This window comes from Callorhinus ursinus, unplaced genomic scaffold (assembly GCF_003265705.2).
Source record: "Callorhinus ursinus isolate GAN/ISIS: 27379988/994484 unplaced genomic scaffold, GSC_fseal_2.0 scaffold9, whole genome shotgun sequence".
In the NCBI taxonomy this organism is placed as follows: Eukaryota; Metazoa; Chordata; class Mammalia; order Carnivora; family Otariidae; genus Callorhinus; species Callorhinus ursinus.
Window position 1 is genome coordinate 27922060 of NW_027397071.1, and position 288358 is coordinate 28210417.

The window sequence follows — 288358 nt, forward strand, 5'->3', positions numbered from 1 at the left end:
AAGGGCTATCTGCACCGTTTATGTTTACACAGGTATTCCATGATGCCCTGAAGGAACAGGCTAGAGAGCTATGCTGGGGACAGGACACACTACTTTTAAGACTACAAAGAACACATGTATGACATTGAAAAAAAAAAAAAGTGGAGGAGAGAGAAGATGGAGAATGGAGGGTCCCTTAGTCAATGAGGTAACTGATTAGCCGGAAGACTAAAGATCCTTTGGAGAATGTGATGCAGTCCTTGAGCTCCAAGGAGGAGTTAAGCCCGGTGGTGGCTGCCTGCTCTGTAGCACCATCTGCTGGTCAGTCTGTGGTCTCTGTCAGTCTGGGTGGAGAAGTGGCCCGTCTGCTCAAGACAAAGGTCACCACTGATTTCAGTTTTAACATACGGCATGTGAGTTGCGTTTTTCACCAAATAGGGGGAGGGGTAAACTGTAGTGATTTCAGAGAAGGCTAAATAGAACTGGACCGGGCTGTAGAATGTTATTCACAGCATTTTTTTTTTTTTAAAGAAAAAAGCAAAGGGGATGGAGAAGTGTAAGAATCCTGTGGATTTTTAGAACAAGGCTAAACCATCTGCACAAGGAAGTTTATTCTCACCTTGATCTTTCAACATCTTGTGTATCTTCCATTCTATTAAATTAAGGCATTACTGAAATATGTTTAAAATTGAGCACCATCCATCATAGAGATTGAGTTAGAATAGCTCCATAATATTTACACATCTCAACAGGAAAAGTAATTTTTCTTTTCGGTAGTTATCATTTTTGAAAACCCAGGTTGACTTGTAAACCACTGTCTGTCTCATCCCTTACTAAACATTTCCTTAGCTGATGCATTTCACTGATTTGATCTCACTGATATGGTAATAAAATCATTGGTCACTCAGACACACGCCGGCTGGTAGCCATGTGTTGAATCACCTGCTGTTAATTCAGATAGAGGTATACAGATGGGACTCGGGGACCCAAATGTGTTAATCTGAGAAATCCCTCGGTAATATCCCATGGATTATAATATTGCTGAAATATCTGGTATATTACTGCAAGTTAAATACTTCTAGAATTAATTATTAAAAGTGTATTTACCAAGGTTTAGTAACTATTTAATATGTGTTGCTTCCCAATGGGAGATTAGCCTATCTAAGGGCTGTGGAATCCTGGGGCCTTTGGAATTAACAAATGATAAGCACCTGATTAAAAATAAATTAAATGCTAGTTATAGTATTTAGGGAGCTCATTTAAAGTGTTTCATTAATAAGGAGTTTCCCCATCCCATCTTTATTGTTTTAGAATTTACTAACTTTATATACTGGAGTAAAAAACAAGATGGCTGCCAGAGAAGAATTGGGTGAATAACCATATTTCTTAATTACTTTTTTGTTCGTTGTGAGAGCTTTATTTTTTTTTTAAGGAGATTCCTATGTGTTTTTTTTTTTCCCCATGAAAACAGGTATCTTAAATGCTACAGAAATTTGGAAGAAAGTATTTGATAATAGGTTCACCATTTGTAGGCTGTTCTTACAGAAATCGCCTGCATTTTTTTTTTTCTGTTTTCCTCTTAGAATACATATGTAAGTGTCCCTGACGTTCTTTTCCAAGTTTTTTTCTGGAGCTATAATTTCCATAGTTAATGCAAGAAAAAAAATTCATTCTCTCTTTGTATAGTCCTTCATAGAAAAACATGTAAATCATAATTTATGACAAAATGGTCTGAATTTGTCTCTCACGTGTATTGAGTGCTTGTTATTATTATTTGCCAGCCATTGTACTAGACCCATTCACATACTTCCCTTTTGAGGTCAATTTTCAAGGAATTGTCACACTTATAAATTTATATGCATGATATGCACAATGCTGGTCTGCTTAAGTTTGAATCAGAAAAGTTCAAGAGCTCAGACCAACACTGATCTTCTTTATTCAGAGCTTTTGGAAGAAAACAGGATTATTTTGAAGCCAACCCAGAAAAACAATGGGAGTTTTACATCGAAACAGACCTAAAGACACGTTTATAAATGAAACTGTGTATTTTGTTTTAATACTTCAACTATGTTTCATGTGTTTGAAATCCATTTCTTTGCACCTTAGCTGTTTTTTGTCTTTTTCAAAGTAGAAGTTCCTTGAGACTTGGGTCTTTATGCAGTTAAAAGACATCTTGACTTTCAGTACATTATGCTTGATACAAACAAGTTAAAAATAATGGTGACTTCTGAGCTTGGAGCTCAGTCATATCCATGTCTATGAGCTGTGGATCTGTAGGAAAGGTGGGTTAAGAGGAACCTGAATGTGGGTGTGGGAGTTGGGGGAGTAGCATACAGGTGAGGATCTGGTGCAGAGAAATGTTGCCTTTGATAATGAGGCACTGGTCCCTCCTTGTTATTCATTGCAACTTTCCAGCAGAGGAGGTCTCTGAGCTGAAAGACAGGTATATGTCTTTAGATGTCTTAGGACTAGATCACAAATTCAAGATAACCATGAAGGTTCACACCTTTAAAAAATGTGGCAGATATACCAGATTTATTTATTCAGAGAGGGCATTCCTGCTGTTGACCCAGGTGTAGGTCAAAGAGGAAACAGTGATCCTAAATAGGACTTGGACTTGGACTTTTGGTAACAGAAATCTCTTTGGAACCACAGCCTAGATAGATAATGTGTCAGCAAACAGGAGAACCTGATCACAATACAGAGTTGGAGATTGACTTGTGTGGTTGTGGCTAAGAGCTGAAAGTCAATGATAATAATTGAGTCACTTTATCTTGAGGGTCAGGGATAATCAACCTAAAAGACAAAAGGAGTTGCCTTCATCATTTATCAACCACATCTTGAAACCAGAGGACAGAACCGCTTAGGGTTCCTGCGTTAGGCACCTCCAAGGAAAAATGTAACATTTTCACAAATCCTGAAGATACATGTATGTAAAATGGGCCTTCCATACTCAGTATGGGTAGACTGACCACCATGGGGAGAAAGAATAAAATCAAGGGAAAATAGAATGCATCTTGGCTGTGCTCATTGGCCACAACCAGTGGTCAGGCAGCAGATGTGGTCTTTATGTTACTAGCAACGGCTTTGAAACCTCTCCTGGATCACCTCCCACTGTCGTGGCTCCCTGAGCAATGCTGATAACAACTAGCCAAGTGGCTTCTGCTGCTGCTGAAATTACCTCTTTGGTCTCACACAGAGCCATCCTCAGTGCATGGAGGACAGCCAGCATGTCGGTAGAGATGGCAGCTTAGAGGCTGAATGCATCCTGTTGTATGTAGGGCTTGCATTATTCCACGGGAGGCCTTTCAGTGGGAGGGATATCTGATGATAGTTGATGCTGCTGGGAAAGTATCGCTAAATACTGGGCAGTTTCATCTTGAGGGGGACTGTGTGAGTTTACTTTGTGAGCCGTGGAAGTGTCTTGGTTTATGACAGCTAAAGACCCTGATACTGAGTACCTGGTTGTGGTCACTATATATGTGCATATATAATTATCATAATGTTCAGGTCTAGAATTGTGGGAAAACCAACATGCTGGGTATATGTCTATAGTATCTAAGTCACAGACTCTTCCCACATTGGTGTCAAATTAAAGCTCTTTCTGGTGCATTAACCCCAGAGCCAATCCATCCCTGATTTCTGAAGCTAAAAAACAAAACAAAACAAAACAAAACAAAACAAAAAAAACCCCAAAACTGATAGTTTTCTAAAGCAGAGATGTTTGTTTTAAAACATGGGGGAATGCGAAATTGGGCTCAGACGGTAGGGCTCCTCACATCTCTTGGTACTGTATACTTGGCTTTTTGCTTCAGAAAGGGAAACTGAAAGTGGATGCTGAGTGAATACAGTCCAAAGTTGAGTGGATCATTATTAGCAGGTGGGTCATTGAATACTTCCTATGTGCTAGGAACAGTACTAAGTTCTTGCATGCATGACCTAATTTATTTCTCCCCACCATCTTTGAAGGAGATACCACTATTTCTGCATATTTTTCAGATGAATGAAGCCAATACTTAGAGTGGTTAAAGAAATTGCCTAATCTAGTAAGTGGCAAAGCTGGTTTCAACTCTCTGGCCACCTGACTCTAGGGCTCAGTTTCTTTACCTTGAGTGTTTAGGTAATGAGAAGGTTGGTGCCATAGGGAATTGAAGGTATTAGAGTTAAAAATGCATTATAAACTATACTTAAGACTCTCAGAAGGCATGAAGACTTGGGACAGTAAAGTACCACCCCTTTCCCTCAACTTAAGGTAACAAAGCTTGTCCTCCATGATGGCACTGATAATTCCTCTCTACATGGTAACTGTGATAATGAGTTTGGTTGGTGCATTCCTATACATGCTCTCTACATACATATTTATCCTTAACATACCTTGTTTGCACTGCTTTTAATGAGGCTCTGATATGAATATTTCTTTGGAAGTTGAAAAGAAAGAGCCTAGAGAGAAAATGAAAATCATGGAGCTCATGTGTCCTGAAAGAGTAACCCGTTTTACAGGTTTTTGGTGCTTTCTCGGGACTACCTTCAAGGACTGAGCAATTTAGCCAGCTTGTTTTCGGGGAGAACATTTCTGAACCACAAGTACATAAGACGTATCTTGAAGGAGTTGCCCTTTCTTGTAACTGAGGGCAGAATCAAGTGTGCCCTCCCATTTGCATTGTGTGATTGTCAGAATGGCTAATTTTCTTTGAATCTGCATTTTCTGGTATTTGGAAAATGTACCCCAAGAAGTTAAAATCCTCCTCTTTGCTCGGTACTCTGTGGCAGCTGCCTGCCTGGTGGCTTCTGGTAGTTCCGTGAAACGTGTGGGCAGAGGAACAGAAGGGCTGAGGAAGGAAATAGAGTGACTGGAATAGCATTTGCCGGCAGAATGTTTGTAGCTGAAGGGGGAGCGTATCCAGAGGACACTGTTAGGAATATTTTAAAATCACAGGTGCATTTCTGCTCCCTGCAATTTAAAGACACATTGCAAATGCAATTTGAACAACTGTTCCGCAGAGTGGCTACATGGCTTCCTTGTTTCTAAGTTGGGGTTCTTGTGGGCCCTCCATAGGCAAAGGTGAGATGAGTTGTGTCTGCTTCTCCCAGGAGTGAATGAGTTTTAAAGCAGCTCTCTTTCTCCGGCACCCGGGATAGACCTACAGGAATTTGAAAAGGTTTTTTGGGAAAGAAATGAATAAATAGAAATGGCATGTTTTCCAACTTGAGGCTAATCCATTTGTGGTTAGCATTTTTACTTATGTCTGCTAACCCCACTATACTTATCTAGTTCAGCTCTGAGGTGGGACATGTACTAAAGATTACTTTACCCATAGGTGGGTTCTGAGCATACTTTCAGGTGAAAGAAAAGACTTTCCTGGGCCACCTTCCATTTATTTGCTAAAATCTGAAATTCCACCCGAGAAATTTTATTCTCGGAAATTAAAGGGAACCTTCTTTTGGTGGTTCAAAGTTCTAAAATTATATATCCCATCAATAAGCTTTTTTGAGTACTTACCCCAAAATATGCATATTTATCAATTTATAAATTATATATGTACTATGGCATGAATTGTTAATACATAATAGAACCTATGCAAACATTTTAACTGGAAGAGACAAAAGTGAAATAAAATATCATATAGTAATGGTGCAAAGTGCTTTGCTTTCACAAACATTATCCTCATGACTATGATTGGTTATAACCAATGATTTTTTATCATCTTGGTTTAGTACTGTATGATGTAGCTTGGTCCAGTTCTAAATTCAGCTTATTTTAAAATTTTGTTTTGGTGTTTGTTATAGCTAAAAAGAATACTTCATCACAATATATAGGCCTTGTGGCTACATTTATTAATTTGTGATATTCAGTTTTTAGTTTTCATCCACCATTATACAGGCATTTGTGTTGCTCCTTGGCAAGCAAACATCCATCTTTCCTAATGCTAATCAGTTGTCTTTGCAAACTAATTAGAAGGTATACACTCTTATATTTTAAACAAATTGATTTAAATTCCTCTGCGAATTTTGTTCTGGAGAATTTTTAAACAGGTTATTCTGTTTTCAAGTTGTTTTAAACACGTTATTCTATTTTCAAGTTGTTAAGAAGTATGAAGTATGAAGATATGGGAGCTTTCTTAGGTGACAGACATAATTTTCAATAGTAAAATCATATTAAAATGGAAATAATTCTAAATACCAATTTTTTTTCTTGAGAGAGAGAGCATGAGAGGGCAAGGGGTAAGGCCGACTGAGCCACCCAGGTGCCCCCCTAAATACCAATTTTTAAATATTCTTTCCATGTTCCAAGTTTTAGTTTTTGTTTTTCTTTGTTTTAATACAGTATTTCTCACCCATGAAATCAAGTTAAACCTTACAGGCCAGATAAAGGATGTTTTCTTTCCCCAAAAACGTCAGCAGGTTCATACCCCTTGACTTTTTTTTGTAAACAAAAAATTCAAAAGTATATATGAGTATCACAAGACTTTCTAGTTGTTGCTCTTGAGATAGTCAGCCAAACTCCATGTGGTACAAAAGATTTTTATGGGCTTTTTTTCTATCTTATTGCAGAAAATTATAAATATTTTAGTGTATTTTAAAGGTTTTGTGGTTGTCACCATTGTTTTTAAGCCTGTAGGACTTTTACACTTTTATTTTCAACTTTTTTGCTGTAATAGCTTATTAAGGATGCCAGTGAAAAGGTTTCTGTACGTAAATTTTTTCATCTTCTCACCTATTTTGTAAGGGCTTAGTTTAGTTACAACTTCGTAACATGACACACAAATCTACTTACGTCAGCCTAAACGAACTGCACAGTAGCCAGTAAACTGAGTAATCTGACCCGCCCCTGTGGGCTTCTGCCTAGTAGATTTCCTGTCCTTTCCTCAGGCTGCTTTGTGTACCTTATGTGACATATGAGCACTTCAAAGGCAGACTTATGGGGGAATTAGAAAAAACTTATATTAAATATTAGTAAATCTTTTAATTTTTTTACATAAAAAATACATATGAATAGAACTAATATTGTTCTTCCTTCTGCCAGTATATCACTATATGTATCCCAGATAAGCAACTGCCTTTTGAACATTGATCCTGTTCTAATGTAGATCTTCTCGGATGATGGAAGTACTTGAAGAAATTATGTCCCTCGGTATGAATTAATTCAACTTTTTCGAAAATAGACTTCAGTAGGGTGGGAACATGAGTGAAGTGAATAGCCTTGGCCCTTGATGGTGGTGGGTGGTTATTTAGAACTCAAGGCGAGATGGAGAAGATAATGTGCAAAACCGGGAAGCTAGGAGAATGAAACATAAATTCTGGGATTTTGCAACAGTAAGCTCCTTCTTCTTACTTCTGTTACAATTCAGAATTGTGGCACAGAGCAAAGCAGATGCCCCGGTTGCCCTCTCATCCCAGTTCAGAGAACGGCTCTGTACCGGGCCCACCAGGAGGAAAGGTGTTGGGCCAGGACATGGCCCTCAGCCACAGCCAAGGCATTTGGTGATCTAAGCCCTAAGAATTGTATTGGTCCATGGGTGGTTGGTTACCATCCTTGGATTATGAATATAGTCTGGCATTCCTTGTGAGGTCTAAAACCTAAGTGTTCAAATAGTGTTTTCGGGCTATGTCATTTTCCAGTGGGGGAGGTTGAGGTGGCTGTTGAGTTTAACTGTATTACAGTAAGGTCCCATACCAGGTTAGTGGCAGAGCCACTGTTTTCAAAGACTTTCCCAATCCTCTTATGAAAGCTACTAGAGAGGAGGGGGGTGGGGGGGGTGGGTTAGCCCGGTGATGGGTATTAAAGAGGGCACGTTCTGCATGGAGCACTGGGTGTTATACGCAAACAGTGAATCATGGAACACTGCATCAAAAACTAATGATGTAATGTATGGTGATTAACAGAACATAATAATAAAAAAATATAAATTAAAAAAAAAGAAAGCTACTGGGGTTGGTGACTTTCTTCCTCTTATTCTGTCTTGAGCCTGGCAGCTCAAGTAAGGGATTTGTTCTCTTGACCATATTGATTTCTAGGCTGGTAGGGTCATCATCTCATCTCTTTCCTCCATTTTCCTCTTGCTTCACTCTCCCATCGCTGCCTGTTGAAATGCTACCACCAGACCTAGTAGTTGACATCGTTATGGTATTCACCATCACAAATGATCACCATCAAATAACCTAATTAGATCACGGCTCCTTTATACTTGATGCTGAGAGAAATAGGATGGGCATTTTATAATATGACATCTTAGAGCATTTATGTCTTTCAACATCTATCCATTCTCTGGAGAAAACATGTTCTTCCTTGCTGAGTAAAAATACATCTATTTTCTGTAAATCCTGAATGTCACATCAGCTTATGTTACACTCCATGAGATGAAAAAACCCCTCAATGTAGCACATGGAAGATAAAGTCTCTACTCTGTTTGTGCTGAGTCTGATGCTGATGGATGAAAACTTATTAGAGGAATGTGCTCACCATGCTTGGAGACTTTGCTGTTAACAGTTTTCCATATCTCATTTTTCTGATATGAGTCTTATTTCAGAGAATGCAGATTAGATGATGAAAGACTGAGGAAAAATTCTACTAAAAAGAAAAAAAAAGAAATCTCCCCCAAACGTGTATACTTTTTAGACTGATGTAACTCATAGGTGAAGAAGAACCAAAGACAGTATATTTTCAAGTCATCTTCCTCTACAGAATCCAAATAAGCACCTCCAATTCCAGTGGCTCTGCACCATTAAAAGCAGTCCATGAGACACAGAAATAAATTCTAGAAACTATTATTAACCGGGGCATGGTCAGTCTCAGTGAAAATTCTGGATTATGGAACTTTAAATATATACCCAGTGTTTTTAAATATAATAGCACTGTACTTATGGAGAAGCCAGGTGTTAGCACACTGAGTCATCAAGACTAGACTCTAGAACTCAGGAGAACATGGAAAAGGCCTTCCTGGCAGTGTGGAGACAAGCTTCCAGAAAGCACACCTAAGGTGCTTCGTAGGAGGGCTTGGCGTTTCTCACAGAACCTCATCTGGACCATTGTGTATAAAGTAAGACACTTTACTAGAAACACCAGGGACATACTGATGGATAAGGAACAGCAATAAGAAGGGGGAGATGAAAAAGTATTTAAGGGGCCAACGTAAGTATGAGAATTTAACATGACTTAATATAGAAAAAAATGGTCTTGTAAGGCATAATACAGTTATTTTCATGATGGTGATTTTGAATAAATAAGAATGGGTTAAATTATGACCAGTGCATTCTGTTTGATAAGGCAGATAATTGTGTAATAATGTACTTTTCCTAAATCCTATCAGAAGGGAGTAATAGTGATTTGCATGTGTTGAGCGTTTATTGGGACAAACATTGATCTGAAGCCTTCTTTATGCATCATTTCATTAAATCCTCAGAGCATCATTCTGAAGAGTTAGTATCGTTATCCCCATCTTGCAGATAAGGAAATTGAGGCAAAAGACATTAACTTGCCCAAGCTGGCGGCAGAAGTAGACTCAGCCTCGGCCACCATTATTTAACCACTGTGCCTTAACCTCTCTAATTAAAATAAGTAACTATTGAGGCTTAAAGTAAAAATCTTAGTTGTCTGGAACTTTTTCTTGTATGGATTCCTGATGATGCAATATAAATGAGATATGTATGCATATATTTAAATAGCTTTAATTACAACTAGGTTCCAGTTATGTTACCTGGTAAAGTCTTTTCTGAGACTTTTTTTTTTTTTTTAAAGGTTTTATTTATTTATTTGAGTGAGAGAGAATGAGAGATAGAGAGAGCACGAGAGGGAAGAGGGTCAGAGGGAGAAGCAGACTCCCCGCCGAGCAGGGAGCCCGATGCGGGACTCGATCCCGGGACTCCAGGATCACGACCCGAGCCGAAGGCAGTCGCTCAACCAACTGAGCCACCCAGGCACCCTTTCTGAGACTTTCTTAAGTGATAGGTAAGAATGTTTTCACAATTAAAGCTTTGAGTATTTTCTGTAGGTGGAGGAGGTTTGCATACAGTGTGAAGGTAGCTTCAGGGTTGACGCCTTGCTGTCAAGATACTTAAGAGAATGTTGAATTTGTCCTAGAACTTTAGATTTACAAAATCATTAAGCCTTGTTTATGTTATTCCTTTGCTTTGCAAAAATATTTTTTTAACAGACGGTACAAAGGTAAACTTTAGCTTTGCTCCTGTCAGAATTATCTAATTTCTAATTAAGGGAGCCTGATTTAATGAGATTTTCCTAAGTAGTTTGGATAAGCCTTGGATGACTGACTTTAAGTAAGTGATGTTTTTTTTTTTTCTTAACTAGTTAATCATTTGTTGGTTTCATAATTGATCAGTCCAGCATTTCTCATAGAGCTGGGTAATTAGGCATTTGTTATAGACACTGTGGGACCATGAGATGAGGGATGAGAAAAGGGAGCCCAGAGTGGTTCCCCACTCCTCTGCAGGCTGTGAGCGGGGAGGGCAGGTGCAGGAGCACAAGGGGAGGCCTGCCCATGACAGTGTTTATCACAAGGCGAGGGTCCTGCTTGCTACCGCTGCTAAATAGTGAAGCTTGTCGACACATTTGCGTTAGCAATTTGGTGAAGTCAGTGCTAATACTAGCTGCCAGTGCATTGCATTTCTCCACAAACTTTTTTTTTTTTTGTACACGGGACCATTGGAAATCACTGAAAACTGGGGAGGAGGAGACAGCCATCTGAACATGTATCGGCCATCATATTGTTTTGAGGTGATGAGGGGAAGCACAGCGGAGAATATCCTGGATGTCTCTAACAGTTTATCAGAATTGGTTAAGTTCAATGAAATGCTTGGAAAGTTATCTGAGAACTGGGAAACAAAATGCCAATCTTAGCTACCAAGTTGTTTTAACCAAAGTATCCATTAGTCATTTTCATGAGTTTTAATAAAAAAATATTGTCAGAAAGGGGCTGTGCTCTGGGTCTTCCAAGTCTCTACGCATCCACGGAGTACACCAAATCCCAAAGGCGATGCCTTTCAGGGGGGGCCTGGTTTGGCAGGTTGAGAACATACTTTGAACAGACAAAAGCCAGCCTAGCACAAACTGCAGTTCAGCCCTCACACATCTAAACACGTGCTCCCAGAACGCATTTCTTTTAATGAGTAATGAATTACCTCCCCTGTTTTCCTGAACTTCAGCCTTTTTCCAAAGGGCTATGAAGAAAAGTGCACTGATGTGGAACAACCAGGTAAGATGAGACAGGCTGTTCAACCCATGTTATTAAAGAAATTGGTTCACCTTTTTGATTCTGTGTCATTGTAGTTTCAGCCATTCATTTGTTCAATAAGCAGTTTGGTATGTTCTGGGAAATAATGAATATTGATCATAAAATCGATCACTTATTAAGAAACAGACTAAGGGAAATTGTTTATCCAATCAATTGTAATTTTTGATTTGTTATTTATATTTTCCAATTTCGTCCACCCCTCCCTGAGGCTCTCCTGCTCTCAGGAGCACCAAGGGAAGGGGCATATAGACATTGGCTGGAACTTCTGAAAGAGTACAAAACCCAATACATTCATTATAGATTACGTTGGCTGAAATGGCCCATAATAAAAGAGAATGTGATTGAGAACTGCAGACACATTGCCTCTTGCACCTGTGGCTATTGGGCTGAAACTTTATATAGTAATATGATTTTTGCTAAAAAGGGTGTGTGCTTGCTGTTCATGATGTGTAAGCTAGCTGGGTCGTGCTTTGGAAGACAAAATAGTTGCACACAATTAAAATGTTTATACAAGCCAACAAAAATTTTGAGCAAGCCTGGAAAAAGAGGTCGATTACTTGGGATATATATGATATTTGTTTTACTTGAAGGGTTCCTATTTTTTTAATGTTTTTGATACAGTAGAAATAAAATGCATCACTCTAGAATTTTCTGAAGCTTTAACAGGGAAAACGTGCCCAGTTGAGGCAGGTTTGAAAGAACGAAGTGATGTAATGTGTAGATGGATCTTCTAGGAGTACGGGGGTGGAGGGAATGCACACATATCCTTCAAGATCCTGGAAAAAGGCACCACTGTCCTGTTGTGCAAAATATTGATGCGTTCTTTGATGAACCCTCTGGGGAAAGATTGAATGAGTCCCGCTATGAAACAGCAGACCAGATCACCATTCTAGACGTCCTTGTTAAAACGAGGAGTGAATCAGGGGCAACCTCAGAGCATATGTTTCTAGTTTCATTTTTCACTTATGTGGAAAACCAGGGCTTGAAACCAATGTATAAACTAATCTCATTCCTGGTAGAAGTGATTCCAACTTTTTGCCCTTTTCCCTCAGTGCATCTAAGGTAGAGAAAATGTAACTGCATTCCCAAGTGGCTAATTAACTTTCTCTGGGATTTGTGAGCACCAGGTGAATATATTGCTCATGCTCATACTTCATCTGAAATGTGATTTTGAATATCCCTCTAGCTGGTGGCAGACACTGATGAAAATCGCCTCTTTCTCGCTCTGCTTTTTTTCCCCACCCTGTTTTCCAAGCCTTCAAGATCGGACACCTTCATAGCGTGTGGTAGTGGGTCTACTTTCTGACTGAAGTTTCAGATTTAGATGTTTAGTGCTTATCGTAATGGCTACAGTAGCTGCGAGTCCTTTGTTAAAGAACTAAGAGAATTGTCGATTTTATCTTACTAGTCGGACATCCCACTTTTTAGACTTGACTCATCTTTTGTCTTTCACCTGCTTTTACCTATTACCTTCAGAGTTTTCCTCCGTGGACTAGTTTTCAGTTTAGTTAGTTCAAATGCCTTCTTGTTGTAAACCTGCGTTCGCTACAGGAGCAAGGACTACTACTAATGTGCAACGTGATAATAATCTTATGAGCATTGGATCACAATGAGTCCGTAGGACCATCTCTTCAGCATGATTTATTAAACTATTTCGTCTTTTTATTTCCTCCTTCTTGTTTGTTTTCCTCTCTTTTCTTTTACCGTCCCTCTCACGGAACAGATCATCACCTGTCTCTTGCATGTCCAACAACTCAGTACTTTCTGGATCTCTCCCTTTTGCCTACAGACCATGGGTTTTCCTCTCCTCATGACCCCTGAGTGCCGGCCCAGCTGCACTGTCCACCCTACTTCGGCCCTGTGAGCCTCACGGTCCTAAGTCTTATCTCTGCTGTTTTCTCATCCTTCTCTTCGCTCTCTGTCCTCCCGCCCTCATCCCCTCTCACCACTCCAGCCTTACCTTGCACGCATCCAGATTCGTGTTTCCAGCCCTCAGCCCTCCCTTGGGCTCTGGTGCTATGCTTCTGACTCTTTATTTTCAGATTCTTATTAAAGCAACAGTCCTCCTCCCGGTCATCCTGGTTGCAGTAGTATTCTGTAACTGTATAAAGAAAATTTCCTTCACCAGGATTCTTCTTGGGGACAACCCAGTTGATGCATGTTTGCAAGAAGTGCTTGGAAAAGTTCATCGAGCTGGGTGGTGAGCACCTCACAGGGCTGTGTGGGTAGCAGTGTGGCAGCTGAGCTCTGCCCTGAGGTGGATAGTTCCGGATGGGAGCTGAGCTCTGAGCTTTTCTAGGCATGGCCTTGGGGCGTTGGCCTCTACAAAATCTGGAGTAGCAGCCCGACCAGAACTACATTGCTTTGTGTCCTAAAGGGCTGATTCACTTTAAATTCTCGGGAGAAAAATCTGCAAGTGGGAAATAGGTGGTAACAAGGCTAGATGCAATGTGGGAGCTTGAAGACAGGTGAAGAGAAATTTGATAAAAATCTTGTGTCAGGTGTGGGTGAAAAAGCTTGGGAGATGATATGTATCTGTTTGGGGATCTTGAAGCGATTGACTACCTTGCTGTGGAATGTGAGGAAAATCTCCGCCTCTGTTTTCTTCATAAAATATTCAGTGAAGACTCCTTTATGCACTACTGGGTTTTGTTTTGTTTGTTTGTTTGTTTTGCTTTGAGACTGAACTCTTTGGAGACTTTCAATGGGTGCTGTAGTTGGGTTGCAGAGGGTTTAAAAAATGAGGCACCACTGGGGGTGAAATGATTGGAAATAGAGAACAGCTACCCCATACCTCGCCCCACCCTTCTCACCCCTGTGACTGAAGACCATCACTCTGCCTCGGCAGTGTCATACCAGATTTATTTTCGCTCTTTGGGAAATATGTGTTGAGGTTCTATTGACTGTCTTCCTGCCACTTGGCTTCTTCTTGACCAGTATAAACTTCATAAACCTTTGAATTAGTTGTCTTAAAACGCAATTCTGATCACATTAGAGCGAAAAAGGGCCGAGTTTCTTCCGCAGAGGTGACAAACTGCTGGCTCCAGTTTGAGTGCAATTTTGTTTGGCCTTAGCCAGACAGCACGTTTCCTCCCCTTTATTTTGAAGCTTTTGTGTATGTCATATTTGCTATAGTTTCCTCCACTTCCTGTTGTCTGACACCAATCTGCCTCACTCATTTGCTTTGGTTATATGCCTCTGAAGTGAATTGAGTCTACACTCTTAGACGTTAAGACCACAGGGATTGATGTTAGACAGATGTGGATTTGAATCCAGCTCAACTATTAGCTCTCTGATTTTGGGCAAGCTCTGGGGGCAGCCTGGGCCTGTGTTCTCTTATAGGTAAAATGGGAATAAAAATATTGCATTGTGAGGCTGTGATGATCATATAAAATCCTATTAGCACGGAGTAAGCCCTTAAAATGATAGTAATTAATTTTTATGTCATTTCCTCTACACCGAAACTTTCACAATTTCCTATTATTTTCTAAGTAATTAAACCAAACCTATCCTAGCCTCTGAACCCTAATGCTTTGACTCTGATGTGTCTTTTCTAGTCCTCCCTCTCTCTGTACCCCTATGCATGTTGTGTCCATCAACTTATTCGCTGTCCTTCAAATGGGCCCCATTTATGCCTGTTTCTGTGGCCTTGGTCTTGCCTTCCCCAACCTTTTATATGCTCTCTTTCCAGATCTTCACCTGTCATAAACCTACTCACCTTTCAAGACCCAGTTGAAATATTCCCTCATAAAGACTTCCTTCTTCCCTACAGGTGGAAGTCTCCCTACCCATTGTCAAAACCCACTGGTTATCTCAAGGCGTGGATTGCACCTGTCTTAGACCTTGAGAATTTAATTTCTTATTTCCTGGATTGTCAGCTCTTTGACACATGGACCATGTAGTCATTATGCTACCCGGAAGTCTGTAGTTCTTTCTCTCATTCCCTAAAAGGGTTCCTGAGTGTCTAATCTGTGTGGGGCTCCAGCCGTATACCTGGCACTCAGCACAAATATATTGAACGTAGGAATACGTAGGTGAAAAAATGTGTTAGTAAGTGGATGGTAAACCAGTGAAATTTGTGATGTCCTAATTGTCTTGATGCATTTTAGCAGTGGGAATCAGACCAACCCACGTTGTCCTCTAATCTTAATTTTATTATGATTTTTGCTCTTAGCTGCTATTCTTAACTTACTTCTCTTACAAGTTCCCAAAGAATAGAACTCTTATGAGTCAGATTCTTGTTGTTTACTACCTTCATTCCAAATCTTTCTCTTTCTCCTCTTTTCTAACTGGCTCTCATCCTGGCTTAGTGTTGGGACGTTTCCTCTCCATTCTCTAGTCCTAAACTAATTTATTAGTTCCTTAAAAAAGAGGAAAATTATAACTCTCTAAGGACATGCATTTATATATAATATATAAAGTATGTAGAATCATATACATAACTCTTCAAAGGTTATTCTGTGTATTTGCTTTAAGCAAATATACTACTTTTCTCTTGCTTTTATCCCTTTACGTTTCAGTATCCCAACAGATACTCCAGCATTGTTGAGTTGTGTCAGACTTTCTGGGCAATAAAGAAAGAGGAAAACCCCAGGGTCCTTGGATGCTGTATGTACAGATGCATAGACATAGGGACAGGTACTCACTCCAGCAGTTGAGCAGTAGGCTCATGGAGACCTGAAACATCATTTGGGAAACTGTCCCAGCGGGCCAGGAGCAACGCTGGTGGTATGTCATCCTTGGGTGGCAGTTTCGAGTAGTCTTGGCTGCTCTGTCTGCTTTCACTTTCCTTTTTGCCCACCACATTTCTGAATGGCTTTTCTCCCTACTCTCATTCTCTGTGTCTCACAGCTTCTAAGTCTGTATGGCTTCTAGTTCTTCCTAGCTTCAGTTTTTGTAGCTGCCCTTGTGTCTTTCAGTGTGCGTGACACAGTAATTACTCTTTATAGATCTTTCCGCATGACACCTTCAAATCTCCCAAGGTGAAGATCTGATTGACTAGTGTTCAGCGTATAATGACCCCACTGGTTAGAATTTTGCCCTAGAGTCACTGCCCGGGCTTCCCTTATTCCTCAAGTGACTGACTCTGGAGCAGGTGCTGATTCCTGGTATAGGCAGTTAGAATAAGGATTTCGGGAACAGTGGCCTCAAAATGCGAAGTAAGCCATGAATGAGGAGCTAACTGTGGCTTTATTCAGAAGACTGCAGGTCGAATAGGTTCTCTGGGTTAGCGACTGATTCTTTACCAACTTTTGTTTAATTTAGAAAATATTTTAAATTATTTGTTTATAGATTATGTTTATATGAGACAAGGTATATTGGAGATTTTAATTCTCCCATGAAGTTGCTCACCATGGTAATACTGTCTGATGATGCCTAGGATATCAAAGAACCATAATGCTAAAAGGGGTCTCAAATTATCTAATCCAGCAGTTCTCAAATGTATTGATCTGAGCGCTACTTTACAATCTCCAAAATTATTGAGGACCCCAAAGAGCTTTGGTTTATGTGAGTCGTATCTATCGTTATTTATTGCATTAGATATTAAAGTCAAATGTTTATTAATTCATTTAAAAGTAGTATTAATAAATACGCAAATAAAACATTTTTGTGAGGAACAATTCATTTTTATTAGTGAAAAGGGTGGCATTGTTTTACTTATTTTGGTAAATCTCTTTCAGATCTGGTTTAATGGAAGAGAGCTAGATTCTCAGACCTGCTTCTGCATTTAATCTGTTGCGGTATTACATATGTTAAAAGATACACTGAGGCACATTAAAAGTTTCAAGAGTTTGAGCAAAAATCAAGTCACACTGGCCAACTCCAACCCAATTAGGAGCACTCCATTGACAGGAGGAGCTAGGGGCAAGGTGTTTAATAGGGAAGATGCAGAAGCAAAGAAGACTCGATCGACTATAGCTTTAGTAATGGCCTTGTTTGAGAAAGCCCACTGGGCTCTTGGTGATTAGTTGTTCCTGTTTCCTTTTCTCAGGTTCATGTGCATGGACTATGGCTTAGGTTTTGATCCGCTTATGCAGGCTATCGAGGCATTAGCACCACCTCAATCTCATGGCTGCCTCATGTGGCTTCTGAACAACCACACTGGACATTTGTGAGCAAATGAGAATAAAATCAGCAGATGACATCTGAGTAGTATAATGACAAGTTTTTTGATCTCACAAACACCCTGAAAGGATTTCAGAGACCTCTAGTCTCCCTGGACCACATTTTGAAAATGATGAAAGAATGTCATAGAGGAGAAAACAAAGGCTCAGGGACTGGAACTGACTTGCCCAGGGGTGCACAGTAAGTCGACGGCAGAGCTGGGGTTAGGACTCAGCTACTCTGTCTCTTCATTTTATCAGGATTCAAGTCCCAAAGAACCAACTTTGCCCACATTGGGACCCAGGGAGCTGATCTAATGCCAGGTCTCCACCTATTTCCTACTGTGGAAACTTGGCTTCAGATAGTCAGCCAGGCTCTGGGAGATGAAGAGGGGTAGTTGCACACCACCAGAAGGGGCACAAGCATTAGAACACAGGATCCAGGAGATCTCACCCTCTTGTTAGCCTGTGCGTGCTGCAGTTTCATTTGGAAGCCTTACATACCCAAGGTGTATGACAGAAAAATAAACAGATCAGGACGTAAGAAGACATACTGGTTCACACCAGTCCCTTCTCAGCATTTCTCAGGTTAGATCAGAGGGGGCAATTCCAGAAACCCCATTCTCCATTATTGCCTTTAATTTCCCCATGGCCCAAGACTAACATTGTCCGCTCCTTTGTTGTGCTCTTGGCGGAAAGCCATTCCCTCATGGTTAGACTTAATTGGAATCCAAGCCAAAGGGGGATGGGACAGGCTGCCAAGTTGTGCCACTTTCCTGAGCCAGTTCTTTGGGGAGTATCTGTGTTCAGTTGATATAATGATGTAATACAAGGCTTATTGCATGGTACATAGTATTAAAAGAAGAATGCAGTTAAAAATTCCTTAAAGTTAATTTTGAAGAAACAAAGTACATTTTTTACTCAAATTTATATACAAATATATATGTATGTGTGTGCTTGTCTGTGTGTATATATAGATGCATATGTATATGTACATCTATATATACACACCCATACATGTATATTTCAACCTCAAGTTAAATGGTCTCTAGATAATTATAGTAGTAAACACCCTCCTCTTTGAGCAGGTGCATGTGCTTTTAGAGAAACCTCTGAAAAATATTGAAATCATTCAGTTTTAAACTTAGAATTTAAACCATGAGCTTGCTATTGACAGCCTCTAAGTATATGCATTTCAACACATAAGAACCTTCTGACTATCTGAATAAATGATTAATTTTTAGAAATTTTCAGCTTTAAAAAATAAAATGCTATCTGTGTATCAAGTGGATTTTTTCCCTTTTGAATGAAGAATTTGCATGTTATGCAATCTTTATGCCTCCCATGTGGGAATATAAGTGTCCAGGTACATTTTCATCTCTTAAGTATTTATACTGTTGAGATTGTAGCTCATTCATCCCTGTGCTATGAGGTGGGATTACGCCCTCTTCCAAGGCAAGTTGGAGGTAATGACTGGCCAGTATTCTGTTAATCCATTATCTGGGTTGTCTGATTTTGCAGAATATTCTAATGTTCTCCAGATGAGTGCAGTTGCAGTCCTTTTTGCTTGACAGCCAAAGACAAAACACCAAGCTGTCCAGAAGATCGAGTGCCATTTTATTCCTCCGTTGACATTCCTGATGAGACGGGCAAAACATCAGGAAATTCTCCCGAGAAGACTTTCTGAGCTTTCATAATATTAGGACTGACATTTTCTAACTGAACTAGTATACCATAAACCTTCCTTTCCATGAAAATCCTAATAAGCTTTCCTTACCAAAATAATTATACAGGAACAACATTTTGCCCACTATCCACTGACCAAACTCAGAAAGTTTTTCTCATCTTTGGGATTTATTTTTCTAAGTTTTCACAGGAATTTTGGAAGTCCCTTATGTGTCTCTGTAGATCTCATTCTCTCAACCTTGTGTCCCCCACGTAATGATAACCCGAATTTTTAGTTAACCATTCCTTTGTTTTTTCTATTTGACATTTTTCAAGTTTATGAAGATGGGCTTATGTTCTACACATTCTTCCATGGTTTAATTCTTTCTTGACATGTTATGAAATTGAGATTTAGTCATTACTTGAGATTCAATCATTACTGTAAATTCTTTATATTTTTTAAACAGAAGAGAATCAGCGTTATCTAAGTGGTCATTTCTCTGTCATGTTTTTTCGAAGATCTCACCAAGTTTTAGTCACCTGGTCACTTATTCCTGTCAGGGTGTACATGCTGCAGTTTATTTTTATTTTATAAAAGCCAACATGACCTACTCAGGATTAGTTGAGAGGCTTTCAGAGGCCATCGCTATCAACCACTAGCAAAAAATTCTCTAACATGCCATCTGTACTTACGATTCAAGTATGAGTTTCCTGTGACAGGTTAGTTTAAAAATTGGGTAAATGTCTTCTAAAGTACGTACAAAAAAAGGGGAGAATGTGAAAGAATCAAACAATAGCATTTATAGTCTTATATGGGCTAACAAGAAAAAAAAAAGACATTCTTACACGTTGGAGGCCTAAAATGTCCCAGTTCCGATGAATCGGTCCTTGACAGTTATGAATGGTGGGCTAGTTGCATTAAAGCAATGAGGGAGTTAATAGTGGGTTTGAAGCTGGGTTTGAATAAATCATCACCCAAACGTACAACAGCACTGGGAGACTAGGCCAGATCCCGTGCAGCCATGTGCTCCCTAGTTGCCTGGAGACCGTGAATCTTGGACATTGTAGAAATATTGGAAATATGTTTTTGGTTACCTAAAATTTCCTAAATTCTTTAAAATAGATTATAATGTATTTAAATATTAAATACACTTAGTGTAAAGTCCAATATATATTTTTCTTAAACTAACACTGCCGCTATTATACACAAAGCGTTCATGATTATATGTAAGGTGTTTGGCAGCTTTAAAATTAGGGTGTATATTTGAAGTCTTAAATGGAATTGACCTTTCATATCACTTTTGAATAGGTATAACATGACTACTGTGCTACCTTTTAGAATCTTTTCAGTGATTATATAATTCCTCCAACATGGTATTATTAAGCTTGTAGGAGGTGGAAACCATTACAAAAAGTCCATTCAAATTTGGTTAAAACTCTTATGAAAATGATTTATTTAATTTATACATATAAATAATATAACCAAAATGCAGAAAAAGAGTTACTAAAACATAATTCTGTACTAAATTAAAACTGAGTGTTTTCATTTTGCCTCTCTTATTATGACAGTTGAGTAGTATATATGCTACATGAAATAGATGTCTGGTGTAAAGAGCAAAGATCAAGAAATGAGTGTTTGGAACAGTAAATTATATGTCAAAAGTCTATAAAAAGCCTAATAAATATATTCTTGTGTGTCAAAAGCAGAAAATTGCAGGCTACAAAGTGGATTATCCAAGTGGCACTGTTTTGAAATCACCTTTGGAACAGTACACATTGTCTCATCAAGTTTTATAGCTTCTGCATATAGAACTTGTTTTTAAAAAATGGGTCCTTTTGAAATGTATTTTTTTTCTTTTTTTGTTTCATTTCATTCCTGAAATTATTTGAAGTGTCTTACATCTGACTCGGCTTAGGAGTGTAGAAATTATAGTTGAGGTAATCAGTAGAGAGAGAAAATATGAGTAAGCGGATGAAAGCCAGTGACCAAGAATTCACAGATCATGTGTGCTAGTGTGTTTGCTATCAAACCACAACTATGTCTCTGAATTTCCTAGCAACTATGGCAAGGAGGGAAAAGCTCTGGGTTTTGTGATGTAAATAAAAACAAGGTGGGTTTCTGTTTTGTTTTGTTTTGTTATTTTGGTGATATATATAAAAACCAGTCTAGATTTTTCTGTTACTGAGAGCTGGAAAAAGTTTCTTTTAAACTTGTATAGCTAACCTAACTTCTAATCTCTAACCCTTAGGTTACCCTTAATGTTATCCCTAAAGTCCCTATCTTTCAGTGGATATTTTATGCTTTCTTGATGAGTAAATAGTTTAGAGACAGTGGGGCTCTCCTCAGCCTTAGGATAAGGCTGACTCCTGTTAAAGCCATAGGAGCCCCAAACAAACAGAACAGAGTATTGCGTGAATTCAGGTAATGCCACAACAAAAAGAGATCTAATCGTAATTCAGTGGCCTCAAATGAATTTCATTTTCAGTCCTCTGATAGAATGATCCAAAGTAAGCGTTCAGGTCAGCAGGAGGCTGGGCTGTTCATTCAGGTTTTTTCCTCACGTTGCTCCACCATCCCTCAGGGTCTTATCATCCTCTTCCTGGTGGATATCAGGTTGCTGTGAGATTTAAGCAGTAGCAAGGGGGAGAGCATTGAGAAGGCACACCTTTGCTTCCAGGGCTAGGCCTGGAGGTGGCACATTTTACTTCTCTTCCTAGTCCGTTGGTGAGAACTGTCCCGTAGCCACCCCAAGATGCAGAAGGGGCTGCAAAATATAGACCAGCCATGTTCTCAGCGAACAGAGAACAACAGATTTTGGCGGAAAACTATCTGTCTTTTGGAAGGAATATTTTCAGAGCAACACTGTGAGGTCTTGTCCATCAGTTGAATACTTAATAGAAGGTTATGTTCAATTTTGGTGCTCTTACCAGCAGAAATGTAGAGAAACTAAAAGTAAACTAATTTCTTCTGGTTCCCATTACTTTATATGCTCCTCATTTCTTTCTCATGTTCATTTGTTTAATCCTATTTCCTAACTTTGTGTGTTTTGTATTCCATAATCAGGTTGGTTTCTCCTCCTTTCTTAAATCTCCTCTATACAGTTCATCAGAATCTCTGATAACACTATCCCTGCAATATCTCCCAAATCTATTACACTTGGCCATTTCTAGCACTTAGTGTAAAGCACTTATACCCTCTTGTCTGGATCACTGCCTCCTAAGTAGCCTTTCTGGCTCCAATCTCCTCCCCACTCATCCCATTCTAAACATAGCAACTCTATATTCCCTTCATTGTTGACAGTGAATCTGTCACGTTCAGGAAACTGCGCTTAGGGAACAGAGATGAAACATATAGGAAAACTGCCCTCCAGAAGCTTGTTTTGGAGGAAGACAAGGTATGCACTCAAATAAACTACACTATAACATAAAAACTTGGTAATGCAATTGGAGATGTTGCAATTGGAGATCACAAGGTTCATAGTGGATCACCCACCAGAGGAACTTTATGATATCAGAGTCTTACTTTTTGAATTTCCCTAGAAACATCAGAAAATAAGTTTGGGGTCTGAGTCCTACAAACTTTAGGGAAAAAATAGTAGGTGGAGAAAATGGCCACATTAGATTTTTAAGAGTGATATTCCAAGAAGCCCCCTGAGGCAGGGAGCAGAGGGACTGGTATGACTCTGGGATGCAGGGTTGTGGTGGGTCTAACGCTTTCTCCTGGCCTAGCCCCTGAGGACTTGACCTATGTTCCATGACAGTGAAAGTGGTAAGTATAAAAAAGTTACATTGGGGACAAAGGGATTGTTTATTCATTCTAAATTTCGAATATACAGAATTTTCTCAAATGATTTTCATCGGAGGAGAGGAAAATCTCTTGAAAGGTTGGCAGCAGTAAAGCCAGGCATTGGAACAATAGCAGGTACGGCAGGTACTGGGTACAGGGAAGGAAGCCCACAGACACTTTCTGTCTTGCCTTCATACCTTGGAAGACTAATTACCAGGCCAGTGGGCAGGGTTACTGATGAATTAGGAATAATTAAGCAACTGCATAATTATTTCTGAAGTCTTTATTTTCCTGTGGCCAATGGAACAGAAGGATTGAAGGATTGAACAATTCTAGTTCAATAGGGGCACAGAGTATGGAGGCATGACTCCTTCTGGGGGATACCTCTCATTTTCATGGAAAAATATAAAGAGTTGTTTAGAAGTCATCTTCTCCTACATTATCATGCTAAATTTGAGCTCCTTAAGGGAGTAACCACATTATCATATAGGATACTTTGAACTGTTAATAATAAAATAACCCAACACAAGTGGTTTAAACCACAAAGGAATTTATTAGGTCACATAACGAGTAGTCCTGAGGTTGGGGGCCCTGGGATTAGTGAATTCAGAGGTTCAGTGATGCCACCAAAGACCCGACTTCTTTCTAACTCTTCTTAATGCCTTTGTCAGCAAGTAGGCTTCTTTTATAGTTGAATGAAGTGTGATAAGAGGAAGGGATTCCAGGCAGTGGAATGGTATGAGTGAAGGCACAGAGTCAGAGGGCCTGGAGCAATACAGGAAACAAAAATTGTTTTATTTGACTGAAACATTGTAATTAATGGGAGGTTTTCCTGAAAAAAGGTTTTGGGGACCAGGCATTGTAAGGCCCTGAATGTGAAACTAAGGAATTTGGACTTAATTCTACATAGATGTATTTCAGCTAGGGCAATGATAGGACCAACAAAGTGCTATAGGAAGATGAATCCAACCAGTCAGTGGTGTGGGCTGGAGGGCAGAGGGTCTGGAGGTGGCTCTAAACCAGTAGGAAGCATAAAACAATAATGCAAGCAACTGGAGATGGAGGTCTGAAACGGGAGAGAGGAAGGGAGACGGTCAAGAAAATTATGAATACAAGAGCCAGTGCAGAGAGAGAATTGAAAGAATTTGTCCACTGGTTGGACGGGAAAGAAGTGAAGTGTTGAAATAAATCTGAGATGTCATTAATGAAAATAGGAAACACAAAAAGGGGTGTGGGAAACAACATTTGCTGAGTGTGTCCTCTCTGCCGGGTGCAGTTAACTTCCATGATATGTCGTATGGCAGGTTTTGGTATCCTAGTCTACAAAGGAGGAAACTGAGGCGAGGGGAGAAGTTTAAGAAATGTTCTCATCATTAAGCAAATGGAATAGCCAGAATTTAAACTGGTTCTATGTAATTTCAAAGCTCATGCTTTAGGCACTCTACTTTCTAGGAGGCAGGGAGACTTATTTGTTTTTATTGATTTTGCTCTTCTTCTCAAAAGTCCTCAGCGACTCTACATTGCCCTGGATAATAAATTCCAAACACTGTTGCATGACATGCAAGGACACCCAAACTTTGACTTCAACTTGCTTTTCCAGCCTTATCTTCCATTATTATTTGGAATTCCTTGAGTACACCAAATGCTTTTTTTTTTTTAAATCTTTCTGTGTTCCTTTTTACATGGTTTCTTTTCCCAGAATGCATTTTCTCCATTCTTCTTCCTGTGGAAATTACGTCTATCCACTTCCTCCATCAATCTTTTTCTGATAATTCATTTTTATTCACTCTGAACTCCCAAGTACTTTATTTGTGGTTTCCTTAGTAACACATTTTTATACTGTCTTCCTTACAGAGCTATAAGATCCTTAAGGGCAGGGATTGGTTTTATCAGCTTTCATGTTCCGTGCATAATGTCTATCAAGATCATAAGCTTATAGAAAGTGAGGGATGGAGAGAGGAAGGAAAGAAAAAGAAAAGAGAAATGATATAGAAAAATACAAAAAGTAACTTGGAAATTACTTTCGATTATATTTGCAAAAGTATACTTTATACCTATTAAAGGATTACTTATCGAGGAATGGGAAATAGCCTTTATGAAGGTAGACGACTATAAGTGGAATGTTTTACTCCAGAGAAGGCAAAACATTGGCTTTATAATTGTCTTGAAATTCATAAAATTTTTTTTCTATAGGAAATTAAGACCAGCTTTTTTCCATGGTCCAGGAGATCTTAACAATAGGAAATGGATTTATATTATATTCCAGTTTGACTTAAGGGAAATCTAGTTGGCCTTTTAGAACTGAAAGATCCTTAGTAGTCTTCTAGAACAACATACAGTAAGGAATAAAGCCACAACATGGAACGAAATACAAATACCCCAGATATCCCTAGAGATCTTTGAAACAGTTGATAATCTATTCTGAGAGAGTCTTTCCCCTCTATGATTCATACCACATCATATTCAACTTATTTATTTGTCTCTCTCCTGCACTAGGGGTGGGAGTGGAAACAGGGGCATACTAATCTGTTTTCTCAGAGCACAATGCGTGGCACCTAGAAAACATGCAATCAGTGTTTGATACATGAAATTGTATGTACAGTGTACAGCCATGACACAGGCTAGGGGGATGACCATTGCTGAGATGCATTCATAAGGAATTAAGCTGGTTAGAAAGTTGGGTAAAAATTAGCTTTTGTTAGCCAATGATTCAAGCAATACATTAAGTATGCTACCAAGTTTTGAGTTTTATTTACTGTTTTGTTTTATTTACTGAGCATAGTACTTGTTCCTAGCATGGTGATATGTATATACAACATGGATCCTGCCTTTGAGGAGCTTGTTCTCTTTAGTAACACCTAGTTTGAGGAAATATGACCAAATTAAAAAGAAAAAAAAAAAGCTGTACCATACAAAACCATAGTTATCAGGCATACCTTGGAAATATTGCAGGTTCATTTTCAGACCATTGCAATAAAGTGAATATCACAATAAAGTGAGTCAAATGAAGTTTTTTGTTTCCCAGTGCATATAAATTTAGCTTTATGCTCTACCATAGTCTCTTATGTGTACAGTAATGTTATGCCTAAAAGACTAACGTACATACCTTAATTTAAAAACTTTATTGCTAAAAAATGCTTACCCTCATCTGAACTTTTGACGAGTCATAGTCTTTTTGCTGGTGGAGGATCTTCCCTCGGTGATGGCTGTGACTGATCAGGGTTCATAAGATTCAGGTGGCTGTGGCAATCTCTTGAAATAAGACAACAATGAAATTTGCTGGATTGATTGACCCTTCAATTCACAATCTCTATAGCATGTGATGCTGTTTGATTGCATTTTATCTACACAAGAACTTCTTTCAAAATTGGAGTTGGTCCTCTCAAGCCCTGCCGCTGCTTTATCAACTAAGTGTATGTCATGTTATAAATCCTCTGTTGTCATTTCAACCATCTTCACAGCATCTTCACCAGCAGTAGATTCCAGCTCAGCACACCACTGTCTTTGCTCATCCATGAGAAGCAGCTCCTCAGCCGTGAAAGTTCGATCATGAGATCACAGCCATCCAGTCACATGTTTAGGCTCCCCTGCTGTTTCTAGTCCTCTTGCTGTTTCCACCGCATCTGCAGTTCCTGCCTCCACTGGAGTCCTGAACCCTCCAGGTCATCCATGAGGGCTGCAACCAACATATTCCAGACTCCTGTTCATTTTGATATTGTGACCTCTTTCCATGATTCAGGAATGTATCTAAAGGCATCTTGAATTTTTTCCAAAAGATTTTCAATGGACTTTGCCCAGATCCGTCAGAGGAATCACAATCTGTGGTAGACAGAGCTTCATGAAATGTATTTCTTGAATAAGGAGAATTGCAAGTTGAAATTACTCCTTGATCCATTGGCTGCAGAATGGATGTTGTGTTAGCAGGCATGAGAACAACAGTAATCCCATTGTCCATCTCCATCAGAGCTCTCAGGTAATCTGGTACATTATCAGTGAGCAGTAATATTTTGAAAATCTTTTTTTTTTTTTTCTCGGAGCGGTAGGTCTCAATGTGGGTTTAAAATATTCAGTAAACTATGTTGTGAACACATGCGCTGTCTGTTAGAACAACAATTTCTAGAGAACAGGCAAAATAGATTTAGCATAATTCTTAAGGGTCCTAGGATACTCAGAATGGTACATGAGCATTAGCTTCAACTTAAGTCACCAGCTGCTTTAGCCCCCAGTAGGAGAAGCAACCTGTCCTTTGAACTTTGAAGCCAGGCATTGACTTCTCCTCTCTAGCTAAGAAAGTATTAGATGGCATCTTCTTCCAATAGAAGGCTGTTGCATCTACATTGAAAATCTGTTGTTGAGTGTAGCTACCTTCATGAATTCTCGTAGCTAGATCTTCTGGAGAACTTGCTGCAGCTTCTCTGTCAGCACTTGCTGTTTCACCTTGCACATTTATGTTATAAAGATGGCTTCTTACTTAAACATTATCAACCAACCTCTGATGGCTTCCAGCTTTTCTCCTGCAACTTCCTCACGTCTCTCAGCCTTCACAGGTTTGAGGAGAGTTGGGGCCTTGCTCTGGTTTAGGCTTTGGCTTAAGGGAATGTTGTGGCTGGTTGGATCTTCCATCCAAACCTCTAACACTTTCTCCATATTAGCAAGAAGTTTCATTTTCTTATCATTTGTGTATTCACTGGAGTAGCACTTTTAATTTCCTTTGAGAACTTTTCCTTTGCGTTCACAACTTGGCTGTTTGGTGCAAGAGGTCTAGCTTTCAGCCTGTCTCAGCTTTTGACATGCCTGCCTGCTTGCCTGCCTGCCTTCTTCCCTCCCTCCCTCCCTCCCTCCCTCCTTCCCTCCTTCCTTCCTTAGCTTAATCACTTCTAGCTTCTCATTTAAAGAGAGAGATGTGTAACTCTTCCCTTCACTTGGACATTTAGAGGACCTTGTAGGGTTATTCATGGGCCTAATTGCAATATTGTGGGTCTCAGGGAACAGGGAGGCCCGAGGAGAAGGAGAGAGATAGGGGAATGCATGATGGGTGGAGCAGTCAGAGCACATGCATTTATCAGTTAAGCTCACCGTCTCATACATGTACAGTTTGTGGCTCCCAAAACGTTTAAATAGTAACATCAAAGATCGCTGACCACAGATCACCATAACAAATCTCTTAATAATGAAAACGTCTGTAACGTGAGAATTACCAAAATGTGACATGCAGGCATGAGGTGAGGAAATGCTGTTGGAAAATGGTGCTGATAGACTTGACGCAGGCACATTGCTACAAACCTGCATTCTGTAAAAATCATAGTATCTGCAAAGTGCAATAAAGTGAAATACAGTAAAACGAGGTATGCCTGTACCTTGATTAAGAAATCTGCTATAAATGGAGTGTCTTTATAACAAAGTATGCGTGAAGCAGAAATAGAGGTGTTTGTCTTGCTGACAGCGTCAAAATGCCTCTGCACGTGGCTTCTCTTTGTAGCCATCCCGCTGAATCACATAGGATTGTTATGTACCCATGTTGACTGTTGCTCTCTGAGGTGAGTGTCTCACCTTCACAGACGATTGCCTTCTAGCAATTTAAATTGTAAGCTTTAATTAATGAAAAACTTTGCCTTCTATTAAAAGAGCTTCGTGAACTAGCAAAAAGGTATAGACATTTACATAAATGCATATCTATTTCTGGGTGGCTGTCTATCTATCATCCAGCTATATTTGGCTTGGCAGATAATGGGCTCACTGGGATTTCATCCATGGTCCTTCCTTCAGAGGGCACTCCCCTCTCACATAGAAGGCTTGGTTCCTCCTGCTGAAGGCCTGATGGGTGTTGCTTCTTGAGGAAGAGGAGGCTGTAAGTAGTCAGCATCAGTTCTATCTGGGGCTTGTACTCAGTGTTGTTTGATCCCAGATATTCCAGCCTTCTGGAACTTTCCTGCATCTTCTGCTTTTCTTTTTCTTCCCTTCCTAGTCTAAATGCCTTCAGACACAACCAGTAACCTCGCCTAATCCTAATCACATGATTCCCTCCCTTTCTCTGCCCTAAAAGGCACATTTTATGTCCTCCAATATTCTTGACATTATTTCACTTCAGCACATTTTTGCACAACGCCCACCTGTTTGACATTTTGGAATGCACATTTATGTTGCTAGTGTTAATTTCCACCTCAGAAATTTATTAAATCAGAGGCAGATATTAACTGAGAAGACATTGCTGCAGCTCTAAGGTGTTGAGTCTGGGAAATGTGTTTAGGAAAGAAGTGCGCCATCAATTACAAATGCCCTGCATTAACGGAGGCTTTAATATGTAGTGATAGGAACTCATTGTACGGTACACATCATTGTGTTTCTGGGAGGCAGGAAAAGGAGCGCTGTACCTCCAGCTATAGCAGTATACCTGGAGGCCCGGTAATCTGTAGGCAAAGGCCGTGAAGGTGGGTATGATTGAGTTCTATTAAATTGTAGTCAGTGTAGCATCATGGGTGTAATTGTTGTGGCTGGTATTTTCTAAAAAGTTGCTTCCAGTGTGAAAACAAACTTCAGAACAGGAATTGGTACCATTGGATTCAGCAGGGTTTTGTCACTAGGAATGTGGGTAGATCGTCTTCCCATCTAAAGATTCAATCAGGCATGAATTCAGAGTGCACTTGAATTACATCTTAAGTAGATATAATGAATACACCAATTATATTCTTTTTGTAAACTAAATTAATACAGATTTAGTATTCCTTTATTAAAGTGCTTTTTTTTCTTTTTTCTTTTTTCGGTAAGGGGAGTTCAGTCAACTGAGAGTCTCTTTTTTAGAAAGCTCTGCTTTGCATAAAACAGCTACCTCATAAGGAAAAAAAAAAAAAGATGGGAAGGAAAGCACTAGCCGTGGTTTGGGAGAGAAATCGAGGGAGTGAAACTAAGGGCATGTGAAGAACAGTCAATATCCAGCAACAGCGGCAAAACAGTTTCAATTTTCTGGATTATTAATTCAAATTCACACGCACATGCCAGTTAAAATTAAAGGCCTCTTTTTACTGCACTAGTTTAAATTAAAGATTATATTCTGCTCCACAAGTCTGAATTAAATAGCTTATTTTGCACACCAAGCTCTCATTTTTAAAGCTAATAAAAAAAAGACATAGCATGTACGTGCAAGCTCGAGACAGGAAGGGTCTAAATTACTACACCTGTTTCACTTGGGAGCTACTTTATTAGTGTTACAAAACTTGGCTTTCAATTTGGCACTCAGAAGCACATTTAGAACAAGCATTTCTTTGTTTTGACAGAGAAGCCGTGGTAAATGAATGACGTTTGAGCTAGGTGTGAAATGTGAAGGTACAAAATTAACTGGTAAGGTAATTACTGTTCTAATTCTGCATAAACAAGCGTTTTGAAAATCATTAATAGTTCAGGGAAATAATGTTAGTGATTAAATAAGGTGGCTTGCATCACTGAGCACAACTAAGCTTCTTTAATTACATTTGAAAGCAAGGGAAAGCAGCTAATTAAAATTAGCACAAGGTTCCTGAATGACCAGCGCTGCATTGTTGCTCTAACCTGTATAATTGTGTATTTATTAATACGTCTTCATTTTCCCTCTTGAGCATTTAACAAAATTATTTAAAATAACTGATAACCTTTAAGGAGTAAATGTGACTGAATCCAGTTATCAAAATGAATCCTGCAGGCCTTGCTGAGGCCTGCCGTCCATTCCTTTTCCCAGTGCCCATTAACATTGGTGGGAGCCCCATGGTTGAAAGCCCCCAGAGCGGTGCTCTGCACTTTGAGCCGTTGGACAGTTAGCATCCAGGGTAGTGCTTTCTGGGATCCTGGCTTGGCCCTTTGTCATCCCTTTAAGGGAAAAAGAAATGGAATTTGGGCTGAAATGTCTCACTTGTTGACTGTTTTCAAAGTCACTCATTCATGCATGCATTTAATTCATTCATTTACTCATAAATGTCATTCTTTAAATAAAATGCATCAAGCTTTTAACACTGTTCCTGGGGTGCAAGAGGTGAAAAAGATACGGTCCCAGGCAGAACCAGCTCTATAATTTGCGGGGCCCACTGCAAAGTGAAAATACCAGGTCTCTTGTGCAAAAATTATTAAGGGTTTGATGACAGAGCATTAAGCCAAGTGTGGGGCCCGCTGAGTGTGTGCTCCTATATAGCTACACATTTGCACTGGTGGAGCTCAACTCAACGAGCTCATCAAGTTGTAAGGATACTACACATGCAAACAGGGACAAGAAACTTGATTTCTCTACACACTAGTAGGGTGCAGGCAGAGGAACGATTGCCCCACCCCTGGAAAAGGTTCTCACCTGTGCTGGATTGCACTGCAAGGACACCCTTTAGATAATGAGTCTCTGCCTGCTTCCACTGATTTTCCCAGCCTCTACCTGTTGGAATCAAAATCTAGTCCTCAAACCATAAACTTCTAAAGGCAGTCACCCTGGTTTATTTATCTGGAGATAGGAATTCAATAAAAGAATTTTAAAATGTGTTCAAAATGTGTTGACTATTGAATAAATAGAATGAAATTTATTACCTATTATGATATCAGCTAACATTTTTTTTGAGTGCTTGTTATGTGCCAGGCACTGGTTCTCAGCGTAGTACAATAATATTAATGTTCCAGCAAGTCTGAGGTAAGTACAGTCATTATCCACATTTTACAAATGCCGAATTTGGGGAGGAGAATGTAGGTGATTTGCCCAAGAAATTAAGTGACAAAACTGTATTTGAACTCAAACGGGTATGACTCTAGAGCCTGTGTTCTTCATCACTGTGTTAAAAGGTGATGGGGGGAAAGAATGACTTCTGGGGCTAGGTCTCCTTTTTCTGCATTTTGGTTTGTGAGTGTAGATAAACTTGGACCATTTGAGAATCTGAAATGTTTGTTGCATGTCAATCAAATAATGTTGGACACATGAGATACAGGGGGTGGTGGTGTGTGTCAGTTATTTTCAATTTAGGAAAAGTAATTGTTGCTCTAGTGTTTGAATGGGAAATTATACATCAGTAGAAATTTTGTGTTAGTGTTGTTATCATAAGCCTCCCTATGAAGTGGCCCAGTGGACATGGTAGCTACTCTCTGGTCCAACAACTCTGGGAGAGACCCAGTACTCCTCAAGTTTTTTCTTGTGTTAGCAAAGGTCTAACCTCAGGCTTATACCACATCTGAGATGAAGGCTTCAGAAACTTTGGAAGGCTCTTTTGTAAGTTTTGAGAACTTTTGAGTTTGTATAAAATTTACATTAAAGTAGTGATGTGGTGTGTAAAGATGAGTCCTCATTGTCACTGTAGCCTGGGTAAATTTTTTTTTTTTTTCCTAAGACTACAAAGGAAGCCTGGATGGGCATAGTAAACACTTCTGTATTACTGCTCTAAACAAGATTCTTACAAGACAGCTTTTCTTTGCCCTCACCTTTGTAGTCTTATTTTCATTTTTGTTTTCTTTTTAAATTCTGTCAGATGTGGGGGGTAAGTCAAATAATATAGCACTTAACAAATTTTATTTCGGAAACATTCCTTTGGCAACCACCCATTCTTGGCTTCTTCTCCATGGATCCACGTGACGATGGGTCAGATGTCTTGATTTGATCGACCACACCAATTTTGATCTAATATGAAATGTTACTGGAGTATCAGAGAATGGCTAGGTCTTAATTGGCAGTGCTAAATGAAATTCATTTATAATAGAATGAAACACCACTGAGGCAGAATGAAGGATTTCTCTTTGCACTTTGCATTGGCTGTGTTAGCTATGCTGATAGTGTCCATTGTGATTTTTAGGAGGATGGCTTTTCCTTTACATTTACTTGTCATAGTTTGTAGTTGTTTGTGTGATTTGTGTGATTAGGGAGTTCTCAATAGATTGTTTGCTGTGTGGGTACAGCATTTATGTTTACATCTCTCATCGGTTCCTCCTCTCCCCACCCCCACCCCGCCAGTATCTAGCACAGTGGTTGGAATGGAGGGAAGCTAAATAAACAAGCATCTTCTAGGTCTCCAACTTGTTATTTCTCCTGTGTACTGGTCCTAGGTCTGCAGCTGCCCAATGGATGCCTATAGTTTAACACACCCTTTTCCCTAAAACTCAACATGTTCAAAATCCAACTGCCATTATCCCCCAAACTATATCTGTATCCAGCTTCCCATATTGTCAGTGACCCCGTTATTTTCCCAGTTTTGGAGATTCTAAATTTTGGAGTCACTCTTGACCACTTTCTGTTTGCCTAATATACATTTATCTTCTGTGCGTTTCTGTTTACCATGTATGCATTATCTCATTTGGTTCTCTTAACATACTTATGGGATATATTTTAAATGATTCTGTGTATATTATATATTTATTATATACTATGTCATATAAGATATATAATGTTATAATATATACATATATTTATATATTAGTGTTCCCTTTCCCTTTTAGAATTAAAACCCTGAAGCATAGATAAATTTAAGTTTCATTAAATTCACATGACAAATGAGCGGTAGAGCTGGATTTTAAGCCCACATGTGTATATCAAACTTTAGATTGGACTCAAAACCACTTTTCATTTTTATTTATGACGTGGGAGTTCTCCCTTTCCATTGCCATCACCCAATCCATTTCTTCATCCCTTCGAGTCTGTGCTGTTGTAGATTTCTCGGAAAGTTTCTTTCTTTCTCTCTCCTTGCTTTTTACAATGGCCTCGAAATACTATTCTCTACTCTCTAACTTTCCATGACTTGCCAATGTCTTTGAAATAAGATCCATCTCCTGGACTTTATTTTATGGTCCTCTCCAGTCCAGCCTCCAGCTAAGTAGCTCATCCAGGTCCAGTATAACCATAAATAAATGCTGCTTTCTGGCCAAATGGACTTGCCTGCTTCTCTCATCACCCAATTTGCTTTACCATTGCCATCTTACATACATGATCCCCTTGTTCCTTTTTAAGTATTAATCTTATTCTGTGTCCAAGTTACATGTAACTTCTCCATGAAGCCTTTCCGAATTGCTCCAGTTGACAGTAATCTCACCTTCTTCTGAATTTTTAAAAATCACACATTGTGCCTAACAAATCCTTGTCAATTGAATGTGTGTGTGTTTTTTTATTTGTATGTTTTCCCAGTGACTGTAATGTTATTAAAGTTAGGGAACACATCTTATGCAAACCTATAAACTTATCTTTGATTATGACTCAGGCAAGAGCCTCTTGAATACCTAGGTATTTTATTCTACTTGTGTTAAAATTACTCTGTTTTATATGGAATATGAGTACAGCCTCCTTTCCTCTAATTAAACTTAACAAATAATTATTGAGCACTTATTGTATGTTAATCCCTGGGAACACAAAGATAAATAAGATAAGATTTCGCAAAGCCTGAATGTCTCTTGGGGGGAAATGAAGAGATTCAATTGACTATAACACAATTAGAGGAGTGCTCATGGCATGATGCATGATAGTGTTCTGGGAGGACAAAGAAGAAGGATAGTATTTCTCTCTGGGACAGTGGTGGTCAGAGGTATTCACAGAAAAGAAAACCTTTGACTTGAGCATTGAAGAGGAGTAAGATTTCATGACGTGAAGAATAGAAGGAAGAGCATTCCCAACAGAGGAAACATCATGAGCAAAGGCTCGGGGGTTTGACGGGGAGTACGTATTTAGGGATTAGCAAGTAGAAGGATAGCCAGAGCTTGAGGGAGAGTGGAAGGAGCTAAGACCGGAGCTGTACTATATAACACATCCTGAATGCCATGTACGGGCTCTGAGTTTTATCTGAGAGACAAAGGGAAGCCATTATGAAGTTTTGGGAACTGGAAATGACATAACTTGAACTATGCTTTTGAAAGAAAATTCTGTTAGAATGTGGCAAATGATTTCATGAGCAGGAGACTGGGAACAGGGAGCCCAGTTTGGGGTCAGTTTTAAACTCTGGCAATAAGTGTTGAGAACTTCAATTAGGGATTCAATGCTAGGGTGGATTCTAAACGCATTTCAGAGGTAGACTACTTAGATTCCAAAGATGACGCATCAGTTGTGGAATATTGTCAGTTATCTCCCCACCCCAATTGTAGTTTTTGGATTTGTAGTTGTAGGATTTGTAAGGTGGTGCTCATCCCTCATCCTCTGCTTATATCCAGTTATTTCTAAGGCTAAGGTTAAGGGAAGGACACATTACAAGGTTTCAGGACAGAGAAAAAACAGATGCAATTCAGTGGACCAAAATAGGGATAAAGCTGAGACTGTTTCCTCGTTAGCTCTATATTTTAATCAATTCTACACTTGAACAGAAGAACAACTAGAACGAATTATGGTATACCTCCTACTAGGATCTCTCATTGCATTCTCAGAGACCTCTGTGTCTAAAATTTTGTAGGTAAGTCATATTTCACCAAATGAATTTCTTTGATAATTCATGGTCAGTCATGCGGACATAATTTTCATTTGCATGACAACTGTGGAAGGTTCACATTCCCATAACCAGGGGTGGGGGTTGGTGGGGCAGGGGTGGGAGCGGGAGCTGGGAACAGAGTTTGATTTGGTGTTGTAGCCATCCTGACACTTTCCACCTCTGGGTGCTTATTGTATTTTAAATCTCAATGTCTCATTCCATTAGTGTTTTGATTTTTTAAAAAGGTGCAGACTCCTTAACCTGTCCTCCATTTCACTGATGCTCTCTTTGAGAACAGAGAGCCAGCAAATTACTTAAAACAGCAAAGTGTCATGATTCAATAGTCATAACTTTTCTTCCTATTAATAATGGTTTCCCCCCTGAATCATATCTACATGTCAATCACATCAATAGATGAGAAATATGATGTTTGGCAACATTACAAAACACAGACATCTTGGAACCTGGTTATTTTCTATTTTTTAACCTTTAATACTGAGCTAAAATCAATAATAAATCTAAAAAATAATCAATAAGGATATATTACATTCTGATGAAAATTTAGTGTAAATCTTTCAGTCTTTATACATTTTGGCCTTGTGGTGTAGACGGGTGAATTGTAAATTAGGTGTTTTTAAAACACATATGTTTTTAACTAATGCATGATATAATACAACAATAAATACAACCAAGAATAAAATGCTAATTTATATTTTATATTTAGATATAATCAAGTCAGGTTAAAACAGACACTTGATGTTTCCCACATTGATTCAGCATTTATATCTCAGATGCAAAAGGATCCAATGAATAATAATTTACATATATATACATTTTAAACAGAAAAATAGATGGAATCATATATAGGTTTGCATGGCAAGATAGTGGAGTACTAGAAAGCAGTTCAATTGTGAGATGTTAAAAACTTAGGAAATTGATATGCAATTTAAGAAAGATGTAAATTATAGCTCAATTAAATTATGCAGTATTTGAGAGTCCCTATTAGTATATTCCATGTGTTCTGTGTTCTTTAGCAGTAACCTTCATATTTTTAAAAATTCATAGGGACCTAAAATACCCATTCTGCCTCGAAAGCTTTCTATCTCCATTACTGTTCGGTAGGTCTGGAGTGGGGTGGTTAATCCTGTAGAGGTAGCCAGTGAGTCAGGCTCAAATAGAAGAAGAGTCCATTGAGGATGTTTGAGGATGTTTAACGACCACAAGCTTTCCTCTTTCTGCTGGTGACCTGCTTTCCAGGTGTGAACTCTTCTAATGGATCTACTCACACAGCAGCACAGATGGGTGGTTATGAATATAAGGTCTGACATCACACTGGCTGTGTGATCTTGGACAGGTAATTTAACCTTTCTTTGCCTTGGTTTTCTCATCTGTGAGATAGAAATCAAACCATTAGTGTTAAAAGACATAGTCTAAGTAAAGACAAAATAGCATTGATGCCTGGCGCATAGTGACTCAGCAAATGTTAGCTAATGCTGTCATTATGAGCCTGAATTCCACCTCCTTCTTCACTCTGACTTTACCTTGGGTTTCTTCCTGGTTTTGAGAACCTAGAACTGGGTCTGCTTTCTGTCGACTGAATCAGTTTCATTTCTTTGTTTTGTTCTTTTAATTCCGATTTGGTGAGTTTACACTGCTGTCCGGTTATCCCACCTAAATCCAATATTTATCTTGGACTCCTTACTTTTTGTCTCTTCCTACATCAATTCATCTTGAAGTTCAGAAAATTTTTTAAAAAAGATTTTATTGATTGGTTGATTGATTGAGTGCATAAGCAGAAGGAGGGGGAGAGGGAGAAGGAGAGAGAGAGAATCTCAAGCAGACTCCATGCTGAGTGCAGAGCCTGACTTGGGGCTCAGTCCCATGACCCTGGGATCATGACCTGAGCTGAAACCAAGAGTCAGGTGCTTCACGGACTGAGCCACCCAGGCACGCCCACCAATTCTTTATTACATCTGTTACATCTGTCACTTCTTTTTCTGATGCCATTGCTACCATTTAGCTTCAGATTGACACCATTCAGCAGGTGCACGCCCTCCTCTTCCTACTCCGCCTACTCACAGATATTATATGAATCTTCCCAAAATGCTTCTCTTCACTTACCATGTTCACACCCAGTACCCCTTCAAAAACCATTCCCCGTTGAACTATGGAGACACTTTCCCTGACATTTAAGGCTTCTACCTACGTTCATTCATTCAAATATGTATTTTATGCCAGAATTCGTAACAGACAGTATAGATAAAATAACTTCAAAATTAACCAAAGTCTTTGCCCTCAGGAAGCTTACAATATAGTAAGAAGATTTTTGAAAACTTCCTCTAGATCTCACGTATGTTCCTATTTCTGTGCTTAAAGGACTCTCCCCTCTTTCCCACTGATCCTAAATCTTGCTTTCTTCCAAGTCCTCCTGAAAGTTCTTTCTAGAAGCCTCCCCAGCAGGACTGATGCTCTGAGAACCTAATTCACCGCCGACCACCGGCTTTGGGAAACATTACTGCGGGTTGCCTTCGCCTTTGCTCTGTAACCAACTGCTCTGCCCTGTACCAAATGCTGGACAAGGGCACTGATGAGCATCTGTCTTCTCTGCCTCTCAGATCTCCAAATCTGTCACTTTTACAGAATCTCATGGGGGAGAAAAGAAGCAGACTATAAACAGCTTGATTTCTGAATGTCTTTTCTGCTTGATTTTCTTGGACTCACTTTTGTTTATTTTAAGTCCTGAGAACATGGGTAAGAACTCATATGATTCTCTGAGATTCAGCTCAAGTTTCCTGTATGAGTCAAAACAAACTCAGTGTTTAAACAGTTACTGGAGCCTGGAACGTTTACTGAACATATATTATACATAAAAAATCTCCTGGTTGCTATGGGAGAACACTGATGTGAGCAAGAGGGGTTTCTAGCTCCTGTCCTTCTAAAGTTAAGGTAGGGGGTAGATATTAATGTTACAGAGGAGGGAGATATAAAAACAATCAGCACCACTGTGAATTCTCCCAAATGCTTCTTAATAGCATCCACTTTACATCTACTCACAATTTACATTCATCATTACTGCTTATACCATGGTTCACTTTTTGTTCCTAGCTGGTCTCCCAGCTTCAGACTCCCACATGCTCTCCTACCCCAGCCAGAAGGATTTGTTAAAAATAAAGTTGTATCATGTCTATTGTGCTGTGATCCTCTTTCAGAATCTTTTTATGCCTACCTATCATTCTTAGAATAATACTCAAACTCGTTTCCCTGGCTTGCTAGGTCTTTCAGAATTTGCTTCCCTAACATCATGTTTTTATTTGTTCTTTTCTGTAAGTATTTATTGACACCTAAGCGGCATCAGGAAGTATTCTAAGTGCTACATATACAATGGGCCACTAAATTTGAGGTCCCTTGCTTTCAGGAGGAATTGAAACAATAAATAAAAAAGGATTAAGGTAATTTCAGAGTTGTGTCTGTAAAAAAGAATTTGAAAACCTTGAAAAGTCAATAAAAATTGCTCAAGATTAGTTGTCAAGTCAGGTGTAGATAAGACAGACAAAAAATTTGGGGGAAAACACTGTAAAAATCCTGTCTGCATTTAGATTACTTCAAAATTGTTTTTAAGTTTTGTCTCTATCCCAAGCAAATCTAAACTGGAAATTGCTCATGATGTATTACAGGTACGATTTATACAACAGAGAGAAATGAGAGGATTCATTCCCTATATTGCATGACTGATAAATGAACATATATTTATGGTATGAAGTTAAAGTATTTAGGGTTTTTGATATCATGTATTATGTTTCTTGACTTAAATACTATTTTTAATCAACTGATCAAATACAGATTACAAATATTATTGGGTAATGTGCTTCTACTTTACTGACAAGAGCTATAAAAAGAAAGACAAGCTAATGTCGTGGAGGACAACATCGTGGTGGGTTATGGGGCAACATTAGCTTGAATGTCAGTAAAGACCTTTCTTTGGCACTGCCCTTGGAGACTTCCGTTGCTCTTGCAGGTGCTTTGACATGCAGTGTTCTCTTTCCTGTTCCTTGATCTTCACCTGCACTATTGTTTTGCCTAGATTATTTGTTTCAATTTCCAGGCTTCTCTCTTTTTCTTGGCCGGTTCCAGTAGGTCAAACTGAGATATCTCCCTCTCCTAGATGCTGCGTTCCCCAAGTCTGGATTAGGTGTCCCTCCTATGTGCTTTGTTTGCTGTTTCCCCACACTGTGTCATAATTGCCTGTTTACTCATCTGCATTCCCTGGCACACTAAGTTTTGTGAGGTCTTGGTTTATTTTATTCCCTCCTGTATCCCCAGTACTTAGCATAGTGCTTGGCATATAATGCTTGTCAAAGACATATTCATTGGAAAAATGCATGCAACATAACAAATGAGTAAGTTCAAGATGAAAGAAGGAGAGGACATACCTAATTAAGTAAATTGCATAAGCAAACACTTAAGATTTCTGGAGAACTTGGAGGAACATGGTCGAAGAACCACAGAATGCTTTTGAAGGAACTACTAAGCACCATGTTACAACCTTATAGGGAAGAAGCTATGTATATAGATATACACATATACACACACACACACACAATTAGGTTTCTTTTCCTGGAGTGAGGTCAATAGGAGTCAAAGGGATGGTAGTGAAGACGTGGCAGAACAATAGATACTAATTATTATGAAGAGAAAATCTCTTATACCGGTTATTTATACCCATTATTACCAAGAAAAAAGCTTGGCACTGTAGTAGTGCCAAGTAGTAACTTTGTTTTTAGAAGGGGAGAATTTATATGCATTGACAAACATTTTTGGGCAAAGTAGACCATTTAGTCATTCTCAAATGCAGGTTATTGAGTGCCAGAATTTTGGGTTTTAATTTTTTAACTGGGATATTATGAGCTCTGATCAGCTAACCTACCTCTATAAACTGTAGGCGTAGTGAAAGAATGCCTAGCACTCAATAATGATCGTGATTAGCTGAGAAGGGAGGTTAAAAAAAAAAAAGAGTAGGTGTATAAATGTGCTTATATGGGATTAAAACAAACAATAACAAAATCAGAAGAAAATATTTTTGAACTACCCTGTCAAACTATTCATTATACATTAGAATTCAGAATAAAATGGAGCCACTAGAAACTCCTATCTGAGGGGATTCATTTACTGAAGTACTTATTGCCAACTCAGAAGAAGCCATCTCATCTCTAAGAGTGCCTCTCGGCGCGGGTCCTCAGGGGAAGCATTAGATCAAGACTCCAATGCGTTATTTCCAATCATTTACATGCCCATCCCAGTGTACCCTCGGATCATCTGTACTGCATATGTAAAAGGCGGTCTTATCTTTCATCTGCTAACACCACATAAAACCAGCCATTGCTAACCCAACAAGATGCCCTGTGATGTTATACATGTATGCTAAAAGTGGATGTTTTCTTGCTGTGATGTTCTTAATTTGGTTTACAGACAATTTATAAAGCTATTTGTTAGTGGACATGGCCAAAAAAGTGGACTTTTTTCGGGTCTCTGGAGTACTTTGATTAAAAAACCCTGCAGGCACATATTTTGTACTATTTGGAGCTATAATTTGGTAGGAGAGAAGATACATAAGTTTTTACCCTCTCCCCCTGCCAAACTTGAGAAGAAAGGACTTGAAGAAAGAACTCTCAGCTGGTATTAGGAGAGATACAGGATAGATCAGGTACCTTTTTAATGTGTCTCTTTTCCCACTAAAGCCCTGATGTTAGAAGACATTGACTAGTGACAAACAGTGCAATTTTCTTTGTGTGTGAACTAGAGCATTTCGGCTAAAAGCTTAAAGGAGCTTACAGGTAAGATGTCGCGGCGAGAGTTTCTCCCCTGAAAGAATACAACTTAATAAATGTGCAGTGGCTCTGTTTGGACCCCCTACCTGTCTAGAAATACAAAATCACAGTCTGTCTGCTGCCTTAAACTCAAGCCTTGTGCACGCATGAGCTGTCCCCCTCTGAGGTTTACTGGAGTGTATTTCATTAGAACCTCTTCGTGGCATCATGAACCTGATTGTAATGAATGGGTTGAACTCTGAAAGCACTGGGCACTGACCTCCCATCTGCTGATATCCTAAATCAGGCCATTAGAGGATTCCACAAGAAAGAGCATGCTGTTTATAGGTTAATTTATCTCTCATTTGGTTCAACTAGATGTGTGCTTATAAAGGTCCTCTAATTGAATCTTATAGATGCCACAGAGATCTTTCCATTTTAAAGAAATCTTTGGGAATAAATATAGTCAGTTCTCAATTATCTATGGTAATGGAGACCTGGCCAATACAGATGAGCATAATACAGAGGTGGTTCTCTATCCTCATTTATGTGATTAATTTTAAACCTCTATCCCCATCAAATACTGAACCAGAGCTACTGCAATGGTTAATCTTGGTCACTTTCCCGTTTATTTTATCTGATAACCCTCTAGTCAAAATGCTATAAACAACAGAGGAGGCCCGATGCCTGATGACCATGCGTTTCTCCATAAAACACGAAGGATTGCAGATACTGATGGAGACGGTTGTGGGAACTCACCTGATTAATGACACTGTGCCTTTAGAAAATTACGGCATTCCTAGTCATCTATAGCGTGTGGACGTTACAGTGGCCTGAGACTCAATAATGATCATGACAGTGTCTATTCATGGGGCGCTCACTCAATGCTAAGTACTGGACTAAGCATTCACATTTATTTGTTTAATCTTCACAGCAAATCAAGGGGGTTGCTACCGTTGTTATCCTTGTGTTGTAGATGAAGAAACTGAGGCTTGCTAGAGATTAATTAACTCCGCTTTATAACCTGGTGAGGACTGCCAGCTAGGTATGGCCAGCCCCCCCCCCCCCCCCCTCTCCTCGTCTGCCCCCTCCCGCCCCCCCCCCCCCCCCCCCCCCCCCCCCCCCCAGCTCTTCTCGTCTGCCTCTGGAGCGGCTCTCCCACTTCTCCTCTCTGCAGCATGTGAGGCGTTGGAAATCACCATGGTGCCCGTGGCGCCTGCTTGCTTGCCGTCCTCTTGGCACTCATTCCCTTCACTCTCCACATCGTCTTGATTCAGCATCTTTTACAGGTTGATTAACCCTCGTCTACAAGTTGCTGATAGTAAAATATCATGAAGTGACCCTTCTTCGCTAACTTGTGATCATCTGTACCATAGGGCCTGACAAATCACCTCTGCTTTATTTTGAGGCTTCTTCAATTCTCTACATGTTTTGCCTCTTTTGCTGGAGCCAGCCTATAAACATACGCTTCATTTTATGTGTGTGTGTGTGTGTGTGTGTGTGTGTGTGTTAAAAAATTTTTTTTTGATATTTCAACCATGTGGAGCACCTGTATCAATGTCTTACGAAAGTATCCTTATGAGTGAAGAGCTTACAAATCACTTAGAATGCCTACTCGTTGATATGATGCCGTCCCCTTACACTTTGCAGCAGTTACTACATATTTGAAGGTTTGTGCTTCTAGTACTTCGTTAATTCATTTATCACCTACTTTTGAGGGATAATTGTGGGTGCATAATTTTAGCAACATCATTATCCCTGTTGATATAATCCAGAGCTGCCTCCGTGGTGCAGCCCCTGATTATATGTTCAAGTAACTGCCGAGTGTTGTCAGAAACTCACACCCACCAGGTTTTCTTGGGTTGGATACTTGTAATAGTTTATAGCAAAACTCGTCCTGACAGGGATTATCACCACAGTCCCATGGCCTCAGAAACTCACGAGTACAAGCGACCTATAGCTTTGTTTTCCAGTCTGCAAGTTTGGTGAAGAAAACTTGGGGACACACTGCCTGATTTTTGGTCTGAGTTCCACGTGACTTTGGGCAAGTCACTAACTTCTCGCAGAAACTGTTTCACGTGGGTGTGAAATGAATGTGGAAATGTTTAGCTCTGCCTAACCTCACAAGATTATCATGAAGTTCAATTGGAATGATATATTTAAATGCCTTCTTAAACCTGTAGAACAGGGGCAAAATGTGACATGTGATCACCCTTAGTATGGACACCTATTTTCCTGATGTTACATTCACACACACTAAGAAGCATTTTTACTTTCCAGTTTACATTTGTGCAGTTGAACATTTTTAAATCTATATTTTCATGCCAGAGAAAAGCTACATTCACATACTTGTTATCTATGTGAATTCTCCACAGGCAGGGGAGGAATCTCCTGCTTCTTTGTTTCCTCGATGAAACCTGCATATGGAGAGTGTCTTAGCTTGAAGTGCCTGAACTTGGTTGCTCGGAGGTTGTTTGGCTTGAGGAATATACATCCTTGGCGCGAGCTATGCCCTTTCTGTGGTCTTTATGGATTAGGCTTATGAAATTAGAGTTTTTCCAGTGCGTCTGGTGCCTTGTCACGGAGGCGATGGTGTTACAATAATGACTCCTAGTTTACACAGAGGCATTTTGGAACAAATTATACCCTTGCACCCAGGACCACAGAGGCCTCCATTTTGATCTCACTATCCCCAGCCCCAGAATAGCTCTGCCCCACTTTTCCATTTTGCTGTGGAGTCATTTGGTTTAGGGGTGTGTGTGTGTGTGTGTGTAAATATTAGTGCCTAATATGAAACTCATACCCATGGATCCTACCGTCCAAGGGGAAAAGGAATACAAAGAACAGGAATGCAAGTGGTTTATAAGTTGACTTGTGGGAATTAAAAAAAAAAAAGAAAAGCATCCTCTGTGGGTAAACAAATTAGGAAAAGATGCCGCTTCTGTGAGGTAACAGTCCCTGCCAGGGCATTGAACTTGGAGAATAGATTCTGGGCTTGTTTCAGCTGCCACTTACTGCCGTGGTGGTGCCTTTGTGCAGGCTACAAACTGCATGGGGGCACACAGCGACCCTGAATATTAGGGTCTGGGGGGTCATTTGCAGTTGAGCAAAGGGTGGAGCATAAACAGATCTCACCCTGCCATGTGGGCAGGGAGAGTGATCAGCCTAGAGTGATCACACTTTTGGAGAAAGGGAGAAGAAAAGTGATGTCTTTGCCAAAGAATCAGGCATTACTGAGAGAGAGGAAGGGGGCACCTTCTTCTCCTGGGAAAACAAAACTCCCACCTCCCATAAACATACACTCGGCACCCAAACGCAGGCATCAGGTGGGCCTGTGGAGTGGCTGCCATGTGCTTTCCTCTCCATCTGTCCCCTACCCCACCATGGATTCTCTGTTGCCCTTTTAATGACATTTTTCTTTTTCTTTTTTTTCCTTTTTACCCCCAATCTGGCATTTTCATCTTAGTCAGGTTTTATCTGTACAGGACTATGGGTAAGGAAAAGAGGAGGCTGTCCTCAGGCCCATCAATCTCTGGGCCTCTAGGCATGGCTCTGAGTATAAGAAGCCAAGTACTTCTGGAAATGGAACGATAGGCATTAATCTATTCCATAAATATTTATCATGTATCTACAGTGTGCCAGGTCCTGGCAACACATCAGTGATCAACTATACAAGCTATTTTCTCTGCCTGAATATTTCCCCACGACATGCCCAACTCCTCCTTATCATTCAGGTCTTAGTTGAAATGCCCCTTCACCCTCCCGACCCAAATTCCTGTAAGTTTCTAGGGTCTTCTATACTCTGTCTTTCATACCTTTTTCCACTTTTGTGATTACTAGTGCAAAGGCCTTCTTCCCTGCTAGATTGTTCAGGGAGGTCAGGACCATGGCTGTGTTGCGGAAGGGGGCCGGGGGGGGGGGGGAGGGGGAGGGCTGGCTCTGGCCTACTTGAGTGCCTGGTGCATACTAGGCCCTCAATAAGTACTGGTTAATGGGTGAATGAATGATTGACTACCAAGCATAAGACCCACTAATTTACCTTTTGATAAACCTTTGTGAAAACCCTATTATGCATTTGAACGGGAGGTATTTATCCACCCTTGAAATCAAATGAGCTTTTAAAAAACCACTAAAGTTTCCTGCCTTGAGTTTTTCCTATAATCTCTACTTAAGAGATCTTTTTAACAGGAGTATTTTATATCAGGATATCAGAAAAAAATGTCATTTCATAAGTTTTAACAATAACCCGGCCATTTTATATGACAAAAAGGGAATCTCAGAATTTAGTTCACCAGGTGATTTATATGATTAATTGTGGCCTGCTGCACCTCGGCAATGGTGATAAAAAACAATGCATTGGGATATTTTCATTGTAAAATGACCATTTCTCTGGTCTTTGATTGATCATGGTCACTGTGATCATGCCTGAAACCTTTCATTAACCTTTTTATATTTAATTTCTTTTTTCTTTATTATGTTACATCATTATACTTATAATGTATACTTAAAAAAAATGCCACGTACACAATGATATACATTACATCATTAGTTTTTGATGTAGTGTTCCATGATTCACTGTTTGCGTATAACACCCAGTGCTCCGTTCAATACATGCCCTCTTTAATACCCATCACCAGGCTAATTCATCCCCCCACCCCCCTCCCCTCTAGAACCCTCAGTTTGTTTCTCAGAGTCCATAGTCTCTCATGGTTCGTCTCCCCTTCCGATTTACCCCCTTCATTTTTCCCTTCCTACTATCTTCTTTTTTTTTTTTTTTTAATATTTATTTATTTGACAGAGAGAGAGGGCACGAGCAGGGGGAGTAGCAGGCAGAGGGAGAAGCAGGCTCCCCGCTGAGCAGAGGCTCCATCCCTGGACCCTGGGATCATGACCTGAGCCAAAGGCAGATGCTTAACCGACTTAGCCACCCAGGTGCCTCTTCTTTTTTTTTTTTTTTTTTAACATATAATGTATTATTTGTTTCAGAGGTACAGGTCTGTGATTCAACAGTCTTACACAATTCACAGCGCTCACCATAGCACATACCCTCCCCAATGTCTATCACCCAGCCACCCCATCCCTCCCACCCCCCACCACTCCAGCAACCCTCAGTTTGTTTCCTGAGATTAAGAATGCTTCATATCAGTGAGATCATATGATACATGTCTTTCTCTTGTTTTGAGCTAGCACCATTGTTAATCCTATTTCCATGAGCCACACAACATGCACCCTTTGGAGAAGCGTCTAAACTCCCTGGCACTGCGTGGCTGCTGAACGAAAAGCAGAAACTAACCTTTTCCCCAAGCAGATCTGAGCAAGAAAGGGCTTCAAAAAGCCTTTGCTGTCTGTCTTCCCTCCTAGGGAGGGCTCATCATGATGTGGGGACACCCAGTGAGTATAATGTTCTAAAGACCCATAAAACATTATTTGACAAGAAAATTTAGCCTCGCCTATGAGCTGCTGCTAATGAATTACATATGATGCAAGAAGCAGCATGGCTGAAATATTTTTATTAATACTAATAATATTTTTTGCTTATACAGCAACTTTCATTGGAGGAAACTGAGTTGGAAAGGAAGCTTTAAAGACATACTTGGGGTAAAATTACTGGCTCATAACTTTTTAGACTTGCTGCGGCCCCTCCACCATGCTGCAGGTCGGGGGCCGGCCACCAAGCTAATGTCATTCACCTCAGAGAATTTCAGTAGCTAGACATTTCTGGACTTACAGATTCCACAGGAAAACAAAGTGACATTTTTGTTTGTTTGTTTGTTTGTTTGAAGGAGCAACATATAAGTACTTCCTTACTGTGTGAATTTAAACTAGTCCACTTGAGGAAAAAATGGTGATGAGAGCTGCTTTTGTTAGTGCTGTTGTTGACTGCCCTTGGCCGATGGCTTTATTGTGTACGTGGCATTGTTTTAAGTGCTTATAAGGCACACGTTTAATTTCCACAACATCCCTGTGAAATAGGTGTTATTATGCTTTTTTTATAGGTGGGGTGACTGAGGCACAGAGAGGCTAAGCAACTGTGGCCACTTGCCTGGACCTTGCTAAGAAACGTTCCTATCTGTGACTCTTGGGTTCCAGCCTGCAGAAAACAGGAAAACTTTGTCAACTGTTGGTGCGTGCTCAGGAGAGTGTGCCCCTATCTTTTGACCCTTGATGTAAATTCCTGTGCCTTCTATTCCTTTGATACATGCACTTTCCTCAGTTACCCAACTAGACTACAGGCTCCATGAGGATGAGGATTTGAGGTTAGGTTTATAAAATTTAGCTCAGGTTTTTGTAACTAAAAACCAGGACGTATGTTTTAATCAGGGCTTAAGCTGTTTTCTTATGGGGACAATGATAGAGGATTTTGAAATCAGGGCCCTTCTGGCAAACCCAGGACACATATCACCATAACTCTTGTGCTTTCTTTGATAGAAAAGACCAAGGGGAGAGTAGTCTGCTGTCATTTTTAGGCTAAGTTTATAGGGTGTGTGCATTTTGGTAGAGAATTGGGACCTCGTACTCTGTATTACATATGCAAAATATCAGCAGTAATATTACCTTTATGGGACAGTCATGCTCCAGGGAATTTGTTTAAACTAATACAAAATCCAAAATATAGAATTTATTTATTTTCACTCAAAAATATACTTTTAGAATTGTAGCTCTATGAAATGCTTTTTATGTCTGAGTCAGGGCATCTAGGAAACCAAAGAAGCAATCTGAGAAGCTTGAAGACCATGGGACGAGGTGTCCACCAAGACTGTTGTTGAAGCCACAGAATTATTCCTAGTCTTTTAATCTATAGAAAATATCTTCCTGGGGTGCCTGGGTGGTTCAGTTGGTTAAGTGTCTGGCTCTTAATCTTAGCTCAGTTCTCAATCTCACAGTCATGAGTTTAAGCCCCGCGTTGGGCTCCACATGTGGAGCCCACTTAAAAAAAAAAAAAAAAATATATATATATATATATATATATATATATCTTCCTGGTGGCTTGCATTCTTGGGCCCAGTGTATAGAGTCTAACTCTCCATTGGACAACCCCGGAGAGGTATAAACTCTTTATTACCTAACCTTCCCCCTATTCATAGTGTTAGCAGAGACTTCTAAAAAATTCTTGGTTATTTCACCAACAATTCATCTCTTTCTATTCCTTGAATTATAGGATAGTGTCACTGATAGTACCGTAAGTAGTCCCCAAGCACTTTATATGGCCTGATAATATTTGGAATGCATATTAATCTTAGCAGCACGTCACAAATCATCTTTTAAGTGAATTCCTGGAAATGGACCCACAAATGACAAGTCACCTCCATTTACATTGATTCTGTTACCTTCAAATTCAAAAAGTAACATGCTAGGTGGGTCAGCAAAGTGTGGTGCCAAAGCAGGAGGAAATGGGGTCTGGAATCCAAACACCTAAGTTTAGCAACTCTGCTCTGTTCATTTCTTGGCTTGACCTTGGTCAGCTCACTTATTCTCTTTGAATCCCAGTTTCCTTATAATTATGATGACTACCTTATAAAACAAACAAAGAAAAAGATAATGAATGTGAAGGTGCCTGAGAATTGTATGACAATATAGTCAAGGTAGTTCAATATTTTGGTTTATATCAGTTTGGGAACCATAAGATGTAGGACCCTTTTAATTGCAAGTGACAGCACAACACAAACTGGCTAACATGATATGTACTGGATTGAGTACAGTCAGTTCTGCTCTAACCTGACATAGGCATTTCTAAAAGCAAGTCTATATGATGAAGATTATGGCTATACTAACTGTCTAAACCAGCACTGTCTAATAGAAATACAATGCTAACCAAAATTGGCTCCATATGTAATTTAAAATTTTCTATAGAGATGTTAAAAAAAGAAAGGTGGAATTAATTTGAAGATATATTTTATTCCACCATATATCTTAAATATTATTTTTAGTATATAGTCAATATAAAACTTATTAATAGCTTTTTCTATAAAAAAAGTAAAAGACTGTGTTTTACATTTATAGCACATTTCAACTTAAACCAGCCACACTCTAAGTGGCCACATGTAGCTTGTGGCAGTTGTACTGGACAATGTCACTCTGACACCTGGGTCACATCCTTAGAGCAGCAGTTGGGGCTCCATCCCCAGACTGCATGGATTTAGAGTGGGGAACAAGTGAATAGAAATTGAGATTGATTTCTTAGAAAAGAGAGAATGGAATTTGTGGAGACAAAATCATCATCTCCACAAAATCTCTTAATTTTCCAGGAACTAAAATTCCTAACCTCCAGGCCATTTTTGGCTAAATTCTATTTAAATGAATTCGGTAGTTCAGTGAAAATGTATCAGGTGCAGAGAGAGTGCTAGATTGGGATTTAGGACATAGGATTTTTGGCCTGCCTGTGTTAGCTCTTCTAGCTGTCTGAGCTTGACAAAGTTCCTTGGTCTTCATTCTTCATCTATAATGTAAATGGATTCACATAGATGTTTTCTAAAGTGTTTTCCCAACTCTAACATTATTAAAATAAACTTTATTGAGGTATAATTTACATATAATAAAGTATACCCATTTTAATATGTATTTCAAGGAGTTTTGACAAATTTAACACACTTGTAACTACCAGCACACTCAAAATATGGAAAACATTTTCATCCCCACAAAATGTTACCTTGTACTCCTTCCCAGGTAGTATTCTGTTGATTAATACTCTGGTGTTTTCTAGTTTCTGGATCAAGTAACTTGCAGGCATGGCTGAAGTCAGAGTTGAAATGGATTCGGATCCATTTTCTGGGTCCTCTGGCCAAGGGTATTTTTAACCTAAGCTGCCAAACTGTTTTCCAAGAGTTTGTACCACTTTATAAAACAACAAAATATGAAAATTCCAGTTGCTTCATATCCTTGCCAAGACTTGTTATTGTCAGTCTTTTTAATTTTAACCATTCTAATGTGTGTGCAGTGGTATCTCAGTGGGGTTTTAATTTGCATTTCCCTGATGACTTAATGACAACAAACCTCTTTCCGTGTGCATATTAGCCATTTGCACAGTACCTTTTCTGAAGTTTGGTTCAAATCTTTTGCCCATTTTTTAATAAAAAGTTGTTTTTCTTATTATTTGTCAGCTAGGCATAGCAACTTTTCTTTTAGTCTGTACCTTGTATTTTATTTTCTTAATGTCATGTTTAGAAGAGCAAATACTTTTAATTTTAAGTGCAGTTTATCCGTCTTTTCTCCTATGATTCATGTGCTTTGTGTCCTAACCTAAGAAATCTTCACCTACCCCAAGGAAGATTTTATCCTAGACTTGTCTAGAAATTTTATAGTTTCATTTTTTACATTTAGATCTATCCATTTTGAGTTGGTTTTCTATATGAGGCAAAGATGGAGATTCACTTTATTCCAAATGTATATCCAGTTGTTTCATTGTTTTAATTTTTTTTCCATTGAATTATCCATGTAGATCATATATATATGATATATATAAGCAATAATGTATATAATGTAATCATATAATAAGCATCTATGTATAATGTATATATTACTTCTATGAAATGTTTACACCATGGATTATTATTCTTATTTTTGTGTCTCTTGTTTAAAGCAACTTGGGAATGATACAGCTGAGTGTGAGTCTCTTTTGTGAGTGCAGTAGTGAGGAATTAGGAAGCTATTCCTATGGCTGGAACCTTGACTACTGACTCCATCTCAGATCTTTGCTCAGGAGTCAACCACGTGAAGATGGAATATTGTGAGGGTCTTACCTAGAAGCAAATACCTGTCAGACTGCAAGGGTTTGGATTTCTGGTGGTTCTTTCTCTCCTCCCTTCTGTATCCTCCCATCTAAAGCTTCCTATTCATATGGCCACCATACTAATATCAAAACACTTTACCCCTGTTTCCCTGGATCTATCCCCAAATGTATAGTGCTTTATACACCAGTAAACTAGATCTGTAAGAGTAGCATACTCTAAGAGTATTCATACTAGACTGTAAAGGGGACCAATTTTCTATCTTTAGTAGCGTTGACAATAATTTATATGTAATTCTGGATAATGATAATACGTACTCCTTGAGTCAGGATGTCTCTGGTTCTGCAGTTACTCTGGCAGACAAAATGTTCACCTGATTCTGGCATACGTTTCACAATTGTTTGTATTTGTCTTGCAATGCGTTGAGCTGCTACGTTGCCTTAAGCTGTGGCAGATTTGATTTCTTGTAATGCTGGTTCCGTTTTTGTTATCCTTCTCATTACTTCTTCTTAGCACCCTGTCCTTGACTTCACAACCCTGGGAGGATCCCACTTGCAAACCTGCTTTCAGCAGAGTAAGATATCTTCATCTCTGAGGTCACGTTTCAGGCTTTTGTTCAGTCACAAGTTCTGTTTGGATTTATCCTCGGTGTGTCTACTTGAATATTCAAAAAGTCATCAGCTAGTCTAATTTGTTTTTTTTTTAGCCATGTAAAAGACTGATTTGCTTTGACAGGTGGATCAGAAACAGAATTGGAGCTATTTTATCTGGACCTAATTAAACAACCTTCATTACCGGCAGATATATGTTTGTGACTTAAAATTAGCATGATTGGAATTAAAACTCAAAATATAAGGCATTGAATTCAGATATGGCTGGTTTAAAAATAAATTCCATACATTTTAAATGCAGCAAGTCTGGCTTTTAAATATCCTATAGTGACAAATTCTATTTGGGGTGTGTGTGTGTGTGTGTGTGTGTGTGTGTGTGTGTGCATGCATGCACCCATGGCTGTGGCCGTAGATAATAGTAAAGATAGGGCCCCTATTTTCTGAACAGTTCCAGAGCAGCATTCTGAATTGAAACTTCTGTAAAATATTTTTAAAATCTCATTTCTCCTCCTCCCCTCCCACCCTCAAGTATTGAGTTCAGCTTTGAGGATTTTATGTAGCTTTCTTTGGCCTCAAAGGTTACATTCTCTAATCAAATTATTTCTATTCATCATTGTCGAGTTTCTGAGATTTTGTGATTGCCTTTTATTATACGTATCCTGATTGTGTGCAGATGTGTATATATCCAGACACGGTGGAACCTGCTTAAAATGTTCTTTCACATGTAACATTTAAAATCATATTAGATTTTTCTTAAAGTATTTTATTTCCCTAACCTTTTGAGAAATGCGTTAAAAGATTTTGTGTGCGTATATACATATATATACGTATATACACACACACACCCATAGACGCACCTATATACATAAAATATTTCTGTAATTGTAGATGTGCACTCTGGATAATGATAGAAACTTAGTGATTATCAAATAATTATAAAATATAGGCACATATTTTTGCCTTTCTTTAGAATTTTTGAGGGTTATTATGCACTTAGATATATGAGCCAGATTTTACCTTATGAAGAAAAATAAAAGGTTGAATAAAACATATTGACATTTCTGTTCAACATTAAGGCTGCAGGAATTATGGTGGATTCCTTTTCCTAACAAACATTAATATGAGATTCCTGGTGTGATGAGAACTGGATATCAAGAATCTAATCCCTCCCCTTGCCTTTGTGCATCAGTGGCCCTCTCCAAATTATTAAAATTCCAGGTCTTTTGTGATACCTCTTGATGCATTGTTGCAATTTTAACCACTTAAAAATACAAGCAAGAGCACGTCCTTAGTATTTATAGCCTCCTTATGTACCTACCATTTTTTTAATAAAATATAAAATAAAGCATTTGTGTTTATCCATGTCCTTTTAAAAATTAGAATTTCCAGATGGTCCCTTCTTTTTTATGTTTTTTTGGAATCAAAACAACAGTTCCTGCATGTGCTTGCCACCTTTGTTTAGATTTGCTCAGCCCTTCCTTCTTACCGATGAGGGGTCTAATTCAGCCTTTGTTGCTGTTCCTGATCTTTGTTCAATCATTTCCCTTCACGTACAAGAGGTCCTGGCTCAACATGGGTTCAGTGGTAGGCACTGCTATCATTTGTGTTCCAAGTGGAGTAATTAATTTTTCAGTACACATTGTCACCATCTTTGAGTTCTTCTTGAATCCCAACTTTTATATATCTGAACTTCAGGTGCTAAGAATTTAATTTGGGAGCATCAGACCAAGCTAACTGGTCAAATTTGAAACGTAAAGTCCTTGGATTTATTCTCTCCATTATAGGCAGGTCTGTCACCTTATACAAGGGTGTTTGTCATGATTTTCTTCTTTCTCCTTAATGCAGTGGGGATGATGGCAATGTCTTTACCCAGGCTTATTGATGTTGTATGGCAACTTCCTTAGTTCTGGAAGGACCTACAGATAACTGACCACATTTGGTGAGATGTTGGACAAGGGATTTCTGGATGGTTGCCTTAAGCGCATCAACGCGCGAAGTGTTGTATGTTTGTAAAATTTTATTGGTCTTGCTTTGTCAAAGCCCATCAAATCTCATAACATTAAAAACTGTGATGAATTTTTGTGATTTTTTTTTTGAGATAGGCAAATGGAAATTGAAATCATAGCTGCTCAGGTTATCTTTGTGACCTTGGGCAAGTTTCTTAATGTCACTAAATTTCACTTTCCTCATGTGTAAAACCAGGAAAATCACAGTCCCTCACTCAAGGAGAAGTGAGGATTAAATAAAGGGAGTGGAGTGTGATGGTTGGGATCACAGAGGCTGGGTCTGGGTGGCCTATGTTCAAGGGCATGTCTCTACTACTTGCCATGTGATGTGGGCAATTCATTTAACCTTTCAAGGCTTTGGTTTCTTCATTTGAGAGTGTAGATTATAGTAGCATCTGCTCACAAGCTTGTGGGAATTAAAGCAGATAATACCTTTAAAGCACTTACAACTATACTTAGTGCATGGGAAAGGGTCTAATAGAGTCATTCACCCAACAAGTATTTGTGAGGCACCTACTATGTGGCAAGCATTTTGGTGCTGGAGACACAGATGTGAACAAAAGTCCCTACCCTTTTTAGCTCTTGCTTTAGTGGGTAGAAGCAGACAAAAAACAAAAAACATCCCCCCCCAAACAAAACAAACTGTAAGTATATAATAAGGGCTATGGAGAAAAATGAAGTAGAGAAGGATAAGAAGGAGGGTGACAGGCAGGGGTGCAATTTGAAATGGGATGGTCAGAGTAGGCTTACTTGGAAGATGGTATTTGAGCAAAGACCTAAAGGTGGGGATGATCAAGCCATGTGGTCAAGGAAAGAGTGAGTCAACACAAGCCCCTGTGGCAGGAAACTCAGAGTAAGTAGAGGGTGACAGTAGTAAGAAAGGAGCCCAGAAAGAAGATAAGGACCAACTCAGAGCGTCTGACCAGCTGCTATTAGGAGTTGGGCTTATACTCTGAGTGAGATGGAGAGCCGCTGAAGGGTTTCATGCAGAAGAGTGACATGACCTGACACATTTTGTGAGGAACATCTTGGCTGCTAAGTTGAGGATGGACTGAGTTGAGGATGGACTATAACTATAAACCAGATGAGGGTGAAAGGTGCCTGGGATCACGATGGTACTGGTGGCAGTGGGAGAAGTGAGCAGAATGTGGGTACATTCTGAAAGTGGTGCTGTTGGAATTTGACATCATCATAATATATTAAGTGAGATGGCCCGTAATTCCTTTGGAACATTGACTGCTGCAGAGTTAATATTTATTAAATGGTAGACTATTGTTATTAAAAGTAAACTGGTATTAGTCTGACGTTTTCTTTGCAAGTTTGGATGGAAACTGAGGCTTCTTCAGTGCCTCAGGTGGATTTAAGTGTGATGTCAGGAAGGACTTCACCCACATGTACAGAATGCCTTGTGAAGCCTTGGACTAAATATCTAAGGAGGTTTGAATCCTACTTTTCTTCATCCTTTCATTTAAGAAACTACTTATGCAAAGATTCCTGAGTTAAGAATCCGTTAGATCGGGAGTAGGTAAACTATACCTTGCGGGCCGAATTTAGTCACCTTTTGTTGTTGTAAATAAAGTTTTATTGAAACACAGCCATGCTCATTAACTCATTAATATTGTCTGTAGCTGCTCTCAAGCTACGACAACAGAGTTGAGCATTTGCAAAGCCTAAGATATTTACTCCCTGGCTCTTTACAGAAACTGCCTTAGATGAACATTTATGTGTGGTTTCGTGTCATAAACACAGTTATTTTCATTCAGGGCATATTTGTGAAAGTATATGGCACCTATAATGAATGAAGATACCCAAAGGTACTCATGGATATGTTTATTTTGGAGAAAGAGTCTAGGCTTTGGAACACTTTCTTCAGAAAGTGTCATCATCGTAATAGTACCATTTACCTCTGCTTTACTATGCTTCAGGTGACTATCCTAACCACCTCACAATTACCTGCTCATTTAAGCCTCACAACAATCATTCGAGACATAATATTATTACTCCTATTTTACAGATAAGAAAAGTGAGGTACAGAGGAGTAAATGACTTGCTCAGTTGGAAAGTAGCAGAGCGAGGGGGGCAAATATAGGCAGACTGGCGTGGGAGCCCATGCTGTTCACTTCTGTGCTTTTCTTCTACCCAGGCAATTTCTGAATAGTTTCTTTGCTAGATGCTGTGTGTGACTTCTCCCATCAACAGATTCCTAAGCTTGGCTGTCAGACCTGCTCTTGTGAGATTGTTCAATACATTGATCATCAACATCTCTGCTGTCTCAGTTGCTTCTGCACAGTGATGTCATTCAGCTGCCAAGGGGCAGAAAAAGGAGTGGAAAATTGCCACATCCCTAATTGAGTTCTTTCCTTTTACGTCAACAGAATAACAGAAAGACACTGCCAGTTTTGCCACTTGTCTTGTAAGTGCGAGGTCTCAAAGAATAATGCAAAATTAATTTTCATATGTTTATGAGTTTATCCAAGCAGAGGGGTTCTTAAGTCTTTAAATTTCAGTGTTGGGCTACTAAAAATGTATATCATTTTCCTTTAAATAACAGGCCATTTTAGAATAAGACTGTCAGAAATGAAAATACTGTATTTATGCTTCATTGTAATCTATTCATTGCTTTGAGGGCTCTAGGTTCCCAGGGGAGCATTAAAAATCCAAATGGTGTCCCTGAGTGCTGGGTTTTGCATTTGGATCTCTTATATAGCTTACGTGTAAAAGCATGAGTCATCTGACAATCACCTATTGATAACACATTTGAAAAGAAGCAGCCAACTTCTTCTGGCTACAGTCTACAGTGATTTCAAATCAAAATGTTCCTCCCTTTCCCCATCTCATGGCCTATTTTAGATGATAACATGCAAATAAGTGTTTTTCCTGCTAATTTCACTCATTTTTGGGTAACTGCCACTCTGAAGATGCAGCTGCCACAGATCAAAAGTTTCAAGAAAAGAGGGTGTTGTGGCTGCTGAAAAAGCTTTCTCGTTCTTGGACTAGATACCCAGAACCCCTAGTGCTTGTCCAATGACAAGAATCTGATCTAGGGCCCATGGATGTGGCTTCTTCTTGTTTCTCTTTGTTGAAACTTGTCACTCTCTTATACGCAATATCCATTCCCAAGGCAGTGGTCCACTGTTCAGGTCTTCAAAGACTGTGAGACTTCAGTTGGCCTAAGAAAAGAAATTAAAGTGTCCTGATTTACATGTATACATTAAGCAAGTTGAAGTGAAGGAATACACCAGTTTCTAGTGTTCTCATACTTTAAGGGAATAAGCAGGGAAATAACCTCAAATGATTTGTTTATAAGAGAGTAGCTATTGTACAGAATGGTGAGAGGGACCAGAGGTGCTGATCTTCCTCTCTCCCTCTTCTTCCTTCCTTCCTCTCTCTGTCTTCCTTTCTTCTTCCCTCCCTCTCCCTCTTCCTTCCTTCCCTCCTCCTTCCTTCTCTCTTCCTTCCTTCCTTCCTTCCTTCCTTCCTTCCTTCCTTCCTTCCTTCCTTCCTTCCTTCCTTCTTTCCTTCCTTCTTCTAAAAAATAGATATTGAGTGCCTGCTATGACAGACTCTGTGCTAGACCCTGAAGGTACAATTATAAACAAGGCAAATGGAGGTCATAGTCTTTGTAAAATTTACTGGAAGAGACAGAAATACAACAAATAATTAACAATAAATTATGCACATAATTATGTGATTACACTAGATAAATTCTGTGTAGGAAAAGCATAGATGGGGTGGGGAGAATAATGGAGACCTTAGACTGATGAGCAGAGAAAGCCCCCAAGGAAAATGCCATGTACATTTGACCCTTGAGAGATGACTGTGAAGAGGCTGAAGAAGTAGGGGCAAGCACATTCCTGGCAGGTGAAGAAGAGCTCGTGTAGGGCAGAACTTAAAGAGGGGTGTGAGATGAATCTAGAGAGGTAGTGAAGGGCCATATCTACCAGTGTCTGGTAGACCTTATTGCCAAGTCTGGACTTTCTCCTAAGAGCAAGGGGAAACAGCTAAAACATAGAAGGACCTTGTGTGTGTGTGTGTGTGTGTGTGTGTATGTGTGCTTTTGTAAATGGTCAGAATTACAAAACTTAATGGATCTTTTCTATGTGTTTGAGAATCTCATAGAAAATTTCATGAGAATCCACAAAAATTCTCATATGAGATTTTTATCCTTAAGTGCCTAATCCCATTTCAGTATGTCAAAACTAAATATTTTCTGTGTCTTTCAAATCTTCAAAAGTCTTGTTAATCATCCTGAGTAATTTTTAAGACGGAGTTAGTTGGAACTGAATTCAGAAGACCCAGCGAGTGGGCAGGGCTTGACTCACTGATTTTTGGTACATCTGAATTGGGAAAAACTTTGGGGAATTAGGAAAGAACAGAGTCCATGAATTCTTGGGAACCAGTCCTCTAGTTTTTGTTTGTTGCTTTGTTTTTCCAATGTACTTGAAAACTGTAAATTTTACTGTTGATACCGTTTAAGTGATATTTGCCCTAGATCTTGACTTTCCTTCCACAAAATGCTGGACTGCCTATTGGCAACTCAATACCATTTCGTATCTTCTCCGCACTATCAGTGGTATGGGGATTTTGAAGCATAAGAAGAAATTTCTTAGAATCTCTGTCAGTAGAATTCTGTATTATATTCCACCAGGGAAAAACACTTGTACAAGAGACAGAAGGTAAAGGAGAATCAGAACCATTATTGCCTCTGGGCAGCATTGGGAAGGTGTTTGGGCTATAGCAGATGACAGATAGGTTTTGCTAGAGGTTTCTGGGTTTTTCTGCAGTTCCTCTGTACTACTCAGGTGCTGGAGATGCTGAGATCATCAGTGCGTTTATGTACTGAATTTAGGCATTTCCTGATCTCCTGGATGCTAGTGGTGGCTTCCCCAGCCTTTTCTCCCTCAGCCTTTCCAAAAGATCTTAAGTCTGTAGTTCCTTCTGTTAGATCCATTTGTGCATGACATACCTAGAGTGGTTTCTGCTTTTCTGACTGAATTCTAATTGATATACATTATTATCAATCAATTCACATTTGTAAAACTGAATTAAATTTGTTTAGTGAATTGACAACTGTCTTCCAAGAATACTGTTTAACTAGCCTGGATAATTGTGTTAGTCTTCTTTTTTTTATTTGTCTTTTCTTGAATATTCTGTTCTTAGTCATGACCTCTCGCACCCCTCCATCACCAACCTCCTGTCCTCCATAAAACTCACTGATAGATCTACATAACCTGTAAATTAAAAAATCCTCATTTCTTTAATTTGGAATATAAGGGCCTTCAAGAGCTGCTCCCCACCATATTTTGTCTCGTCATCTCTGGTCTTGTCAGTGCATCACTAACATGGTGAGTCTCCTATATTTGGTGTTTCTGGGTCTCAGGTCATGTGATTCTTTTTTGCTTCGATATATAATTCTTCTTGTTCTGTTAAACCCATACATATTTTTGGAGATCCAGTTCAGATATTTCTTCTGCTCTACTCTTTTCCTCATGACTGCTCAACAACTGCAACTGAACTTCAACAGAAGCCTAATACAAAGTCGTTATATTATTTTCTGTTTTGTTTTCCACATTCACTAGTTAGTAAATTCTTTGAGGAATTCTAGTTCTTCTTTTTTTAATCTCAAGAACTTAGAACCCAATAAATGGTCATGGACTTGAAATACTGAGTTGAAATAGATTGTCACCTCTATGCCACGTATGCAAAAAAAACCCAAAAAACAAACAAAAAAACAACTCTAGAATCTTTTCAATAAAAGTAAAAAAAAAAAAAAAAAGCTTTTCAAAGTGAAATGCTTCATAAAGTAGCTGAGGGAGAACTTCAACTTTTCTCTTGCAAAAAGAGGAAAACTACTAAAGAAATTTTCTTGCTTTTCAAAAACTGATGTTTTGAATATGTATTTTTTCAAGATATAAAAATGTAATTCTTGCTAAAGCCTTTGGGCATATGTACAGTTATAAATATAACATTAAAATACAAGTATACATCATAATTTAATTGTATCATACAATACAAGGGAAGGGAGAGAGGGAGAGAGTGAGGACTGGCATATTGCTCGCAGTAGAAATCTCTCCCGGATAACCAGTCGTATGGGGTTAGAGATGATAAATGGTGCGTAAGCAGGCAGGGAGGGACTTTATGGCATTAACTAGGATTGCACTGAAACAGCAGTGTGAGGGCCTTGGCCTCCCATCTGGCAAAACAGTTGTACATGGATCCTCCCAATCATAACCATTGATAAATCCAAGGAGCAGTTTTAGTCCTGCTAACGTGGGCATAAGCACAAAGGGTATGCTAAGTGGCAAACCTTTGTGGTACAGTCTCAATGCCAAGGGGATTAAATTCTTAATTTTCTTTTTCTTTTTTTAAAGTTAGTAAGACTTTTTTTAATATAAATTCTTAATTTTCATGTGTTACTGACTCAGTGTGGAATTTCAAGTGAGTTATTCAATATCTTTGGGCCTCAGGTGCCACATCCATTTATGGGGATAATAATGTGTGACTTGTACTTACTTCACAAGATTGTTTTGTACTTTTCTTCCATACATTTACATATCCACTTTCAAAGCTGACTCTAGGCAAGATTATGAAGTAGAGAAGGTTTTTTCTTGGTACCTTCCCATGTCCAAAATCAGAACTCCATCCTCCTTTCTGTTTCCTCATTCTGCTATGGTTCCTGTTCCCACTGGGCCCTGCTAGGTAGCACAGTAACTGTTCTTTGAGTTATAGGTAACATTTGTATAGCATTTTATAATGTATGTGAGGATTTATTTTACCCTTACAAAGCTTTGTGGAGAAGTAATTATTATGGTCCACATTTTCCAGGCCAGAAGACTGAGACACAGGTAGTTGTTCGGGATCTTGCTCAGAACCACATATTCAATAAGTGGTACGTCTGGATCTGGAACCTAAGAATTTTACTCAAAACGAACAAAACCTCAACTGAACTAATACTTCTGAAGGATACCTGAAATTCTTGAAGATTACCCCCAGGGAGCTCTTATATAAGCTCATTCTTTTATGTTCCAAAACTTGTAAATCTTCATCTTGTCCATGGTTGGATTCCCAGCTCATAGCAAACTGTCTCATGTGTAGCAGTTCCTATTTCAAAATAGTAGCTGAGTGAATGAATAAAATAATAAATGAATGAATAAGTAGTAGAAGAGCAGTTATAATATTGATCTATGGACATTTCTATATATTTATGATCTACATATAGGTGTGTATATCTTATATATACATTTATGTATGTGTATGTAGATGAGTATATATGTGTAGTTTGTTTTGAACAAATAGATTATCCTTTCTCATTTGACAAAAATGCTATCCTTTACATTTTTATTCCTTTTTCTTTATTTTTCTTTATTTATCTTATATATTTCTTTATTTTTTATTCCTATTCCTTCTTCAGTGAAAAAATTCTAGTCTGGTCACTAAAGGGATGTTTTTGGATTTTTAAGATAAACTTTTTTTTTTTTTAAGGTTTTGTTTATTTGTCAGAGAGAGAGAGAGAGAGCACAAGCAGGGGGAGAGGCAAGCAGAGGGAGAAGCAGGCTCCTTGCTGAGCAAGGAGCCTGATGGCAGGACTCAATCCCAGGACCCTGGGATCATGACCTGATCCGAAGACACTTAAACAACTGAGCCACCCAGGTGTCCCTAAGATAAACTTTTTACTTTAGAATAATTTTAGATTTGCAGAGAAGTTGCAAAGAGAATACAGAGTTTCTGCATATCCCTCACACAGCTTCCCCTAATGTTTACATTCTACATACATTGTCAAAGTTAAGAAACCAACATTGGTATATTAGTATTAAACTACGGGCTTTATTCAGATTTCACTAGGTTTTCCACTAACGTCCTTTTTCCATTCCAGGATCAAAGTCAGGATAGCACATCGCATTTAAGTACCACATCACATTTAAATGTCACATCTTAGTCTTCTCTGGTCTGTGACGGTTTCACAGTCTTTCCTTGTTTTCGTAACCTTGGCAGTTTTTAAGATGACTGGCCATTTATTTTGTAGAATGTCTTTTAATTTGGGTTTGTCTGATGTTTTCCTTCTGATTGGATTGGAGCTATATATTTTTGGGAAGAATACCACAATGGTGGTGTCCCCCTTGTCACATCCTATCAGGGGCTGCATGTTATCCACATGACTTAACTCTGGTGATATTACTCTTGATCACCTGGCTCAGGTAATATTCAGCAAATTTCTCCACTATTAACTTACCCCTCACTCCCCCATGACATACTCAGTTCTTTAGGAGCAAGTCACTAAATCCAGTTCAATTCAAGGGCAGGGAAGATGGATGGGGCAGTTGGGGGAGAGCACCCAGAACCACCTTCTGGACGGGAGAAGATTGACATAAATTATTCAAAATTCTTCTGTGAGGGAGATTTTTATCTTTTTCTCATTTATTTACTCCTTAATTTATAGTAGTATGGACTCATATATTTATTTTATACTTTGGGCTATAATCCAATACTGTTATTTACTCAAATTGTTCTAGCTTTGCTGGTCTTTTTTAAGTTTTGCATTTTTAGAGTGTCTCACCTATCAAAGGAGCTCTGCCATATGAGCCCAGCACCATCACAAATGTTTGGTGTGGGACTTAGTCTCATGCGACTGGTGGTCCCCGGAATACACTCATGTGGCCATCAGTCCCAGATTTCCTTCTCCGTGTGCTCAGCTCACCAGTGTCAATCCCAGCTCTCTTCCTCAAGACCATGGGTGATGATTTCAGAACCAGGATGCAGGTTTCCTACAGCTGCTTCTGAAAAGCAGCAATGTAATGAAAGTTGTAAAGGGCCAAGGCCCTGACCTTTCAGCACTTCAACACGGATCTTGGGGAATGCAGGTAGGAATGGGGGAAATACATTCCCATGAGGGTCCCTTCACTATTCCCTTGACTTCTTTAATTTCAGGAGCAATTGGAGGCTTAAGACAGGTGATGAATTTGGTCCAGAATGAGGTTAGTTGAGAAAGAAATGAAAACAGGTTTAACAGGAAGATTAGTGGACTTTCTACCTCTGGGCAATAAATGTCTGCTTTGGTCCCCACTAATCAGTTTTCCACATGCCTCATGCCATTTGCTTTACTTAGGATGAGTTCTTAGAGCTCCATTAGGAAGTGTTCAAACTGCTGTTTTGAGCAGGCTGATTTATTTTTTTTTTCAATGCCCTCCTTTTAACCCACTTCCTTTTTTCTACGTGTATGCACATAGAGGGCTGGTCAAGGGGGAAATGATGCTGATTAGGAAGCATGGTCCAATTAAAGCCCACATGATGGGGAAATTGCCTGAGAGTCCAAATATATGACTCCAGGATAAGAGAGGCCTCTTTAGCACCTGCAATAAGAGTGTACAGATTTCATAGCTCAGGGCAAAGGGAATGGGCGTCTGATCAGTTTGCATTTAAAAAATGAGGGGAGCCAGCTAAATAATATGTCTCTTGTCAGGGAGGGGAAACTGTGTGGTTTCCTGTAGCCCTGTGATATTTAGAAAACATTTACTATTTTTAAAAGGCAAAAATAGGGGGATTAGAGTAAGGGTATAAACAGTCCTTCATTATTTCCCTTCACACCTGAAACCTCTTGCTTGCTCTCTGTCCGCTCCACTCCCACCCAGACCTTAACAATTTTCAAAATCCCCCTTCCCCTCAATTTTTCATGACCATTTACATCATAAGGGCAGAACTCAAACAGTGTTATGAGGCCAAAATTATTTTAGCTTTAAGAGTGGGGATGGCAGAGGGTCCCAGGATATAAAGGAGAGCTCGCTCACTGTGAAACACCCTTTGAAATGCTCCTCATACCGTCTGTTTCGTTTTGAGAAAGTTTCATAGTGGTTGACAGATTATGTAATCTGCTTGCCTGCTCACCAATAATTTTTTGGCATGGGGTTTCGATTTTAGCTAGTCTCTAGTTAATAATCAATAGTTCTGTTGTCTAATGAAGTGATGGCCTTGACACCTTGGCCTTTGTGCAGTGTTAAAAATAACATTGATCGCTATCATTATCATATGCCCTTGATATACTGAATAAGGACATGGATATCAATCTTGGAGCAAAGTAACATTTCATAAATCTTGTAGAAATAACCAGGATTTTCCAAACAGGCATATGCTTCTTGACAGCAGTGTGACAGAGGAGTCTAAGACACAGATAATTGATAATTTATCTCTTAACTCAGATTGAAGGAAGACGCAAAACTAAGATTTAGGACAAAAAGTATTTTTTTATATGCCAAAGAGGACAAGAGAGCCTTTTGATTTTTTTTTTTTTTTTTAATAGTAGATGTGTTTAGGGGAAAGGTTTCTGTGGCACTTTTGGGGTAGAGGGATGGAGGAAGAGTGGAATAATTTCTCTTGGCCATCCTTTTTGAACTTTATTTTAAATTTGGTGTTAGCTTTAAATGACTTGATAATCAGAGTCCTGGCATATTGTGGAGAGGGCTTTAAATGGGACTGGCCCTTAGCCAGCGAGGCTGAGAAACTATAAGGAAAAGGATCCTTTTTTCCAGCAGGATCTCTTCATCAGCATCTCAGATTTCCAACTTTTTTGCTCTAAGTTAGTATTTTAACCTCTTCAAAACTAGTTTTTTATTTGGAATTGCCAGTTATTCATGTGACTATTCTGATTAGCCACGTATTAAGGGATTGAATTGTTCCATATTGCTAGATAACAGATGATAGAAAAGCAGGATCGTTGGCTCAAAATTTCAAGATGAAATTCTTTCTCACTTGGTAGAATTGCTCTTCTAATACAGTACATTCATGGTGCATAGTCTCTGGTAGACACCCTCACCACAAATATAGAGACATTTGTTTAGAGAAGTAGGCTACACCCAATAATTTTCCAGCTCAGAGCAGTTAACTGAAAGTTGTGTGAAGATTTCAGGATGTGGGAGAGGAAGGAAAGATGGCGGAGGAGTAGGGGACCCTATTTCAACTGGTCCGCAGAATTGAGCTGGATATCTACCAGACCACTCTGAGCACCCACGAAACCAGCCTGAGATGTAAGAAGATCTGGATCTCTACAAACAGGATATCGCAGGGGGTTGGTTTCAAGGTACCAAGAGGGGAGCGTGATTCCGTGGGCAGATATCGGAGGATAAATGGCAGCAGGAGGGAACCTCGCGGTGGGGATCCTACACCGCCAGTGAGTGACAGCCTCGCGCGCTCGGGTCGGGGCTCAGACTCGCAGACCAGTAGCAGCGGGGAAAGGACTTTAGGGCAGCCCCTGGGGTGGAAACCCGGAGTGGCAAGGTCGCGCATGCGATCTGGGGGTGGTTGGCGGTTTTAGAAGCACAAAGGCAGAGACGTGCTCCGTCCTGGAGGCAGGACTGGAGGCACTGCGGAGGGGCACACAACCCAGGACGCTGCAGTTTATAGCAGCACGGACAGAAACGGAGATGGTGTGGCCTGGAGAGCTCACTAAAGTACAGACTGCGGTCTCTGCTCTGAGGCAGAGGGTTGGAAACGGTCTCTTCTGTTCTGACTCACGGAGGAGACGCGGAAAGCCGCCGGGGAAAGCCACCAGAGAACAAAAGCCCCAAAAACTGATTCCCGCTGAGCCCACCCCCCACCACAGGGGGGCAGGGCAACTCCGCCCACACAGGGTTGCCTGAGTAACAGTGTGGCAGGCCCCTCCCCCAGAAGACAGGCTGGGAAAACAAGAGGCCAGCAAGCCTAAGGTCCCTAGAAAACAGGTGCATCTTGCTTGGGTTCTGGTCAATAATTTGGACTCTATACATTTCCTCAACCACCCATCAACAGAATGACTCGGAGGAGGAACCCCCAAAATAGAAAAGACTCAGAGATTATGACATATGCCGCAGATTTACAAATGGATACAGATATAACCAAGATGTCGGAGATGGAATTCAGGCTAGCAATTGTGAAGACAATGGCTAGAATGGAGAAATCAATTAATGGCAACATAGACGTTGCCAACGTCTCTAAGGGCAGAAATGAAAACTGAATTGGCAGAACCTAAAAATGCTATCAATGAGATCCAATCCAATCTAGATAATCTAACAGCTAGGGTAAGTGAGGCAGAAGAACGAATAAGTGACCTGGAAGACAATATAATAGATAAAAAGGGAAAAGAGGAGGTCAGGGAAAAACAACTCAGAATCCACGAAAATAGAATCAGAGAAATAAGTGACTCCATGAAGCATTCCAATGTCAGAATAATTGGAATCCTGGAGGGAGGGGAGAGAGAGAGAGGACTAGAAGATGTATTTGAGCAAATCGTAGCTGAGAACTTCCCTAATCTGGGGAAATGAAACAAACATTTGCGTCCTAGAGGCAGAGAGGACCCCTCCCAAGATCAAGGAAAACAGGCCAACACCCCGGCATGTGATAGTAAAACTTGCAAATCTTAGAACCAAGGAAACCATCTTAAGGGCAGTTAGGGGGAAGAGATTCCTTACGTATAGAGGGAGGAGCATCAGAATAACGTCAGACCTATCCACAGAGACCTGGCAAGCCAGAAAGGCCTGGCAAGACATATTCAGGGACTAAATGAGAAGAACATGCAGCCAAGAATACTTTATCCGGCAAGGCTGTCATTTAGAATGGATCGAGATGCAGAGCTTCCAAGACCAGCAGAAACTGAAAAGAATATGTGACCACTAAGCCGACCCTGCTAGAAATATTAAGCGGGGTTCTATAAAAGGAGAAAGACCCCAAGAGTGATATACAACAGAAATTTACAGGGACAATCTATAGAAACAAGGTCTTCACAGGCAACATGATGACAATTAATTCATATCTTTCAATAATCACTCTCAACGTGAACGGCCTAAATGCTCCCATAAAATGGCACAGGGTTGCAGACAGGATAAAAAGACAGGACCCATCCATATGCTGCCTACAAGAGACTCATTTTGAACCTAAAGATACATCCAGACTGAAAGTGAAGGGATGGAGATCCATCTTTCATGCTAGCGGACCTCAAAAGAAAGCTGGGGTAGCAATTCTTATATCAGACAAATTAGATTTTAAACTAAAGTCTGTAATTAGAGACACAGAAGGACACTATATCATTCTTAAAGGGTCTATCCAACAAGAAGCTCTAACAATTGTAAATATCTATGCCCCCAACATGGGAGCAGCCATCTACATAAGCCAACTATTAACCAAAATAAAGAGTCATATTGATAACAATACGTTAATTGTGGGAGACCTCAATACTCCACTCTCAGCAATGGATAGATCATCTAAGCAGAAAATCAACAAGGAAACAAAAGCTTTGAATGATACACTGGACCAGATGGACCTCATAGATATTTACAGAACATTCCACCCTGAAACAACAGAATACTCATTGTTCTCGAGCGCACATAGAACTTTCTCCAGAATAGATCACATACTGGGTCACAAATCAGGTCTCAGCCAGTACCGAAAGACTGAGATTATTCCCTGCATATCCTCAGACCACAATGCTTTAAAACTGGAACTCAATCACAAGAAAAAATTTGGCAGAAATTCAAACACTTAGAAGCTAAAGACCACTCTGTTCAAGAATGTTTGGGTCAACCAGGAAATCAAAGAAGAACTTAAACAATTCATGGAAATCAATGAGAAGGAAAACACATCGGTCCAAAACCTATGGGATACTGTAAAGGCGGTCCTAAGGGGGAAATACATAGCCATCCAAGCCTCACTCAAAAAAATAGAAAAATCCCGAATTCACCAACTAACTCTACACCTTAAAGAACTAGAGAAAAAACAACAAACAATGCCTAAGCCACACATTAGAAGAGAAATAATTAAAATTAGAGCAGAAATCAATGAATTAGAAACCAGAAACACAGTAGATCAGATCAACGGAACTAGAAGTTGGTTCTTTGAAAGAATTAGTAAGATCGATAAACCACTGGCCAGACTTACCCAAAGAAAAGAGAAAGGACCCAAATTAATAAAATTATGAATGAAAGGGGAGACATCACGACTAACACCAAAGAAATAGAAACAATTATTAGAAATTATTATCAACAACTATATGCCAATAAATTGAGCAATCTGGATGAAATAGAGGCCTTCCTGGAAACCTATAAGCTGCCAAGACTGAAACAGGAAGAAACTGACAACCTAAATAGGCCAGTAACCAGTAACGAGATTGAGGCAGTGATCAAAAACCTCCCAAAAAACAAGAGTCCAGGGCCTGATGGATTCCCTGGGGAATTCTACCAAACATTCAAAGAAGAAATAATACCGATTCTACTGGAGCTGTTTCAAAAAATAGAAACAGAAGGAAAACTTCCAAACTCATTCTACGAGGCCAGCATTACCTTAATCCCCAAACCAGGCAAAGACCCCTTCAAAAAGGAGGATTTCAGACCGATAACCCTGATGAATATGGATTCCAAAATCCTCAACAAAATCCTAGCTAATAGGATCCAACAATACGTTAAAAGGATCATTCACCACGACCAAGTGGGATTTATCCTCGGGATGCAAGGGTGGTTCAACATTCGCAAATCAATCAGTGTGATAGAACACAATAAGAGGAGGGAGAAGAACCATATGGTCCTCTCAACTGATGCAGAAAAAGCATTTGACAAAATACAGCATCCTTTCCTGATTAAAACTCTTCAGAGTATAGGGATAGAGGGAACATTCCTCAAGTTCATAAAATCCATCTATGAAAAACCCACAGCGAACATCATCCTCAATGGGGAAAAGCTGAGAACCTTTCCCTTAAGATCAGGAACAGGTCAAGGATGCCCACTCTCGCCACTATTGTTCAACATAGTCCTAGAAGTCCTAGCAACAGCAGTCAGACAACAAAAAGAAATAAGAGGTATTCAAACTGGTAAAGAAGTCAAACTCTCTCTTTTCGCAGATGACATGATACTTTATGTGGAGAGCCCAAAAGACTCCACCCCCAAATTACTAGAACTCGTACAGCAATTCAGTAATGTGGCAGGATACAAAATCAATGCACAGAAATCAGTTGCTTTCTTATACACTAACAATGCAACTGTAGAAAGAGAAATTAGAGAAATGATTCCATTTACAATAGCACCAAAAACCGTAAGATACCTTGGAATAAACGTAACCAAAGAGGTAAAGGATCTATACTCTAGGAACTACAGAACACTCATGAAAGAAATTGAAGAAGACACAAAAAGATGGAAAAACGTTCCATGCTCATGGATCGGAAGAATAAACATTGTTAAAATGTCTATGCTACCCAGAGCAATCTATACCTTCAATGCCATCCCGGTCAAAATTCCCATGACATTTTTCAAGGTGCTGGAACAAACAATCCTAAAATTTGTATGGAATCAGAAAAGACCCCGAATCACCAAGGAAATGTTGAAAAAGAAAAACAAAGCTGGGGGCATCACGTTGCCCGATTTCAAGCTATATTACAAAGCTGTGATCACCAAGACAGCATGGTACTGGCACAAAAACAGACATATAGACCAAAGGAACAGAATAGAGAACCCAGATATGGACCCTTAACTCTGTGGTCAAATAATCTTTGACAAAGCAAGAAAAAACATGCAGTGGACAAAAGACAGTCTCTTCAATAAATGGTGCTGGGAAAATTGGACAGCCACATGCAGAAGAATGAAACTCGACCATTCTCTAACACCATTCACAAAGATAAACTCAAAGTGGATGAAAGACCTCAATGTGAGATAGGAATCCATCAAAATCCTAGAGGAGAACATAGGCAGTAACCTCTTTGACATCGCCCACAGCAACTTCCTTCACATCCCCAAAAGGTAGTGAAACAAAAGCAAAAATGAACTTTTGGGACTTCATCGAGATAAAAAGCTTCTGCACAGCAAAGGAAACAGTCAACAAAACAAAGAAGCAACCCACAGAATGGGAGAAGATATTTGCAAATGACACTACAGATAAAGGGCTGGTATCCAAGATCTATTAAAAAAACTTCTCAAACTCAATACCCAAAAAACAAATAATCAAGTCAAAAAATGGGCAGAAGTTATGAAAAGACACTTCTCTGAAGAAAACATACAAATGGCTAACAGACACATGAAAAAATATTCATCATCGTTATCCATCAGGGAAATTCAAATCAAAACCACATTGAGATACCACCTTACACCAGTTAGAATGGCAAAAATGGACAGGGAAAGAAACAACAAATGTTGGAGAGGTTGTGGACAAAGGGGAACCCTCTTACACTGTGGGTGGGAATGTAAGTTGGTACAGCCACTTTGGAAAGCAGTGTGGAGGTTCCTCAAAAATTTAAAAATAGAGCTACCCTATGACCCAGCAATTGCCCTCCTGGGTATTTACCCCAAAGACACAGATGTAGTGAAAAGAAGGGCCATATGCACCCCAACGTTCACAGCAGCAATGTCCGCAATAGCCAAGCTGTGGAAAGAGCCGAGACGCCCTTCGACAGACGAATGGATAAAGAAGATGTGGTCCATGTATACAATGGACTATTACTCAGCCATCAGAAAGGATGGATACCCAACTTTTACATCAACATGGATGGGCCTGGAGGAGATTATGCTAAGTGAACTAAGTCAAGCAGAGAAAGTCAATTATCATATGGTTTCACTTATTTGTGAACATACGGAATAGCATGGAGGACATTAGGAGAAGGAAGGGAAAAATGGGGGGGGGGGATTGGAGGGAGAGATGAACCATGAGAGACTATGGACTCTGAGAAACAAACAGGGTTCTAGAGGGGAGGGGGGAGGGGGGTTGGTTAGCCCGGTGATGGGTATTAAGGAGGGCACGTACTGCATGGAGCACTGGGTGTTATACGCAAACAATGGATCGTGGATCACTATATCAAAAACTAATGATGTATTGTATGGTGACTAACATAACATAATAAAATTTAAAAAAAAAGATTTCAGGATGTGAATAATTCACAGCAATTACTTTTGGCTACAGAATTATCCCTGCACTGTCCATAGAATTCCAGGATGGGTAAACAAGAAGACAGAGTCCAACAGTTCCTTGAAACTTCCAGAATTCTCAAACAGCAAAATGCATTTATTTATTTATTTATTTATTTATTTAAAAGATTTTATTTATTTATTTGACAAAGAGATAGAGAGCACAAGTAGGCAGAGTGGCAGGCAGAGGGAGAGGGAGAAGCAGGCTCTCTGCTGAGCAGGGAGCTGGACATGGGCCTTGATCCCAGGACCCTGGGATCATGACCTGAGCCGAAGGCAGCCGCTTAACTGACTGAGCCACCCAGGCGCCCCAAACAGCAAAATGCTTTTAAAGGTGGCAAAAGCGAGCAGGAGCTTAACCAGGATGCAGGCAGATGGAATACCAGGATGTTTTTATTGTCATTAATTTAAAACCGCAGAGATGGTCTCCTATTTTTATTTTATAATTTTCATTTAATTTTAGTTCATTTCATTTTAGTCCAATGCATTTTTTTATTTCAATGTATTTGGATTTTTTATTTCTACTTTGTTTACCTAAATATACTTATTGTCATTAATTTATGAATACAAAGATGGTCTTCTACTTAATAACAACAGTTTTGGAGATTCTCCCCCCCTTTGCCCCTCCCCCCCACACTTACGTGTTTTCTCTCTCTCTCCAAAATAAATAAATAAATCTTTAAAAGAGTTTTTTTTAAAAGTAAGCACCAGTTTTGATTTCTTAAGATACAAAGAGGTCTTGCACATGAAAAACCAGACGACTGTGTATATATCACGTCTGTGTTGTATGTCGTATGTGTGTTGTGTGCGCGGTTGTGTGCCTGTGTGTGTTTCCACTCCATGCATGTGCATAGCTCTTATTAGTGCTACTGAGGATATGCCCACCAGACAAAAAATATACCTCTCTGTAAGTCGAATGTGGAATAGAGGTTCTATAAAAATAAGTTTTAATTGCTGCATTCTAAAATCTACTTAGATATATGCAGAATCTGCAGATACTTAATCTGGTTGGTAGTCATTTAAATTGAACTAAAAATATTCAAGTGTATAACAAAAAATATTCAAGTCTGTAACAATTCTTTCCCTTCCTTTGGCTTCCTCTCAAAAGATTATTATTTTACAATTTTATTTGCAAGCTATTTTTGTTGTTATGTTTAAAAATTGGGTAGCGAGAGTTAAAGGAGGGCCGGCTGTTTCTGATGGCTTGTTCTCAGGAACACTGAGGTGGAGAGAGAGAAGGATGTGTGTATCTATATGCCAATATACAGGTATTCACTTGTTTGTAGCCTCGTTGGGCCCTCGTGCTTAGTCAAAGATGCTCCTGAAGAAAACCAGCTGGTATTTGGGCCTAAATGGCAGGGATGGTATGGAGGGGAGGGGTGGGGGTTGTCACTCAATGACTAAAGCCCGAAGCTTTTCTAAATAAATTATTTCCTCCCTTTAAACAAAAGAGGATAGCTTCTGGCCATGTAATACCTTTACTTACTAATCTGCCAAAAAATGTAAATATTTTTATAAATATATTATTTACTAGGCAGGAAGCTTTCGGGGAGGTGGTGGGGTGGTAGAAGAGCACAGATAAATGTGCTAGCAGTAAGAGCTTTATGGCCACTCCAGACCCAACTGTCATTCCTTCGGTACTTCCTGTCAGTCTGACTAAATTCTGTCATCCCTCAACCCGGTTTAAATTAACAGGTAATTTGTAAATGTCACTTCAGGTTAGGCCGCTCATTTTGTTTCTACTCTACCAATGCAAAGTCTAGGACTAATTTTTCTTGTCTTCTTTTAATAGGATTTTCATTTATAAATAGAATTATGTTCTGAAAATAAATTACAGTAAGTGATGCACAGAACGGGTATCAGCAGCACTTTCATAGAATTTCAAGCACCTACATCAGAAGAGATTAATAAAAACACTTCAAAGGCTAAATTCTATTTAAGCAGAAGACAGCTTTTGGTTAATATTTAATCTGAGTAACTGAGATCTTGGTGGAAAATATAATTTTTTAATATCTAAATTAATTTTCAAAACAAAACCATTAATTTTGTTTGGAGAGTTTGTGCAGTGAGAAAGTTTTAGTAATATATTTGTAGAGGGAAAAGTTAATTAATTTTGTGGTGAAAAAATTAGCTTTTAATATTGTATTTGTTCTAAATGAATTCTTATTATTTGATCAGGTGTAGTGCTTGCGGATTCTTCTTCCTGAGCCTTTTCCATAGGCAAAGGAGAAGGCTCTAGGGGAAGAGTATTTATTCCAATGACTCTTCCACGGCTGCCATGCATTTCACCTGATTCTTTATGCGAAAGGTCTCAAGCTGGAACCCTGTACCTCTTCTCCCCGAAAGACTGCAAGGCTGGTTAGTGGGGGTTTATCACATGGAGGGCTTTTGGCATTGCCGCTGTAGGAGGTTCATTGCAATCGTGGAATTTTTTGTGGCGAGGAGATAGAGGTTGGGAGATGTAGTGAAGAATCACGTTAGGTGGAAGGAGAAAATGAGAGAACTTGCCAAGGCACAAGACAAATACTCACCAGATGTTGACTGAGTGCTTGAGGCGAACAACAGGTGAATGTACGGGTGTGGCTTGAATAAAGAAATTTGTGGAGCAATCAAGTCCATCGTTTGTGCCATCTTACCAGTTGTGTCATTTACTAGTTTTGTGGCTGCAGAGTTTAATTTCTATGTCTGGTCTGATTCAGCGGGGGCTTCTGCAGCTGAAATAGGTCCCCTTTGCTGTGATCCTATTTTGTCATTGCTCCAGGCTTTACTACTCTCCTAATCAGGATTGGGGATAGCTGGACTGAGAAAGCTTTTGTCTTTCTTTCGTCTTGCAGCTGGCATAGCCCCATTTTAACAGGAAGACAAAGCAAACCTGTAGTACTTAGGATCTGAAATTAGTTTAACAGAGGCTCCGGCTTCAGACCAATGAACCATTCTGGTACTGTGTTCTCCTACCTTCTCCCGTCATCCTCTTCTGCCAACACTCTTTTTGGCCTATCCTCTTTTTGTTGAGTGGTGGATGTAGAGAAAAAGAAGTTCAAATTGTGTTTGGTCCAAGCCTTTGCGAAATTTCTTCTCCACCTCTTAGCTGCTGTGGTTCAATGAATGGGTGCACTGTTGACTTTTTAATTTCCCAAGATGATCATCTTCTTACTTGACATAGACATTTAATTGTTGAACCCACATGATCACATTACAGAAATTTGGGAGAAGGGAAGAATATTACTCTCACCCCCATCATTCTGACACACTGTTGTCATATTTCCTTCAAGTATTTTTTCTTATATAGCAGCTTTTTCATTCTATTGTAATTTTAACTAGTATACATAGGACTTATAGCATTTTTCTCTTAATGTGTCATCTCTTTTCCCTGTATTTCACATAGTTTTTATAGTTATCATATTTCGAAAAGACAAAGGAAGCACCGTCAGAATTTCTTTAACAAATATCCATGTTACACTCATTTGAGAATAGTAATTTGGAAGAGTTTATCTCTATTGCCTTTTGGTATTATAAACAAATTTTCACCAGTGGGTAGGAACTGACACTTTATCTCAGAAACAGTGCCACAGTGGGTGTGTCTCTGTTTTTTGATGCCAGGCCTTTCTGCAGGGCATCCACCTGGGAGAGGTGTGGCTCTGCATTCCCTAGCAAATGCCGCTTTCACCTCGTGTTTGAGCTTGTTCATGTACGTACGTCCTTCTCTTTGGTAGACAACATGTGTCATAAAATATATGGTTATGAAGTAAATTTAGAAAGAGCAAGGGAGAGACAGACAAGCAGAGCATCCTTTTTCCTAGTTGCCTCATGTAATCAGAGAAAAGAATACTCTTACAGTGGACAAAAAGGTGGCACTTTTGCCCAGATTTTGTTTTTTTCATGAGTTTAATAGCATTTTCACATAAAGTCTTTCCCCTTAAGCCTTGTTTTGGGGGAAAAATGATGTAGAATGTTAGGGTGGAGGGCCAGGGAAGATGTATTTTAAATTTCTGATTCGTTATGCTAGTTGTAAAAATTGTTACCAGAGAACAGTGAATGTTTATTGATATAGAAAAAATTGAGTATTGCTTTCTCTCTCTCTCTCTCTCTTTCAACGGACACACACACACACACACACACACACACACACACACACACACACAGAGTTCTTAATTGAATAATTTCATTCCTAAATTCTCGTTAGGATTAGAAGCATTATTGGAGGTGCTAGGTGACCGCCTACACCTTTGAATAACATACCTTTTTTAAAAGAGTAAATTTTCTTCAGGTTTTCACTGAGACTAGAAGTTAAAACTAAAGCCCCAAAAGAGAAATTTAACACTGATGAGAGCAAATCCCAATGTTACCTTTACTGTATCATGTTCTCTTGTAGCAAATCATATGCTCCCCGCCCCCTTGCAGTATTCTTACTTGTAGCTAAAGGAAATAATTGGTCAGGTAGAAACGTATCATTACCAGTCAAACTTCATGAAATTGACTTTAAAAATCTTTGCAAAATATGAAGCATATGTTTAAGAAAAATATTAATTAGGTCTCAGGCAGTTTGCATGTGCTTTTAAAAAAAAATACAATAATAAAAAAAAAGAGAGAGAGAGACAAAGAGAGACCTGCTTCTTATTTACACAGCCCGGTACTTTGAAATTTCTCATGGCAAAAAGCAGTCCTTCATGTACATAACCTATGAATTATCCTTGAAATAAAATGTTTAATTACAGTTGACATTTCTGAACCCATTGCAGGTGGTGCCCATCTGAAGAGTGACATTGTTTACTACACTACAAGGCTCCAGGCCTAGTGTCAGAGATTATAAACCAATTTCCATCCCTGCTTTAATGCTGGTTTAATATCAGAAGAAGAACTTTACTGTGTAAATATTAAACATTTTGTTTAAATATTAAGTACCAAAGGTCTTTTCCTTTTGATTATTAAAACAGGAAGAGCCCCAACTTTGAAAGAGGTGCCTTGTTGAATTAAGAAAATGACTGGTTCTTTACCTTCAGGTTAATTATCACTGGCCAGAAATGTGTGCTCAGGCAAAATGTCAGTTGTCTACTTGTGCCATTGTGACTTTCGGTCATTAAACGGCGATAGGTGACCAGGAGTCTACCTTACTAATAATGAGTTTATTGGAATTGTGCATTTTTCTCTTGTCCTTTAAGAAGTGGTCTGATAATAATCGACCAAAAAATACTATCTCCTTCCTGGATGCAGATAGAGCAGGTTGGGGAATCACATCCTCATGGAAGTGACCCATGACTGTTCCAACTGTAGTAGTATTCATTGAGTTTGACCACGATCAAAGTGCAAAGGAGCTAATCATCTGAAGGGTTGACAGGAAGGGCCCCATTGTGAAATACATGTCTGTTTGCCTACCTGAGATTGAAATTAAACCAGGGAAGTAGAAGTATATGAATACCTGGCCTGCAGACAAATACTCAAGATGGATGCATCTTCCAAGTTATTGTGATAGGAGCGATTATGTGAATATTCACAATTCCTTTCAATTATGGAAGAATGAGCTGTGTCTTTTATTTTGTGGCATATAGGATTTGCTAGCTTTGCATCCTTTTTTCTTATGCAGTGTCTTCAAGTACTTGAATAGAAAATTCTGCATCTATTAGGCAGGTATGAGGGATCCAAATGTTACTCTTACATTGATAACTATTGGGTCTAACTTACTTAAGTGCTTATAAAAGGGTAGATAAGCTCTGCTTTTAAGCTTTTGGTATTCAGCGTCTCTAAATATGGAAACATCTTTAGGATTCTGAGAATGATGAAACCAGGCAAATCTTGTTAGGGGAATGTTTTAGAGCACAGTAGTTTTGATGGGAAGGGGAAGTTGACTTTTTTCCTCAGAACTGTTGAACCTATTTATATTTCCATGTAGAGGATTAGATGATAACATTACAAAGCAGTTTATAGGACATGCATCTGTCTACTAGTACTTCACAAGCATTTTTTAAAAATCTCTTCAATTATTAAGCACTTAACCTATACATATATGGAGCATCCATTTGGTGCCTGGCATTGTGGTGAGCCTTCAGACCATTAAAATACATCTGAAAAGTCAAGGTTAATTTACCAGATCCAACTAGAAAACTGTTTTACATATTAAACTGTTGAATGGAAGGAAAACAAGGTTGGCTAGTTAGGGTATGATCAGGTTTTATAAGACTTTAGTAACCAGGGAAATGAAGTTGGGAGCAGTACTATCCTTGAGCTGCATGATTTGGGGAGACATATATTACAGTACTAAGAGGGACCTTTAGTAAGGGGAGAGACTGGGATTGGAGATACCTACTGGATGTTATGGCAGTAATCTACTGATGAATTGAAAAGGTTTTAGGTTAGTGCAGGACAGTGGCAATAGACTGGAAAAGTGGTTTCTAGAAAATTTTAAATTTGGTGGTCACTAGTAGCTCTTTAAAAATTATGTTTCTCATTATTTTTCCTTATATGAGGAGTATGGAAAAATGTAACCCCATGGCGAAAGAATTAGTCAGGGATTTGGAGGCCATGCACTGTGTTCTTGGTCAGATTACTGACACTCTGGGTGACTTTGGCTTTCCCATACCTTCTGGCTTCTCTGCCCCAAGGTTCAACATGACCAAAGCAGATGATCTAACTACCAGATAAGACTTTAAACGTGTTTTAAGCTTCCTATGTGAAAGACTCTGGAATTAAAGGAATTCTTTTTAATATCCATGACTAAATTTTTTTTTCATGCCAACCCCCCAAAGGGAGGAGGGCAGCTTGCATTTTGAATCAAAACTCATACATTATTGACCTTTGAAACATCAGTTTGCCTTTTCTTTATTTGTGTGTCATTTGTTAGTATCCTTCAAAGATTTCCTTTTCTGAAAGATATAGATTGCTGCTTATTGAATTTAGTGGTTTAATTTAATATGATTCAATTTTAAATGTCTAGTTGAGATCCTTCCTTAGTTGAGATTTCTTTAGTCTTACAGTGCTGTTTTCCAAGTGTAAATATACTTTAAAATGTGAGGAGATTTTTATGGTTAAGAGTCTTCATGGTGACTGTGGTTAATAATACTGTATTTTAGATTTGAAACTTGCCAAGAGAATAGATCTTAAAAGTTCTCATCATAAGAAGAAAAGTTTGTAACTATGTAAGGTGATAGATGTAGGTTTATCATGGTGATCATTTTGAGATATATATATATACACACACACACACACACATAAATTATTACATTGTACACTTAAGCTAATATAATATTTGTCAGTTATATCTCAATGAAAACTTTTCATATTTTCTACTAATATTATCTCTTGCCTACTTTTCACTGAAAAAACAGTTATTGACTTATTATATAAAAAGATCTCTGTCATACACACTGAAGATGTCCCAAAGTGAAAGATGTCTTCTATTCTTGTAGGAACTTACAATCTAGTTGGAAAGATCCAACATTTAAACACAATGGCATGTGAGTGGCAAAAAAAACCAGTGATATGCATTTATTCAGAAATCTATCCATTTTGTGGCAAGCACATGCCAAGTGTATAATGTGTCAGGAGATAAAAGATGAACTCCACCTGCAGAGGTCTTTGAATTGGGCCCAGGAGGAAGGGGGGATTGTGCTCTGGAGGGAGAGCATTCTCAGCCTAGGCACTCTCTTTGCAAAGGTATGGGGGCACCAAAGTCCGAGCTGTGGCCCGGGGAGACTGCTTTGAAGTCTGTGCTTAATCTGTGCTCCATACACAGAGCACATGAACAGAAATGTTTAAGAGTGCTGTAAAGTGGCAAGTAATGTGGGAATACCAGGGAATATCAATAAGGAGACGAGAGGAGTCTGATCAAACTAAATTACCATTACCTTTTGAAAAACTGCAACTGTTGGAATGTAAGTTCCCATTCATGTCATAAGAGAAGATGGTTTTAGTGCCGTGTGTCCTGGTGTCCCTACTTCCTTGGTCAGACGTCACCACCTCCAACTCATTAGAAGCACATGGAGCAATCAACTTCCCCCACTGCTGATTTCTACGTCAAGGAACCTGGGAAACATATTTCATTTTCAAAAGTATCATTGATACAAGTGCTTTCACTTCACTCCTGGGCTCTTTATGGAACATGTTATTCTTGGAAATGTCAGCATATTAAAACCCACGCAATGGGCAGGTTCAGGGATAAGTTCTCTGGAGATTCTTGAAACGAGTCACTTTACCAGAGGTAGAGAACATTCTGGTCTTTTAGGTAATATTACTCTGTAAATACAAATCACCACAATTATAAACAGGTACTCCTTGTAGAGAATGAAAAGGATTGTTTATCTAAGTTCTTGAAAGAAAAAAGCCTTCATAAATCCACTCACAGCCCAGGAAGAAACACTCAAAAATCCGATGTTGCATGAAAATAGAGCAATTTTTCCAGACGAGGACACATTAAAGAAAAATTTATTCTCTACCCAAAGTTGGCTTTGTATATATTATGTTCCTTCCTGTAGGCCCCTTGATGATAGGCACCACTTTTGAGTTTCTCAGGAAACATGTGAAATGTGCCATATTCAAGATATTTTGACCTAGCTTCTGATTATACGGATGCATTAGTATAATCACTTTCAGGTTTTGAATAGAGGAAATACCTATCTTCACCTAGATTTGATTAAAGATTTGGGGATTGAGATTGGGATGGCTGTATGTTTCACAGTGGAAATATGGCTGAGACCTCTCATGCAGAAAATTTTAAAAAGTGACAATTATAAAATAATTAACATCTTCCCCCATTAAGCACATGCTATAGTTTATTAATATATTTTATTGTAATTCATCCCTCTTTCGGTTTTACTGAAAGCAAACTTGCAGAAAATATTCCATCTTTTGAACTAAACATATTGACAATATTTTAGGATACCAAGTTTTAAAAGTCTAGGACTGACCTTCTGTCAAAAGGACTGTACAATACAAAAATTTTTTTCTTGGCTACTTCATTGTTTTTTTATGCACTACTGACAAAAATCAAATTTTGTTTCAGAAACGATTTCAAATAGATCCATTTCTGTTCTCTTGACATTTTAAACTTGCTTATGTAAAGTTATTTCATCTTTTTTCTATTGAAAGGCACTGAGCATTTCACAAGTAATGATATATCCTCTGGCGTGGAATGGTTGTTGAATCAAGTTTAAAAATATGGGAGATTCTAACATAGAGAGGTGGAATGATTGGGATGGGTCCCTTCGTGGCATTTTTGCGGGAAGAGAATATACACAGAGAAGCCTTAGCCTGTTTCTTGCTTAGACAGGCAGAATCAGGAAAGCCTAGATTACCTTTTCTTGGAATTTACCCATGTTTTAAAATATATACCAGTAGTTGTTTATTAGCGGAGTTAATTTTTTTTTCTTCCAAGGAAAGTAACAAATTATATCAGGTGAAAAGGAAAGAAGGCCAAATTCTTTTATTTTTCATCAGAGTAAACCCTCACATGAGACATATTGATACAATTTCTGTGGGCTGGTAATTTTTACAACCCACTTACAAGGCAATAATACATTTTCCAGGTATTCAAATAATATGTATTACAGAGATTTGAAGGCAAAGAAAATGGCCCTCACAAAAAGAAATGCAGCCAGAGGTACCCTTCATTTGAAGAAATGCATAGAAAGGATTCACTATCAAGAGTCCCTTGTAGGAATGATTGCTTGTCCTGTGTATCAGCCCAATACTATGCATTATAGCAAGTGGATTCCTGCATTTTGAAGAAACATGATTATTTATTATACATCTCTAATTCCAAGCAGCACAAACTAAAGAAATTTCCTTTCTGTTATCTCCCATATCTGTTTTGCCTTTTTGAGAGGTCTGTGAACTGAAAATTACATCTCAACACGTTGAAAGTATTACTGAGGCTTGATCCTAAGGGGTAAATTTTCAGGGCATGGCAGCGGGATTTAGTTGTGTAATTCTTATTAATACTAATAACAGTCAATTACTAGCCTCTGGAATGTACCTGAAGAATTCCACCTAAAGCCTAAATACATGAAAACAATCTCTTGTAATCACACTCAATATCAGGCATAGTATGAGCCTTCATGGAACCAAAGAGAGAAAAGATCTGAATATTATTTAAAAAAAAAAAAAGAATCACAATTGTAAAAAAAAAATTATTTGAGCTTATGGAACAAATTCATATTGCTTTCACATCTTATCAAACATATACAGAGTTGGTGGGAAAACATTGCAAAAGCCAAAATAGATGACACATCAACCTTCATGCAATGCCTATAAAAAAGCCACCCCATTTTCATATGCAAGCATTGGAATCCTGATTAGCAGGCTCTTCCCAGATCTAATAATTTGGAGCGGGGGGGGGTGGTCTAGACTAAATTTAGTATATGGGCCTTCACTGAGTTTAATTTGTTTCTCCTTCTGTTCCATTTGACTTTCCTGTTCCCTGAGTTTAATAAAATTATTAGCCAATACAAATTCAATTTCTCAAAAATACCTCACCCTACAAATCCAGCCTTTGAGAAAGCATTGCCTAGAGAGGAGTTGACCTTAGACAGTATTATACCTTGTCATGAGTTTATGATAAGCCCTCTTGGGATTGGCTGTGACCCCTTCAGCAGGCATTACCCTCTCTACCTATGAAATTCCATTCCCTGCCCCAACCCAGCCCACTTCAGTACTTTGAACATTGATTCATTTTCCTAACCAGACATCCATCTCTTACAGTGGCTGAGTGCAGGCTCCTTCGTCAGACTTAAAGCTTTGTGACTTTGGGCAGATTAGTTATCCTCTCTGGGTTTCATTGCCCTCCTCTATAAAGTGGTAATAATAACAGTTGCCATCTCATAGAGTGGTTGAGGGAATTAAGGCAGTTAAGAAATATAATGCTCCTTTCTGAAAGGAAACCTAGCATATGGTAGGCATATTGCAATCCCATAGATCTTTGTATAGCACCCTCCTGTATTTATAAAATGCTATTTTGTCTCCTAAGGGCTTAGGCCCTGATTTTGCTATTTAGGCTTAATTAATGGGCAAGCAAAGAATGGGAAGGACCCAAGAAAGCAGCCCGCCATGCATGAGAAAGGACAGGCAGCAATGCAGAGGACAGAATTTGTTTGGAAAATGGGAAGAAAGAGTAAGAAAAGAGAGGTCAGAGGCCAGATTTAGGTAGAGAATTTATAGGGGGTTGGGGAGCTGAGGGCAGCAGAGTGGAAGAGGAGGGCCGGAAGGGGCAGGGAGGAGAAGAAGATATGCCAAGCTGGAGAGGAGCCTCCACATGTGTGAACAGAGAGATGGCTAAGCTCCGAGCTCTGGGCAGTGCTGTTCACTCTTTGGCATCATGCAGAGATTTCAGTAAAAGGTTTACATTCTTTTTTTCCCCCCTCTCTTTCTCCCACGTCTCTTCCTCCGGATCCCACCCACTTTTGTCCTTTCTTCTCCTTTTACTTTAACATGGAGTTTATTTTATTTACATATGGGGACAGATTAAGCACAGTACCATTTTTCCTTCTGCTCAGGGGCACTCTGTAGGTATGAATATCGGCAGCGTTGTCCCCTCAGTGTCTTGTGGTGCTCTCCACAGAGGCTTGTGTCTGGCACATCTCATCCCCCTCCCCCAACAATATGAGTTCCGTGGTGAATGCTTTTCAAAGCTGTCTTTTTTAATGAATATATTTTGGAAAGCTTTAACTTCACTTCAATCCAGCAGCCCAATATTATGTAACACATTACATAGACTTCAGGTCTTTCTAGTGTTGAAAATGCTTCTGTCCTCATGGTCTCATTTGTTTTCCCCACAATAATTTTGCACATTTACAGGTCAGGAGCTATCACTCTTATTTTATGCAGGAGGAAGAACATGGCTCAGAGATGGGCTGGTCCTAGCACTGATAAGGTCCTGTGACTCCTGCTTTGTGTTCATTCTACTTGCATTATCTCCCTGAATGTTTCCAAAGGCCTAGTAGGCCCATAGGATCTCTCCATTCTCTGGGCTTCTAGAATTCCTTCTGCATTTTTGTCAGCATTTTGTATTTTTCCTTTATTTGTGTACTAATTGTTTCAGGTTTCTCTAGCCTCTCTAGCTTGATTATAAAAGCTCCTTTTGGCAAGGGGCTGACTTTTCCCCAAGATGCACAGAGCCTTGTGTGTGAGGCTACAGGTCTTCAACCAGTTTGGTTGTCCTGGTGCAGAAGCTAGATGGTTGCACTGCTCGTTCCTATTTTTCTGTTCTAGGAAGTCTTGCCTTAGGTCATAATACTGACATGGGGATTAGAACCCACAACCTCTGTTGCCCCTTTCTGTGGTTTAGCCCTTTGAGCCATGCTGCATTTAAGTTTAGTAATTAGCACTTAGAAAGCCATTGAGGTCAATCTCCATTGCGCCTGTGTGAAATTTGAACTCATTTAATTGTCAAAGCCTCTCAGAGAACATTTCTATATAATTTTGGGTATTTAAAAATAAGCTAATGCCATTATCTATATTCGCTTAGAATGGGCTGCAGTAATAGTATATGGACAGAACAAAAATCTATTAATACTCACGTGTGTGGTAAGGTGACATTCAGATGCATCTGTTTCCTCTCATAAAGTCACCTGCTGGAAGCCTATTGAGTAAATGTTAATGAATTTGGGTGTACCTTAGCTGCAAATGGATCAGATCTTCCTAATGTAACATTAGGCAACCTAGATTCACTTGGATCATTCTGCTGATTTAAATTAAATTGAACAGCAAAGCCAGCAAAATGTATTAGGGAGGAATTAGATGAACTATAGAAGCATTTAAAGGGTGATCTTAGAGCTCCAAGAAGAGGAGAAAGATAAGAATATCACTTTGTATTCTTCTAGCTTGAAGCCTGAGACACATTTGGAGAGATGGACATGATGATTCTATTGTATGAGTGGAGTTTGCCACGTGACCTCCACTAATGTTCAAAGATTGCTCCATAGTTTCGTCTTTAAAACATCACGCTGAAAGCACGCCATCAAATGCCTGCCAAATTTAATTTTAAAAATTTAGCTGGTTTTTAGCTAGAGGTGAGGGGGAAAGCAACATTAAAGATTTTGTTGTTCTTTTAACTGTTTCAAAAAAAAGTTGAAACTTGGATTTTTCTGTTTGGTCAGTTATTTTGAAAATAATATGCAGTTGTCTCTCAAATCAATTTGAAACTCAGTAAGTGGGAGTTTAGCACCTCGCCTCCTCTCTCTACCTGTCTTCTTTAGTGGTTGACATATGCTGCACTAAAGCGCAATATATTTGACTAATTCCTACCCATGTTCATTAGCATGTACAAGCCTTTACCTTGTGGCTTTTCAAATATGTTATCTCTTCATCATGAGGGCATAAATACTTAAGTGTATAATTCATGGGTTTTCTTTTGATGTAGCTTCTCATAGTGGTTTTTAATAGTTTTCTATCTAGTGCATGTACCTCATGACCCTTGCTGACTTACTAATCTAATTTAGAAGATAAATTTGGTCAGTCAGCAACAAATACTTACAGAAAACTTAATTTTGACTATTTTTTTTTTCTCATAGGGAAAGTTCTGTGTGAAAAGCAGCCTCAGTGTTTTGGTTGATAATATTGGTTCTCAGATATCTGTACAATTGTGAATGAAATGAGCTGTTTTCTCAAACTTCAGGAGGGATTTCTTTTTTTCCCTCCATGATAGATATAATTTTACTGGTGCTGTCCGGCTAGAGTCTCTATCACTATATTGTCCAAAGACCCTTTTACTGGGCTCTTACACAAAATAAAGACCTCAACATAGAGAAATAATTGCACATGGTAGATGCTGATATTTGGCTAACAAATAGCCAGGAATTCCTAGCATTAGAAAGATTCTGGTATGGTTTGTTATAAATCAGAAGTATTCCATGACAAACAGTAAAGCAGCTAACTTTGGTTTATGGTTACTGTTGATGACCAACTAACTATTCTAAATCCCACATTAGGTTAGGAACACAAAGCATACCATGAGATGGCCAATACTGGGAACATTGTGTTTTTTGGTCTGAGTAAGGTTTCCCACCTTTCCCCCCCCCCCAAAGGGATTCTTAGTACAAATGAAATATTCTTATGATGGAAAATAAATAAAATTGGAGCCACTTGCTCAAGAATCTGTCAATCAATAGAAATATTATACATATAATACCTATAGAAATTTTTCTAGTAGGCAAGGTAAAAAGAAATAGCAATTAATTTTGATATTTTAACTCTATTCAAAACATCATTTCAACATGTAATCAATATAACAAAACTACCAATAAGGTAGTTTGTATTTTTTCATGTTAAGTCTTCGGATCTGCTATATTTCACACTTGTAGCACGTCTTGATTCAGATTAGACATGTTTCTCAATAATAGTTTCTCTAGTAGTTTCTTCTCAATACTTTCTCTAAAACTGCTCAATAGGTACATGTGGTTAGTGGCTGCCGTATTGGACTTTGCAGATTTAGATGTACCATTTGTAAGGGTTAGGAACTCTAAAACTCTCTGGGTTTGAATCTTGCCTCCGCCTCGGATCTCTGTGACCACGGGCAAATTAATTAGACTTTCTGAGACTTAGTTTCCTAGTATATAAAACAGGCAAAAATTATTTCTATCTCTTTGGTTGGTTATAAGAGTTAAATGAATTCAAAATACCTCCTGAATAGTAAATATACGGATCTAGATGATGCAAAAGGAATGATAGTGCTGAGAAAATTACCTCAGCCTATGAGGGATTTTGAAGAAATGCATGATGTCAAAGTTGTATTTCTGTGCTCGCCATATTGTCATTATCCCAACTATCCAATCGTGCCATTCTCAGGGCTTAATTATTGTTGCTGTTTTGAGTTCATTCTGCATGTCAGGTGTGAACTTGTCTTCTTTTGGGAGTAACCTTCTCCTCCTTCAGGTATTAAGATAAAATGCTTTCTCACACATGGTTTTCTAAGAAGCCAAAAAGGCTTGAAAGTAAGAAATAAAGACTTAGCGTGGTTTGAGATAGTTTTTCGTTAGGATAAGTAACGTGGATGGTGGATGGACTACAGTGAGTTTTCATTATGTTCATTGGCTGAAAATATGCGAACAAATAGAAATTGTTTACTCTCCTGATTATACAAATTTTCTGCTACATTCAGAAGAAAATGAGACCAATTTTGTCAGCACACACCACGACTGGCAACACCTACGTCCTTCAGATAGCTGTCAGAATTCATGGACACCATGGCAATGTTGTAGAAAGCCTATCGCAAGTTATATTATTTACATAGCTGCCAACCACCTATAACAAGTGCCAGACATCAATAACTGTCCACATTGTCAAAGGGAAGCAGTAAGGACAAGCACCAATGATGCTGCAACCAACATTGTAATAGCTAACCAAGAGGACAATATTAGTGCATGACAGAGGAATCCTTTGAAGCTAGCCAGAGACAAAGAAAAAACAAAAAACAAAATCCAAAAAACCCAAACCCAAACACAAAAACAAAAAACACAAAGCAGGAATTCAGTCAGGCCATCCAGGCTGGCTAAGGCCCATAGAGAAATCAGAGGCAAGCCAATGCCCCCAAATTACCCATTTAGGCCCCTAGGAAAAAGGGAATTGTAGAGTACACTGTTCAGAGGTGCTGCTTTCTGTCTGTCACAGAATTTTGTAGTTCTTTTTTATTCTTGGGAGGGAGTGCCAAAAGGATAATTGGCATGCTTTCTTCCATTAAGAAACATTTAGAAGGTCCTGCTAGAGATCTGAGGAACTTGAGAGTTCACTTTCTCCAATCCCCTCAATTACCTCAGAAAAGATTGAGGTCCAGACAAATTAACTAATTGCTCAAAGTCAAATTGCTAGTTCCTGAGAATGTCCAGGACTAGAAGACAGATCTACGAGGCTGGATTCTGTGGTTTAGTCTTTCCAGGCTTTCTCACTACTCCGCTTTGACTTTGTTAGCGCAAGAATCATTTTCTGCTTTTCATTTTAGTTGGCATCTCAGGAATGGGAGAGGAGCTGAAGACAGGAAAGGCAAAATCATAGAAGTCCCCAGACTGGTAAATTCATTCAACCACTCTCCCAGGGCTTACTTTCACAGTGGGTGGTCTTGTGATTCAGTAAACTGAGACTTGTCGGTGCCCTCCCAAAGGTATAGTTCATGCTTTCCACACTGTCTCCAAGGTCCAGAGTCTGGATTGCTCTGTGTTAGCATACTTATTTCCATGCAAGCACTATGAAAGTTTCTATGAAGGCCTAAAATACAGCCAGAAAGTATCCTGGGATCTAGGAAAATGTAAGTCATTTAAAATACTTGTGTATATTTAGATTGTGTTAAAATATAGACATTGCCTCTTTTGTGTTTCTACCAAATCTAAGTAGTATCCTGTTCCCACAGAGCTAAAGTTCCTAGAATGCTCATGTACTGCTAAAAATTAACTTGTTTTATAAATAATACTTTATTCTTACAAATACTAGTTTTGTAGGCAGCTGTACAATTGTGCTGAAAGCTCTGGATTTTGAGTTACAAGAACAGAAATTTTAAGACTCTGATCGGCTACTTATTAGCAAACACTGTCTACCTAAAATGGCCCTGATTAGGATTAAATGAAATAACATATGTGCAAACATTGTATAAACTATAAAACATTGTACAAATATAAGAGCTTATTATTTTGCTCAACATCTAATAGATATTTGCACTTATATATTGAAATAATTTGTGTTTATGTAAAGTATTTTCTATATGATAGATAGGGATTATGTCCAGATTGGAGATGTTTATTGATAAGCTTCCTATCTAATTTTTGTGACCTATTTATTTTAACAAGACAGTTTACTTTATAGCTGACTTGGAAATTTGTCTCAAATATTCAACTGACAGTGACTACAGCTATCAGACCCACTGTTTATGGTACAAAAATCAAACTAACCATTTATAAAAATTTCTGCAGAAGATTCCAGCTAATGAAAGCACCATTTGTGGTGTGCTAAAACATGCGCACACATAGGTATTGCCCCATTTATCAGACATGAGAGCTAATTACCTCATACACCACTATATCTCTTCCATTCTCTGCATTTCAATTCCCAATATTAACACATAGGTGGTCAAGCTGACCATCGAATAGCCTGCATGAGCATGAATGCATTAAATAATTTAATGTTGGAAGAGTTTATTAAACTGCCACATTCTAATCAGCATGCGTACCTGCCTTCATTAATTTTGCACTGGTCCATGGTGTGTCTCTACAGCCAACACGGAGAGCACTAATGTTAATAGGAGCTCTTAACAAACAGGACCAGTTAATCAAGGAAAATTTACTATTAACCACATGACCATGCATACTGCAATCTAATTACAATCAGATTTAACCCTCACCCTACCACACCCATTTAGACATCTTTCTTATTATTTGTCAATGAAACTGCAGAAAATAGGGTATCATTATTTCATTTAGAGTGAGAGAGATGTTTGCATCTGCACATGATTGTGAACGTGAGGGGATTTTCTGCTTGCTCCTGTTCCATGTTGGAGAGATTAAATTTTGTTTAAAAGATCACTGGAAGAAAGCTCTGGTTCTGTCCCCTAAATGATTTTTGATTCTTTGAAAATAATTAATTACAAAGAGAGAATTTATCTGAATGAACATCCATACTCTGAACTGAGTCAGGTGAAATTCACCATTTGGCAAGTTACAGTTATTGCTATATAAATGACGTGGATAAAATCTAGATCATTTAACTGTTTAACAAAATAATCCAAGATATTAATGTTAGGTCTCATATGATTGGAGGCCCATCATTTAACCAGATTTGGTTACTTCAGTACCAGTGAACTGGACAAACACCTATCATGACTGGCTGTTTTGCATATGTAGAAGTATATAAAAGGGAAAAACATGGGGTAATCAGGTTTTTTGTGTGTCGTCTTCAAGTTGTCATGGTGCCTGTTTTATTACATGGGATCCTGTAAGTTTGTATGTTTTTACAATGGATTTCTGGTTTAGTGATTATGCCATTTGTAGTAAAGAGGTATAACTCTGAATCAGAGTAAGAAGGAGAGCTTTAAGAAGTCAGAAGTGTCAGGTGCCTGGGTGGCTCAGTTGTTGGGCGTCTGCCTTTGGCTCAGGTCATGATCCCAGGTCCTGGGATGGAGCCCCACATCGGGCTCCCCGCTCAGCGGGAGGCCTGCCTCTCCCTCTCACACTCCCTCTGCTGTGTTCCCTCTCTCGCTGTGTCTCTCTCTGTCAAATAAATAAGTAAAATCTTTAAAAAAAAAAAAAAGAATTTGGGTTCTATAAAAAAAAAGTCAGAAGTGCCAATGCCAGTATTTATGAAATATCAAGGAGAGAAGTTATAGCACTTTTTGTTAGTATTTTGTCTTATGATCACCTTGCTCCTTGGAATATTAGCCCACAGTGAAGGAGCTAAAGAAGTATTCCAGCGATTTGCCAAGAATTTCGGCTTGATAACTGAAGGGACTTTTTAAAAATGCTTTCTTGACTCTATCCTATTTAAGACAGTTCTTTTAATTGGGCTAATAATGACTGTCTCCCGGAGTATCATATATTTTAATTTATTTTAGGTCGAATTATCTTACTTCAGTGTTACAAACAATTCCATGTAGGTCTGCTATGGGAATCAGATGAACTATACATTTATTTGGAGTGAGTTTGGGTAAAGGATACTCTCATATTCTGCATCATAGGATAACAGCTCCACATCTGTGTTACATTTTATTCTTGTGATTCACAGGTTTATAAGTGACTTTTTTTTTTACAGTTTTTCTTATTAAAAAGCAACAACTGTACCTAAGTGTTATTGCTATCTTATGTAGTGGCCCTACCTGTTGAGTATAAGCATTATCAAATGTAGAGTTGGTTGGATAGCATTCTTTTTACAGAAGAATGGTTCACAAGGAATATCCAATTAGAATGTAGCCTTGGAAAAAAATGTGATGTAATATACACAATTCAGTGCACATAACTGACTAGGAGTCTGTCCATTCCCCAAGGAGATGGTGAATTCCCTAATGCCACTCTCAGTAGCAAGTTGAACAGGGCTAGAGTTGGCAGACATGGCTGAATACAATTTGACCACTGGAAGAAAATATGAGGGAGATCTTTTTTTTTAAATATGAGGGAGATCTTGAACAACTCATGCCAACTTTTTTCTGAGGGCTCTAATTTAATAAATACAATATCTGACAGTATGTATCTTTCTTCTATTATTCCTAAGAAATTATTGAGTAACATCATATTCAAAGGGAAAAAATTATTTCGAATTTAACCAAGAAAAAAATATCATCTGACTTGAATGGGAATGTTTCCCAAAATGGCTGGCAAAGTGTTTAAATAACTCTTTTTGGAACTAGTATTTCATATTTAGCATATCTTTGCTTTGAAGGTGAAGTGTTGTCACCTTGAAGGTTTGACCAAGCCTTGTCTACATATATCATTATCTATAAACAAGTTGTGAGGTTAGGTGGAAAAGTGTTTAAGGGATTGGGGCCTCTGAATTGTGTTTCTAGCTCTGCTCAGTTCTCTCATCTGTAAAGAGGATGTGTTAGATTAGCTCATTTCTAAGGATTTCTGAACACATTAAGTATATGCAGTAATAGAATCTAAGGAATAAGATTCCCTTCAAAAGTTCAGGAACCCCAGATGAGCAATCAGGGAATGTTCAATGGATGGCTTTTTAATTTTTTTTTTCATGTTCAAGAATAAAGACATCTAATTCCAGGTCTCTTGCTCTCTTCTACTTCTTGCAAAATGCACAAACTCCACACTGAGGGATGATAATGCAATAGTACCCTATATGACCCATAAGTATAATTTAGTTTGGAAATGTCATATGATAATCCCACATAAAGCCCTATTCATCGAAGGCCTGAGCTGTCAGGTCGTGATGGGGCTTTGGTTATTTTGCACATTATTTACACAGGGAAGAACCGAAAGGCACATTCCACACACAATTTAAGAGAGAAAAAGAGCTTAATAGAGGGTTTATCCTTTTCACAATGTGGTTAATACTGAAAATGTGGAAGAATAGATGTGTTAAATTGGCCAGGCAATTTCTGTCTCTCTGTCTCTGTCTCTTTCTCACACCCATACACATACACACATTACCATTGAACATCAGAGAAAGAATTTTGATGTCATGTAAATGCAAGAAATATGAACATAATAAACAGCATTCACCCTGAGGATTGGTGTTCATCTGGAGTCACAGGAAGTGTTCAGCAACTAAGATGACACAACTACTGAAGGTATTACATTTGCTTGAATAACCCCAGAGGGCTGGAGCCAGGAGCCAGGAGCCAGGAAAGGAAAGGGTGTGACGTGGGGAGGTCCTGTGGTGGGCTTGATGCAAGTTTCCAGCCTCGCCTGCCATCCAGGGAGGGGTGAATCCCACAGGAAAACCCTTAAACCACCCACTCATGAATGTACATGCATACACGCTCAGCACACATGCAGACGTGCACACCACTCAGCGGAGTCAGTTATGGTGTTTTCCTGGGGGAAGGCAAACTGAGAGAGTGAAGGAACACAACAGAACAGATCTTTGATCTGCTGCGTCTGTGTGAGTTTCTGTGTGAGCCCAATATGCCTTTGGCAATTCTCTTGAGACACAGGTTAAGAAAAAGGAGAGTGCATAAGAAAGAAATTCAAATAGGGAAATCTTGAAACCCAGAATTGAAAACCGGAAAAATCCACTTTCCATTTTATTTTCCCTGCATCGTTTTTTTCTTTCTCAGTAACTTCAGCTTATGATGCTCTGTCTCTGGCGAACAGATAAGTTGTTTCAGGTGAGGCCCAGAATTGTACTTGTCCTTGGGTCATACTCTCCTAGGATAACGTTCAGTACCGTGTAACTAGTGTGACAGTTGGCCAGTTGTTTGGGATATTTCTGACCTCCAGTAGGGGATGAATTTCAATATGAGATTGATTTTGCAAGGGGAAGCTTTAAAAAAAATTCTACTGCAAATCTATATAGATCCAACGAACAGTATTTTTCACCGTATTCATGTTACTACCCTCGGAAGGACCCAACATTGGAATACATATTCGTTCAAAATGTGAGATAAGGTTGAGTATTTTGCTCAAAATATTTGATCCAAAATACCAAAAAGAAAATCTCAGAATGTGTTTTAATAAAGGTTCTATTAAATACCTACATGATGTGATATTGTGCCAAATTAATTGTAAAATTTAGCATTCATTAAAACTTCACTGCATTTGAAAACAATTTGTAGGTTTAAATTTTCTCGCTTTGTAAAATTTTCAACTAGGTGTGATGATTGCTGAGAGCTCATTACACATTGTGAGTCAAGTCAGTTACTTGTAGCCAAATAATTTCAAAAGTAAATTTACAAATATTTTTTGAAAAATAATTATAGCAATATTGGGTTTAATGTGGGTCATGGATATACTTTTAATAAGCATTGACATGTTGGGGGGGCAAGGCCTCCAAAAGTAAGAGGACCTGAGGCTAATGGGGATCTGGGAAAAAAAAAAAAACCTGGACAAAGAGTCAACTGTTTTAAAGCAGCTTCATTGAAGGTACTGGTGTTTTAAGGGATTATTTCTAGAATTCTCTGAAGGTGACAAAGCTGCATTCTTTATTCTTAAATTGAAGGGCATCAAGGTAGTCTTGAATATCTGCAGGGATGGTGGATGATTATATGAAGCCCTTGTAGCCGGATAGCTCTCCATGCCGCCTTGATACAGCTCTTGGACACCCAGCACTACCTGGTTGTTAACTATAATGATACCCTACATGTGGGCTCACTTTGACTTTCTAGACTCTTCACATGAGCTTTTGTGACCTTGCTCTATTTCACATAAAGTCATGCAGCTGAATTTGTCTCATACACTGCTCAGCATGTCTTGAAGAAAATATCTTTCTCTCAGGATGTCCCTGGGCTTGGCATGGCTGCACATTAGGACGTTCCCCAAATCAACATTAGACAATTTTCTGGAGGAACTCCTTTCCTGGCAGGAGCTTTTCCTTTTATTTTGGGTTTCATCTTCACCCTAATAATCTAGGATAATTTGAAGAGTTAGCTAATGTTTATTTACATCAGACTAGCAAAGAAAAAGAAAATGATGGTTCTGAGTCACAAGAATAGTATCCACTTGCTCCTGAGACAGAAAATTAAATAAGGCTGGCAATTTTTTTTTTTTTTTAAACGCTTACTCTGAGTAACCACACAGTTAGCTACTGTCAAAACTGGCTTGTGCTGAATTGTGTTATGTGCTGGGCTGGATCTTTTTTTTCTGAATTGCACCAAGTGGATAATTTTAATTCACATTCACTGCATTTTAGAAGGACACAGCACTATCTCTACTTCCTCCCATTCCCCTTCTTCCTACCTCGAGCTCCCTTTCTCTCTCTTTTACATTCTTGACTTCTACTCTGACTTGCTTTTGGGCAAACTTCTAATCGAAATCTTTGTATCTCTCTCTGGGTCTACTTTCTTCTAGAAAAGACTCATTCTTATAAAAATCATGATAGTTTGACAAGCTGAGGGCAATTACCTGATCAATATCAGTCAGAATGAGAAGCCCATGATGGATGCCCCTTTGGATTAAAAGAAAAGCAGCAGAGACATATTAAATTAAGCTAGTCCCATTTGGCCCATCACCAGAAGATACTGAAACAAGGTAATTTGACCTTTAAAAAAATCGAGAGACTGTCTGCATCACCCTGGTATGAAGAAAGGTCTCAGACAGGGTAATTAGAGAATTTCAATAATTGCTAGCTTTGCAATAAAGGATTTTTTTTAAGTCTTTTTTGGAGCTCAAACTAGAAATTAAGGAAAATTAGTGAGCCCATTTCCTCAGTTCCTATAGAGTAGGTGGGGATATTCCATGGGGCAAGATGGGCAGAAGACAAAATGGAAAACAAGTCATTGCCACCCCTCAGACACCATAAGTCTTAAGCTATCCTTTTCAACTTGGCAGGTTAATAAACGTTTTAATTATACTTTTAGCTTGGTACTTCTTCTAAAGCCAAACAGTAAATCTCTTTAGATTATGTTGTCATTGGCTGTTAACATAGCTAACAAGGCAATAGATCTCAGGTATTTAGCCATCATTACTTCTCATTGGCTCAAATCATCAGAATCAACAACTGCGTACTCAGAGGAATTAATCCACCCTCGAATCTAAATATCACTATGAAAAGGTGACCTTCAACCACTAACTGTACACAATGTTTTTTAATGACTATACAGCTATAGGAATGAACAATGATTTAAAAATTATTTAAATCATCTCCCCTTCTTTGTGGCAATATCTTAAGGCATTTTTCTACTCTTCTTCATCTGATCCAAAGATGAGTGGCCCTGAAAACCATAAGCAAAACACTCCAGGACTGAACATTTTTGGGACCTGGCATGGGACACCGTCAATAGAAATCCAGAGTCAGACCCTTAAAAGTTGTCTTTTCTGTTCAGTGTTCTTAAACTTTTGATGCATAAAAAGTGCCTGGACAGCATGATCCAGTATGCCTAGGGAAGGTGCAGGGAATCTGCATTTTCACAGGGGTCCCAGGTGATACTATGCTGCCGGTCCACGGACTACATATTAAGAAGCACTACGTCTAGTCTTCCTTTCTATTAGCCTCCGGCAGTGTGGAAAGGACACCAGCTTAAGGTGATGAGAATCAATCACCTTTTGCAAAGGCTACCATGGAAATGGACTAAGACTCATTCAGTCAAATAACACCATCCAAGGCTTTGATGTTCTGTCACTTGCCTGTTAAGAACTGTCACTTCTCTTCCTCCAGCTGGAATCCCTTTGTTTCATTTGTTTGTTTTTCTTAAATGTATTCTTGCAGTAGCGTTCCCAGGGAAAACAATGAGTTTTTATTTTATCTTTTATCATCAAATATGTGTTTTCCCCTTTTTTAGCCTAGGATGGCAAGGTTTCTAATTCCCTTCTAAGTGTTGGGCATCTGTCTTGCCAGGAAGAAGAGAAATTTGTAAATTCATTCCATTCAGAGTTAAAGCCAAAGGTCTTGTGACATCAACACCTCTATTCTGCCTCTTGCTCATTCAAGCCAGCCACGCTGGGCTCCTTGTTATTCCTCAAACATGACAGGCGCACTCCCACTTTATGGCCTTTATTCCATCTGTTTTCTCTATTTGGGATAGTCTTCCCAGATTTCCACTTCAAGTCTTTGCTTAAATCCCACCTTCTCCTGGAGGCCTCTCCTCACCACTTTATTTAATTCTGAAATGATCATGTGTGTATATACACACACACACACACACACACACACACACACATACACACACATATATATATTTTTTTCCCATAGCACTTACTTTCTTCTAACATACTTATTTGTTTACTTAACTATTTAATATTCTTGTTTATTTTCTGTTAATCCCTAACAGAGTATAAGTTCCATGAAGGTTGGAGTTTTATTTTTTGAGGCTGATATGTAACAGATAACCAGAATAGTACCTGGCATATAGTAAGTGCTCAATAAATCTTTGTTGGATGAAAGAGTAAATGTCTAATTTCAGATGATGTTTCCTTTTTCACAAACATTTGCATTTAAATCTAAGAAAGACTAGAGGAAGCAATAGTTAAGAAAGCAGAAATTCACATATTATTTAGATTCTCATAAATTCACATATGATTCAGAAAATATATTTGAATAGTAGGTATTCTAGGTGAGTCTTAAATTATTCTACAAAGATTATTAACTTCTCAGCCTACTCCTCCAGCCAGCTGTTTCACACTCTTTAACATGAATACTGATTACTGCTAGAACTCAGGGCAGAGTACTCAGAGAAAGTAGCAAACTATAGGGAAAAAGTTGAATAAGGGAAAACCGTAATTAGCATTATCCTAATTGCATTGAAGATATTGTCAGGGACCTGACACTACCTTGGTGTTTCATACATATTTCTATTGAAACTGATTTTGCCAAATTTATAGATATAGCTACCATTATGGAAAATATATGATGTTTACACATGATGCTATGCTTCGCAAACATCATCTCCCTACTTCTTCAGAAGAGTCCTATTAAGTGTGGTGTCAAGATTCATTGGTTTGCAAGTGGCAGAGAATCCAACTCAAACTGTTTTAAACAAAGGCAAACAGAAGGAAAAATGGGTTCATTTGGTTCATGTATCTAAAAAGTCAAGAGGAAAAAAATGTGTTGATATTGATTACTCAAACATTTAAAATGAGCAAAATAAAAATATGTTCTTTTTGAACATTTAAAAATTGTATCAGCAGAGTACTTATTCTGAATTTATATTCATATATTTTAGTCAGTTTCTTAGCTGTATCTATCTTAACACCAAGTTATATCTGTGTTATGGATAATTTTTTTGTGTCAACTTGACTGGGCCACAAGTTAACTAACCCAGATATTTGGTTAAATCTCATTCTGGGTATGTCTATAAGGGTATTCTGGTTGAGCTTAATATTTGAATTGGTAGGTGGAGTAAAACAATTCCCTTCTTCCATGTGGATGGACTTCATCCAATCTGTTGGAAGCCTAAGATTCCATCTCTCTGCCTGACTTTTTAAATTGGGACATCAGTATTCTCTTGCCCTTGGACTGGAACTGTACCACCGGCTCTTGTGGTTCTCTGTCTTGCAGATGACAAATGGTGGGACTTCTCAGCCTCCATAATTACATGAGTCAATTCCTTATAATAAGGTTTTTCTCTTTTCTTGTAGATACATGGAAATCGATCGACCTATCTAATGTATATGGATGGATAGATATAGGTCGCATATCCATTGTATTGGTTCTGTTTCTGTGGAGAATTCTAATACAATATTTTTTTTAGAAGAATGTTATTTTTTTCAATATGGCCTTTTAATTTTTATTGGTTTCATAAATTCCCCACAGTCTTCTTCCAATTTGCATTTTAAAGTTAATACATTTAAAATCTTTGACATCTTCAATTAATTTTTCTGTCTACACCACAATATTTTGAAATGAGAAAAACATTTTTTTCTATAAATATTGAGATACCAGGTAACCTCAGAACATATTCTGCGAAATGGAGAATACTCTCAAATCTGTTTTTTTTTATTGAAATACTTAAATATTTCAGACCAAATATTTTCACAGAGACTGTCTTTTCACCTCTGTTCTTTGACAAATATTTTTTATAAGACAAAACTCTTCGAATAAGTGGTCTCTATGGGTTTTGAATGTTTTACAGGTATAGATGCTGTAAAATCATAAACCTCAATTTATCCAATTCCAGTATATAATACAGCTCTATTCAATTAAAAATAGGAAATTTATTATAAATTATAAATAGGAAATTTAGCTATTCCTAAGCACAACTATAAAATTTCAGAATCTTAATTTTCACAGTATTTGAGCTCCTATTGTTTTATTTGTTCAGTTCCTCCCTTGCTGTTGGAGGAATAAATTTTATCATCTTATTTCCACACTCTGTGTTCATACCTGCAGTTTGCTAAAAGACGAAAAAGCCAAAGTCTGTTGGCACTCCAATTGTTTAATAATTTGATTAAATATTTTCAACTGATTTTGCACAAAATACATTCAAAATTTGAGATCCTTAAAAAAAAAGTACACTAACTTTAAGGGACAAGAAGGTTGATTAAAAAAAATTTTTTTCAAAAGTGCAGATATTTCTAAAAGCCATTTCATAATAGCAAAGAGACAAAGCTTACATTGCCATGTTGAAGTTTCGTGGTTTATTTTTGTATCAGTATCAGTATCATCACATTTTATTGTTCACCTACTCTGTGTGTGTACATGTATGTGTGTACAATTATAGCTTCTGTTTTTCTTGGTGAAATATCCCAATTTATTTGGATACAGTTATGAATTACATATACATCAAAATCCATTCCTAGTATATATCTGATCTATAGGTTTCTTAATCTAGTGAGAACTATGTTTTTAGCATGATAACCTGTTATGCTAAATTTATATTTTTATTATCAAAAGAAATAATTGTGGCTTCTATGTTTTACTTTTAAATTTATCTTACAGTAGCATTCAATAATTTCAAAGGTTTCATCTTTAACTGAAGCACCTGATCACACTGATAGGAAACTGGCTTCAACTCTGTGAATAAACCCAACATGTTAATAGCTACTGCTTCACTTTCCATTCATTAAAAAAAAAAAAAAAAGGAAAATAAGCACAATTAACTTAAAACTACAATCCTTTGATCTAAATGAAAAGTCATGGTTCTTGGAGTGATTTGTAAACATACATTCTGCAGCTGTATCAGTTAAATTCTGTTTGGGGTGCTCAGGCCTTAAAATAACAACTTTGGAAATAGATACTGATGCTTTCTCAGCAGATTTATATCATCTAGTTTTCACGTGTCAGTGATATAATTTATGGCCTCCAAATTAAGCTGCAAACATTGATAAGCCTTATGGACAAGTTAAGTACTGAAGCCAACATGAGAAATGAAAAATCAGCACTTTTATTTTTATTAAACATACATTTTTGACCTCATTGTTATGGAAATACAGTATTTCAAAAGTAGAAAAATTTTTATCAAAAATTAATTAAATATGTCAATACCAAAACAATAACCAAACCTCTGTACTAAGGGCATTCAGCTTACATATTCTATGCTCTGTAGAAGAACTGCTCCTTTTCTACATATATTTTGTGTATACTTACACCATAATTTCACTCATTTTTCATTGACCCTTTGCTGGCAACCTGGTGACTTTCCTCATCTCACAGACTGGGATTGGGGCTGCAGCTACTGTCTACCAAGTGGTTGGCAGAGTAAGGGGCCTTGTATGCTTTCCCCACCACCACCTGAGACTAGAAGGGAGTTGTCCTGGCTATGTGCTTGCAGGCGCCTTTAAAATGGAGGCCTTTGTCACATTGCAGTTGGAAAGGAGAGTGACAGAATGTTCTTGGTCATTTTTCATATTTTGCCCTGTGTTAAAGTGAAAACTTGGTTCACTGCACACAGTGCTCACACACTGCTGGACAAGACCATGCCAAGAACTGTCATTATTATAAAGTAGAGGCCTACCAAACCTAATCTGGCTTATTTTAAGGAAACTGCAGTCAAGGACTCATAATCCTCTAAAAAACTCAGATCAGCTGACATTAATCAGGTCTTAGGGAAAGCCAAAATGTCTAGTCACCCTAGGCATAGGAAACAGCAAGTACAAAATTAGGAATAAAACCAGCCTACTAAAACAAAACAAAACAAAACAAAAGTAAACCAGCCTACATAGGGCACAGTAGACATAGTTCATTGAGAGCCTTGTAGGCTATGGCAAAGATTTCAGGATCTACTTTATGTAATTCAAGAAGCCTTTGGAAGACATTGAGTTGATTAATGCTGAAAAGGTCACCTGCTGATGTGTGGATGACAGACTGTATAGGATAAGATTGGAGGTAGGCAAACCTATCAGGAGGCCATTGCTATTGTCAGATGGAAGGTGATGGTGTTCAGGGTGAGGATAAAATGTATAGATGTGGTGAGAAATGGTCCAATTTGGGAAACGTGTTAAGTACATATCTGACAGGTATGTTAATGAATTGAATGTGAGGAGAAGAGAGAATAGTCAAGGATAAATTCAAGGTTTTCCTTTGAGTCTCTGGATGAATGTTGGTACCATGTAGAGATGAGGAACATAGTAAGAATAGCAGTTGGAGGGGAAAACCAGGAGTTTAGTCTGTTTATAAAGGTTAAGTTTGACATGACTATTAAATGCCCGTGTGTAAAGTTGAGTAGATATTTGGACATATCCATTGTGGACTGGTTGGGGCAAGACATATAAATATAAAAAAATCAGGAGTATAGAAGTAGTATTTGTAACCATAGGAGGAGATAGGATCACTCAGAGAATGGGCATAGATAAACAACAGAATTGCTGACTGAGTCCCAAACACTCTTGTAATTATTTGTTTATTAAATATATAGCATCCAAAAGTAATATTTTATGCAATCAATACATTGTCGTAAGTGTATCAAAATTTCCAAATTCTTCCTTGAAAAGCACACACACACACACGTGTGCACACACACACCCTGCAAAACTAACTTCCTTTGTTTCACATATTATTTTCACAAGTTACATTGCATAAAATGAATCAGTAATGGGGGGATCAGGGTACTTGGGTTTTTCTTTAATTACCTTCTAAAATACTTCATATTCTTTAATGCTGTCTACAGTGCTTGGTGCAGTGTTACAACCTAGTAAAAGTAATAGACCACTAATTCTCATTTTACTTCATTTATTTACTAGAAAAATACATAGAAAATTATTATAAAATTCCTAGTTCTGAATGGCTAATGAGATGAGCAAATGCCTTGAGATGCATTCATTCTCCATCTGGCTTGGAGATCTGCCTATCACAAAAGGTATATTTCCTATCTGTAACCATAAACCCATTTTAATCAAAGGTTAATTTCCCTGGACATACCAATCAGTAATTGCTTTCATGAAAAGGATTCTGGTAATTTATTAAGGATCTAAAGATGGTTTACTGATGATGCAGGAGGACAGGTAAGAGACAAAGAGCCAGAGGGACCAGTAAATCAAAGAGAAATAGACATTTTCAAGCCATTGGCTGAGGAAACATGTTTAGAAATAATATAAGCTGAAGGACTTGGGAATGAAGGGTGGAAAAAAGAACCACCAAATGTGTCTAATTATGGAAGTAGCCAACCTCAAAGATTCCGAATTGGAACTCTGATGGTATGGGTTAGCAAGGCAACTTAAATTCTATCTCATTGGTGTGGTCAATTTGAAGAGCCTCTTAGATCTGGGAGTAGGAAAGCCAATGAGCTAGCCTAACCTTTTGAAATCCTATACTATCAAAATACTCAGTGCTGGACAAGAGCAAGAGAGAGAACAGGCCAAATAGAGTTTTGTTAAAGTCTATCCCACAGTGGAGTGAATGGTAATAATAGTAGTAATAATAAATAGAGCACATTAAAATTTACAAAGAACTTTTAAATAAATGATCTCATTTAATTACCATAACAAATCAGTGAGGTGGGCAGTTTATGTCTAATTATCTTCAATATGTCCAATTTGCAGATGAGGAAAATGAGACTTGGAGAGGTTTTATAATTGCCAAAGCTTACACAGCCTGTGAGGGAAGCATGACCAGTCCTCTGGTCTGTCTGGTTCACATTGCTGCATATTGATGCCATACATGGTAACAAGAGAGATCACAGCCCTAGGCATTTGCAGGTACTGGTGATATGTGCCTAATATACTATGCCCTGAGCACAGTCTCTTCTTAAGCCTTTCTTTGCCAAATATTCTTAAGAGAGAGGTCCCCAATAACAGATTTCTTTTTCTTTCTTTCTTTCTTTCTTTCTTTCTTTCTTTCTTTCTTTCTTTCTTTCTTTCTTTCTTTCTTTCTTTCTTTCTTTCTTTCTCTCTCTCTCTCTCTCTCTCTCTCTCTCTCTCTCTCTTTCTTTCTTTCTTTCTTTCTCTTTCTTTCTTTTTCTTTCTTTTTTTTTTTTTTTGTAGTGGCATTTGAATTGTCCAGAGTGGACTAACATTGCATTTGATTGATGAATATCATTAATTATCTCAAATGAAATCTTTTTTTCAAAGTTAGTTAAATGTGCTTGGATAAAAAAAAATGGCCTAACTAGCAAAAGTCAAGTCCCAAAACATGAGAAGGATGCCTGAACTTGGAAAGATCCTTTCAGGAGAAGACTCTTCCTTCTTTGCCATCCAGAACACATTACCAAGAATCAAGACCTTTGATTCATGGTCTTCATAGTGCTTTGTGTACTCCTCAAGGTAGTTAATTTTCCTTTTAAAAATTCCTACAGTCACCACCTATTTCTTCTTCTTAAGATGGTTCTCTTTGGTCTTCATTGCATCTGAGCTGGGCATTTTGTCAGTTTCCTCTTATGGGAATTAAAATCAGGCTAACACACAAAACCATGGGCAATCTTCTCCTCGGGAAATTAGACAAAAAATTGAATCATAGTTACGTGTCTTTTAATCACTTATTAATGAGAGTTATTTTCCTGAGTCATGAGAATGAACAATATAACGAGGCTGTAATGATAGTCAAGGTTCATCCACCATGAATTGCTATGTGTAAATAATACACTTAAATATAATTTCTTGATTTATCAACTCTAGATTGTATCTGTTTATGCCAAACTATTACACATTAGTATTTTGATGCACTTATCTCAGTTTTCTTGGTTATACTATTATTAGTATGTCTAACAGTTTCATTTATAACTAAATGATATATTCTGGCCTCTCTTTATTCTTTACCCAACAATTTAGAGAGTATCTGTTGATTCCTCACTTGATAAGGGAAACAACTACTGAACCTACTCTTTTCCATCTATTTTCCTCCCCTTCCTCCTCCATATTCCAAATCCTACTAGCTGTACTATTGCTTTTACATAAGTCTATAACTGTCTGCCCTGCTTTGTCTACAAGTTAATTCTATGAATTGAAAATAAATAAATGCATATATAATATAATTGTAATGTAAATATAATTCTCCACAGATCTGAGTGAAATGATTGGATCCACAGAGAAGGGTATGTTAACCCATGTCTCTTAATTTCTGCCTCTTGAAGGAGATGGCTGTTCTTTTTTTTTTTAATTTTTTTATTGTTATGTTAATCACCATATATTACATCATTAGTTTTTGATGCAGTGTTCCATGATTCATTGTTTGTTCATAACACCCAGTGCTCCACGCAGAACGTGCCCTCTTTAATACCCATCACCAGGCTAACCCATCCCACCACCCCCCCTCCACTCTAGAACCCTCAGTTTGTTTTTCAGAGTCCATTGTCTCTCATGGTATGTCTCCCCCTCCGATTTACTCCCCTTCATTCTTTCCCTCCTGCTATCTTCTTCTTCTTTTTTTTTTTCTTAACATATGTTGCATTATTTGTTTCAGAAGTACAGATCTGTGATTCAACAGTCTTGCACAATTCACAGCGCTCACCATAGCACATACCCTCCCCAGTGTCTATCACCCAGCCACCCCATCCCTCCCACACCCCCACCACTCCAGCAGCCCTCAGTTTGTTTCCTGAGATTAAGAATTCCTCATATCAGTGAGGTCATATGATACATGTCTTTCTCTGATTAACTTATTTCACTCAGCATAACACCCTCCAGTTCCATCCACGTCATTGCAAATGGAGAGCTCTCATTCCTTTTGATGGCTGTATAATATTCCATTGTATATATATACCACCTCTTCTTTATCCATTCATCTGTCGATGGACATCTTGGCTCTTTCCACAGTTTGGCTATTGTGGACATTGCTGCTATAAACATCGGGGTGCACGTAACCCTTCGGATCCCTACATTTGAATCTTTGTGGTAAATACCCAGTAGTGCAATTGCTGGATCATATGGTAGCTCTATTTTCAACTGTTTGAGGAACCTCCATAATGTTTTCCAGAGTGGTTGCACCAGCTTGCATTCCCACCAACAGTGTAGGAGGGTGGCCCTTTCTCCGCATCCCCGCCAACATCTGTCGTTTCCTGACTTGTTAATTTTAGCCATTCTGACTGGTGTGAGGTGGTATCTCATTGAGGTTTTGATTTGGATTTCCCTGATGCTGAGCGATGTTGAGCACTTTTTCATGTATCTGTTGGCCATTTGGATGTCTTCTTTGGAAAAATGTCTGTTCATGTCTTCTGCCCATTTCTTCATTGGATTATTTGTTCTTTTGGTGTTGAGTTTGATAAGTTCTTTATAGATTTTAGATACTAGCCCTTTATCTGATATGTCATTTGCAAATATCTTCTCCCATTCTGTTGGTTGTCTTTTGGTTTTGTGGACTGTTTCTTTTGCTGTGTAAAAGCTTTTTATCTTGATGAAATCCCAATAGTTCATTTTTGCCCTTGCTTCCCTTGCCTATGGCGATGTTTCTAGGAAGAAGTTGCTGCGGCTGAGGTTGAAGAGGTTGCTGCCTGTGTTCTCCTTTAGGATTTTGATGGACTCCTGTCTCAGGTTTAGGTCTTTCAACCATTTGGAGTCTATTTTTGTGTGTGGTGTAAGGAAATGGTCCAGTTTCATTCTTCTGCATGTGGCTGTCCAGTTTTCCCAATACCATTTGTTGAAGAGACTGACTTTTTTCCATCGGACATTCTTTCCTGCTTTGTCGAAGATTAGTTGACCATAGAGTTGTGGGGCCATTTCTGGGCTCTCTATTCTGTTCCATTGATCGATGTGTCTGTTTTTGTGCCAGTACCATACAGTCTTGATGATGACAGCTTTGTAATAGAGCTGGAAATCCGGAACTGTGATGCCACCAGGTTTGCTTTTCTTTTTCAACATTCCTCTGGTTATTTGGGGTCTCTTCTGTTCCATACAAATTTTAGGATTATTTGTTCCATTTCTTTGAAAAAAGTGGTTGGTATTTTGATGGGGATTGCATTGAATGTGTAGATTGCTCTAGGTAGCATTGACATCTTCACAATGTTTGTTCTTCCAATCCATGAGCATGGAACGTTTTTCCATTTCTTTGTGTCTTCCTCAATTTCTCTCATGAGTATTTTATAGTTATCTGAGTGCAGATCCTTTGCCTCTTTGGTTAGATTTATTGCTAGGTATCTTATGGTTTTGGGTGCAATTGTAAATGGGATCGACTCAATAATTTGTCTCTCTTCTGTCTTGTTGTTGGTGTATAGGAATGCCACTGATTTCTGTGCATTGATTTTATATCCTGCCACTTTACTGAATTCCTGTATGAGTTCTAGGAGTTTTGGGGTGGAGTCTTTTGGATTTTCCACATAAAGTATCATATCATCTGCAAAGAGTGAGAGTTTGACTGCCTCATTGCCGATTTGGATGCCTTTGATTTCTTTTTGTTGTGTGATTGCTGTGGCTAGGACTTCTAATACTATGTTGAATAGCAGTGGTGATAGTGGACATCCCTGCCGCGTTCCTGACCTTAGGGGGAAAGCTCTCAGCTTTTCCCCATTGAGAATGATATTTGCTACATAGGTTTTTCACAGATGGCTTTTATGATATTGAGGTATGTACCCTCTAACCCTATACCCTGAAGAGTTTTGATCAAGAAAGGATGCTGTACTTTGCCAAATGCTTTTTCTGCATCTATTGAGAGGATCATATGATTCTTGTTCTCTCTTTTGTTAATGTATTGTATCACGTTGATTGATTTGCGGATATTGAACCAACCTTGCAGCCCAGGTATAAATCCCACTTGGTCATGGTGTATAATCCTTTTAATGTACTGTTGGATCATATTGACTAGTATTTTGGTGAGAATTTTTGCATCCAAGTTCATCAAGGATATTGGTCTGTAGTTCTCCTTTTTGAGGGGGTCTTTGTCTGGTTTTGGGAACAAGGTAATGCTGGCCTCATAAAATGAGTTTGGAAGTTTTCCTTCCATTTCTATTTTTTGGAAAAGTTTCAGGAGAATAGGTATTGATTCTTCTTGAAATGTCTGATAGAATTCCCCTGGGAAGCCATCTGGCCCTGGGCTTTTGTTTGTTGGGAGATTTTTGATGACTGCTTCAATTTCCTTAGTGGTTATAGGTCTGTTCAGGTTTTGTATTTCTTCCTGGTTCAATTTTGGTAGTTGATACTTCTCTAGGAATGCACCCATTTCTTCCAGGTTATCTAATTTGCTGGCATAGAGTTGCTCATAATATGTTCTCATAATTGTTTGTATTTCTTTGGTGTTGGTTGTGATCTCTCCTCTTTCATTCATGATTTTGTTGATTTGGGTCATTTCTCTTTTCTTTTTGATCAGTCTGGCCAGGGGTTTATCAATCTTGTTAATTCTTTCAAAGAACCAGCTCCTAGTTTCGTTGATCTGTTCTACTGTTCTTTTGGTTTCTATTTCGTTGATTTCTGCTCTGATCTTTATTATTTCTCTTCTCCTGCTGGGTTTAGGCTTTATTTGCTGTTTTTTCTCTAGCTCCTTTAGGTGTAGGGTTAGGTTGTGTATTTGAGACCTTTCTTCTTTCTTGAGAAAGGCTTGTATTGCTATGTACTTTCCTCTCAGGACTGCCTTTGCTGTATCCCAAAGATTCTGAACAGTTGTGTTTTCATTTTCATTGGTTTCCATGAATTTTTTTAATTCTTCTTTAATTTCCTGGTTGACCCATTCATTCTTTAGTAGGATGCTCTTTAGCCTCCATGTATTTGAGTTCTTTCCGACTTTCCTCTTGTGATTGAGTTCTAGTTTCAAAGCGTTGTGGTCTGAAAATATGCAGGGAATAATCCCGATCTTTTGGTATCGGTTGAGACCTGATTTGTGACCTAGGATGTGATCTATTCTGGAGAATGTTCCATGGGCACTAGAGAAGAATGTGTATTCCATTGCTTTGGGATGGAATGTTCTGAATATGTCTGTGAAGTCCATTTGGTCCAGTGTGTCATTTAAAGTCTTTATTTCCTTGTTGATCTTTTGCTTAGATGATCTGTCCATTTCAGTCAGGGTGGTGTTTAAGTCCCCCACTCTTATTGTATTGTTGTCAATGTGTTTCTTTGCTTTTGTTATTAATTGCCTTATATAATTGGCTGCTCCCATGTTCGGGGCATAGATATTTACAATTGTTAGATCTTCTTGTTGGATAGACCCTTTAAGTAGGATATAGTGTCCTTCTTCATCTCTTATTATAGTCTTTGTTTTAAAATCTAATTTGTCTGATATAAGGATTGCCACCCCAGCTTTCTTTTGGTGTCCATTAGCATGGTAAATGGTTTTCCACCCCTTCACTTTCAATCTGGGGGTGTCTTTGGGTCTAAAATGAGTCTCTTGCAGACAGCATATCAATGGGTCTTATTTTTTAATCCAATCTGATAGCCTGTGTCTTTTGATTGGGACATTTAGCCCATTTACATTCAGGGTAACTATTGAAAGATAACGAATTTAGTGCCATTGTATTGCCTGTAAGGTGACTGTTACTGTATATTGTCTGTGTTCCTCTCTGGTCTATGCTGCTTTTAGGCTCTCTCTTTGCTTAGAGGACCCCTTTCAATATTTCTTGGAGGGCTGGTTTCGTGTTTGCACATCCCTTTAGTTTTTGTTTGTCCTGGAAGATTTTTATCTCTCCTTCTATTTTCAATGAGAGCCTAGCTGGATATAGTATTCTTGGCTGCATATTTTTCTCGTTTAGTGCTCTGAAGATATCATGACAGTCCTTTCTGGCCTGCCAGGTCTCTGTGGATAGGTCTGTTGCCAATCTAATATTTCTACCATTGTAGGTTACATATCTCTTCTCCCGAGCTGCTTTCAAGATTTTCTCTTTGTCTCTGAGATTCGTAAATTTTACTATTAGATGTCGGGGTGTTGACCTATTTTTACTGATTTTGACAGGGGTTCTCTGTGCCTCCTGGATTTTGATGCCTGTTTCCTTCCCCACATTAGGGAAGTTCTCTGCTGTTATTTGCTCCAATATACCTTTTACCCCTCTCTCTCTTCTTCTTCTGGGATCCCAATTATTCTAATGTTGTTTCATCTCATGGTATCGCTTATCTCTCGAATTTTGCCCTTGTGATCCAGTAATTGTTTCTCTCTCTTTTTCTCAGCCTCTTTATTTTCCATCATTTGGTCTTCTATATTGCTGATTCTCTCTTCTGCCTCATTTATCCTAGCAGTTAGTGCCCCCATTTTTGATTGCACCTCATTAATAGCCTTTTTGGTTTCGATTTGGTTAGATTTTAGTTCTTTTATTTCTCCAGGAAGGGTGTCTCTAATGACTTCCATGCTTTTTTCAAGCCCCGCTAGTATCTTTAAAATCATGATTCTGAACTCTAGGTCCAACATCGTACTAATGTCCGTATTGAGTAGGTCCCTGGCAGACAGTACTACCTCTTGTTCTTTTTGCTGAGGTGATTTCTTTCGTCTTGTCATCTTTCAGTAAGTGGTCGTTTCTCTGTTCAGAAAGTTGTTGCTACTCTCTTCTTTGATCTCCTGTTCAGTTCGTAGGTGTTCAGAATGGTTTGATCCCCATTCAGCTGAATTCCTGAGACCAGACGAAATCCAGGTCTCCTACTCCTCCGCCATCTTGCTCTGCCTCTACCTGGTCTGTTTCTTTAATCCCAATCCCCTAATAAGGAGCCTCTGAGATTAATGTAACACTTTGCTTGGAAATCAGTTACCAAGAACTTAATTAAGATAAGGCAAGTGCTACTCTGTACCCTTTTGGGAGGTGGTGGGATCCTAGTATAGTCCCAGCTGTTTTATAGACATTCCTTCATTTAATTTACCTGAACCATGCACCAAAGCCCATTTCTGACCCTTCATGCCTGCCAACTCCAGAAATGAATCTTTCTAAGATTGGGAAGAATGTCATCCACCTCATTAGATTATAATCAGTATATGAAATCAGAGATCAATTCTTATTTCCCACTATGTACTACAAGTCTACAAAAGTATTTGGCATATAACTGGAACCAATAAGTATTTGTTGAATGAATGAATGAATGAACAAATACATTGATGGATTTTGATATATTCCTTTTGATATATTTTCATTGTTATTTCAATGAATTTTTTGAATTGTGGGCACTCAGATTATCATTTTCAAACCGATGGAATTTTTAATGAATCATTAAACTCATATTGTGAATATGTACAAGGTTTATGATCTATTACATAAAATAATTAAAAATGCCTAATTGTATTATATACCATGATTATTACTTCTCAGCTGTTACTTAGTTTGTGTATTTGTATGTGTGTGTATAGACAGGGACTAGGCAAAATATATAAATGAGAGTTTAATTTCATTTGTTCAACTTTAAGACCCTTAGGTTCATGTTTTCTTTTTATTTCAGTTTGTTGTAGTAATAATTGTGTGATAATAAAAATATCCAATTAGATTAAATGCAAAAGGAAAGAAAAGCCAAGATCTTTGTAGGTGATGTAATATGAAAAAAATATTGTACTCTGACAATTAAAAAATCCTTCTAATATCTAATCTAAAACCTCCCTCCCATCCACAGCCTTTACAACTGTCCTTGCTTTCTGACCCCACCACCCTTTCTAATGATTCAGTTTTATCTGCTTAGATAATCATTATATCCTTCACTGAAAAAAATTTTAAATCAATTTTTCTAGGTATTATGCTAAGATCTGGGGATACAAAGATAAATAAGCATCTGTTTTTTTTTAAGATCATAGCCTAGTGATTCTTAGTGGAGATTCAGAGAGGTTCTTACAGCCTTCCTTTGTGTATTTGCTAACTTTTAAGAAACTTTCCCCACGTTCACTATGCCTTTTCTTGTGGATCTAATTATAATTAGTCTACTTTTGTAATTTCCAAAAAAAAATAAGTGCAAAGTGAAGATAAGAAAAACAGGGAGAGAGGAACAACAACAACAACAAAAAGGACAAAAAGAAAAGAGAGAAATAAAGGCAGTAATAGAGATTATTTTTATGAGTCAAGGCATATAAGGACAATTGAGAGAAAGAATATCTTTCCTGGGCAAATATTATCAAAATAGTTAAAACTACCTATTTTCCATACATGCTTTTTCACATTGCAAATTATGTACTACTCTCGTTTCGTTTCCATATTCTTATGGATGTCGCTACTTTGTGGAGCCATTCACTTGTTTCTATATATTGCTTTGTGTCATTATTTCTGTGGCCACCTAAGTGCTATATAAATAAGTCTAATATATTTTGTTTAAAGGAAAAGTAAAAGGTGGTTTTGATTGAGAATTTGAGGGGCTTTTCTATATTAAAGTTCCCAATCTTATCTCATGGATTTTATGATATCTATTTTGGCTTCCATGGAAGTGTTCTCGCTTACTTAACTGAGTTCTCCATCAATGAGGCATCCAGAAAATTAAGCTATTGCAGTAGACAAGGGATTGATGTACTTTTTTTTTTTAAGGATTTTATTTATTTATTTGACAGAGAGAGACACAGCAAGAGAGGGAACACAAGCAGGGGGAGTGGGAGAGGGAGAAGCAGGCTTCCTGCTGAGCAGGGAGCCTGATGCGGGGCTTGATCTCAGGACCCTGGGATCAAGACCTGAGCGGAAGGTAGTCGCTTAATGACTGAGCCACCCAGGTGCCCTGGGATTGATGTACTTTTAATGGAATTTCCATGTGGATTTATGTCTCTACCATAAGCTCAGGTGGTTAAATAGCATCTCTATCCATCCAGTTCTCCATGCCAGAAATCTGGGTGTTATTATGGACACCTGACTCTCTCTCCATCGCTATCTCCTATACATCACAGGTCTTATTGATCCTACTTTCAAAATGGATCTTGATTCCTTCCAGTGCTCTTTATTTCCACTGTCAGCATTCTGATCCTGACTTAGACCTTGATCATCTCACACATGGATCACTGAAATTGCTTCCTAATTATACTCCTAGCTGTCTTTGTTGATCCCTTCAATCCATTCCAGATAGCAATATTAGAAGTGTTTTTAAAAACCCAAATTTATCCACATGGCTCCCCTGCTTAAATATCTTCAATAGCTCCCTTTGCGCTTAGAACAAAACTCTCAATTTTTATCATACTCTCCATTAAGTGGTCTCTTTTAATCATACCCCTTTCCTTTTGGTGAGTTGAAGAGCTCTTTTCTGCTTTAGGACCTTTGTATACATTTTTTCTCTTATTTATTTATTTATTTTTGCCTGAATAGATCCTGTCTATGATTCAGATTTCTGATTAACTGTCATTCCTTAGAGAAGTATTATTAGACTCTCTCCCTCTTCCATGGTCAGTAGATTTATAATTAACTCCTTTTTTTTTTTTTTGCTGTTGTTATTTGTTTAATGGGTATCTCTTCCACAAACCTTTAAGCCCCATGATGGGACAGATCATATACATTTTGTTTGTTATCATATTCTTAGTAACTAGAGCAGTACACAACTTAAAGCAGTTGCTCAAAAAAAATTTGGCGAGTAAATGAACAGTGATGGACTTTGGCCTGGCAGAGATGGCAGTGACAAATTAGGTCTGGTTTCTAAGGTATTGGCCAGCTCAATCTCCCAGAGGCTGTCCTGGTGCTTTTTCTCCGGTTGTCCTGGGTATTTATCCAGTCAGAGCTGTGGTCACTCTGGTCACAACAGGATCTTTCTGAAATTAGTAGGAAATTAATGGCTCCTCAAGCAACCTGGAGAGGTAAACTCAGCATTTCAGCATCAGTATAAAGAAAGATGAACCAGTTCAACTAGGTAGCAGGTGCCCGTTCTTGTCTTTTAATTCAAAGAATAGCATGCATGGATAATATGTAATAAGCATTTATCAGTGTGCTAATAGTGTTTGAAATTCTATTAGGTGACATGATGAGGAAGCTCAAGATGGATGGAGTTGTTATATATTTGGTGTCTTGACTGTGCCTGCCAGAGCCTTTAAAGTCAGTTTAGTAGTCTATTAATGTGTCCATTATGAACCCAATTTCTTACCTTAGTCATTTTAAATCTCATCTGTCTAATAACTTAGTATATGTTATTAGCCCAAATTCAAACATTTTATACCAACTATAATTCTTAGTTGTTAAACCGGTTTTGACTTATTGGTGCCACATTAAAACCTTAATAGGTGGAATAATTGGCTCTCATAACAATTTGGAGTACGAGAAGTCATGAGTGAGCGCTGTTTGCAGATACCCAAAAAGCTATGAACAAGTCCCCTTTGCCCTCTGAAAAGCTATGAACGAGTCCCCTCTACCCTCTATTGCATCTCCCCACCCCTGCTGATTCCGTTCTCTCCCAGTTTCCCAAGCCAGTCCTAATTGGATCCAAACAGGAGCCATTAAAGCTGGCATGGCTCAGGGGAAAACACCTTCCAGGGTTTCATAGGGAAATCTTTCCCCAGGAGCAGCCAGGGAACAAAATGATGGGCTTTCGATGTTTTTCCTTCAGAGGGATAAGCCTGAGGCCATCCTTAGGGAGAAAATTGATTCACCAAGCCTCCTGACTACTTGGCAGCCCTGTCGCATGCTAAGCTCTTCTTCACGTCTTAATGGCAAGCCTGAAAATCTGTCCTCCCACCAATCTGTGTGCCTTTCCCATTTCTTAGTAACACCAAAGCTCCACCCCCTGTATAGCAAAGTCAGCTTCCTCCCCACCCGAGTGGACTTGTAGGCACAGGTCTTCTTGAACTGTAATCCTGCAGACAAGAATTAGCCAGTCCAGTGTGTGTCTAAGGGCCACAGGGTCAGATACCTACATTTCTGGGCTCTAGCGCCTGTTTATCCTTGTTGCCTACCTGCCAGTGCATCCTGTATGTCTCTGAGTGCCTCTCCTGGTCTCTGGTGCATCCTGTACGTCTTTGAGTGCCTCTCCCCTCTCTAATTGAGAGAAAGCCTTCTGGGGTGCGATAAAACTGCTTTAGGAAGGCAAGAAACAGATGGAAAATAAATGGGTTCAGGTGCTTCGGGGATGCAAGTGCTGTCACAGAAGGCAGAAACAGAGCATCTAAACACAAAAGAGTATTTGATTTTTGTCTTTTAAATTTTGCAGTGGGACAGAGGAAGTATCAAGGTGAAAGATCAGAGGTTCTCTCCTTGGTGCATATGACGCATAGACTGGATTCTGGTTAAAGCCAGTTGCTCTTTAGAATTTAGAGAAAATTTACTAGTGGCTCTAACCTGTGTGCAGGGTGAAAGGTAAGCCCTAAATCTGATTCCCGGCAAAGCAGTTTTTCTTCTACTCTGAGAACTGTTTCACGGGGAGAAGGGTGCCTTTGAAAGACTAATGAGTTTGAAATCAGAATTGGGTTCCCATCCTGAATTCAACACGTGCTGCCTGTCTGTCCCTGGATAAGTCACTTAACATCCCAGAGCCTTGGTTTTCTTAACTCTAAAACTGGGATAATAAAACCTGCAGTGAAGAGGTTTTGGAAGTATATAGATGTGTGTGTGTACAATACAGGGCAAACTGGTACTGTTACAAGGTAAACACACATGGAAGGTCTGCAGTTCCTTGCCCCACCCTCTCAGTTCCATGATTGACATCCTCTGCGATATCACCCCCTTCACCGTCCTCCTTTAAGAATTCTCATCACATTTCTGAGTAAGAATTGCTTTAGATACCACTCCTCACCCTTGCTCCCTTGTTCTCCTTTATGTCCTTGCACCTGTAATCCACGAGGCCAGTGTAATTTAGAGTACAGGGAAAATCCAACCAGCGGTACGGCGTAAGGTGAGCTCATAAATTTGGGGATGAATTTTGCCAAGGAGTCGAGAGAGCCTTAGTGAATGGCGTTCTTGCCAAAACGTGCTGCGTTCCAGGAAACCGATTAATGATAAATGGTGCTTATTGAGTGCTCACTTTGGGCCAGGTACTCTTCCAAGTGCTTGTCTTGAATTCACTAATTTCCTCCGCCTCCCCAGATGCTGTGAGAAAGATCCTATTTATACTCTCATTTTACAGATGAGGAAATTGAGATGCAAAGAGATTGAGTGACTTGTCCGGGGTCCCACAGGCGACAAGAGAGTGATTGGTCCGCGGCTCAAGGCACCGTCTCCAGAGCTCATGTACTTAGCCACTAGGAAGCGCTGTCACTTGAAACAAAAGGAGGACATTTGTCCGGGTTGCCTGGACTTTCTAGCTAAATATAAATCTAGCCTCATGCAGAGCAACAGGTCCAATATAGTTTTACTGATATGCTCTCTGCTCTATAACTTATATACAATGGCTTGGGGCAACCAGGAACATATCCGCTGAGGTTTATTGCCTGGCAGTCTAAGATTTATAACGTACATATGGTGGTGGTGTGTTTTTAACATCCCCCTCATGGATATTTTCTTAGTGAGATAGTAAGTTTCTCAAAGGTTTGTGTATAGCTTTTTTATTTCTCTTGCATACCCCTCATTCACAATACTTTGGGGCTCAGTAAGTGGTTTTGATTGACTGCCTGCATTTCAGCAACTCTGCAAGGTGATTACATTTGCAAAATGTAAAAGGGCTAGTGCTGTGGTTCAGCTACTTAAGGATTTTATTCCAGGTTCTGGGACTTACCCCCTAGCCTGGCTTTATAAGACAGCAAACCATTAGACATTCAATGTACATTGCTTAAGATTTCACCATCAGAGAAGGCCAGTACTGTGGGGTACAAAAGCAAGCAGGACAGGGTTGCTGCCCTCCAGGAACTCACAGTGTAGTGCAAATTAAGTTAAACAATATGCCAGTAGAGGAGTGGGAATCTGCCTGGAAGAATCTGGAATAGCTCTTTGGAGAAGGATTTAACTGAACTTTGAAAAAACAAAAAACAAAACAAAACAAAAACAAAAACAAAAAACAAAAGGATTGAGAGCAATACACGGAACAAAGAAATTCCAGGAATGCTCCCTTTAGATGAACAGTAAAAATTCCAGCCTGAGTTGAAGCACTCATCTTAAGAGAAAGTTTGTCCTCTGGAACTTAAAGGAAGATAATGAGATCTTCCAAAAAAGTTCTGTAGGATTTAAGAAAGGGAGAACTGATCATCTCATGATTTGCTTGGAATGAGGATTGGGAGGACTACATTCTTAAATGCTCTGTGTAAAACAGTATGTTGAATGCTTTTAAAAATGGATTGGTTGATTCTCACATCAGCTACAGATGGGGAAACTGAGTCTTAGAAAAAAGGAACTTGTTGATCCTCATGTAGGTAGTCAGTGGCAGAGTAGGCATTCAAACCCAGCTCTGACTCCCAAGTCTATACACACTATGAAATACACCTCATTCTGTCACAGTATCTGAGCCTTTTGCTGGGGCTCTTATTTTTTATTCTCTGTAGACACTACATTTATAGGAAAATATTAAAACATGCCTAAAAAGCCTAAGTTTACTTTTATTCAATGTGCATCAAAGTTTCACATTTACTGCCTATTTTTCTTTTCTTTTTCACCCCAAAGTTTTCTTTTTTTTTTAACTAGAACTTTTCAACCTTCTGTGATCTCTTTATAATTCCCTTTAGAATGCATAATTGTGCTCGATCAATTTGTTAGAGGCTTTTGAAGTGTTAAAAAAAACTACATTAAAATTATTTTCTTTCAGGTTTTATGTTAATGAACATAGGTGCTATTCAGAGCAAAGTCAGGGTGTCAGGGGAACTTTAGTTAAAGTTATTCATACATAAACTAAAAAAGGAAACATCTTTAGTGGAGGAAAAATACATTTAATGAGTAAGTACGGCACACAATTCCTCCTTTCAAAAATGTCAGCTCGTATTGAACCTCCATTCTAGATATCTTACAATTACTTTGTCAACAGAAGGTAGAGTAGTGATGGATGACGCATTGGTTCTTGAAACCAAACTTTCTGCGAGTTACTTAGGCTGAAACTAAGTGCTTTTACATTCCAGTCTTATTGATGATAGTGGTTTTATATTTATCACCCTGTCATTTCAGTTGACTGTATCAGCCTCTTCCCTGTAAGAATATGGACACTAATGGAGGTGTGTCCTTAGTGCTCTGAAGGGTCACAGATTCATCCTGCTAACACAGTCAGGGCACAAGCTGCTTCCTGTGGAAACTCAGAGGCAGCTTTACCCGTTCCAAAAAGGGATCAGCAAAGAGTGCCTTAAAAGGCCTTTAGAAATTGTGTTCTCACTGGCTCTCTTTGGACTGTGACCCATCCTCGTGGTGCTACACACAGAGGCTTTCGGCTCTCGCTAATGGAGCGTTACTGTTTTGCAGCTTCCCCTATAATAGGAAGAATTCTACCAGGACCTTGGCAAGTCCAGGACCTGATTGCAACACTTTATTTATAAGAAATTCTGTCAAGAATCAATAATAGTCTTGGGTCTCAACTTCTTTCTTTAATAATACTTTGATATGATTTGTCACAAGCGAGCCCAGAGTATCCACCAGATTTTATTACTTCGCTTGCAGCACAGTGTCTTATCTTTGAGTCATGAGATCAGCCATGGGGAGACCTTTAAAAAGCTATATTCTTTACTGTTTGGTTATTACAGAAAGTCTATATTACTCAATAATACCTTTTATAGGGTGTGCTGTCACATCTTCACACAGATGTTTAACCCCAATGTAGATATACTGGATGCCTGGAGGCCATTTTAGTGACATGGACATTGTTTTTCATGATTGGATGCCCGATGTATCAGTAGCAGCAAAAGCAGAAAACAAGCAGAACTATACACACATACCCCAAAAAAGTCCCCCCACAAGATAAGAATGCCACCACCATAACAACAAAAACAAAAAATGTTGACTTCTTTTCCCAGCCTGACATTTCTGACTGAATCTCCAACTAACTGTCTGTTTTGACAGAGATTTTGTTTAGAGTCCAAAATGTTAGGTTTTTATGACCTGAAAGCAGCAGAAATTTGGAGAAGTCAATTTAGATTCCTTTCTTGCGTGAGATCAGCTTCTTAGGTTTCTCTGTACATCTCAATAAACACGATCCTACGACACCAGTAGCATGCTGTACGGCAGGGGCTCCAAATATGTTTTCTACTGCTCAGCCGTGGGATTCATATTGTTCCAGCTAATGCCTGTTGGTAAATGCTCGTATCGTTACATGCTGTATTTACAAAACTATATATTGTCAGCCGAGGATTTCGTTTTCTCCAATCTGTTTTTCTTCTTTGGAGGAAAATAGCAGAAAATGTTCTAATACCCACTGTAGACAAAACACACACATATGCACACACTCAAACACACTCACATACAGACACACACACGAACCAAGATTTCAAAATTGTAATCATTTTGAATTTTGAAATTAGAGGAAATGAGGGAGAAACACTCCTTGGAAAGTTATTATTGTAGATCTTTCATGTGTCTGCAAATTGGTACTAATTTTCAATGTAGATTTAAGAAAATTGGTGGTATGTGAGCAAACATTTTATTTAAAAAAGTTTTCTGTTTTGTTCCTGCGGCTGCCACAGTTGTTGCTGTGGGAGGTTGGCCCCAGGAGACCACTGGCTTCCCCGGCGGCTCGGATTCTGGCTGACGCTCTGCCTGGGCTCAGCATGACCACTGCCCAGAAGGCACCCTCACTCTGTCTCCCTTGCCTTGTCCAAGTGTAAGCAGAGGCAACAAAGCCGGGAGGGCACGGTGGTTCGGGCCGTGGGCTGTGACAGGCTGCTCTGAAGACTTTGTCTCTCCTCTCTCTAGACAAGGCATGCCTTTCAGTGGAGACTCAGGACACTTCCCACCTCCTGCTCCCATTTTCTCCTCAAACTATTCTTATGCTGTACCTAAGGGCTGAGAGGGGACGGGTCTCTACGCCTGGCACTGCCTTCTTCCTCAGCTTCCCCAACATTGAGCCTTGGTAAGAACGTGCAGTAACCTGCCTTGAACTTGCCTGGAGTCCAAGGGCTACGGAAAGGAATCTACATTTGCTGAATATCTATGGTGTGCCCAAATCTGAGCTAGGCCCTCCATATATGTGAGCTCATTTAATGCTGATTGTCTCTACAAAGAAGGTATCATGCCTTCCGTCACACAAATGAGGAGCCCTGAATTCAGAGATTAGGGGGCTTGCTGCCCTTATACAAATGAGTGTGTGGAAACTAGCCTACAGAGTGAGGGAGGGCCGACTCCAGAATTCATGCTTGCTCTACTAAAAACCATGTGACCAAATTGCCAAACCATGTTGCTAGCTTCTTCTGTTTTACCATGACCCCCATTCCTTTGGAGATTCTCAGAAGCCTACTTTCCAACCCATTCACCTCATCATCCATGTACTCTCCTCTCTTCCTATCTAAAGCCTACCTTGGCCCTCCTTCTCTTTGAACCCTTCTCCAATGAGCCTATTCAGGTTTTTTGGATATTTTTTCTAAACATTTTATTTTGTGATAATGATAGATTCACATGCAACTATAAGAAATAAAATGCAGAGAGACCCAGTTTTGCTCAGTTGTAACATTTTACATTGCCATAGCACAATATCACAAACAGGATATTGACCTTGATGCACTCCACCAACCTCATTGAGATTTCACCAGTTTTCTGTGCACTCCTTTGTGTATGTGTATATTGAATTCTATGCAGTTGTATCCCATGTGCAGATTCGTGGGATTATCAGCACGATTAAGATAATGGGACAGCTCTGTCAGGATCCCTTATACTATCCTCACAGAGTCACAGCCGCCCCCCTCCCTATTCTTACCAACCCCTGGCCATCGCTAATGTGTCCTCCACTCCTCTGATGCTGTCATTTCAAGAATGTTCTACAAATGAACTGCTCCATACAGTGTGTAACATTTTGAGAGTAAACCTATTGGGTTTTGAAACTTCCGGTCTTGACTGGAGTCCATTTTGTGCGAAATAATTCACTCATTCATTTATTCAGAAATCTTTGTAGGCTGCCTACAGCATGCCAGCGACTGTTTGAGAGCCTGGACATACAGTGATGAGCCAAGCAGACACACATCTCTGTGCCATATATTTGCGTCCTTAGTCATAGTGACATATATTGTTCTTGAGGTATTTCCTGTCTAAACTCTTATCCTATCAGATCATAAGCTCCCTGAGAGCAGAGAACCCATCACACAGTTTTGCTGTTTTCACACATAAGGACTTAGAGCAGCAAACCGTTACTGAGCATACAGAATATACACTTCATGGGGCGGACAGGCTGCAGAGATCATGTGGGGCATTCTCCTATTAAAAGACCTTTGAGGGAAGTGGCATCATCACTCTCTGAACACATGAGAAGGGCCTTGCGTTGAACAGTGACATGTCAAACAGCATAAACATATCAGTCCCTTTCCTAATCCCTTCAGTCTTCAACACCTTTCACTCGGAGACCTCACACTGCCCACCTCCATGCTCCCACTCAGGTGGAGCTCGGTCTCTCCTCTTTGATTTGTTGTTGGCCTGTTCTACAGATGCTCACCATGTTGGGTCACATCTATATGTCAGAGAAGAACAAGGCTCATCATCATGCAAATGGCAGGATTGTTTCACTTATACGTCACCCTTGGCTATGGCCTGGTCACTGTGCCTTCCTTGTGGACCACTTCTAAGTTTCTCTCTGCTTGTGCAGAGGGCAAAGAACAAGTTTCCCCTTCTTCTGAACCATGAACAGTCTGTGATGACCTTCAGAAAGTTGTGATGATCTTCTCGATCCAGTGTAGAGGAGAGAATAATAAACTCAAAAAGTTTGGTAAAGATTGATTGGCCTCCACAAATAGCTCACCAGCGAATTTAGGCCTATGGAAAAACAAACTCCCAATATGGAATGTGATTGTTATTGTAGTCCCATAGATTTCTATTGAGTAATAAACCAAGAGGAGTGGATTCTGTTGTGGGGCTTCCCAGCCAAAATTCTGGTGAATACAGAATTGAATTTCCCAGATGTAATTGCTTAAATTGAGTTATTTTCCTTCTGCCCAATTACAAGTCTATTGTCAATTTTATTAGCAATTGTTGACAAAGAATGGAAAGTTAAAACCTCATTGGAGAATGTTGTATTCAGTTTCTATGTAAGAGAACTTCTAGAAACCCCAGGATACACAGTGAATTGGTTCCAAAAAATTACCACTGTCCTCATGGGATATTTAGGAGGAGAATGCAGTTTTTACTTCAGCACCTCCAAGAATATTGACTTGGCACCATAATCCATGTGCTGATGCTAAAATGATAGAATGAATCCTCGTAGCAAATGATACATTGGAAAGATGAGACCTGAAGTACTCCATGAATTTGAAAAGATTCCTTTATTCAATATATCATCTGTTCAGAGGATTGAGTTGTTGGCACTAGATGAAGCAGACAAGCTTACTGGCAAAGTGAAACATTTGGACTTTTATGCCTGGCTCTTGATGAATTAGCTGACCTTGCTGGTGCTGCCCAGTGTGCATCTTTCTTAGATTTTGTATTTTAAGAATCACAGTTTCATTGGGGTTGAAGTGATCTAGATTTGGCAATAAAACATTTTCATGACCACTAGTACACAAAGGAAATTTTAGGATAACAAAATGGACTTAGCCCATGATTCATTTCAGCATAATTTCAGGGGAAGCCTGATCCTGAAGTGGCTACCATCTTCTCTGTGTAACATTTTTCACTACCTGTCCATCATTCAGGGAAGAGAGTACAGAACCATCAGGAAATAAGACTGCTCCATGGTGGAAATCCACTTGGACTTCTCAGGTTGTTTGGATCTATGTCTTTGGTTGAGTCTGGTAAGGAATAAGCCATCTCTCTCATGATGGGAGGTGGGGAGATATGCCCTTTTGTTTATCAACACAATTAATGATTCAGGTGGAAAATCTTGCTTTTTGCAATTTACATAGAGTACAAAGAAGAATTGGTGCACATTAATAAATTATTTGGCTCCCACAGGTTCTGGAAAGATTTGGAGAAATAAAAATTTCCAGAACAATAAGCAAAAATAAAAAGTAGTCTGAGGTATTTTTTTGGAAAATTCTTTCTCTTACTATTTAGAAGACAATAATTATAGCATTCCAGATAATTATTAGAGGAGATTTAGTGGGGAAGGTAAAACATTTTTATTCATCAAGCTATCATAATTTTGTCTTAGAAGGAATTTAATATTTCTGCCAGGCCCTAGAGGGAAGATACTGAAAGAACAATGGAATGCTTATAAAAGTTAGATCTAGAATTTACTGAGGTTATTACCAACTTAACAGAAACTGTCTTTTAAGAATGGGGCAAAGCTAATGTAACTGATGTTAATGTGTCAAGATGAATGGAATTTTCTGAACAGATGACCTCGTGTAGATTATGTGGAAAGATGATGATGATGGTGATGATGGCTACAATCACAGTCACTGTCCAGCTGATAGACAGAGAATATGTGCCACTAGGGGGAAAACAAAATTTGAAAGCTCCCTGTATTCAATATCACATGATAACTCAAGTTGGTTAGGAAAGGAAGAGAGAGCAAACAGATAAATCTGTAGCTGCCTAGAGAAAGTGATGTGGCATTCACTATGTGTTAAATGAAGAATAAAGGAATGAGAATTTCCTTTATACTCGTTCTGCTGCCGGCAGCTATTTCTGACCTGAAACAACAGATACAATGATAACAGAATTTTCTTTCTCTCTCTCTTTCTCTCTTTTTTTAATCAAAACCACCCAAACAAAAAATACCCATTGAGAAGATTTAGGGGTGCTAGGCATAAAATAAATTGGGATGTAGTAGGAACTGCAAATTTAGGGATTAAGGGAAATCTCATAATGAATATTGAGATCACCCCCATACCAGCTCTACTCCTATGCCCAACTCCAGAATGTTAGCAGCAGAGGGGGGCAGGGCAGTTGGAGGATCCTTCTTGAGCAAAATCAAACCAGCGCAGACCTACAGATAACAATAGTTGGATGGCTCAGTGAAAAAGCTAGCTGATCATTCTTCTATGCCATAGAGGTGTCAATTAGTTCACGAATGCACTAATATATGGTTTTCTATCAACTCTTTAATGCCTAACCATGAACAGCGTGCTAAGAATTATCAGACGCTTTAATAAAGAGGAAACAAACAAAAGAACAGACCTGATAGGAAATCTGAACAATGGAAAGAATGAATACCTTTAGAGAGACAGAGAAGATATTTTGCCAATAAATCAACAACAGAATGGTCTGAAAAAATGAAACAATCTGAAAAAATAAAGTGTTTTTAAAATTAATATATGACAGCCAAAATTTTAATCGAAGTGTTAGAAGATGCAGGCAAAAAATATCCCAGAAAGGACAAAAATAGTAAGAGATGAACAGATGAGATGTTTTGGAACATTTCATGAACCAAAAATGGGGTCTAACATATAATTAATAGGCATTCTAGAAGGAGAGAACAGAGAAAATAATGGCAAGGAAGTTATTTTTTAAAGAATGCAAAAAAAAAATGTCAAAAAATTGAAGGACATCATTTCAAAATGAAAAGAGCCTCTGTGTACCTAGCAAACTGATTAAACAAAAGACCACACCAAAGTGAATTATAATGCAATTTTGGAATTCTAGCCACAGAAATGGCATTGAACTTCTGTACTGCAGTATTTCAAGACAGAAGAGTAGAGCAATAGCTTTAAAGTTCTGAGGGGAGAAAGATTCTAAATTCGCCTTTTCTGTGGCGGCGACTGGAGGATGTGCTTCACTAGAATGTTGCAAAAACCCAGATCTAACATTGGAGAAGGGATAAAGTAATTCTTAGGATGACTCAAAAGGAAGTACAGGAGGAGATCATTACATAGCAGGCCTGCAAGTTGCCAGTCCAGTTTGAAACCAGAAGATACAGAACTTTAGGAGGTTTGATGAGAAAACAGATATATTACTTGTTAGATTTGACTAGGTGAGAAATTGTATTAAGAGGAGCACTTTGGGGGGCATGAGTCAATAATTAGATTAAAAAGAAGGCAAGCAAAAGAAGAAATGTAATTATTGATTTTAGAAAATGAGAAGTCGTACAACAAAATAAATTAAGCAGAATCAACCACTTGGTCCACAAAAGAAATACACGTACATATTAACAACTGTAAAAATTGTAGATATGGCTTTAACTCCAAATTGATAAAACTCTATTACAAGGATCAGGGGAAGGGAGAAAGAGAGTGTTTGTGTGTGTGTGGGGGGGGGGTGTGCACGCACGTGCGCACCTGCGTGCATATGCATGTGTAAAAGAGCTAAAATCTTCACCTACCATTATAAGAGATCAATAGATAATGTTTTAAATTGATAAATCACAATATAGCTTCATAGCAGTAGACATAGTGCAAAGCATTGACAAAGTAGTTGTCCTTGGATGGTATATGAGTGGGAAAGTAAACAGAGAGAGACTAATATATATTTTTAAATATGTAGTGTTTTTAGTAGTGGTTAAATTCCCCATGAACTGTAGACTCATATTGCTTTGGTTTTTAAAAGTTTGTAGAAATTTCCCGTCATTGCTCCTTGACCACTACTCAATCCATTAGTCTCCTCTTCAGCTTGGTGGTGCTTCCCTGCTCTGTCCCAAAGTGGTCCCTTCAATAATGTGGAATTGGGCTAAAATCAGTATTGTGCACCCTCAGAGTTCTTAGCAAGTTAAGAATTTATCCCCCCTGTGATGCTGCTTTTTTAGTTTGAGCACAGCAAAGACATGTTACATAACTTGGAGTTTCAACAAACACCTGGAAATCAGGCTGTATGTATTGCTCAGATGAGACCAGACGTGAAGAGATTGGTAGTGACAAGTGTTGTCACTTCTCTCTCTGACAGCAAGCAAGTGGCGCGCTGTATATACAAGGTCTGATACCATGCTTTCAAGATGAAAAAAAAAATGAAAAGGCAAGTGAAAAATAACATTTCAGGAAGAGCTATCTGGGAAAATAATGGCAAATTACACATGATTTAGCTTTGCTCTTAGCTTTTATAAAGACCCAAGAACTATGAACTGAGCAGTTGAGCCCTAATTAAGTCTCCTCTTGATCTCTGTACTGCACACCCAATTCCCAGGCTGCGTTTTAAAAAGGCATCCTAACATTGTCTAATTCATCTGCTCTTTTTCCTGCCTTGCTTTCTTTTTTTTTCTCCCTTTTCTCCCCTTGAGTAAAAGGAGGTTAATATGAGTCATTAAGAATTAAAAAATAATTTTACAATGAAAAAATAGTTCAGGTGAATTTTAATTAGAGCCTAATTTGATGGGATTTGAACCCAGCACACTGGAAATATACAGCAGTAACTTTAGCCATTATAATTGTGTGGCCTTTGTTTAAACTCGGTGGCAATTTGGAGAGATTATTTTGGCTGCCTGAAGACACCATGTTTTTTCCATTAATGCCAGGGAAATATATTGAGCGACTAAAATATTACTAATAAAAATAAATGTGAACGTTGTAAATTTCAAACAGTGTAAGACTCATAGTTCATACCTGAATTTCCAAATGTGTATGTGACATTTCATTAAGCTTAAAGCTGAAGACACACTGTATTATGTCTGACCTCTTTAAAAAAAGAACCTAAATATTTCCACAATTTGTCATCCTTTGGAATCTAACAATAATAAGGCAGAGAATGTGAAAGGGTCTCTTCTAAGCCAAGACAAAGCCCCTCTCTGGTCCTGTGCTCAGACGTGAGGCATCACCCGGCCCTCCCAGTATTACCAGTCCCTCCACTGCCTTCCAGTGGGTTTTTTTTTTTTCATCCATAAAATGGTAACAGTAGAATAGACTAATTTGGATGGGAGATTATGAAGTAGATTGATTAAAATCAACATCTGCCTTAAACCTTTCCGGGCAGGGTAATACATGTCAAGAGTGAGGCAGAATTCCCAAAGGGATTTGAGCTCATTTTGTCAGAAGGAAGTGATTCCACATTGAACCACAGGGCTGTAGGGCCTTGAGATATACCCCTGTGGTTTTGTCGGAGCCAAGTCAGCCACTGGAGGGAGCCAGTATGACTCTCACCGTTTAGTGGAATATGCTGAACTGGGAGGGAAAGAGAATTTGAAAATGGCATGTAAGGATGACAGAATTTGAACAAAATCCCTTTTATTTATTTATGCCAAAATCTGTGTGAATGTAAAATGCCATCTCGATCATGCTTTATTTATGGTGTGGCTTTTTCTTTGGAGAAAAAATTAAAAGGAAAGAAGAAGCACGTTGGCTTGACGTTCTCCTCCAACTGTACCTCGTGGCTGGAGGCGTGGCAAGCCCGCACCGCGGAGCAAGCTGTGGCACAGGCCAGGCCTGGTGTGGGCACGCTCCCCCACTCTGCTGGCCTGCTCTGATCTGGGCAGGTTTGGAAAGGCAGTGTTTGTCCTTGAGTGCAGTTAGAAATCATTGCCTGTGCCTCTCCATGAATAGAGGGATGTGCAATATGTAAAATTCCTAAAGACAATCTTATTTATAGCTGTTGCAAACAATGTTTATACAAAGTTTATTAAATATGTCACCCACATTGATTTATCCCAACCAGTCTCTTCAATCACTAATATTTATGTGATGGGTTCAGTTGCAACAATTATTTTATGTGCTGTAGAGTATGTTATAACTAGGGATTCACCCTGGCAATTATATGAAAGATAAAATACTTCCTGAAGACCTCAGGGCAGACCAGGAAGTATATTATTGGACACAAGGTGGTTTTTAACTGAATGCCACAGCACTAAATTTAGAGTAAGAAATGTGGAGCATCTTATGCTTAAAAATTAAAGCTAGTTTTGTGTCCTTTCTGAAGTTTCCTTATTACTCGAAAGGTAGCAAAGCTCCCTTGCACATTTCCTTTCCCGCATCCAGACATTGGGCCTAGAGACACTTTCCTTCTCATCATTTTGAATTTCTGTCAGCAGCAGAAATTAGTGCCCAAAGTGGGCAGAAGAGTCTACTTGGCATTTGTAAACACCTACAAAGGAAACTAGACACATGTTACTTGCCTGGAAGGAATTGGCGTCTGATGTGAGGGGCTGAGGCAGTGTTAACAAAAAAAAAAAAAAAAAAAAAACAGAATTTTCTAAAGAGCCCAAGGTAACTATTGAAACTATAAGATGACAAACTCAACAAAACAAACCAAAGCAAAACCAAAGTTGTTTCAAACCACAACTGAACACAACTTCTGTTTCCTTTGTTTGGCAAAATGACAGACCCACTTTGGTTCAGAGAGTAGGGTCTCGGGGCATGGTATGAAAGTCGACAGTAAAACAAAGAGGTAGCTAAACTGTTCTGCAAAAGAACTGAGCAGTAATTTCAGGCTGCAGCTCACTGTTGAAGGGAGAGGGGGAAAGTTTGGGGTGCAGGAAGAGAAAGGGAGGTGAACAACAATTGGAGAAATTCTGTGTGCTGGTGAGGCTGGGAAATGATCTTTGAGTGCAGGCATGTGTCATATTCAGGTTAGAAAATGTTGCTGTGTTGTAATGTAAGCCTATTGCCTGTCCCCAAGTCTGTTTGGAGAAGCGGGGAGTCCAAACTGTAGTAAGCTGTTTCATAAAAGCTCATAGTGATAGTAAACTGAAATAATTTGGTCAAAGCAGGAATGCAGAGCCAGAGGGAACTAAAAGTGTTTTACCGGCACTCACCTGAACTTCAGGAATCTCTGGGGAGACTGGGAGGAATCCTCACTGAGAGATGAGGGGTCATCCTGGGATAATTTTATCCCTGGGACAGGGGGAACCCCAGCCTAAAGGTCATGTAGCACTTTCCCGGGGAATGAGTAAGTTCTTCTAGTACTTCAATGGTAGTCTGGTTTTACTCCCCCGACCCTCGACCTGCTATTATTATTACTTTTTTTTTTTTCTGAAAAACATTTATTTCTCTTCCAGGAGAGATTTTTTTTTTTTTTTCCAGTGACTGAACCTTCCTCTTTAGTTGTCATTGGAATTTGATTTTCAGTCTGCTTCATCTCATAGCCTTTTCTAGTGATGAGCACTATAGGCAATGAAAATGTTTGGGACCATTTGTTTGAGAATACTGGTCTTTTGTAAAACCAGTTGCCCTCAGATAGAACCTATTGAACTTATAGGAGCTTTGTGGTCACCTCTTTTTAGGAAAGCAATTATCCATGAGCTACATGAATCAATCAATTACTTAACTATTGACTGAGCAATCCTGGCACCAGGCTACAAGCTGGACAAGTGGCCAGACAGAGACCTCCATCAGTAGGGCGTTTGCATCTTCATGAGGAGGTGCAAGTGAATGACTATTTATCTAAGGAGACCTGTCAAAACAGTATGGAGTGATTCTGGTCTTTTCTGTCCAACGTATCATTTGATGCAAAGAGGGAAGATTTGACTTCAATTTGATTAGAGGAATTTGGGCTTTGCCTTCTATGTCCATAAGACAGGATTACCTGTAAGGAAAAGTTCACAGAACTTAGGAAATTAGGACTCTCACTGTGGCTGCTAAAGGAAAGGTTGTAACCTTAATATTAAGCTGTATCCAGAAAAAAATATATACATATAACCAATTTAAAGACTTCACAGTTTTACATGTTATAATGTTATAGTATCCTTTTATACTCTTCTTAGGGGATCTTGGTTTACAACTCTTGACAAAGAATGCTCATTCAGTAGAGCCCCTCAGGGCTAAATATAAGATAATGTTGCTGACAGAACAAGATTCCCCAAATTTCTGTGTCTTGTGAGACCATGATGACAGAGTGTTTAAAGCCTACTTTATATATTCCCTCCAAATCCCGAACTCCTTTGACTTGCCAACCCACATTGCTATCTGATTGCTATGATTCCCTGATATATGAAATCATGGTGGAATTTCCTTGGAATTATATATCTTAAGCCATGATAGCATTCAATGACTTCCAGATGCGTTAACAATGATGGTCCACTGCGTAAGGAATTACCACAGATTATCTCCCCTTTGATTTGTCACAGTTTTGTATGGAGTTTATTACCAGTAGAAATATTAACCTCGCCTTCTACAGCAGCCTGTTTCTGAGATCTTTAGACAGTATTACCCAAAAAGAGTTTATGTGTTTTTTTTTTTTTTTTACTAACATAGGAATGGTCAGTGACATCTGCCAAGCTCCCAGAAAAAGGAAGGGCCATGGTCCTGCTGATGTGCCTTCTGTCCTAGGCATAGAACGAATACCCAGTGTTCCAGAGACTGCTCATTCTTCACCCGAGCACAATGGAAAAGGTAAGAGAAGTGGTCATGTACTGTCAACAATGCAGCGAGCAGGCCAGAGAGGAATCCTGCCTGCCATCTCTACGTTGGCCTTCTTGCTGCTGCCATGCATATGATCTCGGATTCTGTACCACAGACCTATACAAAACTAATTGTTCATGTGATTTCCTTTCTGTGCCACTGCAGATGTCCCTTTCTGTAACAATTTAATTAACACTTTAAAATAATGATGCATTAATTAATGCCAAATTACAATGAAAATCCTGGAGAATTACACTTTATATCAACATTAATGCAAAATGAGTTCCTCCTGGATAATTTTTCTTACAATGAATACAAAAAGAGATAATACTAATTAGGCCATCAATTTAAATTTACCATAATTTCAGTCCGTGTCATTTATCTGTTCCCCAGCACAAAACAATACCCGTCTACCATACGTTTGTATGGTAATAGGGATGTCTGCATAGCAACCAGACCTGGGTCATTTTTAGGGGATTGTGAAATAGGCTTGAATTTTGAATTTGTCTGTCAGTTGTTTAAAACAGGGTGTGTTTGTGTGTGTGTGCACATAGTGCATGTGTGTGTGAATGTGAGAGAGAGAGGGAGGAGTCCAACACTTAAGTAAAATAAAATGCTCTGACTTAAATAAAGTTACATGCTCAGTCTTATAATATGCATGGCATAAGTCATCAGGCTTCGTCTGTCCAGTTGCATATAATTCAGTTTATTTTCCACTCTCAGGGTCATGACCCAGGAGTTAGAAGAATTGTAGTATCTCCAGGGTCATTTGTTCATGGCAAACCTAAATCACATCTTCCCATATTTGAAAGTGACATGATATGCACCTGTTACATTTCATTTTCATTGCTTCTAATAAGGAGATGCTCCTTTCAGTATCAGGAGGAGAGAGGGCTCAGAAGGTTAATTTTACAATGCTTACTGAAGAAAGAAACGTGACAGTATTTCCTCAATTGCAACTACTTTCTTAAGTGATGCTTCGCATGTGCCTTTCATGTTGAGACACCCTTGGTATCTAGATCATACAAGATCTGTCAAACATTTTGTTTCTCAGCCTGACTAAATATTTTCATAAAATCCTAAGTATTTTATTCTTCCGGAAGTCTTTTGATGGTAAGAGAGTATGTTGGGGCAGATTCCTTCAGGGCTTCATCTTAAATTTATTTTTGGAAAGGAATTTCTACCCATCCCATTTTGACATGGGATTCTCACCTCTCATATTTAGGAATACTGACATGTACTTTGCCAAAGTTTAATTTAATAAAATTATAAAAATTTAATAAAATGGCCAATTATGGTGTAGCAGTGGATATGGAAATTTACTAACAAAACAAATCATCTTCCAACTTAAGAATCTCTAATTTCAGAAGGGATAACATCAGAATGTGATCAAAGTTCTTATACCTCTGGGGTATTTTCCTGGATATGTTCCTTACTCCTCTTAGCAATTTGTGTTCTTACTTTGCCCCTCTTAAAGATCCTTTCCCCCCCTGTATTGAATGACAAGAAAAAATTGGCTCTTTATAGTTTAGTTTTCCCATGTTCTAAATCAGCAATGGAAATTTCTGCTTGCCCAGGTGTTCTCAAAGAAAATAGGCAATGGGCCTAAATGAAGTCTGGCAGAAAGAAATTAATTTTTAAAAATCAATAAGCTCTGCCTTTGTTTTTATTCTGCTTTAGGGGAATACATATCAGTGACATTTACCTTGGACTATGTCTCTGTGCCCAAATAACCAGAGCATGTCAGAGCAGACTGGGGCATGGGTGATCCATTCCACTTCATAAACCTGGTTGACTGCCAGGTAGTAGATGATGAAGACAGTTGAAAACTTGACCTCTCAGGGCTACTTGGCATCATATAGTCATTCTTCAACCATGTGTATCTACCAGAGGCATAAAATCATATAATTCAACATGGGTTCCCAGGCTGCTCCTGTCGAGTTTTTCATAAAGATGGAAGAATCAGTACGCTTTTCATCATATATGTCATTAATTATATGCTTGAAATTTCTTAAGTCTAGAAATTAAACATCACGTATTCATACCTCAGCCTAGTACCTCAAGTCATGTTTGTGCGTTTGCTTGCCTCTTTCGGTACTGCCCTCCTGCTCTCTCCCTACACCATTCCATTATCAGGAAGTACTAGTAAAAGCCTATGCAAGCTTAGGAGCTCCTGAGATGGAACTGCTTTACAAAGGTATGGGTTGTGCCATGTTGAAGGCCGATGAATGTTTTCATGGCTGTTCTTTGATTTTTTATTTCTTTTAAAGATTTTATTTATTTTGAGAGGGAAAGAAAGAGAACATGAGCGGAGGCAGAGGGAGAGAGAGAATCTCAAGCAGACTCCCCACTGAGTTTGGAGCCCAAAGCTGGGCTCAATCCCAGGACCCTGAGGTCATGACCCCAGCTGAAGTCAGAGCTTAACTGACTGAGCCATCCAGATACCCCTGTGGCTGTTCTTATAACTACTTGGCTGTTCTTTTAGCTATTTGGGTTATTTCTCACGGTTGACATAATTTAATCTTTCTAGTTTCAGGTTTGTTTTGAAATAACTGAATGGTGAAGGTGATGCCTCTCAAATACTGGATTACATTAGGTTAGAAATAATGACTTCGGAAAGAAAAAAATGAGCCTCTTTATTGAATAATCTTCCTGATTTTTCTCCATGCACCAAAACAGAATCAGCAGGAACCATGAGATCCTAGTGATTAAGTCTCAACCTAACCTGATGGGTAGGAACCTGTTTACCCTTATGCTATGGTACCTTGTTCCTCGACTCTGGAATTAGGTAGGGATTCAAATCCCAGCTCCCCATTGGACTGGCTACTTACCCTCCCTGAGCTGCAGTTTTCTCATCTATGAAGTGGAGATGGTAATACAAATAGCTTTGAAGACTGAAAGAATGTGCTTAAAGTGTTTTGCACAACTCGTTCAGGTCCTGCTGGTCATTTGAAGACTCGTTCATTGGTCCTGCAAATATTGACTGATTACCTAACATGGTGCCAGTCACAAGCCTCTGGCAATAAAAAGATAATTAAAGTAGAATGTCTATCCAAAAGAACTTTACAGTTTAGAGGTACATACAGGCACAAAAATAAATAATTAAAATATACTGTGCTGTAATAGAGGTATGAACAAAATACTCAACGAGGGACTGACCCTGGGGACTTGGGGGAGGGGTCAACAGAAGAGGTGATATTTGAGTTGGAGCCCAGCAAAGAAGAGAGAAACAGAGGCAGATATAGGGAAGAGGTGGGTTCCTCATGTGACAAGCTATCTCATGTGGTTGGATAGGATATACACAGGTTCATAACAGCCTGTTTGTGAGGGAAAAAAAGGTTGTTCAATAAGATTGGATGTGAATTACCAAAACTGTATGTTTTTCTATTTATAACTCTGGGCAGTTTGGGAAACATATCAAAGCCTTCAATTTTTAAGTATGCTATACCACAGCGTTTGTCCCTATTTCTAGGGATTTATCTGAAGGGAATTGGTATGAATATGAATAAATATTTTGATATGAGCCTTTGGTTCGTACCCAAATGGCAAACCAGAAGGTCTTTAGATCTCCCTGCCTCAACTCAATCCTAGAGACATTATCAATAAATGTGAAACAGACTTTAGGAATACACAATGCCACAAAACTGTGAGGAAATCAATGAAACCACGGTAGACAGTTGTGTGTGTGGTAGTGGTTGTGTGTGGTAGTGGCTGGACACAGTGAAGGGTTTTTCAGTGTGTGGTACTGGCTGGACACAGTGAAGGGTGAGTGGTACTGGCTGGACACAGTGAAGGGTGAGTGGTACTGGCTGGACACAGTGAAGGGTGAGTGGTACTGGCTGGACACAGTGAAGGGTGAGTGACTCTAACTGGAGACACAGCATATAACTGAGTGTGGCAGTAAACAGATATATGCACAAACAGAAGGTTTAATTTTTGTTCTTAATCTTTTCTCCCACTGTCTTGCTCAGATTTCTCCACAGCAACATTGCATGGAAGAAAACAGTAATGTTTTGAAGTATTAAAAGGAAAGATTTAATTACAAAGATTAAATCATATAAATGACCAAGAAACAGGCTACTGTATTGTCCAACTTCTTAGCAGGACGCAGACCAAACTGGACAACATATATCTTCTGAAAGTAAATTTTTAGAATATATGGTTGACTAATTTGAAATAAGTGTGATTAAAAATGCTTATGTAATTTAGAAGTAGAACCAGGAATGAGTTAAAAGACCAGATTGAGAAACTCTTCTGGAAGGCCACAGAAAAGAATGAAGAGGTAGCACATAGAAAAGCTAAAAGTTATACAGTGTAGAAATAGAAGTCCCATTGTCTGGGTACAAGAAATCTTAGAAGAGAAAAAGAAAACTAGGATGAAATATTTAAAGAAATAATGGGGAAAAACGTGTCAGGATTTTTGAAAAAAATGAAAGACCTTAGAATGGGAAGGGCTTATAGAGAAACAACCAAGAGGAGTAAGGAGAACCCCATACAGGGAATATCAAAAACAAAAAGGAAATTCTGCTACCTTCCAGATAGGAACAGCAGTTCACCTAAAAGGAAAGAAGAATGAAATCAATATCAGCTTTCTCCACAGCAACATTGCATGGAAGAAAACACTAAAGTGATGTTTTAAAGTATTAAAAGAAAAGATTTAATTACAGTGATGTTTACTGTGGCATTGCTTGTAATAATGAAGTATTAAAATATTAGAAGTGACCTGAATGTCCATACAATGGCACACCACGCAGCCACTTAAAAATTATGTTGCAGAAAAATGTTTAAGAACATAAAAAGGTATTTGCAATTAAAAAATGGCTCCGTGAATAAAATAGATCATACACACGTATACAGTGATTCCATTTTTGTTTAAGTTGAAAGACTGAAAGAATGTATGCAGAAATTTTAGTTTTGTTTTGGTTTGTTTTTAATTCCGGCATAGTTAACATACAGTGTTATATTAGTTTCAGGTGTATATTACAATGATTCAACAATTCCATACATCACTTGGTGCTCATCATGACAAATGCACTCCTTAATGACAAATGCATTTCCCCACCTCGCTCTCCTCCGGTAACCGTCAGTTTGTTCTCTGTAGTTAAGAGTCTGGGTTTTTGGGGTTTGTCTTTTTTTCCCATGTTCCCTGGGATCGTAACCTGAGCTGAGGGCAGATGCCCAACTGACTGAGCCACCCAGGTGTTCCTGTTATTTTATTTTTAGTGTCTAGAAATGCAATGGATTTCTGGATATTGATTTTGTATCATGCAACCTTACTTAATTCATTTATCAATTCTAGTAGTCTTTTGGTGGAGTTGTTAGGGTTTTCTATATTTAATGTCATGTCATCTGCAAATAGAGTTTTGCTTCTTCCTCACCAGTTTGGATGCCTTTTATTTCTTTTTCTTGTCTGATTGTTGTGGCTAGGACATCCAGTGCTATATTGAATAAAAATGGTGAGAGTGGACCTCCTTGTGTTGTTCCTGACCTTAGGGGGAAAGCTCTCGGGTTTTTTCCTCATTGAGTATGATATTAGCTATGGGTTTTTCATATATGGCCTTTATTATGTTGAGGTATGTTCCCTCTAAACTTACTTTGTTGAGGGTTTTTATTATGAATGTATATTGTACTTTGTCAAATGTTTTTTCTTCATCTACTGAAATGATCATATGGTTTTTATCCTTTCTCTTGTTGATGTGATGTATCATGATGATTGATTTGTGAATATCGAACCACCACTGCATCCCAGGAATAAATCCCACTTGATTGTAGTGAATGATTTTTTTAATGTGTTGTATGTGGTTTGCCAATATTTTGTCGAAGATTTTTGCATCTATGTTCATCAGAGATATTGGCCTGTAGTTTTCTTTTTTGGTAGTGTCTTTAACTGTTGTTAGGATAATGCTGGCCTCAGAAATGAATTTGGAAGCTTTCTTTCCTCTTTTATTTTTTGGAGTGATTTGAGAAGAATAGGTATTAATTCTTCTTTAAATATTTGGTAGAATTTACCTGTGAAGCCATCTGGTCCTGTACTTTTATTTCTTGGGAGTTTTTTGATTACTCTTTCAATTTCATTGCTAGTAATCAGTCTGTTCAAATTTTCTATTTCTTTCTGTTTCAGTTTTGGTAGGTTATGTTTCTAGGAATTTATCCATTTCTTCTAGGTCATTCAATTTGTTGGCATGTAATTTTTCATAATCTCTTATAATCCTTTGAATTTCTATGTTGTTAGTTGTTATTTTTCCTTTCTCTTTTTGTTTGTTTGAGTCCTCTCTCTCTCTCTCTCTTTAGCCAGAGTCTGGCTAAGGGTTTATCAATTTTGTTGATCTTTTCAAAGAACCACCTCCTGGTTTCATTGACCTCTTCTTTTGTTTTCTTAGTTTCTATTTTATTTATTTCTGTTGTAATATTTATTAGTTCCTTCTACTGGTTTTGGGGTTTTTTCTTCTTCTTTTTCTAACTCCTTTAGTTGTGGGGCTAGGTTGTTTATTAGAGATTTTTCTTGCTTCTTGAGGGAGGCCTGTATTACTATAAACTTCCCTGTAGGACAGCTTTTGCTGCATCCCAAAGGTTTTGGACCATTGCATTTTCATTTTCATTTGTCCCCATGTATTTTTTTATTTCCTCTTTGATTTCCTGGTTGACCCATTCATTGTTTAGTAGCATGTTATTTAACTTCTGTGTATTTGTGTTCTTTCCAGATTTTTTCTTGTGGTTGATTTCTTGTTTCAGAACATTGTGGTCAATAAAGGTGCATGGTATGACTTCAGTTTTTGAATTTGTTGAGACTTGTTTTGTGGCCTAACATGTGATCTCTTTTCTGGAGAATGTTCCATGTGCACTTGAAAAGAATGTGTATTCTGCTGTTTTAGGATGGAATGTTCTGAATATGTCTGTTAGATTCAGCTGGTCCAATGTGTCATTCAAAGCCACTGTTTCCTTGTTGGTTTTCTGTTTGGATGTAAGTGGGGTTTTAAAGTCCCCTACTATTATTGTATTACTATTGATTATTTCCTTTGTGTTTATTATTAGCTGCTTTATGTATTTGGGTTCTCCTATGTTGGGTGCATGAATATTTACAAACATATCTTCTTGAATTGTATAGCAGGATTATATAACATCCTTCTTTGTCTCTTATTACAGCCTGTGCTTTAAAGTCTATTTTGTCTGATCTAAGTATTTTTACCTTGGCTTTCCCTTCACTTCCATTTGCATGATACTGCCTTCACTTTCAATCTGTATGTGTCTTTAGATCTGAAATAAATCTCTTCTAAGCACCATATAGACATGGGTCTTGCATTTTTATCCATTCTGTAACCCTGTGTCTTTTGATTGGAGCATTTAGTCCATTTACATTTAAAGTATTTATTGATAGGGTATGTATTTATGGTCATTTTGTTACTTGTTTTATGGTGGTTTTTGTAGTTCTTCTTGGTTCCTTTCTTCTTTTGCTTTCTTCTCTCCTAGTTTGCTAGCTTTTGTTAGTGATATACTTGGATCCCTTTCTTTTTATTTTTTTGCATATCTATTACTGGTTTTGATTTGTGGTTAACATTAGGTTTATATATAATGTCTTATGCATATAGCAGTCTATATTAAGTTGATGGTTACTTAAGTTTGAACCCATTCCTTGTGTGTCCCCCCCCCCCATTTTAGGAATATGGTGTCATACTTTCCATCCTTTTCTTTTGGGAGTCCCTTGACTGATTTTTATAGATACACTAATTTTTACTGCTTTTGTGTTTCCTACTTTCTTACTCTTGCTTATGGTCTTCCTTTTCCACTCAAGGAGTCCCCTTTAACATTTCTTATAGGGCTGGTTTAATGGTGATGAATTCCTTTAACTTTTGTTTGTCTGAGAAACTCTTTATCTCTCTTTCTATTCTGAATGATAGCCTTGCCAGATAGAGTATTCTTTGTTGCAAGTCTTTTCTTTCAGCACTTTGGCTATATCATGCCACACTCCCTCTGGCCTGTAAATTTTCTGCTAAAAAAATCAGCTGATAGCCTTATGGGGTCTTTTGTATGTAACTGTTTTCTCTTGATGTTTTAAAAATTCTCTCTTTATCACTATCTTTTGCCATTTTAATTACTGTATGTCTTGGTATTAACCTCCTTGGGTTGATTTTGTTGGGGGATCTCTATACCTCCTAGATCTGGATATCTGTTTCCTCCCCCAGATTCATGAAGTTTTCAGCTGTTATTTCTTCAAATAAGTTTTTCTGCCCACTTTTCTGTCTCTTCTCCTTTTGGAATCTGTATAATGCAAATGTTATTATGCTTGATGTGTCATTGAGTTCCTTATTTTCATTTTTTATTATTATTATTTTTCTGGTGTTCAGCTTGATTGCTTTCCATTACTCTGTCCCTGGGGTGCTTGATGTGAGGGTCTGTTTTTTCATCTCTTCAGGCCTACAACATCCCTCGCTCCCATGGTGAGTCACAAGGGTCCATTTAGTTCCTGACTGTGTCTCTGCCCTTCCTACCCTCTTCAATGTGACCACTTCTCTACATTTAGCTGTGAAGAATCTGTTCTGCCAGTCTTCAGTCCTTATCTGGGTTATTTACACTGGCGTAGGTATTATCTAGTTGTGTCTGTGGGAGAAGGTGAGCTTAGGATCTTCTTACTCTGCCATCTCCCCTGGAAGTCAGAAATTTTATTTTTTATCTCAGACAGTTAGATAGGACAAGAGATAATATTATTTCCTTTTTGCTTTTTTAATCATATACTTTTTTTTTTCTGATGTGCTTTTACTACTTTAAGAGGGAAAAATGGTGCTTAACTATTGATTTAACTTTGATAGAACTCTAAGACTAAATACTAATTGAAAGCAAATTTAGACAGACTTTAGACACTTAGAAGGTGCTGCAACAGTCCTGGTGAGACATGACAAGGCTTGAGTTAAGTAAGACAGTGGAAGGGGATGGATTCAGCAGACTATTGGATTGACACTCAGGAAAAATGAACAGGAATTGGTTAGTAATTAGATAGGGGACATGTCAAGGATGACTCTGAAGTTTCTAGCTTCTCTGATATTTTACTTACCAGCTCCTAAATTTAGGTCTGAAAGAACTATTATATATGCCCTTCCAAAGAAATGTTGTGATACAAAAGGCAGATATTTATACTATGTTTCCAGCAGCTCCTCTATGAAAGCACTTTTGAAGCTGATTTGTATGTACACGTATATTGTGAGCCACAGATATCTTATTTTCAAGAAAAACATGTTCCACAAACTCTTTCCCCACCTGTGTCATTAAGCAAAAGCAATTGCTTTATTCACCACTAACCTCTGTCTGAGTTCTTTTGAATGCAGGTTCAAAGGCACATTCCATGAATATATCTTTTTCCCCATGTGTGTTGAAACCTGCTGGCAAATATTTCATACGCCTATGGAAAAATGGACCAAGTAAATGAATAGACAACTTATAATAGAAGCAAAACAAATGACAAGTATCCATAAGAAAAAATGTCCAATTACCCAAGCAATGAAAATTAAACCTAGCTTCAAAATGGCAAAAATAATCTCCTAAAACATCTCTTAAAAAGATAATGCACAGTGGTTGCAAGATGTTGGTGAGATAAACATTACCTTACATGGTTAGTACACTATCTGGAAGAATTCATCACTACATGAGAGAATTAGGGATATAGTTAAAGATTAATTAATTAATGTTTAAAATGAACAACAGCAAGATAATAGCTAAATAAATTGTGTATCTCCTAAAAGCACATTTTCCAAAAAAATGTTTAATGACATAGGATAATACTCATACTACATAAGTAACAAACTGTATATGCCATAGAATTTTTATTTTTAAAGAATTCATTTATGCATTAAAAAAGGGAGATGGAAAAAATAATCTGAAATATCAGCATTGATCATCTCCTAATGGTGGTATTATTGGTAATTTTTAGTATCACTCTTCTTCCTTTTTAAGTTTCTAAAATTAAGCATGAGGATTTTAAAGTCAGAGGCAATTATTAAAAACAATCTATTTCTAATATAATTTCAATGATGTTGAACATTCTTTTAAATTCACCTGCTATTTTTTCTTTGTATTAGTAGTATATACATAAATAGATAACAGGCACAGATATCAAAAGCTGTTCAGTAATTTAGGAAAATTACCACATGGCTATAGACATGTTTATTTAAGTACAGTGTTGTCTGGGAATTGCTCATCATTTAGTCAGCATTTACTGAACAGCATAAATTCGTAGCATATCAGAGATGGAAGGGACTGAGAAATAATATAGTCTAAACCCTCATTTTGCAAGCGGGCTTTGTGAAAATTTACTTTCATTGTGAGACACTGGGAAGCCATTGAAGGCTTTCAAATGTAATAGTGGGATAATTAGATAATTTGGGTAATAATGTGGACAGTTGACTGGCAAGGTAATCGTTGAGGGACAGGATATCCAGATAGAAGGCCACTGTAATAATGCACTGAGGAAGTAATAAACCCTGAATCGGGAAAGTAGATGTGGGGCTGGAGAGCCAGATGAGTTTGGGAATCTATTTAGGAAGTAGAATTAACGTGTTAGAGTCAGATTAATTATGTTGAAAAGGAGAGAAAAGAGTTAAATGTAACTGAGTTTTTCTAGGTTAGGTAACTAAGAAGGTGATGCCATAGCCAGAGATAAGCAATCAAATGCTTATCCACAACGTCACCACACACTGGGCTTTTAATAAATATCAACTCATTGACTAATTAGGCTACACTTATGTCTTCTTTAAAGGAACCTGAGTATGGATTAATAGGTATTTACTTTTAGCTTCAAGTAGTTTTGAGAAATGTTAAGAGGAGACCTATAAATCAGGCACAGGACATGTGCACTGAAATTTAAAGGTGTGTTAATAAAACTTATGCCAGTCTGTTCTGTGCCACTTTCATCTAGCCCATCATTTTCATGGCAACAACACCCAAAGCATCTACTAGAGAAATAAGACTATTTTCAAGTTTTCTACTTTATATCAATTAGAAACTAATTTGAAATGTTTTAGTGTAAAGGTGGAAGATATTTCTGGTCTAGTCACCAGTTTTAATTAGTTGTTTTTAAACCAATATATTTTCTTCCTTTCTTTGGGCTCCATATGTTCTTCTCCACTGAGGTGTGGATTTATACCCTCACAGAGACACAGTAAACAGGCATATTCATAGAGTGTGCTTTCTTGCAGGCACATCCTATTGACAGCACCATGCATGTTAGAATGATCTTAGGAAAAGAAAATTAAAAAGTCAGGTGTTTAAGAGTGCATTATTCCGTTTTACTGAAGTTGGTATGGATTCAACTAATTCAGCATTAGAGCAATCTCAAAAGTGTTAGACTCCAGCCATCCACCAAGTGCTTCTACCACATCCTTACCAGGTGGTCAAGTCCTTGTTTGAATATCCTACAAAAGGGCTATTTGCTCTGTAAATATATTGTAAAAGCTTGTCTTTTAGCAAGTTGAAATTTGTCTCCTTGTAGCTTAATATTGATTGATCCTAATGCAATGAAGCCAAGTCCCCATTTTGTATACCAGTTCTTTAACTGCTCAGGCCCATCTCAGTATTTTCTTCATTCCATTCACTTGCTCATAATGTGCTTTCATCTCTTCATTATCCTGATTGCTCTATTCTGAACATGCACTCGTTTTGTCCATGTTCCCTATTTTTTTTAAAGAAATTTACTTTTGGAATTCTGAAAATAAAAGCCTAACAATTTCTAAATTTGATAAATGACTATTTAGAACACATTTTTAAGAAAAGCCTTCTTGTTGATCTCCCTGGCTCTAGTGTGTTTCTGTTTAATTCAGTTTCCAATCAGCCACAGGATTGACTAAATCGCATTTCCTACTGCGTGGGTTAAGGTCCTTAGATAAGCAACGGCAAATAGAATTACAAGTGCAAGAGAATTATTAGGGCTGTTTCCTGTGTGTCTGTAAAGCTGAAGTGGAGGGCGCTGGAGAAGGTGGTGAGAGCCTTCAAACTGAGAGGAAGGCCTGACATCAGTGAAAGGAGAGGGGGAACACAAGGGGAGTGACTAGGAGAAGTCTTAGGCTGCCTGCTGTAAAAAGGAGACAAAACAAGCAGAATACCTGCAGTGTAGTAAAAGTCATGCTAATCTCAGGTTTCTGCTTTCATAAAACAAAATGACAAAATATTCTGGAATAATATCTACAGTGTTCTAGGGCAAAAAACCCCCAACAACCTATTTGAACTAAGAATTAGCCAAAGACATATGTATTATTCAGGATCCACTTAGGAAAACAAAAGTTCACTGTAGATACATCCAACAGAGAGAATTTTGTATAAAGAACTGTTGATGAGTATTGGAAAGGCTGGAATAGCAAACAGGAGAAGGAGAGAGGGTTAGAGGAGCAAAGATACCAAAAGGGTGAGACTGAGAGATTGGAAGCCGGAGTCAACAGCCTGTCCCTCCTGCTGCCTGTTGGAGATGCTGTTGCACTTGGCTGAAGGAGGGCTGCCAAAGGAGGGCTACCTGGACCAAGGCTGAAACCAAGAAAAAGAGGTTACCTGTGCCCAGCCTGCTTGAGTCTAGAATGAACCCATTCCTGCTGTTACTGTAGCTACTGAGGGCAGTTGCCAATGGCGGCCAGTGTTGGAGCCAGAGGAAGAAGCTTGCCTTTCCTGCTGTCTTATCTCCTACTAGTATCTTCTATTAGTAGAACTCATCCGGAAGACATCTGGCTTTAGACTGAGAAATGTAGCTTGAGGACTTCTAGCCTTCTTTAATACACAGAGAAACACAGAAGGGTGGGGAGGGGGCTGTGGGCAAATAGGCAAATGATTGGCATAGTAGTATGCCAGCACACATTGAGTCAATAATGAACGCAAGAATATGGAAGTTAAAGTGTAAGGCGGAAGTGAAACCTTAAACTACATGAAAATTTCTACTTTTGTTGTATTAGAAAGTTTCTTCCTATAATTTCTTTTTTTTTTAAATAATGGGATTGTTTTGAGCTTTAGCATACGAATTTCTATATATTTAAAAAAAAAAGAGCAGATATCTTTTAAAGAATTTTGCCTATGGTGTACAAAGGATGCAAATTACACACACACACACACACACACACAAATTTTATCCTTAATACCCTTATTGCCCTCATCAATAATTGCTTTGCTTTGTCTAAACTGTCCTTCCATATAAGCAGAAACATAAATCAGTATTTCCATAGGAGGTCCTAGTCACTGGGGCTAGGTAAGAGGATGGAAGGGAGTTAATCATGGGTGGCAAAGCTGGTAGATCTTAGAAGATCTATCAAAGGAATAGCAGGTTCCTCGGTGGCCTGAGTAACATCCCCTTGGTCTTACCTCTGATCGCAGCCATAGTTGTGACAGACAGTTCCTTGAGCCTTCCACCCACCTCATGCTGACAGTGACTTGCTCAAATGACGACCTGGCATTTCCATGTCTTTCACTTTCTGCCTGGGCTTCTCTAATTTTACAGAAGCTCGTAGGAGCAACCAGCCTGTGAAACTGAGAGATGTCAAGGAGTTAATGCCCCCAAGGGCATCTCCTGGTCAGTGGGAAACAGGGCTGATATATAGATAATTCTGGTCTATCCTCTGTAATGCTACCGTGAGCTATTTTCTATGTTCCTCTGAAAATTCTGTTCAGAACTGAGCTCCATCTGTCCTTCATGGGGTGGGGAGGTAGGTGGGAGCAAACATGCACTCTTGTACTGTTGGGGTTTTTTTTTTTTTTTTTTTTCCTCCCTCATCTCTCATTCCTACTCTCTGAGATTCCCTCATAAATAAACTACCTACCTACACATAGCTCATTATTTCAGATTTGGCTTTCCAAGGAAACCCAAGATAAGTTACAGGGCAATTCATAATCGATATCCAGGTAAGCACCATTTTGAGGAATCTTGGCAAAAAAGAAATGCCTAATTAGACATTAAATATAAAACAAAAGGCATTGGTAGATTTGGAATAGGATAGAGAAAATGGTACCTGACAGAACCTTTCCAGGTTGCCTGACATCTTTCATATCAGAAGCAAGACAGCTGCTACTGGGCTTCAGAAAACTGCTATTTTCTTCCTTGTGCTTTCTTACTACTCCTTCTCCACCTATAAAAGTCCTGAGTATTCTGTAACTAAAAGCAATAACACACACACTCCATCTATCTATAAACATATGTAATATATATGTGCACACTATATATAGCCTATATATATATATATATATATATATATATATAGTGTATACATACACATATGTGTGTATATTCTTTATCCTAGGCTACTTTCACATTTAATATTTCTCCTAGTGGATTTCAATACACTATTTCAACTTCTTAGCCTCACTTCTTTTTCTCCATGGTGGCTGTCCTCTGATTCATGTAATTCTATGACTTTGGTTGATTTTTCAATTACCAGTAAGTTTTTTTTGTAACTGTCTTTTCTTTCCTGAACTCTAAATTTGAGAAATTGTCTAAGTTATCAAAAGCACTCTTTTAAACAATTTTTATGAGCTATAATTTCTTAGACTTTGCAAACACTTGAGATTTGTTTCTGTTACTTTTGTGTATAAAAGGTGTCTTATTAGTGCAATCTTAGGATCATAAAACATTTTTTAAACTATATTGCTTTTTTTAAAAAAGGTAGCATTTGTTGCAGAGAAGAAACTGAGACCAACTTGGTTTTATTTGCTTTGTTGAATATATACTTGGCTCCTTCCTGATCCATACACTACTACCATTATCTCTCAATCCTAGGCTGGATGTTTTTCAAAAAATTAATTAAAAATTAGATAATTCATTCCATTAATAAATATTGTATATATACTATCTATTGAATAGGATTTTGGGTGGTGAGAGATATAGCAGTGAATAAAACATTTAAAAATTCCAGCTTTCCTGGAGCATACCTTCTAATAAAGTGGAAAAAAAAGCAATATAAGATATATAAACATATATTACATAATATAATGTAAATGCTGAGGATACACTTATTAAATATCTTACCAGGATATTTCTAAGTGTAAGTCTCCTCTCCTTGATCTTCCTTTACTGTCACTTTTCATTTTAACTCTAATGTCTTTTATAAACTCTAGAAACTCTAATCCATTATATTCTCTCTCTAATTCTAAATTTCTGTTCACCTTTTCTTCATGTTACAAGTAGTTTTGAAGAATGTCCTTTGAGTTGCTTATTTTATTTTCTTCAGTATCAATTAGTGAATTCCAGATTCAAATGGTGATTTAATTTGTTAATATTCATTTTCATATCACCTTAAAGTCATCTTTTTAAATAAGAGAATTTCATTCATTAATTCATCCATCCATCCATCCATCCCTCCCTCCCTCCATTCATCTATCCATCCCTCCAGCCATCCATTCCTCCCTTCCTTCATCCATCCTTCCATCCATCCATTCCGCCCTCATCCATCCATCCATCCATTCAAAAGATACTTAAATTTATTTTGCGTCAGCTGCAAGAGAATGTGAAGATGAAAATACTCAGAGCCATGTGCTCTTACAGTGACAATAGAAAGCAAAAAAATAATTAAAGCAATTTTCCTTTTCTTTGATGGTCTAAGTGTAGTCATGGGAAGAATTGACACTTCTGTACTGCATATTTCTTTTTCATGGGTTACCTGTTGACATTTTATGTTTACTTAACTTTGAACAAAAAGATTTCTATTTAGTCTATGGGTTTGAGGACAGCCAGGATGTCAGGATTAGACTCAGTTCATAACAGACCGAGATCCAGGCCGGCTACCTGACTGCTCACTGACACTGGAGGGTGGCTGAGTTTGTAAAGGGATGAGTTGTGTTTTGGGCTAAGTTATATTTATTTATTCATTTGTCCACTTTTTTTAGTTGTATATTTGTTTAAGCAATTTTTGTAGTGGGGTCCAATTTGAAGAACAGGAGAAAGAGTTGCTAAACATTTATCAAGTTTCTTGGGACACTTTGAAGCCCCTGGAACATCGGGAACTGGTAGAAACCGAGGCAGAACATTTTGCTTGTGTTTTTATCTTTAAAAATGGACATTTATGGGGTGCCTGGGTGGCTCAGTTGGCTAAGCATCTCTTGATTTCAGCTCAGGTCATGATCTCAGGGTCATGAGAGAGAGGCCCACACTGGGCTCCCTGCTGAGCATGGAGTCTGCTTGAGATTCTTTCTCTTTCCCTCTCCCTGTGCCCCTCCCCTGCTTGCACTCTCTCTAAAACAAAACAAAACAAAATGGAAATTTGCTTAAGGAAGTTTGTGATGCTGGCACAGAAGGCACACCCTGGATTTGTGGCTCAGTCTAAGTGAGGAAATGGTTTAAGGGAGAAATAAGTTAAGTGAGAAAAATGGAGAAGGCTCTGAATAGAAACCAGTTTTTAGTCCTAACCCATTAGAAAAGAAGTTTGAAAACATTTCTTCCAGAACCAGAATACTGGTTTCTCATTTCATAGTGGAATTACACTGAATATAATTTCTTTTTCCAGTAGTTTCATAATTATATTAAGATTCTATTGCTTATTGATTCTTCAAATCTTTACATGAGAAATTTCCTGTAGTCTAATAGTTTGGAACTCCAAAATATTTCCTATCACTTTATTATGAAAAACAACAAATATAAAGTAAGATTGAAAGACTTTTGTAGTAAACAGTAAGCTTTGTTGTGTTTGAAATTAACACTTTACTATTGTTTTATCACATATATAGTCATTTGGCATCCCTTTAACTATTCATCAACTCATCTTACTTTTTAAAAACTACAGATTTCCCTTTCTCCCTAAATGCTTTAGCATTCATAACATTAGGATTTATTTTTGCAGTTTTTAATGTAAAGCTTATATACAACGAAATGCACAAATTTAGGTATACATTTGGTGAGTTTTGACAAATGCTGTATAACTCAAGCTTCTGTCAAGATATGAAGCATTATCAGGACGCCTGGGTGACTCAGTCGGTTAAGCAGCTGCCTTCAGCTCAGGTCATGATCCCAGCGTCCTGGGATCGAGTCCCACGTCCAGCTCCCTATTAAGTGGAGAGCCTGCTTCTCCCTCTCCCTCTGCCTGCCGCTCTGCCTACTTGTGCTCTCTATCTCTCTGTCAAATAAATAAATAAAATCTTTAAAAAAAAAAGATATGAAGCATTATCATCACCAAGTTCTTTCACGGACTTCTCAGTCAGTTTCTCCCCTGGTCCTGGAGTTTTGTTTTATTTTGTGGTTTTTCTGTTTGTTTTGTTTTGTTTTGTTTTGTTTGAAGAGCTTTTGATGGTTGACTTAATTATTAAACATAAGCTATTACATATTTTCAATTTCATTTAATGCCAGTTTTGTTAAACTGTCCCTCTCTACCCATAAGGATTTATCTATTTCATTTATGTTGTCAATAATTTTTTGACATAGAGTCGATCATAATATTGTTTTATAATCCTTTTTAATGTGATTTGTAGTGATAATAATGCTTTCATTCCTCTTATTAGTAATTTGTGTTCTTTATGTTTTTTCTTAATCAGTCTAGCTAGAAGCTTATTATTTTGTTGAGCTTCTCAAAAAACAACTTTTGGCTTTATTAACTCTGTTTGTTTTTTTAAATTTCATTAATGTCTGTTATCTTGATTATTTCCTTCATTTTACTTACTTTGCCTTTATTTTTCCCCTTCTTTTTCTAGCCTCTTAAGCAGAACTTTTATGCCAGACTTTAGACCTCTTTCCTTTACTTTTTCTTTTTTAAGATTTTATTTATTTGACAGAGAGAGAGAGAAAAAACACAAGCAAGGGGAGTGGCAGAGGGAGCGGGAGAAGCAGACTCCCTGCTGAGCAGGGAGCTCTACAGGAGGCTAAATCCAGGACCCTGGAATCATGACCTGAGCGGAAGGTAGATGCTTAAACCCCTGAGCCACTCAGTTCAGGTGCCCCCAGTAGACCTATTTCTTTTCTAATATAAGCATTCATTTAAAGCTATATGTTTTCCCTCAAGTGTTGCTTTAGCTCATGTTGATATGTTGAATTTTCATCATTATTCAGTTTGACATAATTGCCTGATTTCCCCTATTATTTCTTCTTTGATTTATGGATTGTTATAGAAGTTTGTTGTTTAAATTTCATATATTTGTTTTTTTCTTAAATATCTTATTTTTTTGTGTGGCTTTCTAATTGAATTTTATTGTGATCAAAGAACATTCTTTGTACAATTTCAATTCTGTTAAGTATATTTTGTGGCCTGTTTCATGAAGCATTATATGATCTATCATATTGAATGTTTAATTTGTGCTTGAAAAAAAATGTTTATTCTTTTGTTGTTAAATTTGATGTTCTGTGCCTATTCATTAGACCAAGATGTTGAACATATTGTTTAGATCATCTCTATCTTTACTGAATTTTTGTCTGATTATTCTATCAATTACTAAGAGATAATTTTAAAAAAATCTCCCACATTGTTTTTGGAGTTGTTTATTTCTCCCCTTAAATGTGTTTATTTCTGGGTCATGTATTTTAAAGTCCTGTTAGTAGGATTGCAGTATTAATGATTGTTATTTCTTCCAGATAACTCGATCCTTTTATCATTATGAAGTTTCTCTCTTTATTTTTGGTAGTACTTTTTGTCTTCAAATTATTTTATCTAATGTTAGTTTAACTACTCCAATCTTATTATGCTTACAGTTTATATGATGTATCTTCCATTTATTTACTTTCAACCTATCTGTATCTTTATATTTAAAGTGAATTTCTTCAAGATAACAAATAGCTGGGTCTTGATTTTTTTATTCATTTTTATAATCTCTGACTTTTAATAGAGTTTAGTCATTTGTATTTAAAATAATTATTGATAGGGTTGGATTTCGTTTTCCTCTTTTATAATGTATTTTCTATTTATCTCCTCCATGTTTTGTTCTTCTGCTTCTACATTTCTGTCCTCTTTTGGGTTTTTTAATATTTTCCAAATTCTGCTTTATTTTTTTTTTAAATATACCTCTGCATTTTTTTAGTAGTTGCTCTAGGGATTAAAACATATGTCTTTAACTTTTCGTAATGAACTTAGAGTTAATATTGTGCCATTTCACATAAAATGCAGAATATTGCAACTGTGTAAATCCATATAATGTCCCTCACTTTATGATGTCATGGACATGTTTTATTTATATATTCCTTATAAACCCCATGAGATAGTATTATAATTTTTACTTCATTCTTTTTTCAAGATTTATTTATTTATTTTAGAGACAGAGAGAGGGAGTGAGTGCATGCAAGTGGAAGGAGGGTAGAGGGAGAGAATCTTCAAGCCGACTTCCCTCTAAGCACAAAGCCCAACATGGGGCTCGATCTCATGACCCATGAAATCATGACCTGAGCCAAAACCAAGAGTTAGATGTTTAACCAACTGAGCCACCCAGGTGCCTCTATAATTTTTGCTTTCAATAGTCATATGAAATTTAAAGACATTTAAAGGAAAAGAGAATAGTCATTTATCTTTACTTTATATTTCCCATTTCAGTACTCTTCATTCTTCCTGAGGATATGAATTTCCAATTGGAATAATTTTTCTTCAGCCTCAGAACTTCCTTTGGCATTTCTTCTAACTTATGTCTGCTAGCAACAAATTCTCAAATATTCTTTCTGTCTGAAAATGTATGTTCCCCAAATTCTAGAATGATATTATTGCTGGATATAAAATTCTTGCTTGACAGTTTTTATTTGACATTTTGCTTTCCTCACCTTAATATATTTTTCTGCTGTCTTCTGGGCTCCATAGTTTCTGAAAAATAAATGATACAATGATTTTTCTCTCTTTAATGTCTCCTTTTTCTTTGACTTCTTTTGAAATTTTTCTTTTTTCCTTTGGTTTTGTGCAGTTTTATTTTGACCTATCTAGATATGGTTCTCATTTTTTTCCGCCTTGGAGATTGCTAAGGTTCTTAAATCTTTAAATTTATGTCTTTCACCAAATTTTGAAAAAAAAAGCCATTATTTCTTCAAAATATATTTTATTCTCTTCTTCTGAGACTCCCAATTACACAAATAAATAGATCTTTTGATATTATTTCATAAACCAATAAGGCTCTGTTGATTTATTTTTAAATAGTTTTTTCCATACGTTGGATAATTACTCTTAATCTCTCTTCAAGTTTACTGAGTATTTTCTCTGTCTTCTCCATTCTCCTATTAAACTTATACATTTTATATACCAAATATTTATAAATCAGATATTTTCAACTCTAGAATTGCCCTTTTTTTAGTGATCATTTTCCTGGATATAGAATTCTTGCTTTACAGTCTTTTTTTTTTTCAGCACGTTGAGTATATTATCCCACAGCCTTCTGCCCTTCTTGTTTTCTGATAAGCCAGTTGTACTTCTTATTAAAGACTTTTTGTACATGATGGTTCATTTATTTGTTTCTCTTTCTCTTACTGTTTTCAAGAGTCTCTCTTTGTCTTTTGACAGTTTGATTATGATGTGTCTATGTGTGGATCTCTTTTAGTTTATCCTATTAGGAGTGTTTTGAGATTCTTGGATGTATAGATTAATGTTGTTCATCAAATTTGGGAATTTTCAGCCATTCTTCAAATATTCATTCTGCCTTTTTCTCTCTTTCTCCTCTTCTGGGACTCCATTATACATATGTTTGTATACTCGTTGGTATCCCCACTGTCTCTGAATCTCTGGTCATTTTTCTTTATTTTTTTCTCTGTTCCTCAGACTGGATAATTTCAACTGACCTTTCTTCAGGTTGCTTATTTTTCTTCTATCAGCTCTTATGTTATTGCCCTTTAAGGTTTTATTTATTTGAGAGAGAGAGAGCACAAGCCATTGGGGGAGAGGGAGAGGGAGAAGCAGACTACCTGCTGAGCAGGGAACTGAATGCAGGGCTTGATCCCAGGACCCTGAGATCATGCCCTGAGCTGAAGGCAGATGCTTAACCAACTGACCCACTCAGGTGCCCTGTTATTCCCCTTTAATGATTGTTTCATTTTAATTATCATATTTTTATCTGGTTTCATTTTATAAGTTTAATATGAGGGTATTCATATTTTCTATTTGGTATGGTATCATCATACTTCCCTTTAGTTTTTTAAATGTAATTTTATTTCATTATTTGAACATATGTCTGATATCTAATTTAAAATTTGTGACTTAAAAGTACAGTATCTGGGCTCCTCAGGAACAGTTTCTATTGGCTGTTTACTTTCTTATGTATTGAATACTTTACTGTTTCTTCTTGTTTCTTACAATTTTTTTGTTGAAACTTGGACATTTTAAATAATATAGCATGTCAATTCTGGTAATTTATCTCTGCTTCCTTCCCCAGACATTGTTATTGTTGTTGTTGCTGTTTATGTGTTCAGTTATTTTCCTGGAAAAATTCTATATCTGTATTCTACATTTTGTGCTGTGACTAAAGTGTCATCTCTGCTTTATTATCTTAGTGGTCAGATAATGATGGGACAGAGATTTCCTTAAAGACCTTGAACCAGTAAGTGCCTCACTTTTTGCTGAAGGATGTAATATGTGGGTTGGAGTAGGCTTTCAGTGCTTCACTAGTTTACAGTTATGCCTTAGTCTTTACTTTTGCTTGCACAGAGCCTCATGGTCAGCTACGGATAGAGATTAGCACCTTTTCAAGTCTTTTTGTGGTATGTGCACAGTATTGCACATGCAGTTGGCCTTCTAGATTCCCAGAAATATGTTAGATCTTTTCAAAACCCCCTATGGAGATCTCATTCACCTTATTTGCCTTTAATTTTTTTTTGCCACTTAATTACCCCAACTGGCACTGATGCCCTCAATAGCTATGATGTTAAGCCCCTGCCTCTGACTTTTTTTGGCAAATGTCCTGTAGATTCTGCTTTCCTTGTCCAATGAGTTCCGAGTCAGTTGAAACCATGACAGCCATGAGAATGGGATTTTTGCAGGGAGTTCCAAGATGGGTTAGATAATGACAGTTCTCTGGGGATATATTTTTAGGGGCACTACAGACCCATTCTATCCATTCCTATGGCTGCTAGACTTCTGTCTCACAGTTACTGTCATTCCAAAGTGGCTGCTTTTCAAGGCTACTAGGAATGGGATGGGAGAAGGGCAACTTAAAATGCCACAAAGCTTAATATACTCACTCAATTAATTCAACTATTTGAATAAACTCTCTTGAATAACCAATCTTTTTGTTAATATCAGGAGCCCTTAAAATAATGACTTGACAATTATTTACCAGTGTTCTCATTGCTTTTACGGAAAAGTGGATTTTTGGAGGTCTTTACTTTGCCAATGCTGCTTTCTAAAAACTGAATAATTTATTTAAATCATAAGTATTTACATGTACTACAGTACTGATTTTTAAAGTACATCATAAATTACTTGAAAGTAGAAATTTAAAACAAATGTAATGAAAAGTAAATATAAATAAAGATTCTGATATTCCCTATTTTGCCTCAATAATTTATCTTCCTGGGATATGAGCTGTTTTTTGGAGACTTTTGTAAAAATTTTACTTCTGGTGTGATTGAGGGTGCAAAACAATTTATCAAGGCTTATAAGTTCTATTGATCTTGACTACTGATAATAAATATAATTATCAGTATATTTTAAAAGCTTGAATTTAAGTTTTAGAAGAAGTATATGTTTAAGCCTTCAAACATTGGAGGGTATTCAGGAATTCTCTTTTTTAAAGCAAGGGCTTTAAAGAACATAATACCCCATGGGTTATTTGGCTCTCACAGAGTAGATCAGGAATCAGCAAACTACAGTGTGTTGGCCAAATCCAGCCTGATGAGGGCCAAGTCTAGCCAAACCCATTTGCTTAAGCTGCTTTAATAGTACAAAGACAAAGTTGAGTAGTTATACAGATTGTATGTCCCAGAAAGCCTAAAATACTTATTATCCCTTCACATAAAAAATTTTCTGATTTTTGAAGTAGTTTTCACTGGATGTTAGTAGTTCTTGAGATGTATTCAAACCATTAACCATATTTGTGAATAAGTACAAATTTCTGGGTTCTACATTAGGCATCATAACATCACACAGTTACTTGTTCTCTGATTTTCAGTTGAGTTTGGTAGTTGGGGAACACTGCTAGGAGACCATTGGGAGGGAGAAAAGTGGGGTCAAGGTGTTTGTTTCCCTTGCTTCTTCCATCCAAGCTCCTCTCATTTAGATGGCTCTCTTTTATCCATCCTTCTGTGTATCAGTGGTTTCATAATCAGCCCCTTTCTTCACACCTTTAGGTTGTAGAGAGACTATTTGAGCCCTTACTATTTTGGGGGGTATTAAAAATCTTTTATAGTTTCCTTAATCCCTATCCACACATTTGTAAATAATCACCTTCTTTTTACCCCCATAAGTTATATTCATTTTAATTTGCCTTCCCCTTCAAGCTGGAAATCTCATACTGTAAATTTTTCTACTCTTGTTTTTTTAGATCAAAACTTCAGTCCATCATTTCTCCATATTGAACTCCTGTCTTCAAAGATATTGTCTTTCCATGTTGGCTTTGTGCTATTTTAAATTTTAAAAATTATACCTTCTATTTCTTTAATCAAGTTGTTAATAAAATTATAAACCATTTAGGGCTAAGAGGTAGTATCTGTGGACAGTTATTAGAATGCTCCTTCCTGACTGGTTCAATCCATTTATAACATTCTTTGGTGTTATTCAGCCAGTTACTAATCTATTTTAAAAGCCACTGGTCCTCATGCCTTCATTTTGGCCATTCTTTGATGTCCATGCCCTCTGATTCCTCCAAAATCTCATATTCATAGGAAGTGCACAATTTCAGTGATTATACATATCTGTCTCTCTCCAGTCTCTGATCTTCAGTTTCTGACAGGTGGCAGACAGAAATTCAGATACACTTGACAAATGGCAGTCTAATGAAGTATTTCAGTTTTTCTTCAAACTTGGCTTTCCTTTGAGGAATCCTATAGGAAGCTTTTGCTCTATGACACTGTTGATGTTCTTCTGACACTTGCCTCTTTACCCTTGATCACACCTGTTGACATAGACATTCATCAGCGTCAACAGACATTTCTTGAATTTCCCCATTTGGCCAGACTATATCACACTGAGTATCCTAAGCTAGAGAATTAAGATCAATGTGAGGTACCTGATGAAACAGGTCGATTTGACATGACAGCATGCTATATAGTATTTAAATTATATAATACATATGTATCTCCTGTTTGGGAAGTTCTCTAATCTTTATTGGTGATGAGCATAAGCAAAGACAGGTTTTTCAAAATTTCTCCATATATAATTTGCTATAATTTCTCTTATGGAATTGCTCATCAGAAATCTGTCATTAGATCTTCTCCAGAAAGTACAACACGAGTGATCAGAAATAAAGTGCTGTTATTATTGTGTGTGTACAAAGTTATTGTTCTTATTTGTATAATTATTTTTGGTTTCTGAATACAATATTTTCATGAATCAAAATCAGCTTTAAGACTGATATCTCTTTATGAGAAGGACTCTGACAGCAGAAAGTAGAGAAAAAATATGTAGATTCTATGGAAGAAGGACTAGGAAACACATGCAGACTCATTTCACTGCTTATGTTTTCTTAAAGAATTGAGGCATGTTGGTAAGCTAATAACAAAAGAGAGCAATTCATCTTTCATCAACCTGTAAAAAATATGAAATTAAGGTATTTACGTTTCCAGATTTTATGGATACCCTGCATATGTTGAGGAATCTTCTTTTTTTCATGTAATCCTCATAACAAACCTATGAATTGGCTTCTATTATTACTTACATTTTATAGAGGAAGAAGTGGAGGTAGAGGGAGATTAAGTAACTTGTCCAAAATCACAGAACTGGTAAATGGAAAATTATGCGTCTTGGGTTTAGGGAAGGAGGACAAATTAAAGGGAGAAAAATTGATGAACAAATACTATGTTAGCTAGTAAAACACAAATATTTTCCTGTATGTTTATATAATCTGATTAACTGTTAATATGACCTGTTCTCTGGCTTGCATATTAGATATCAAACTTTTAAGGAATACCAAAATGGTTTCCAGAGAGCTTTTTTGATAACCCTACTTCACCATGGAAGTGCTAGATGGCTTCTGATAAAATTTTTAGCATCTCTGTACCTTCAAAAATGGAGACAATTTTAGCTATCTACCTACCAGGTGAGTTGCTATTTGGGAATTCAAATACAAATTGTTTTTTGACTTCCTTGGAAGAAAGTCATTCTATAAGAACAAATTTGGGCTATTATAATGACAAGTGTGTGAGTGTACATTAATTTCCCCCTTATGTTGTTATTGCCAGCAGATGGAGGTCGAAATTGAATTGCTGCTGACTGTTGTCCCTTGTTATGGCCTGTGGAGATATGACAATTGAGGAAGAACTTAGAGGAATGCCAAGTAGCAGAGCATGAAGCAGTGGGTGTGACCCACTGCCTTGGACATTTTATGGCTGATAGCATTTGGCAAGAACAAAACTGCAGCCTCTATAGTAGTCTTGCAAATAGATCTCAGCATTAACCATGCCCTCACCCTCACCCGTATTTGATTTGCCCTGTAATATATGCATTTGCCAAAATCCACTTTTCTAATTGTCAGCTAACTTACTAGTCCCCTCACAAAATACCTAAATAACTAAATAAATCACACTGGAAGACATTTCTCTGTTTCATTGCAAATCTGGGCACAGAAAGTCAAGGCAATGCATATGAAATTTCTTGTCCATTCTACTTTGATTCCTTTTGGGCTTGTCCTGGTTTTTTTGTCTGTTTGTTTGTCCAGAGATTATTACCTAGAGAGTCCTGGGATGATCTGCCAGTGGTGCCTGACCCAGGGGAATTAGAAGTACAATATCTGCATACTATCACATCCATTTTCGTTTTTGTTTTTGTTTTTTTTCCAAAAGAGAGAGTCTGTAGCTTTCACAGGATTCTCAAAGGGGCGTAGGACTTCAAAAGCTTATGAATTCCTGCTTTGGATCTTTGGTTTATGGGGCAGTGAAACTTTGTATGTGTTTGCTTTAACGATTGAGACATAGCATTTTATGTGAATGAGAACGAGGGATTGGTGGAGAAAAACAGCTTGGAGGGCATTATTACCTTTCCCAATCTTCATTTCTTGTCATGAATTATTAATCATGAGGTAACACTTCATCTGATGCTTTGAAAACTCTCCCCCTGGTAAGAACAGCCTAATTGAATCGAAGGAAGTGGAGCAGGAAGAACTAAACGTGGACGTTGATGGTTTCACCAAAAGCAATTATACACCCTACAGCCTTCCCCACCTGTTTGAAAACCCAAGGCCCACTAATTCTCATGCCACAAGGGAACGGATGGGAAAGTAGAGGAAAAATTAAAATTGTGGAGCTTCAAACATATCTTCCTTGAGACTACTTCATTTTGGCTAAGGGGTGGATGGGGGGTTAAGGGAGGATAAGTGGTGTGGGCAGGGGTCTGATATATGGAAGAGGAGAGCAGAAACCAGTTCAGTCTTTCTGGAGGGCATTTTGGCAAGGTAACAAAAACTTTAACGCAGGCATACTTCTATCCAGTAATTCCAATTGCAGCAATGCATATATCTACAACTTCAAAATAATTCATATGCATAATAGAATATGAAGGAGTCATTAGAGATCATGATGAAATACATTTTGATATGAAACTATGGTTTTGATATGTTGTGTAAAAAAGGCAATAAACCAATATGTATGTATACAGAGTATAGTATAATAAACATTGATGAGAAATGTAATACTATGGGAGTGAGGCATATGTGCTTTAAGGCACATTTTTATATAATATAAACATGGAAAAAGTCTGGTAAGATATGCACTAAATGATAAAAATGGTCCCCAGTGGGTGCTGTGATTGCAGTTAATTTATTTTTGCTTATCTTTATTTTCATTTCATTTTCTGCAATAAGCATGTACTTTTTTGTCATTAAATATATGGATACAAATTTAGACAATATCTTCTTTTGAAAATGTAGACGCCAGGTTGAAAATAGATAGTTGTATTAGCAAAGGACCAACTCTCGCCAACTCCCAAAGGTTGGGTCCCCTGCATCAGAAACTAAAACAGACAGAGGTGATGGAGAATGCCCTTCCTCCTTACAAATAACCAGGAGAGACCAGCCTGGGCTTTTGCCATGCATCTGAACCACTCCTTTCTGTCCACAGCCAGGTCATACCAAGGGAGTTTCAGCTATGTTAAATAGCACATAGAAAGGCTTTTAAAGACACTTGAAAATAAAAGGCAAAAAAAAAAAAAAAAATCTCAGACCCTACCAGAATTTCCTACTTCATGCCGCTTACATGCTCACTTCCCTCAGCTGCCTGTGCTTACTCTGATCATAGCATCTTCCAAACTAGGCTGGAATTACCCTGTCTTTCTTACAAAATGCACACTCTGTGTCCTGGTTTCTGCTGTACCCCCAGTGCCTAGCACAACACTCCATCAGTAAGTGCTGAGTGAATACGTGATAAAAGGAATGGATGAATGAAGGGCAGCAAGGAACTACCAACTTTGCTACAATGGATTCCCAAAAAGCAAATGCAATGAAATCCAAGTCTGGGAAACAGATATTTTTCCAAAGAGAACAAGAGTAGAACAGGCGGCGTCTCCAAGGGATTAAGAAAGGAGGACTCAAGAAGGTGCATGTGGGGATTGGGAAGCGCTAACGAGGAGAGAAGGGGCGTCACAGAAACCAAACAGAAATGAAAAGGCAAAGATGGGTTGTTGCAGTTATATTCTATGATTGTAAATGACATTACTTTAGGCATGGGGGAACAAACGTTGTTTAGTTTGCAGAGAAGTGGATTCTTGAATGGGTGAAAATTAAATCTGCGGTATGATTTGACGTGGAGACAGCACACAGGATGATTTTAGCTACATAAACAAGAATGGCCGTGTGCAATGATTTCTATTCAACCCCCTTGGCTTCCTGGCCTAAGCTGATTATTATTAAGCATTTATGTGGCATTTCATATGTACAAGTGCTTTACAATCATTTATTATTTATTCCTCACAACGTGAGAAAGCCACAAATCAAGGGCAGGGATAAAGTTAATACAATTTTATTAAACAAGAGAGGTGTGCCTAGCAGCAGGCTCAGCTACAACCGGGGAGTGTGACCTCACAGGAGAGAAGAAACGTGACAATTACTTTTTCTCTTTTTGTGTTGCAATTTACACTTTTAATCAGTATCAAGTCAGGTGACCCTGCACACCTGGGAGAGCTCCTGGGAGCTGGAAACCTGGTGTGCCAACTCAAGGGAAAGCCTGCCTTGGAATCTGTCATTTCGATCACTGATTTCCTCCCTCCCTGCCCCTCCCTTCTGTCTCCATTTTTATTTCTTCTATTTCATGTTTCCTTTTTCTCTTTTTTCCATCATGCCCCATCTCTCCTTTTGTTTGTTCCTCTTTCTTTCTCTCTCATCCCTGTCTTCTTCCCCTCGCCCTCTCATCTCTCTCTCTGACTCTCCTTTCTCTTCTCTGCTTCTTTCCCTGCTTGCTGTCTCTCCTCTCTCCTCCCACAGACACGTAGAGACACACACGGACACTACACATGAAGAAAGAAGCAGAATCTAATTGTAGGAGGTGCAGGAGGTCATTTCCTAAGACAGCACTCCTTCACTGCCTTCTTCTGAGACCTGACACATGGAAAATTTTAACTCGATTTGTACAGGGAGAATAATGCCAGTGTTAATCCAAGTTGCTTGGAAGGTCATTTAAAAACCATTCCAGGTTGTTTTACTCCCACTGCTAGTGTTCTTCAGGCACTTCTCATAAATGCTAATGAATAATTCACCTTGGTAGTATAGACAAACACAGGCTGGTGGTGTTATTTGGAAATCATTCAAATTGACTAATTAGTCATTTCCTTTAGATTGTATTTAACAAAGGAAAAAGGATTTTGAGATATTTGGTAAATCATACATTACATTATTAAGATCTTAATAACTCATATTAATAACTTAAGAACTTATTAACTCATATTAATTTGGGGAAGGGCTGAACACAGTGAAAAAGCCTGAATAGTTGCAATTTTTAAAAATTATATATAAACTTATTACATTCGAGGCAGAATCTTATTAGACACTGAACAAAAATATCTTAGCTAGAGGTCTCACTGGTCTAATTTTGAGGAATAGATAAGAATCATTTGTTATTAATGCATGTATTGAAAGAAGAATAGATGTTGATGAACACTCTCCGTAAAATCCCTTTAAATACTATTATTCATTCATGACCACCTACTATGTGTAGGATACACTGTTCTACGTGCAAGCAATAGAGCAGGCAACTGACACAAAAAGTCCTTACTTTCATGTGATTTAGATGCTAGTGGGGATATTTTATAAAGATAAAGATAATTGTTAGATGATTAGATCGATGATAGATAAAAATGAATGGATATCAAATAATGACAAGCACTAGGCAGAAAATAGAAAGTGATTGGTATGTTTTGGGGTATGTTGAATACTATTTTTGGAGGGGTGAAGAAAAGCCTTTAGGGAAGGTGACAATAGAGCAGAGACCAAATATTGAGAAGGAATCACTGTGTTAAGATCTGAGCATTTCAAGGAGGTATATAAGCAATGTGTAAGAGCCCTGAGGTGGGAACAAGCTCAGTGTGTTAAAATCTCATGTGTTTGTAACCTAGTGAAAAAGGAAAGAGTGGTAACAAAAGGGCTAACTCTGGCCAGGGACCAAATCGCATTGTTTCTTTCTTTTGCTTATTGAACTTTTCCTAGTTAATAAAAGGAAGTTTCATCCTAGCAACTAAATCATTACAATTTTCCATTACTTGTAGAAGCAGGATGAATTTGTTCAGTTGTGACCAATATATCTCCCCTCTGCACACATTTACTTTTAAACCTATAGCCATTCCCTATTCAGGCCAGTAGATACAAGTCTTCAATGTACCAATAAAGAGAAACCTCAGAGAACAAAGAAGGGACTTTCTTGGTTTTCAATTCAGTGAAAGGCAGAACATAAATAAAATGATATGTAATAAAGCACATTCATGGATTTTATCCTCAGGATTATATTAAGATCCTCTTGGATAGATGAAAGATTTCTGCATTCTACTTGCCCCCTTTCCAACCCAGACCAAATCCAGGAAAGTAGAGGTAGATGCCTGACCTGACCAGCTGCCATCTTTGGAGCTGCAGGCACTCTACCAAAACTCTTCTTCATGCTTTACTCCTTCACCAGGAAGTGAGGGTCTTCCCAGTTCAAATTGGATCCCATCTCTGCTAGTCCAGTGGTCACCAGCCAGTGGCCTGAGTTATAACACATAGACTTAGTGGGAGATGTGACTCAAAAGTCATTTTGGAGTCAGGTAGGGATGGATCTTGAAAATAATGTTAGATGATATTGTCAACCTAAATAAAGAGGTAAACTAAGGCAAGTTCAAAATCGTCAAAAATATGAGTTTATTCAGAAATAGCAGAGAAGTTGCAATTCAGGGCATGCAAACTGGAGCAAGCTACAGACAAGTCTGTTAAGGTTTGGGGCAGGCTATATTTATGGGCAGGGGATGTAAAGAGGGGAGAGTTTAGTTAGAGTCTGTTAAAAAAAAAAATTGTGACCAGTCTTGAAAATTCCCCAAGCAGACAAGACCAGTCCAGTCATACAAAGCTCAATTCAGCTTATTTTGTGAGACCAGCCCAATCTGGGTTATTTCTTATTCATGTCTGTAACAACCATAAGCAAACATTTCCCAGAGTTGATATGAGGCAACCCCTTGACCATCTTCCTGTTATTTAAGAAAATTCCGATACTATCAGTTTTCCATAAATCAGGCACTTATGGGAAGTCATTCCCTCAGTCCTTAAGTTTTGTTCTCCTGAGAGCACGTATGTGAGAGTTTACATTTTATATCCTCTGTTTCCATTTTAGATTGAAATTCTTTCACATTTCCTCCTTTTGATCAAGATCCTTCACAGAAAGCATTGCTGATCAACTATGGTATTTGGTTGTTGTTCATTAATTTTTGTCAAAGGTATAGTTCTTTATAGGTGGATTGTGTTGTATGTTCTATGAAGCTGAGGATGACAGTGTTTTTCCATGAAGCCGAGGAAGGCCATCCTCAGGAGTCTTGTCCCTGGCAGGGGGGCGGGGGAGGGAAATGTATGGAATTTCATTGACCTCATTTGAGCCACAAGAGGATTGAAAATGAAAAATTTGTCCTTATAGGGCGGACCATTTATTTTCCATGGTCAGTTGAGTTTCAGGAAAAGACTTTGAAAGGAAAATAATTTCATTTGTACGTACATTTGGGAAGAAGACATTTGTTTACTAATACAAAACAGTAGAAATTTAATTAAAATGATTAAAATAAAGACCGAAAGCCCAATGATAGCTATTGATTGAAATACACCTCTCAACCAGTTTCCCCAATTGCCTATGTTAAATAGATAGAAAATGTCCCAAGTTCTGGGAGCTTGGCCAATTTCTGCTAGCAGCTTGATATTGTCCTTCATTATTTTTAGTTCTTATGTTATTTTCCCTGACTTATTGACATAAAGACAACATTCTTCTCCAAGTAAGGTGCAGGCTTCCCCCTGCAGAGCAGTGAGGAGGTTTAGGGCTCTGTGGTTTTCTAGGATTACTTCTGCAAGGCTATCTATTTGGGTTTGTTGATATCCAAAAGCTCTGACAGAAGTATTGAAAGTGGTAGACATGACTATAGAAAGATTGTGAATTGCTTTTTCAAGGTCTGCTACTCCAAGGGGTAAAAGCTCTTGACAAAAGCATGCCCCAAACCCTTTCTATCTACTATAGGGTTATATGCAGGCAGCCACCCCAAATTATAACATTCCCAGTTCCAACACATCCTTTTAAGTTGATAGGAGAAAGACCCCAGATTAGGTATATAAGCAGTTGAAGGAAGAGTTTTTCTAATTTTGGTGTCAGGGGTAAGGACAATGATCTCAACATTCCTTCCGATTAAGGGGAAGTATAGAATATATATTTTTTTCTACTTAAAAAGAAATACTCATGTCTTCTAAGGGTAAACACAATTTGCTCAGGTTCTTTTCCCTGGAATTAAAGAGGGGATCTCATAATCGGAAATATAATCTTTTATAAAGAGCACATGATAATCTGGTTCACTAGCATTGTGGAGATGGTTATGTGACACCTTAAATATCTGAGTAGAAATACTAATAGATCTCACTTATACAAGTGAGCTGATCTCTAGTATAAGGAAGATTTTGGTGGAGGTTTGGAAAATCTCTGGAGAAAAAGCAAGTTAAGTTTTTCTATCATTCACCACATTTTTGGTCAATTCCTAAGGAAGTACCATGGAGTAGGAGCACATAAGCTTTCCATTTCCTGGTATTATGGTTTTCATTGCTCCACTGTAGAGATACATGAATGGATGCGATGATATAGTCTTCTGGATTTCAGTGGGAAGTGAATTCATTTTCATCTGGGTCATATAAAATAGTATAGTTACAAATATTGAGTGGGAGATAGCCTCGAGTTTTGACATTCCCATCATTGATTTTGAAACATTAAGAAAAATTTGGGGTAAGATTCCAGATCTGAGTGAGGGATATCCATTTATGAGTGGGGGGCATCAAATGGAAAGCCATAATATTTGGTACCAGTTTTCCAGAAGGAAGGACATGTTCAGTTACCAGAGGAAAATCCTACATCTTCACCAGATTGGTTTTGTCATCCTTCTAAGGATGGTGACTAGGCCATGGATTAAGGTTTATTGTGAGTAATATTTGCTCTGGCACAAATCTGGCAATCAGTATGTTTAGCAGAATCAGAGGTTTTGGAAGGTGGGAATAAAAGGATGTATTAAAACTAAAATAAAGAACAGTATGAAAACTAGAAAAAGAAAAATGGAAGGCCTAAATGACCTAATTTAACTAAACATAGAATAATTTAAAAAAAACCCAGCAAAATTATATAGGCCTGGTCCAGATGTCTTGGGGAAGCTGTCTACTTCAGCTGCCATCTGCTTCAGTTCCTAGAAATTTTCAATTTCAGGTCACCAGTTGGTGTATAGGTTCATTCAGGTTTGGGGGCCTTCTTTAGATGTGACACATGAATCCAGGAGTTTATTCCTTGAAGTTTGGCTGCACAGGGGTTAGTTAACAATACCTAGTAAAGCCCCTTCCAGCTATCTTGAAAAGAGTCATTTTGGAGATTTCTTCCAATAGAAGAACTCTCTGGGCTATAAGGTATGATGCTTGATGCCACAGTCTCCAGGGAATTCTCTGTATAAAGATTGTTCTACCAGATGGTAATTATTTTCCGTGGACTTGAATAGGCCTTTGCAAAAGAAGCATATCCCTCTTTAAATTAGTTGTGGGTCAAAAGAAGTGGGGGCTAAGTGTTATCAGCCATTGTATAATTATTTCCAAAGGTGAAAGTTTATAGATTCCAAAGGTAGTAGATCTAAGATTTAGAAGAACCAATGGTAATTCTTTTGGCCAGGGTATTTGAAGGATTTTTACTAATTTAGCTAACTGAGTCTTAATAATTCCATTTGTATGTTAGGCCAGTCTTTAGGATAATAAGCACAAGGTAGGTGCTGCAAAACTGGTCAGACAGCACAGACTTATCTAAGTATTTGGCTAGTAAAGTGAGTTTAAGGCGGAATAATCTTTCCTAATAGGATTTTGGCTACAGAAGAGGCAGTTCCCTGTTTACACAGGAAAGCTTCAGTCCAATGTGAAAACATGCAGACCATTACTTAGAACATATTTATATCCATGGGATGTAGATAATTGTCTGAAATCCATTTGCCAAACCTCAAACGGTCCCCTGGGTAAACTAAAATGCCCAGGGGCAGTATGGATAATCTTCCTTGTGTTAAATTTAGGATGGTGAAACTAGTAAGATAAGTTCCTTTCATGGCCTTGCAGATGTTTCCCACCAATGTTGATTCATGAACATTATCATTTTATCAGTTGACCAATGATTTAATTTATGAATTTAGTTAATAGTGGAAATTTTAGATTTTCTGGCAGTACCAGTTTGTTATTGGGCCAGAACCAAAGTTTCATTTCTTCATGATACCAACAGTGTTTAGACCTCCAGTTTTCTTTTTCTTTTACAGGGACCAATTGTTCTATTTGACTGGATAATTCTCTTAGATCATCACCAGGGAAGCAGTTTTCTGGACCATGACAGAGATTTCCCTATGGATCCCATAGGAGCAGCACTTTTTGTGTAGACATCCGTGAGTGGTTTCCTTTGGCTTCCAGAGAGTCAGACTTAGAATGTCCAGGGACTTTAATAAGCTTGTTGCTTTTTCCAACAAGTAATAAGCTTGTTCCATCTGTTGATGGGAGTATAGCATCTAATAAACTTTGGACATAAGAACAATTTTAAGTTTTGTTTCCACTGCAAGTAGGGAAACCTTGTTGCTTCCATAACATCCCCAAATCATGAGTTATTTCAAAGGCCTGTTAACTATTAGTATATATGTTTGTGGCTTTACCTTTAGCAAGAATACGTGCTTGAGTAAGAGCATATAATTTGGCTTGTTGGGCTGAAATGAACAAAAGTCATCATGAGGGGTTAATAGGTGATTCATCAAAGTCAAAAAATTATGGGGATTTCATCCATGAAAGAAGAGGAGAAGTTTTGAGATTGTTACAATAAACAAGAGTGATCTGAGGGCAGTACACAACAGAATTTCCTAAGTAAGATGGCTTCCTGAAAGGTATTGGGTGGTGTGAGTTCAAGAGAGCTGTGATAGCATGAGGTACAAAGATGGTCAAGGATGATCTCACAACTATTTCTTCAGTGGCCTTTACCAGAAGGGCAGTAGCAGGCATAACCTTAAAGCATGGAGGATATTCTCAGTCCATGGGATCTAATTGTTGGCTGTCATAACCTACAGGTTGGTGGTAACTCCCATGTTTTTGGATAAGTCCTTTGAGGGAATTTCCCTTTTTCATATACAAAAAGGAAACGAGGTAGCTGATAGGTTGGGTGTCCAAGGGTATGTGAATTTATTAAGCTTCCCTTCAAGGTTTTAAATGTCAAGTTACCTTGGTTTTCCCAGATCATAGGATTAGGTTTAGTGATTTTTATAAGGCACATAAGGGGTTGTGCCAGTAAGGAGAAGTCTGGAATCCAATTGTGACAATAACTCAGCGAGCCCAAGAAAAACCTGTAATTAACGTTTGGTTTTAGATTTAGGGGAGCTCAAGATGCCTTGAAGCTGGTAGGGATCTAGGTATAACTCTTGTTCTGAGATTAAATGTACTAAATATCCAGCTTCAGTTTGAACAAACTACAACTTTTCTTTTGAGCTCTTCTATCCCTTAGGGGCTAAGAGTTTTAACAGGTACATACTGTCTTCTTGTGAGGCGGCTTGACATGGTGAGCAGAAAAGAAAATCATCTACATATCGTAGTAAGACAGAGTCTCCAACATCATCTAGGTCAGGTTTTGAAACTTGTGAGAACTTTTAGTAAAACCCTGAGACATTACTGGCCATGTGTATTGTTGCCCTTCCCAGGTAAAAGCAAAAAGATTTACCAACATTAATAAGTTCAGTCTTATCAACTGAGGGCACTGCATAAATTGATCATGGTGAAAAATTTGCATTTGGTAGGGATAGATGCTCATATTGTATGTGGATTAGAAACAGGAGAGTGAGGAATAACAATGTTTTTCATTGCTTGAAGATCTTGGACAATCTCCATCTGCAACCATTACGTTTTTCTTACAGGTTAAATAGGGGTATTACAAGGATTGGTGCAAGGGATAATAACTCCATACTGTATAGTCTTCTATGATAGGTTGTATGCCCTGTAAAGCTTCTTTGTTTATAGGGTATTTAATTCTGGGGAGACATTTTGAAGGCTCTATTTGGATCTTAATGGGGGCATGGGGTGCATAATGAATTTGCCTGTTAGTGGAGGATTTTGCCCATAGAGTAGGGAACATTATATCTAATAATGAGAAAGAATCTGAAGTTTGATCTTCCCTGGTTTGTAAAGTACATGTGAAGGAAAAAGAGTTTGGATTTTCCTGGTGATTAGATTCAAGGGATTTAAGTTCAGGGAATTCAAATTCAGAAGTTATTCTCTTTTGAGAAAAAAAAAATGGCAGTTTACTTTTTAGGAAATCTCATCCTAGTAAGTGAATAGGAGCTGAATCACAGAGGATAAATGGATGTTTATTTTGCAAAGGTGCCAAGCAAAAGTGTAGGTTTAGAAATAGGACCACACTGTGGTTTGTTTGAGACCCCTAATAGTTGAATAAATGCATTAGTTTGAGGAAGGGACTGTTTAATTGTAGTGGGGTTGACCAGTGATAGAGTAGTTCCTGTGTCAATATTTTAAGGGATTGATCCCCAATCTGGAGAGTAGTTTCCCTCAGCCTATTTAATGGTAGAATGGGAAACAGACCTTGTGTTTCCTCAGAGCCCTGTCATTGGGATGAATCTGATCCTTGGCTCTTGGAAAGCTGTAATTGTCTAGACCTTTTTATTTGTAGCAGTTCTTTCTCCAAAGGGTAGGTTTTTTACCACTATGACAGAGTCCAGTGGGGAGAGTTTGCTTAAGAGATTCCATCTGTTGAAATTAAGATTTAAAATTTTAGTTGACTTTCTTTTGGATTCATCTTCTAGGGTGCAGACTAACTGATTACATGGACAAGATCAGGAGTGGACACTGTTCTCCATTCTATGCAATTCTTTTGACTAACAGAGATAAATCTCTGTTTAAACCATTAATAAACATTGAATTGAATTGAATCCACCCTGGTGGATTCAACATTTATAGGGAGCCCAGAATTTTCTCTAAAAACAGCACGGAGTCTGCTTAGTAATCATGAACAGATTTGGCAAACTTTTGGGTGCATGCCTGAATTTTGTTCCAGTCTACTGATTTAGGGAAAGCCCTTGGGATGGCAAGATGCAGCCTTTTGGCTATGGCACAAGCTTGGTCATAAAAAAGAGCTGGTGGTTGAGTTACTTGGAATTCCGAAGATTTTTTTCAAGGCTTTCCCAATTAGAAGTTTTCATCCAATGCTGGGCTTGACCTTCTCTAGTAAGCATGTAAACTATTGATAAAGATCAGAGAAGCCAGGTTGATAAGTTTGAATTAAAATATTGAATTCTTTAGCAAATCTATGAGGATCCTCATATTTACTTTGGGAAAATCTTTTACTATAGCACTAAGTTCAGCTTTGGCCCATGGGATATAGGAAATTAATGATTTATCAGGATCTTCAGAAGGTCTAATTTTATTTTACTTTTCATTTTTAAATTTTTTTAAAAAAGATTTATTTATTAGAGAGCGTGCATGTGCAGGGAGGGGGCAGAGGGAGAGGGAGAGAGAGTCTCAAGCAGACCCTGAGCTGAGCGTGGAGCCCAACTTGGGGCTTAATCTCATGACCCTGATATGATATTAGGACCCTGAGCTGAGGACCTGAGCTGAAATCAAGAGTCAGATGGTCAATCAGCTGTGCTACCCAGGTGCCCCCAGATGGCCTAATTTTAAAAGGGAGAGTTTTAACAGGCTCAGTTGGTAAGGTTTCAGCATTAGAAAAGAAGGGGAGTTCAGATAAATGAAAGGGTTAGAAGAGGACAGAGTTGGATCTAGAGGAAGTGAAGCAGTGGGGTTAGGGGAGACCTTGGCTAGTGCTAAGTTTTGTATAAATCATGCGTTTATGGGAAATCAGTCTCAATCCTTAAGTTCCGTTTTCCTGAGCACACATGTGTGAAATTTGCCATTTTATATCCTCCAGTTCCATTTTAAATTGAAATTCTTTCACAATATATTGAGCCTTTAATTTTAGAGAAGTTACCAAAATATCAGAGACTAAGTCAACATACCTCTTCTACATTATTTTCCTTTTTCATTTCTTTAAACTCCACCTCCTCCTCTTTCTCTTTCTTCTTTTCTGTTACATTCTAAGTGTAGGCTTTATGAACCCTGTGGTATAATGAGAAATAAAATGCATGAGTGAAACTTTTAAATGTCTGCAAGTCCCCAATTTGCAAGGATCACCTTATCCTTGTCCCACTGGTAATGGGGCACTTAGTTTCTCCCTCTTCCAACACCCCTGAAGAATCTTGGACTTATCTTTTCCCTAGACATTACTGCTGCTTCTGAATTCTCAACATAATCACCTAGAAACACTGTTTAGTTTTCATGTCATATCACACTGCTGGACACTGATGTAATCTCTTTACTTTCCAAAATATTACTTACTGAAGGCTCAGTATTTAGTAGATTTTATAGAGGATTTGGAATTAATGGATGAGAGATGGGATAATGGAGTGATTGAAAGGTGGATAAACCACTATGTCATGCAGCTAAGCTATGAAAGAAAATTAGATGACTTTCTTTTTTTTTTTCAGAATAACTAATATTTTAATACAAATATTTGTTTGTATTTTTTAAAATTTTTTTATATTGTTATGTTAATCACCATACATTACATCATTAGTTTTTGATGTAGTGTTCCATGATTCATCGTTTGTGCATAACACCCAGTGCTCCACGCAGAATGTGCCCTCTTTAATACCTATCACCAGGCTAACCCATCCCACCACCCCCTTCCCCTCTAGAACCCTCAGTTTGTTTTTCAGAGTCCATCATCTCTCATGGTTCATCTCCCCCTCCAACTTACTCCCCTTCATCCTTCCACTCCTGCTATCTTCTTCTTTTATCTTTTTTTTTTTAACATATGTTGCATTATTTGTTTCAGAGGTACAGATCTGTGATTCAACAGTCTTGCACAATTCACAGCGCTCACCATAGCACATACCCTCCCCAATGTCTATCACCCAGCCACCCCATCCCTCCCACCCTCAACCACTCCAGCAACATTCAGTTTGTTTCCTGAGATTAAGAATTCTTCATATCAGTGAGGTCATATGATACATGTCTTTCTCTGATTGACTTATTTCACTCAGCATAACACCCTCCAGTTCCATCCACATCATTGCAAATGGCAAGATCTCATTCCTTTTGATGGCTGCATAATATTCCACTGTTTATATATACCACATCTTCTTTATCCATTCATCTGTCGATGGACGTCTTGGCTCTTTCCACAGTTTGGCTATTGTGGACATTGCTGCTATAAACATTGGGGTGCACGTAACCCTTCGGATCCCTACATTTGCATCTTTGTGGTAAATTCGCAGTATTGCAATTGCTGGATCATATGGTAGCTCTATTTTCAACGGTTTGAGGAACCTCCATACTGTTTTCCAGAGTGGTTGCACTAGCTTGCGTTCCCACCAACAGTGTAGGAGGGTTCCCCTTTCTCCGCATCCCCACCAACATCTGTCATTTCCTGACTTGTTAATTTAAGCCATTCTGACTGGTGTGAGGTGGTATCTCATTGAGGTTTTGATTTGGATTTCCCTGATGCTGAGCGATGTTGAGCACTTTTTCATGTGTCTGTTGGCCATTTGGATGTCTTCTTTGGAAAAAAATGTCTGTTCTTGTCTTCTGCCCATTTCTTGATTGGATTATCTGTTCTTTTGGTGTTGAGTTTGATAAGTTCTTTATAGATTGTGGATACTAGCCCTTTATCTGATATGTCATTTGCAAATATTTTCTCCCATTCTGTCGGTTGTCTTTTGGTTTTGTGGACTGTTTCTTTTGCTGTGCAAAAGCTTTTTATCTTGATGAAATCCCAATAGTTCACTTTTGCCCTTGCTTCCCTTGCCTTTGGCGATGTTTCTAGGAAGAAGCTGCTGCGGCTGAGGTCGAAGAGGTTGCTGCCTGTGTTCTCCTTTAGGATTTTGATGGACTCCTGTCTCACGTTTAGGTCTTTCAACCATTTGGAGTCTATTTTTGTGTGTGGTGTAAGGAAATGGTCCAGTTTCATTCTTCTGCATGTGGCTGTCCAATTTTCCCAACACCATTTGTTGAAGAGACTGTCTTTTTTCCATTGGACATTCTTTCCTGCTTTGTCGAAGATGAGTTGACAGAGGTCCATTTCTTAGAGTTGAGGGTCCATTTCTGGGCTCTCGATTCTGTTCCATTGATCGATGTGTCTGTTTTTGTGCCAGTACCATACAGTCTTGATGATGACAGCTTTGTAATAGAGCTGGAAGTCCGGAATTGTGATGCCACCAGGTTTGCTTTTCTTTTTCAATATTCCTCTGGCTATTCGGGGTCTCTTCTGGTTCCATACAAATTCTAGGATTATTTGTTCCATTTCCTTGAAAAAAGTGGATGGTATTTTGATGGGGATTGCATTGAATGTGTAGATTGCTCTAGGTAGCATTGACATCTTCACAATGTTTGTTCTTCCAATCCATGAGCATGGAACGTTTTTCCATTTCTTTGTGTCTTCCTCAATTTCTTTCATGAGTATTTTATAGTTTTCTGCGTACAGATCCTTTGCCTCTTTGGTTAAATTTATTCTTAGGTATCTTATGGTTTGGGGGGCAATTGTAAATGGGATCGACTCCTTGATTTGTCTGTCTTCTGTCTTGTTGTTGGTGTAGAGGAATGCCACTGATTTCTGTGCATTGATTTTATATCCTGCTACTTTACTGAATTCCTGTATGAGTTCTAGCAGTTTTGGGGTGGAGTCTTTTGGGTTTTCCACATACAGTATCATATCATCTGCAAAGAGTGAGAGTTTGACTTCCTCTTTGCCGATTTGGATGCCTTTGATTTCTTTTTGTTGTCTGATTGCTGTGGCTAGGACTTCTAATACTATGTTGAATAGCAGTGGTGAGAGTGGACATCCCTGCCGCGTTCCTGACCTTAGGGGAAAAGCTCTCAGCTTTTCCCCATTGAGAATGATATTCGCTGTAGGTTTTTCATAGATGGCTTTTATGATATTGAGATATGTACCCTCTCTCCCTATACTCTGAAGAGTTTTGATCAAGAAAGGATGCTGTACTTTGTCAAATGCTTTTTCTGCATCTATTGAGAGGATCATAGGATTCTTGTTCTCTCTTTTGTTAATGTATTGTATCACGTTGATTGATTTGAGGATGTTGAACCAACCTTGAAGCCCAGGGATAAATCCCACTTTCATGGTGAATAACCCTTTTAATGTACTGTTGGATCCTATTGGCTAGTATTTTGGTGAGAATTTTTGCATCCATGTTCATCAAGGATATTGGTCTGTAATTCTCCTTTTTGATGGGGTCTTTGTCTGGTTTTGGGATCAAGATAATGCTGGCCTCATAAAATGAGTTTGGAAGTTTTCCTTCCATTTCTATTTTTTTGGAACAGTTTCAGGAGAATAGGTATTAATTCTTCTTGAAATGTCTGATAGAATTCCCCTGGGAAGCCATCTGGCCCTGGGCTTTTGTTTGTTGGGAGATTTTTGAAGACTGCTTCAATTTCCTTAGTGGTTATGGTCTGTTCAGGTTTTGTATTTCTTCCTGGTTCAATTTTGGTAGTTGATACATCTCTAGGAATGCACCCATTTCTTCCAGGTTATCTAATTTGCTGGCATAGAGTTGCTCATAATATGTTCTCATAATTGTTTGTATTTCTTTGGTGTTGGTTGTGATCTCTCCTCTTTCATTCATGATTTTGTTGATTTGGGTCATTTCTCTTTTCTTTTTGATAAGTCTGGCCAGGGGTTTATCAATCTTGTTAATTCTTTCAAAGAACCAGCTCCTAGTTTCGTTGATCTGTTCTACTGTTCTTTTGGTTTCTATTTCATTGATTTCTGCTCTGATCTTTATTATTTCTCTTCTCCTGCTGGGTTTAGGCTTTATTTGCTGTTCTTTCTCCAGCTCCTTTAGGTGTAGGGCTAGGTTGTGTATTTGAGACCTTTCTTGTTTCTTGAGAAAGGCTTGTATTGCTATGTACTTTCCTCTCAGGACTGCCTTTGCTGTATCCCAAAGATTTTGAACAGTTGTGTTTTCATTTTCATTGGTTTCCATGAATTTTTTTTAATTCTTCTTTAATTTCCTGTTTGACCGATTCATTCTTTAGTAGGATGCTCTTTAGGCTCCATGTATTTGAGTTCTTTCCGACTTTCCTCTTGTGATTGAGTTCTAGTTTCAAAGCGTTGTGGTCTGAAAATATGCAGGGAATAATCCCAATCTTTTGGTATCGGTTGAGACCTGATTTGTGACCTAGGATGTGATCTATTCTGGAGAATGTTCCATGGGCACTAGAGAAGAATGTGTATTCCGTTGCTTTGGGATGGAATGTTCTGAATATGTCTGTGAAGTCCATTTGGTCCAGTGTGTCATTTAAAGTCTTTATTTCCTTGTTGATCTTTTGCTTAGATGATCTGTCCATTTCACTGAGGGTGGTGTTAAAGTCCCCCACTCTTATTGTATTGTTGTCAATGTGTTTCTTTGCTTTTGTTATTAATTGTCTTATATAATTGGCTGCTCCCATGTTAGGGGCATAGATATTTACAATTGTTAGATCTTCTTGTTGGATAGACCCTTTAAGTAGGATATAGTGTCCTTCTTCATCTCTTATTACAGTCTTTGTTTTAAAATCCAATTTGTCTGATATAAGGATTGCCACCCCAGCTTTCTTTTGGTGTCCATTAGCATGGTAAATGGTTTTCCACCCCCTCACTTTCAATCTGGGGGTGTCTTTGGGTCTAAAATGAGTCTCTTGCAGACAGCATATTCATGGGTCTTATTTTTTAATCCAATCTGATAGCCTGTGTCTTTTGATTGGGACATTTAGCCCATTTACATTCAGGGTAAGTATTGAAAGGTATGAATTTAGTGCCATTGTATTGCCTGTAAGGTGACTGTTACTATATATTGTCTGTGTTCCTTTCTGGTCTATGCTGCTTTTAGACTCTCTTTTTGCTTAGAGGACCCCTTTCAATATTTCTTGGAGGGCTGGTTTCGTGTTTGCACATCCCTTTAGTTTTTGTTTATCCTGGAAGTTTTTTGTCTTTCCTTCTATTTTCAATGACAGCCTAGCTGGATATAGTATTCTTGGCTGCATATTTTTCTCATTCAGTGCTCTGAAGATATCACGCCAGTCCTTTCTGGCCTGCCAGGTCTCTGTGGATAGGTCTGTTGCCAATCTAATATTTCTACCATTGTAGGTTACATATCTCTTCTCCCGAGCTGCTTTCAAGATTTTCTCTTTGTCTCTGAGACTCGTAAATTTTACTATTAGATGTTGGGGTATTGACCTATTTTTATTGATTTTGACAGGGGTTCTCTGTGCCTCCTGGATTTTGATGCCTGTTTCCTTCCTCACATTAGGGAAGTTCTCTGCTGTTATTTGCTCCAATATACCTTCTGCCCCTCTCTGTCTTTCTTCTTCTTCTGGGATCCCAATTATTCTAATGTTGTTTTATCTTATCGTATCGCTTATCTCTCGAATTCTGCCCTCGTGATCCTGTAGTTGTTTCTCTCTCTTTTTCTCAGCCTCTTTATTTTCCATCATTTGGTCTTCTATATCGCTTATTCTCTCTTCTGCCTCATTTATCCTAGCAGTTAGTGCCCCCATTTTTGATTGCACCTCATTAATAGCCTTTTTGATTTCGACTTGGTTAGATTTTAGTTCTTTTATTTCTCCAGAAAGGGTTTCTCTAATAACTTCCACGCTTTTTTCAAGCCCAGCTAGTATCTTTAAAGTCATGATTCTGAACTCTAGGTCAGACATCGTACTAATATCCGTACTGAATAGGTCCCTGGCTGATGGTACTACCTCTTGTTCTTTTTGCTGAGGTGATTTTTTTCATCTTGTCATTTTGTCCAGAGGAGAATAGATGAATGGGAGAACAAAATGCTAACAGGTGAACAACGTCCCCAGCAAATATACTCTATACAAATCAGAAAAGACCTGAAACCAGGGGAAAAGAAAGGGAAAGAAAGAAAAAGGAAAGAGAAAAAGAAAAAGAAAAAGATAAAAACAAAAACAGAACAATACAAAAAAAACAGAATATGATCAAATATGATCAGGCCAGTGCATAGATCAGTGCCACACACTAGATTTTGGGCGTATTTTGGTCTGTTAGAAAAAAGTGCCTCCTAAAATTTTAAAGGAAGAAAGACTTATATATATACAAAATAAGGGTTGATACAATGAAGGGATGGAAGATGACTGTAAAGATGAAAATTATAAAAGATTTTGTAAAAGGAATTGATAAAAAGTTCTTTGAAAAAGGAAAGAAGATTTAAAAAAGAAAAAAAAGGAAAAAAAGGGAGAGAATGTGCTCAGGCAGGAGACTAGAACAAAGCCATACACTAGTGATTTAGGGTATATTTTGATCTGTTAGAAGAAACTGTATCTCAAAATTTTAAAGAGAGAACAACTTATATATATATGCCAAAAATAAGAGTAACTACTATGAAGGGATAAAATATGACTCTAAAAATGAAAAATAAAAAATGTTTTTTTAAAAAAGGGATTGATAAGATGTTGGTTGAAAAAGGGAAAAAGAAAAATTAAAAAAAAAAAACAGTTAAAAAATTAACTTTGAAAAACTAATGAATCATGGTAAAAAAAAGCCATGAATTCTATGTGTAGTATTCCCCTAGCGCTGGAGTTCTCCCGTTCTCCTTGATCGGTAAACTTGGTCTTGGCTTGCTGGCAGTTCGTGCTGATCTTCTGGGGGAGGAGCCTGTTGCCGTGGTTCCCAAATGTCTTTGCCGGAGGCGGAATTGACCCGCCCTTGTCGGTTTGGGCTAAGCAAGCTGCTTGGGTTTGCTCTCAGGAGCTTTTGTTCCCTGCAAGCTCTCGGTACAGCTTTGGAGGACCGGGGTGAAAATGGTGGCCTCCCAATCTCCACCCGGAGGAGCTGAGAACTCGGGGCCCCGCTCCTCAGTGTGCCCCCAGAGAAAAGCAGTCAGTCACTCCCGTGTCCCCGGTCTCCGGCCGCACTCTGTGCTCACCTGGGCTGTGACCGAGTGTTTCTATCTCTGGCACCCGACCCCGTGTGGAGTCTCCAAACCCAGCAGATCCCTGTGGTGCGCTCCCGCGCCGCCCCTCCTGGGGGAGGAAGGGGAGTCTCCCCGGCTCTGCCGCTTGTTGGGTCCCTGCTGGAGGAGCAGTGGCCCGACTGTGCCGCAGGTCACAGTTTATGGCAACCCCGAGCTGAAAGCCCGCGCCTCGGCTCCGTCTCTGCAGCCGATACCTGGGAGCTCTGCCGCACTCAGGCACCCCCGGTTTTTCTGTGACCCCGAGGGTCCTGAGACCACACTGTCCCGTGGGCGTTCCATCCCCCGCTTAGCCACTGGAGCGACGTCCCTCCGCGGAGCCGACTTCTAAAAGTTCCGATTTTGTGCTCCGCGGCTCTAGCACTTGCCAGTAGCGGCCGACGGAGGCCCCCTCCCCCACCGTCTCTCCTCCCAAATATCGCCTCCGATTCACTTCTCCGCACATCCTACCTTCCAGAAAGTGGTCACTTCTCTGTTCAGAGAGTTGTTGCTACTCTCTTCTTTGATCTCCTGTTGAGTTCGTACGTGTTCAGAATGGTTTGATCCCTATTCAGCTGAATTCCTGAGACCAGACGAAATCCAGGTCTCCTACTCCTCCACCATCTTGCTCCAACCCCCCAGATGACTTTCTTTTTAAAACCTTAGTCGTTACCAACTCTGGAAAATTTCCTTTTTTTTTTTAAAGATTTTATTTATTTGTCAGAGAGAGACACAGTGAGAGAGGGAACACAAGCAGGGGGAGTGAGAGAGGGAGAAGCAGAGCCCGATGCAGGGCTTGGATCCTAGGACCCTGGGATCATGACCTGAGCCGAAGGCAGATGCCCAACGACTGAGCCACCCAGGCATCCCTCCATTTGTTTTCTAAGTCCAGTTTCATCCCTTCACTACATTGAAGGTACCCTTCCTTTTTGTTTTCACACCCTTCCCTCAAAGTTGCTTATCCCTTCTTCCAAAGGCAGAGTGGTTTTGTCTATCTACTTGACTTATTCCCAATCCAAACAGGACAAACTGTAATAACTGTCCTAAGTCAGGGTTCTCCAGAGAAACAGAATCAATGGGATATGTATACCAATAGAAAGAGATTGTTTTTAAGGAACTGGGTCATGTGATTGTGGCGATTTGGTGAGTCCAAAATCTGATGGGGAGGCCAGCAGGCTGGAGACTCAGGAAGGAATTACGGTTCAAGTCCAGAGGCAGCTTGCTGGAGAATAAGGAAAAGCCAATGTTTGAAATGAAGTCTGAGGCCATCTGCTGGAGAATTCCCTCCTTTTTGGGGGAGGTCAGACTCTTTTTTTACATAGGCTTTCAACTTACTGGATGAGGTCCACCTACATTATCTGCTTTGCTCAAAGTCTACTGATTTAAATCAAGTAAATCTTATACAAAAACACCTTTATAGAACATTCAGAATAATGTCTGACCAAATATCTGGGCACTGTGGCTCAATCAAATTGACATGTAAAATGAATTATCTCACTGTACAAAATCAAAGACATGGGAGTGTTTTACCAAATAGAGTTCTCTCCTCTGTGAGTTTCTGCAGCCAGTTCTTAAACTTATTTCCCCTCTCCTCAGTACAGAAAATTCCTTGTTACCACTTCTTTGTTGTCTCTCTCATTTGTCAAGACAAATCGGGAGCTTGGATAGTAAAGGGGTGTGTGTGTGTGTGTGTGTGTGTGTGTGTGTGTGTGTGTGTGTTTCTGTGCATATAGTGAAAATGTAATTCAATTTGGAAGGGTCAGTCTGATGTAAACTAGGGAAGCACTGATGTGTCTATCTATACAAACAACTTCCTCAAATTTTGATTATACCATTGACCACTCTATATTTTGATGTGAAGATCTTGCAATCAGAGAATAAAGGAACCTTGCCTCTTTCTTTATCCTTGCACCTCACTCCCCCAAAGAGAATTTGTATGTGGTAGATCCAAAGGAACTGTTTTACTCTTCTGTCTTATGCTAAGAGCAGGATTTTCATGGCAAATGAAAATAACTGAGCACTGGTAGATTTCAAAGTTTAAAAATGTATTCTAAAGGCTAGCATAGGTCTAGGAATTTGTTTTTAAAATAATATGCTATGCTGAAGAATTCCTGAAAAAAAGTAAAAAGTAGCTAAATCTAAGACTGAAATTTTACAGAGTAACTCCCACTGTGAAATGCCACCATCTTATCAAGTCACTGTCTTAGTAAGGGTGAAGGATAACGTGCACTCCACTTACCCTTGACCTCGTTGTTTTCACTATATGCAAATTCTCTGATTGGAGTTGGGTTAATAATACAAAAATGCTTGTCAGAGATTCTTCTGTTCTTATTTTCAAGGCCTAAACTTTTTTTTTTGTATGTATATCTGAACATCTATTACACAGGTGGGCTTCATATTTAGAATATATGTATATACACAAAAGTCTAAATGTATAAAACATAAATTGAGAAAGCAATTTCTTTTGTAGCACAATCATGTAAACATAATATATCTAAAAGGAGAGCTTTTCTTGCTGAAAAGGGAACAGGTGTTGATGGGAAGATTGAGGAGAAAAGTAGAAACTTTCTTGGCTTGAATTTCCCCATTGTGGCAACCTCCTGTAAATTCAGCTTGCAAATTACTTAAGTAGAAGGGAATAGTAGATAGACCTATCCAGGAAAAACAATCCTCAAAGTGGTTTTTAATGCCTGGATATTGAGTTCATTTAAAATATATTTCAATATCTGCTCATTCTGATTTCTCCTCATTTTAATAAACCATCACCCCTGTGAAGCCCTTCCTAGTGTTTTCTTCGAAGGGGAAGAATCAGTGCTACCTATAACTTTCCACCAGCATGTAATTCCTACATCTGTTAGTGCTATCCATGCTGTATTTTATTAAATTGTGAGCTTCCTAAGCCAGAGTCCTCTTTATCTTTGTATGCAAGAACTTAATACTGTGCCTCAATCAGAGCTATGTGTGAGCGGTGAACATATCTTTTTCATAGTTTGTAGAATAAAGGTGTTTTTTTTAAAATATTTTATTTATTTATTTGACAGAGAGAGAGAGCGAGAGCAGGAACACAAGCAGGGGGAGTGGGCGAGGGAGAAGCAGGCTTCCCGCTGAGCAGGGAGCCCGATGCGGGGCTCGATCCCAGGACCCTGGGATCATGACCTGAGCCGAAGGCAGACGCTTAATGACTGAGCCACCCAGGCGCCCCTGAATGAAGGTGTTTTGAATGAAAACATCAGGTTGATCCATACAGCATAAGGTAGGCAACCTTGAGTTTAGGTTTTCAACAGTATACTATTTCTCCCCTTCAAATTCATTTTAAATAGATATGTTATCAAATTAAATATAATGCTCTTCATTTGTGGAATAAATTAAAATTAAGTTTTTTTCTTAATGCTTAAAATTGTATGTACTTCCATGAAACAAGTAAGATGTTTTGAGAGTAAGATCTTAGACCTGTCAAATAATTAGTGTTAGAATCTTTGAATTTTTTTCATTATTTTAATATGTTTCAAATTAGAAATTAAAGAGAAAAAGTGGATATGTAGAAGTAATGAGATTAAAACAATCCTGTAATCAAAATTGCAGCTTCTTTATTCTGGTATCTATGTAAAGTAATGGAGAAAATATGAAGATAATTAGAAGAAGAAGAGGTTTAATAGATTCTAAAATCATAGGGTTGGAAATTGCTTCCCAAGATCCCTCTGCCATGAATACTTTGAATGAAATATGGCTTTGATTTGCTTTTGGATCACAAAGGTACAAAACAATTATATTTCTGAGTGGGGAGAGGGGAATGGAAAATAGGATTGACCCATAGTCTTGACTGCCATCAGATAACCAATTTTCAAAATCCTCATATAATTTATTTTAATTTTTTTCTAATAGCATGTAAGTGTTGGCAAGAAAAGATCCATGTGTAATGGTCGGCATCATTGCTAGGGTATTGCTGAAAGAAATGATATTCTGAGATGTATTGTATTACTTTGCTAGGTGCTTCCATTTGGGGATGAGGATGTGCTTTACATACTGCAACATACCATGCTATTCCCATTTCCTGTTATTCTAGAAGAAAAACTATGGAAGAGATATGCTTCATTCTTGTTTAATAATTAAACAGAAAAGAACATCTTTCGGGTTCTTTTGAAGTAATCACAAGTTTTTGAAATCTCAGCAAAGGGAATACCCCATGTGTTTCTTTCTCTTCTTTTTTGATTCTATGTCACGGAAAGGATTAAAGAAACACCTTAAGAGGAAGACTACTGAAACTTTTGACATTTTTTAAGCAAAATGAAAGCTGAGTAGTCACAAGATTAGTTCCTTAAGAATGTATAGTTACAATAAAAAAGCTAGAGGAGTTTTTGTGGGGAGCTGACCTGAAGCACTAGGAGCATATAAAATTCTAGAAAAGGTCAAAACTAAAAATGTAAATCATTAAAACTTTGTATGTAACATTAGGACTGGAATGAGTAAAAAATAGTATTTACTGAGAAAGATACCAACCCATTTTTGGGTATCACATCCTTTAAAAACCTTCCTTTAAAGTTATGTTTTTTATTTAGATACTTAATGGATATATAACATCTTTTAAAAGTAATAATTAGTATTTATTTTCTTTTTAGCTATAATGAACCATGACAAGGACATGTACCCACACATACACATGTAGACACACACACAACCACATACACACAGTCTTTGGCTTACACATTTTGGCCATGGGTGAGCACCACCACTAGCGTGGGTAGCCACATATGATCACAAGAAAATAGGTAAGGGGGTAAAAATGGTTCTTGAATGACAACACTGAAAACCCAAATTCCAGTGTAGGCATTTGAGCAGAAGGGAACAAGTAGAGCCTACTGAATGCTTCTTGTTGGCATCTGCCCTAGCACCTTTGTGCATTCTTTCTAATTGGTCAATGCCTGTGTCATTCTGATTTTTGGCACTTTTTTTTGTAATTCATAATAATAGGTATAATTACAAAGTGACAGACAAACTTCAGAAGTTTTCGTAAGCTTACTTACATTTTTGAGAGCTAGCAGAAGACCTACTAGCATATTCACAAGAATATTCATTGCAGTATTTTTGTAGTAGGGAAAAAAATGGGAACAACCTCAATGCCCACCAGTAGGGGAATTAATAAATTCTGCTATATCCTCACTTTGGTATAATGTACAACAATAAAAATAAATGAGGTAGAGCTACTGGTATTCTCATGTAAAATCTATAAGATATAGTCTATTAAAAAACAAGTTACCAAAATATCTACAGAATAGTATCATTTGTGTAAAAAAATAAACCAACAACAAAACCAGAAAAATTGGTACCCTCATGTATATATGTAAATTTGGAGGAAAAAAAAAAAGACCTGGAGAAAGCACATCAAATTGATGACAGTGATTATCTCTATTGATGGTACATGCTACAGGGATGTAGGGCTGGTTGTCCCAAGTGATTTTACTTTTATATCCAGTGTCTTCATTTTTACAAGAGAAATGCATGCTATTGTTTGATTAACTTTAAAAATGTTTTATAAACTTGCTAGGGGTATCGAAAAGAGTCAGGTGGGGGGAGATATATGTCATTGTGCTTTGTGGCTTTTCTCCTTCATGCCCAGGTAATACCTTCAGAAATGGCCCAATCTCTGGGAACGTGACAAGGCAACTGACCTAATGCCAAACTCATTGCTGGAGCAGAGTGTGCTAGGCAAGGAACAATATGCTTCTTTCCCAAATATAAACCTGTCCAAAAGTATTTCCCTCTGGGTATATAACAGCCCAATTTCGGAGTATCTCTGCTTTTTTCCTGCCCCAGCAGTTACATTTGGTTCTTTCTGACTAATGAATACAAAACATGTATTTTTCAGAAGACATATAGGGTTTAATAAAACAAGGTATAAATTTATACATTATAGAGCTAATTTGGGAGATTGGAACAAAGGATCATTGAATATAAATGTCCTTATTCTAGTGAATCAGCATTCTGGATGTTAGAAAGATGGATCCTTTGATTCATGAATCATGGACATGGCAGAGAATACATGTTAGTACAAACCCTTCGCTGTAACGGTTCTTCTGTGAAAACCCTGGCCTACCTGCCCTTGTCAAGAGGGGATAGACTTCTTGGTTATATGCGTACATGCTCTTATGGAACTGCTTTTTGTTTTTTCACCCCAGGTTGGATAATAAATTAATTGTTGTTTCCTAATAGACAATAAGTTTTACAAGGTCAGTGACTGTGGATTTTAGTTCACCTTTATATGTGTAAAATGCCTGCTAAGTAACTGACAAATGAGTGAAATAAGTGAATACAATAGCTGAATTTACACCATAGGGGAGAGCAAAGACTTTTAAATGAAAGTTTGCTAATTCTTCTATTATCTCAGAAAATAGAGAGGAAGCCGCTTTGTAAACTACAGGCCAATTAAATATCATTATTACTGTTTTTGTGAAAATAATGAAAGTATCACTATATGCCCCTCAGTCTACAAATAAGGGGTATGATGATGATGAATCAGCTGTACCACAAAGAACTGAAACCCACAAGACAGTTCACATTGGGACTTTCCATAATTGTGACCAACTACACCTTAAAGCTAAGGAGTCTGTGTGATTGTGATTCTATTGCTGTGTCTTGATTTTGATATATTGCTTAGATAGCATTGGCATAGCCCTAATAACCATTCATACTCTGAACAAACCCTTAGGTAGAGCTTACTCTGTGTCAGGCACTCTTCTGAGGTCTTAACATATATTAACTGAATCCTTTTTTTCCCTAATTAAAGAGGTAATATCTACTTATTATAGAAAACTTGAAATTATAAAGAACTGAATTTCTGCTTATCCTCAATGAATCTTTCATTTTTTATACTTATAAAGTTATTTTGTCCTTGGAGGATTACATCAAGTTTTTGTAAATGATATCAATCTGAGAGGCCTTGTTTTGTTAAGAAGATGCATAATGTATTTATTTTGTATATTTTCATCACTAATAGATTTGGTCTTGCTTTTGCCATGTCCTGTGAATTTTGGTTTTTTTACTTGGTTTTGTTTTTCTTACTCTGCTGTTTCCTTAGTTTTCTGTGTTTTACTATGTATACTATACTCTGATTTTTTTTAAGCTTCTACACTTATGTATTTTTTATACTTATTTAAAAGATAGAAATTTCATTTTTAATTCTAATGGTTGCCTTTTAGTTTATGACATATATAATTCAATTTATATTTCTTTAATTTTCAGAGATAAGCACAAAGGGATAACACTCACTGTCCTTGATACCTACTAGAGAATTTAACAGGTTGACCAATGTCACGCCACATCCTAGTCTTTGTTAATTATCTGTGGTTGAAAATTCAACACATTATTTTATAATCACTATTTTTACCCTGTAAACTTTTTCCATTCATTGTTTTTGGATTTGCCACTGAAACTCATAACCAGTGCTACAAATACAATTCATAGCCAGATCTGTAAGCACATTTTATCATTCAGTAATAATATTGTTTAGTAACAAGAAATATACATATATATTTTGAATACTCTTATATACTAGATATAGTGCTATATGACGTATTTCATTGTGTATTTGCTATAACTCTCTGAGGGAGTATCTATTTTTGTCTCCATTTTCAATAGAGAAGGACCTGAGATTCAAATAGACTAGGCAGTTTATCCAAGGTCAGCAAATTAAGCTGGTTCCCAAGCTGAGATTTGACTGCAGCACTGTTGGTCCAAGGAAGCCTAAACTCCTAAAAACTACACAATACCATCATGAGAATATTTTATCTATCTACCTTCTCTGATGTTGTACTTCATTTTTTTCAACTCATAGTTATGAAGTACATAATATGTGCTAGACAGGTTTTTAATAAAATGCTGTCTTTGCCCTCATTGCCCAAGATCTAATGTTGAAGAGTCAAAGAAGCCATGATGCTAAAGTATAATACATATTATGGTAGGAGAATTACAGTATGCTAGGAAATCTCCTGACAAGGGCTGCACATTCTCTGGGCATCTGGGCAGGCACTACAGACTGGAGATTTGGTGGGGGGTGGATCTGAAAGGCGAGGAGAAGTAAGAAACTGAAAGGAGGTGAATATGGCTGGAGAATCAGAGTATCTATCATTTCTGATGGGAAAAATGAAAATGACAGATTTTAAAAGAAGGAGGGTTGAGAAATAAGGCCAAAGAGGTATCCCTAGGTTACATAATAGAACTTGCCTCTGGACTTATGCTTTTAGCTCATTGAATTTCCATGTTTAGTTTACAGAGCTTTTGCTTGTTTGTCTTTGTGTATCTGTCCCTGTGTATTAGCATGTGATGTTTAAAGCAGGCATATATAGAGCACTGGAAATTTGCTGTCATGTTATTGTGAAATTTAAAATAAAAATTTAGCTTCTTAAAGTATATGCTATTGTTGAAAAGGAAATGTTAAGAAGGCAACTCTGAATTTATGTTTGTTGAGCTGTTGGAAATGATGAGAAGCTCAGTGGAGCTCAACCCCCTATCGAGTTATTAACACGTTCCTGTTAGTTTTTGAGGGATGGCCTCTGAAGAAACCATTGGAATATTAATGAAAGTTTTATGATGAGATAAAAAATCAACAACTAAAACAAAAACCATACATTAGCCAAAAATAATGGTACGATACAATTTCTATGGCTACTAAAATATTATTTTGGTTTTCATTAAGTTGAGAAGTAAAATGGAGATCTTGAAAGGAGGTAAATTGAGTTTAGCCCAGATACATTCATTGAGAAGAAACACAAATCTCACTTTTTCACTTTCTACCACCAAAAATGGTTAACTATTTGAATTTCAAATCTATGAGATGAAAACTCTAGTAAGAGTATTTGCCTTATAAATGTGAGATAGGAAAAGGAAAAATGGTAAAATCCAAATAGAACACAATATGCATAAATATTCTATAAATAAAATAATTTAACAAGGATAGAAGTGATGGACCCTAACATCTTAGGGATTCAACATGAGAAAATGATCAACTTCTCTCCTTCATATATTTTCAAAATAAGTATACTTTAGCATAAAAGCATGTCCATACACATAAGCAATTGAAAACCTGACTACAGAAAAGTGACATAAACAAGGTAATGTATGTTACTTACGTAACAAAAAGCATAGAGACACCCTCTCACATAGCCACCCTCCATCAAAAACAAAACAAAACAAGAAACAACAAAAACCTCATACCTTAAAGAAATTCTGGGAGTGGGGGTGGCACCATGTAAAGTATGCTGACATCTAAAGAGAGCATTTAAAAATTTTGGAATAGACAAAATATTGTTCTGAGAGATGGATGGGATAAGGGTTTGTGGAAGATTTGCAGATACTTTTCCTCAGAATTTTGGTAAGGTCCTGGTATTTATTTTTCTGTATATGAAATTTTTTTTTTTTCCTGAGAGCAAACTGGGCACATGGTAGTCACTAAATCAGGAGCTGAGGGGGTAGGTAAGAGCATGGACTCTGAACTTAGACACCCTGAGGTCCTAGCTCTGTCTTTTACAAACAAGCATTTTCCCCATCTGTCTCAGTTTTCTCAGGTGTTAAAGAAAGAAACAAAAATATTTAACTCTCAGATTTGTTGTCAGGGTTAATACGGAGTGTATGTAAAGATCTTCACTCGGTGGTATATGTGGACCCTACAAAAATGATTAGATAATGGAGACACCAGCTATGCCTATATAATAGCAATGATGATGTAGGGAGGAAGCCTCAATGAAGTAGAGTTGTATAATCACCCTTCTTTTTAAATAGTTGCTTGGTTTTCTTCTTGAGTTGGAAAGAGTTAGAAGCTAGAAGGTGTCAACCTTGAGATGGCAGCCAGATAATTGCCACATTTAGTAAGAGCAAGGGTAAGGCCAGCATGAGCCCCCAACGTCAAGTAACTTTTGGTCGCATCCGTTAGGCAGTCAGACCCCAGAGCAAGTAACTGAATTGTAGACAGTCAAATCTGGGAAGTTTCCACTTCATATCTGCTCTTGGAGTCACCTACTGTTCACCTGCTTCTGAATCTTCCTTCCTCCCAGATGGAATATATCCACTTGGTCTCCAGGACATTTTTCTTTCTTGGTTCTCCTCCTGTCTCACTGACTGCCGTTTCTCAGTCTCTTTTGCCATGATTATTTTTTATCTTCTTAACCTCTAAGTGATGGCATGCCTTACTTGGAATTCCCCCTTTCTTTATTCTGCAGACCCTCCCTAGGTGAGCTTATATAGGCAGGGAATTCCTATATTTCATCTCTTCTTCATTTCCACTTGGGTATCTAATCAGCATCTCAAACCTGACACAAGAAAACAGAGTTCCACCCTCCTGCCTTCTTCAGCTCACCAAATTTCAACTCCACTTTTTAATTACTCAGGTCCTAAAATTTGGATTCACCATTGATTTGTATTTTTTCCTTAATACCCTAAATCCAATCCACCAACGCATTCTCTACCAGTTCTGTGTTCAAATACATCTACAACATGAACTTTTCCACCACTTCTATCCACTCTAATGCCCGTCCCTCGGGTCTGGGCCATCATCTTTTTTCTCCCTTTTTCTCCCTTACTGCATTGCCTCCTAAGTGGTTTCCCTAAGCGCTACAACCCTGTGCCTCCACCATCCATTCACAAAATAGCAACTAGAACTACCTTTATAAAAATAAGTCATACAATATCACTTCTCTGTTCAAAACACTCTAAGACGTTCAACATCATCTAGAGTAAAATTGACCTACCCAGTCCTCCATTTGCTATCTGACTCACTTTTGGTCTTACTCTTTGGATACTGTTTGCCAGCCACATTGCCTTCCTTCTTGTTCTTCAAACACTCCAAGCATCTTCCTTCCTCAGGCCCTTTGAACTTATTTGTAGCTCTGTCTAAAATGGCATTCCCCCAGATAGCCAGAGGACTTGCCTGTTTACTTCATTCAGGTCACTTCTGCTCAAATTTCACGTCATCTTGGAGGATTCCCCTGTCCAGTCCATTCTAAGTAGCACTCCCGCCATGCCTTTACCCCTTGTCTTGAGTTATTTTGTCTCTCAGAATGTAACATATTTTAGAGTGTTTATTACTTTGTCTTTTTTGGTTTACTATTATATTACTGACACCTAGAAAAGTGCCTAGCTCATGGTTAGAGAGAAATAAATATTTATTAGATGAGTGAATGCCTGGAGTTAGAATAGAAGAGGGCAGTTCTATCCTACCAGGGGAAAGGGGTCTCTTCCGATTCTTGGCTGGGATCATTAGAACCAAAGCTGAGTTGGACAGTAAATACTTAAGATAGTATCCATGCCTAGTAAGGCTCTAATAAACATCTGATTTAAACTAGGCTGCATTATGATTTAAAAATGTCAATACCTTATGAGACATTTCCTCCTAGAGCCATACTATTTTCAGTCAAGAGTAGTTTTTAGGATACTTTTTGTAAAGAAAAAGTATTCCCATATACTACCCCCAAAAGGCTGACAAAGTTTTCTTCAAAATGTATTCATGCCATTTCTGGGACAGGAGGCAATTTGACCACACATTAAAATAAGATTTTTGGAGCCAGGGAACTCTCTTCTTCCCTTCTCCCTGAGGTCTCTACTCTCCCTTCCAGTTAGATATCTTGGTATAAGCCTGGCTAAACAAAGTAAACTGTACATATATTAATAGGAAAACAGCTGTTGAGCTGTTGCAAGAGCAATATCACCAACTAATATTAGGGCAATATATTTTAGTCTCTGAAGACAAAGAGCTTTCAGTTCACCTTTGCATTATAACATTTGCACATTCATAAAAAGGGGGGAGGGGAAGGTATTTCAAACCAAGAATTGGAGCCCTTCAGAGGAGGCTTCGAGTTAGGATTAAGGTCATTCACCCTAGAAGGGAAAATAACAGAGCCAAGACCTTGTTACCCTGTATTTGTAAAGTGTTTTTGCTTATTTGCTTGTTTTAACCAACATTACTGGCCAGATAGTGACTCAGGGAACTTGAAAGCAATTCTGACTGTTACCAGTCTCCCTGGCTAGGCTCATCTGTTCTCCTATGTTGGAAGTCTCTGTCTTCTTCCTGGGCCTCCCTGTCTCTTTCAACCCACCCATTCCATCTCCTCCTCAATCCAAGAAGCTTTCACTCATATCTCCTATATACTTTCACAGTTGTCCTTCTGTGAAATACAAACTCTTGGTACCATTTCCATCACTTCAGCTCATACACTGCTTTTTACGGGTGTTTAGTTAGTGTGTGCACTTGAGTGTATATGTTTTGTCTCCCCCAGCTAATTTGTAAGGTTGTTGGGAGCAGAGAGTCGGTTTTGTACATTGGGCCATCTCTCGAAGAGTCTCACAGTGCTGTGTACACAGTTGGCCTCCGTGAAGTCTCACTGGGGAAATGGGTGCATGTGAAAGTGGATGCTGTGTGGTGAGGGGTCTACATTTTCTGCAGTCTGGATCTGCTGCCCACTCACTGTGTGACTTTTGCTAAGTTGACACATAGTGGGGAATAAAAGTGTCTTCCTCATGGGTGGTTGAATTGCTTGAGAGATAATACATATTAATTTGACTAGTTCGGAGCCCAGCAAATAGTAAGTTCTTACCTCATGTTGACTTGAAAGTGAGTGACTGGGTATAAAATTAGTGATGGATTCTATGTGATTAATGTAGAGAAAGTTGGAACAGCTAACTCGGTCTTTGTGGTATAGACTAAGAACAAAGAAGCTGGCTATGCAATCAGGGTTCAACTCCACCATTCACTAGCTGTCTGACTTAAAGATATTTTTAAAGACTTTCAGACCTGTATTTTCCTTACAGAAACATTAATACTTATCTCACAGAGGCATTATGAGGACCAAATGGGAGTGTTGTGGGAGATTTCCTGATGAGTTAATAAATGTGACTTTGTTAATTTATTTCTGGAGCTGATCACTCCTTGAGCTACAGGAATGGATTCCATTTCAGCTCATTACCTTGACTCTTCAGTTCTTCTGGCAAAGACTACCAGCCAACTGCCCAATTCTGCTCTCCTTAGAACGCACAGTTAGACTGTGTTTCCTTAAGCTCCCTTGTACTCAGTGATGTCAAATGACTGCAATTTCTCCACTGGAATGTGAACAGAAATGCTGCATACTACTTTCAGGAATTCCTATAAAGACCTTTCACTCATCCTCCACCACGTAGTTTCCTTTCCACTGGATGAAGATGATAACAGTGCACAGGGGATGGTGGAGCAAAAATGACGACAGGGAAAGTAGTTTCTTAGATGACCAGATAAAAGCTGCTTTACCAACCCAAACATCTGCCCAAGAGTCTTATATGAAAAACAAAAAAACAAAAAACAAAAAACAACTTCCTTTTCATCAGCCACCAGAAGTCTAGGATCTCTGTTATTGCAGACTAATTTACTCTATTTTAATATACACCTCCTATCCTACCCTCCAAATTCTCATGCCTAAAAGTTGCTCTGTGATATTAAGCACTGAGTGCATGTTAGCTCTTAATACTGTTTCTATTAGCAGCAAATAAAAGTCTTTTATTTCTAGACCTGTTGATTCTCAAGGTCAAAAATGTCATATTTTTTTTTCAGTAATAAGGATAAAAAATTTCATTTACCATTTTTTTTTGTCTTTTGAGTATTCTTTGTCATAGAATTTTTTCATTTTCTATTGGGTTATTTATCTTATTCTTTTGGGATTTGAAACACTTTAGACGTAATCATTATTATCTCTTTGATATGTTTTGTTGTTTTTAATAATAAATGCTTAATGATATATAGTCATTAAGTTGACCAATCTCTTCTTTATGGATTCTTCTTTTGATTCCATGTTTTAAAACTCATTTCTAACCCTAAGATTAGATATATATTTCCCTATTAATAAAATCATGAGGCTGAATGCACACTACACTACCCACTATTGCGTCACCTTGCATTCCAAAGTAGCACTGATCTCTAGCATCTTTTTAAAATCAGACAACTTTATCTTACTTAGTCACTTTCCTTTTTATTTCTAATTAAGCATTTGGGATCTAAGGGATCTGAGGAATATTTTCCTCTCTAATGTTCTAACTTTTATTCTGTCAGTATATCTCTCATATCTCTTTAAGTTCTTTGTTTAATTTATTAATGTTCTCACCAATGCTTTGAAGATTTCATTAACATGCTGTTTACCCCTTCAGATGCTATTAGTGATGATGGTCCAATAAAACAGTTAAACTGATTCCCCCATTATCTGATCAGCCGGTCTGCACATTCTAACCTGACACCTTCCTGTGTTATATTCATCCCATGTTTGCTGTATTTAGATATTTAAGATCTACATATTCAGCCAATTTAAATTAATTTAGCTATCAAGATTTCATGAGATGCTGTACCCAGCACTTTACTATGTGTACTATCAAGCTACAAGATCAAATAATCATCTACCACATTCCCTTTAGCTAATATAATCCTTGTGATTTCAGTCAAAAAGTTTCTAGTTAGTCTAATCTATTTTATTCTTTGCAAATCTAGGCTATTTATTGCCAGTGGCCCTGTTCTCTCAGAGTTGGATAATCTCTTAGGAGTAGTCTGGATAAATTTTCTTCATTATAGGGCTCAGAATGAAATATTGAGAAGACCAGGAGCTTAGCAGTTACCAACTAATCAAAGAGTGATGTAATTCTAATATCAATTGATCAATCAACAACTTTTATTGAAACAACCATACACAGTCCTGAGTGCTAAAAGGGATATAGACTATAAAACATAGATTGTGTTAGTCAGGATTCTTCTGGTTGTAAGTCACAGAAACATAACTCAAGCTAGTTAAAGCACCAAAGGAAACTTACTGGAAGATTCTGGGTTAGGAAACAATGAAAGGAATGAAAGGAAACAATGCTATAGCCATGAACCGGGAACACCAGAAATGAAATAAAAACCTGGGTCTTAATGATTTGAAATCATGTGTCTCTTTTTCTGTGCTTCTTGTTTTTAGATGTCAGTTTTAGTTCTCCTTTTCCACATACCAGGGAATGTGTATTAGTCAGAGTTCTCTAGAGAAACAGAACCAATAGGATGGATATGCAAATATATGTGTATATATGTATAAATATGTATGGATATAGATATATATGTGCAGAGATTTATTGTAAGGAATTGGCTCACAGGATTATGGATGCTGGCAAGACCCAAGATCTGCCGGGTGAATTGGCAAGGTGAAGATTCAGGAGAGCTGATGTTAGTTCTGGTCAGAGTCCAAAATCCTGAGAACCAAGAGAGCTGATGATGTAGTTCCAGTCCAAAGGACTATAGATTCAAGACCCAGGAAGAGCCAAGGTTTCATTTGGAGTTTTAAGGCAGGGGAAAAAAGCCAGAGTACCAGCTTGAAGGCAGTCAGATCGGAGGAATTCTCTATTTGGTGAAGGGTCATCCCTTTTGCTTTATGTAGGTCTTTAACTGATTGGACAAGACCCACATCAGGGAGGGCAATCTGCTTTACTCAGTCTATCAATTTAAATATTAATCTCATCCAAAACCCCCCTCCCAGAAACACCTAGAATAATGTTAGACTAAATATCTGGGTGCTTTGTGGCCTAGTCAAATTGGCATATAAACTTAACCATCACAGAACATACCTGCCATCGGCTAGGAAGGCTGACTCTAATGGTTTACATATCAAATAGATAGATCTTTTTCCTTTCCTTTCCTTGGGAAAGTCCTTGAGAAAAATTCCTGTTAGTTACCCAGTATACAAATCACTATGACTACCAGGATGTAGTATTATACGTGATCCAACCTGGGTCACCTGGCTATTTCTGTGATTGGAAAGATAGGATGGAATATTTTGCATATAGAGTAGCAATTTTGATCCCCAATAGAAATATACTATATTATTAAAATTGGCAAGAAGCAGTTCCTCAAAAGAAATAGGAATGGAATGCTCAAGTGCAGACAACACAATAAATAGCCACCATATAGACCATGCACTCAAAGATCCTGCAAGCTATTTAGAGGAATGAAGCCAACACAGTGATTCATAAGCAGCATATAACGATGTACCCCACACTGATATACCCAAAAAGTGCATAGTGGTTCACAGAATTGAGAAGTCCAGAAAATCTGTTATAATCAGAGAAGGTTTCATGAGAGCAGCAGGATTCAAACTGGGCTCTGAAAGAATGACAGTTAGTTAGAGAGATTAGTGAAGGCCTTTTGAGGTGAGGGCAGTGAGGATGGAATGACCATTATGAGCTACTGAGATTTCTAGAGAGAAAGGAAGTGTTCAGTTATGGAAGGAATCAAGGAACCACTTGTACAAACATATCTCCAAAACACCCCCCCGCCAATTAACCTTTCCTAAATCCTCTACCTAGACACAAAAATTTTCCTCCATCTCTTTTCTTAGCTGAAACATGTGTTCCTTAAAGATCCATTTCCCCTTTACTAGTGTGACCATGCTTTATCATCCAGGTTGGGATGCTTCTGGTTTAAACTGGGAGTGGACTCAGCATTCTTCTCATTTCTCATGTGACTTCTAAATCATCATTCCTTTACTCTCCATTAAAACATACTAGTCTTTTGAGATTCATGATGTTAGACCACTGCTGTCCTACCAACATACTTCTCCCTAGCTTTGGGTCATTGGAGACTTTGAGACAGTCCCTACAGTCTTCTTTTCCATTCCAAGTTCAGTTACATCCTGAGCCCATGTGTGATATCGATGCAAAAATTCTAGACTTGTGCTTTCTTGTCTTGTTCACCTCTAAAGACTTTGTCTACCTTTTAATTCACTCTCCCATTATAATGGCCATTCGCAACCACCCAGGATGGACTATGCCATTTTTAGTCTTAAAAGCAATGAGGTTGTATCTTAAGCCTTCTCAGCAGATTTTTCTCTAGCCACAATTGATTTTTTTTCCCTTTCTCCCCTTGTATGGGATGGGTGTCTCTTCTGTTCTAAGCCAATCTTTCCCCTTTATCCTTGACTCTTGATTCCTCATTTGCCCTCTGAGGCTTTAGTCCATCTCTCTTCACCTTTGCTTTAAGTACATTCTACTTTTTGGGGGGAGGGAGGATGTCTTTGTAGCTCATAAACTTGTTTACATTTTTCTTTCATTGCACACCTCTCTTGTTGTACTTTTTTTTAAAGATTTTATTTATTTATTTGACAGAGAGAAACAGCGAGAGAGGGAACACAAGCAGGGGGAGTGGGAGAGGGAGATCCCCCCGCCCCGATGTGGGGCTTGATCCCAGGACCCTGGCATCAGGTCCTGAGCCGAAGGCAGACTTAAGCATCTGCTTAAGCAGACTGAGCCACCCAGGCGCCCCTGAAATAGTCTTTTAAATGACTTCTTAGTCTTCATTTTTTCCACTAACTCATCTCCCAAATGTAGCTTTCATGTAGCAGATAGAAGGATTTATCTAAAATTCATGTTTTTGTTTTTTTTTTAATTCATGGGTGGCTCACTTGGTTGGGCGACTGCCTTTGGCTTGGGTCATGGTCCTGGGGTCCCAGGATCGAGTCCCACGTCGGACTCCCTGCTCAGCGGGGGGTCTGCTTCTCCCTCTGACCCTCTTCCCTCTCGTGCTCTCTATCTCTCATTCTCTCTCTCTCAAATAAATAAATAAAATCTTTAAAAAAATAAAATAAAATAAAATTCATGTTTGATCATCTCCTCTTTCCCCCTTAGTATCCTTTAATGGCTTTTCCCATTGTTTTCACGTAATGTAACTTCATGAACCTTAATATTAGACACAAGATCTTCCCTCTCTGATCAGTTTAGCCGAGTACACAATTTCTCATTTATCTTCCAACTTCGTTTTCTGTAACATCAGCTGATGGAATGGAATATAGATCCCTATCATGCTATTCCTTGCATCTGGCCTTTGCTCATGCTATAGACTCTGTCTTAGATGTCCTTTCTCCTTTTCCTCAATTATTCTACTCATTCTTTCAGACATAGTTCATGTATCACTTTGTGCAATAAGTCCTTCACATCGTCTCGTGGTTGGGTTAGGTACCTATGTCAGTCAGATTAGTGCAGGAAACAGAAGCCACTCTAGGTATTTCAAGAAGGAAGAAATTTAATACCAGAAATTTGATGATTTTAATATCACTATCAATTTCTGTGCTAGTTAGGAAGATCTGGGTAATGTTGAAAACACAAATTAACCTCAAAACCCAATAGCCATTTTTCTATCAGTTCAATGGCTAACTTGGGTTAATAGCTGGGAATCTATTCTGCGTTACATAGTCACTTAGACACTCAAGCTGACGGGGACTCAAATACCTTATACCTGTGCCAATCAGAACTTCCGGTCTTCTCAGTTGCCCCTGCAGGTGAAGAGCCTGGAGAATTTCACATGGCTTATCACTATCTTATCCTGGAAATAACACCTACCACTTCTGCTCATTTTATTGGCTGGTCCCTTTCAACTAAAAGGGCGCTGCGATATGTAGTTTTCCATGTGCCGGGAATAAAGGGACTTGATATCAGTATGGGGAGACTGAAGCTCGGAGAGGTAAAGTAATTTCCCCACATTTGCCCAGTTAATACTTGGCAGAACTGGAATTCAAATTTCATTATTGTTCAAAAATGTCTGTTGTCCTTCTTTTGGTCTCTCCCTGTTTGGTCACTCCCTGGAGGAGAATTAGGCTTCTAGCCTTTCCGATGGTTAAGTCTGCCTGGACCAAGTGAGGGTGAGTGAAAATAGCACATGTCACTCCCAAGCAGAAGGTTTAGCAGGCACCCAGCGATTTCCTCATTGTGCTCCTCTGTCTGCCTCAGGAGTGGCAGTTTCCCAAACAGGAGCTGTACCTTCAATCTGGAGTGAAGAGTATGTAGAGCAGAGCTTCAGGCAACCTGCAGGCAACACTTAACATGAGTAAAATATAAATTTGTGTTATTGTAAGCCCAGGGGTTTTCGAGGTTGTTCATTACCTTTGCATAAACTAGTAAAATCTAACTAACGCAAATACTCAAGAACTCGCAAAATCCTACCCCAAACTGAGTATCCAGAATTCAGGAATGACTGGAATCTAAGTGACTTAGATTTTCAGTGAAAGCCCATGGATAAACTCTACATGGCCTTGAATTAGAATGATTTATATCAAGCTCCTTCTGCTTATGTGTGTCTCTGATCAAGATCCACATTCCAAAGGGAGAGAGAGTGACAGTCTTACTGGTACAAAATGGTCACATACCCAATCTGCCCCTCTGCCAAGGAGAGCAGGGGCTGTTGAAAGACAAACCAAAACAGCTGGCCATCCCACAGGGACCACATGGAATGGGGTGGGGGTGATTCCCCAAAGCAAAAGAGGGGAAGAAATGGCATTTCTAGTAGCAATCCACTGAAATAACAGTAATTATTCATTAGTGGCATGTCCCTGTACCCTTCGTTTTCTCTCTCCTTCATAACCACGTTGAAATCATCTTCCCACACCCTGCTTCTGAAACCAAGCATCCTTAATAACCCTGTAGAAGTCTTTTATTTGGCGGTGCCCAACTTCCCGTCCCCTCTGCTCAAATCAATAGGAAAAAATAAAGATAGTCTACATTAATTTGGTTGCAGTTGTTTTAACATCCCCTGAAACCTTGAAGTTCAGCAGTACTGGGCCAGCTTGAAGAAAACCTTTCTGACAGGAAAGCAAGTTTCAAAAAAAGAATGTTCCCCAGTTTGCTAGGCTTATAAGCCTAGGGCAAGTTTAATTAAACTCAATGGAGCATTTTAAAGTGAAGAAAAAATTAGGACAGCAAGAAAAACGTGTTGATTGTTTCCTAATTATGCTGTGGACTTTCCCTCTAATGCATCCCCCCTCCTTTCCCTCCCTAAATAAAACAACTGGCACGTTAAGTTTGCACATAGAAGATTACATCTCAACCATGCGTTCTGCACCAGCCAGGCACAGTGCTGTGCTTCCCAATCTACTCTCGGGCTTGCTTTTTGGAGACTTTGGTGCTTTTGTTACTTCACGGAGATACTTAATCAAATACAGAGAGAGAGTGAGAGACAGAGAGAAAGTGAGAGAGAGAGAGACAGAGAAATTCAGGGAACACATTAGACTCTAGCAGTTTCCAACCTTTATGTTGACGAGGACCCCTCTGATTAGCCCCTCCCTACCGACATGGACTCCTTACTTTATAATAGTTAGCCCACTGACCTGTCTGTATTTTTAAAGACATGATGAATTTACATTCTCGTTTTTATTCATGAGACGTGCATTAACACAAAGTGATCTTTTCAGAACAGGATAACCGTACTGCCGATCTAATTATATCCAAAAGCAAAACAAAACAAAAAAACTCAAATTTGTAATCCATTCATGTCACTAATGGTGTCCTGCTCTGGGCCGAGCACTGTACGTGCAGCCTTGTCATGAGTAAGTAGACCACTCTATTAGGATTTGAGATGTAACAAAGAAACTCATGGATCTTGGGGACTCTGGAGCCCCTGGCTGGGAACATGAATGCTGGAACTGTAGTGACTGTAGGTGTGGACAGGAAGGGAAAAGATGACTTCAGGTAAAACCCTCGAGCCAGGGACTAGTAGCACATAAAGAAAATTCCATTTTTGTCTCAAATGGTGCCTCAAAATTCTTTGAAAAGAAATATAGCTAACACTTTAATAGCATTTACTGTGAGCCAGCTACTGCTATGAGCAGTTTACATATATTAACATATGGCATTCTAATAAGGCACAGAGAAGTTACACGGTGAGCCCAAGGTCACACAGCTAATTAGTGCCAGAACCAGTATTTGAAGTCATGTAATCAGGCTCTTAATTTAGTGGTTAAGTTTGCACATAGAAGACAGTTACTGCATGTGGCCTAATAGAGAAATCACATAGGAAGCACACTAAACTTAGCAGTTCCACACTTTTTCAGCACTGAGGGCCTCTTTCTTTCTTTATTTTCATTCTTTTCTTTCTTTCCTTTCTTTTCTTTCCCTGCATGGACTCCTGTGCTTTGAAGGATATTGACTACTACCTCATAAAAGGAGGGAGAGCTCAAAATGAAATTCATTCCATTTCATTTAAAAATAAATACATCATGTAGAATTTTTGAAGACTCTGGAAGAATGTATATCAGAAAACTACATTAATAATAATAATACAGAGCTGGGGTGCCAGGCTGGCTCAGTCGGTAGGGCATGCAACCCTTGATCTCGCGGTTGTGAGTTCAAGCCCCACGTTGGGTGTAGAGCCTACTTAAAATATAAAACAGAGCTCAAATTGTCCCCAGATTTAGGAATCCAGGTAAGTTGAACTACAAATTCACTTTGGAGTCTGGTAGATTAGATTAGGTTCCCTGTTAAAACCTATAGTACTATTTCTCAATGTTTTTTCCCCACTCAACAATGATTCTCTAAAGCAACAATTTTCAAAAGTTTTGGGGTAGACAACTTGGAATACCCTTAGGTAGTATATTAGAATCTCTAAGGGAATATGCCAACTTCGAAGAAGACTTTCAAGTGATTCTGAAATGCCTACAACTGGGCGTGGGGGTGAGGTTGCTCCCTACCTCCTGCCTCACTGCGCTCAGAGCCCATTGGAGAATCCCTGCACTCTGCTCACCAGAGTGAGCAGGTCATCAGCTATCATTCCCCTTCAGATAGCCCATGTGGAGTCCCACATGTGCTGACTAGAGCCAGGCAACCTAACCCAAATGACAGCCTTGAAAATGTGTGCGGCAGTACCTTCTGGAGTCGGCTTAAGAGTCGTGGTGAAGACTCAGGTGGAGAGCAAATGACGGCTTGGCTCTGGCAGAACTGGCTGCGAGTGTGCTCAGCTTATGGGGCCTCCCTGGGCTACAGCTTCCTCACCTGTCAGACGTGGGCATCACACCAAAACCTGTCCACAGGGTGGTGTCAACTCTCAATGTATTTGACGCTGAAATCACAGAACAACATGCCTACCTCCTATCAACACTCACGTTTGCCAGGTTTGGGGCTTCAGATGGATCGTCTCTGATGACGAGGAAGTAAATTCTCCAACCGGATATTCGAGGCCTTGAGAATGTTGTCCTCTTCTTCTGGCCCTTTCCGTCTTGCTCTTCAAATGGTTCTGGCTGTTTTTTTACTATTAGAACTCCCCTTAGACCTTAACGCATTTTTAGAAATATACTTTTTCTTTCCTTTGCTAGAAATCTGTTTTTCATCTTCTAGCACTCCATAATCTCCGTCTTTCAAAATCTCATCCAAATTTCATGGCACAGTCCAATGTTACTTTCTTCTTTAGATCTTTAGACTGATTAGGTTAGGAGTTCTGGACAGGAGGGACTCACTCCCTCACAGTGTTTTCCTTCCATCTCTCATATGAACGTAGGTTGTAATGCCTTCTCGTAAAGTTCAGGTTTCTAAACCTCAGCACTGTGGTATTTGAGGCCAGATGTCCCGTCACTATGGGTGCCTGTCCTCTGCCTTGTAGGATGTCTAGATGCCTCTCTGGCCTCTACTTTCCAGAAGCCAGCAGCATACCCCACCGGTTATAATAACCAAAATTTTCTCTGGAAATTGCCAAATCTCCCCTTGGGGTAAAATCGCACCCAGGTAAGAACCACCAGTCTAGATATTGTGTATATATCTTAGCTTCTCTTCCCCCACAGGATTTAGCTCAGTACCTGCTAACATAAATATTTATAGACAAATAAATTAATAAACCATTGTTGAATAATTATTTGTATAATGACTAGATTTCTGTCACATCATTACAATCCAGCTATCTGTCCTATTAAGTCTTGAGTTAAAAAAAGAGGCAAACATTTGTGGTGGTCACCTGGAAAGGCCCGCTTGGCAGGACTGATATTTACCAAAAGTTTCTCTTAAACTTGTACTGTCCTTGACTCCATTCTGAGGAATAAGCAGCTTGAGCTTGTCCTGTGGTTTTCCATCAGGTCTGTACTAACACTTTCCTCTTTGCTAATTTTCCATCCAGGTAGCAGAAGGAAGTTGGCTTTTTTTCGAGAGACAGTGCCTTTGTGTTCATGGTGCTGAGAACAGTATCAGGGAATAACAGCAGTGGTTCGGGGGAAGAGCAGAGGGGAAAAGGCTATAGCTTGGGAATCAGAGATTCAGAAGAAAGGCCAGGCCTGGAGTGACTGTATTGGCTAGAGCAAATTCATCTGTCTCCACGTAGGTTGTCTTTAGGATATGGTAAGGCATTTCAAAGTAGGGCTTGTTCCTCGATGAGTAGACATTCTGGCCTCAAAAAACTAAGTTAGGGAGCTGTAATGGGAAGGAGTGGGGGAGAGGTGGTGATTGAGCAATGCATGTGGGCTTGAGGCCCCGCAAAGTTCTTCCATGGTCAGAACTCAGGGGGTGCTGTGAGGGTGGCAGGTACCAGGTCATCAGGAAGGTCAAGTTCTCTCTCAAAGATGCAACAGCATTTCAGGTGCTTGTCAGCAACTGGAACCAAGAGCAGAGCCAGGGCAGAGAACAAGAGCTGACAGGTTGTATGTCTATATCTCTGGTGGGATTTCAGTTTTCTTAAAAAAATGCCAGCTTGTTGCATCAGTTGTTGTTTTGAATTATTTCCTCCTTTCTATTAGCAAAGCTCATTGAGAGCCAACTTGGGAATCTGTGCAGCAAGACTGATGCCTGTTCTTAGCCCATTGCCACTTAAGTTCAGTCACTATCAGTTTCTTCCACTGCTTCTCAACGAAGAATTTTACGAATTGGTCCTGGGAATCATTCAGTATTCTTCTCTATTAATAATATAACAACAATACAATGACTATAACAGTAATCACCCCACCACAGCACCAGGTAAAGATTTCAGAGTACTTGCTATGGCACAGATATCATGCAGGGTCTTTACATATATTGTTAATAATCCTCCTCAGGATAACCCTAAGAGCCTTTACTCTCATTTTGAGGTAAGGGAGCGAAGGCTTAAGTAGTTTAATAAATGCTTGATGTAACACAGCTGATAATTGGGTAGATCTAGGATTTGAATCCAAATCTGTCTGGTTCTAAAAACTGTGTTCATGGCCAGGAAATTATACTTGCCTCCATGGCTCCTAACATAGAACTTTTGGTAGGCGGTTGTTCCCGTAAAGAACCTAACAGTCACAGAACAGTACCCAGCCATGTGCCAGAGTCACACTGTCCTGGTCTTTCTGTCAGTCCGGAGCATGCACGGCCTGCAGGACCAGATGTTCCATATGTGCCTGTGGACTTGACCATGGGTCCCAGAGTTCCTTGAGGTGCATTAATTCTTTGAGATTCGACACACAGATGAGCTTGTAGAGCTCCACAAACCTTATCTGTTGTTTTTGTTCTTTGATTCGCTTTCAGATTTTGGCATTAATTGGGCAAAAGTGAAAATTAAATGTCATTGGTGTTTTGAGGTTGACTGACTTCTGAGAAAGAGAGGAGAGACCTTTAAAGAATTTAAATCCTACCTGAATAGATGGTTAGGGTAGCAGCCCTCATAAACTACAGCCTGTCTCCAGCCTGACCTTTGACCCAATCTCGGAATCAAAGTCCGTGGAGCCTTTCTTTGGTTCCTACTTTGAATCTGGCCCAGGTCAATAGCCAGTAAAAGGAAATTGTGCTGAATTATCACAATTTTTATTTGTGCTGACTTATTGGAAATCAGGCAAGACAGATGAGGTACAGTATCTGCACACTTGATTACCCCCTTCCCCAATTTTTCTGTGGTTTCATTTTGGATCTCTTTGCTACAGCATTTTAGCTCTAACTTTGGGCACTGAATCATGCTCCGATGTCCCATCAAGCATCTCGGTAATGTGATAAATTCATCCAAAGTCTCACAGTGCCATCCTGCACGTGACAAATGCAATAACACGTCAGGCTCAGAATGATACCCATATTAGGCAGATACTCCCTCTGCTGACAGCAGGTGTTTCTGCTTTATCTGAAAATAATTCACTGAATAGATAATTGGTGAATCCCCAGTGGGAACAAAACTTGATTCTGTCTGAGCATAGGTTACCAAGTGTACCACCATAAAATAATTGATTTTGTGATATATTAAGTGGGGACGTACTCAAGACTACTGAACTTTTCACTTAGGGCCTGAGGCTGAAGTTGAACTAGGCTCCCAAAGGTGAAGAACCCATGCATGACACAGGCAGGGCTTCACACTCCGACAGCCAATTTAACTTTCATTTTCTTTATTAATCTAATATGTTCTACCTTTCAGCAGGACGTGATGTGCAGGGAGTTTCATTAAAACGGTTGAGTTGTTATTGGAGATAATCACCGAAGGAATGTATCACAAAAGTCAAGAAAGTCTGAATCAGTTTTTATACTGTTGTTTTAGAGAAGAGGTTTTGGATGCTGATAGGGAAGTTACTCTAGCTATCGGGAGAATTTAATTGCGTTTTTAAAAACTTCTTTTAATCCTATAATAACAAAAAAAAATTAAATCAGTGCTGACATTTTTTTGTTGCCAGAAGAAGGTAGTAAAAGGGTGAAGAAATAATTGTTAGTTCTGAGAATATAATTAGCGACTTTAATGCTTTAATCTAAAAAATGCATATTTGGAGCCTAGGTGAATGATTAAAGAAAAGATATTGAAAGTCTTTGAAATTTCTAACTGTGTTTGTTTTTAATTGTGAGTTATGATCACTATAATTAGCTCATTTAGTGTATTTATAATGTAAACAAATATAAATTTCTACAAGTTCAGGGATATATTTCAGGGCAAATAAGATTGACATCATGGCCTGTGGCTCTCTGCATTAAGCGTTCCTTATAATGTCTGGCAGAAGTTTACTCTCTGCTTGGGGAAGGGGGAGGAGAGGAGGTTACAGAAACCAGGATCAAACAGTGGGAGACTAGAGTCAAGGTAGAGGTGTGTTTGGAGGTTTATTCGAAAGGGGTGATAAGGCTGTTCCCATGAGTAGCCTGGGCTCCCTCGGGCCCATCAAGGTTGGGCTGTGTTTCCACTCTTCTGTCCCCTTGGATGGAGCTTGAGGCTGGGTCTGAGTTAGAGGCACTGGAGGAAGGGCCAGGTTACAGATAAAAGAGAGTTCGCTGATCCTGAGCCTCTGTGAATGCAGAACCTACTATCCTGCTCTATCTCTATCCTGCCCCACCTTGACAGAACCACGAAACCTTATTACTATGCACTAGAAAAGGGAAAAGAAAAAAAAAAAAAACCCAGAGGGATCTGGGGAATGAACTTTTTGGGGGTCTTATTTCTCTCAGAGGTGCACATTAAAATTCTCTCTCTCATTCATTAATGTGAATACAAGCTGCCTGAGAAAATAGCTGGTGGGACCTCCCTTAATGAATAGTGGGGCTTTTCTATGCTCTAGAGGCTTAAAATTGGGTTTCATCCCACTGAGGATTTTTTTTTTTTCTTCTCCTTCTGTCTTCTTAACACTACATGTTTGGTTATATTTCTAGGACTCACCTAGGCTGTGACCTGGCACATCTAGTTCTAATCGCTCATATGATTAGATTGGGCCACCCACAGATAGGCAAGGAGGGGCTGGTGTCAGAGGCTCCCAGAAGTTCAGGTATTTTTCCAACATTATTTGAAAGTTTCTACTCTGTCAATCATATGCGATCAAACTTGTTCTTGTGAAGTTCCTCATACTGCTTGGTTTAGAATAGGCCAAGTATGGATATAAAAATCTTTTCGCTTGCTTTCAGGGTTTTTACTGTGGTTTGAAATGGAATGAACCCTTTTGGGAATTTCATGGCTTAGTTTCTTTAGAATTTTGACCTCAGCTTACTTGATTTTCTCCTGTCTTCCAGATGTGCTCAGCTGCTCCGTCCCACTGAATTCTTGCCCCTCTCCAACAGTTACCCTCCAGATCACCCATCTGGGGTGTTTTCTCAAATTATGTTGTTAGTTCTCTTCCTAGGTACATCTCTAGGTTTCCTAAGGAAAAGTCGTGTGTTTTCTACTTGTCTCTGTCTCCAGGGTCAACAAATAGGGGATGCTCAATTAACATTTTCATGAGAATGATGATTGTCGACAGGAAAACCGTGTCTTCATCCATCCGCTTCTCACTCCCACCATAGGGAAACGTAGGAGGACCAGGAGCCCTTGGTCATAATTCCAGATCTTTAGGCCAATTTGTCTGGAACTGGTAGTGAGAGTGGCTATGGAGAGAGCTTAACTAATCTGGATAAGATGGTGGTAGTAAGAGACATGCTGAGATGTATCTTTCTCCCTGTGCAATTTGAGAACGAGGTGACAATGTGACGGCAAGTTACAGAGGAACTCGTGGGTCAGCCCCAAGGAGGTGCTGTAAGACCTCACACTAGGAACCATAGAAGCACTCAGCAGTGGACGGTCACTCTGTTCCATGCCAGCTGAGAAACACAGAGCTGTTTTTCCTATGGGAAAGGTATTTGGAAGTCTAGTTTAAAAGATGTTGTTTTCTGTAGTTTGTCTTTGATAATTCTTTTAACTCATGGTATTTAATTTACTTTTATTGCACCCCATATATTTTAAACACAAATTGAAAACCCCAGTGTGTCATACTATTTAGAGCAAGATTAATTAGGAAGTGTGTATAGCAAAAGGTAGAAAAAGAGGGGCATAAGTAATAAGAGCAATGATGCAGTTACCTAAAGCTCCAGAAACGGTTCTGGATCACTCACTATTTGTTTGTTTCCTGTTTCCTGAGTGTCTACTATGTCAGGTATTATGCTAACATGGTTTTATTTGTTTCTTGTGTAATATTGTAAAGCTACTCTATATCCATTCTAAATCAATGAAATGTTTGGTCTCATAGACTGTCCAGTGTATTGAGCACTTAAAAATGTGTGGCATCTTTAGAACCGTAATATTCTGGATTTCACGCTGTTGATAGAGAGCTACTTTGTCCATAATTGTCTACCAATTTGCCCGTGGGCCTCTAAAAAAGCCAGATAATTTTTTTCAGTAGAACCCAAGGAGAATTTGGTGATGGGAATGCCAGGATAAAATTCTTAAAAAAAAAAAAAAATCTAAAAGCCTACCTTCAGCATCAGGGGCTCTATTTCCTATCTTCAGAAATATTTGGCTGCTTAAGATTTAGCACACATGGTGTAAGGAGTTAATATTGTACAGCCAAAGTGAGGAAACTAATAAAGGAAGAGGCGGTGCTTCCTCTGTAGGATCAGATCTGTTACCCATTATTTGGTTCGGCTGCTGAAGGAGAAAAATAAGTCTTGGATATTACAGCTGTCACTGTGACATCTGTTGTCCTGGGATCCGTGACTGCGTCAGTCACCGCCTGACCCAGACCATCACCATAACACTCTGTCCACTATTAAACTGTGAAAGGCCCTCGCCCTCCAGGTGGTACTTCAAGGTTGACATACCAAGGTGTTCGTCTCTGTCCCCCCGAATGCCTCACAGCTGAAAAATACAGCCTCACTTTCTGCAGAATTGATGGCCAACCAAGTCTCCCAGGGTTCAAGGGGAGCAGCAGAGAGCAAGAGTTCTTGAGGCATAGCCCCGTTCGGCTCTTAATCACTTGTCACAACTCCGGGAGGGCCTCCGAGCATTCAGAGGGATCGCTTTTTGTTCTTTGTCGTCGCTTCTCCCTTTCTTTGGAACAGATGAGTCCGGCTCTTCACGCCACAGTAACAAAGTGGCATACACATGTCCAAGCTCATGAAACAGATAGGGGAGGGGCTAAGGAGTCCTCCCTAACACAGGAAGAAGATTTTACTTTTAGAAAGTTCCTCTAAACACAGCCCTCCTTCCGGTTGTATGTGTTTGGTCCAAATCCTTAATGACTTAAAAGAACGGCCACTGCTCATTTAGACGCAAACTTGGCGCATCACCGAAAGAGTATATCACGTGAGTTACCAAAATCAGGCGTGCCCATACATTTACAGGAATGTAATAAATATGTAAAGTAAAGCACATCTCTGCTGTAAAGAGCTTTCCTTCCGCGGGCTTATTCGCTTATTCGTTCATTTATCCATTCTTTCACTCGGAACCTATTTATTGAGACTCCATAAAGACACCGTGCTGGGAACTAGGGTCCAGCAGCATTCGAAAGAGAGAGACACTCTCTGCTTTCACGAAGTTGAGCATGACAAGAAAAAGCAGGGTTCACATCTCTGTTCGTGCTATCGATTTCTCCCATGTTTTGGAAGACAGAAAAATCTAACCACTCCCAGCCACAGAGCCATTTGAGAGTCAGCGAGAAGCGTTTTACTTTCATTACACAATGAAGGCACCAGATGATCTAAATCACAAAAGAAAACACAAGAGCCGCAAGCTGCTCCTCACATGGTATACTTCAATTTCCTTTCCTTACTTCTATTTCCCTACAACTTCTAGTCCTAATTCTGCTACTAGTTAAATGTATGATCTTAAAGCGCTTAACTTCTCTAAACCTTGATTCTCTCACACGTGAGATTGCTTTCGTTGATGTCAAAGATTTTTGGTTTTTTTTAACCTGGAAAATACACTCTTCTCTTTCAGACAAGCTTAAATCTTTCAAATTCACTGTCTCCACAGTGCCTCAGGACATTTGCAGCGGAGGCCTAAGCATTCCGGTTGAGCAGACAGGATGGGAAAACACAGGGTCTGAGGAGGCCCGGGTTCTCCGCTCACCTGGGGAGCCCCTGGAGTCTGGGCCTGAACAAAGACACATTATCCGGACCTGGCAATATTTACCCAGCTCAGAACACGGCAGAAATCTTGGCAAGAGACAAGCTTGGGGACGGCACTCTGTGGTGTCTGCTGTCGCTTTATAGTTTTGCGTTTGTGGTGCGAGGTCTTCTCTTCGTTCTCCTCTTCTGTGTGCTCTCGACAGTGTCCGAAGACTTAAGTGGTGGCTACCCAGTGAGTGTTGTCCTCTTACCTAATGGCTGGATTGGTTAGAGGGGCAGGTATCCAGACGTGGGGAATGGAGACAGAGGAAGAACGCACTAAAAATTAAACCTCGCATTTTGTGTTTTCTCTATAACAAAAATTAGCTGAAGTATTTAATTAGGCAGTCACCATCAATTATATAACAACTGAAAGGACAATAAAATGTTGGGTGAAATTGAAAAATCAATAGAGGCCCCTGGGAGCCCTTGAATAATTTTCCCACTGACCCTAAATTTTAAACCTCTGCTTTAGTTATTCTTGGCTCTTTCTTTGCATGGATTTCCTCTCACAAACAGCTAATATTCTGGGGCCTTGGCTGATCAGATCAAGTATTTGGAGAAAAAGAATATCGAAAGGCCCTATTTAAACAAATGGGCTTCTGAAATAGCAAGACTATGAGCACCACGTGAGGTTGATGGCATAACAGAATACTTTAGAATCTGGAATACTTTTTAGGGTTTCTCTTTCTGAGAATAGAAATTTGGAAATGAGATGCCCAAAAGACCGTTTGCCCACTGGCCGAACTGGTTGGTCCCTCCACCTCATCGTTCCTTTTCAGAAAGCTTTCAGGCTCTCTAACTCTATAAAAGTAGGAAGACACGTTCATTTACACTGATGAGGATTTTAAAGATCGTGTTAGTGGACTATCAGGAGTCTTTCCCAGGGAAACAATTACCAAAGTATTTTTATGCCCTTGTGATTCGGGGCTAAGAGAAAGGAAGAAACGTGGTTTTGGAACTTAATATATTTTTTAAAGTTGGTACTTAAAAGCTACCCTCTTAGTTCTTAACTATCTCAAGGTAAAGACAGTGTTAAGTTACTTACTCATGGTGGCAGCCTGTCAGATTGAACATGTAGCTGAAAGACAAGGGGACCATTGGCAAACCCAAAAATAGAACAGCGCAGGGCAGGCGAGCGTGGGGCGTGGGGCTTGAGACGGCCTTGAAGGAGCGAGACAGAGATGGGTGGGGGTGGAACCTGGTACCACGCCTCAGTAAAAACCCCACCTGGAGAACGGGCATGGTCTTCTTCCCCCTGTAGGAGCCCCTTCACTCTCTGGTGATTGCGTGTTCAGATTGGCACTCTCGTGAGCACACGTGAACAAACCAGGCATCTTAGCAGATGAGGACATTATGTTCTCAGAGTAAACATTGGGAAGTATCAGGTTCATCTCGCTGAAATCACAAGGGTCTGTTGTTACATGATAGGTACCTGGGTTTGCTCAGAACTTAGAGGACATGTGAGTTTTAAAGCAGACTCAGCTGGTAAGAAAATGGTAGTGTTGATGTATACCAAAGCTAATAGAGGAAAGGATGGAATCAGATAAACTCCTTAAAGCATTGGAAATTCTGAGTCTAGGGCTACACTGCCTAATATGGTAGCCATTATTACGGTAGTGACTGTTGGGCATTGGAGATGTGGCTGGTCCAAATCGAGATGTGCTTTAAGTGTAAAATCCAAAATGCATTTTGAAGACTTAGTATGAGAAAGAATGTAAAAGCTCTCATTAATAAATCTTTATACTGATTATATGTCAAAAAATATTTTGGATATGTTGGGCTAAATACATATTATTAGAATTGATATCACCTGTTTCCTTTTATGTTTTTTAATATGGCCAGTAGAAAATTTAAAATTACCCGTATGGCTTGCATTTGTGGTGCACACTATATTTCTGTTGGGCAGCACTGGTCTAGAGGCTGGTTCCATGAGCAAGCCGCATGTATATGAATGTGGGGGAATACAGGAGGGATACTTGTGTTAAGGAGTTAAAAAAAAAAAAGAACAACCCATGTTTCTAAAATAAATCCTATAGGATGCTGTTATTATGCATGTTACAATTATGCAGATCTGGCTATGCCATGGATCGAGTAGTGTATCCTAAACCTTAATAACACTATTCAACAAAATCTCATCTACATATTGGCCTGGAATGAAGCATCGCGCACCTACCAACAAGAAGGAAGAGAGAGAGGGAGTATAAGGAAACAGTGTCAAGGTTGGGGAATAGAGGCAATTCATTCACTACATTAAAGTGCTTTGAATTCAGCCAGCTCCCACAATAAGAGAAACTCCAGAAACAATTAAAGGATTTGGAAGTCCCCAAGGATTCACTATAAGAAAGCCTATTGTCTTAAAGAAACCCCCATGAGAATCAAAGAAATGTGCTGCTTTAATGGGATTTTCCTGTTCTAGGTAATTTTCAACATGCTGGGCATTTCTTCCCCATCTTGCTCCAGAAGGGTTCTGTATGAACTGGGTCTTCAAAGAGAAAATGTTTTGTTTCCTTATCAAGCCACTCAAAGACTCCTCCAGCTTAACCCCTCCTGAAATGAAGGACGCCCTCTCAGAAGACTGTCCTATTACTGGAGCCCTTGTTGCTCACTGTGCCCGAGATGGTTTCCAATCCCAGTGTAATTACCTCCGTGATGGAGGAGCCTCCAGATGCATTTATTTGCCCCTCTCTGTGACTGGAAAATGTATTCCATATTCAGTTAAACTCAGTAATTAAAATGGCCTAATCTGCATTCACTTTGTAACCACAGGCTGAAACTCCCCTTCCCTCAACCCCAGAGGTGGGAGGGCTCCTGTTCCTAAACCCACCGCGGAGAGCTCCAATTGGCCAATGCATAGTTAGAACAGGTGAAATCATCTAATCTGGAATATTGCTCTCCTCACCTTTTTTAATAAACATTTTGCCTCACCACAGACCTTAATATAACAGCAGTAAAGGCAAGAGAGGAAATTGGAAACATGGCCAGGAGTGTGCCTTATGGTTCATAACAGCCCCAAATTGTGACTGTTTATTAAAACTAACACCCTTTTGTGAGGGTGTGGATCAAAATATCCAGTGGTTTCTCTTCTTTGATATTTCTTCTTCTTCTTTTTTTTTTTTTTTATCACACTGAGTTTAAGTTTCAGTTTTAGGGTTTAATTAAGTTTCTAAAATTGTTTCTGACTAAAACATTGACATAAAAAAAGCCACTTGTCCCTAATTTGGCCCCATTAAATACTTCCATCATTTATTTTCAATCAGTAGGAGATGTGTGTGGATGGCTTACCTCTCAGGCCACCGAGATGAGAAAGTTAAGGAAGGGAGGAGTGAGGAGGCCAGAGAGCTGCCTCACAAAATACAAGTAAGGGGCTTTCCCAGGCCTGGGGCGCTTGGTGCTGCCAGGGGAAGGGAGCACTGAGCACAATGTTCTCCTTGTCCACATACCTCCCTTTTGTTTCAGCAGCACTTTGGATCCCACACATGCAAAAGTTTGAATTTCCTGTTGGCTCTGAGGTGCGATTTATAACATTTATTAAGGTTACTATTCATTGTGAATTTACTGGGCAATAAGCCTAAGAGTTTTAGGGGTTTAATTGCCTATGTTTACAGGGGTTGCAAAGCTCCCCATAGTGTCCCTGTCAGCCAGGTCAGCCACACATGGGCTTCTCAGAGTGTCCAGCGTGCATGTCCCTAGTCTAAGGGACAGTCCAGGGAAAAGCCAAAGGGCTCCGAGGAGCCTTAAGATTGGTTTTCTGCTCTGGCTACTTTGGTCCACTTCTCTCTGGCTCCTCTACCTCCTTCTGGCCATGTCGGAAGACACATTTGAATTTTCCATGTTTCCCAGGAAGAAAGGAGAAATAATTTGAAATAATCAGGTTGGGGGGAAGAGAATATGGAATGGAAAGAAAGGAAGTAAATGGAATGGAAAGAATGGAAGTAGACACATGGAAATGGAATGGAAAGAATGGAAGTAAACACATGTTACCAACGTAATGTGGGCTAAAGAAACATGTTCACATTCGCCATCACGTTTCACCTTCACGACGGTCCTGTCAGAGAGAGACTGTTGTTTCCACCTTACAAGTGAAGATATAGAGGCTTAGTTAAGACTTTTGCTAGTAGGGGCGCCTGGGTGGCTCAGTCATTAAGCGTCTGCCTTCGGCTCGTGTCATAATCCCAGGGTCCTGGGATCGAGCCCTGCATCGAGCCCTGCATCGAGCCCTGCATCGAGCCCCGCATCGGGCTCCCTGCTCGGCAGGAAGCCTGCTTCCCCCTCTCCCACTCCCCCTGCTTGTGTTCCCTCTCTTGCTGTGTCTCTCTCTGTCAAATAAATAAATAAAATCTTAAAAAAAAAAAAAAGACTTTTGCTAGTAAACAGAAGAGCTGGGATTTGAACTCCATTTTTCTGTGGCTTCCCCGTCTTGGTTCCAAGCTCCACACTCCACTGACCCCTCTTTTACAGCTGGCTAATGTTCTTTAACCTCCGTAGTCGGTTCCCTTGTGTCATCAGGACATTGGACAGTAGAGGATTAAACGGCTTGGTTCTTAAGGTAATGGGTTTGCTTTGTTGCAGAAAGGTAGCTTTTCCACAATGGTCTTATCCCTGGGCCTCGCTGCACCCTTCCAGGATGGAAGGGGCAAGAGCGAAATAGAGCACGTTGGACAGTGTTGGGGGCCACGCAGGAAAAATGGACAGAAGTCCGTCATTCCCCGGGAGTGGCAGCTATGGAGGCAGCTTTGTAATTTGATGAAAGAGTTGGAAAGAAATGTCGGAGGGCCCCTTTTGTGCTTTCATTCATTTGTTTCTTCAACATGGACTTGGTCAGCACCCTCTTTGTGAGGCACTGTGGTAGGCACGTTACCTGCTCCCTTCTGCCCTGTGGAGGTGGCCAGGATGCTGGCCGTGCCCTGTCTCTTTAAAGACTCTCCCAGATCTGCCCAAGGTCTGCCACAGTGACCAACTTCCCAAGCTGCTTCAGAGGTAGCTTTACCACGGGGAAGAATCAAAGGCAGAAAGTAAAAGACCTGATGAGCAGACAGTGTACTCTTTATAGGAAATAAATGAACATATATGAGTGTATGTAAATACACATACATAATGTAATCTTCATATAGAATAAATAAATGAACACATGAATATATTCATACATGTGTGTGTGTATTTGTGTATATAATCAGACTGACATCCAGGTCCAGATTCCCAAATTGCCATTACAGATTTATGATTGGACTTCTAACAGGCAGAGAACCTAGAGGCACAGAGGACTAAGCTGGAGAGCCATCGCTGTTGGAAATGTATTGTTCAGGACATTTGCTAATTTATTGATGGAGCGGCAGAGGTAGAATCAGATTCAGTTGTTCAGCTGAAGAATAAATTGGAATATTTTGGTGCATTTCTTTAAAAAAAAACCACTTTCAGGCCTATGTATTAAAATTACAAAGTCTTAAATAGGGGTCTCTTTTTCTAAACAAAAGATATGCAAATTGCAATTCAAGATTTATATTATGATAAAAACTGAAATACAAAAGAGTCATTATCCTGCAAAATGTAAAAGTGCGTTGCTTCATGAGTCTATAATGATATAATGGGATGTTGATGTAGTAAGAGGTGTCAGAAGGAAGACAATGACCTTAAAATTTTAAGTCAGAAACATTAAAATTGAACAGTAAGTATCTACTCACCTAACTCCCCATCTATTTATTGAATATTGCATATTTTGAAAATTTGAGATGAGAAGCAGCACATTTTTATCTTCCAATGTCATAGCCATAATAAGGGGTTTGGGGAGGAGGTAGGAAATACTTTTCACATAGCCATTCCAACTCTCAAGTTGGAAAAAGATCTGCCTTGAATATTACATCAATAGGACAATTTCTCTTGAGAATCAGTAGTGTGTTCTTCCGGGCCTAGCCCCGGGGTCAGCACCTTGAACATCAAATATCAGGAACCCTAATGTTCCCTGCCTAAGAAAGACTTGAGGCTAGTCGCAGGGGCTCCCAGTGTTTAAGACGATGGGAACAGTTTCCAGTTGATCATTGTGTGTCGCTGGAAGAGAGTGATTCAACCTAAAGAGACTCATTTAGAGTCCCTGGCTTGTTCAGGTTTGTTCTGAGGTTCTGGGAATTGCTCTGCCAAAGTTCTGACGTTTGTATAAAAGTGAGGTCCTTCTGCCTACGATCCATTTATTCTGTCAAATCCCAGAGAAACTGCGGCAAACTGATATTTAGATTTGAGGTTATTCTGCTGGCTTATTCTAAAAAATGGAGAGGAGAGAAAGAGAGAGAAAGAGAGAGAGTGTTTCCAATGGAGGCGTAGTTTAAGTAATCAAGTGATATACCACATGTGAAGCAGATGTACAGACTTGTTCCCACCACCAAACAGAGCAGAAGGCCCACTTTAGCTTTATTTGGCAGGAATTTATATACTTGCTTCACTATTTGATCTTAACTTAAACAAAGGACGTTGGTCTCAGCCACCACTGATTTCAGGGCAACAGCTCTGCCTTTCTGAAAGGCTGCAGAATTGTGACACCTCAGAAATCTGATGGTGGCACAGTATGGAAGTATCTTAAATCTTTATTTATTGTTCTAGTGAGCCAAACCCTCCCTGTCTTGTTTCTGAGCATACAACTGATTGCACCGAGAGTCGTAGGCAGAAGGACCTCACTTTTATACAAACGTCAGAACTTTGGCAGAGCAATTCCCAGAACCTCAGAACAAACCCGAACAAGCCAGGGACTCTAAATGAGGCCTCAAAAAATACTCTCCGACCAAACTCCTGATAATTTTCCAGTTCAGAAAGTTGCTGAGGGTCTTCTGTCAGGGCGAGCTAATGGTTTATGATTTTTGAGCCTGTGTGATGCTCCTTTCTATTTCATCTTGACTTAATGTCTTTAGTCTTCCTTCACAGAAACCGGAGCGTTCATTTTCTAATCTATCCAGATGATACGCCGACAGCATTTCCCCTGATCGAGACTTTACCATTTATGTCTCTGCCTCTGTTAATCATTTTCAGAAATGAGATTTATAGTCAAAAGGATTAAATCAATTCTACCTCCAAATTTCCAGGTTTTCGGGGATTCTTGATGAACACAGAAACCATGGCCCCTCAGAGATGCTTTGCTAAGAAGATCTTTCTTACCTCTGCTCGTTGGCCTTTCAGAGCTGGCCACCTCTCTGTGGACTAAGCAAGTCAACTTCTCTATGTTTTGTTTGGCAACCGCACCACAGAGGCCGCCCTCGGAGCAACTCGAGCTATTTCTGATTGGAAATAGATTAGTGAGCTATCAGTTCTCCTCTCCTTCGTCCTCCATCTTTCCTTCTTTCCCTTCTTCCTAGTCCTAAAATGAGTACCCTTAGGAAACGTGTCAGCCTCGTTCAATTAAGTGTTTATCTTTTGAGTTTCTCATCATGGGGTAAATTATGACATTTTTAGCAGCCAGGGGTCGAAGAAAAAAATTGCACCAGTCCAAACTAAATCACAGCTTATTTGCTTCCTTTCTAATTTCTCTAATCTGCAGCTGACTTAAAATACCATGACCACCAAGCATCGGGCCTTGTGCAAGGCAGGGGACGCACGCAGATAGAATCGCTTTCTCTCCTTCTTTTCCTTCCTCTGTGCCCTCTGCCCCACAGCCCTTCCTTTTCCCTTTCCAAATGTACTCTCATTATTTTGCTTCATTGAAGAGATTTATTATATCCTCTCTCTGTCACCTTGGGTTTCCTCCTCCAATATTCATGGTAAGTACAGAAGTACAGGAATAGTATTAGCATTCCCTGACTTTTTTTCTTTTTTTGGTTCTTCCCTAAACCCTGCCTACCCCATTAGTTACCCTATCTCAGCAAAAGGACGGTGCTCATATTGACATATCCTTGGTCATGTGTCTAGGCGACCAGACTCAGTGCCTTAAATTCACTGAACCAGTCATCCACCAACAGTTGAAACCATCTGCCCCATGTCAGCCCGAGTGCTGTCTGCTGCGATGCAGAGCATACCTGGACCATAATCCTCTTGGTTTCGTTTTCGTTGGCTGGCATTGTGCTCATCCCCTTGGTCTAGGGAGACATTTTGGCTTCTCTGGCTTTTACCCCCTTTACTGCATAGATTATAGGTCCTAGGATAACCTGAAAATCAATTGGACTCTCTCCTTTTTGGGCCACCCTGGAAAACTACTAAAGATATAATTAACTTATACCCCTAGACTCTTTCTCCAGTACCATTTTCCTTGGTCACTAAAGCACTTGTCACAGTCCCCAGGTTTGAGGGCATAGAGGTGGGTAATGGGCCAAATGTTTTTGCCTCGATTCAGAATATCTTTTCTTCCCCATGGTGATCTGGCCCATGTCTATATATTCTAAAGTCATTGTGTCATCTGTCCATTTTTCTGGTGACGGTTAGGTATTTGTACATTTAAGATTTGTATCTAACACACACAAAGATCTCAATGTCCAGGATCCTGGCCCTGGATGCCTGTACTGCTTCTCCATGGTGATTACTCTTGGAGGTGCTTGGAAGCACCCTCTAAGTCTTTGGACTGAGATAGTGTAGTGACCCGCACTCTTGCTGTCACCATTTCTTGCACTAGTATTCCGGGACTAGGAAAGAACCAGAAAGTGAATTTCTGGCAGTTCAAGATATGACAGATTGAAGAGGGACAAGAGAAGCAATAGCCTGAGCATCTTACTCCTTTGTTAGTTGATAATAAGGGATTTAGCAAGCAAGGGTAGAATAACAAATATTACTAGTTCATAGTCTCAGGGATTTCACGATTCACATCATGTAGGGTTCTCCCTGCCGTCGCTAGCCACAAGGAGCACCTACTGTATACATAGGGCACTCTGATTCGTGAACAATGCGAAGTGTTATAAAATACAGTTCTTTTTTTTCCAGGGACTTACTATGATATAATGAGTCTAAGAGAGACCATCATTGACTTACAGGATACAAGCTACCATATAACACTTGTTTGGACATTAGCACTGAAGGTGTTCCCAAGACAATACAATGACTTGAACTGAAACAAAGTAGAACTTTATCTAGGGACATGGCTGGCCTCATGGGTTTGTGACCTGTGCAGTCTCAGGGGACCTCACACTTGGTTTAATTCTCTGCTGCCTCTATCTTGAAATTCCCTTTTTTTTTTAAATTTAAATGCAATTAGCCAACATATAGGACATCACAAGTTTCAAATGTAGAGTTCAGTAATTCACCAGTTGCATATAACACCCAGTGCTCATCACATCACGTGCCCTCCTCAATATCCATCACTCCCCAACCCCCTCCCCTCCAGTAACCCTCAGTTTGTTTCCTATAGTTAAGAGTCTCTCACTATCTTGAAATTCTTAATAATTCTTAATAATTTAATCTTTGAATTTGTGTTTTGTAAATGAAGTCCTAAGGGCCAGCGGGGCATGTGCATGGGAAGAGGATTACGTGCGACACAAGTGGCCATCTTTTCTCATTGCCCTGTTTGCATACAGAATTCATGGTGTCCAGTGAGCATGGACTTCTGGAGCCAACCACTTGTGTTGGAAGTGATGATGTGGAGAGAAAGGAAACAATAGGATGATCCCATGGTTTATTTTCCTTTCAGTCTTCCTTATTCATCACTACTGAAAGTAACATGTTGGTAGAACGTGTAGGTTTAAAGAAGTGCCATAAAAACAGGTGAGCTAGTTTTCTCAGAGTTTCCACTGCTTTGGTCACAAAATACCTATGCATATGCCAACTACAAAATAAAAATTGTACAATTTCAGTAAATCTGTATACATTTTAAATACTTTATATTTAAAACTGTCATTGTACAATCTAAAGATGAACAGTAAAATCCAGTCAAATAATTTAAAATTTAAATTTTTATTGACTTAGACTGCCACTAAATAGCAAATAAAAAACCATCATGGCAATTCAAGAGAGAGACAACGGAAGAAAGGAAAAAAGTTTTATAATTTAATATGTCTAATGACATTTGTTTCCTGTTCTTTGAGCAAAGGTTTCCACATTTTCATTCTTCACCAGGCACCACAGATTATGTAGTACCTGCCTGAGAGTCCTGATGGAAAGATGAACCCAAGAGAAGCAAGGAGTCGCAAGCAAGCACTGGAAGTGCTACCTGTGTGCCCTGAAATTGATTTCCCTGTTTTGGTCCATGAGTACCAAAATGAAAGTGTGAACCCTCAGAAATGTCTCTTCTATTGATTCTAAGCTTAGAAAATTAAACCTACCCCCAAATGCTTGATACATTCTGTTTTCTTCTGCTTACCCTATGCTTTTTCATGGTCTATATATTCAACTCTTAAATCCCCATCTATGATTGACTTGGGGTAAAGTGTAATGCCAGGGCAGTTACGTTTTTCTCAAAGTACTAAATAGCTATTTGTGACCTTAATTGCCTCCTAAACAGTATTTAAACACCTGATTTTTATTTGTAACCTTCTTGTAAACATGTCTTACAGCTTCCAACCATTTCTATTCCCTCGCTGTTTGCACCCCTGGACACTGGCTAAGTTTCCACTATGCTTCTATTGGGTTCTTGGGTCCACCCCAGCAACCATCTCAATACCTTCTTTATGGAACTTCCCTCTTCTACCTCTTAAGTCATACCACCATTTGTACTTGGAATAGTCTTATACAGCCATCTGACTACTCCTATTTATGCCTTCTCCCGTTATGAAAAATAGAGATTTCTCGGTTTCCACCTGACCTTGACTACAGATCCACCAAAAAAAAAAAAAAGAGGTGGGAGTACTTTATAACTATAAAGCACTCTACAGATCTAGAGCATAATTGTTAAAGACACTTTAATTATATTGATAATAGTACTTGCTTAGGGCTTACTGTGTGCCAGGTGGTATTCTAAACCTTCACAGGTATTAATTTCTTTATATTCTCACAACAGAGAGGTAAAGTAACTTGTTAAAAAGCTAATAAGTGGTGGAGGTGAAATTCCAACCCAGAAATCTCCTTGTTTTACCTTCCTAAGGAGAGATTCTGGGAAGTCGTTTAATATCATACATTAGTATGCAATAATACCGATAATTAGCTTGCATTTATGAAGACCCTACTTCTATATGCCCAAGAGGAAAGGGGAAGGAGAACCCCCAAATTTTCATATCAAGGATTGCCTGCCAGAAAATCTGCCCACTGTTTGCCTCTATGGTTTTGTCTTGCTCGGTTTCTTTTTTCTTTTTCTTCTTCCTCTTTTTTTTTTTTTTTAATTTTGGAGAACAGACCTCTGGAAAGTCAGGTTTTACTTGGATTGTCCATCTGAGACGGAGCATGGAGAACATGCGTGCCTTTGCTGTCTCCCACAAATGCTCGCTACAGCTGTGTGACCACCAGCCTACAAAACTGCGCTGCAATCCACTTGGAACTTCCCAGCAGGACCACCCAGAAGCTGCAGCTGGTGCTGAGTAAGGTGGCCGCCTGTTTACATGAGAATGAGAGCTGAAGGAAGTGGACAGTACCTGCTTTCTGATGTCAGCCAAAACCTGGATTCCTGTGGAAAGATCTGATGTGTAATCTAGAAATATCCATAGATTTTTGGCCCTAACTATTTTCCAGACATGGGGTAATCCCTTTCCAGAATTGGGGCAGAACGGAGCTTCTGTGGAGCCAACTGTAGGTCTGGGAACGTGGGTCGGGCAGACTCCAAATGTACTGATCTGCAGATAGGCCATGTTAAAAGAGCCATTTTCTCATACAAAGACTTTCCGTTGAATCATATCCTGTCCACTGTCTCTGGCTTGACAGAGATAAACAACACTGAATTTTAAGAAGAAAGAGCTGTCCTCAAAAACCTGTGTCTTTTGTGGATAACCCAGTTCATGCCTAGCTACCTACTCTGGGAGGGCATTTGGAAATAGTTGCAGGAGAAATCTCTTCTGCCTAGTGAAGACCAGTGTCTGGCAGAGCTGACTTGTGGGTGAGGGGTGTGTGTGTGTGTGGAAGCGAGGAAGAGCTTCTTAGAGCTGTTAGCAATGCCTTCATAACACATTTTAGGTAATAGATTTTCACTGGACAGGTTGTCTTACCTCTACATTTTTGTAAATCAAATCCTTCTTTGCAATTCCAATTTGGTACTCTTTAGAGGGCTCACAATTTAAGAATTGCTAACATCTACTTCCAAGGTAAATTCAGATCTTCAAATATCAAGCTGCCATGAGTTGAGGAGGATCTGTGTTAACAGCTCTGTCCCTTTGGCTTTGGCTTTTTAATGAAGCCACTCCACACCGTTAGGGTCCATGCGGCAAACAGGCACTGGGAAGGAGAAGAGAAGAAGGCAAGCCACCCAGGGACAAACACTGCCAGTTTTTCTCCCTCGTTAGCCTAAAGTACATTTTTTTGAGGCTGAGCCTTGAGAGCAAAAGCTCACTAAAATCTACTGAATTGGGTACTAGGTACCAGGCATTTAATCACACAACAGCCCCATGAGGGAAGAAGGACATGAAATAACACTTAATGAGCACCCACTATCCAATGGGCATGGAGCTAGTAGCTTTACAATGTATTGTTTCGTTTAGTCTTTGTAATGAGGGTTGCCATAGCTAGCAAATCAAAATCCAGTTAACATCTAGTTAAATTTGAATTTTAGGTAAGCAACAAATATTTCTCAGCGTAAGTACGTCCCATACAATATTTGGACATACTTATAATAAGAAAAGTTGTCTAAAATTCATACTTAAAAGGAAGTCTTGTGTTTTACTGGCAACCTATTTACAATAATCTTGAGAAGTAGGAATTACTATTCCCATTTTATAATTGAGGGAACCGAGATGCAGAGACATTAAGAAATTTGCCCAAGATGGTAAATAACAGCAAAGATGGAATAACAATCTGGCTCTGTTTGATTCTAAATCCTATACTATCGGCAAATAATATCATACATTCTCCTCATCCTAGAGAAGAAATAGAGTCAGTTTTTATTTAGTTAAATAAACTGCCTCAAGAGAGCTCACTTCAACTTGAAATACTAGGTATTTATTAATGATCTACCTGGTCCAAAACCTTGTGTTAGGGCTGGAGAGACGAAGAAAGGATGCATGACCAAGATAATTAAAGAACCTGGGCCTACGCTCACAGGAAAATAGAACATAGTAAAGAACATAAGAGAGAGTGAAATGCTGAATGTGTTACTAATCAGTTTCAAGTTTTTAAGCAGGAACATTAGTGTTACAGTCAATTTTGCTGGTGAGCCCCTTGGTGGAGAGTCTGGGGTGAGTGTTGCTGAGTGAGGAAAATTGATGAACATCTTTAGTGACCCCCAAAGAGCAAGGTTCCTCCTTGTAGGAGACCAGCGGCTCCCCGCTGGCTTGTGGGCTCCCCGATGCCTTCAGTCCATGTTCTCGGTTGCACAGTGACTGGTTTGGCTGTCACGTGGCTTGCCTCACTGATGACCAGGGTGACTGGCGAATCTGTCCGGACAGGAGGCCGCCCCTCCTCTCCTTCAGCACCGGACCTGCCACCGGCCTGTAGCTGCCAACTTACGTGAAGCAGATGATTAAGAAACATTCAAAAGCGTGGAGGCAGCAAGTATGAGAAGCTTCAAGAAATTAGAATCCTCATAAAATCGTCCTTGACTACTTCCTTTGTGCCAGATATTTTATAAGCGTTATTCCTAAACATGGCAAGAAAACAGCAAGGTAGCGATTTTGATCTCTCTCTCACAGATGAGAACACTGAGGTTCAAGGCCAGTCAGGGACATGCTAAAGGTCACACAGCTAATATGAAGGTCTATCTGTGCTGAACCCTGCTTTAGGCTTCATAGCCATGGAGTTCCCTCCTTAAAACAAAAGGAACTGAACCTTCTTCCCTCCAGACAGGTAGGAAAATTCACCGCTGAACAGCAAACAAAAAGAGATGATGTTCAGGACCTTAGTGAAAAGAAGCAGGGCCATTCTCTCTTATCTCTTAATTGAAGCCAGGGGTACACAGGACCGTTTTTGTAGCTAACATCAAAAATAGAAATCAACACTGTGCAAATGTATATCTAATAGTATAGCTTATGGTGTGATTCCTTTTCCCTATATCACTTTACAAAATAGAAAAGATTCAGGAAGAGAAACTTAGAAGTGGACACAGAAAAAGCATATATTTTGATTAAAGTTGAAATTCTGTTTTTGATAGGAAAAAGCTTTTAAGAATGCTTTTTATATAGTATTGTATATCTGTATTTATAGTCAATTTCTTCCTTTCCTTTGCTTCTTCTGTGCTCAATGCTAAGTTCCCCTTCATATTTTCCCAATGGTTAACGTTCTGCTTCTGAAAATTATCCATTAAAATTTTATCAATTTTGTATTTTGGTGAGACAGTATGAGGAAATGCCATTGTGAAATTAGATTTTCCTTTGACATCAGGCGCCCAGTCAGCAATCCAATCCCATGTGTTTTTATTGAGACATTAGGGTTTGATATAATTTTGGGCAGAAAACATTTTAAAAATGAAACAATTGAATTTTCTAGATGGTCTTGGGGACCACTTAGCTTAAGAGAATACACTTCCAAATCAAAAGCCTTTCAATCATTTTAAATATTATTTGGATGATATTTGCTCTGTGTGTAGTAGCAGTTTGAATTTGTATTGAATGTTTGACCGGCTCATGCACACATAGATGATGTATGAAATTATTATTTCATATTTTTCTAGTGTTTGCATTGCAAGTGACATCTGGCTGACAGGAACTTGGAGAAATGGGATATAAAGTGAATGCTGCAGTTACCACAAGCATCATATTTATCAAAAGGTTTAAGGTTGGTCTGTCTTTGTTTAACATACGAAACTTGGAGCAACGACTGAGAAGCACCATGTTTTTGTGTTGCGTGCATTTTTTAACTGAGTTGTTTAGTAAAAGAGTAGTCAGAGAATAAACACTAATTGTATTATTTGTTCTGCTCATGAAACTAAATGTTATACATCCTAAGTTTAAGAAAACACACTTAAATTGGATTTGATATAAGTTCCATTCATTTTTCCTGTGTTCAGAAACTTTACAGCTTTCATGTTAGAAGAGCATGCGTACTCAACACTGTTCATCATTACACAGAAAAGGCAATGTGGGAGACAAAACAAAAAAGCTCAACTGCATTATTAGTTTTATTTTTTTAATTTGTGTGTGTGCAAAATGTAAGTAAGACATGTGAAAACATGTAGTATGGTGTTTGCAAGCTCTGACTCTTTTGAAATATACACATACAAATATAAACATTCTCTTATTATCCCTTTTCATGGAGGGCATGGTGCAAACTATTAATTCAGTCATGAGAGATATCATTCATTTAAGAAAAATTTATGAGCCTACTACGGGACCGTGGACTAGCCAAGTGCTGGATATCTGCAGAGAAGTCAGACGATTCCAGCTCTTAATAAACTCACGGTCAGGCAGCAGGGAAGGTCAGTATGAAACAACCAAGTACAATACAGGATTAGAGGCCATGATAAGGTTTAGGATCATTGACAAAGTAGGGACAGAATGGTAATGGTGGTCCATCTCCCAAAGACACGTTGGTAAACAAAAAAGGCAGTCTGGCCATTGTGAATATCTTTTAGTGCGTCAAAGTAAGACATGCTCATTTTTGGAAACTTGAAAATTTCAAGAACATAGGAAGATGGCAAACATCATCCTTGTTCTTATCATCTAAAAAGAGATACTGCTGACCTGCTTCTAACATGTCCTTCCTTTCTTTTCTCAATAACTATTTTTTGAAAGCACTCTAATAGTACTGCAAATATATTGCACATATTCAAAACATTAATTTGCTGCTTTAAAAAAGTGCCATTGTTGGCTACACTTCCATGTTATTTTAAATTCTTCCCAGAGTTATTAATGACTATAAAATAATCCAATTAGTGTTCACTGCCATATACTAACTATTACTCTATTAAGTTCTCTGGGCTGGGCACCTGGGTGGCACAGTCAGTTAAGCGTCTGACTTTTGATTTTGGTTCAGGTCATGATCTCAGGGTTGTGAGATTGAGCCCTGCATTGGGCTCTGTGCTCAGCACGGAGTCTGCTAGAGATTTTCTCTCCCTCTCCCTCTGCCCTTCCTGCTCATGTTCGTGCTCTCTCTCTTTCTCTCTTTCTCAATAAATAAATAGATCTTGAAAAAAAGATACCTGGGTTGTTTTTCATCTCCCTTAACCAGCAATAAGTTGCTAACTTTTAAGAAAGAAATTTAGGAGAAGAGAGATAAATCTCCAATGGTGGGATTCCTGGCACCAGAATAAAACATGAAAAAGGTAAGTAACATTTATTCAGCATCTGTTACTGTGCTAGGTACTTTACATATCCTACTTTGTTTATTGCCATAGGAATCCTGATTCAAGTGTGGTATAGAATAGACTGGATTCAGCCAACTGGGCTCAAACTTAATTCCCAGCTTTGTCCAGCTGTGTGATTTCCAGAAAATTAGTTAATCTCTCCAACTCTCAGCTTCCTCATTTATGAATTGGGGCAGTGTCATCATCCATTCATTTAACAAGAGTTTCTTAAGCTTATTTTATGCGTAAGGGTATCTTGCTAGGCATTAGAGACCTAAGATGGGTATGGTATGTCTCATGTCTTTGAAGAGCTTACACATAAGCCTAATGGCAGAATCAGACATGGAAAGGAACAGGCCTGACAGGTCCCAGGGGAACTCAGACGAGAAAGGAATACATTCTTCTTGGTGGAGTAACATTTGGTCTGGGTCCTAAGTAATGAGAAGCAGGTTTTAACTTGCTGTTCTTCACCAAGAGCATTCATCTTCTGCTAATCAAGCAACTGTATGGCTGTGTTATGCATTTTTGCCCTTGTCCCTGCCCTGAAGAAGCTTACCAGCTAGTTTCAGTCTTGCTGGAGGAATGTGGCTTCTGTTTTATAGGCTAACACACTAATTTATTTAAGAAGTGATTGTACTGGTTCAGAGGTGATTTGTTCCTGCCAGAGTCCTTCCTTCTGAGAGACATGTCAAACTGTGAAATGATAGAAAATATATATTGGTCTCTGCCCCAGTTCCTGACACAGAGGTCCTGAGACTCTCGTCATTTCAATGACAAGGGTTTTAGGGGTGTTGTTTGTTCTAAGGAGGGGATTCTGGGTGAGCTCCTGATGACTCCTGGATGAGGGCTAGCCACCAGAAAGACCAGGCCATGATGAGAAACTTGAATATTCGGCCTCACCCCCGAATATTCCAGTGAGGGGAGAAGGACTGAAAATGGAATTGATGATGGATGTGCTTATGTGACAAAGACTCCCTGAAGGTTCTAGAAGTATGGGGTTCAGAGAGCTTCCAGGTTTTTGAACAGGTGTAGATAACTGGGGGAGTGCAAGCTCAGAGAGGCCACGGAAGCTCCATGTCCCTTCCCATGTACCTTGCCCTGTGCATCTCTTCCATCTGTGTGTTCATTTGGATCCTTTTCTAATAAACTGGTAAATGTAAGTAAATGTTTCCCTGAGTTCTGTGAGCTGCTCTGGCACCTTAACGGAACCCAAGGATGGGATCATTGGAACCTTCAATCCAATGGTGTCTGGAGTGGGTGGGAGGCAGTTTTGTGGGACTGTCTTTAACCTGTGGGATTTGACACTATCCCTGAGTAGACAGTGTCAGAACTGAGTTAAATTGTAGGACCGCCCCCACCCCTGCTGGTTTTGCAGAGAACTTCTTGCTGTGGGGAAAAAGCCTCTATGCATTTGATGACCAGCAGTGTGAGTCCCATATGAGTAGTCAGGAAGACTCGCAGGAGAGAAAGTCATAGTAGGGAAGAACTGGGTTTGTTTCCCTCCATGGAAGGTGGAAAGTGAGCTTCTTCTTTATGTTAACTTTGTAAACACAGGGTCCTGTTGGCCCAGGGGTCACCTTTTGACACTGTTCTTTTAAAGCCTCATTAATCTGAATAAAACTGTTACTAAAATGTCGGGGTTTTACAAAAGGACAATGGCATTAAGCAACATACAGACATGCTCAGGAATCAGATTTGGGCCTGTACATTATTAAATCCCTCTCTGCTAAAAGTTCCCCCATCTTGAGCTTGAATACTCAGACCTAATGGCAAGTTTTCATTCATACTTTAGCAAATTAAAATGTTTCAGACAGCATTAAAGTTGTCATTTGAACCAGAAAGATCTTTATTTTTTTTTTCTTTCTCTTCCCAAAATTGTATCCAAAAGTGTATCTGAATGTTCACCAAATATGGGAAGGTAAATATATTTGCAAATTTTACTAACAAACCCCAATTTTAAAATAAACTAATCTGCAGTTCCTGTCTTTTGTTATAAGCCAACAGCGCATCAGTTAGCTATCACTATCAAATGACAACTTGACAACCCACTCCACAACTCAGTGGCTCAAAACAATCATTCATTTAGCTTTTGAGGGTCAAGGTAACCGGGATTTAACTGACCTACACTGGTCATAGCTGGTGGTGGCTCTGTTCCATGGGTCATCCTCTTCTTGGGACCCGTGGGTTAGTTTGGGCATGTCCTTCTCATGGCGATGGCAGAATCACAGAAGACAGTCTGAACACTTTTCAAGCCTCTGTTTGCTTCCTGCCTGCTAATATCCTATTGGCCAAACAAGTCACTTAGCTGAACTGAGTCAAGGTTTGGGAGAGCACTGCAGAGGGACAGGTCAAATGGCATAGATGCAGGGAGTGGTGACGAATTGAGGCCGTTAGCACAGTCTATCCCAAATGGCCATAGCACTTAGAATGGAGTTTAAATAGGTATTTATTTTTTAATTTCCTTTTATTTAAAGCCTTCTATGTTTTAGGCACCGACTTACCTCATTATTATCCTGAAGTCCTAAAGATGCGTTTCAGTATCCCTATTTGCAGATGAAAAAATTGAGGCTCAGAGATGTCGAGTAACCAACTTAAGCTCTCATGGCTGGTCAGTGGCAGAGTCTGGACCTAAATCCTGTCCGTGGGCTCTGGGCTTTGCGTTCTGTTCTTTCTCCTATGTAATACCACCTCTCTGTAAAATTTGACTTGTGAAATTCAAGAACCGGAACTCATCTCATCTCATCTTTTTATTTTATAGATGAAACAACTGGGCCCCAGAGAGATGATGTCCACATTTTTATCAGATCAAACTCAAGGGGCTACAAACTGAGTCTCTTGATTCCTCACTTTCTCCATTATTTCATACATTTTTTTTTATTGTACACAAATTTCCTGAATGCTTGCAATGTGCCAGGCATTGTGTCAATTCAGCTCTCTGATGCTAACATCGTATTCTGATGATGGAAATGAAGAGGAAGGGAAGGTCTCTTGAGTATCCACTATATGACACAATGGGTGACCATGTTTTCCTAAAATTTCCCATAAACTGAAATCCCAAACTGTGGCATCGATCTGTTTCACCCACAGCCTAGGACAGATTTTCTCTCTGGCACTGACCCATCGCACATTTCCCGGAGGCCCAGTGGGTCTGGGAGGCTGCTGGGGGTGTCAATGGTGAAGGGGAGCACCTAGCCCCGCTCTGGCAGCTGTGAAATTCTACAGCTGCCAGGCCCCAACTTAATTAGAGCTGACCTTAAGATGAATTTTGCAAGCCACTTAAATAGATCTCTCTTTTTGGAAAGTTTTCAGAGTGAAAAGAAGAAAACAATAAAATGTCTCCAATTTGCTGTCCCTCCCTCTGAGATCGGCTGCATGCGCCCCCATGCTCTCCCCGGCACTGACTCATTATCCCCAGTGGGCCCTGCAAGCCTAAGATGGATGGAAAATAAGCGAAATAGAGTTTTCCAGCCGCTTGCATGGGATCAAAGCCACCCTCCTCATGTAGCTGGGCCCATTGTATTAGCTGTGGGAGGACAGGGAGGGTGTGGAGGAAAGTTGGAAGCAAACCTGCTGGGGTATGGGAGGTCCTGGGGTGCGTCCTGCAGCCTTTCCCTCTTGAAAAAGAAAGTGCCACCTCTACCCGGGTGGGGGGGTCAGCACATAGCAGGTGCTCTGTAATATTGGGTGAATGAATGATGATTGAATGAACGACTCCTTCGTGCTTGTCTGGTTGTGTTTCCCTTGATTTGGAGGGGAAGTCTGCTGAGGGCCTCGGTACAGGGTAGAGGATAATGGTTTAGGCTGTGTATTCAGCCATTCAGCCGCCACGTATGAGCATCTGCTGTGACCCTGGTATTGAGGAAGTGACAGGTGACAGGCCTGTGCAGCTGCTACCCTTGAGGAGCTTGCCGTCTAATGAGATAAGTTAGACCTGAGTTTTGAACCCCGACCCTGTCACTTATTACTTCTTTGTGGACTGGTTATTTATATCTTTGTGCCTGGTTATTTATATCTTGGTGTCCCCATATGTAAAAGAAAAAAAGGTATAATAATAGTACCTAATTCGGTCATGGTCATTCTAACTTGATGTGGAGGAGGTAGGAGATGGTAGGGGAGTGGATTAGGGCAAGAGTAAAGCTGGGTCTCAGACAACTAAAATTTGACCTGTTTTCTGATTCTCAAGCAAATACTGTGAATCACACATACACACACCCTCTACAGCACTTTTAAAGTTACATTTTGGAGGAGGGGTGCCTGTATCACTAAGTTAAATCTTCCTAAAAATTGAAATCCCTTATTCTGGGTTCACTTCCATCTTATGGACAGTTATTCTATTTGGACAGTCTGGAATGCAGCTGGATGGAATTTTCTAGCAAGATCAGAAGATGCCATGCTGGCCAGGGTACTACCTCTGTCCGAGGAGGGGGTGGGGGGATTGCTCCTTTCTGATCTTGAGGGATTCTCCCCCATCCTCGCAGGCTGTCAGCATCTGTAGAATGATGTATTTTCCTTCACACTTATGCTCCTTTCCTGTATCAAGTGTTTCTTACTTGGTATTGCCCTGCTCCTTTGGATCCAATGAAACCATTAGAGATCCACCATTAATCATTCTTAATTTTATTCCCTTCTTCCTCTCCCACCGGACTTCCACTAGGGCCTCTCCTCCTGTACATAATCACTCCAACCTGTTATTTTTCCTTCTCTGTGGGTTTCTCCCTCCATTTGAATAGCTCACTCATAAACAGCATCATTGAGACTCAAGATAAGTAGATGTACAAGTGCCTCTGCACTTGAGGCTTCCCATCTGGGCAAATCCTCATCCTCCACTGAAGCATGTCTATGACTTCAGTTTCCACAGCCCTCTTCAGCAGCGGAGGAATGTCTGCCTGCTCTCCCTTCTGCCTTCTCGTCGCACACCCACAAATGTGGAACCCACAGAAGCATGCCCAGGCCTCCACACAGCCCCAAGTCAGCCGTGTGCCCAGTGTACACTTCTGTCAGCAAAGCAGGAGAGTGGGGACCGTGGTGATCTGGAGAGCAGGAGAAGGGGACCCGAGGACATTCGAACACACATCTCAAAGGCCACGGCATAGAGTGACCGAGAAACAGCCGACTAAGAAGTGGTTAGAAGCAAGATTCCAGTGAGTTGCTCTGTGCTCTCACAGGAAATAGAAGGAGAAAAACGTAGCCTTATATTGTAGCAGGAGAGGGTTTTGCTAAACATAGAGAAGAACCACTTGACATTAGAGGCGAGTAATCCCAGAAACAAGTAACCAAGTAAGTTCCTGAAAGCTGTGTTACAGAACGAAAGATAATCATGTATTTTGAGTAGTTTGGAGAGAGATTTTCCCAGGGGAGTGGGGTGGGATTGCACTAGACAAATACATATAATCTTAGAACTGGAAGGGGCATGAAGGGCCCACACCATCTGCTTCACAGAAAAGGCACAGAATACATTTGCCCAAGGTTTCAAGGCTGGCTCGTGTTTGATACTCCAGGCTTTCTGACTCCTAGTCCAGTGCTCTTTCTGGAGCCCCAACTTAAATTAGAGACTGCATCCCACTTTAAGATTTTTTTTTTCTCTTTTAGAAGGAGGAGAAGGAGGAAGAGGAAGATAAACAGAAAGAAAAGTGGCGGGTGCTTGGTTTTCCATCATGGATCCTGGTCGATTCAGGATGTGTGAAGGAGAATCCTCCCTTTCTGGGGAGAAAGAACCGTTAACGGTAACAAGTAGCCATTAACCCTGAAGCTGAAGACTGTGAAGGCATGCAGTTATCTCTTCATTTTGTTGTTTAAAGGACTGGGTTCCATAGGCAGAGAAGGAGCTGTGCTGAATAGCGACACTTACCATTTGCTCCTCCAAACACATTCTGTAGGAGGGCGTGGGATTTCACAGCAGTGAGAGCAAAACTATTCACAGCAGTACCATATGCTCCCCACCATCAGGAGCGGCGGTACTGGTCACTGGACTTGGCAGGCAAACCAACTGAATGGAAATTCTGAAGACCACAGTAGGAGTTTTCTCTTTGTGGGTTTTGGATGGTAAAATCTTCAATCTGTTCCACAGGCAGAAATCAGAGTGAAAAATAATTCTACACAAATTGTGTGTGTGTGTGTGTGTGTGTGTGTGAGAGAGAGAGAGAGAGAGAGAGAGAGAGAACATGACTACATGTTGCTTCTGGAAAAGTTAAAGGAGAAGCAGAGGCTGGGCCTTTATCTGGGACTACCCTACAGAGGTAGGGGATCAGACCTGGAGTGCAAAAGGAGAGGGAAAGATGGAGAAGGATTATTTTTAGTATAAATTCCATGTTTTCCGTTTTTTTGTCTAAGAAAAAGAGTTAGATTGAGAAGAATTTCCCAAATGCCAAGACCATTTAATAGCAGAATTACAACTGACGATAAATGCAGCACTTTTTAAAGCTTGTCCTTTCTCTGTTATTAACTTTGTTCTTTCGGTTGTGCCAGAGAAAGCACAAGAGACAGAAATTGGCAGAAATATGGGTCTGAAGAACAGAAATTCAACTCAAATGAAAATACCGTGAAAACCTCTAGCAAAAAAAAAAAAAAAGTCTTTAGTTTAATAGCACAACTCTCATCATCAAGAAAAGGTTTATTTGAATTAAAAGTAAAATTTAGGATGCTCTATTATCTAATCATTAGTCATGCCGGGCACGTATGGGCTATTTTCTATTTCCAAAGTGGTTTGCAATCATTAGTTAATCCACTCAGCATGCTTAGTCTAAATTGTGTTATATGCATATAATAGATAAGGACGGTTGTTGGGGAGAGGCCGCCCGGCACAGCAGGCGGAGGAACAGACCCGCAAGTCAGGGGCCCGTGTGTTCTCGGGGCTCGTCTGCCGCAGGAGCCGGGCCTCTGCCCCGGGACTTCGAAACAAGGGTTCCGCTTGTCTAAAACATAAATACGTTTATTATATAAGATATCTTTTCCAACAATTGTTGGAAGGCCTGGAGTTTTAATTTCCCTCTGGCATCCTGTGGGGCCAGCGGTCCTCCTAGCAAAAATCGATTTTAAAGGGCCAGTCTCTCCAAAATCTCTCCGTCGAGGGACGTCCACGCGGTTAGATGCTAACCAGGATCCTTTCCACGTGAGGACACTGGCCTGAGAGTTTAGATGTATTGGAACAAATCAGCGGTACAATTTCACATTCTTTTTCTTTTCTTTTGGCCGTCGATAATGTTGGTCTGTATTATCTGAGGCTTGCCAACTTCAGTTTTTCTCTTGATGAGAAGAATGCTCTAAGCGAGATGTGGCTTTTAAGTGTTCTGATGTTAAGTTTTTTAAAGATGAAGCAAGCCTTGTGCCCAGCAGAGCTTGTCCACATCGGGCCCAGATTACAACTGCGTAGCTTTCCTTTAGTTTTGTTTGCTCCCACCTGATCCGGACACACTAATATGTGGCTCCGACACTGTATTCCACATGTTTAATTAACCTCTACATGACATGCAGGGATGTGTGGCTTCTTACCCGCGTTCTTCATTTTCTCTCCGTTTTAACTCACGGTCTCTGGGGGCTTTTGGGTTTGTTTTTCTTGTTTGTTTGTTTGTTTTCGTTCTTTTAATGGTAAGAGTCTGTCCAGACTACACTTACCTAACTGCTTCAGGTTTTAGATTTTTTCTGGATGCTACAAATTTAGTTTGGTCTATAGACCCATTAATTTAATTCTGTGCTACCTTACACTGTGTATAACACAGTCGTCACTCAATCAATGGATACACGTGCTAAAATATTATTTAAACTCGTGTTAAGGAGTTGCCTTTTGTAAAGCTTCAGGAGTTTTTAATTGCATTTAAAATGTTCATAATTTCACAGTTTCTTTCTAAATAGTTTGCTTGGTAAGATTTTGATTTTTTGAAAGATGTCTAATAAATCTTAACTGTGTCCTGATAATGAAAACAAAACAAAACAAATGACCAGGACTTCATTATTTCATTTGGAGACTATTCAGAAATTCTTTACTTGTGCTAACTGATTACCAGTGACAACGGCCCCCAAAACGCCCCCACAGAGCACATGGCCAGCTGCGGGTGATTCACTCTGGCGTCACTGGGAGAGATTACGAAGCCCGGGGTTGTGAGGGTGCCAGTCCGTGCCTTCTCAGTGAGAAAGCATGCAGGCTGCCCAGGGTGTTAATCTGGCCACAAAATGGGAGACGGCTAAGTCGGCCTGGAATGTCTGGCTGCTGGTTGGCAGACGCAGCCCTTTCTTCACCTTGGATCTGCTGGGCTAAGGATGCTTTCATAGTAATTTTCCAATGTCTTCCTTGATCAGTAGACTGCAGCATTTTATCATTTTGCAGATTTTGTTTTCTTCATGGGTTATTACTTCCACTGAACTGCACTTAACATCTATTAGCTTAGGTCTCCAGAAGATCAAAGTCCCTCTGTATCTGATTATTCTGCTCTTTGCAATTTGTGTCTCCCCCTCACTCCATCCCCCTCCCCACCAATCCAGGAGCCTTGCACGTTTACAGATTTGGTTTCGGTGTCTTCCCCTAAATCGTTTATAGACATAAAAGCATCATAAAGAGGGCATTGTGTCTTTAGAAAGAGAATAAGAGAGAGAAAAAAAGTGAAGACAGCAGTAGTAATTCTTGCATTATTTCTATCTAAATATGCATCATTTAAAACTCATGGGGAAAATATTTTAAAACTCAGGCCTAAATATTTTTCTTTTGGAACCTGGGTGGGCAAGGGAGAAAGAAGTGCTAATGTCATAGAATTATGCTAATGGTATAGAAGTCAAATTCCTGTTGAAATTTATTCTTTTGCTAAATCACTCACTCTACCCTCCTCCTTTTTTTCCAAAGCCCTGTCCAGTCTCCCCACGTTTTTAGTTAAAAACATTTGCACTGTCTTTTTTGGGAACCTGTCCACCGGGCCAACATTCCATTCATTTTATGGTTTACTGTTAACCTTAATGACTAGGTTCTAATGGAGGATTTTATTTCCTTTCTGAACATCTAGTAAATAAGAATCATCCTCTAAATTTGGTCTCATAGCTGTGATGTACCAAAGATCCTCTATCACACGTCAACCTGGTCTCAACAATAGACCAAAGCTGGCCCAGTCAGCGCATTTGCACTGGCCCTAAAAAGAATATTTTTAGAAACCATGTAAGAGGCCGAGTACACACCTATCAGCAGACATGAAGTGGGTGCTTGTGAGTGGAGACAGGTATTAAAAACTCAAACTACATCTGGCAGCCAAAAAAAAAAAAAAACTCTAAGGAGATTTAAATCTGAAGAAATTATTGAAATAAATGCCAGGAGCTTTTTTTGTGAGGATATCCCCTTGTCAGAAATGCTTAACTTTGTTCTCCATGGTGAACAGAAGAAGCCAAAGCAAGAGGGAGAAGAAAAAGTGTGAGCTAGAGCAAGACTTTTCAAACTTGAATGTGTTTAACAGAACATAGGAGGACTTTGTTAAAATGAAGACTCTGATTCAGTAGGACTGGGGCAGAACCTGAAAGTTTAACATGCTCCCAAGTGATTCAGATGCTGCTGAGTCAGGGACTACTCTTTAGCAAAGAAGTAGGGGCTTTCTCTGTGCCCCACAGCTAGTCTGACACTGCAGAAGGCCCCCTCGTTTTACCTTGCACAAGAGACCCTCTCTTTGCGAGACATCAGTCTCTGAGGGTGGATGCTTAGGCGTCCTAGATCAATGGATCTCAAACTTTTCTGTGTACTTTAATTCTCTAGGAACTTTAAAAACCCCAAAGCCTGGGCCACACCCCTTATCAATTAAATCGGAATCACCAGGAATAGTACCCAAGCATCAGTGTTTTTAAAAATTCTCCAGATGATTCCAAGGCACAGTCAAGTTTGAGAACCAGTGGCTTGAACAAGATACGTTAACTAGCATAAGCCAACATGTGTCGGCTGCTTCTGTATAAATATCAGGTATTGTGATAAACATATACATTTTTAAAATGGAATCATCAAATAAACCCCTCTTACAGATCAGGAAACAGGCAGAGATTATGTAGCTAAACAGCTGATGGAACTACTATTAGAACGGCAAAAAGAGCAATGTCATCTGGAAGTAAGTGTTTGGTGGAAGAGCGGAGAACTTGCTCATTAATGAACATTTGTGTGTGAATCCAAGGTTTTATTTGTATTTTTGACTTTTACCCAACAGTTGGTGGTGCCATGTTTAAAATTCCATCCCCCTCTCTTGCTTCACACCCACCCTCAAAGACCCAAGCCTGTTCCAGACTCCTGAGCTGAGGTTAATTGCCTTCAGTTGCTGGCTCCTGGAGCCTTGACTCCCAGTAGGCTTTCTTTTGTCTCATTTCAGAGATTACTGTGGTCTCTCTTACCCCTAACTGGGCAGCAGGGGGAGCTATGGCTACCAGGAAAAAACAGCCTGTAAAACTACCCCAAAATGATAGGACTTTTATGTTATTTCCTAAAAGAAAAATCCCCTAGCAGTTCTTCATGCGAAAGCTAGTGCCTACTGCCCCAAACCCCAGAGGATAGGCAAATAGCCCATTTGGGCATGCTCGCCGCAGAAGAGTCAGAGGGGCGCTCGTGAGGTCCAGAGACAGCTGAGAGGAGGCTGTCCCCATACAATAGTTAGTGCAGTCAAGATGGCCGATCAGTCCAGAGACGAGCCATAAATAATCAATGGCATTTTCCTGAATGATGTTCCTCCTTCAGAGAAGGCTGAACAACTATAATAAAATGTGTAAAATATAAACGAGCTTTCTTTTTCAACTCTGATCAATGATTTGAATAGAAATTTTTGTATCCGTGTTCCTGACTTTCAATGGCTATATATTAGGTCAATATAGTTTCATTTAACTCAGGTTGTACCTATGTTAGAGGACATGGGGTTGGTGAGGAGTTGGAACTTCCAAAACAACACTCTCGTGTCAAGAGACTTTGAAGGAAATTTGAAAATCCTAGAGAGAGAAAATTCTCCCTCAGTTCACTGCAAGGCAGGGTACCAATTTACCCCAAACCATAAATTTAGAGAGGCTGATCTCAACCCTGAGAGCCTTTTCAGAATTGCTTCGGCTCAGACCCTTAGATGATGATGAAGTGCCCAGAGGAGATTAAGGCCTGTTACTATGAACACATTAGGATGTCTAAGAAGGACTAGAAGCTAAATATACCAACTCATTCCATAAGAAACCCCTGCTCTCTTAACTACTCTTTACCTGGCTTCTACTTCATCCTCCCTCCCCAACCCTGATACAGGAAATCACAAGGGAAAGGGTGGTGGGTATCCAATGCCATATTCTATTCACAAAGACAATCTCTTTAGAATTCCTATTCTACTCTTAATTCTGGAGTGTTCATGTGTCATCTCTGGGAAGAATTTAAGGATGATGGACCCGGAACATTTTCCATTAAACAGATTTTGGCCATTATGATGCTAGGGACCTTTCATGTGTTGCCATGAGTTGATACAGCTCTTGGAAGTTGATATGTAAACTTCAGGAAGGGCGTCATGGTCTGTACAATCAATGTCTGTACATGGTCTACATGGTCTGTACATGGTCTGGAGTTTTGGAGTGTGATCTGTATGGCTTTGAGTCCCTGAAGCAATTGTTAGCAGAGTGATATGAAAATATACTCAGTGCTTAACCTTAATTTCACTCACTGTATTCTTCACAAATGTGTCCTAATTATGTGTGAGCTTGCTTCTTTTCTCCTGGATGCACTCAATCTAGTAAAGGAACTGGGCTATTGCACTGTAAGCAGACAGATTAGTACTGGCACAAATGCATGCAAAAATACACAGACAAGTCTTTGCTCTGTAGTTGAAGTCTCCCTGGTCATTCTCCTGTGTCCTTGAAATTGAGTTGCCAGTTTATGTACACCAGCTAAGGAGTCTGCTTCTCTTCACTGAGCTCTGTCTGAGAGCCCCTGTGTTACTTGATGAGCATGTGAGAGTTGCATGCTCCTCCCCTGTCCTGCTGAATCTACCTGGAATCATGAGCCAGAGCAGGGACATTTGGAAACATATACAGTCCCCTCTGCAGGAAAATATTTCACTTGAGGAAAGGAGAAGTGACAATCTTATTAAGAAAGCTGACTCTTTAAACAGGATTTTTTTTTTTTCTTAAAGGAAGGTAGTTTGAGAGACTTTCTGGCTACAGCACAGATCAGGCTCACCAGTTTGTGGAATCACACACCAAGGAGAGAAGGAATATGGGTGGGTGGTCAGACCCGGGAGCTGTCCTTCCTCTCTAGGAATAAAAATTGCAATTCTGCATGTTTTGTTTCCAGGTTAAAAAAAAAAAGTGGTGTGGGCAGTTTTTCCCTAATGTCCTAATAGGCTGCCTGAGGCATATAAGCATGAACAATAAGCCTTGTTAAATGATAATCTGAAAAGGAAAATTGAGACCTTATTCAAATGCGGTGGAGAAAACACACTCATACACTCCCTGCCACCTTGTCATAACAGAGAAAGGCTCTCTCCAGGGAAGCAGTGACGGATCAATGCATATTGGAGGGCCAACCAATATGGGAATTGGGAACATATTCAAATATACTGACCCTTTACCCCTGTGTCCCCAAATGCTGGGTCAAAAACTCTTTCAGGGGCATCACACAAAGAAGAGTTTTGTTTCTTCTTTCCTGGGCTTAGCCTCTCCCATCACACCCCACAGTGAACCAGTCTGAAGGGTCAGAAATAAACTAGGTTTCTTCAGGAATTGGCCCCTATCCCACTTTCATGGACACCACTTTCTTTTCTCTACTGTGCTTTTAATTCATTGCTGGGTCTACCTCCTAGATAAAGAAATCCAGTTTCCCTATAATTCACCTACTGGGGTGGGCCAGATTTTCACAAGTTTAGACCAAAGAAATTACTAAAGTCCCACTGAATTTGAAGCAAGCTCCCAAGTAGGGGCTTCCTTTCGAAAGCCTCCTCTCCAGCTTCACCTCAGATGCTTTTCTTCCTGAGAAATGATTCACTCTCCTGCTTTTGATGGTGCTCTGTTTAGCAGGTGTGACAGACGCTGTTGATTTGCTCACTCAACACCTCTTTCCAACCCCCTCCTTTCTTGCCCCCCTTCACTGTGGAAGCAGGAAAAGCTCCACAGTACTTACCACTCACTTCCCCAGCCTCCCCTGGATCAGGCAGAGGGTGGGGGTGGGGTTTACAGTTTTGTTGATGGGAGTCCAAGGCAGTCGTGGCACGGCTTCTGGGAAAGTGATCTTTCTTCCCGACAAATGGTAGAAATAAAGCCAGCGCCTACCCTTCTTATTGTTTTCCACTGAATGTGGGTGATGCTTGAAGGTATAGCCACTATCTGGCAATAAGGAAATACTAAGGATATCAGAGTGGAACCATGAAAAGAACTGGGTTCTTGGTGACTTGGTTGAGTTACCATAGCTCCATGCATCTTGTATGGATGTGCTGGATTACCTGTCTGCCAATTTCTTGTTAGGTTACAAAATATATATCTCGAAGCCAGAAATATCAGGTATTTTGTTACTTACAGATTAATATGTCCCTAAGCAGAATAAATAACATAAAAACCAAACCCAGATTAGCGCCCCCTCCCCACCCCCAAAAACCTTTATCCCACTAAAGTTCCAAGCTCTATGTTAGGGGAAGACATTAACAACATGATCAGTCATGGTGCCATGTTCTTATTTTTGCCATTTTACAGATAGGGCAACTAAAGGCTGGGGATCTAAAGCCGCCTTACCAAGGTCACACAGTAAGCCGCTAAAAGCTGGGGAATAGAGCCAAGAGCTCTATAATCCCAGGCGAAGCCTCCTCTGCTCTCTCTCTCCCCCTCAGCTGGGAAAATGTCAAAGGATTTATCAAAAACAGCCTGAAGCTAGATTAGGTATTTTAATACCCAAAGCACTTAATTACTAATACAGTTTAAGGTACATTAACCTAATTGGAAACTTTCTACATATGGCATAGGTTTTTTTTTCTTTCCCTGAAAAAAATTAATAGTATTTTTTTTCAAACTTTTCTACTAGCCCGCCTCATCTTTATGTGTTATTACTGGTTTTCAAAGTTAAAAAAAATCACAGCCAAGAGCTGAATTAATGTTATTTTCTTCTATAAAAGAACAAATAGTATTAAAAAAAAGTGGGAGAAAAAATAAATATGAAATTGTACCTGATAATTGCATATCTCATCCACTTAGCGTGCTGAGAAGCGGGCAGGACTCCATCATCCGAACCCAGAGGTCACCCTTGGCTGTTCCGCTCCCTCACATCCCCCCTCCAGTCCCTACCACATCCTGTTGTGTCTAGAATTTCTCACCACCTCCAGTGAGGCCCTCGGGCCAGGCACTCCACGTTCTCCTCCGGATTACTGCGATGGCTCTCCAGCCAGTCCCTAGTCTCATTCCAATCTGTTCCCCACACAGCAGTTGGAGAGATCCTTATAAAATGCAAACCAGATCGGTCAGCCCCCCTTTTCAAACCCTTGAGTGATACCCCATGGTCCTCAGGACGAGTCTAGACTCCCTGCTATGACTCCTTGCTGTGGCCCTCATTGCCTGTTTTATGTCTAATTCTCCAGTCTTCACGTGACGCTCTGGCCATATCAAACCACTTGCATTTCACCAGACTGGCTATGCTTTTACTCCTTTCCAAGCCCTTGCAGGAGCTGACCACTGCTGGGAACGTCCACTTCCCGCTCTTCCTTTCCCTTCCTCCCACCAGTTCCCAAGCTAACTCATAATCATCTGCTGTCCAAGCACCATTTTCTCTGGAATCTTCTCTGGACCACCTCCTCCCCAGACGAGGGTAAGGGCCTCTCTAATGTGTTCCCATAGCAACCTGGCATAAAACACACTGAGATAATGCTGAAATTATTTGCTGAGGCATCTGTCTTCCCCGGGGGGGCGTCTGGAGAGCAGAGACTATATTTTGTTCACCTTTGCTTCATCAGCACCTAGCACAGTGATGCTTACAAAATAGATACTCAGTAAAAATAATTGTGAAATGAATGAAAAAATAAGCAAACTCACCTCGCATCAAGGTTTTTTCCCCGGGTGGGCAGGAAGGATGACTTTACTGTTCATGAAGTCACAGAGAGCTTGTTCTCCCTGTGCTTAGTAAGGAAAGCATCCATGTTTAGTCAGGGTCTGGCATCCATCACGCTGGGTGGCGGATTTTTAAAAAAAGAATCCAAATAGAGAAAACTGGCAGATCTAGAAGCTGACCACCCTCTGAGAAGGAATGGATGTAGGATATTCTTGCAGATCCTCATAAGCCTCATGGAGGTTGAATGTGGGGCAGAGGGATTTTAGGGTTCTAATTGTACATGCAAAGTTTTGGATTCCTCTCTCTCCTTACCCCTCCCCTGCCTCCCCACCATTCCTTTCTACTAATGCCATTATCCTGATGTTTTTAGGGACAAAACCAGAGATGCCTCCAGAATCAACCCCTCTTTTTAAGCCAGATAACTTCATAAATTATCCACACACAGATAACCTGTAGAAGCTAAAGCTGACATTTCACACTAGAACATTATGTATGAAGAAGCACTAAGTGGGGAATGGATGGCATTTCTCTGCACTCTCTCTTAATGCACCTTGTTACCTCTAAGTAACAAAGTAGCCCGGGCCATCTGCACTGATGTCAGCCTTCAGCCAGCAGTAGCTGAACGACAAATGGGTGGCCTGTGTGGAAATACCACGCCTCTTAGGACCTTCAGGGTCTGTGGCCTTTATTCATTACATGAGCATAACAGCCGATGAGGCCACCTTTGGTTCTCTCCATGCCTGTGGGTACGGCAGCTTGTGGGCATGGTAGCCTGTGGTCATCACACTTCTGAGAGGTCAACCTCAATGTCAGGAAAGCTGTACATGGAACTTCCAAAGAAACAGGCAAACTGCCTTTGAGAGATCTATTATCTGGAGCTGGCTCTGCTCATAAGGGAAGAATCTGTATTAGAGTGAGTCAGTGTATACAGGAAGTAGGCTGTCAGTGTGTTTGGGACAGCCATGTTTGTGTGCTTAAATTATCCATAGTGGCTCCTGACTTGAGTTGCCACAGCCAACTTGGGACTGGACTTGTGGGTGTGGGAAGGGAGTCTCCTACAAATATCCCAAAAGACTGTGACATAATCAAAAGGACTATTTAGAAGGTCTTTAAAAGCAATACGGAAAGAAAAAGGTTCTGGAAGTGAGAGCTTCAGGGGCACATAAAGTCCTCTAGTCTGGAACTTGGTGAGGTCTTAAATGTCGGTCAATCAATGAATATCGAGGGTTTAATATCTGTAGGGCATGACACTCTGTGCTGTGGATACTACAGTGTGGATAACACAGTCCCTGTCTTCAAGGAGCTGTCCCTCTAATGCAGGGAATAAGAAATTTACTCAGTAAGCTCATATATTAGTGGAAAAAAATTGCATCAGTGAAACAAATAAGAAGGAAGTCAGGAAAAGGGGAAATCACTACCGGCCAGGATTCCCTGGAAGGTTCCCTGGAAGTCCAGCCAGTTGACCAGACTTTGCTGGAGAGATGGGGTTATCATGGGACTCATCTCCCTGCCCCCCTCCAGCCCCGTGACACCCTCCCCACCCTCCACACACTTAGGACTGAGGTCTGAATGGCCATCATGCTGACAATCCCCTGGTAGACACTAAAGAACATGTGGAAACAATAACCAGCTTTTACTAACTTACTTAATGGCATTTGGGGCCTCTGGGAACTCTTTTCTTTTTTTTTTAATTTTTTTTTAAAAATTTATTTATTTATTTGAAAGAGAGAGAGAGAGCACAAGCAAGGGGAGAAGCAAAGAGAGAGGGAGAAGCAGACTCCCTGCTGAGCAGGGAGCCCAACATGGGGCTCGATCCCAGGACCCTGGGATCATGACCTGAGCCAAAGGCAGATGCTTAACCATCTGAGCCACCCAGGCTCTCCTATCTTTTATTTTCCTGTAGGACAAAAACATTACTCTTCTCCACTCCCACCTGAGGAAGAGTTTCAGTTTTCTGTCACATGAGGCTTTTCTGTCTCCCTGAAAATATTTTCATGAAGGATACCTAGGTGCACTGATGCTTCTTCTAAAGGACACTTGTAATACTTTCACACACAAAGGATAAATTGATAATATCCTCATTGCAACCACTGAACAACGTAATTTGATTTCTTTTCCCATTAGCTTCTCCCTCCTCTCTGCTCTACGGTGCTTTTATCTTCTTCTTCTTCTTCCCATTCTGACTGTGGAAACATTTAAACTTTTTGACCAACCTTGGGAACCCTGTGTACCCAAATCATAAGGCTTTGTTCTTCCTCCCTGGCTCCTCACAAGGCCTCATACAAACCTGTTTGCATGTGAGCCTCCCTGCCTTCAAATCCCTTCCCACTCTCCCCTTCACTCCTTGGTCCAATTATTTCAAAAGTTTTGCCCCAATGGCAGAGGATTTTAACCTTTTGAATCTTACCGTAATACTCTCCTGCATATACGAACGGGAGCTTAAGGCAGCCTTTCTACTGTACAGGGAAACAAGGTGCCAGAGTAAAGAGAGGTAGCAGCTTTTGGGCATTTTATGCAAATGGAGTTTCTTCTAGGTTCCTATTGACAGCATTCTTACAAGTTGTCTTTCTCACTACTATAGTCAGTGGGTACATGTTGGACACATGAATTCACAAACACACACACACACACATGCTCAGGTGCACACACACACATGCATATACAAATGCGCGAACAGCCTTGCCAGGGTCAGAAGTTGAACTAGAATCAAGGATGAAAATCCCTTATTAGGAGGCCTAGTGCTGGGAGCTAAGGGGAAGCACCAAAGCAGCAGAACAGAGCACTGAAGAGTATTTCCTTTGTTGTTTCTTATCTACTAGCTCTCTTAATTTCTTCTCCTTTAAAGGGAGCTAACAAGAGTGCTTGTCTCATAGGTGACACAAATGAGCATCTGTAAAGCACTAAGAACAGGGCTTGGCACATCGCCAGTATCTTAAGTGTTTAGTAAATATGTAAGATAAACAAACATATAAGACTGGAGCCCAGCACATAGTACATCCTCCACATGTGATTGAAGAATCACATGTGATTCTTAGCTACTGCTTTAAAAATCCCATGGCCCCCTTAGAGGAGCCATCCGTTCGAGGTTTTTTTCCGTGAATGGTTGCTAGGTAGTTCTGGGTCCCCACTCACCACCTTCCCCATGTGCTGTAGCTTTAAGAAACCTTTTAGGGATTACTTATACTGAAGCAAGTATAATCTACATCACAAATGGGTAGCATTTCTCCATCGGAAGTTGGGTTAAGACTTGAATGGTCTAGGCTATGAATGTATACAGACACCAGCTTTCTTCCTGAAGCCAATAGACCAGTGTGTTGCAAACTTTTTTTGATAGTGACCTACAGTAAGAAAAACATTTTCTGTTGTGACCCAGTACATAGGCACATGTGTTAATGGTTGACATGAAAGCTCCTTAAAGCAATACTCTTGCTATAGACAACACACTTGGATATTTTCTCTTCCTTCTGTTTCATTTTTTAAAATACTGTTTATGACCACTAAACTGATTTCAGAACTCACCAAAGGGTCGTGATCTGTAGTTTGACAAACACCAAGTCAGACCAAAAGTATCTTTAGGAACAGGCTAATGATAAGAAATGGAATCCTATAAAAGACTCTAAAAGTTCTTTAATGGAAGAAAGATGGCTATTGATTTGGGCCTGTGTACCATGTTTCATTCTCCTTGAGAATTTAAATTGCAAAGATAAATTCTCAGCTTCAGGTGTGTTTCTAAAACAAAAAAAAAAATTGGCACTGCTTCACAAAGCAGAAGTAATTGCCCCCCAGCTGGCATTCTGGGACACATAGGTTTCTCCAGGACAAGTAATTATACTGAGGATTATCCAATTGAACTCTGAATAGGCATGACCATGTAATGGCATCTGGTAGAGACAGGGGTATCAACTACTTCTCTTTGGCCCTATTCCCAATTTGCACAAATCTTTGAAATTATACTGACACCTTACAATCGGCAAGTTCTTTCGGCAACCAATAGCAAAATAAATGGAGATGGGACCCCATTCCTACTGGACAAGTTGCCATGGAACTCTGGTTTCCTGTATAACAAACATCAGTGAAATGCATCACTGTATGTTTGTTATACTGTACTCCTGTACAGTACTTGGCAATTTACAAGTGTTTGAAGGCATATTATCTCAACCTCATAATAGTCCTGTGAGGTATATTGGGCAAATATATCCATACATTGTATTTATAACTACAATGCATTTAAAATTTAATGGTTTACATTTTCATCATAAGGAGGGAGCATTTTGAAACATGTTGCTAGCTAATAACAAGAGGCATAGCAATGTGGAAAGAACACTAGATTTGGCCTGAAAGACATGAGTTAAGATTCACAGTGTGCTAGGGGCACCTGGGTGGCTCAGTCGTTGGGCGTCTGCCTTCGGCTCAGGTCATGATCCCGGGATCCTGGGATCGAGCCCTGCATCAGGCTCCCTGCTCCGCGGGAAGCCTGCTTCTCCCTCTCCCACTCCCTCTGCTTGTGTTCCCTCTCTTGCTGTGTCTCTCTCTGTCAAATAAATAAAAATCTTAAAAAAAAAAAAAAGATTCACAGTGTGCTAATTACTGGGGGTGTGTGCCTTGGGGAAGGTCTCCTAGGCTCTAGCCTAGTGTTACATTTAGCAAGTAAAGAGGCATAAGCCATGCCCACAAGTGGAAGATTGATGTGGTGGAAAGTAACATGAACTTGAGTGTCAGAACTGGATTCACATCTTGTCTTTGACCTAAGCTGTGTCAACTCAGGCAAGCAGTGTAGCCTCTCTAAACTTTAGTATCTTCATCTGTAAAATAGGCATTATAGTGAAATATCACTGGCCAATTAAAACATCCTTCTAATTGGTGCAACATACCTGCTTCCGAGTGCCTCTAATTTATTCCATCTCAGTGCCAATTTAAAAAAGTAAATCTAAGTCATTGCTTAACAACTTTACACAGTTTTCCATTGCACTTCAGATAGACCAAAATCTTTGCTTTGTGCTCCAAGGCCCCACATGATATGATCTCTGCCCATCTCTCCAGCCTTACTTCATGCCTCCCTTTCCTTCTGTCCCAAACATTTAGCCAAAACTGGTACTGTACTGAATTCTTTATGGCTCCAGACATTTTGTTGTTTAGAGCCTGTGCCTACTGCTCTTTCTTCTGCTGGAAATGATCCTGCCCATCATGACCCCCATTCCACTCCTTCTCATCCTGTAGGTTTCAATGTAAATGTCACTATGTTGAGAAAGACTTCCTGAACTCCTAGATCAGGTCAGGTCCTTATGTCCTTCAGGTCCTTACATTCTATAACATCATGGGAGCCTATTCTTGGTTTTTAGAGCCCACAGATGTAATTAAATAATTGTTGATAAGCGACTGCCTTCGGCTCAGGTCATGATCCTGGAGTCCTGGGATCGAGTCCCGCATCAGGCTCCCTGCTCGGCAGGGAGTCTGCTTCTCCCTCTGACCCTCTTCCCTCTCGTGCTCTCTGTCTCTCTCATTCTCTCTCTCTCAAATAAATAAATAAATCTTTAAAAAAAATAATTGTTGATATAATTTTTTGTGTAATATGGGCTCTTCTCCCTGGAGTTTAAATTCCTGGAGGGCAAGAACTATGACTATCTGTTCATGACTATTACCTCAGGGCATGGCTTCTGGAGTTACACTTTCTTCACTTGAATCCCTCCAGCTGGGAAATCTTGAAAAGTTACTTTCCTTCTCTGTCCCCCACTTCTCCGTAAAGGGGGGGTGGCAGAGGGTGGAAGATTAAAAGTATTTATTCCCATAGAACTATGTGAAGATAAAATGAGAAAACATATGATAAAGTGCTGTAGTCCAGTGCTCAATACAGAATAATAGATGTTAACTATTGTAGGTGATAAATATGGGTGGAATTAACAAATTAGTTTATGAAACGAGAGAAAGCTTGTAAAGAAGCACATACAAGGCCTGGAATAATAGTAGACAGTAATCGTGAGTGTCATGCTTCCTTCAGTATTGAGAGAATCCCTCGGTGGGAGCTCTCATCAAAAGAGTTGGAAGGAAATATTGAGTGGACAAAGTTACAAGGGAAAGATATAAGGATTTCTTATCAACCAAGTAGCCAACTCCTAAGCTGCTTGTTGGTCATTTTTTTTAAGATTTTATTTATTTATTTATTTATTTTAGAGAGAGAGAAAGAGAGAGAGCAAGGAGGGACAGAGGGAGGAAGAATCTGAAGCAGACTCCACACTGAGTGGGGAGCCCAACCTGGGGCTCAATTCCACGCCCACGAGATCATGACCTAAGCTGAAACCAAGAGTCAGATACTTAACTGACTGAGCCACCCAGAAACTCTTCATTGGTCATTTCTGAAGGAGATGATTTTATGGACTCTTACCAGTGAGTGTAAATTCTGACAATGGATTGGGAAAAGGTGAGCTGAGGGCTTGGGGCCACGTTCACAGTATGTGTAGCAGTGAAAGGGGCACCCCATGTGTGAAGGCATCAAGAGCCACTGGAGCTTCATTACTGATGCAAATGAGGACTTGGAACAGAAGCAGTAGGAAGACTTCCAGAGACCTTGGAAGACTACAAGTAGGAAGTAGGAAGAAAAGAAACAAGCTCCTAAGGGAGTTTGAAGAGTAAGAAGTAGAGGTAGTAGAAAGTCTGACTCTCTGACAGGATCCATAAAAAGAGAAAGAAGCTTCTTGTGATAAAATGCACAGAACGAGGGATGAAACCCGTTTTGCTCAGGCTACTGCAGACATTGCTTTGCAACATGAACCAGCAGCTAGTGTGTGCGGAAATTAAAAGAAAATTGGATAAATTTCACAGGTGTTAAGATGCTCTGAGCTTGCCTGGTATATTGACATGGATAGGGTTTGACAGCTGGACTCACTGGGGGTTTGAGCTGAAGATCATGAAAGATCATAGCTCATCAAGGCAAGATGGAGAAGTGAAGGTAGAGCTGAAGAATTGCCAGGAGGGGTTGAATACAGACAACAGCATTAAGGAGGCAGCTGATGCCTGGATAAACAAACAAATAAATGTATAAATAAATAAATTTTTGAAAGTCAGCTGAGAATACAGAAGAGATCAAGGAAAAAGATCTTTGATGTTATTGCCCAAGATTCAAGGTAAAAATGCACATATTTGCCTCAACCTTAGAGACTGAAACAGAGGTGATTCTATGACACAGCTTTGGGCCTGGTAAGATTCATGTGTTCTCTCTCCAACCAAATCTTCCTACCTCACAGTTAGTTCTCATCTCCACCAAAAGCCCGCACTGGGGACTTGATTTCTCCAACGCAGAATACCATTTGGCAGCCAGGAAGGGAGGGGTTAAAGAAGCCTGGTTGTGACACAGCTGGGAGCCATTAACAATTAAGTTCTTGGACAGAAACCCAGCAGGAAGCTGACAAAGGCTGCAGAGACACAATGGCCTCTAAAAAGTAAAAACTTGATTCAGAAAAGAATGAGTTGCTTTTACCAGTGAACCTTCAGCAATATCCAAATCCCCTAATTAAAAATGAAAAGTAGATATTGGTTAAGAGGCATATTATATTATGCCTAGCCATAAATCAGAGTTCTTAATAAGAAAGATAATGAGTAAGTTCATAACTTCTAGAGATACATTTTTATTAAAAAAAAAACAAAAAACAAAAAACCGTATGAGATACAGGAGTGATCCTGACCCGACCTCAAAATGGGTACGTCAACATAAGGTGCCCTGGTGCCTTCAGCTATTTGCCTCTCAGTTCTGTTTCCATTTTGATGGCAAGAGGTTTGATTTTGGAGATAGAGTAGTAAATCTAGTACTTCAGGGTTATATGAGCTCAGGTTATATGGAGCCCAGGCTCCATACTTTTCAGTTTACTTTCTTGCTGCCTCTGATCACCTTAAGACCCCATCTTCCTACTGATCTCTGTTATTTCTCTCTAACCCACCAGAATCCATACCAGACATTCATGGTTCCCTAATACCCTCTGATAAACTGAAATGCCCCAATTCATGACAAACTGGTAGAAACCTATGGGTTACTTCAGTCTCCCACCAATATTCTGTGGGAATCTTCTGAAAAATTCCAGCCAATCTTCATTTCTTCCTTCTCCTTGCTTGTATATTCCATCTCTACCATCCCTATTGATCCAATTGGATCATATTCAATTTGGCACTTTATTTCATGTTGTCTTTGAGCCATTCAGTTGTCTAATATATAAAGTATTACCTTCTACTTAAAGATTACAAACCGCTTGACAAGTGGGGGCATGCCTTATGATTCATTTTGATCTTCTATACTGCTTCAATACAGTGCTATTTACACAAGAAAACTTAAAGGGTAGTAAGTCCTTTTAGAGCTAAACAGAGCATCTCCATATCCCTGAAAACTGCCCAGGCTGCTTTAGAGGATACAAGGTAGAGAAGGAGCCAAAAAGTGTGCTATCAAAAACCCTTCTCTGCATAGGACCCTTAAGAAACATGTAATATAAAAAGTCAGATGAAAGGGTATACAGCCAACATAATTGATACTGTTTACATAAGACTTGAGACAAAATGAATATGAGCATGAGAAGCATTTCCCTACTTGACCACCATCATTGCCAGCTAACACACACCTGACACCATAGAGGATTCAATCATATGTGCTGAACGAATGAGTAGATGAAAATAATTGGTCAAGAACCAATGATAATGTTAGTAATTGGTTGGATCAATGAAGGAATATTTCCCAGATAAATTGGGAAATATATACTTTAATTTTGGGAAGAGTCAGGGAAGGAGACTGCTTAGGCAAAAGCAATGGCCTAAGAAATGGTAGGGAAGAGACAGCAGTAGAATGCTTTTTCTTTTTAAGAGAGAGGGTTAAGGGATAATGCAGGAAGGGAGATCATGTGCCCCAGAGAGTGGTGAACATTGGAGAGGTGAACATAAAAAGAGCTTGGGTAGAGAATAATTTAAGATGGTGGTGTCAGAAATTTGAGAGGCCATCAGGAAGTTATGGCAGTTAGGAGAGATTAACCCAAACAGATTATTTGAATAGTCTGTCATGAACAGGAAGATATGGTGGTCGGGGTCGGGGGGAGAATACAGGGGTGGTAGAGGCTTGCTTTGGCTACATATCTGCTTTTGACCCAGTCATACAGACTTCTGTGATGTTAAACTCAAACTGATAAGTCCCTGGAAGACTTAGAGGGCATTTTACTGCCCTCACTTGGAAGGTGAAGCCATTGAATGCAAATCCTAGGAATATGTTACTTTGTTCTCTTAATAATAATAATAATGAATTTTCAGAGCTAGCAATATACAAATTCAAGATGCCTGGACTGAGTTGAAAATACTCTCCAAAATGGACAGTTCAGATGATGATTGAACGTGGAAATCAGTGCTAATGAGACCAGCTTCTACCAGCCCAAGGAGGTCATCTGACCAGTTTTCCCAGCTCAGTAAGAGCTGAAAATTTTAGACACATGGTCCCCTGATGATTAGGTCACTCATGAGCAAAGAACTAGATAAGAAGCCACATTTCACTGGCACCGAGAGTCATCCTCACCCTGTACCTCTTTGAAATATCAGCTGGAATTTTCTAAGTGGACATAAAAGAAGATGCAGCTATGCTAGGCACCATCGATTCATGATCAATGGTCAAGATACTCTGGAAGAGGTATAAGTGGGGTTGCTGCACACCACTTCTCGGATAAGATTTTTATCCTTTTTTTTTTTTTTTTGAGAGATAGTCCCCAGTTTTAGCAGAATCTTTGGCTAGAAGGAAAAATACAACCTCACATCTCTATCAATTTTGATTTATATTCGTTTTTCTGTGTGAATATGACACACATTTGTCAAGGAAAAATATTTCATAGCAGCATTTTTTTAATGCTATAGGTAGAAATTGCCTGTGCTTTCTAATTAGACCCTATAAAAAGCCAGTTCCCACGTGCACAAAAGTTCCCTTGGGTTACCAATAGCAAGCCCCGTAGGAATGTCGGGAAATTCAGGCAGAATTGTTGGGGCCAATATCATGCCATCTGCTCAGCATCCTCAAAAATGCTGTTCCAGAAGGCAGTTCTTCGAGTTCTTAAGCGTCTTTTTTGACTTGACTCAGTGTGGCTGATAAAAATAACCTTCATATTTTGAATCACAATCCCATGCACACTTTCCTAAAAAAATTGGGCAAAAATTTGTCAGTCTCTCTAGTCTCACTCATTGTCTGTCTCACAAACTGTGCTTAGCTCTAAGAACCACTCTCCTCCTTTAATGGCTGTATATTAAGAGATGTTGTCATCTCGTTAAAGGGGGTGCCGGCGGATGTCTCCCTTCGATCACCTGTCCTCTGTTTCTGTGGACTTTGCATTTCAGCAGTCTTTATTGTTTGAGCTATGAGCCCATAGCTGGTGAACAGAGTGCTTGCTGGTAGGGTGAGCGGAATGTCTTTAACTATTTATTATCACTTTCTGTAAACTCAACTCAAATATAGAAGGAGGCAAGCAGAAACCAAAAAGAAGTCTTCTTAAGATTCATAGTGTTTCCTCTGAAAAGAGCATATTCTTTATCAAGGACTGAGAAAGTGTCCTTTTCTCTTTTTCCTTCAGCATATGAAATATTTACTTGTTAGGCTGCTCTGAAATAACCATTTTCCATAGAGCTACAGTGGCCCGGCCCATCAGTGTGCTGGTTAATTAAGTGTGACCTAAACCAACTTGACTTGAGCTCTGCATTAAATGCACAAAACCCATTTGAGCTGACCAGCAGCAGAAGTGGTACTCAGAGAAATTGGAAAGGATTTCTCCCAAATGCTTTCTACTTACTTACAGCACTCAAGTAATGGTTGAAGATTAGCATATGACATGACAGATTACATTAAGTCATGTCTTTCCAGTGCTTTATGACAGCACTATCACATTAGCTTCTTAGCACTGGCACATGGAGGCATGCAAATGTTTTCAGACCCTCTTATTCAAATCTACAAGCTGACATGGCAGCCCTGATATGATTATTAGTCATTTGAGAGACTTTAATTCACGTCATCAGATAACAGGTTCTGCTAAAAGGTTAGAGAAACTGTCTGCTTTTAATGAAGCTCTCAAAAAAAGACCTTCAAAAACCCTGTTACTCACCAGGAGCCTGGTTTGACTTTATTGACAAGACCCCCCCCCCCCAGAATGAACTTGAGTGGAATAACTAAATAGGCATCCAGACATCAGAAATATTGTCTACTTTTCAGAGAAGACCATGTGCGATGGTTGTGGTTTTCTCCTTCCTCACTGCACTCCCCTCCAGCCCATTCTAATTTGACCATGGACTCCAGTGCAGAGCACGGGCGGCACTGAGACATTTTTAGAAGCTGATATCCGATATGAGTCGAATAGGCATAAAGATAATTATTCCTAGAACATTCATTACACTTTGGGCATAAGCACTGCTGTAGCTCACAGTAATGGGTTAATGGTGTCTGGCCAAGCATGGCATGACTAAGTGGTGATGTGATTGAAGATCATTGGAGTTTGTAATCCATAGTTTGTTTGCTGTAAATCCGTTTTGTAGTCAAATGTTTTGTTTTATAATGCGGCGATCTGCACTTAAACCCCCATAGAAACCCTCTTTTCAGAAGGCTTTTTCATAGATCAGTGGAGTCTGGCACAAATGATGATCTTGTTAGAATAAAGGAGGATGGCACTGGGAAGTTGCCCTGGTGCACTGTGATGAGCAGAGAGCCAGACAGAGACCTCTCTAGGTGGAAAAGGTGTTTGATGGATGAGCAGAGCGAAAAACACATTTTCTGAAACCTGGAAAAGTGAATGCAAATGCACTTTTTTTTCTTTCATTATTTTTATTAAGGTCCCATATGGTGGGTACTGAAAAACCATTGCAGGGGACCTTCAAAAGAGCAGACAGTGAAAGTTCTGAGCAGTCTCGAGAGCCTGTGTTTTGTTCTTTGGTGGTGTTTTTGTTTGTTTGTTTTTTTAATGTTCAATGTCAAATCATTCACTTAGATTTCTGAAGGAAAGAAAGATATACTTACAGTTCATAGTATGCCAATTTTTAGCCGTCCTACTATTCAAGAAAATAGTCAAAATTAATTTGACTTGTGGTTGATTACATTTCTTTCTATGCATAACATATATTGCCTTAACTGAATTATGAATTATGAATTTAGTAGGACTCAGCTTACCTTTTCTTCAACTTTCTTTTCCTTCTTTCTCATATATTAAACAACTGTTTTAGAGATCTTCTTATATCTCTGTCCTTCCTTGTAGGTTTTCTTCCAACCTAATTCATAATGTTTTCTAAAATAATCTTGGCCAAAGGGGTGAGTCAGCTACTAAATATGAAGGATACAAAGGGGCGTGGATAAACTATAGTGTAAACAAGTTCTGATTTAACTAAGAGCTGCTCTAAAGAAATGGTCTGACAAGAGCCAAGAGATAAAGGAAAAGGCATTAGATTAGATTATATAAATTAAACCATTCTCTTCCCTCCTTTTCCCATCATCCCTTTGTGCCCCTTTTGCACCTTTATCCTATCAGCGTGAGCCTTCCCACTAGCAGACAGAGTGTAGATGCGTACCACGTGTCTGACAAGATGGCTGTCTGGAGAATTTCAGTGGCCATCAGGAAAATGCTGCTGACCCTTCCCTCCCCTCCCCACCCACTGCACCATGCCACTCTGACCCACAAAGCAAGATCTAGGTGGACATTTCAGCTGTGCAGCATGTAGTGAGTATCTGCCCTAAGCCATACTCTGTTCAATGACAGACATGCAAATGCTATGCATTTGGCCCCTATTACCCTTCCATTCAGGCTACAAAGCAGGGAAGGGGAGTATCTCTCTTTTCTGCAGGCCAATTAGACTTTGTGAAAATTCCACTTTCTCCATGTAATAAAAGCAATAGCAGGTCTCTCCTTAGTACCCCTAAATTCCCTTTCCATGTTGGTTGATGTCTCCTCCCCCCTTCAAACACATTTTCTTTTTCTTCTTTCAATTAGAGCTGACCTCCTTTCACTTTCAATCACACCATTTAAAAAAAAAAAAAAAGGTCTTTCTTCCTTTACTCCTTTTAGTGCTTTTCTTCTGAAAATAACTCCTCTAAATTCTGAGTACCCCAAGGATGATGGTGCCTTATTCATCTTCGTATGCCCACTAGCTAGTACAGTGCCTGATATATGGCAGATGATCAATAAGCATTTAGTGACTGAATGAAAGAGTACCTGGAGAAATAAATTTGGAAACTGTCATAACAATACAGAGAGCTATATTCTGATTCCTGGTAGTGTTCGCCTCTGCCCCTGCAGTAAGACAGTGTCTCTGCTCACAGCCCGTCCGGCCCCACTGCGATCCTCACTTTATGCCTGTGTGTGTTGTGTGTGTATGTATGTGTGTGTGTATTGCATATTTGACTTCCCTTTTAATGTTTTTTTCCATATTGAAGATTAGGAATTTCATAATTTTTTGGCTCATAGATACCTGCCCAAGAATTATAGTAAAATGATGAGCAATGTACACCCAGCTACTATTGCTACTTTAAACTCTTCTTCCTCCTTGGTGTAGCAGCTGCCATTAGAACTTGGACCTGGTCACCTGCACAAACTCCCCTTTGATACTGGTGCCTGATTCACCCAATATTTTTTTAAATAAAGGATTTAACCAACGTTTTGAATATGTTCTTGGCTCACCTGCCTGCTCTGTGGGCCTCAGAGACAAAATCCTGGCTCTCTGGTCTCCAAAACATATCAAGAGTATACAAATAATCTAAGAATATCATTTGGACGCCAACATTGAACATCCCACAAAATTTGCTCTGGCTTAAGCCAATTTCCCAGCACAGTGTTCTCCCATTTCTATTCCTCTCCATCTCGGGGTTTTAAAATAAAACAAACATCTGCATGCATAGATTAGAACCCTCCCATAAACACATGTTCCTATCAAAACCAATCAAAATGGAAGAAAGAAAGAACAGAATATCCTACATTTTTCTTTAGATCTGATGTCTGATTTTCATTAGGTTTAACCTTATTTCTTTTAGATCCTAGGCAGTGACCCAGTATTTATTTTCCTGGCTGGGCCCTGTTCTTGCCAATATTTCACTCTGACTCCTGGAGGCCTTGCTGGGGAGTTCAAGGCTCTCACACTCCCTCCTCTCTTCTGCTGCCCCTCCGAGACACACATTTGTCACGTGGATCCTTCGTTTCATCTCAGTTAATTTCAAGCCCTTTCTTTCCTCCTATTCACTGCTTCTTAATTTCTCCCTTTCTTATTGGATTTATGACTGAATACTTTAATTTATTCATCATATAATGTCTTTGTAACTCGTTTTTTCTAGTAATTTACACTGGACCATATGCTTTCTGTGGCTGCCTCCTATTATATTGATCTGTAAAGCTTCTGGGGGCAATGATTAGCATGAAAGAAGCTCTGCAAATGAAAGTTATATTGTATCCTATTTGTTCTCTTTTGAACAAAATATATTTCAGAGTTCTCCAAGTGGTATCAGATGTTCTTTAATTTCGCAGGGTTTTGTATGATGTTAGTGATATATATGTGTGTCACTATGTGTGTGTGTGTGTATATTACAGTCATGTGGTGTGCGTGTGTGCACATATACATATATTACAGTTATGTGGTGTGCGTGTGTGTGTACATATATATACATACATATGTTACAGTTATGTGGTGTGCGTGTGTGTACATATATATATACATACATATGTTACAGTTATGTGGTGTGCGTGTGTGTGTACATATATATATACATACATATGTTACAGTTATGTGGTGTGTGTGTACATATATATATACATACATATGTTACAGTTATGTGGTGTGCGTGTGTGTACATATATACATATATTGCAGTTGTGTGGTGTGCGTGTATGTACATATACATATATTACAGTTATGTGGTGTGCATGTTTGTACATATATATACATACATATATTACAGTTATGTGGTGTGCGTGTGTGTGCGTGTATATATACATATATTACAGTTATGTGGTGTGCGTGCGTGTGTGTATATATATATATTACAGTAATGTGGTGCACATGCATGCGTGTATATATATATATATTACAGTTATGTGGTGCACAAACATTTTTTAAATTGGACATTGACTTGAAATTAATACAGCCTTCAGATTCAGTTCACTAGGTGTATTTTTTAGACTGTGCTGATCCACGAAGCCAAAACTTCTAAAATATCTTATAAAACAAGTTTGAGCCACATAGCAATTAGCTTGTGTGCAGAACGTATTCCCTGTTTGATATGTCTGATCTGTTTGCATAGGTCACAGGAGATAACATATAGGCTAGTACTTCGTTAATTGTAAAGAGTGCAAATACCAACATCAAAATTGTCTTCCAGGGGCGGCACTCGCCTCTTTGAGTCCTGATCTTCTCATGCATAAAATAAAGATGACATCAGAGCCTGTCCCTTGCAATATCCTGATGATCACAGGAGCAATATATGCAAAATACTTTATCAATAGAAAAGAATTTTATGAAATATCGATAAATATTTAAAAGGCAAATATTCATCTTCTTTGCTCTTTGTTCATATTCTTTGTTCTTCAGGTTTCATAGGGACTAAGGCATGTTCATTTGAATTCTATAAACAAAGACTTGACCGGGGTTATTTGTGCTAACAAGTAACATGCCATGACAACTTAAAGATGCCAATCAACCAATATTATACAGTGCCACTATTTCTAAACAAAATCTTAGAAAGAAAATCTGTGACTTTCCATACTCAGCAAAATGATATAGTCAACAAGTAGTCCTGTAACCCCTGAGAGGTCTTTCGTGGGCCGTAACAGAATGCTGGGAATTTTGCATCTCCGGATCATTTTAGGAATTTACCTGAAACTCAGTCCATAAAGCTGAGGATTAACTTCCTCAAACCAGAAGGGAGCCAGATAAGCCCTGAAGCAGGTTGGGATGACAGTTGAACTGGGCCTCTGTGACCAGCTTTTGACATTTACCTTGAGCCAGCTTCCACTATTAGTCTGTGAGAGAATTGGACCGGCCCAGAGGATCTCGAAGTCTTTAATCAGTGAGACACTGAGTTCAAATGCAGTGTACATGGAAGCCCGTTTTAGACAACAGATACAGACGGAACTGTTGGAATTGAAATGCGGGTGAGTGTCCAAAGCCGTGCTCGCATGAGTTCTGCTCATCCTATGTCAACCTCACCTCTGCACAATCCATAGGCACCTCAGAAAACCATTGGTTGAAAGGACTTGCCCTATTCCTTCTGGCTTCTTCCTACAAAGGCATTTTCCCTCTATCTTATATCATCCAAGGTCTTGCCCAAAGTTTTTTCTGTTGTGTCTCCTCCAGTCTCCCCCATTCTTTTTTATTTTGAGAAGTTTCAGATATTAAAAAGACCCAGAAAAAACAATAAAACAAGTGCTCATATTCATACCATCTAATATTGGTAACATTTTGTCTTATTTGTTTTTAAAATTTTTAAGAAATAAAACTTTATTTATATATATTTAAGAATATATTACACATAAATATATAATATTCTATATATTTATTAATAAATTATTTAATTAAATATTAAATAATATTTATTTATTTATTTCTCTCTCCCCAGAGGCAATCATCATCATGAATTTGTTGTGCATACTTTTCATCTATATTTTAAGACAAAACCAAAACAAATCTTATATATGCTTCCATAAATAATATATGGTATTTTTTTGCTGTGATTTTATAATAGATGCGATGTTCTGATTCTTCTTTTTGTTTTTGTTTTCTGTTTTTTGTTTTAATTTCTGCTCAGGATTATGTAAATGAGACATAGCCAGGTTGATTTTTTTTAATTGTTGTGTAATTTTTCTTCGTATGAATAGTCTACATTTTATTTACGCGTTTCCCTATTTATGAGCTTTTAGGCAGTTTTTTCCCTCCGTTCAATCTTAAAATGTATACTTGTATGGCTTTTTTTTTCTTTAAGATTTTATTTATTTATTTGACACACAGAGAGAGAGAGAGCGAGAGCAGGAACACAAGCAGGAGGAGTGGGAGAGGGAGAAGCAGGCTTCCCGCTGAGCAGGGAGCCCGATGTGGGACTCGATCCCAGGACCCTGGGATCATGACCTGAGCCGAAGGCAGACGCTTAACGACTGAGCCACCCAGGAGCCCATTTGTATGGCTTTTCATAGCTGTGCCTCCACTCTCTCTAGCTCTAAGGGTCTCTCCAAATTGTACACCTACAAGTGGTCTTGTTGGACCCTAAGGTATTTACTTTAAATAGTTTACTAGAGGATGCCAGGTTCTCCCCCAAATGTGGATAACAACTCATTGCTTAGTGTTCTCGTTGCCAAAATTTCATATTCTTGAATTTTTAAATTGTTTTCCATTTTGATTAAGAAAAAAGCTACAGAAGAGTTCCTAATGTTAAAAATTATCACTTTTATTGGGGGATAATAATTTGTATTTCCTTGATTATCGCTGAGCTTGAGCATTTTATTTTTTTTATTTTTTATTTTTATTTATTTTTTTTTTATTAACCTTGTTTCAAACTTTATTCCCAGGCTTCTTCAGCTTAAATAGCTGCAAAGAATGAATTGTGTATAAGCAAAAACTGAAAAGAGCTGCAGTGTCCAAGGGGCTTGGGCTTAAAAATATTAGAGATCTAGATTTTATCAGATCCATGAACAAAATTTTAAAAAGCAGTCATAATATAAAATAGCAGCTCCCAGTAACTTCTTCAAGTTTTATGTTCTTCAGAAGTTGACTCAATTCAGTTTGCTTCATTCTTAGAAGCTTCATCAAAATTCTCCACAAGATCCGGAACTTCATCATCATCATCCTCTCCGGTAGCAAGTGGTGCTTTTCCATCCACAGATTGTTTGGGCAGAGCTTCAGCCAGTCTTCTTAAACTAGTCAGACTGTCTGCACCAAGTTGGTTTAAGATACTGGGTAGCATTTCTGTCAGCTGCTTTGTCTCAGCATGGCCTGTAATGGTGAAAGTGTTCGCTGCCAGTGATGCCTGAACTTTGGGGTTGTTAAAATGGATCACTGTTCCTTGGTTTGTGAACATATTCACTTCTTCAATACCAGAGATATTGTTTACCCCTAACTTCTTTAAGGAGAACTGAAGTTTTTTATCATCTGCTGTAGCCGTTCTATGAACCACCTTCTTCTTTCGGCGAGCAGTTCCTTTCCCACCAATGCGCGCTTGTGCTTGCAGCTTGGCGAGTTTCTCCTGGTTCATGATAGTTTCTTTCATCTTGCTGGAGCGGAAATGGGACCGCGCGGGGGAATAGGGTTGGCGCTCAGGGGGTCTCGGGCGGACCAGCTGAGATTAGGTGCACACACGCGGGGACGCAAGATGGCAGCTAAAGGGAGGCCGGAAGTGATGCAACGCCGAGCTTGAGCATTTTAAAAAATATCTGTGGCCCTTAGGATTTTCTTTTCTGTGAATTGCAATTCAATATCTTGACTTATTTTCTGATTTTGCTGTTGTTTTTTTCTTACTGTTTTTAAAAGTTCTTTTATGTATTCTGGAAGTTAATTGTTAATCAATTATCTACTATATGTTACAAATATCTCCTATGGTGTGTCATCATTTTATCTCCATATTATTATTATTATCCTCATTTTACAGTCAAAAGTATGAGATACAGGAAACTTGAGAAATGAACTCTAAAAATTCATGTGGAAGAGTAAAAGTTTATGAGTAATGGAGAAAATTTAAAATGGATGATGGGTTGCCTGGGTGGCTCAGTCAGTTAAATGTCTGACTTTGGCTCAGATCATGATCTCATGGACCCCACATTGGGCTCCACGCTCAGCCAGTAGTCTGCTTGTCCCTCTCCCTCTGCCCCTCCCCCTGCTCATGCTCTCCCCCCCTCAAATAAATAAATAAAAATCTTGGGGTACCGGGGTGGCTCAGTCCACTAAGCATCTGCCTCTGGCTCAGGTCATGATCCCAGGACCCCCCATTGATTCTGTGCTCATCGGGGAACCTGCTTCTCCCTCTGCCCCTCCCTTTCCTTGTGCACATGCACACACTGTCTCTCTTTTGTGCCCCCCTCTCTCTCAAATAAATAAAGCTTTAAAAATCAATCAATAAATAAATAATAAAAGTCTTTTAAAAAATAAAATTAAATAGATAAGCAAAGAGGTCATGTGGCTGTGGCAGTTTCTTGCAGATGCAGGACTGAGGTCCCCATATTTTTGCTGGCTGTCAGACCCAGGGGCTAAGCTCAGTGTCTAGAGGACACCCATGCTTGGCCCTCACCACATGGCCACATCCAAGTTCAAAGACAGTAATGGAGACTCCACCTTGCATCAAATTTTCCTCACTTCAAATCTCTGACTTCAGGAAGAGTCCAGTCTCTTTTAAATGTTCACATGATTAGGTGAGGTCCATGTAGAATAATCTCCCTATTTTAAGGTCAACTGATTTGAAACCTTACTTACATCTGCGGATCCCTTCAGCAACACCTAGATTAGTGTCTGACTAAATGACAGGGAGAAGATGTGTGTACACCAGGAGGCCAGAGTCTTTGAGGTCATCTTTGAATTCTGGACCTATGGAAGGTCCTTTTTTCCATCCCTTTCAGTACAGTTCCCTTTAAATCTGTGGTTCTCAGACAGGGATAAGTTTGCTTCCTGGGGATATTTGTCAATGTCTGGAAACATTTTAAGTTGTCAGAGCTAGGGGAGATGGTGTTACTGGGGTCTAGTGGAGTAGATACCACAATTCACTGGACAGCCTCCCACAACAAAGAACATCTTCCCTAAAATGTCAGTAGTGCTGAGGTTGAGAAATCCTGTTTTGTGTTTGCATTGCTTTGCTAGTAGACTTTTGATATTTACCTGATCCATATTCTACCATACCTTTATTTTCTATCTTCTCTATCATTTGCTTTTAAACTGGTCTCTTAAAAAAATCTTGTGTCTAGATTTTATTTTATCCAGGCTGGGAGTCTCTGTCTCTATTCCAAGAGTTTGCTGCTTACATGAGTTATTATTACTTAGATATTTGTTCTCTTGAAATCTTGGCTTTTCACCCCTTTGTTCTTACTTTCTGGTGGATAAATAACCTTTGCTTGTTTCATTTTTTTCCCCCTCTCTCCTCCTTTGAAAGTTAGATTTTCCAAGTTTATTCTTTTACTGTTAAACTTTTACTTAAATTATTGTTTTTTAGATGCATTATAATAAATCAGTATTTTTATTTTCTTGCCGAATAAGATAAAATTCCAGCATATTCTAAACTTCCCTTTAAATTAACATCTTTCTAATGTACAAGTTATTATCTATTTTTTCTTATTTTCTAGTGAATGTTATTAAGTATAATAAAAATATTAACTCTTGTTTTACCATAATTAGCATTCCTTATTATTTACAAATATTAGTAGTAATAGTATTATATTCATAGTCTATGACTATGAATATTTATTATATTCATAGTCATTTCTGCTGAAGATCTACCACCTCGCATTTGTCAATGTCCTGGTTCATCTTTTTCTTGTGTCCCACACTTTCCATTTAGTATATTTTTATCTCAAGGAAGTAATTTTAAAGTAGTTACTTGAATGAGGCCCTGTGGGTAGTTAACTTTATAATCTCTAGGACGTCTGTTAATATATCTGTTTTAATCTCATCTGAAGCGATAGTTTGGTTTGTTTTTGAATTCTAGGCTGATGGCAAATTTTGCTCAAATTTTCCAACATATTAATTTGATTATTTTCAGACATATATGGTTGTTGATGATAGGTCTGTTGCTAAATTTATTGTCATTCCTTGGGGATAATCTCTCTTTCCTCTACTGGTTTTTATGATTTTTTTTCTTTATCCATGATATTCTATAAATTCCCTACAGTGTTTCTAAGTGTAGGATTATTTTTAATTCTACCAAGCATTCAATGTGTCTTTTCAATTTAAATTCCTGTTTTTGTCATATCTGAAATGTTCTCAACTGTTTCTCATCAAGTATTATCTACTAACCATTCTTTTTGTGCTCTATTCTCAAAACTCTTATCAGAAGTAGATGCACCTCTCCCTGTTTCTTCTACTAAGCTAAAAAATCCTAGACGTCGCATATAAAATAAACATCAAGAAGACTGAAAGGTGATGAGAAGAAGGCAGACTGTTTAGAGACTGCAGGACCTTAGACAACATGGTAATGAATCCTGTGGGCTTTATTTTTACCACATACATCCCAGACTGGGTGCCAAAGGAGCCCGCAACCCAGAAACACCTAGGGCATAGACAAAAAAGCCCCAAGAAAAGTCAGCTCCTTCTATCCAAAAGACTAGGAAAAGAGAAACTTGGCAAAACAGAAAAGTTACAGAAAGTAACACCCTACTGCAGCCAGATAGCACAAAATCTGTGATTCAACCCCTACCTCCCCTAGCACAGCCCTAGTGAAGAGTCTAGACTTCCATCCTTGCCTGACTGGAATTAGATGTTTCCCAGCCCCCACTCACCAGGGTGATAGGCGAGAAGGCTGATTGAGACACCAGGACTTTGAATCCAGGGAAAGTAACAAGGAAACTCCCACCTCTGTGATATCAGTGGAGGCCACTGGAGAACCTAGACTTCCCCCACCACCTAATTGTGGTGTCAGAGGAAGCCTAGTGGAGAGCCAGGACTTTGGCCACCTTTCAGAGATAACAAAGTATGCCCACCACTATGGTATCAGTGGAAGTGATGTGGGGAGTCTGAACTCTTACCCCTTCCTAGCCGTAATGAGAACCCTCACACCCCAAAGGCCCAGCAGGGAACCTGGACACCCACCCTGACCTGGCAGTAATGTCAAAGTGGTGAGCCTCCCCCACCTGTGCAGCATCAGAAAACTCTGCCAGTACAGGAGATTTAGATAAAATCTAGAGTCACAAAACATAATAACCCAAATTTCTAGGGTACAATCGAAAATCATTCATCATATCAGGAAAGAGGGAAATCTCAATTTGAATGAGAAAAGAGAATCAACAGATGCCAACACTGGGATGATACAGATATTAAAGTTATCTGACAAGGATTTTGAAGCAGTCATCATAAAAATGCTTTGAGTGAGCAATTACAAAGAAACTTGACACAAATTAAAAAATAGAATGTCTCATAAGAGAAATAGAAGATCTAAAGAAGAACCAAAAGGAAATTTTTTAGTTGAAATACACAAAACTAAAATGAAAAACTCAGTGGATGAGCTCAGCAGAAGATTGGAGAGGACAAAGGAAAGAAAGAGTGAACTTGATGATAGAACAATAGAAATCACCCAATCTGAACAGAGAGAAGTAGACTAAAGAAAAAGAGAGAGAGAGAGAGGGAGGGAGAGAGAGAGAGAGTGCAACAGACCCCAGGAACTAGAACAAAAGATCTAACATTTGTGTAATCCAAGTCCAAAGGATGGAGAGAAGATAGCACTGCAAAAGCATTTGATGAAAATTTCCCAGATTTAGAAAAACAAAATCCCATAAATCTGTAGATTCAAGAATCCAACAAAATACAGAGTAAACTCAAGGAAATCCATGCCAAGACACATAATAATCAATCTTCTGAAAACTAAAGGCAAGGAAATAATCCCAAAAGCAGTGAGAAAGGGCAGTTTACCTATAGGGGAAAACTATTTGGATGGCAGTGATTTTATCAGCCGAATCATCAAGGTCAAAATCAACAGTGATAAGTCATGTTTACAGTTTGTACTCTTGATATAAAGTGATGAAATGGCACTTTACATCTGTGGATTTCTTCCTAAAATTCACAAACCCAGTCTAATCATGAGAGAAAGAATACACAAATCCCAATTAGGGGACATTCTGTAAAATATCTGACCATTACTTCTCAAAACTATTAAGATCAACAAAAGGCAAGCCTGGAATACTGTCATAGCCAAGAGGAGCCTAAGGACACATGACAACTAATGTAATGTATTATCCTATACAAGATCCTAGACAGAAAAAGGACATTAGGTAAAAACTAAGAAAGTATGAATAAAGTGTGGACTTAATAATAAATGATATTGATTGTTAATTGATAATAAATATTGATATTGATTAATTAATTACAAGTGTACCATACCAATTTAAGATGTTAATAATAGGGAAAAATAAGCAGGGTACATGGGAACTCTCCTATACTACCTTTGCAAATTTTCTACAACTCCAAAACTGTTCTAAAAAATAAAGTTTATTTAAAAAATAAGTAAATAATCTAAATATACCAATTAAAAGACAATTTGGCAGAATAGATTGAAAACATAACTCAAGTATATGCTGTTTATGAGAAGCTCATTTCAAAGACAGGTTTCCCCCACTATCTAAAAGTAGTGGATTCCTATGAAACCTTTTGTAAGCAGAGAAGTATAAAGCAAAAAATAACCCTTGCTTTCCAAAAGATCACATTACACCATTCCCTTTTTCTGAAAGATCTACATTGGAACCTGCTTTCACTAAGTGAAAGAAATTTGAAGAAGAATTTTGTTTTCATGAAAAAAGCCACTACTCTATTAACATAGATCTTTCATAAAAGCAAAATGGTGTAATGTGAACTTTCAGAAAGCAGGGGATACCTGTATATAGATTTAGGAAAGCTGAAAGTAAAAGATAGGAAAAAAATATATACCATGCAAATATGAATCCAAAGAAAGCAGGTGTGGCTATTTTATTATCAGAATAAGTAGACTTCAGAGCAAAGAAAATGATGAGCGACAAGGAGACATTCACACAATTATATACACATATTGCACCAATGTTAGTTTCTTAGTTTTGATATTAAATTAAATTTAAAATTTAAGATGTAACCATTGGAGGAAACTAGGAAAGGGTATATGGGACCTCAGTTAACTATTTTTGAGAATTCCCATGAATCTATAATTATTTAAAAATTAAACTTTTTTAAAAAACTATTATTTATTGGAGCTTCTCATTCTATTTTTCAGATTTCTTGATTTTTCTTTCATTGGTTCCATTTCTCGTTTCTTTGTGTTCTTTTAGGGGAGATTTCCTCTGTTCTATCTTCCAATTCTCTCTTTAGCTGTATCTTTTTACCTGTCTATTCAGGCTTTTTCTTTATTTTATTCTTTTTACAGTTTTATTGAGAAATAATTGATGTACAACACTGTAATTTTTAAGTCGTACAGCATGATGGTTTCATTTACATATATTGTGAAATGATTACCACAGTAAGTTCAGCTAACATCTGTCTTCTCATATAGACAAGATAAAAACAAAAGAAAAAAGAAAAAAGAGGGGGAATCCTTTTTGTGATGAAAACTCTTAGGATTAACACTCTTAACTTTCCAATGTGTCACACAGCAGCGCTAACTATAGTTATTCTGTTGTACATTACATTCCTAGTGCTTATTTATCTTACAACTGGGAATTTGTACCTTTGACCACCTTCCTCCAATTCCCCCTCCCTCTATCCTCCACCTCTGGTAACCACCAGTCTAATCTCTTTTCCTATGAGTTTGTTTTTTTTTGTTTTGTTTTGTTCATTTTATTCTGTCTTAGATTCCACATATAAGTGAGATCATACAGTATTTTTTTTTCCCTGTCTGACTTATTTCACTCAGCATAATGCCCCCAAGGTCCATCCATGCTAGTGCAATTGGTAGGATTTCTTCATTTTTTAGGGCTGAAGACTATTTCATTTCACAATTTCTTAATCCGTTCATCCACTGATAAACATCTTTTTGCTCCTCTGACTAGGTAATTTCCAATGCCCTATCCTCCAGGTCACTGATTCTTTCTTCTGCATGGTCAAGTCTTTTTGAAATGCTCTTGTTGACTTTTTTAGTTCAGTTATTATATTTTTTAACTCTAGGATTTCTGTTTTTTTTTTTTTAAAGATTTTATTTGGCAGAGAGATACAGAGAGAGAGCAAGTAGGCAGAGAGGCAGGCAGAGAGAGAGGGAGAAGCAGGCTCCCCGCCGAGCAGGGAGCCCGATGCAGGGCTCGATCCCAGGACCCTGGGACTATGACCCGAGCTGAAGGCAGCCGCTTAACCGACTGAGCCACCCAGGCGCCCCTAGGATTTCTGTTTTTTATGTGTTTGTTTTTGATGATTGCTGTTTTCTTGTTGAACTTCTCCTTTTGTTCATGTACTGTTTTCCTAATTTTGTTTAGTTGTCTATGTTTTCTTGCAGTTCACTAATCTCCCTCACAAGGATTAGTCTGAATTCTTAGTCAGGCAGTTCACAAACCTCATTTACTTAGGGTCAGTTATTGGACCTTTATTAGTTTTCGTTGATGGTATCATATTTACTCCAACTTTTGTGATGCTTGATTCCTTATGTTGGTATCTGTGCATTTGAGCCTACCTCTAGTAGGCTTCACAGGTTTGCTTTGGCAAAGTCTTCTGAGTTTGGGTTTTGGGGTGTGTCTGCTGGTACTCTCCTAGGGCAGGTGGGGTTTGCTAAAATGGTCTATCTTGGAGTGAGGCAACTGTTGAAGCTCTGAGGATGGGGTTGTTCCACTGCTGAGAATGGTTGGATAGGACTGCTGGCCTGATTCCCTACCCACGTGAAGCTGTAGGATAGGCTCCATTGTTGCCTGGATTCACGGGCCAGGCTTACTAGATGGTTGGGACTGAGTACTATATTCAGTAGAATATGGAGCCATGAATTCGCTTCCCTGCCCTGACACAGCAGCAGGATAAGACCCAGGACCCACAGAGTTGGTTGTTTGTGGACCTGAGTCAGGCCAGAGTGTGCAGAGTTCCTGGTCAGATGAGGGCACCGGTTTTGCTCTGCAGACAGGGAAGCCACAGGCTTTCCTCTCTGTTCAAGTGACACAATACATCGGACTGTTGAATGGGCTGTGCTGCTTCCCAGATGCTCTGGCTAGACAGGCTGAATGCTGTCTTCAGCAATGAATGGGGCTATGAATTAGATCCCCCAATCTCCCTCCCAGCAGGAGAAGCAGCTCTGAAGCTGGTAAAGCTCTTTGTTGCCTTAACTCAAGCCAACCTACACCCCAAATTTCCTGACTGAACAAGGCTGCTGGCTTTGCTCTGAAAACTGTCAGCTCTGCCTGCCCTGTTTTGGCTCAGGGGCTGCTGGGCTTCCAGGAGTTGTCTTTAGCTTTTCTAGTCAGACGAGGGAGGCACGGATGGGCTGAGAAGATGCTCCACAGCAGCTGGGACTAGGTATCAAATCCCTCGCCTGGGTGGGCAGCGGAGGAGCTGCTCCAGGCTACTCCCAGTTTCCCAAACAGGCTCTCCACTTGGGAGGAGCAGGGAGCCTCGGCTCTGGCTATGAACTCATCGCCCAGTCTGTATATATCATGGAACATTCTACACCTGGTCCTGGCTTTGCCCTGGTGGTGATCAGCTGTTCCCCTCCCCTTCCACCTCGAGCAGCGCTGGAGCCCACGGCCTCCAGGAGTTGCCCTGGCAATTCTGTGGGAGCAGAGGACACTCTCCACTGTAAGGGCACTGTGATGCAGCTCCTTGCCTGGGTTTGGGCAAACCTGGCTCTAGCATTAGTAAAATTCCTTGTTTGAGGATCTGAATCAGACAGATCTGCACCTCACCAAGTTTCCCGGCCAGACGGTGCCCCCGACTTAGTTCTGCAAGTGAGCAAAGCCACTGGTTGCAGTTACTGCTTTGGGCGCTCCAGGTATGAACTTGGTTTCTGCCAAGACCCGTGTCCTGGTCGTTGCAAGCCTCTGCTGTTTCTCCATTGCGGTCAGATGCCCTAGAGTTGATGTGCCCGCCCCCGGCAATCCCTGTGGTATGAGTAATGTGGCCAACATGTAACTGCTTCTCCTACCCCTGTAATGCCGTCTGTCTTGGTCTCTGTGGTGCAGAGGGAGTGCTTCAGCCTCAGCCCCATGTTCTTGGATGCTCTTACTGGTGTTTTGTTCTTGAATAGTTATTAGTTGTTTTTCCCCTGAGAGGGAGCAAAGTAAGGAGTGACCTATGTCGCCATCTTGGTTTTTTCAAACTGGCTACGTTGTCATCTCCATTTCCCTGATTCTTTTTCAGGTCCACCTAATTGCATATACTTGTTTCATAACCTCACCATTATAATGTATGTATCTATCTCTCTTATCTGCAATTCCCTAGGAGTAAATTTTTCCTTCTGTTGCTCATTGTCTGTCAGCGATTATGGAATTCCCCATTTCCTGGGCTTGCTTTCTTCCCCATGTGGCCTAGCTGTGTGGCCTGCTCTTGAGGGGGTTTGTAGTTGTTATGTAATAAGGCTCTACAGTTTTCTAATTAATGTCTGCTCTTTACATTCCCACACCACATGGCTCAAATTCAAACCCAGTTCCTGACCATGGATTTCCACCCATCACAGATCATTATATTTGTGGGCCAAGGTGGGCCGCTAGCTTTAAGCTTCAACCCAGCCAGAGGATAGATCTAGTCCAGTTCCCTTTTATGGAAGTCAGCTTGTTCTTGACTCCCAACTTGAGAGTGATCCCACTTTCACTTTCCTTTATACACAGTTTGCATTTTAAACTGTTATCACCATGTAGTTGTTAAAACTCCACTCCTAAGATTTTCCTTTATAAGTCATTTGACTTCCAGGGACTACTATGTATTTTTTTTTTTTAACGTAGCTGGTATGTAAAGGTTTCCCTTTCTTGCATTCAAGATCAGCTATGTGCTTTAAAAAAAAATAATAACAGTTTAATTTGTTATTCCTAAACACTGAAACAGAAAATGAGGATGTTTAATATGTTCTTAGTATCACCGGTTTACCCCAGAATGCTTCTAGATTACCTTCTACTATGTATTTCTGGGTTTATCTGAGTGTCTCTTTCCTCTTTTAAGGCAGGAACCATAGCTCATCAAACTTTGTATCCTGATGACACCTATAATATTTCTTGGTCCAGAGTAAATCCTTGTTGAATAAATGCATTAATTAAGGGATTAGATGACTGGACAAGCATTTTCTTGCCACACCCTACTTTTGATGAATTCCTCTGTTTAGACATAAAGCTCATATGAGATTTATCATCGCTAGATACCTGAGATTCTGTTAATGAATTTGTCCAAGACCACAGAGGGATAGAGCTGAATAAAAACAACACAACAAAATAATCACAAAGTTATTAATTCTAGTCACTCACAGGTTTATACCATGGTTCAAACTGGCTCCATGCTTTCTATCTGACAGCAGTCTAGAGAAAATTGTCCTTACCTGCTGATGGCGGGTAAGGGACATTAGCTTTCACAGTCAGGAGGGGACCTCCAGCCCCAGGAAGAGGCACCTGAAAAAATAAAGGAATATGGAAAACAATAAAATGAAGAACTAATTCTGTTTATCTTTATATGTCATAATGTGAAATATAATTCGAACAAATATCCATCAATATGCTATGTTTCCTGGAACCTTCTTTTCTCTTCTCAAATATTCATTTTCAGGAATTGTACTAAAAATAAACCCAGGAATTTGGTTTTGACCGCATGCTGTGATCCTTATCCCCTTCAGTCATTTTATTATATAAAATAATTCTGAGTTGGCTCAAGATTATTCTGGCCTGTACAAGGCTGTCCTCACCTGACTCAGGCCCTTTCCAGCCTCATCTGCCACTATAAAATATACTCTGTTCTCACATCTGACTTCTCAGAATTGGCTGGACAAGTCAGGCATCCTCCACGTTTCTGTCCTCAAGCATTTCATTCTGAAAAGAGACAGTTTCCCCCTTGTCTGCCTGGCAAATACCCACCCAAATTTCCAAACCAGTCTCTAAGCCTATCCTCTATTGCTTCCTTTTTAGGCAATGTTAAATATTCCTTAGAAATCCTCCCATTTGACTTTTATTAATACCTCTAGTTTAACAATTATAATATGAAATAGCATTATGGGCCTTTCTTGGGCATTAGGATAGAAATTTTTAGAGAGAGACATTTTTAGAGTAATGCTTGACACCTAGTATCAACCCAACAATATTTGGTAAAACAAAAGTATTTCCAAAAATATGTGTGCATAAGGACATTTTCTCTGTAGAATCCAACTCTCCACTGAATAAGTGACCTGACCTAGGTTGAGAGCTCAGCAGCGGATCCCCTCAGTTTGCTCGAGCCCCTCTGTTCTTTCATTAGGACTCGTGATTGCCTCATGTCTGTACCTGCTCATTTCTGCCTTAGCTGACCAGTGAGTACCTGGCCCATTAGCAGAATGACCATACTATCAGTCACAGAGTGAAAGGAAGCGCTGTTAATAATTATGCCAAGACAACAGGTATAAACTGGGATTGTCCTGAGCAAACTGGGACGTATGACCAGTCTACCTATTGACTACTTAACCTCGTATGTTTTGCCAGAGGTTTACAACCCAGTATTTTTCTAACTGAAGGTCATATTCTTTTATAATAATAACCACCACTTACAGTACACCCATTAGAGACTAGACTCTATCATAAACTACTTCTTTTTGACAGATGAGGAAATTAAGGCTGCAGACTAAGTGATTTGGCCAAGACCACCCAGGTAGGAAGTGGTAGATACAAGATTTGAACATGGGACTCTCGGACCCCAAGCCATCTTTCCTCTTCACCATCAGTCCCTACTTTATACCACACCCACGGCTCATAGAAATTCCATTGCTGTAGGCAATTTTTACTGTGTAAAATCTCCCTTAACATAAGTGAGGCGTTTGCTAGGACTTGGAAACATTTGGAGGATTGAAAATTTTCTTTGTTATGGTAAGACTTAACTTGAACAGTTTAGATTTTCATTTCTCATCATACCATTTTCTAGGGGCTCCACACCTGTCCCTCCTTTCTCTCTCTCTCATTGGACTCCTTTAATCCTTTATCCACGTTTTTTCCCCTTCACTATTACAAGTCCTTTGCGTGACTGAGATGCCATGAATTTTTTATTCAGAGAAACACGCTTAGGTGTTTGTTCAGCTCCTCAATATGTTAATATATGGAGCTCACAGCAATTTGACACCCCACACCTGATGAACTCGAGGTTGGGTGAACTGTAGTTGTTACGTTTCCCTAGGTTGTTATCAGGTTTAACCCTTGCAGACGAGAGTGCAGCTCCAGGGATAAGACCAGTTTTTCCAAGGGTTCGAGAACCCCTGGGCTTCGTCTAGAGGAATCCCCCCTCTTAGCAGCACTTACTACTCTTCCAGGCAGGGCAGCCTTCAGTGCGAGAGCTTTCCACCAACAGGGAAAGGCTCAGGGGCCTTGACTCAGTGGCCACAAATTCCAGGTGCGATGTGGGGGAATGTCTGCGATAAGAGACAATGAAAGTGGTAGGAACTGTGAAAAATCTCTTGTACGGGAGGTGAAAGGGGAGAGATTAACTCAGGAAGTTGTCAGCTCATTTTCTTACTGTGCTATCGTGAGCTTTAACTAAAAATAAAAAAAAAAAAATCTGTTTGATCTCCTGTATTGGAGATGTATTTCAAGGCCTGTATCTGTCACTGAAATCTACAAAGTGTGCTTCAGCTATAAATCTCTATCCTTGAATGTACACATGCAATTATCTTAGAGAGATCTGGCTTCCATAAGAATGATAATTGTCATTCCTGGTCTTGCTTTCATATAAGTATAATGTTTATGCTTAAAAAATAACCTTCAATTGATAGGTAACAGAGAAATTTATGCCATTATCATATTAAATGTCATATCCTTAAATGTCTTAGTAGACAAGAAAAAAAAAACAATCCTTTTATTTACACTTTATTTCTTCCAGTGGGCCAGCGCTAAAAAGTCATCAGTAACACGACTTTACAAATTAAACACTGTGAGATGCCATGGGTTAACAGCAGTTGGATTTGCATGCATCCTGACTGTGATGTTGTTTCTAATTATGAATATAATACTGGTTTGAGACAGTGAGCCGTTTCCTCCAGGCTGCCATGCTATTGTCCAAAAATTGTATAAATCCTGTCATTTCCAGACTCAATTTTCCAAAGCACCCCAAGTTCTCACTGTTTAATGTCTGTGCTCTGTATTCGAGGACCAGTGGTACCTTAAAAATAAACCTCTGAAAGATCAAATGTAAGTCAGTATGGTAGGAACTAATAGTCATGGCAGACTCTCATGAGTTTTGCCCTCATGTAAGTCGGGCCATCATTCTGTGGGGCAGGGATCGTGCCTGGCATACTCTGTGGCACACTGCAGATATTAATAAGCATTTGTTATGGAGTAAATGCTATTATGACAGTAATAATGACAGGTAACATATACTGAGTGCTTACAAGACATAGGACCTTTTTCTCTCTGTTGTACAGACATCATCTTGGTTTCTTTGCTCATTAAAACTTTATGAGGTAGATTCTACAAATGAGAAGGTTGGAGCACAGAGAAGTGTAGTAACTGGCCCAAATCCTCAGGTGAGATAGAGAGTGGAGCAAAACACACAGACACCATGGCTCAAGTTCAAAGCCCATGGTCTCAGTTACTACACGATGCTGAATGCAGTTTTGATGTTTCTATGTGAACTAACTTCCAACTTAATAGGTTTTGTTCCAGTGTTAAAGGTAAAATAATAAATGTTTGAAGTTGATATTCAACACCAGACTCAGTACAACATCCTGGCCATACTTATCTCACTTTGATCTTTCACCAGCTCAGAGGTTGCTATTACCATTCTGATGAAACTGATGAAGTAATGAACTGTTGAAGAAGTCAAGAACTAGCCCCAGGTCATATCATATAAGTGCCAAAGGGCCTGATGTATATAAAAATATAATGTATATATAACATATATGATAATAGAATTTATATATAATTATCATAAATAATATTAATACTAAAATATTAAGAGTAAAATTATATACGTTAGAATTTATTCTAAGAAATTAATTGTCTCATTGCTATTATGGGGCTGGCCAGTCAAGTCCAAAGCCTGTGAGGCAGGGAGGGAGGCAGGCTACAGACCTCGCAGGAGCTGACCCTGCAGTCTTGAAGTCTAGGCAATGGGATTGATTATGACGACCTGCCTTTGATGTCCACTAAAGAGCCCACCAAAGTGCATTCAAAGGTGACTCTTCAGAGACCCACGTGGATGGTTTTCAAACTCTATTTAGTCTGTACTACTCTAGACTCGGGCAAGAGAGGCTGTGGGCCAAAGTCCTGCACTTCAAAGCACCTTGCCTTGGTGCTTATAAGCTTCCCCATGAATCACAGCCTGGGATCTGTGGGGCTGATGGGAATGTCCCACCAGGATTCTATTCCTGCTGTCTAGGCCATGGTCTAGGTACCCCAAACTCTGGAATTCTTTGCTCCAGTGGCTTGAACCCAAACAGTCCTCTCCCCAGAGCTTTACCATTCAAGGATGTAACACATGCAAGTTTGCAGAGACTGGGGACAGGGTTTCTGACTGTGAGCTTGGTGCCCACAGAATCCATGTGAAGTCCTACCACAGGAGATGGAACTGGGAATGGTAAGAAAATGTGAGCAGACTAGAGGCTGAATACCAGGGGCAGAGAGCCAGGAGTTGGCCTGATCTCATTCCAGAATTTCCATCACAAACTCAGGAGTCCACTAATTTTAGATTTGAACATGTTCTCGATCATTATGAATATATATTTGACAAAGTAGGAGGATAGAACGTGGGTTTTTTTAAAAGATTTTTATTTGTTTGAGAGAGTGAGAGAAAGAGAGCGAGAGTGTGTGGGGAGGGATAGACGGGGAGGGAGAGGGACAAGTAGACTCCATGCTGAGCACGGAGCCCTAAGCAGGGCTAAGCAGGGCTTTATCTCAGGACCCTGAGATCATGACCTGAGCCAAAAATCAAGACTCAGATGCTCAACCGACTTGAGCCACCCAGGTGCCCCAGTAGAATGTGTTTTATTTGATGATGGTTTAATTTCATTTATAATGGTTCATTTAAAATATTTAGATGTGTGGTCTTCATTTATGCTCTGTCCTTGGCTCCACAAATGTCAAGGATAGGTTTAGCCTCAGGACCTCTTAATGTTCCAGGTTACCTGAGGAGATGAGAGGCTGTGTATACACAGGGTTCATGCTTCCCAACCCCATCTTTAGGCAGAATTGTGCTTTTACTTGTTTCTCGTGTCAGATTTTATTGGAAAAATAATAATTCTGCTGGCTTAAAGTAAATGTTTAAAAAACATAAGCAATTATAATATTAAAATTTCAAGTGATTTTAGAAGTCTTCTACTGAAACTCCTTGATTTTACTTATGAGAAAACCAAGACTCCTAGAAGATGAGAGAACTCCAGAGTTCTTGCCTAGTGCTCTTTGCTATCTTGGTTATGTCCTGGCTTTGCTAGGCTCATTGGAGATGCAGCCAGGGTGGAAATATAGCATAGTTAAGTTTGCTTTAAGATACCCAGAACACCTTTTCAGATACTCCCAATTTCTGTAGCTCAGTTATTTAGAGTTCTCTCCCCTTGCACCAATATTCACTGAAATGTAGACACAACAAGGCTCAACCATTTAGTAAGAATAAAAATTACACGGTACTGCTCCTAAGGGCAATGGTATTTTAAGCCTGTTTTTCAATTGTAAAATGAAGTATTTCATAGAGGCATTCTGTGTGTACATTGGACTTAAAGCAGGAGGAGCTTTAGGGTTTGGGATCTTACACAATATTTGTACCCATTGTGCTCCCCTGGAGGTAAAGTGTTATTAATAATATAGGCTACCTAGGAAGAGTTGAAGTTTCTCACTTCTTTCTCTCTCTTCAGGTTGCAGAGAGAAAATAAGAGCAATAATCCCACCTAACAGTGATCTCAGATTTACCATCCCTCTACGCATGAAACAGTAGAATCTCCTTGGAAGATTTCTGAGCCTAGAGGTGGACCTGTCCTACAATAGCAGAATCTTCTGCTTCCTGCTTGAGAGACCAACACCTTAGAGTCCATCCTCCCGGGACTGAGTACAATGGCACAACCCTTACTTTTCTCAATCTTCACAGCCCACCCCCCTTTCTGATACCAGCTCTTGTTTCTGTCAGTCCTTTTCTGCTCTGTTTTATAGCTTGCAGCTCCTCTCACATGTGGCTGATGTCTACCTTCAGCAGGGCTCTGGGCACTCATTGTCATGGCATCCACCCTATCAAGTTTCTATCCTTGTACTTGTAGTAGCTCAGTTCTCAGTCCCTCAGGGTAGTGACTGAGCTATTGTGGGAGTGATGCTGGCATTGTCTAGAGCTTCTATGTCTATATCGACAGTTCAGAATCCCCCTGTCCTGAGGCTGAGGGGACACAGAGCCCTCAGTGGATGATTTTTATGATCTGGGCCGGAAGCAACTCCATATGTGGCTCAAGGCAGCAAAGAGTGTGGGGTCTCGGAGGCCAGTGGGAAGAGCAATGTGCACAGAGTGCTGTTGGAGAGGAAGCCTAGATACTAGTTAGTAAAGTTTAGGACATTATCTTCTAATATGTACATCAGTGTGAGTAGGTAACCAGGATCTAATGAGATATGCTAGAAAAATCTGTGGCTGCTTAATAGATTGATTGATTATATACTATTGATTACATACTATTTTCTCTTTCTGTTCAGGTTTCAGAATTTGATTGCTCAAGTATTATAATTTTTTTAAGTTGCGGCATGATTAATTGCCCTCAACTTAAAAAAAAAAAACAATTAAAAAAACCTGAATACATACCCAAAGTGTAGTGGTAATGAAAGATACTCTTAACAAAACCACATATGTACTTTATATACATAACTTTGCAACTATGATATTTTGCCTACATGTATTATAAAATATATAATATTAATAATATATGATTTGAAATAATGCATTATTTATTAAATAGAGTATAGGTTTGCTCTCTGAACTTGAAGTAAGGTTAAGAATAAGCTAGGGGACAATAAAGCTGCTAAATAATTGGATTTTCCCCCACATTTCAGGTGGAAGAGAATAGAACCCTCCCCTCCTCTTAGAAAATCACCTGGCTTGTTAGAGATGTAAGTGTTTTGTGAAGACCGTGGACTCTGCAGCCCTATCATATGGGTTCAAATCTCAGTCCTATTACTTACTGAGCAAATTACTTAACCTTCCTGTCTCCTCAAGTGTAAATGGAAATAACAGCAGACCCTGCGTCATAGGATTGATGTAAAAAGCTAAATCTCTTACATATTTTTTATTAAATCAGTTTCCCTTTTCTCAGAATGATAGCAGAGTTGGGAACTCAGATAGTAAGAAAGTTGTCTGATGTTCTTGCCAGGGAATTCCATACCTTATTTGTGATATGTTGTGAACAGAGATCACTAGAATCCCATGGAAAGATTAAATATCTTTAACTGGAGGCTCCCAAATTCTAGACTCAATAGCTGTCTATTTATCCCAGTCAATTCACAGATTCAATTCAAAGTTATTGTGAATATTGTTTTCTATTTGAGCAGAAAGCGAAGGTTGGATTTAGCTGGGACTGTTAACAATCGAAAATGTTATTTATTTGCACCTAAGATTATATTTCTTTAAGTTTCACATTTTATATATATAAATGTAGTGGGTGTTAAAAAGAAGGTTAAAAAAGTAAAAGTGATATATATAAATTACACACACACACACACACACACACACACACACACAGAGATGGAAGCAAGTAGTAAAATCGAATACTCAAGTCTATCTGGGAAACCTGAGAAGTAAAAACTTCCACAGAAGACCACAGCCTGGGCACCATTATTCACCTGGTGACAGGTACCGGAGCTGTAGAAATGGTATCTGAAAGGAAATAAACAGCCTTACATATGCAAGTCTTGCAAACAAAGTACTAAAAGTGATGGCTGTTGTCACTTCTCCAGCAACTTAAACAAAATTCTTGCGTTCCGCTGAATTAAGGGGGAAGAACAGAGGGAATCCTAGATTCTAGCCCTGTCTTTGCCTCTGAGCATCTCTGTGGTTTTAGGCTGGTTACTTCACCTGTGCGAGCCTCAGTTTTCTTATGGGGAGATTTGGCTAGATGATTTATAAAGAATCTTCTGGTTCTAAGATTATATGTCTCTGAATCCCATGCATGTGAGGAGTTTGAAGGAAGATGGAGACAGATCAATTTTAACAGGAACTAGAACTGGTGTGACTTTGAAATAAGAGTGCCAACAGAATTGAAAGAAAAATATAAACTCCAGATTAAACTTCTTAGGAATATGTAATTATATAACATCTTTTGAAGATGCTATATACTCTTGCCCCATAATTTCTAGTTTTATATATATTTTTCAGTGACACCTGAAAAATATATAGAGCTTGGCCAACCACTAACAATTGATCATGTTTACACTTCTCTCTTTGTGAATGCTGATATAAGGTGGAGGGGGAGGGACGCTCCTTTTTGTGACTTGACTACAAGTCCCAGAGTGTGTCACCAAAAAAAAGAAAGAAAAGTTTATGGTTTGGGTTAATCTTTAACCTGGTCTTTGTTGTTTGAATATCTAAAGTTTCTGTAATTTTTATGTTCTTAGAGTCCTATTTCTTGATAACTAGACAAGATATTGGAATTTTATGGCCAAAAGTGTTTTATAGCCTCCTAATTGAAAAAAAAAATCTCTATGTTATTGTCTGACACTGTGCTAGGCACTTCTTTAGTCCTCGCCATAACCTATTGTAAGACGTGCTACAAAAACCCATTTGACAGAGGAGGAAACTAGAGTGTAGAAATTTTAGTCACATAATTTGTAAATGTGAGAGTTGGAATTCAAAAACTGTTACTGTGGCTTTAAACACTATTCAGTTTCTTTAACGTCATTGACAGGGCTATAAATGCTCACTTTCCTAACGTTTAATTTAAATATGTACCATGTTACTGGAATGCTTTATAGTTGATAAATTTTGTTCTTCTGAGCAGTACATGTATTCTTTCCTTTTACAGCGCTGAATCTGACAAGCAAAAGTCTTCTAATCGGTGACTACATCTTGATCGTACAGTCTGCTATCAAACAAATGCCACCTAAATGCACTTATTACATACCACGCACCAACATTTTACAGATAGCAACGTAACTAATTTTCATTCTAATAAAATGACCAAATCCAGTTATTATATCCAGTTTTACGGATGAGCAAGAAAACTAAGCCATAGAAAGGACAGGACACTGGCCCAACATCATATGGCCAGCGAGCGATGGGAACTGAAACCCAAATAGTCTGGCTCCAGTCTGGGATTTTAGCTAGTTTATTACACTTGATTGTTTAAGAAAGTTTCAATACTGTCTTCTCACTTCCCAGTTTTAAAGGCTTAAGCTGAAATGAGCTGCTCTGGCTCTGGACAGGTACTCACCAGCTCTCCTGGGACTGAGTAGTGAGCTCACACAGGGATAGCCAGAGACTGTCCCCAGCACTTGAGAATCTGCTGCCTCCCTGGTGCTGGACAAATATCACAGGCAGCCCAAGTTACAGAAAAACAAATACAGCCCTATCAGCCTTAATTATTGCATATGTTTAACATCACAGCCAGTTTTGTGGGGGTCTTCTTAGATAGTTTTACAGTGACAAGAATCCCAGGAAGAAAAGTGGCGAGCATAGAGTTCAACTTTGAAATTTGTTTGTGCTAGCTATTAAGAGTTCATTTTTCCTGGCATGGCAGCCTTCCCCAGAGGCTTATACTTAAAGATGGAGTTCTTGGTTCTAGGCTGTAGATGAGCTCCTTATTTTAGAAAGTTCAGCTAGCATGAAGGCCATCGGCTCACTGTTGGGTGTGGGGTCCCGAAAGGTGGGTAAATTTGGCAACATACCAACTATATCAATTGCCCACCCCCACTTCTTCTACCCTCTACGTTCCTTACTCCCCACAGGGTGCCTAAGAAAACAATCACGTTATATTAGCTGAGCTTTATGGAAAAACTCAACTAACATATTTAACACACTGGCTATGGATTCATTAAAAACCGCCTTGCAGAGTTGGCCCCAATACTAAGCAATATGAAGAGGAAGAAGCAAACTGTATTGAAAATCAGGAATTTCCAGCTGTTCGAATGAAACACCCCAAGGGCTATGGAAGATGTAATGTCTCCAGAATGGAAAGAAAGTGCTGACAACTTTGAATTTCTGATGGCACCCACAGTTAGTAGACATGCAGGTGATCCTGATGAGCTAAGGCTTCCTTCGCAGTTGGGGAACAGACGCTGCAACTGTAGTCATAGTGGGTGCATAAAGAGACCCCAGCAAGAGTGGAGGGGAAGGGGATGGAGCTTTCCCGAAGACACGACTATCAAAGGGGGATGCCAGTAGAGGACATAGTCAATCAGCTTCGCTGGTGATGGCAGGCTCCTGCTGTGATAAAAAATATGAGGCAAAATACGAGGAAAATCTGATAAAAAGCATATTTTTATACTGCTGTGTCTGAGACAGCATGGTTTAGTGCTTGCGCTTTCTCCATAGTTCAGTTTCAAACGGAGCTGGCTCTGAGCACCTCTCCTTGCTCGGGAAGGCTGTTCCTCCAAGACAGGGCTGACATTTTTGGCATGGTAGTCTGGAGAAGTTTGCATTGGCACCCTCTGGGTTGAAACTGGACTCTGGATAAACAAAGTTCTTCAGTTCCCAGTGCTGCCAGACCCTTAAACTCCATAAACATCAGTATTCATCCCCCACCCCTCCCCACCCCATGAAAATGAAAAGAAAATGAAACTGTATTGGAGATTGTTTCCCTTGAATAAACACCAAACATACTCTAAAAACCAAAGCTGCTCTCCTCTCTGATATTAAACCCAGTAATTATACTATGAAACCTCAGCCTATAAATTCAAGCTCGGGAAGGTAAAATTGTGGAGGGGGAGAAACCCAGGAAAATGTGTCCACTCTGCACATGTAGAGACCTTTTTCTTTTGAATGCTCATCTGTGTGATAGAAACCTCACTCTGCGGCAGTGACAATCATTACACCCCACCATTTCGACGAGGCACCTCTCTTTCGTACTCAGATTGCTGGGCTCAAAAGCATAAGCGTTCCAGATACAAGGAAGTCGATGCCCTTTGAGTTTATTTTGTGTGTCCGGGCATGTGTGTTCTCCCTCATCTCTGAACTGATGAGATCTTTGAGAATAGCCCCGGAAGCCACAGCATCCTGTCTGACAGGTAGCTGGCTGAGCGGGAGGCTAAGTGTCTGAAGAGAAGCTCTGTTGTTTTAAATCAGGCCCAGTTTTTGGTTTGTTTGCTCAGGTGGCTGCTGTCCTCCACAATGAAATAATACCATTCAGGCCTCCTCAGCACTCTGGCTACAGGGACTCTCTCCCTCTAGCCACGCACGGTGATGTTCAGGCCACAGTGCTTTAGAACCTACGACGATGAGCTGGAAAGGCTGGGAAGAAGATTTTTCTGGTCTTATCTCTTTATCTTTGCTTTGCCTCTTTCTGAAAGTGGCATTCGTTTGCTAATCAGAAGAGAAGAACCTTGGATTTCAGTTCAGAATTCCCTTAGTTCATTGAATGTTTTAATATAGAGAAAGGTTTGGGATAGTTTGGACCACTAAAAGAAAACTTTTTAAGAGAATTTTTCTTATGCTCGAAAAAAGAAAGACCTCATCCCATTTAGTGGAATGTTTTATATGCCAGAGAGGATAAAGCTAATATAGCAGCAAAATAAATGCACTCTCAGTCCACTTGGCCAAATTTATCCTTTAGAAGTGGATTCCTCAATTTTGTATTTAAAGGGAATTTGTCTACTCTTCAGGATATTTCTTTGTACTTTTGTCCTTTCTCCCCAATCTATTCTATTAACAATATCTTGTCACTCTCTTTCCAGAAAGATGCGATTAGGTTCTTATCTTACTTTTTTAATGTGGCTTTCTGCTTCCTTAATTTAGGTCACAGCTACATTTGTGCCAACCAGGGCCTTGTACTGGACCATCTTGCCACGTCTATAGATGCACTTGGTGGATTGCAAGGTCAATGCCTCCCAGTTCTATGTGGGGCATACCCCTTCTGCTGACCCAAATTGGAAACAATTTAAACTTTGCTTGTGGCCTTTTCTTTCTCTTCCATGTTCTATTTCTATGTGTTCTCAAGCCTTCTTATCCTCAGGCAAAGATAGATGAGAGTCACCACTTTTTATTGTCATGGTGCCACAGGGTGTTTTATCCTGCAGATGATAGTCTTTCACACACCTGTGAACACACAGATAAGCAGGATGGTGCATAAAAACTCTTTTATTAAAGGCTAAGATATGCCAGAGACACAGCTATGTGGGGCTGTGGGTTCCCATGCCAGGAAGGTTTCCTTCACTCTTTCCTCCAACTTCTTGTGTGTATAGTGAAGCATTACTTTCATGTTTAATTTTTATAATTGTCTATTAAATTCTCTGCTAAAATGACACACTACAGAATCTATTCTCAGAGCAAATGGAGAGCAAAATTATAAACCCAAGCAGATAGAAACCACATTTCTGAATCAGACAGATGTTTATAAATTGATAACAATTAAAACATGCAAGAGTGGGACAACAGTTACGTTAGGGGCAATTTTCAAAAACTGTGCTGGCCAAATGACAGCAGGGCGAGGGTTTATCACGGAGAGCAGGACTTGGGGAAAACAGGAGGGTGAGAGGAAGAGAGGGAGAAAATAAATTATTAGAAAGGCCCACAGACTAGTTAAGGTTTGGGGGTCTCTGTGTCACTGTGTCGTCACTCGGTAAATAAATCCTGAAAAATCAGATGGGGTTAACGTGTATGTAGGGTCTCAGACACAACCAAGAACACAATATGATCGGTTCACTTACGAATTTCAATTGGGGCGCGCAGAGCAAAGTAGGAATGAGCACTAATTGTTGTCCCTCAAACTCACGATGGATAGATTTGTATATTAGAACACTTGCTCATCTGTTAATCCAAAAGAACAGATTTATCTGTCAAAAAATTGCCTCTATTAGCTGTGTGGGGTTGTCTTCATCATAGAAATGTCTATTTGGGAAATAGAGGAATGAGGAAATAAGGGGATGAATAGTCCACATTCCAATGAGGAATGAATTTGGATTATCTTAAAGCTTATTGTTATCAAGTAATGGTCAGGTGGCATATGTTTTCCAGTAGAATCCTAAACAAGTAGAACAGACCGTAACAACGAACCACTAACTAGAGTCAGAGTGTACTCACTCTACTGGTTAATGCTGGATCACAATGCATCTGCATTTACAAAACTTAGCAATTTTGAAATGACTGAAGCACGGGTTATAGTTAATTAGAATTTAGGTATTTGACATTAGTACTCTTTGATTTCTTTATTAAGTCTTAGGAGTCACCTCGGAGTCGTTAATGGCCAATTTACAAACAACAGAGGAATATCTTCTTAACAACCTGTTTCCAGAACTCTTATTTGTACATTTTGATTTTGTTAGGATGAACTAAAGATCACATGCAGATGTCTAAACTATGAATTCATGAAAAGGTAATTGTTAAGAATCAAGGGAAGAAGGGCGCCTGGGTGGCTCAGTCGTTAAGTGTCTGTCTACCTTTGGCTCGGGTCATGATGTCGGGGTCCTGGGATCGAGCCCCGCATTGGGCTCCCTGCTCCGCGGAAAGCCTGCTTCTCCCTCTTCCACTCCCCCTGCTTGTGTTCCCTCTCTTGCTGTGTCTCTCTCTGTCAAATAAATAAAATCTTTAAAAAAAAAAGAATCAAGGGAGGAATTAGAGAAATATTACAATCATATCCTTATTCCCTTGCTTCACAGAGAAAGTAGTGGGGAAAAGGCACAATTTGCTCAGTTACTCTGAATCTGTCTGCAACTAATTCCCCTGATGTTCACCCCTCCCACTCACCTGTTCTTAAAATATAGGACCCTAAACTTGACACTTCTTTAGGTGGAAAGACCCACTCTTACTTCTAGTATTTCAAGCTGTGGATTTCCCTCTTGTATTTTGCTGGTCAATCCAACACCATCTGCTTTCTAATTTCCAAATATTTCTCATTTTTTTCCCCTCATCTCTTTTTGCTCCTTTTTTGAGTTTTACTAGCACCCTATGGTATATGTATATATACATATCCTGCACTAAGGGGAACCATGAGAGGGAAGGAAAGTAGAGTCTCGTACTAAGTCCCCTATTTTAAACAGGCTCTTGTAAGAACGATTCCTTGGAGAAAGACTTATATCTCAGTGTTGGAATTAAAAAGTGGCAAGGAAGTTAAAGGATAGTGCTGTGATTTTCTTAGTAGTTCTGTACATTTTCTCTTCTGCCCTATTTTCTGTCCATTCTTCTCATATTAAACCATTTTCTGATTTTTACACCTTTATTTTATTCTTATCTACTAATACGAATTCCTTTCATTCTTCTTCTTCTTTATTTTTTAGTTATTAGTGGTACTTTTTTTTCCCTAAGTGATTTTGATCTTTTTTTTTATCGATGCAATTTTATTAACTCTGGGTACATTTGTAACTGGTCTTTGACATGTAAAGACAGCGAACAATTTTATCACTTCAAGTCACACATATTTTAAGTTATTAAACTAGATTTATAAGAGGTATAATAATATTCCGCAGCCTTGGGAAGATGTAGTCATGGGACTTAATTATAAGGAGGGATAGAGGATGTGTTGGAGAGATTTTTCAAACTTACAAAAGACATATCTGAATTTATACTGTATAATTAAGATTATAATAAATTTAGTAAATATGACAAATCACTTTATGTATTCAAGGCTTTTTGTTTCTTTTAGTAAAATTTTATATTTCTGGGTTTTTTATATATAACCTTATATTTTGATAAGCTTATTTCTAGGTATTTTATATTTTTGTTTCCTATTAAGCATTATGTATTTGTTTCATAATAATTTCCTACTAGTTTTTATTGAAATATGTAAAAGTTACTTTTTTGTATGTTTATTTTGTAACATACTAAAGTAGTTCATATTAATTTAAGTATGTTTCATTGATTCTTTTGAGTTTTTTTTTTTCTCTTGGGTTTTCTAGTAGGAAATTATAGGTAAGAAATTGTATCATAAAGTAAACAATTTCCCCATCTCAATATTTATGTCTCTCATTTCTTGTCCTTGCTTTTTACAGAAGTTAGAATTTTCAGTGGTGGTAGTTTTCATTCTTGTCTTGGTTTTTACTCAATGATATTGCCTTTAGATTTAACAAGTAGGCATGATATTGGCCAGATTGATTGATTGATTGATTTTATTCTTCCTCTTTGTCAACATCGCTGAGTATTATAGAGATACAGAAGGTAAAACAAAGACCATTGATAAATCCAATGCAATCCCAATAAAAATACTTGGTGATAGAAATATGATTCTGAAATTTATGCAAGAAGGAGAATTCTTAAGAATATCCAAAAAGCTTTTAGAAAAGAATAACAATGAGAAGAAACTTCCCCGCTTCATAATAAATATATTTAAAAATACAATAACAAATATAATTACAAAATTAGAATAGAGTGTTCATTCATTCACTCAGTATATACAGACTACAGGTTTGCTAGATTTAGTGGGTAAAAATATAGGACACCAGTTAAAATTGTATTTCAGATACAGTGAATATTTTTTTAGTGTGTGTCCCATGCAATATTTGTAACACAGTTATACTAAAAAAATTATTCATTGTTTATTTGAAATTCAAACTTAATTGGAAGCCCTATGTTTTACATGGTATGGTACCTTAATTGAATACCTATATGTATACAGATGTATTATAGGCAAATAATTTCCCTGTCCTAGTATTTATATCATTCCTTTAACTTGTTTTTTTTTTTTTTACATAGACTAGATTTCCAGTGGTGATAGTTTTCATCCTTGTCATCATTTTCATCCAGTGATAATGCCTTTAGTATTTAACTATTAAGTATTTAACCATATATAGTATATTTAATTGTATTTATATATATATACTTATATACATATATATACATACACACATATATATATATCCATCCCCTCTATGCCACCAGGAAGCAAAATGGGGGAAATGAACAAAAATTCTGCCCTCATTGAACTCTCAGAAATAGCAAAAATAGCAAAAACAACTCAAAACAGATCTGGGTGTATTCAAACACCTAGTATATAATAAAGATAATATTTAATGTTAGTAGAAAAGCAGATAAATTATTTTAAAAATATCAAGGGTATAATTGGTTTTCCACTGGAAAGAGACCTAATAAATCCAGACTGTTACCTTATACTACATACAAAATTTAAAATCCATAAAGAAAAAAAAAAAAAAAAACTGAAGAAAATATAAGAATATTTTCTTTTTTATTTATTTATTTTTTTAAGATTTTTTTTTATTATTATGTTCAATTAGCCAGCATATGGTAGAGAACATTTTCATTGTCTTAGGATGAGATAGGTGTTTCTAAACAAGATGCAAAACCAAAAAATACAAAAAAAAATAGTGGGAGATTTTACATTAATTGCAATTTCTTTCAATAAGTCTGTTAAAGACAAGGGATATAGTGATTGTTAGAAAATATTTGAGCCTATTTAGGAATAAAATATAAAATATAAATAATCCCTACAAATCAAAAAGAGATGTAAACAAACAAAAAGAACTACAGAGAAACTACATAAGTAGGAATTTTTAAATCTATTAATAATGAAGAAAATTCAAATCAACAGTGAGAAGTTGCCAATTTTCACTTTTCATATTGATAATAACAAAAATAAAATATGTGATATTGACAAAAATGTGGGAAAAGGAGCACTCCGTGAACCATTTTAGATAATATATAGTGATGTAGTACAATTGTTTTAGAGACTACTTTGCCAGTATTTAACAATATTTTGGTACGTGTTCTCTTTGATTCCGAAATTTCACTTTTAGAAATCTCATGTAGAATATTTACACGTGTGCACAAATGTAAATTTCAATGATCATAATTGCTGCATTGGTTATATTAAAACATAGAAACAACCTAAATATCCACTGTAATAGTCTGGCTCCCAAAGTGATCAAGTTCTAATGTCTAGAACCAGTGACTGTTACTTTCTGGGACAAAAAAAAAAAAAAGACTATGATTTAGTGATAAATGTAAGTCATAGCTCATAAATTAAGGTATCATTTAAATTAAGGATCTTGAGATGAGATTCTCTCCGATTATCCAGATGGGCCCTATTCAGTCACAAGTATCCTTAGAAAAAGGAGGCCGAGGGAGATATTACCCACACAGAGCAAAAGGCCACATGAAGATGGAGCAGAGAGACATTTGAGGGTGTTGGCCGGAGGTTGGAGGAATGTGGCCACAAGTCAAGGAATGCCGGCAGCTACTGTAAGCTGCAGGAGTCAAGGAATGGATTCTTCCCTAGTGCCCCTGGAGGGAGTGTAGCCCGCCGACAATTTGATTTCAGCCCAGTGATACTGATTTCAGACTTCTGGTCTCCAGAACTATGAAAGATTGAGTTGTTTTAAGTCATCTAGTTTGTCCTAACTTGTAACAGTGGCCACAGGAAAGTAATAGCCCCACAAAAAGAGGAACAGTTATATAAAATGTTATGTCCGTAGGTGGGAGTTTAATCATTGCAATAAAGGGTGTGTCTACATATGTACATGGAACATATTCTAAGATAAAAATTGCATACTATTTATAGCATAATCTCATGTATGTGAAGAAAGTAAGCCTATATGTGTATACATATAAATATGTAGGTAGGTCCTTATCCAGATATTATTTTTAAATATAAATGCAGAAATAACCTATGGAAGAGTGTCAGTTGCGGGAGGAAGAAAGGGAATTTTCATAGTCTTGTACTGTTTAGGTATTTTGCAACATGCATGTATTTGTTATATCATTTGCATCATTTTTTTTATAAAGGAAAATGTGATAGGGGTTCCCCCAAACTACATTTTTACAGATTCTAAATATCCAATTTCTTTGAATGCTTATTTAATGTTTGTCTCCTTTACTAGACTTAAAGACGCTTGAGAGTAGGAACTTCACCCGTCTGGTTCACTTTTGTCTTCAGCACCTAATGCACTGCTGTCACATATTATACTCTTAACATAATATGTGAAATGAATGACGGGCTGTAACATCTATCAGTAGCAGCCAAAGTTGAGCACACTCACAAACTGACAGCAGACGCGGGCAGAGCCTTAAGAAATGACAGCACATACCTTCGTTTCTTCAGTCCTTCCCTCCAAAAATATGACACCTCTGTATCCATCAGATAACTAGCTCACTGTCACGAGCTTGGAATATTCTGAGGGGATCCCGGCTGGTGCTGCCCTGATTCCCATGCTGAGGACGGTGCCTTGCCGCTCAGAAGCAGTATGGGGAGTCAATGCGTGCAGACACAGGGCAAATCCAGAATGGCATTTGTAGAAACAAGTATGGCTCCCTTCCTGCAGAAGTTTCCAGGTGGATGCCAATGCCTTTGCCATTCATTCACCCTTGAGGAGCAAGGCTTGCTTGGCGAAAGCGATGTAGGGACTCGAGCCAGTTGACCTCATGGGTGGTTAGCGTCCCCTGCTCCCTGTGCCTGGCATGGACAGGGTCTTTGATGGATGAGGACAGAGAGGCTCTGGTGCATAATGAGTTTAAGGAAAAATTAGCCTGAAAAAAAAAATCACTTAGCTCTCAAATGTCTAGTGGTATTTATAGAAGTTGTGGGTTAAATTTCACTTCACTGACTTTGTCCTTTACATTGACAAGCTAGATAAGATGATCTCGTTTTAAATAATCTTTTGTGTTTAGGCATTTCTCTGGCAGTTTTGTATTACAATTTAAAAATAGACTAGCCTATGCCTATACTCATGTTGGCTATGGTATTTTGAACTTGATTTCCAAGGCTGCTGACAGCTTTTGAAAGATTTAACAACTGGCAGCAAGAAAAACTCCCATAGAATGTGTTCTATGAAATTTTTTCTCCTGGAAGAAAAAAAAAAAGACATCATTTAGCAGGTAATATATTGCAATAAAAATATGGTTATGCAATAATGGTTCATTAATATGACAAATCATAACACAACCTTTTCTATTAAATGTAAAAAGCAGTTTATTGAAATGAAGACATCTTCTTTCCTATGGCGCATTTCCATAGTCATTGGTTTGAAAGGTTTCTTTTTTATTATTACTCAAAACAGTCATTTTGATTTGCACAGGAGATAACAGTTGTTCATGATATTTTTATTTCTGCATAAACAGATTTCCATTTTGGCGAAGGTTAATACAGTAGGAATTTGTTTTTACTTTTGGATATACTGTGATACCGCTAGAGCACTTTGTTTGGTATGGAACCACTAATTTATCCTTTATGCCTTTACGATCTTGTCAGAGCCGCATGTCTCCCTTAGTTTTTCTAATCTAAAATAATCCCAGTGAAATCCTTTGATTGTCTGTTTGGACCTGCTCCATTCCTAAAGCAGGAATGTAATGGGCTTTATGGCACTTACTTGGGAGTAATTTATCCAGCAGAGTGACTATAGATACTTGTTTTAATAAGAATATGCTTTATGGTAAGTGGGGACTGCTATTTAATTAGCCAAAGGGAAAGTAGTTCATGATACAATCTGTTCCAATCATCTTGGACATTAAACAAAAAGTCAGGCTAAGTTATTTATGTACATGCACTTTATTTGTAGTTGCTTTGAGCAAACCTCTTCTCTGAAACTTTATAGCATTTTCTGAGTGAGCTGAATTGTGGTGTGGGAGGAATCAGGGAAGAACGGGACATGAGAGCATCCTATAAAATTTTTGAAAAAGAAACAGAAGGTTTACTTATTGCTATCAACGTTGTGAGGACAGGCATACCAAATGGAAAACAGACAGAGAACTATGATTTATCCTCTGCCATTGGGTGCATTTGGTGGAAAGTTGCCATCTTTAGTGCATAGTTGGTGGAAGAATGTTGTGGGATGTGTAAGGTATTGTGTGTGTGTGTCCCTTAGATTTCCAATTGCTTCCAACAGGAACATGTTTCTGAAAATTCACAGTTATGGTCCTCTATATTTTATTATAAGAAATAAGAGAAATTTACGAAATTCAATGAAGACCTGATCATTTCAAGTCTTAGAGCAAAATTTAGCATATGGGCACATTTTAAGAAATCTTCCCTTCCTAATAAAACTATAATAATGATATAATGGATGTAAGTGGTATTCATTTCTAACTGGCCAACCTTTGGGACAAGTAAGTAATTGACCATTCAAGGGATTGCCACAAATGTATCTAGGGATGCATAAAAAAAAAAAACAAGAAGAAAGGAAACAAAATATGAAACTATATTGCTAGGGTATTTCCTCCCAGGTTATTGTTTGCTCAATAGTTGTATATCTTTTCTCCCTTCCCTGTGTAAACTGTTACAAGCCCAAAGAAGTCACCTATTGTAAGCACAAAGAACCCAGGAGCTAGAATCTGAGACAAATGTGGCTCCACTACATTTTACCCCCGTGGACTTCGGAAACATGCTTCACCTAGTAAAGTCTATTTCCCTATGTGCCCTTTCCACTTCGTAACACTGCAGAGAGAATCACAGGAGCTGGTAGTATTTGTGTCTTTTGCAAAATGAAGGTCTAGTGTAAGTTAGCACTTGCTCATACAACTCCTTGAGCATAAGGTTTGGGTTATAGTCATGTTTGCACATCCCTGCACAGGGCTTTCTACACTTGGCAGGGCTAAAACTCATCCTTAGTACTCTCTAAATGGTCTATGGTTTTCTGTACCTGTTTCCTCCACCTCTATTATTTCGTCCATAGTAGATATTTCTTTCTTTTCAAAATGACTTTAAAAACTACAACTCAAACGAAAGAGCTCTAAATCACACACTTTGTCTCTGTCACCTAAGCAACCAAAGCACTGTCTTCATGATTGACCTATCTCTCAGTGGCGGTGCAAAGATATGGCGCCACACTAGTGTCCTAAGGAGAACACGGCGGGCAAAGGACTCTGGTGGCCATGCAGTAAATCAATGTTAAGGACCTATATACCATTGTATTATTTTCATATAATTTTTACTTTACACCCTTAGTTTCTCTTTACCATTGGCAGGTTTTCTCCTTCCCTCTCCTGTTTTCCTGGGGGAAATCTTCTCGGTTGCCTAAACAAAACCCCCAAAGATGGCCGCACATTTGAAGTCATTTCCTGGACAGCTCAGGGAGGTTATGAAAGGTTTTGGAGTCATTAATGGTTCAACCATTGACTGCCACACGGTCCAAGTCATCAGGAAACAGGGGCGGTGCCATTGTCCCTTGAAATGAGAGCCTGGTTGAGCCTGTGGACAGTACTCTTAACGTAAGGAGACAGAAGAGGAAGTACTAAAGACCGAACTTTCCTTCAACTCTGTGGTCTCACACTTCTTTCAGTGCCTTGGAAAGTTTTCTGACATGAGACAGTGTGCAGAGCAAGCTAGTCACTCCCCTTCCTCCTCCTGAAGACGTGCAAGCAGCTGGTGCATGCATTCCTCTGGTTGGAGAGGAGTCAATGCACTACTGCTGTTAAACAAATATAGGCTTATACCAGGAACTCCGAAAATACTGCATATATAACATGACAAAGGGCCCAGCAGCATTCATGGTCACTTCAAGTGTTCAGTGTCAAGTGCTGAGGTATCAGAGTCAATAGTTTTTTTTTTTTTTTAAGGCTATATTTGTTTCTTCTTTGGAGTTCTTTAGGTCCTTTTGCTACAGTTTTCTCCACATGGCATTATACAACTGTGAAGATCGTTGGTCACCATAATGCTAGCGTTCCTCGGTTTTTGTCGGTTTTCACTGTCAAGGTCATTCATGCTGTTTTTAATCCTATGTTGAGAAATCAACGAGACCTCATTTTTCTCTCAACCCATGTTTGCAACTCATTTGTACCAGTGTGAGCTCAGAGGGTGAGGAGAGTGGTAAAATGAGGGTGAGCTCAGCTTCTGTTAACTACATTTTTCTCACAGCAAGTACTTGGTGTCCAAAGGTCTTGACTATGTAATAGGGAGCTTGGGTACCCAGTTAAGACCTAAATGCAGACATCTGATTCATCAAGTAACACTTATGAAACAAGTCTGAGTGTCACTGATCTAAGTAGTAAGTGGAGGGAAATAAATACACTGTCCCAGCCCTCTAGGACAATGGCAGCCTTGCCATTGTTGTGGCTGAATACTTGTTATGTGGTAGCTACTCAACCAATCTGTTGACAAAATTGAATAAAACGTATAAAATAAACTCAAACTCAGGCAAGCATAGAACACGGTAGGAATGATTTAGATAGGATGATTCCTCTTTTATCACTAACTTTATAATGCTGGTAGTTCTGGAATCCTCAGGGTTTCAGAAGAGCGGAGTAAAACGTCTATCTGTATATTCAGGATGTATGCTTGTATTTACCATTATGGCATTTTTCATACTGTGGGGCTTACTTTTGTCTTTCTCACTAGACTGCAAGTTCCTTGTGGGCAGATCTCATGTCATTTTGACATTTCTTTTCTTTATCCACACCAGCTTCTCCAAGTTCTGTAACAGAATGGGTGCTCAACATTGGATAAATGATGGGTGAATGAGTGAATGACCGTTGCTAAGTCCAGAGTAGAGCCTACGTGCACCCAATTCTAGTTGTTCTTTCCACTTTCTTGGGTTTGTTCATACCCCAGATGATACTCTTTTTCTCTATAAGTCAACTCCCAGAAAAGAAAATGATGTTATAATCACACTCGATGTGGAGTTCAGCCTGAAATGGCTGCATTAAAGTGATTACCTTGCCTGAACCTAAGCGTCTTAAGAATAATTAATGTCCTACATCAGTTGGTGCTTCTGCTCTTCCTGTTTGAGGTCCCTTATTGTAGATTTCCTAACATTATTTTTTAATGAGAAAGAGGACAGTATAAATTATGGAAATTAAAAATACTAATGTTTCTATTTACATTATTGTATACAACCATAACCTGATCCTTAAGGTTCTTTGCTAAGAGCTAAGTATATAATCTGAACTCTACTCTATTTGATTTGGTAAAGCATTTTGCTCTTTCTTATTTGGGGAGGGTAACAAAAGTAAGTCCACTTACCCATGAGAAGCTGTTGGAAACAATTTTTTAAAAACTATTTCTTGTCAAAGCACTCTTGAGTCACTTCCTTCCTTTCTCACACCTCAGCCATGGGCAGTGGACAGGACAGATCATATTATCTCCATTTTGCAGAGAAAACTGCAATTCATGAATTTGTGTTCATTTAGTCCTTGTGTAGGACAGTACCGCTGCATAACCCACAGGAGTTGCTAGAGCTACAAAACTAAACAGAGCTTCCTCTTAAGAAGCTGACAGCCTAGTTGAGGCAATATTGCCCTTAGACTGAGGTAGCCAGGGCTCCTTGTCTAGACACTAAGCTTTAAAGGGCCCTAAGTCCCTCTTCTGACTATTCTTCTCTCCATGGGACCACGGAGATGTGCTCACTCAGAATTTGAGCCACCGTCTCTTCTAGACCACACATCAGAGACCCAGAATTCCTTGCTCAGCGAGGAAGCCCTACTTCCTGGGTTTATGCACAGCCTCTTCACCAGGTTCCCCCTCTCAAGGGCACATCACTCATCTCTAGGCCCAATCAGTTCCAGCCCAAAAGGCCTGCAAGGTGCAAAAACGAACAAAGGGTGAGAAGAGAAGAACGGACAGCTCCAGACAAACGTTAGGGACAGGCCTGACAAGGGGAGGTAGGGAAGCCAGCAATTACAGCACTATCCACGGTTGAGTGGTATGATGGAAGTGAACAGAAAATGCTAGGGAAAGACTGAAGAAGGACACCAAGCCAGTTAGGGAATGAGAGTGGAAGAAAGGGATGTTGGCAAGGCTCTTAGAGAAGAAACTGAGTGGTGGGGGCTGGGTTAGAATTCTGTTATGAGGGCAGAAAAGGAATGAAGGGCTTTTAGTAGAGGGAAAGATCACACACAGTGAGATCATGTGGAAATTCATGGACCTGCAAGTTCTTGCATGGGGCTGAAAAAACAGAGAAAGGGACAAAAAAAATTATAGGGGAGAGATGGACAATTGTTGATATTTACTGTCAGCATTTAGTCCCCTGTCTTAGGGCAATATGAACCTGATTTTGTTTGGATTCTCCCCATCGGCTACTGTTGGGCAGGGTTGGGGGGGTCCTTTCTGTCAGACTGAAGGCAAAAAGAGTGGCAAAATGCTGAAAATCACGGAAGTCCTTCTGTTTCTAGAGCATTTCCTCATGGAACAGTCAAGCAGCTTCTAACTTAGAGCTCTTTTGGAACAGCCTGGTATCTCCCTGTGTGGAATCTTGTTCGGCAACCTTCCTTTCCAAACTGTCAGCACTGCACAGCCTTCTAGCAGATATGATTTTTGATTAAGCAAGTCATAGTTGGTGTCATTTGGTGGAAATCAAAGAGCCCTAGCTGATATTAGAAGAAAGCAAGGTCTGCCTATTAAAGGCCTTAAAGGCCATGCCGTGGCATTTGGACTTTATTTTGAAGGCAATGAAGAACGGTGAAAAAAGATGCTAACATGAATGAAACAGTTAAATTATTTGCCAAAATGTCTGGCTGCTGTAACTTACCAACTTCATAAGGATCTGGAATTCTTCGTAGAGGCAATATGTTAAACAGGTGGCCCTCAGTAAGACAAAAAAACACGGTGGCTCTTATTATTATTCCTATTCTTAAAGAACTGTAGCTCTCCAAATGACTTAATTTTGCTCATAAATGAATAAATATTGAGTTCATAGCACTTTCTATACCTTCTCTTTTTAATGTTTGGATCATGAGACAGTCATTGTTACCTAGATTAAGATATTTATAAATAGATAGAAGTAGTATTATGTATGCCTTTTCTTTGTGATTTTCATACTTTTGCACATTCTGAGCATAAATATTAAGAATAGATTCTTTAAGAATCAAGTGAGAATAAACTTGTCCATTCTGAAAGCATGTGTTGAGTATGATTTATCGATCCACCTTAATCAAAAATTATTTTTATACATTTCAAAGGGGAAAGACAATTGTGATATGTTTAACTCGAAGTAATCTATTCATTCATTTAACAACTGTATTTAGGTATTTTAATACTAGACACATTTTCTGATGACCTACTCAAGTAGTTCCCAAACATCCAATGAGAGACAAACCAATTGCGCACTGTGCATTGTTTTACAGTTACTCTGACAATTCTAAGATTAGTCTTTTTAAATAAAATCTCTTCAAATTTTGAAAATACAAATGTTCCGGTGATCTGGCAAATCCAGGAGATTTCGTGTGGCTGTCTGTCAGGGAGAGCATGTGTGTACCTTTGCAGTTTTGGCAAGTTGGGGACCTAACAAGGTAAGAATGAGACCTTGATGCCCTTATGACTTTATTAGCTATTGTACTCTGAAGACGACAGGCCTACGTGTTTTGAAATTTACAGTTTCCTGGAGCTTTTCCACAAACTGTTTTGACGTAGTATGGAATACTTGATCAACTGTCACCCAAAGTGATTTGAAGGAAATGCAGGAAATGGAAGGGTCTATTTTGAACCTTGAAAATGCAAGGTCTTCTCTTTCGCCACGATGAAGAAAAATAAACCTTTATAGAGAAGATCTATGGAACACTGAAGTTGAAATTCCAAGCTCTGCATTACTACAGTTTCTGGACATTGTCACAAAACAGCTAAGCAGTGTTTGCAGCCCTTTGCAAAGCTTGTCAGTAGGACAACTTTAGTGAGAACTGCAATTTTATGATCATAGATATTACACCTGATGCTATATCATGGTTAAAAATGAACTTGGAAAGATACAAGGACTCAATTAACAAGGCAATGACGAATAAGCAGCATTCCAGAAATCCTCACTCTGTGATACTTTGACATTTATAGCTACGTGACTTTAAGGAGGATGCCTAATCTAATTCAGTCCCAGTCATCTCATCTTTAGACATAGCTAAGAATACCTACTTCTTAAGATTACTGGGACAATTTCATGAGATAACATATATAAAGTGCAAAATGAAATTCCTGGCATATACTAGGAATTGAATAGATGCCGTGTCCTTTCTATTCTTGTTAGTGCTGTATGCGATTTACTTCCAGGAGAAGGTAAAGCTCTTTTAAAAATGGCATCCATTTTACTGATAATAGAATTAAAAAGTTATCTGCCAATTATTGGAGACCTACTTTGTTCCAGATTAATAATATATTGTGTTTATATCACACAATTATGTGAAGTAAGTCTTATTGCCTCCGTTTTACAGATAAGGAAAATAAGACCCAGAGAGGTTAGTTGAGGCGACCAGGGACATATAACTAGTAAGAGAAGCTGCATGTGATTCTAGGCCTGATTCCAAAGTCCCTACTCTTTCTATCTGTGCACATAGATCAGTCAGGAGGTGATTAGAAGCTGATCAATCACTTACACAAATCATTGTAAGAGTGGGTACAAAATCAAAAATCCTTCCCCATTAGAGACACCTTAATATTCTCTGGGCATTTTTTTTTCTTATACCTTTGACCTTTATTAATTATAAAAATTTTTATTTCTTAATTTTCTTAAAATCCCTTTGTTGAAAATTTTCTATTTAAAATCTGATATTTACAAACATGTCCATTTGAATCTTTTAAGGAATTCATTTTCCCGTGATGTCTCATTTGCTAGGGCACACATACCATCGCTGCAAGCACAGAGCATTGCAAGGCTTTCTGGTCAAATATGAGCAGGATGAGGGATGGATTGAAGCTAGTATTTTTACCTTAATTCCCTGGGCTGGAGTGTTAATGTATGACTATCACTAGGCCTCAGGGCGCAGTCTTAGGAGGGTGTTCTCTGTTAATTTCACTGTTTCGTAAAGACAGAGTCCAAAAATGTCTGATCCCAGGTCCTTCCACAGGGATTTGTCTTCCACTTCGTACTGTCAGTAGCCTTTACAAGGCTTGATAAGTTCTCATCAGTGATTACGATCTATTGTACTTGTATTTTATTGTCAATAATTGCATATGTCAATATATACACGGATGCCCACCTGCATCAAATGAGAAGGGCTGCAGGTTTATTTTCCCACATGACTTTTCTAAATAACTGTTTTTCCACATTGGAGTCATTATGGAGAGCAGGAAGCTCTATTTTTCCCTTGCTGTTCTCTGTTTCTACCCATCTGGTGAGAGAGAGAGTACCACGGTGTCAGTGGGTATCCTCTGCAGTCTCAGCGCTGAGAACATTGGTATATTGTAACTTGCCATTTTCCCCTCTTAAAAGTCCCCCCCCCAAAAAAAGTCTTTCTGTACTGCATTATAAATACCATTCAAATGTTAGTAGGAAAAATACATAAATTCGTGTTATTTTGCTTTTAAAGGCCTTATAAGAGTTTGAGATTTTGGGGTAGAGGGGAAAGGGGACAAGAAGGAATATTGTTTTCACTTAATTTCATGTTGACCAAAATTTTTACTATGAGTAAAATTAAAATATGCTTTCTCCTGAGCCTTACCACAGTATATACTTATTAATGTGAGGCATTCTAGAATATATACTGAACTCTTCTAAGGGCCAGACCAACGGACAGATCCTTTTTGCTTGAAGATATACAGTTCCCCCACCATCATCCATTAGCACTTGCTTATGACGACAAATTCAAGTTTAGGACTCAATGATTTCTCTTCACTTATTCTCTAAGGCGAGAAAATGAATTTTCTTTTTGGACATCTGAGAAATGTATAAGGAACCCAATCACTGGGCCTACTGCAGTTGGTGATGATGTCATAAGTCAACTAAAAGAAACACGGCGAACGATGAGATTCTTAAGTATGTTGGAGAGATTGACTGAATGTATTAATGAGTAAAGTCTAATTAGAAATGCGGCAGGATTCAATCCTACATCAAAGAAAGCAGCGAGATCCTACTCATGGCAACCTTATTGTGTTTCTTATTAGTGATGATCATTACGCGAGCCCTAAAATGGAAGTAATGTGAGAACACAGTACCGTATCAGAATTCAAGCCTTGGGGTGGTTACTTCTTGAAAGCAGGAAATCTCATTCTTTGAAAATTCATGAAAAAAAATGTTGAACAAATTTTTTGAGTTATTCCAGGCACTTTTTAGACCAGAACGTGCTAGACGACATGAACGTACTGTGCTTTAAAAATTAAATTTAAAACACTATAGAGTAAACTAGAGTTTCTGTAATCTCAGAGGTGACCATTATTCTGAGTTTAAGGTGTATTCTTCTAATCCTTTTCTGCTCCCTAATCCCTCTGATTGTGTGCTGTGCCTTTTCGACTAAATGTGCAAGTATGATTATGGCAATAGCACTGATTTTCAGGTGTGGCTTGTAGAATTAGTCTCATTACTTTAAAGTCATAGCTTGTACAATTCATTTTTATAATTCTGTTTAGTATTGCCCCGGGCCTTCCAATACTTAAAAAGAAACACACAACAGGGGAATAACTCCTGAGGCAGCACTCAGATGGCGGGAATTCTACAATCACTTATTAAATTGGCCTCCTAAATCCTGAGCGGATTTAGTCAGATGGAATTCCAAAGGGCGTTACAATATATTGAGTGAGTACTACTTTAAAGAAAACTGGAGTTCAGAAAATCAGATCTAGTGAGGC

General features: G+C 39.0%; 1 long non-coding RNA gene across 6 annotated transcripts; it reads left to right on the forward strand.

The window, feature by feature from the left end:
• Nucleotides 1–10594: 10594 nt before the first annotated feature.
• LOC141373358 (uncharacterized) lies at nt 10595–215720 on the forward strand. Of its 6 annotated transcripts, none has more exons than XR_012379258.1 (5): nt 11151–11186; nt 26558–26762; nt 126432–126569; nt 160586–160708; nt 203280–203916. It is a non-coding gene; the product is annotated as an uncharacterized lncRNA (long non-coding RNA). The 6 variants fall into 6 exon arrangements; XR_012379257.1 differs by having other exon boundaries at nt 26558–26754; XR_012379260.1 differs by lacking the exons at nt 11151–11186; nt 26558–26762 and adding an exon at nt 10595–10683.
• The last annotated feature ends 72638 nt before the right edge of the window (nt 215721–288358 follow it).